This window comes from Podarcis gaigeae, assembly GCF_964106915.1.
Source record: "Podarcis gaigeae genome assembly, chromosome: 1".
Lineage (NCBI taxonomy): Eukaryota > Metazoa > Chordata > Lepidosauria > Squamata > Lacertidae > Podarcis > Podarcis gaigeae.
Window position 1 is genome coordinate 41,793,140 of NC_139678.1, and position 267,220 is coordinate 42,060,359.

The 267,220-nt window shown below is 42.6% G+C and overlaps 5 protein-coding genes and 2 long non-coding RNA genes across 9 annotated transcripts; 3 read left to right on the forward strand and 4 right to left on the reverse strand.

Annotated features, from left to right (window-relative positions):
* Window positions 1–29,460: 29,460 nt before the first annotated feature.
* THBS1 (thrombospondin 1) lies at window positions 29,461–50,798 on the forward strand. 2 transcript variants are annotated; one of them, XM_083744403.1, is made up of 22 exons: window positions 29,461–30,148; window positions 30,476–30,570; window positions 32,383–32,957; window positions 33,884–33,959; window positions 34,163–34,359; window positions 35,011–35,139; window positions 35,678–35,771; window positions 36,489–36,662; window positions 37,079–37,255; window positions 37,818–37,991; window positions 38,333–38,460; window positions 38,560–38,712; window positions 39,594–39,812; window positions 41,033–41,140; window positions 41,620–41,779; window positions 42,217–42,335; window positions 44,407–44,641; window positions 45,169–45,396; window positions 45,899–46,170; window positions 47,024–47,121; window positions 47,251–47,390; window positions 48,243–50,798. In XM_083744403.1, the coding sequence occupies exons 2-22, from the start codon at window positions 30,504–30,506 to the stop codon at window positions 48,248–48,250; spliced, it is 3,531 nt and encodes a 1,176-aa protein (XP_083600529.1). In that variant the 5' UTR covers window positions 29,461–30,148; window positions 30,476–30,503; the 3' UTR covers window positions 48,251–50,798. The 2 variants fall into 2 exon arrangements, with proteins under 2 accessions (XP_083600529.1, XP_083600530.1); XM_083744404.1 differs by having other exon boundaries at window positions 29,830–30,148; window positions 32,383–33,410; window positions 33,756–33,959.
* Window positions 50,799–57,463: 6,665 nt separating this feature from the next.
* FSIP1 (fibrous sheath interacting protein 1) lies at window positions 57,464–132,420 on the reverse strand. Of its 2 annotated transcripts, XM_083744686.1 has the most exons (14): window positions 132,271–132,420; window positions 130,712–130,843; window positions 128,748–128,910; window positions 125,998–126,099; window positions 124,167–124,345; window positions 122,933–123,026; window positions 119,891–119,989; window positions 117,878–117,978; window positions 115,975–116,085; window positions 114,995–115,159; window positions 105,326–105,460; window positions 68,406–68,913; window positions 66,449–66,507; window positions 57,464–57,563 (listed from the first exon to the last, which is right to left on the reverse strand). In XM_083744686.1, the coding sequence occupies exons 2-13, from the start codon at window positions 130,835–130,837 to the stop codon at window positions 66,473–66,475; spliced, it is 1,818 nt and encodes a 605-aa protein (XP_083600812.1). In that variant the 5' UTR covers window positions 130,838–130,843; window positions 132,271–132,420; the 3' UTR covers window positions 57,464–57,563; window positions 66,449–66,472. The 2 variants fall into 2 exon arrangements, with proteins under 2 accessions (XP_083600812.1, XP_083600811.1); XM_083744685.1 differs by lacking the exon at window positions 57,464–57,563 and having other exon boundaries at window positions 66,278–66,507.
* Window positions 132,421–143,495: 11,075 nt separating this feature from the next.
* Window positions 143,496–173,811, reverse strand: GPR176 (G protein-coupled receptor 176). Its single transcript, XM_083744778.1, has 3 exons — window positions 172,537–173,811; window positions 148,538–148,790; window positions 143,496–146,621 (listed from the first exon to the last, which is right to left on the reverse strand). Exons 1-3 carry the CDS (start codon window positions 172,754–172,756, stop codon window positions 145,511–145,513), a joined length of 1,584 nt encoding a protein of 527 aa, XP_083600904.1. The 5' UTR covers window positions 172,757–173,811; the 3' UTR covers window positions 143,496–145,510.
* Window positions 173,812–176,270: 2,459 nt separating this feature from the next.
* Window positions 176,271–223,480, forward strand: EIF2AK4 (eukaryotic translation initiation factor 2 alpha kinase 4). The gene is made up of 39 exons (XM_083744148.1): window positions 176,271–176,577; window positions 185,407–185,522; window positions 186,129–186,231; window positions 188,371–188,544; window positions 189,168–189,248; window positions 190,663–190,811; window positions 191,861–191,976; window positions 193,064–193,221; window positions 194,204–194,739; window positions 195,630–195,733; window positions 197,000–197,157; window positions 197,286–197,710; window positions 198,861–198,930; window positions 201,129–201,212; window positions 201,737–201,859; window positions 203,375–203,479; window positions 203,949–204,003; window positions 204,465–204,544; window positions 205,478–205,579; window positions 206,676–206,726; window positions 207,126–207,362; window positions 208,985–209,060; window positions 209,799–209,920; window positions 210,772–210,821; window positions 211,380–211,548; window positions 212,784–212,900; window positions 214,651–214,716; window positions 215,614–215,784; window positions 216,497–216,631; window positions 216,714–216,821; window positions 217,362–217,490; window positions 218,309–218,395; window positions 218,537–218,649; window positions 219,535–219,593; window positions 220,088–220,185; window positions 221,785–221,850; window positions 222,151–222,195; window positions 222,578–222,696; window positions 223,190–223,480. The coding sequence occupies exons 1-39, from the start codon at window positions 176,416–176,418 to the stop codon at window positions 223,245–223,247; spliced, it is 4,977 nt and encodes a 1,658-aa protein (XP_083600274.1). The 5' UTR covers window positions 176,271–176,415; the 3' UTR covers window positions 223,248–223,480.
* On the reverse strand, window positions 222,133–222,571 carry LOC310847832. The gene is made up of 2 exons (XR_014566044.1): window positions 222,484–222,571; window positions 222,133–222,428 (listed from the first exon to the last, which is right to left on the reverse strand). It is a non-coding gene; the product is annotated as an uncharacterized lncRNA (long non-coding RNA).
* A 1,352-nt stretch (window positions 223,481–224,832) lies between the features above and the next one.
* On the reverse strand, window positions 224,833–228,383 carry SRP14 (signal recognition particle 14). The gene is made up of 5 exons (XM_083745716.1): window positions 228,227–228,383; window positions 227,659–227,731; window positions 226,147–226,259; window positions 225,423–225,455; window positions 224,833–225,217 (listed from the first exon to the last, which is right to left on the reverse strand). Exons 1-5 carry the CDS (start codon window positions 228,248–228,250, stop codon window positions 225,128–225,130), a joined length of 333 nt encoding a protein of 110 aa, XP_083601842.1. The 5' UTR covers window positions 228,251–228,383; the 3' UTR covers window positions 224,833–225,127.
* Window positions 228,384–230,246: 1,863 nt separating this feature from the next.
* Window positions 230,247–231,409, forward strand: LOC310847790. The gene is made up of 3 exons (XR_014566022.1): window positions 230,247–230,602; window positions 230,692–230,767; window positions 230,876–231,409. It is a non-coding gene; the product is annotated as an uncharacterized lncRNA (long non-coding RNA).
* Window positions 231,410–267,220: the final 35,811 nt, after the last annotated feature.

Sequence of the window (267,220 nt, forward strand, 5' to 3'; positions counted from 1 at the left end):
TAATAAGTATAATGTTTGCTGCTACTACATCTGAAAAAATAAAAAATATTTCTTTTTATTAGAAATAGGGAATGTGCTGTGGGTATTAGAAATATAGGAGCCAACTCCTAGGGACTAAGGTCCACCCCAATAAAATATTTGAGGGGGCTGCCCCCCCCCGTTAATGGGCATTGCCATTCAAATAGTGTGCATGCACCACATCATGTGCTTGATTTTGCGGGGCGGGGCTTACCTGGGCCCCTCAATATTTTAGTCAAGTTTGCACCCCTGATGTGAGAAACCTTCATAGGCTTTCAAATGGTGTGCGTCTATCTCATGAGATGGGTAAAAGGGGAATAATAAAGTAATCTGCAGTTTTCTGAAATATAAGGTTGTGAATATGCAACATTTGACAGTTTCTGGCTGCTTATACAACTCAATAACTGCGAAAATAAAAAGCATCTGTGTGCAGCTGGATTCTGAGTGTGGTAGAGTCGATCCAGCTGTCGAATGTGTCATATGTGATCCACTTAGGGCAGAATTTGAAAGAAAGCCTCTTTCCCCAATAAGTAATAAAAAGAAAAAGAGATTAACCAAAGCATTCAAAAGTTGTTTTCTTTCCTTGTTTTGGAACACAGGAAATTCTTATACCAAGTCAGACTACAATGATCGAGAGAGACACTCCAAGGCTACAGACAAGGGACATTCCCATCTGAATCTGGGACTTGCTGCATCCAAACATATTGACTACTGCTGATCTACATATGCCCCTTTGTTTGCTTGCTGGCTGCCTTAGAATATTTCTGTTCTGTTTCTCCGGTACTTGAGGTGGCTAACCATGTTGAAACCAATCAAACAATCCGTTTTGGGAAGAAGAAGAAACATACATCAGGGGAAATCCAGGATCATTCCATTTTTTAAAAAGGCATATTCTAGATATTAGTAGGGTTTATGCTCTGGGGCGCTTCTTGTGGGAAGTTGTTCTACAACCCTAGGCAGCCTTAAAGAAAGTCCTGCTTGTTGCTGAGGTGTCTGAACTCACAGTCAACTGTTTGCTGAAAATGTGTTGAATAGCAGAGCTGGGGTATATGTCAAAAGTCCAATGGTTTGGCTGAAATGGAGTGGGCAGCAACAAAAGAGGGTGTGAAAATACCTCTGCTACTATTTTTTGAAGCTGTAGGTTGATTCCCCTTTTTTACCAGAGTTCTTCAACACTCCTTAGAGCTGGTGGCTGCCATTTTAGGTTTCTCAGAATTCCACATTCCAAGAGGCACCTGTGTGTGTGGCTGCTACACAAAAATGGAGCAGTAAAAGTGGGGGAAGGGCCTTTGAGCCAGCCATAATAACTAATACCTGTGTGTGTAAAAAAAAAAAACTCCCTTTTTTGGCTCATGGTCTTACTTCACACAAACACCATGCTGTGGAGAACACTCAGCAGAGACTAAAGAAGTCCAAGGATGGATGTAATTTATTTGAGAAATTATTGTAAACAACAAAATTCATTAGCAGGATTAACTTAAAACTCATAGCTGAAATTTTGCATTAAGAAAAACTGGGGGAGTAAATAATAATTGGAATTAAAAAGGAGATTCAGTATGAAAATCCTAATATATGGAACCACAAAAGGAGGGGAAGGGAAGTCAAATGGGATATTTGTATTGGATATTTCTATGATGTAAACATAAAAAATGGGGGAATGTATGTGTGAAGCATGAGCTGATTCACCATCCTGCAAGAAGAAGGTAACCTTTCATTGTGGGAGAGCAGCAGGCAACTTTATGGAGTTCTGACCAGATTTCTCTAGCAATAATTTTAAAGGAATAAGTATAGACAGACTGGATCAGAGGTCTGCACTGTACAGTTATTGTGGTCACATAACTATCTGGCCCATCTGTCAACAGAGTAATGATGCGCTTTATCTCTGTGTTCATATTTCTTAAATATGTGTATGCAATTACGTTATGCCTAGAGATTGATTCTAATGTCCTTATTCTCTTTTAACCCTGGGGTGATGTGGAAAGTCACCAGGATTGCTGTTGAGAGAATAGGACAGGTGGCTCCAGAAAACATCCTTGTATGTTATGAGATATACTGTGCTACTCAATAATATTTTCAGAGGCAGCAGAAAGCAAAGTTGGGGTGTGTGTAAGTTGGACATGCTTTCCTTTAAAGATTATAAACGTACTTTAGAAGTCTGAAGAAACATTGGGCCCATATTATTATTACCTAGTGCGAATCACTATTCCTGTGCAGATAGGAGATTTGTTTCAATATTTCATGCAGAGGATATTTTGAAACCAGGCAAACAAAAGGTTTGAATACAAGGAGTGCAGAGGATAGAACAGCTGACAGTCTCCCAGGCCACTGACAAAAGGAAAACCTTTCAGCATTCCTTCCCCTCATAGCTCTAGAACTTTGATGGATTATCCTTTGCTTGTGTTGCTAAGTGACAAATGGTATTCATTCTTCTCAGATTGTGGTGTCACAGAGGGGGTTATGATGTCACACCGCCTTTCTCTATGCATCGCTCCAGTATTCAGAGCGGATTCAGTAATTGGCCTCTCAACCTGGTTTGAAAAAATGATATAAAAATAGTTTATAAAACAAAAACTATCATTGAGTATCTTTTGTTTCTGAAGTCAGAAACATTGAGGCTGTAATCCTATACCCTCTTAGCTTGGAGTAAGTAAGCCTCACTGAATTCAGTTGGACTTGCTTCTGAGTAAGATTGTACTGTTGTACTAATGCAGTTCTTAAATAAGATTACCTTATAATATAGGCTGGGGACAATGTTGTTTCTGACAAGCAGAAATCTTGGGGTATGGGAGTGCCAGTAAGGAAAGGAAAGATGATAAGAACAGGCCATTTTAGTCTACACTGTTTCCCCAAATAGGGTATTGCTACACTTTCGTAAATGAGTGTGGTATTCTTTGCTATAGTATCTGCACGCATGAAGAAGCCAAATAGTTGCTTCTCACAGTAAAATGCACATTTCAATTAGTTCTACACACTGAAGACCACTGTGGTGCAGTAGATAGCAAGTTAGCTTAGGACCAAGGAGATGCAGGTTCTAATCCTCACAGAGCCATGAAGATTATTGAGTGGCTTGTTGGGCCAGTCATTATATTTCACCCTCATCTACCTCACAGGATTGTTGCGACAATAAAATGGGAGGGAAAATAACTATGAGTGCCTCAGATGGAATGAAAAACCAGTGGACAACAAAAGTGGTTTAAAGACTCTCTCAAGGCAAATCTTAAAAAAATGTAGTATATACAGTGGTACCTCAGGTTACATACACTTCAGGTTACATACACTTCAGGTTACAGACTCCGCTAACCCAGAAATAGTACCTCAGGTTAAGAACTTTGCTTCAGGATGAGAACAGAAATCACATGGTGGTGGCGCAGCAGCAGTGGGAGGCCCCATTAGCTAAAGTGGTACTTCAGGTTAAGAACAGTTTCAGGTTAAGAACGGAACTCTGGAACGAATTAAGTACTTAACCAGAGGTACCACTGTACACCGACAACTGGGAAACACTGGCCTGAAAGTGCTCCAATTGGAGAACAGCCTTTTACCAAAGGTGCCATGGACTTTGAAGAAGCTCAAACTCAGGGCAAAAAGGAGAAACAAGCTAAGAGGAAGGCACGTTTGGCAAACCCTCACCGTGATCAACTCCTGTCCAGAAACCTATGTCCCCACTGTGGAAGGATGTGTGGATCCAGAATTGGCCTCCACAGTCACTTAGGGACTCACTGTTAAGACTGTGTTCATGGAAGACAATCTTACTCAGCAACAATTCATCGTCAAAGAAGAAGACCAAAATGTAATAAATAAACATTACATTGCATTTTATTTTATTTTATTGACATACTGGGGTTTTAAAATAAAGAAATGAAAGGTGGGGGGGAAATGCCATGTATCTATAAAGAAGAAGAAGAGGAAGAGGAAGAAGAAGATGATGAAGAGGAGGAGGAGGAGGATCCCAGCAAAGAGATGGAATAAATCAATTGTTGACTGAGTTACTTCCAGACATGGTGCTCCCTAAGAAGCTTGTGAAATTGACCCATTTTTCTGGACGTTGTTCAGCTCTGGTACATATAAAAGTTGCTGCCACTAAAATAGCTGGATGTGCTCCAAAACACATGGGGGGAGTCTATTTGTTATATATGGAACACTTGCTAGCAACAATAAAATCCATAAAAAGATAATGTCAGGGGTTCAGAAGGAGAGACACAGGAGGGGGAGCAAATGGAGAGTGAGGAGGAGGAGTACGAGGGGGGCGCAGGCAGTGACAGTGGCCAGAGTTATTCCACAAGCCTCTCTAGCGAATCGGAGGACTCACAGAAGGGAGCGCCGGTGGCCAGAGCAAGGGAGATTCCAAGGGAGAAACCTCAAGAGGGAGGGGCCAGCGGGGAGTCTCTGAACAGCAGCTGGAGATCAGGGCCAGCGTCTCCACCAGAGCGCAGTGGGGAGGGGGAGTCCCAGGAGTCGGGACCAGTGTCCTCACCACCAGAGGGAGGAGAGGAGTCAGGTTTGGCAACACCCACATCAGGAAGCGGGGAAACGGTCAGAAGGAAAGTCACCGGCTGGGCGCGCGCGCCAAGTTCAAATGTACAGGAGCGCGGCACAGCGGGGAGCCCGGGAAGGGAGCCAGGTCCTAAAGCCCGCCGGAGGGAGGGGCAAGACTCAGGAGGCTCCGCGTCAGAGGAGTCCAGGAAGGAGGGAACCCCAGAGGGCAGAAGGACCCAACGCAGGAAAGAGCAGCGCAAGAGGTGGAGCCAGGCTAGAATCTTAAACTGGTGTGGGTGGAGCAGTGAGTCAGAGGGGACTTAGCCGGTCTAGCGTTAAGACGTGGGCCTGCGCGCCCAGAGCTTGGAAATGGAAACTAAACTTCAATAAAGACTTTTGTATATAATATCCACTGGGCGTTGGTCCTCTGTGAGCTGGGACCTAGCGGCAGTCCTGACAGTAAGTCCCCTCTCCATTTTCACCAATTTTGCAACCTCGTGGAGTGCGGGAAAGCAGCGAGGGGTGAAGATTGGTGCTTCGCGAGCTCACGAAAAACAGGGAAATGACTACCGAAGAGAGGATAGCGAGTTTGCAAAACGCAGTGACGCAGTTGACTGCAGAAATTGCGGCTTCCAGAAAGAAAGAACAGGAAGCAGCTGCTGCCTGCCAGGATCTGCGAACCAGGTTAGAAGTGCTAAGTACACAGAGGCTCCCAGCCACCAGACCAGAAGGGATTGGGCTGGGAAACAGAGGAGGGAGCCTGGTATCTCACTTCAATGGGGACCTGCAGGAGTATCCTAACTTCAGAGCAGATGTGATTTATACATTGCAGCTGCTTGACAAAGACTTTAAAAATGAGGGAGAGAAAGTGGGATTTATTATTTCGCATTTGCGGGGGGAGGCAAAATCGTGGCTGCGCAATCTATGGAGAGACAAGGATCCAGCCCTCCAAAATGCGGCTGCCTTCATTAAAGTGATGGATGCGTGTTTTTTATCTGAGATTGATGTGGATATCGCTAGGAGGGAGATTCACGGACTAAGACAAGGTAAAGCCACTGTGAGGCAATATCATGCACGTTTTTTCGGATTGGTGAATGTACTAGCCTGGGAGAAAGAATCGCCTGCCGTCAGAGACCTGTTCTGGGAGGGGTTGAGCGGAGCTGTGAAAGATGAGATCGCAAGGGGGGGAAGACCCCAAACCACCAAGGAAGTGGTGGAACGGGCACTCTCCATTGGGGTTCGGTTGGAAGGACGCCCTTGGGGCAGGGAGGAAGGGCATTTGGGACGCACGCCAGCGAAAGGACTGCCTCCCTTCCCCAAGGAGGCGGCGCGCGCTCGATCCATGCCTCCGCTGGGAGGGGGAGAGGAGCCGATGGAGATAGGTGGTGCTAAGGCTCACTCCACAGTCGGAGCCCTAACTCCGGGAGCAGTCAAGATGAAGCCTCCTAGAGGAACCAGGAAGTGCTACATCTGCGACAGTGCTCAGCATATGGCAAAAGAGTGTCCCCAGCGGTTTCACAAGCATACTGCAGCCGCAGCGACAGTAACAGACGCAATTCAGCAGAGGGAGTCGCAGCAGGAAAACTCCACTGTCTGGCTGGAGATGGCATCTCTGGGGACCAGCCAGACAAGTCAGTGAAGCAATCCCCAGGGATCTTACAGCCCACCGACCCCCTCCCACCCAAACCAGTAGTGCAGCTCACCGCATCCCTTCAGCTCCCCAATGGGCTACTGGTGGAAATTCCCATCACCGTAGACTCGGGGAGCAATGCAGATTTTATAGACATGCAGTTCCTCCAGCAACATGGCATAGCCCTTCTGCCAGCGGCGGTACCTCTGAAAGTCGTCACAGTGGACGGCAGGGAGCTACTGGGAGGGCAAGTGCTACAGCAGACGCCGCCAATGGTGATGCGCATTGGAAACCACCGTGAGGTCATCAGCTTCAACGTCACCCGCCTGTCAGACACGCCCATAGTGTTGGGAATGAGTTGGCTGGATAGGCACAGCCCAGCATTAGCTTGGTACCAGCGGCAACTGACCTTCGGCTCCTCTTACTGCGCAGAACACTGCATCCTGGCGGACTTGGAAGATGAGGGGCACGAGGATGGACCACAGCTGAACTTGGGCATGTTGCAAGCGGTGCCTAACAAATACAAGGAGTTTTTGGAGGTCTTCTGCGAGAAAGAGGCGGATAAGCTGCCACCCCACAGACCCTACGACTGCAAGATCGACCTCCTGCCCGGGGCGACGCTCCCGACGGGGAAACTGTACTCCATGTCTGAGGATGAATTGCAAGAGCTCAGGGAGTTCATAGATCACAACCTGAAGCGGGGATTCATCCGGGAGTCCAAGGCGGCAGGAGGCAGTCCCGTGTTCTTTGTAAAGAAGCGGGACACGCCCCAAAAGAGGCTGGTCGTTGATTTCCGCTTCTTGAACCTCAAGACCAAGCCCTCAGCATTCCCTATGCCCAAGATCGATGACCTGCTGGCGACGGTGAGGAAGGGTCGCATCTTTACCAAGTTGGATCTGCGCGGAGCGTACAATCTCATTCGCGTACGGGAAGGCGACGAGTGGAAAACAACCATGTTTACGCCGCTGGGCACTTATGAATACAGAGTTATGCCTTTTGGATTAAAAAATGGTTCCCACTGCTTTCAAGCCTTCATGCATCATGTCTTGGCGGGTCTCCTCTACAAGAAGTGCGTCTGCTTCCTGGATGACATCCTAATCTTCTCGGAATCGCCGGAGGCTCACGAGAGAGATGTTAGGGAAGTTCTGCAGAGGCTGCGGGAGCACAGGCTGTACGCCAAGCTGGAGAAGTGCCAGTTCGACAAGACGGAGGTGGATTTCTTGGGCTACAAACTGTCCGACAAGGGACTGGCTATGGACGGTGCCAAGGTACGTGCAGTACTGGATTGGAAGAGCCCACGCAATAGGAAGGAAGTACAGAGGTTTGTCGGTTTTGCCAACTTTTATCGCAAGTTCATCAAGGGTTTCGCCATGCAGACAGCGGCCATCACCGACACCCTCAGTTCCAAGAAGAAGAGGTTCATCTGGACGGAGCAGGCAGAGCAGTCCTTTCAGAAGCTCAAGCAGCTCTTCGCTTCCGAAGAGAACCTACTGCACGTAAATCCCAGCAGGCCCATGAGAGTGGAGACGGACGCCTCAGACAGGGCCGTGGGAGCCGTTCTGTTGCAGCAAGACCACCAGGGGGACTGGAGGCCGTGCGCTTTCTACTCCAGAAAACTCAGCAAAGCGGAGCAGAACTACACCATTTGGGACAGGGAGTTGCTGGCCATACATGCAGCCTTCAAGGCGTGGCGGCACTTCCTCGTCGGAGCCAAGCACACGGTGCAGGTCCGCACAGACCATAAGAACTTGGAGTACTGGCGCACGGCGAGGTTCCTGAACCAGCGACACATCCGCTGGGCGGAGTTCTTTGCAGATTTCGACTTCAGAATTGAGTACATCCCAGGAAACAGCAACGTCTTGGCGGACGCGCTGTCCAGAAAACCGCAGTATCTGGAGGCAGAGGCACCGGCGGCGGCCAAGCACATTTTCACACCACAGGCGTGGGCATGCGCGTCAGCCACGGTGGACCTGGACGCGGTGCGCCGCGCGCTGCGAACAGACTCGTTCGCCCGAGCCAAGATGGAGGAGGTGTGCAGTGGCAAGGCGAGGGGAGACGAATTCCAAGTGCGAGACGGCCTGCTCCTACGCAAGGGAGTCCTCTACGTACCAGGAGACAGCCTCCGCGCGAAGGTCCTGCAACAGCTGCACGACGCGCCCAGCGCGGGGCACTTCGGCAAGGAGAAGACGGTGGACTTAGTAGCCAGAGACTTTTGGTGGCCTAAGATGCGGGGGGATGTCGCGGACTATGTCAATAGGTGCGACACCTGCCAAAGGGCTAAGCCTGTGCACCAGCCGCCGGCGGGCCTGTTGGAACCGCTACAGACACCGTTCGTACCGTGGGAGAGGGTAGCCCTGGACTTTGTCACAGATCTACCCAGCTCAAGGGGCAAGACGGCAGTGCTCGTGGTAGTGGACCTGTTCACCAAGATGGCCCACTTCATTCCGTGCGCGAAGGTGGCCACGGCCGAGCAGACCGCTAAGATGTTCATAGACCACGTGTTCAAGGTGCACGGCCTACCACGGTCTATTTTGTCCGACCGGGGGCGCCAGTTCATCTCCAACTTCTGGCAAAAGCTGATGGGATTCCTGAACGTCAAGGTCAGCCTGGCGTCGGCGAGACACCCGCAAACTAACGGGCAGGCGGAAAGGGTCAACGCCATCATGCAGCAGTACCTGAGATGCTACGCGAACCAGCAGCCATCGACCTGGGTGGACTATCTACCGTTGGCCGAGTTTGCCTACAACAACACGAAGCACGGGTCCACGGGGGTGACCCCATTTTTTGCCAACTACGGGAGGCATCCCAGAACCTTCCCGGGTCTGGACACAGTGCGGGAGGGGGAGCCACAGGGAGCAGAGGAAGTGGCAGCGGAGTTGCAGGAGATCCACGAGCAGCTCAGGAGGCAGTTAGAGTTGGCAAAACAGGCTTACAAAGTGCAGGCAGATCGACACAGGAGGGTTGGGGAGGACATCCAGGTGGGAGACTGGGTCTGGTTGGCAGCACAAGCAGTTCCAGCCAGATCGTTAGCCAAGAAGAAACTAGGGCACAAGCAGCTAGGGCCTTACCAAGTAGAGGCGCAGATCAACCCAGTGGCCTTCCGGTTGACACTCCCGGAGGGTTCCAGAATGCACCCGGTCTTTCATAGATCAGTGCTCACGCCCTACAGAGAGCCCCACAGGTTTCAAGCACCGGGGAAGGCGCCAGACCCGCTCAGAGAAGCGCCCAAAAAAGGGGGGTCGCCGAAAGGGGAGCCACTTAATGAAGCCACTGAGATTTTAGACTCAAGGTGGGGGGAGGACGGGATTGAATATCTTCTCGCCACGGAGGACACCCCGGCCAGCGCCAACAGGTGGGTGCCGGATTACGCAGTGGAAGAGCAGTTGCTCAAGGAAGAATTCCACACACTTTTCCCGCACAAGCCTATGCCGGCGGGCTTTTTCGAGGATTGTTTGTTCACACCCACACTCTCGGCCAGCACTTTCAGGGGTTTCTCGTCAGCTGAGGACTCGGCTCCGGGAGGCAGCTCTCCGGAGGGATCACTTTCAGGTTTTAGCACGGGGGGATCTTATTGGTGGGAGGACCAACCCGAGGTGGGCTGGCGCAGAGACATGCCGAAGGGGCCCTGGGAGGTGGACCCCCATCAAACAACAGGGGGAGGAGGGCTCTTGGGTGATTTGGGGTCGAGCGCAGATTTCGAGCACACCGCGCAGGAGATGGAAGCGGAGGAGGTCGTCGTCGACGAGCCCATGGGGGACTTCCCGGACTTATCTCGATGGTTGCAAGCCTCAGGGGACGAGCTGTATCCTGGAATCACCCCTACAACAATGGAGCACCCGGAACCCGCACCGGAAGAGGGGGAGGGGGGAAGGGGGGGCTTCGAGGGGGGGATGGATGTCAGGGGTTCAGAAGGAGAGACACAGGAGGGGGAGCAAATGGAGAGTGAGGAGGAGGAGTACGAGGGGGGCGCAGGCAGTGACAGTGGCCAGAGTTATTCCACAAGCCTCTCTAGCGAATCGGAGGACTCACAGAAGGGAGCGCCGGTGGCCAGAGCAAGGGAGATTCCAAGGGAGAAACCTCAAGAGGGAGGGGCCAGCGGGGAGTCTCTGAACAGCAGCTGGAGATCAGGGCCAGCGTCTCCACCAGAGCGCAGTGGGGAGGGGGAGTCCCAGGAGTCGGGACCAGTGTCCTCACCACCAGAGGGAGGAGAGGAGTCAGGTTTGGCAACACCCACATCAGGAAGCGGGGAAACGGTCAGAAGGAAAGTCACCGGCTGGGCGCGCGCGCCAAGTTCAAATGTACAGGAGCGCGGCACAGCGGGGAGCCCGGGAAGGGAGCCAGGTCCTAAAGCCCGCCGGAGGGAGGGGCAAGACTCAGGAGGCTCCGCGTCAGAGGAGTCCAGGAAGGAGGGAACCCCAGAGGGCAGAAGGACCCAACGCAGGAAAGAGCAGCGCAAGAGGTGGAGCCAGGCTAGAATCTTAAACTGGTGTGGGTGGAGCAGTGAGTCAGAGGGGACTTAGCCGGTCTAGCGTTAAGACGTGGGCCTGCGCGCCCAGAGCTTGGAAATGGAAACTAAACTTCAATAAAGACTTTTGTATATAATATCCACTGGGCGTTGGTCCTCTGTGAGCTGGGACCTAGCGGCAGTCCTGACAGATAACATAGTAAGGAATAATACAATGGTAGAGTTGGAAGGGACTATGAGGGTCACCTAGTCCAACCCCCTGCAATGCTAGAATCCTGTGCTCAGTGTGGGGCTTGAAAGTCTCATGCTCTGCCAATTGAGCAACCCCATATCAGAATCAAATAAAGACCTATTGAAATATGATGAATGAGTAGTACAGGCAGGTTTGGTCTGTAGCCCTAATGTAAAAAATTGGCAAACCAGGTTAAAGAGAGAGAAAATAGAAATGTTTGAGACATAGGCTTTGAATGCTGGTTTAGCTTTATTTCATATTTACCTCAGAGAAAACATGACTGGAGTTCACCCTCACTCTCAAGACATGGAACTTTATGGAGGGATCTCCTAGGGTAAATTTATACCAATTTTGTTATCTTATGAACCTATGCCTAGCTTATTTATCTTGCAATTGGCACTTTATTTTTATTCTTCTGCATTATTGAATTAACAAAATAAGTAGTTGGTATTAATACAAATTGTACAGCTGCTATGTATCTTACTGTTGATTTTTGTGCCATTATTTAATGCTATTATAAAAACTGAAAAATATTATTATTAGTATTTAAACTCAACTATATTAAAAATACAAATTTAAACAGAGTAGCTGAGTGTATGCATGAGGAAGGCACCATAGCTGGTATCCGTCAGAGACTAACTTAAGTCTCTGCAGTTCTTCCATATTCAGTTTTTCTTCTATTTCAATAGCATCTCCCCACCCCCTCCTTTCCCCCCACATAATCTTTGTATTTCTGACCTTCAGTGTGTCTTTCCTGACAGTAAAAATTGAGCAAACAACATGGTGAGTCACCGTGGTCATTGACCTTCTCTTGCCATCATCTCTTCACTGTTGGATGATGTTGATTTGTTGTTTTGCTTTTTAGGATGTCTGCAAACCTGGAAGAGAAAAGGACTGTGTCCTGGCCAACAGAATCAGCTACACACAGTGGCCCTTGTAGATTATATAAATATATTTTCAGTAAACCAAAGCAACTAAAAATTACCTCACCTCCCAGTGGGCTGTGGTAAATAGAGCATGCAGAACAATTCTTAGAATAGTAAGAAATTACTACTGTCCCGCTTTTTGTGATATTAGATCTACTTTTCAAATGAAAAATGTTATTGTGAATTTGCAAGGCCAGAACTACCAAGTATATTTCAGCACTACGTGTGCTTATTGAGAAGTTTCACAGGTGGAACCTCCGAAGAACTTGCTGCAAAAGTTACCACAACAATATTCTACAGGTTTTTTTTAATTAAAGAAAATGTGTGGGGGTCTAGTGAGACATGGGAAAGCAGAATACTGGGCAGTTGCATCCGTGTTAAAAGCATGAATGCAGCACACAAATCCATTAACACCAGCAGCAAGTTGTCAATTGAGGCAGCTGAGACGGAGGAGTTGGAAGAGGCACATAGACTGACATTGGCCATGTTGAGAATAAGGTCACCTGCCTCTGTAGTGAACTTGATGTCTCAGCTGATGCTGCTCCAAGTGAGGCTTTGCACAAAGTGTTTGTGCTTTTGCAACCTAATGATATGAACAAGCTGCTTACAGGTATGCACCCAACCACATGCCCTCTTGGCCCTTGCCCATCATGGCTGATTAAAGCTAGATTCAGGGCCAGGGGTCAGGACCCGGTAAATGTGCCTTTGTGTGAGACAGTGGAGCCTGTCCTCCACTTTGAGGAAGGCAGTAGTGCATTCACTCCACCTCCCACCCCTGTACCAGATGGTGTTTAATAACTACCATCCAGGCACAAAAACACCTTTTTTGGCAAGGTGCTCAAGAGGATGAAACCAATGATCAACTCCCAATGCAGTCTGTATTCAGACCTGGATTCAGAACTGAGTTGCCCTTGGTTGCCCTAAAAGGTGGCAACTGGGTTGAGTGAGACTGTTCTAGGTTAAGTGACCACCATTTTGTTTTCACAAAAGGAAGTCCTTTGTTAGGAGTCCCAGTTCCCCACTTGATAACACAGTAAGCGTGGATAATTAAAAGGAGGATTGATTACAAAGACAAACAGATAACTCCGGATGGCTCTAACAAAGCCTCCGGCATCATTACTGAAGAAGACCCTTCTGAAGACTCCTTCCGGTGTCTACAGAATATATTGAACTTACGAACCTTACACCTCTTGTTTTGCTTCCTGTCTAACAGTCCTCCCATTTGCCAACTCCACAGACTTATTGGCTCATCCCCAGCCCCTTCTTTTTCCAAGAGACTCCCTCTGTGTCCTTTCGCTTCTGTTTGTGCTCCCTGAGAGCTTTGGCTGTGTTCTAACCTACTTATCAGCAGGCCCGTGAAGGTCAGGAAGAGTCGAAGTCTGCAGCTGCCGGCTCTCCCCTTCCTGACTCACATCTAAGCCTCTTTGTTCCTGGCTGCTTTCTGCCATTGTCTGCAACCCTTTGCTTGGAGCTGGCTCATTCCTGACACCCTTCTTCACCATAGAATTCACTCCTACAAGATGTAGTGGTGGCCACCAAATTGGATGGCTTTGCAAGAGAATTAGTCATATCCTCCAGGAATTTGGCTACCCACAACAACAAGCCCTGATTTTAACCCCACTGACAAAGGCAGTTTACATTTGAATACTAGCTTCTAGGAATCACAGGTGCTCTTTTGCTCGTTTCCTGCTTGCAGACTTCTCATAGACACCTGGCTGGCAAGGTGCTGGACTTAGATAGGCCTTTGACACTCATGGTTTTAATCCAACATTAACTCCGTGAGGTGAAAAGATAAGACCAGACAGGAAAGTGATAGACTTTCCTTGTAAATAAATGGTCTTTGACTTTTTAAACGCCTTGAAATAATAGAATTACAGTGGTACCTCAGGTTAAGTACTTAATTCGTTCTGGAGGTCCATACTTAACCTGAAACTGTTCTTAATCTGAAGCACCACTTTAGCTAATGGGGCCTCCCACTGCCACTGCGCCACCAGAGCACGATTTCTGTTCTCATCCTGAAGCAAAGTTCTTAACCTGGAGCACTATTTCTGGGTTAGCGGAGTCTGTAACCTGAAGTGTATGTAACCTGAAGTGTATGTAACCTGAAGCGTATGTAACCCGAGGTACCACTGTACTTTAATTATATAAATAATTATATACTTATATATACCTATACATTGTATATAATTATATAGTTTCCATTTAAAGAATTTCCAGTTCCAGGGTAATGTGCAGTGTACTGTACTGGCATTAAAAAAAACTCCTGTGAGCTTGGCTGTTAAGTTTATATCAGAGGGACAGGAGTCTGAGTTTACAGCCAACCCAGGAATAACAGCTGAAAAGCCAGCTTTGAATTCCAAGGCCACCAACCCCTTTACAGTAAGTAGCAAAGAGTTAGGTCACAGCTGCCAACAATTCCATATGGTGGTAACTCTTCACAGATGAAAGAATGTGAAAAAAGATAAGCCATATTCCTTTTCTTGGATTTTGTTCTGTGCACAAGAGAAACAAAAACAAAATTGCCTTATTTAGTTCAAAACAAAGAACGTCTCCAAAAGTACACATCTTGCCAGTTGCAGTAACTCTGCACTAAGTTCAAAACAGTTTGATCATAGCTTTTGGAAACCGTTTCTAAAAGAGGACATGTGGGAGGAGTCTTCAGGAACATCTGCTGTTAGTCTTTTTCCAGAAACTAACCTTGACATCATTATATTTACCAATGCATTTGAGGCCCATTTGAATAAAATAAAAGAAGGATATATATTGGGGCATCTAGTTTCTTTGGATTTCAAGGTCCATCATCCCTGAAATCACTTGAATTAAAATCTGTGCAGCTTTAAGAGAATTCCACATGCTGAGATTGCATTTCCATTCATTTTATTTCTGCTCAAGGCCATGAGAAATGCCAGATAAGTTCATATAAGTACATAAGGGTTGCCATATTTTGAAGAGCAAAAAAGAGGACACATTTGCCAACTTCTGCTTTTAACCATTCCCCCTTCCTCCTCTTTCCCCCGTTCTTCCTAATGTAACACTAATGTCTCACAACAAATGATACTGATCTGTAGAAAATGCAACTTGAAAAAAGAGACATTGTGCATCCTTTTGTAAAGCAATAAATCATATATATATAAACTATGGATCGCTATGACGACTCTACCAATGAAAAAGAGGACATATGGCAATGAATCCTTCTTCTCCAAATAGCTAAATAAAAATGAAGAGATATGCTCAGTCTGGCATCAATGGTAAAGCTTCCCCAGCTTTCAATTGTATTGAATTGCACCTGACCTTTCTGTATGGAAAAGCACATGCAATAAGATTTAGGTTAGTTCCAAAGTGGTGAAAGTTTCTATGGTAGACTGAAGGAAATTAGGAGGAGATTATCTTCCCTCCATTGACCCTCAAAGTCCAGCTGAGTGATAAAAAATTAACTACATATCTACAGCTCATAGATATATGTGGAAAGCAGGTATGTGGGATATTGATACCCTCCTGGGTGCTCAAGTCAATAGCTGAAGCCCCACTTTAGAGTACCCTGGGCACCATTTTGGAGCCTATCTTTCCTACAGTTGTCCCTGCTGTCTATAAACCAATTACAGTATTTTTCACTCTATAAGACACACCAGACAATAAGACGCACCTAGTTTTTGGAGGAGGAAAACAAGAAGAAAAAAAATTCTGAATCCCAGAAGCCAGAACAGCAAGAGGGATCGCTGCGCAGTGAAAGCAGCAATCCCTCTTGCTGTTCTGGCTCTGGGATAGCTACACAGCCTGCATTCGCTCCATAAGATGCACACACATTTCCCCTTACTTTTTAGGAGGGAAAAGGTGAGTCTTATAGAGCAAAAAATACGGTAGGTAATTTATCACTCAGATTGCAATATCCCGTGCCAGTGGCCACACAGGCAGGGAAATGACAATGTGAAGTAATAAGTAAGACAAGACACCTGCTTGGAACTGAAATTGCCACATCCTTGCAGATTTTGGCATAGGCATTGGGTTTGTGTCCTGAATCAGCTAACCCACTTGCTGGCTGATACCTCCATCAGGGTTGATCCTGGCAAAGGAATAACCCCCATTGATGCAGCTCTAATGATGGAATCCCACCAGGATACCATTCAGGGATGCTTTATGGTCCATTGGCCCCCATTTTGGACAGAACCCAACCTTTGGACTCTTTTAAGGGGATACCCTGAAATTTGTCCCAGATGTTGGGATTGGGGTTGGTGCACCTACCTACCTACCCACCCTTGATGTTAGATTGCAGATCCAACCCAACACCTTTTTCTGCCACACAAGTTAGCCCCTCCCTGCCAACTTGTCACCAAACCACTCATACCTGCAACCAATCCCACAAATTCCAGTAGAGTTGTCATTTCAATTCCAAGCTGGTGTCCTGTCTTACTGATTACTTCAAACTGTCATTTCCCAGCCTCTGTGGCCTCCAGCCTGCTGCTCTGGGGCCTGAAAAAAGTGTCTGTGGTATTGTGGTGGTGTGGCTGTTGGTGTTTTCATCTGGGGTGTTGTGACTGGGGTGCTTTCAGCTCTGCGCAGTTGCCTGGTGTCATTTTTGGTCTTGGCCAATCACAGGCTGGCGGGATAGCCCACCAGAGTTTGAATTTAAGTGGGTGAATTGAAGGCACAGTTCCTCATGAGATTCTTCTCTGTTTCCCTGGGTTGCACCAGTCCACAATGTTCTCCACCACTGCAATACAGTAGTGAGTCTTTAGCAACCTTCCTTCTGTTGGCTTCCCAGCAACATGACCTTCTGCACAGAAGTCTTTTAATCTCCAACTCTAGCAAAACTACCCGTGTTTTTACACCTATCCTCCCCTCCACCAATACTTGCCAGGAACAAATTTTTTAGTAGATTTATTGAAATAAGATATAATAGATTAGCTGCCAAGGATAAAAAAAAAAAAAAATACTAATCCCATGCCAGAGATGGGCATTTTTAGCACCAAATAGCCAAGACATGAATCAGGTTAGTTACATATGAGGTCACAAAAGGGCAGGAAAATACAGGATTTTTTTTATTCTCTTCAGTAAAGCTGCCCCCTCCCCTAAGGGATTAATGTTAAAACCCACGGCTTTAAAATTCCATATTCTGTAACAGTTGCTCAGAAAAGAACTGAAAACTCAACAGTGTAACCCTATAGTCTTTGTAACTTTTCTTGCCTTGGTCTTTTATAAACACTTTGGCTGTGTTCCATTATTTAGCAGCTTGCCAGACGTACAAATCTCCCAGCATGGATTCTCTCACTCTAGGCTTTAAACTTGCTCTCCAATAAATAGAAGGCAGCGGTAAGGAAAAGCATAAAAAACAAGTCAACCATCAGTAAACAAGCACCCTGCTAAGGTTGTATAAAATCATTGCAAAACAGTAAGACACTGATATAAATACAGTTTTTAAAAAGGACTGAATGTGAAGTGGTATGAGCACATTTTTTATTTTATTTCAGCACAATGTATTCCTTTGCGATGAACTCTACATATTGCCCAATTTAACATTCCTAGGCTTTGATCCTCTAGGTCGTTCCTTTCGTAGTAGCCTACAGTGGATCTGTTCCAGAATAAGCAGTTAGCAGTCTTGAATCCATTAGCAAATAAACAGCAGTGATGGCGGTCAACTGAATCTTTTATCCATCTATCCTAGCGAAGTGCATGGCAGCTAAATGTAGCTTCAAAACTCAGACCTTGAAAATCCACCACCCATTTGCATTGCAATTTGGATTTCAGTGACCACCTAACAGTCATTGAAATTTGTTTAGATGGAAGAGCTAATATAGTATAACACAATATCACAAAGGATCTGAGAGTCATTGGAAAGACCCATATAAACATTAAGTTAATGTCTATGAGCGCCATAAAAGATCCAGCAGCAATGACAATTCATTCTATCATAAAACGTTATGTATCTCAGGAATAAAGACCACTTCATTCATTTGTTTTACCATTTCCTATCACAATGATCATAACAAATCTTTCAAGTTGCTGGTATGCAATTGTTACATTGGCTTACAGACTGAGGTTGAATCCTGACAAGACAGAAGTACTGTTTTGGGGGGACATGGGGCAAGAAGGTGTGGGGGACTCCCTGGTCCTGAATGGGGTAACTCTGCCCCTGAAGGACCAGGTGCGCAGCCTGGGAGTCATTTTGGACTCACAGCTGTCCATGGAGGCACAGGTCAAATCTGTGTCCAGAGCAGCTGTCTACCAGCTCCATCTGGTATGCAGGCTGAGATCCTACCTGCCCACAGACTGTCTCGACAGAGTGGTGCATGCTCTAGTTATCTCCCACTTGGACTACTGCAATGCCCTCTACGTGGGACTACTTTTGAAGGTGACCCGGGAACTACAACTAATCCAGAATGCAGCAGCCAGACTGGTGACTGGGAGTGGCCACCAAGACCATATTACACCAGTCCTGAAAGACAAACATTGGCTCCCAGTATGTTTCCAAACACAATTCAAAGTGCTGGTGCTCACCTTTAAAGCCCTAACAGCCTCAGCCCAGTTTACCTGAAGGAGCATCTCCACCCACGTCACTCAGCCCAGACACTGAGGTCCAACTCCAAGGCCCTTCTGGTGGTTCCCTCACTGTGAGAAGTGAGGTTACAGGGAACCAGGCAGAGGGCCTTCTTGGTAGTGGTGCCCACCCTGTGGAACATCCTTCCATCCGATATCAAGGAAATAAACAACTACAGTGGTACCTCTAGTTACGGACTCAATCCATTCCAGGGTGCCGTTCGCACCCCAAAAAGTCCACAACTAGAGCGCACTTCTGTACATGTGCGCAGCACAATAGAGTGCTTCTGCGCATGTGCGCACTGTGAAACCCGGAAGTATGCATTCATATCCTGAAAAAACGCAACCGGAGATTGATGTAACAAGAGGTACGACTGTATCTGACTTTTAGAAGACATCTGAAGGCAGCCCTGTTTGGGGAAGTTTTTAATGTTTGAGGTTTTATTCTGTTTTTAGTGTTCTGATGTGAGCTGCCCAGAGAGGCTGAGGAAACCCAGCCAGATGGGTGGGGTATAAATATTATTATTATTATTATTGTTGTTGTTATTATTATTATTATTATTATTTACAACATGCTTCTCAGAATCGGGTTATGACAGTGGATTCAGATAATATGACTTAAATACCAGCATAACAAATATGTATATCATATGTATATGAAATCGGGAGGCAGAAGAAACAATGAAAGGTACCAGACATTTGTCCAGTTATTACATTGAAGAAGATATATGGTCACCACATTTTGTTTATCCATTTTATCAGTGAATGTGATAGCATATCTGTTCCCCATTACCCATAGTGATGCTCACATGCTCATTTGAACCAGCCATTAGATGTGCAAGTAGATGTACAATCGTGACGTTGAGGAAGCAGACAGCTATTCTCTCCTGTATATATTTTTTTTAAATGAATATCTCAGAGAGTGTATAGAAACAATTTATCCTGAAAGCCCTTGTTGTAAGGATGAAATTAATGGAGAGGCCTTTGAAGAACCATATTTTAAACGGAGCCTTGGATGCCCCTGGCACAAAATCTTGGGGGTGGGGCACAAACCAGGCCCTCCTAGCCCCTGCAGAGATTCCCCATGCCCTGCCTGGCTCTGGCAGCAGCATTTTGGTGAGAGAGGAGGGTGAAGAACACCCTGTGCACCCTGCCCCCACCTGGCACATGAGCGCCCACCCAGTGGCGGTGGCAAGGGCTGAGCAAGCATGCTCTGTTCTCACCTGACAGGAGCACTCTGCCTATGCCTGACACACATGTGCACATGCACATCCATCCCAGGCACCAATGGACAGTGCAACACCCCTGCTGATGGGTTTCAAACCCTTGAGGAGTTAGGGACTTCCTCTTCAGGCAAAGACAGGCTCCAGCGGATTGAGCGGATGAGACCAATAGAAGGTCTAAAGGTCAAGAAGGCAGTTTCTGAACATGCTAGAGAGCAGGGGTGGCCAACTCCCAAGAGACTCACAGAGTTAAAAACTGGCAGTGATCTACCCCCTTGAGAGCCAGTGTGGTGTAGTGGTTAAGAGCAATAGACTCATAATCTGGGGAACCGGGTTCGCGTCTCCGCTCCTCCACATGCAGCTGCTGGGTGACTTTGGGCTAGTCACACTTCTTTGAAGTCTTTCAGCCTCACTCACCTCACAGAGTGTTTGTTGTGGGGGAGGAAGGGAAAGGAGAATGTTAGCTGCTTTGAGACTCAATCCAAACTCCTCCTCCTCTTCTTCTTCTTCTTCTTCTTCTTCTTCTTCTTCTTCTTCTTCTTCTTCTTCTTCCTCCTCCTCCTCCTCCTCCTCCTCCTCTTCTGGGGGGTTCAGGTCAAAGTTTTTGAGCTGTTTTTTAGGGGGGGAGAGGAAAGGCCCAGTTTTTGGATGTGCCTGCTATAGAGGGAAGTGAGAAATAGCTCATCTAGGAGAAGGAACACTCTGATCCTATACCTTCCATGCTTTGTGAGATATATTCATTAGAAGAAAAGGATGTATTAATCTTCTTGTATCTTATAGTGTGGTGGTTTGTTTGATTTTTCTGTTATTTGTTTGTTTGATTGTATGTTTGTTTACTTGTATGTACGTCTGTTTTCTCATAAATATATTTCTTTTAAATTAATAAAGATATATTTTTTTAAAAAAAGAAGAAGAAGAAGAAAAGGTTAAGGAGTGAACCCCACACAAATCCACAGTGAAGTCCCTAAGATGGTTGGATGGTGCCTTGCATGCCTCCTTCTGCAAACTCCTACAGCCAAGTTGGTACCAAATGTATTGCTCTGCTTTCCTTTGGACCACATCAGCGAGGGGGGGGGCAAGTCTTCCATAAACACCCCAGGTTTGCACCCTGCGGAGGTCACTTTGGTGCTGCTAACACAGCAGTTTGACTTCGCCCCCAGAGACGTACTCTATTGTCTCTTAAGACAGATGGATGCCAACAACAAGTCCCATAACACAATTATTACACAACACAACTAGCCCATATCATAGTATAGTATACTGCTGCCTCTGTCACATGCCATGGTTTCACCATGATTCCTTTGAGAGGTCACAAGTCTCTACTACAACAGCTAATAAGGCAGAATTTTTGGTAACACTGGTATGTGTTTTCCAATTCTTTGTATGTCCTTTTTACACAATAGTTCTATTTGTTTCATTCCACACACCCCTTGACTTTGTTCCCCTGTTATTTTGTTCATTGTTCACATAGTTTGGGTTTCAATTGTTTTACAGCTTTTCCTTGGAATGGTAAATTGGATTATAAGGCTATTAAAAACGAACCATATTAGTCTTAATAAATTTCATGCTTGAGTGGCTTATTTTAGGGGAAAGAGCAACAGCTTAGGCATCTCAACAAACAGATAATTGTCAGGAAAGTCTAATAGCACCTACAGACTGTGTTTAACGTTATCTCTCAAATGCTGAGGGTCTTTAGAAATGAGCTGGTTTGCTGAAGCAAGAGCTAAATGAACATTCTTTTCAGGTGTATGAAGAGCATTGAAATGGTTGTGGGTAAATGGACTTGGTTACACTCAATGTGCACCTATCGCATTTTCAGTCTGTGCCACACTTTAGCCACACTTTGTGGCTTTAGACAGTCAACATGCAGAGCAATGACACTCGACCAGGTCTGTGCAGATCATGTTCTTGCTAATAAACTCCAACTTGAACAGTGTGATTTTCTACTGATTTGCTCCTGACACTGTCTGTCTTGACTTGTCTTTTTAAAAGTTTTGCTCCTATTTGCTTTGTGCTGCAATATGACCCACAGGACTGAACAGTTTGTTCCAACCAAATGTTTGTCTAGAATGTCCCTTCAGAAAAATCCAGAATGTGTTTTCATAGGTGAAGACGTTCTTGCAAAGTCTCCAACATTACCATAATGGGTCAACTGCCAAATACTAAATATCAAAGTATGAACTGAATAAAACATCCAGACAGATCTATAGAAGACACTGGCAGATGCCTACATGAATGCGCTTTTAATTTCTCTCAAAAAGGCTCACCACAAGATTGTTGGCACTGAAATCCAAATAAACCAACCCTCTATTTGGCTGTGACATTTTCTGTGAACAATTAATTAAACGGAATTTGAGTTCATGAAAGGCATTGCATTGCTGTCCCATTTCGGCTTACATGGCAACATCAGAACAGAAGCACAATTGCCCTTCTGTCTACTTACCTTTAACAGAAACAGGCTGTGGTCTTCGACCTACCATAAAAAATACATTAATTGCAATGAGATTTAATTCCCTGTAGTTTTGGGAGAATCGGCTCATCAGGAAAGAAGGAGAATGTTGACGTCTTATAGGAAACAACCAATGGATAGAGTATCTGTATGTCGGTTCCAGTCATATAAACGTCTGCCTTTGCATTTTAAGAATCAGGTGGGAGTACATAGACACCTTCTCTAAAACCCGGCATGATGAAGAAATTAAAGTATGCTTCTGTTTGACACTCAGGAACTGGACAAAGAGATCTCTGTATGCATGAATAGATTTTTTTGGTCCAGCCTTCCATTTCCATTGGTACTTAACTATGATTCAATCAAAGGAAGAAATGGTTCATTGTGTCCAACGTCTTCCAAGTTATGTCTTTTAATTAGGTGATATAAAGTAAAGGGATGGTGCTGCTGAAAATAGCCATTCATATCACTAGCAGAATGTAAACAAACCGAATCAATGATTCAAAATGTGTGTGTTGGGAAAACTTCTGTTAGCTCTCTGGTTTTGGCTGACAGCTGGAGAGCCTGAAATCTCATGGTTCTTTTGCAGCAGTTTAACCAAGGCCATGAGCATTCATCAGTGCTGCCCTTCTCACTATGGGTTCTCTTCAGAAGGAAAAGCACTGCTCATAATAAATGCAAGGAAGTACTGTAATAGTATCTTCCAGGAGGCCTTTAAGAGCCATTTGGAGGCCAGCTAACCAAAGCTCAGGGAAGAGGTTGTCCCTGCAGGAGGTCTCCCCTGTGTTAGTTCTATTAATAATCAAGCAGGAGTAATAGAAAGCAAAGAACTTCATTTGAACAAGCTTGCATTTGTGGGATAACCAGCTTCATATAAACAACATACATACATACATACATACATACATACATACATACATTAATTAATGCATGAAGGGGTTAATACCACAGAGTAAGATGTCCTACCAGGTTTAGCTATGTCACTTCCCTTAGCTTGGATGGGTATAGGTAATCAAGCCTATTGCCCCCTTCCCTGTCTACCTGAGAAGCTCAGTATGTGAAGAGGTTTGTGCTGGTTGCTCCAGCTCAACTGCATGGCTCTCACAAGTCACTCTTGAGTTCCTATACCAATAATACAGGAACTTTCAACACTTTGTAACTAAACCAATGAATGTGCCTCGGTTTGGAATCTCTGCAAGGTAATAATAATAATGATGATGATAAACACTGTTTAGAATATGATTTAGAAGAACACTAGTTTGTGAAAAAACAGAGTTGATAAAGATTCTGCTTTACGTACAAAAAGCAGCCACTTGTTTACATTAACAAATGCATGGGTTAGAACTACCTGCCTGAGGTGGGAAGGTATGACGTTCATTGCAGCATTCTTTCCATTATCCATCTTTAGATACTGTCACTACAAGTTTCAACAGCTAAGGGAAATTTTAAGGGCAGGCTCATAATGGCTCGGATTCCAGGTGATTGAAGAGCAGGTGGCTTTTTAATATTTGATTTGTGATGTGCATTAGGCTAAAACGTTATGGTGCCCTAGAAAACAGAATGTATGCTAGAATTATCCCTATTTTTGATGCAAATCCTACCCTGCCTGAAATGCTTACATGATTCTTAGATTATACAAACCTGCCAACAATATCTATTTGACCAGTTGCGTTCTGTTCTATAGCTATCCACCCACCCATTTACTCTGAAAAGGAATCCCTCAACTTTGTCCTTGCCCTGGCCTGTTTTATTAAGCAATGCTTTTAACACAGTAAATTGCCCAAGATAGCTGAGCTAAGTTAAAGCAAGAAAAGAAAAGGTGCATGAGAGGATGCCATGATTACCATTTACAAAGGCCAGTCTGAGGCTTTAAATCCCTTGTTTAGTAACAAACACACACACACACACACACACACACACATTGTTGTTGGCTGGTGTGTGTGTGTGTGTGTGTGTGTGTGTGTGTTGTGTGTGTAAGCACATTTCATTACTCACCCTTCACACTAAGGTTTCAGGGTGGATTACAATATTAAAATACAATGTTACAACAACACAACATTAAAAACTATTTGAAACAACTTACATTGAATATATGAATATATTTCAAATACAACTAAATGCATTTATTTTTATTCAAAATACTGAATAGTCCAAACAATGCCTATCCAAATTGACTTACAGCAATAAAAATTACAAACTATCAGCACATCAAATTTTGTATTGAAGCAGGTCTGACCGTTTGATTAAATATCACTACAGTTCACAACATAATGCCCTTTCCAGGGCCACTGTTGGGCGGAGAGAGAAATTGAAACCACTGTATTCCTTGCTCCCCCTGTAAAAAATGTACTTGGAAATAACTATATGTAGCGATGTCCCTGTCACAGGGGGCATTGTTGAGGGAAACTGCTATGCCAGCCCAGTTTAGGCCCTGTTGTCACCTGAGATGGCAGGAAAATTTCTTCTCTGTGACGCAAATTCTCCTTCATGGACATTTGTCTCTAGCCACTTTAGCAGTTCTAATGCTGTTATATGCCTTGTTATATGCGACGGAAAAATGATATTGTACTTATACTGCCAAAATAATTATCTACATTATATGCTGCAAGGAAATATTATAGGAAGAGAGGAAAGCTTGGAGCAGATTCTAAAAGATTAAATAGGGGAAAGCAGGAAACTGAAAATTTCATCATGTGTGAAATATAATCTTTGGTGAAAGATTACAATTTTGTGGCATAAATGTTAGGTTGGAAGTTCCATTCTTTAATCATATAAAGATGACAATATAAATAACGTATTATTGCAATGTTCGTGAACTGGGTCCTTCCAAAATTTGTTCAGCTGAGTATTTCATTTTCAAAAGCAACACTTTTTTTTTTTTTGCTTGATGGTGTGACTTCAGCAGCCAACCATCACAGCAATAAAACAATAAAATAAAGTAAAGTAAAGTAACCCCAAGCCTCTGTGGTTCTGTTTCCTCCCTCAAAGTGAAATAAACATTTGCCTTCTCTGTAAACCTGTCCACAGTTATTTAGACAGTGTCTTGCTACTGTGTTGAATTGCTCTTGACATAAATTAAGTGAAAATTGCCTGCAGCCAATGATGTTTTCATCTTGATCTGGTGCTCTGTTTGTCAGGCTTTACGTAAAAGATTTCCTTCCTATATTATAAGGCCCATAGTTCTAAAACCCCAGCTCTAAAATTATGAGATTCTGTGCAACTGAGGCACTAAACCAGAGTGAGATATTATCAGAACTAATCCTATATATTTTCCTGGGTTAAAATCAGTGGCGTAGCGTGGGTTGTCAGCACCCGGGGCAAGGCAAGTAATTTGCGCCCCCTAACCTGTGGATTTGTGCCTCCTAACCCCCAGATGTTGCGCCCGTGCGGCCGGCCCCCCCTGCACCCCCCACGCTACGCCACTGGTTAAAATTGACCTCCTCCCCCCTAAAAAAGTTATTTGTTATAAAGCTTCAAAGAGATTGACATTGACTTTGTCGATGGAATGTAGCCTTTTGTTCTTTGAAGACCAGGCTCTCATGGGATATCACAAATTATCCTTGAAACTCCCCCCCCCCATTTCAGAAAGGAGGTGCCACCACACAGAGGAAGCATCTTGTGACAAAGAAGAAAGGGAAAATAATCACCTGTGTGTACAACCAAGTTCTCCTGCAGCTCTGCTTACTCTTTGAACTAAATATACTTAGAAGAGCTTGAAATAATGGCAAACTGTATACAGAAGGAATCTGCATTCTGTTTTGAAAGGGAATCAACTTTGTGAAAACTTTCCACCCCCCAAATGCACAACAACATGAGACTGAAACCAATTATAACAAAGCTTTTAAAACCTCAACAACAAATCTCAAAATCAAGTTGGATAAGTTATGGCAATTGAAGAGAAGACGGTTACAAGCTGCATTGCATTTTTGTTTCAAAGGACTGTCTTACTTTGTTGTTGCTGTTTTAAGATTGATGTCGCAGCTTACAATTCATTCCAAGAAGTAGGCTGTCCTATTATCTTTCATAGGAACACAATGGAGTCAAATAGTTTGTGGTTTGCAAGAATAGCCTTGCTTATGCGTGCTGTAGCATTGGGCACACGGGAAAAAAATATTTTCCGTAAATATTTAGGATGAGATCCAGCCTAGCACAAGTGTGTGTCTGTGCAATCTTCCCTTTCCTCTCCTTCCCATCCTGATGTGCAAGTGAATTTTTGTTGCACAAGTGTTTAGACATAATTGGATGCCATACATCATATTTTAAATTGTTGTGCTGCTTCAGTTAGTCCTATGAAAAACAGGGGAGTGGGTGGCGCTGTGGTCTAAACCACTGAGCCTCTTGGGCTTGCTGATTGGAAGGCTGGCAGTTCAAATCCCCGCGACAGGGTAAGCTCCTGTTGTTCTGTCCTAGCTCCTGCCGACCTACGAATTTGAAAACATACCAGTGCAATAAATAGGTACAGCTGTGACAGGAAGGTAAATTGCATTTCCATGCACTCTGGTTTCCTTCACGGTTTCTGTTGTGCCAGAAGCGGTTTAATCGTGCTGGCCACATGACCTGTGAAAAAACGCCGGCTCCTTCAGCCTAAGATGAGATGAGCGCCGCAACCCCATAGTTGCCTTTGAGTGGACATAACTGTCCAGGGGTCCTTTACCTTTACTTTTTATGAAAAACAAAAATTTAGCATCAAGAAGAAGAAAAAGCAAATTCCCCAAGGGCAATAGGAGATATAACTATTGAAATACCAGATGTACAGTGGCGCTTGTGTGGTACTATTTTCTTGCCTTAAATTACTTGTTAAGGGGTACTCCCTTCTTTAAACACGAGTGATGTGAGTGCTTTATATATTACATTCACTTATTAGATATACTGATTCACTAGCAACTTTAAGTGTTTTAATCCTATTTCAAAGTTCTCTTGCAGGACTATGCAACTTTCTCTGCACTTACGGTAGCAGTCTTGCTTCTTTCCTTATGTGAGGGCCTGTTCTCTCCCCTCCCCCACCCACATGCAGGCACCTCTAAATCATCATCATGCTCCCACCCCTTGTTCCATCTCCTTGCAGTGCAGGGGCAGGGAAATACTGGATGCACAAGGAAAAATCAGGGAAGATACATGGGTGGCTTATTATTACGGATGGATGGATGGATGGATGGATGGATGGATGGATGGATGGATGGATGGATGGATTGCCTGTCCTTCATAAGGTCCCAGAGCAGGTTGCAGCATTAAAACATAATATGAAAAATGCAACATACATCCTCACTTAATATCTAAATAGGCCCTGGGGAAGTTTGTAAAGCACTGCTTTTCTTCTTTTGAATGATCCTTGAATTCTTTGAGGGACGAATATAAACCAAAAATCTTGCATATCTATATTCAGTTCCAAATACAAACTTGGTTGAAAATCTCTTTTTCAAAAGAACAATCCCCTATTTTCTAAAAATTCAAAATCTTTCCCGATTTGCCTTCACTTGCCCTGAAAGCCCTACTGTAATGTGACCTTTCTTTACATTCCAGTTAGGGTAATTGACTATTGCATATTTGTTTTGTCGCAATCACTCCATTAACTAATTAAAGCTAACAAGGAGACCTGTTCGCAAAGCTAGCCGGCCTCTTGCTTCTTCTGACTTTCACATAGACAGAATCGTTTACCTCATGGGAAAAGCTTTTGAATGTCCTTCAGAATGCAACAGACATTCCTAGATTATTTACACAAAAGTAACTGGCCATTGGCTCCAGAACCTTTTCACAGCACACACACACACACAGAGAGAGAGAGAGAGAGAGAGAGAGAGAGAGAGAGAGAGAGAGAGAGAGAGAGCTGATTAAAACTCCGCATGTGGGCAGTTTGATTGGTCGCCAGCCATCGATCGATTAATCATTCCGATTAATCAATTGCGCTTTCAGACTGGATCTCCCAGAGGGTCTGGGAAGGAAGGAAGTCGCAGACTGGGCTAGATGGCTGGGTGCGGGTTTGAGCCCGCCCGAGGCGGCGGGGTCGAGAGGGTGGGCGGAAGGCATTCTCCCTTGCGCCCTTGTATGGAGGAGGGTTGCCTGTTTGCTTAGCAGCGGCAGCAACAACAAGGCGGCGGAGCGCAGACGTCGTCAGCCGCCCACCCGGGGCTGCCTCTAGCTCCACGTCAGAGGCGGAGGGCATGAATGGGATTCCAGGCAGTCCGAGTCACGCTGGCAATCCGGCACAGGTTGGCGCTGCCAATGCGCGCGGCGCAGATATGCTATGCCAGATCGGGGTGGGGGGGGGGGAAGGATCCGAGCTGCTGGAAAGGCGCGGAGCTTTGGGTAGCATTGTTGTCTGAGCTGATGTCCAAACAGGAGCGAGCGCGCCGCGGAAAAGCACGGGAGGAAAGACGTGCTGGTGTTTGGGAAAGGGGGGGGGGGCGATCATCGCCGCTCGGCTTTTCCTGATCTTCTATAAAAGGGAAAAAGGCAGCCTCCCTCCCGTCCGAGGTGAGGAATGCCCGGCTCGAAAAGTTGGCTTCCTAGGTCTGACCCGCCTGATAAAGAATACGCATAGCGCCCCCAAGCGGGCGTAGAGGGCGCCATCAGGCGCAAGCCAACAAACGGAAGAGCGCGCTGCTCAGAAAGAGAAGGCGCTCAGTGATGTGTGTGAACTTGAAGGCAAACATTTCACTTCGTGTCTCCCAGCTGCCGCCTTCTCCGGGTTGCCTGAGCTGCCCCTCTGGCCATCGTGGGCCCACTGGGGAGCAGACACAGCAACCGCCCCCGCCTCCCCACCCTAAGATTGTATGTAGCTCAGTGGTAGAGCATGAGCTTCGCCTTTGCCTGCAAAAGGTAGTCCTGGATCAACCCCTGTGTTGTCTCCTGGGGATGCTCCTGCCTGAACTACCGGAGAGCTGCTGCCAGCCCGTGTAGACAATACTGAGCTAGATGGGCCGATGGCCTGGCTCGATATAAGGCTACTTCCTTTGTTCCTATCTATGTTCAAAGGGAGAGTGGGGTGAGCAGCCTCTGCCTCCTCTTGCTCCTTTACCTTCTGGGGTGTGATAGCATTTGAGGAGCCGGCGCTGCTTGCCTGTCCTCTCCCTCGGGGCGGCCCCATCACCTGCTCACTTGGCCCCTCTCTTGGGCAAAGCTGGCACCGGGGAGAGGAGGGCGTACAGTGGGGCCACGGCTGTTCACTACAGGAACCATCTCTGCTGGTTTGCCTTCCCTCGCTAGTGCCCCACCGAGAGGGAACAGTGCAGGTGAACGAGGATGAGGCCGCAGCTAACTTGTCTGAGCAACTGCCTCTGCTAACTGGCATGCCTGAAGTCTCCCACTGGGCACCGGCGGGGGTGGGGAGATTGGACCAAGCGGATGCCAAATTCTCCCTGTTCTGCCGTTCAGATAGAAGGGAGGGAATGAGCAGAGGTGGCCTCTGGTGCTTCCTTAGATACTACCCCTGGACCCAATCCTTCCCCCACCCCAAAAGAAGGACCCGATCTGCCCTTCTTGCTCACCCCGCCTTTAGTTGCCCATACAAGAAAGAGAGAGAGATGCCCAACAGCCCGCAGCGAGGATTAGCAGGTCTCTAACTGTGCCTGCGCTCCGTATCTTGCATGAATGTTACAGTGGGAATCCCCGCTCCTAGGCAATCAGCATCCCATGGATGGCAGGGACAAAACGCCCCATTGATCCGGGCAAGATCTTTCCCACCCACCCACCTTCCTCGCGCGTATCTCCCCCACTTCCTTTTGCATTTTTGCGAGGGGGGAGTGAGTGTGTGTGTGTGTGTGTGTGTGTGTGACTTGTTGTGAGGTAACTGGATAAACACCAGCCCGCTTCCTGCCCGGCGGCTGCTGATTGGCTCTTGGGATTCTCAGGAATGCGAGCGACCCCTTAAAGGCGAGCGAAGCTCCTGCAGCAGCTCCAGTGCAAGCTGCCAGGAGTGAGAGCCAAGGGGAACCTGCGAGGGCTGCAGGCAACTGATCACCCGTTACAATCCAAGGATCGCTCGTTCTCTCTCGGACTGCTCCAGGGCCGGGGAGAGAGAGACCTGGGCTGAGGGGCATTGCTCGCTTGGGGTCCACACAGCCAGGGGCGCTAACGAAACCCAACTAAGGGCCATATCGGAAAGTCCGAGAGCTTCGCAAGGATATTTATCTCTCTCGGCTGGGTTACTACAAGAGATATTTACTCTTAGGGCTGGTTACTTCTTCGGATTCCTTACTTCTAAAAAGGTAAGTGCTGAAGAGCCAGCTTTCCTCTTGCAAGTTTGCAGTAATATTTCGAATGCGCAAAGGCGAATATTATACTACGGATGATTTGTTTTGAAGCATGCATCTTTCCCGCTCTCTTTTCCTTCACTTTTCATCCTCCCTTCGTCTCCCCCCCCCCTGTATTTTTGGTTTCTCTCCCGTCTTTGTATATCGTCTCCATCCCCCTCCCATCTTTTGCACACCTTTCCTCGCAGCCCGATTCCTTTCTGTCTGCCGCTAAGCTAACGCGGGTATTTGGCCCGAGACCTTTGGAGTGACCAGGCTGCGGTTTCCCTTTCTTGTTTCAAGGTCGCTCCTTTGGGTCCAGATCCGTACCATGGAGTTACCGGGCGGCCTCTTTCTCCTCCTGATGCTGGGGGTCTGCGCAACGAACCGAATCCCAGGTAATCCGAATTTCGGGGGCGCGGAGAGGGAGGGCGGGGGAATGGCAGCCACTTCAGCCTAGATTTGGCGGGGAGAGGTCACTCGTGCCTTGTTAATAATATTTAAAGGTCAGGCTGGGACCGTTATAGTAGCGTTGGTTTTCGAAGAGTAGCCCGGCTACTTCTCTAAGGAGAGCGGGACTTCGGATTGGTGACTGTGGGCAGCGATCCCTTGCGTCCTATTGGGTGGATTCGCGGCGTCTGGGGCGGTTATCGCACTGGAGCAGTTGTGTTGCGAGGATAGCAAGCGTTGGGATTTCACAGAGCTCTTTTCCGGGTAGCAGGCAATGTCCTTGGTAGAGCCTATGCCCTGCACGCAGCAGGTCCCGGGTTTGGTTGCTGACAGGGATGCCTGAAACTCTGGAGCGTAGAGCCCCTGCCAGTCAGTGTAGACAACGCTGGACTCTTGACTCGGTTTAAGGCAGCTTCCTAGGTCCTTAGGCTGTGTTGACTGACGTGACTAAACTTCGGAAGAAACTCCGAAGGAGCCTTGCGCGAGCCCCTCACCTTTCCCCCCTCGGGCGCCCGAAAGGAGGAGTTTTGTTTCCCCCTCCTGCCACTTGTGGCTGCTGGGCGCGGAGTCTCGTGAGGCCGGCCAATAGCGCGGCGGACGTGGCTCCGGAGAGCGCTTGGGTGCCCTCTGCTCCCTCCCCGAGGGCCGCTTCTCCTCTGAGGGCTCGCAGCTTGGCGGGCTCGCTCCTGTGCGTCGAGCAGAGCGAGGCGGTTTGGCGCCTGGAGGGAGGGAGGCGCTTTCCCTCAGCGCCCGCTTTCCTGTAGGTGGCTCGCACAAGCCCTTGTGGGACGCTCCGGACCAGACAGACACACGAGCGGGGCCGCGAGGGGAGGGCAGGGGGAGGAAGCCGCAGACGTGCAGAGAGCGGGGTGAATTGATTTCAAAGAAGAGAGGCACCTTCGGCTCCCTGGACGTCTTCTCCCCCATCCATGTGTGTGTTAAGGCAAAGCACGCAGGACTTTTTAATGATTATTACTTCACCTCTTCCAAGGCTTAGTCCTGGCACCGGGCCCGGGTTCTGAGCTGAGCCCTGCACTGTTCAAATGCCTCCCCTGAGGGCATGCCCGACCCCTTTCCCCAAGCCGCTTTGTAGCTTCTGTGAGTCAGCCCAACTCAGCTGCCTCTCTCTTTACCTGGAAGCCTGCACAACTGCCTTCCCACCTCCCGATATAGCCCAGAGCTCATTCCTTCTTCAGTTCCTCCCCTCACACAGTCTCCTGGCATTTGCCCTCTTCTCTCGACAGGCTCCCATTGTATATCTCTTTCCAGTTTGCCTCAGCCAGAGCCCCTTGAGAGGGCAAGGAAGGCGAGGAGAATTCCTGGAACCTACCTCACCAGGAAACTCCTGGTTTTCCAGGGTAGCTGGTCATGGATTGAAAGAGCTCTTTGCTCCCTTAGACCCTGAAGTTCAGCCAGTGAGGCAAAAGTGTGTGAGAAACTGGCTGGAACCGCTACAGCCTCTCCTCCATCACTGCTAACCTCCTGCAGAGCCTGGACTGTGGCAGGGAGTTGCTCTGAGACTGGGGATGGTATAGATACTGAGAAGCAGATGGATGGTATAGATACTGAGAAGCAGATCACAACTATTTGTTTCCTGGGAGCTGAATATTTTCTCTGGCCATGATAAGTTCCTTTGACTCACCTCCATACAATCCTGTTCCCCGCCTGTGATATTCAGTCCACACTTCTGCTTTCTCTCTCAGCCTTTTGACAGAAGCCGATAATCAGTGTTTTCTGTTTCTTTCTCTTTCTCCTGCCAGAAAATGGTGATGATGACAGTGTTTTCGATCTCTTTGAGCTGATTGGTTTTACTCGCAAGGGAGCTCGCAAGGCACTAGGGGTGCATCCAGTCAAGGGACCCGAGACATCCAGCCCTGCCTACCGCATTGATGATGCCAACCGTATCCCTGCTGTTCCTGACTACAAATTCCAAGACATTCTTGATGCCATCCAAGCTGAGAAGGGCTTCATCCTGTTAGCAAACCTTCGCCCAATGAAGAAAATCCCTGGCACGCTCCTGGCTGTGGAGCGCAAAGACAGCTCTGGCTATGTCTTCAAGTTGGTGTTGAATGGCAAGGCTAAAACCTTGGACCTGAGTGTCTTCCCCAAGGAGGGCAACCAGAGTCTGGTGTCAGTGGAGGAAGTTGAGTTGCCCAACGCACAGTGGAACAACATCACCCTCCTAGTCCAGGAAGATCAGGCTCAGCTCTACGTGGGGTGTGAGAAGCTGATGAACGTGGAGCTGGAAATCCCTATTCAGAACATCCTCACCAGGGACCTGGCCAGCAGTGCCAGACTCCGCATTGCCAAAGGGGGAGTCAATGACAACTTCCAGGTAAGATGCCTTTATTGTGGTAGCAGGTTTGTGAGTTTATCTCAGGGATCAGACTTTATTCTGCTAGGAAGCAAAAGTGAAGCAACAGGTTCTAAAGATGGTGATTTTTCCTTCAACTGGTTTTTATCTGCCATTAAAAAAGAAGCATCTGCCCTTGGGGTTAGAGAAAAAGAGAGGTTTTTTTTAACTTTCTGCCCCAGATGCAAAAATATCTACCGTTCCTTTCAAATGTGAGGTTTAAATCACCTGCAAGCCTTATATTTACATTAACAATTGATCCTTGTCCATGAAGAAGACAATGTGAAGGAGAGGAATTTTATAGTTAGCTACCATTCTGACCATATGGGTGTGGTGTTTTTTACATTTGCATTACAAACCCAGCTTCTTTTAGCTTCATGTGCAAAAATCTCCTCATTTTAGCACACAGAACAAGTCTTTATTCAATGATTAAAGGTAAAGGTAAAGGTACCCCTGCCCGTACGGGCCAGTCTTGACAGACTCTGGGGTTGTGCGCCCATCTCACTCAAGAGGCCAGGGGCCAGCGCTGTCCGGAGACACTTCCGGGTCACGTGGCCAGCGTGACATCGCTGCTCTGGCGAGCCAGAGCCGCACACGGAAACGCCGTTTACCTTCCCGCTGGTAAGCGGTCCCTATTTATCTACTTGCACCCGGGGGTGCTTTCGAACTGCTAGGTTGGCAGGCGCTGGGACCGAACGACGGGAGCGCACCCCGCCGCAGGGATTCGAACCGCCGACCTTTCGATCGGCAAGTCCTAGGCGCTGAGGCTTTAACCCACAGCGCCACCTCCACTTAAATTGGGAAATTTGTATCAATTGTAAATAGAATATTTTGAAAATGCATTTTTTTTGGCAATGCTACCCTTCCATTTTTCATCAAAAGCTGACAATAAATGCATTGTTTTTAAGGGAATGCTGCAGAACGTGCGGTTTGTGTTTGGAACCACAGTGGAAGCCATCCTGAGAAACAAAGGCTGTGAAAGCTGTAAGTCTTCAATATGTCTCCAAATTTGCTGCCTTATTAAAGTTGTGTATTTGATGTACGTGAAAGAACAGTGAGAGAAGTTTCATCACACAGTAAACTGCAAAGCATTGTAAACTAAGTGCTATGTATTTTTTAGTCTACCCTCTGATTCTGTGAGATTATATTTCTCTATAATATGTATGCCCCTTTCCCTTTTGTTTTAGCCACCAGAAGAGTTATTATATTGGACAATCCCATGAATGGCTCCCGTCCAGCCATCCGTACTAACTACATTGGCCATAAAACAAAAGACATCCAGGCAATCTGTGGATTCTCCTGTGATGAACTAAACAATGTGTTTATAGAACTGCAAAGTCTGCGTGCCCTGGTTACAACACTTAAAGATTCAGTCAGCAAAATGGTAAGTGGCTGTTAAATACACAATAATGAAACAGGGACAATGGGTTTCTAAGGGCTCCTTGACACATACAAGCCACCAGCTGCTTATATTCTGCCATCAAACAATTGCATGCAATAGAAGGCAGGCTTGTAAACAGACACTCCCCTGTGGTGATTAAGAATCTCCCTCAGGGGACCAGGCAGGGAACTTCACCGCCAAGCTGTTTATATGTCACAGATTGACTAACTTAAGTGTGGACTGACATAAGTAGATACTACCGACAACAATCAGCAGCCATTCTAGCATGGAGATGACTGTTTCTACAGTGACCAAAGTGACAGAAATGGCAGCTGCAGGCAGCATTCATGAGTAGACTATTTTACCTTGAAAACCTCCCTTATGGTCCCACACATGGGACCCAACTGAGAAAACAAATGGCTAACTTGCATGTATGAACTGATCCATGCAGCATGGTCTTGTCCCACGTTTCTTTGAAGCGAGCCACACACTATTCAAGGGTAAGTGCTTATGGTTTCCACCTAGGTGCCCTTATTTGGAAGTAGGATTCATTAAAATTAATGGGGCTGAGTATAATTTGTTGAAGTAATTTCTTTACTCTTTAAGTGTGAGATTCAGATTGATCTAAATCCACTTTAAAACTTTCTTTTTCAGGATGGTATTTTTCAGGAAGTGGGTGCTAGTCGGTATAGGACCAGTCCTGGAGTATGCATCCATAATGATGTTATGTACCAAAACACAGCTGAGTGGACAACAGATAGTTGTACTACATGTACTTGCCAGGTAAAGACTCCTTACTGTTAATATAATTTGTGAGTATTTTATGTGCCATGGGGAAGGCTGGAGTGCGTTTTTGGATGGCTGATATGTGCAAGGACACTCTGAAGGCTGCATCTGCACACCCTTTGAGCATTCATGTGTCCAGGTAAACACCTGAACATACCTGGGAACATTAGTCCATTGAATTCTGAGTTAAAAGAACCTCAGGCTGAAAAGGTGCTGATTCTCTGGCAAGAGAAGGGGCTGTTTAATTTTTTTTTCTCTCATAGGGATTATTTTTTTAATGTGAATTGAACTGTGGTTCTTTATATATTGCTGGCACCTGATACGATCTTAAGATTTTGTTAGCCTCTAAAATTACTTTAAAGAACAGGGTGGGAAGGTGGGGGTGTGAGACTGTTTCACAGAATTAGAATTAATATCTAGATTGGTCCAAAATATCTTTGATAAACATCTCTGATGTAATTCTAGCATTAAGCAATTCTGAGGTGAAAGAGTAAATTTTCATACATGTTTGTCAATATTGTCTTTCCTTATTTAGAACTCTGTTGTTATGTGCCATAAAGTATCTTGCCCTCTCATGCCTTGTTCCAATGCCACCGTTCCTGATGGAGAATGCTGCCCACGATGTTGGCGTAAGTAGTTTAGGCTCCTTAACATTTTCAACTACTTGGTTCCACTAGAAGCTGTGTTGTAAAATGTACTGCTATGGCAGCAAATATACCATAGTTAAGTTGCTGGGCAGGGTTTGCACATAACACTACACTATGGTTTAATAAACCATAGTTTAATATGTCATTACTTTGGGTTGTGGTGCAGACTAGACCATTGTTTTCATGAAGTTTAATGAACAAGAAATAGAGGTAGGCTTGAAGCTATTTGATTAAAAAAAAATTCCAGTGCAGAACAGTGTGTTTTAATGAGATAAATGGAGTGAAAAATTTGAGTCATGGGGGTGTGGAGAGTGTGTGTCTGAATTTAACAATACTTAGTTTATCTTTTGGTTACAATTTTATTAAGGTTGTTAATACTGTTTTATAAAATAACAAATCAATCCAGCATTTATAATCATATAATATGACTTTTGCTTCAATTTTGATTTTTATTTTTTAGTTGTTCCTTTGTTAACATTTTATAGATTGTAATTGTTTTACTGATGCTCTGTTAATTATTATTTATGATGTATGCTGTATTTGTGGTCTACTATTTTCTATCATGTTATTGTTTTTTATTGTTTGTAAGCTGCTTTGGAATTCATTTGAATGAAAAGCGGCATAGAAATATAATAAATCAAACACATGATAGAAAATTTGTTGCATAGGATTTAAATAGGGAATTGCTTCTTTTTACAGCCAGTGACTATGCAGATGACATTTGGTCTCCTTGGTCTGAATGGACTACCTGCTCTGTGACCTGTGGCAATGGCATTCAACAGAGAGGTCGCTCTTGTGATAGAATCAACCATCGCTGTGAAGGCTCTTCTGTACAGACACGAATTTGCAATATGCAGGAATGTGATAAGAGATGTAAGCATTTAATTTCTTTACTTTGAAAACAATGCAACCTGTTCTTGTCCTGAGCTTGCAATATGCTGAGAAATTCTGATTAATACTTCATGCTAGCACTATTAAGTTGCTTGCAAATTGCCAATTGCTGACAAAAGGAGCTGATAAGATAGTTGACTACTGTAATTAATTACTGTGTAAATCATTGTTCAATTACTGTGTAAATTATTGCTTATCTTGACATGCACAGCATCAAGTGTAATGACTCTCAGTACCAAGTGTGTACCATTGCCATCTTTCTATTATTGCAATATGTTGGTTTCTTACTTGAATTGAATTTCAGTGATTCTATATTGCCGCTAGTGCCAGAAGAAAGCTACAAATCGCTTAAAAGAGCTTTAATCCTCATAGTTGGTAACAGCTGTGTCTGTTTATAGTCAAACAGGATGGTGCCTGGAGCCACTGGTCCCCTTGGTCTTCCTGCTCTGTTACTTGTGGAACTGGAGTGATCACTAGAATCCGGCTGTGCAACTCTCCACTACCTCAGATGAATGGCAGAGAGTGTGAGGGAGAGGCAAGAGAAAACAAACCATGCCAGAAAGACCCTTGCCCAAGTAAGTTTAGTCTTAAAAGATGAGTGTTCTGTGTAATATTTTTTCCCCAATACTCCATTGCTTGTTATATAGGTGAATAGTGTATAGCTAAGGTATGGCATTGGATGCCATAAGATAAGTGGTACCCACCAACCTGGATGACTTTGGAAGAGTTTGGACTAATTCACAGAGTATAAGGCTTTCAATGACTATTAGGCATGATGCTTGGGTTCTGCTTCCACTGTTGCAGGCAGTATGCCCCTTAATACTAATTGCTGGGAATGAGAAGTGTGGAAAGTGCTGTTGCAGTTAGATCTGGCTCATGGCCTTTCTACAGCAATTGGCTGGCCATTGTGAGACCAGGATCTACATTGCTTTGGCCTGATTCAGCAGGGCATTTCTTACGTGAAATCTGCTGAGATGGCACTTCCCCACCCCACCCTTTTTTAAAGGAACATCACAGCCTGAATTTTTCAACATCTAGATTTGTTTGGGATTGGGCATATTGAAGGTACCAAGGGCAGTTTTGCTCTGTTCCCTGGATGCTAATAGTTGTTGTTTTTTACATCATTTTTTTCTTTAGTAAATGGGAACTGGGGACCATGGTCACCATGGGACACCTGTCCAGTCACCTGCGGAGGGGGCCTTCAGCAGCGCGGTCGTCTCTGCAACAATCCTGCGCCCCAGTATGGAGGGAAGGATTGTATTGGTGATGCTAAGGACACCCAGATCTGCAACAAGCAGGATTGCCCAATTGGTGAGTAATGACCTATTTTCAAGTATAAAATGGTGTTTGGTAGCTCTGCTCTGTCATCTTCAGAAGGATGTAACTATTTGTCTGAGTTTTCCCATTGGAAAAAAATATATATCGAGATACAGTCACATCTTGGCTGTATGCTGGACAAGGCTGTTCTTATTTCTTACTTGTGTAATTTAGAGTAGAAAATGGTAAGAACAAGCAGTGCAAAGAAAGTCAAATTAAAACTGAGCTGATTTTTAAAAACACAGAAGAGTATTTGTTAAATTTATCTACCTTGCTCGCCACCACTGCCCTGCACGAGGCTAACATTCTGAAATGTCACCTTTATCTTCTCTCAGATGGGTGCCTGTCTAACCCTTGCTTTGCGGGAACTACATGTACTAGTTTTCCTGATGGTTCCTGGAAATGTGGTGCCTGTCCTGCTGGCTATCGTGGAAATGGAATTAAATGCAAAGATATTGATGAGGTAAGAGGACTGGAAATGCTTATTTATATAAAATGTAGGGCTGAATTGTAAGTAAACCTACAGCTAATTTTCCCTCCGTCACCTTCTTTCATACTCCAGTGTCAAGAGGTCCCAGATGCCTGCTTTGTCCTTGGTGGAGTCCACAGGTGTGAGAATACTGAGCCTGGATACCATTGCCTACCTTGCCCACCACGCTTTTCTGGACCACAGCCCTTTGGTCGAGGTGTGGAGAATGCAATAGCAAACAAGCAGGTACTGCCAAAATATGAAAAGGTCCCTGCTCCTAAAATCTCACCCCTCCCCTTTTGCATTTATGAGACATTCCCAGGAGGGGGGAAAGAACAAGTTTGATACATTATTCTAGAAATTCAAGTTGCTCTGAAAGGAGAGTATGCATATATTTAACATCTGAAAAGAATTCTAGGGTGAATTCACACTATTGCATTCCGCCACGTGATTTTGCTCACAGATCTGCATGGATAACGTGAATCAGAGAAAAAGCATCATTACCATGATCATAGCTGTACTTTCCTAGCAGACACAACAATTAAAGAAATGGGGCCTGGCCTGTACAGCCTAGTTCATGCCAGTTTTTATGCATAACATAGACTGGCTCCAAGGACAACGTTTCTATACTATGTGTTTCAATTAAATTAGTTTAGAATGAATGCTTCTAAAATCTTGAAAGCAATAGCATCAAGACATGGTAGCTTTAAGCATATTCTTCCACACTTCCATCTTCAGATATTGCTATAATTAAAGGCTTGGATCCTAGCTTTTCCACCTCTTCCCTCTGCAGTCCTCCATAACGCTTGCAAAATTGCTCATGGGGGTGATGGACCTTGGGAATGGTGTGGGGTGTGGTCTGGGGCCCTGTAGATGGATGGATTTGAAATAAATAAACATTCTCTGTATGTGAACACATCCAAGCCTAAGCTAGTAACTAACATATAGAAATGCACATAGGATGCCTTGTTCTTTTAAAACAAAAGCCATAATTGGCTACTGTATCCATGGAGAAGTATTCTCTTTTTTAAAAAAGGCTTCCATGTGTTGCTATCTCAAAATAACAAAATGATAGACACATTTCTTGCATGTAATCTTAATTTTCTTGTGTCCATTTGGTCTCTTAGGTCTGTAAACCACGTGACCCTTGTAAGGATGGAACTCATGACTGCAATAAGAATGCCAAGTGCACTTACCTTGGCCACTTCAGTGACCCTATGTATCGCTGTGAATGTAAGCCAGGCTATGCTGGTAATGGCATTATCTGTGGAGAAGACACAGACTTAGATGGGTGGCCAAATACAAACCTGCCCTGCGTTGCCAATGCTACCTACCACTGCAGTAAAGTAAGCCAATTTCTACATATTCATTCTCATCTCTCTCTCTCTCTCTCTCTCTCTCACACACACACACACACACACACACACACACACTGAATGTACGCACCACGAACATTTGAACAATAATATCCATACCTTAAAAGAAATAAAAAACTGTCAGTTAGTGTACCTGAGTCAAATGCTTATGCATAAATTTGTTGAAATAACACCTGTGTCGGATTATGGTTCATACATAGCTTTTAGAGTTGCCTAATTTGGACAATCTGAAATGTCTTGGGAAAATTTCTGTTTCATCTTTAGTTTTCATGATTAATTAGAGTACATACTTGTCAGAGTTGCCTCCAGGTCCCAGCTCACACAGGACCAATGCTAGTCAGTAATAACGTATAAAAGTCTTTATTGAAGATTAGTTTCCATTTCCAAACCGCAGCGTGCAACTCTACGTCTTAGAGCTTAGATCGGCAAAGCTCCATCTGAGTCTCCGCCTCTTAGACACCAGTTTAAGACTCTAGCCTTACTCCACCTCTTCCGTTGTTCTTTCCTCCTCTGGGTCCTTCTGCCCCCTGGGGTTTCCTCCTTTCTGGACTCTTCTGACGCTGACCCCCCTGAGTCTTGCCCCTCCTTCCGGCGGGCTTTAGGACCTGGCTCCCTATCCGGGCTACCTGCTGTGCCGCTCGCCTGTACATTTGAACTTGGCGCGCGCGCCCAGCCGGTAACTTTCCTCTTGACCGTTTTCCCGCTCTCCGATGGAGGCGTGGCCAATCCTGACTCATCTCCTCTCGCTGGTGGTGAAAACACTGGTCCCGATGCCTGGGACTCCTCACCCCCACTGCGCTCTGGTGGGGAAGCTGGTCCTGATTTCCAACTGCTGCTCTGGGAGTCCCCGCTGGCCCCTTCCTTCTGGGGTTTCCCCCTTGGCACCCCCCTTGCCCTGGCCATCGGCGCTCCCTTCTGTGAATCTTCCGATTCGCTGGAGAGGCTCATGGAATCCCTCTGATCACTGTCACCGCCTACGCTCCCTTCGGATTCCTCCCCCTCACTCTCCATTTCCTCCCTCTCCTGTGCCTCTGCTCCTGAGCCCCTGACAATACTGTTGAGTATATTTGAATGGTACTATGGACTGACACCATCAAAAACAAAATCTAGGAAATATAATCTTACAATCTGAGCACCTGGATATGTTGTATTTAAAGGTGGATAGTAAATAATTGTTTCTTTTTCTGCAGGATAACTGTCCCAACCTTCCCAATTCTGGGCAAGAAGACTATGATAAGGATGGAATTGGTGATGCTTGTGATAATGATGATGACAATGACAACATTGTAGATGACAGAGTAAGTCTCGCGGAAACAGTCCTGTTCTGTCTGTGGTTTAGATAATCATTTTTGCCCCATACCTGGGGGCTATTTGCAGAACTTCAGCTTGGCAGTCACTGTAGGAAATTGCAGGCACTGATATTTTGGAATGCATTTAAAGAGAAGCACAGTAAAGTATTATCAGAGTTTTGTATTTTCAACAGCTGTAGGGATCCCATGCTTTAAAAGGCCTGAGATTTACTTGGTACTTCAGATTATAGCATCATTCTGCTTCAGCAAGTAGACAGGAATATTCCAGAGCACAGGGGACTGGCCTTAGCTTCTCTTTCAGCTCCCTCTGTCACACTGTCCATATGGATGTCGTCCTATCAGTGCCTTTGCTTACTGCCTTTATTCAAATAAATATAGTTAACAAATTTCTTATAAATCTAAAAGTGCATGCATGCTTGTATGTTTATGTTTTTTAACATGGCTTCTTTATTTTCTTTCTTCTACAGGACAACTGCCCATTCATCTACAACCCACAACAATATGACTATGATAGGGATGATGTTGGTGATCGCTGTGATAATTGTCCATACAATCACAACCCGGATCAGATAGACACTGATAACAATGGAGAAGGAGACGCGTGTGCTGTGGATATTGATGGAGATGGTACGGTTTTGTTGTTTGTTCTTTTTCTACCCCCCCCCCCCCATCACCACACACTTTCTTAGTAATCAGCAAGTTGCCCAAATTCAACTGCTGATGTGAAATCTTGCTCACTGTATGGACCAAATATGTTGTACATTGAGAGCTGTAGAAAGTTGCTCTATACAAGTCTGGATCCAACCCTGTATTATCAGCATGTTTCAGCACCAGTCGTACATGAATTGTAGCTCTTCCATGAACAAACAGGCTGCCACATGATTGCTAACTATTGTGTTAGTTCTAACAGTGTTAATATATGATACTAGACAGATCTACCTTTAACTTGGTTTCCTCTAGTCATTTCCTTTTAGTTACTAGCTTCATTTGGTCCCACTATATGTGTGTACTATTCAGACATGTTACCAAGGTCACTAAAATATCTAAACTATTTGTATTTTTAGGCATTCTTAATGAAAGAGACAACTGCCAGTATGTATATAATGTGGACCAGAAGGATACAGATTTGGATGGTGTTGGAGATCAGTGTGACAACTGTCCTATGGAACACAATCCAGACCAGGTCAGCTTAATTATTTGGCCTATAAATGTACATGGACATTCAGTTTTTATTAACTCTTTGATATCTGCTATTTATCACACACACCCCTGCAATATATATCAGTTGGCAGCCTAATGAGGAATACACAATTGTTTATAACTGGGACATGTGTGGAAAACCTTTATTTCTTTTTTTAAAAATGCATGAGGCATCCAAGTGCATAAATCATTTCTGTATGTCATGTTAGATGCAGTATATTCTACTAATAGAAAAACCACATGGATAACCATGAGTAGCTTAAGTTCATTAATTTCAGAGGTTCTTCTCTGAGTAGAATACCACCCATTATGGTTTGGAATCACTGTAGAAAGCATACATTCTGTACTGGAGCCACATCAGCTAGTAGCATAACTACCAAATGGGGAAAAAGATCTCTGGTATATCACAGTGCTATTTTATTAAATACAGGCTGGTTAAGATAAAGGAACCTGCACAGCGCTATAGTATGGCACTCTCATGTTTCAGATATTTAGCATTAAAGCAGAACATGTGCTGAACAATGAAGGGCGTGTTTGCAAGGAATGTATATCAATGACACAAGATGTCCTGAGGCCAAGAGGGCAGTGAATTTAGATTCACATAAACAAACACACACAGAATGCTTTGCTAAGGACAAAAGTTAAAGCTATATAGAATGCTAACATCACAAAGTTGTTTTCTCCACTATTAGAAAAGCTGAAAGGCATATCCCACCATGAATATATATAACCTAATTAAACTTTGCCTGTTTAAAGGCTTGGAAATAAGAGGGAAGCCCAACCCATCCCATTTAATTTGCTAGATCTAATGCAGCAATGGGTGAAGCTTGTGCAGTCATGTCATGTACAAGGCAGTAGGATTAATAGCTTCAGGGGCATACCTTGGATGCTTGAGTGGTCTCAGCAAAATTGGAGGAATCTAGATCTGTTTTTCATGTTACCCTGTGGGCAGTGTTGGCTAAAAGGATGCTTACAATAAAAGAATCTGTTTTTAATGTCCCTGTACTTCTGCTAGACTATTTTTTTTAATGAAAGGGTTCTCTCCAAAGTAGTGTATAGCAGACCACAGTGACAATGGACTGCAAGTATTCCTGAAGTGCTGAGTGTCTCATTTTAAGTTGCAGAAAATGCCCCTCTTCAGCTAGCAGTTAATGTGATCAGTTGATTTTTGGGTGACTATATTTCTCAATGGACCATCAGCCGAACCTGCAGTAACACGAAGCTGGATAACTTAGGGCAATCTGATTAATATTGTAGTCTGCATCTAGAGGTCTTAGGGCCATATTTCGGAAAGTAAGCAGCCTGATGTACTATTTGCAGTTTGTATGTACTTTTATATCATGACACTTCTAAAAGAATGTTCAAGCATTTAATCAGTATGTGGCAAAAAACATTATGGTGGGTATTACCTTAACAGTGGGTCATTACTGTACAACAGTAGCCTTAACAGAGCCATAGCAGTGAGGTAAATGGAAAATATTCATCCAGTTATACAGCATTAGTGCCCAGAAGGTACAAAGTGCACAATAAAGCAGAAAGTGGTGCTTTTATCTCATCTGAAAAAGTAAACAAACAAGAGATTAACACATTCTGGCATGGAAATTACATGGAAATTCCTGCCAAGTAAAGGCAGAAACCACACCATCCTCTCAGGCCCTGGTGCTTTGAGGAATACATTTAAGCAATAAGATGTCTGAAGATAACCCAAAACAAGTTGGGACAGGTGATTTTCTTTCTTTTTTTGTCTGTGGACATTAACATTAGCAAATTACAAGTGTGCAACAGCTGTCATACCAGCATTCAAAGAGAACTCCTATGCCTGCCAACCTGTTAGTTCACTTCAATAAAGCTCCACGCATGCAAGGACTGCCTGTGCAGAGCTGTTCCCTCAACTGGCATGATAGCTGGAGTCCTGACCATTGGAACTTCACTAGCAAGAAGCCACTGGATGGGCCAAGATGGGCCTAAATTATTAGGAATCTTTTTAAAATAGTTCTAGTTGGTACCCTTTTAAAAATGCTTTACTTGAACATGTTCATCCATTTTCCTTTCAGACGGATTCTGACTCTGACCGCATAGGAGACAAATGCGATAGCAACCAGGACATTGATGAAGATGGCCATCAAAATAATCTTGATAACTGTCCCTATGTGCCCAATGCAAACCAAGCTGACCATGACAAGGATGGAAAAGGCGATGCCTGTGATCACGATGACGATAATGATGGCATCCCTGATGACAAAGACAATTGCAGACTGGTTGCCAACCCAGACCAACTCGACTCTGATGGTAAGAAAAATTATTCACTGTCAACTTTTCTAACTATACTAGGAGGGATTGTCTAGCATTAAATTAAACACACAGTGTAGTGTTTAATCATCCTTTTAAGGGGGGGGATCTTTAATGGCAAGAAAACATATCCTGCTTGTTCAGATGGAGCAGCTCCATGTGATTGGATCTACACATTTCACTGAAATGCTGTCAGAGGGTGTTTATTGCGCAGACTGGGGAGCCTTTGGAGATTTGGGCCTGGAACTGTATTTTAAAAGGGATATAGGTGGGGAGAGAAAAGAAATTTAAGAAAATTATCAAATGTGCCCTTTGGGTGGCATTTGTTAGTGTAACTAGTAAAATAGTTATTGATGTCAAGTAATGGTGGTTTCAGTAGCACAGTTAAATTCTTGGATTAATTACATTAGATATTTTGGTATAACATCCTACTGCCAATCTGAAATGCACATTTCCTTTTTAAACTCTCACATATTTTTTATTTCTCTCCCACTCCTCCACCATTTCCTTTCTTTCTCTTGGGCTAGGTGATGGGCGTGGAGATGCATGCAAAGATGACTTTGACCAAGACAAGGTGCTGGACATTCATGACATCTGCCCCGAGAATGTTGACATCAGTGAGACAGATTTCCGCCGATTTCAGATGGTTCCCCTGGATCCTAAGGGCACATCTCAGAACGATCCTAATTGGGTTGTTCGTCATCAAGGCAAAGAACTGGTTCAGACTGTCAACTGTGATCCTGGACTTGCAGTTGGTGAGCAGGCGATTTGGGGTTTTCCTTTCTGTGTTTACTGTAGAAAGTGTCATCTGTCTCTGGATGATAACTATTCACTTAAAGGCTCAGCTGAAAGTACACACAATACTTGCCTGCATAATATAATTTAGCAAGTGGTTCACTTACATTCAGATTCTAAGGTCTCCATCGCTCCATAGTGGTGTAGCCCTAAGCCAGCCAGCCTGCCTGCCTGCCTCTGTGACAGCAGAGCAGCAAAGGCAATAGGTTGTGGTCCTACCTATCTGCTATGTCCACTATGACTTCAAAGCAAATCTTTCCATATCCCAAAGAGTCACATGAAAACCTGTGGCCAAAGGACAATAAATCAAAGAAGTCTTGTGGTAGAATCTCTAAATACAGTACTTCACACCAGTGAGCCTTTGGAAGAAGCCGAGGCCTTAATTAATCATAGGGGAAACTGACTATTCTTGCAGTTTAAGAAAGACTAAAAATCTCTCCTTTTTTTCTCTCTCTCACTCAGGCTATGATGAATTTAATGCTGTTGATTTCAGCGGCACATTCTTCATTAATACAGAAAGGGATGATGATTATGCTGGCTTTGTGTTTGGTTATCAGTCCAGCAGCCGTTTTTACGTAGTCATGTGGAAGCAAATCACCCAGTCTTACTGGGATCCAACACCAACCAAAGCTCAGGGATATTCCGGTCTTGCTATCAAAGTGGTGAACTCCACCACAGGTCCTGGAGAACACCTCCGTAATGCACTGTGGCACACTGGAAATACTCCTGGACAGGTAAGAGATTGTTTCTCTTAATAAATAAAACCTGCCTTTCTGCAATCCTTGGACTATTGTAGAAAGAAAAATCAGATTTGAAGGATGATATTAAACAACAATGTAAGATAAGAACGCACAAGTCTCTTTCAAAAGTCTTGTGCACAACAGGATTAATGTAAACTAACTTTCTGCATTCAATTCAGTAGAGGAGGATTATACCCAACTAAGCCATTCTCTGAGCAGGCCCACTAAACTCAATGAACTTAAGTTAGTCATGTCCATTTGTTTCAGTGATATGACTTAATTGGATTCAGTCCTTGGTGTTTACATCTGTCACTGCTTATTCACACACTATGTTTGTCCACAAGAGAATGCTCATTTTGACACAAATATATACTGTATGAATAAGCTCTCAGAATTCCATTTAGTACCAACGGGATTTTCTTCGAACAATTCAATTAACAACATCATACATTCACTTAAGGCTATTTCAAATGTGGTAAGTGGGTGGAACAGGAAGAGCAATGCTTGTGTTTCTTGCATCTTTAGCTTCAGGCACCTCCCTCAGAGGACAAAATGCACAACCTGCCCACAGAGTGGGAGGCCTGCAAATATTTCTGCTCTGTATTCAATCAATGCTTATGATAGGTAGAAACAGAAAGAATAGGAAGCCCAAGGCCATTGGGCACGCTGTTCATCCCCTTTTGCCATGTCAATTCAATCTTTATTATGGTCAAAGACCAGACAACAGAAATCACAACACGTACAACTACACCATCCATGTCTGAAATGACATTCCAAGCATAGTTGATTTAAAAGACTTGTACCAGCATAATGCCATGTGTAATTTAACTACGTATTTGCTTTTCAGGTGCGGACTCTGTGGCATGACCCTCATCATATAGGCTGGAAAGATTTCACCGCCTACAGATGGCGTCTGAGTCACAGACCAAAGACTGGCTACATTAGGTAAGCTTTGCAAAGTTTCTAAAACAACTTTAGAAGGACAAATACAATTTGGCAATAGCTAATTTTATAGTTGCAGAATAAGCATTCTATATCATGGCTGTGGTTAATTACTGTTTCTCTTTACTGCAGAGTTGTAATGTTTGAAGGAAAGAAGATCATGGCTGATTCTGGACCAATCTATGATAAAACCTATGCTGGTGGTCGTTTAGGATTATTTGTCTTCTCTCAAGAAATGGTGTTCTTCTCAGATCTTAAATATGAGTGCAAAGGTAAGAATCCATATTTCCGAAGCTGAGTTTGTTTTCCTGAAATTACTGGTGAAATATCACCATCACTTTAGCTTTACACATTCAAAATGTTTTGATTAAAGTAAAGAAATCTGTAACTTTGGCTACAACCCTTGGAAAAGGGGAAATATTGTATTTAATATCAAGAGTGATGTAAAAATATTTACGGCACACAAGGTTTGCCATTGAAAATAGAACTGTTGAATTTGAATCTATATTCAACAGCCTCTAGGTAAAGGTAAAGGTACCCCTGACCATTAGGTCCAGTCTGGAGTTGCGGGCTCATCTCGCTCTATAGGTTGAGGGAGCCGGCGCTTGTCCATAGACAGCTTCTGGGTCATGTGGCCAATATGACTAAACCACTTCTGATGAACCAGAGCAGCGCACGGAAACACTGTTTACTGCTCCCACCGGAGCGGTACCTATTTATCTACTTGCATTTGACGTGCTTTCGAACTGCTAGGTTGGCAGGAGCTGAGACAGAGCAACAGGAGCTCACCCCGTCGGAGGGATTCGAACCGCTGACCTTCTGATCGTCAAGCCCTAGGCTCTGTGGTTTAGACCACAGCGCCACCTGTGTCCCTTTCAACAGCCTCTAGTGATATGCAAAAATTAAGTCACTTTATCAGAGCTAGATAGCTGTGTTGCATGGGTAGCCACTTCATAAAAAAGCTTGGAGAAATTCAGCTACACACCTGACATTTTGAAAGGGAAACATGCAGTTACTATTTAAGTTGCAAAACAGACAATTGAATAGCTAATTGTAGCTGCTTAATTACTAATGTATCAGTGTAAACAGAGTGACAAATTACTATTTTTCCTTTCTTCTTGCAGATCCGTGATCACAATGGCAGTTGATACAGAAATTATTTTGAAATGCTGTATTGCACCTTCTGAGAAGTTTAGTTTCTACAAACCCTGGGACCATTTTTTTTAATCGCTCTTCACTTTCTTCTGCCTTTACAAAATAGACTCAAAATACATGATCTGCCTCAAGAGAATGCTTTTGAGAGAGAGAAAACAGCAAAGTACACTTCATTTCTGACCTCTGTTGGCACAGAAGAAAACAAATGTATTTTGTGAATAAGAACATTCCTTGCCTCAGGAGCAAATAGTCACTTCTGTAAGAAAGGCATTTGTGTAGCTGGGCATTGTCACTGCCTCTCTTTAACTGGAGGTCCAACGGAGTAGCACTTTTGTAATAAGACTATCTTTATGCTGTGTTGTGGACTACTTAAAAATGAAATATATACTTCAGCTTGTGGGAGATGAGAGGGACAGGAAAGAGACTAGCAGAAGTTGGAGGCAAATGCCTCACTCTTTGAAAGGGGACTATTCTCCCTGGGGTTTACATCTTAATTGGAGGGACTGTTACATATCTGACTAATAGCCTGATCCTCTGCATGTTTGCTCCTATGCAAGTCCCAATGAGAGTTCCTCCCACATAAGAATGCACAGGATTACAGCCTAAATCTTTTTCAATTAATAAGGAACTACTTTGCTTGATTACATCGGAAAACTAGCAGGCTAGCCCCAGGCAGGATTAACAAATGTTAAAAATTCAGTTGTGGGGTAAGAGGGGTAACAATATTGGCACACTGGATTACACCAGTTTAGTGAGAAAGGGGATGCAGAGGAACAGAGGGGGAAAGCAAGTTTACATGTGCCAATGCATGATATAAACATGCACAGGTTTGATACCAGCAACAGGCAGTGCAGATGTAGCAAGAACACTGAAGTGCCAAAGAGCACTTTCAGCTCAACTTAGCACTTGTATTGGCCTTCAAGGAACTTTGTTTTTTTTCTTATATTATGGTTACAAAGGCACAAAAGATGACAAACACAATTAAAATACAAAATTCTTTTCTACAAAATGCAATGGACTTTTTTTAATAAAAAAAAAACATTTTTAAAGCATTGGTTTTTGTAGAACTGTAGATAAAGAAAATGTAAAATATTTATTTTTACCTATCCTGTCTGTCATGAATAAGAAAGGACTCTAGATTAAAACAGTAAAACAATGCGTCAAGACTATCCACATAATTTTGCAATGTCTCCATGACTGTAAGATTGTAAATACAGGTTATTTATTGTTCTACGTATAGTGAATCTAGACAGAAGCGTGTGAAGATATTTTAGCTGTAAAGAGCAGGTTTCCCAGAAGCAATGTGGGGCACAGCAAAATAAAAAATAAAAAAAAAACAGTGGGAGAGGGGGAGGTTGGGTTTTTGTTTTGTTATCAGTGTGTTCTTTTTTTCTTCCTCTGTACAAGACAACTGGCAAAGTAGCCTAGTAGGGCTACCCTACTGCTGCATTGCCAAACCACAAAAATGTTTAAATATTGATTGCCCAGATCTCTCCTGTCGGAGAGGCAATAGCTTTCTATTAACACTGGCCATAATCCTCTGTCAGTCCGTACTCTTCTCATTTCAGAGGGATTTGCATGAGAGATGCTATCAATGGATTGTTGCCTTTATCACCTTTGTTATACTTGTATGTTGCTAGTGCATTCTATCAGTCCATGTGTCAGACAAAGAAGAAAATCCCTGTCCTAGGGAGGAGGCAGACTAAAAGAAGAAATGGCATAAGAATGTTTGATTTTGCAGATCGCACACCTCAGATACCAGCGTGTGGTTGCTGGAGCATAAGTGCCTCACAGGTGGGATTTCAGGAGCAATTTTTTAAATTAAGAAAGACTGCTCGTGGTATTAAGGGGCAGCAAAACTTTTATCTACAAGCCTCTTCTTACTAAGAAAAAAAGAATGTCAAAGGTGAAAGTTTATGTACAAATATTACCTCATTGTTGTGTGACTGAGAAAAGGAAGAGAGAGAAAAACCTTTGGATCAAGCAGAGTTTAAATATCTAACGAAATTTAAAGCTACTGTAGTATTAAGGAGAAACAAAAGATTGCAAGCTGTATATAGTCAAGATTGTGGGTTTTTTTTTTTTTTTTTTTTTGCAGAATTACATATTCCCAGTAAGAAAACAGCATTGAAGCAATGCTGAAAACAGTTTGTGATACTATGTTCGATGGTTTCACCCCCTGTCATCTTGCATACCATTCCTTGTATTTGTATAAATTATTGTTTTCATTACTGTTGGAATAGTTAATCTTCTGTTTGTGTAGATATGCTATTTAAATAATTTATCATGAAATGCTACCTGTAGAGCTAGTGTTTCTATTTTTATAAAACATTTGCACACTGAATTGAAGAATTGTTTGTTTCCCATCCCCAGTGTTGTTGCTCTTAGTATGTTTTTTTTTCTAAAAATGAGCATATTTTGTACACATGTTTAACCATTTTACAACTTAAAAGCTGTGTAAATTGTACAATAATGTTTCTTACATACAAGAAACAATAAATAGATACAAAAATCTATATTTACAACCTCTGGGGTTAGTTTCATGTGTTCCATCCTCCTACTGATGTTATAAAACCTGCCACTAGGTTTTCCCTGCCTTTGTTCCATTTCAGTCAGCTATCCTCTTGGCAAGAAAGCTGTGTCTTTTTTTACCTTCATTCCAATAAACTGTTAGTGAAAAATGTCAGAAAGAAAACATACCTTTACCTTCTAGTACCGAAGGGACTCCACAAAGTTGTACTCATAGCAGTCCCTACCCTTTGCATAGTTTCATGCGGGACTTGACATCTTTCCGCAGGGCCTGCAAGACAGAGCTGTTCCACCAGGCCTTTGGCCAGGGCACAGCCTGACTCCCTCCCTCGGCAATCTTCGCGGAGCTCTGGCCCAATGGCTGCCAGTGGCTTGAATTAATTAATTTTATAATGAATGATATTAGAGTGTTGTTTATGCTGTACTTTTGTACTGTTTTATTGTTGTTAGCCGCCCTGAGCCCGGCTTCGGCTGTGGAGGGTGGGATATAAATAATAATAATAATAATTATTATTATTATTATTATTATTATTATTAACACAATGTTCAAACTTGGCCACCTGTAACTCGCCCCCCTCAGCCTTCCCACATGGGCTCCACTTTTTAAAAAAGTTATTTCCAAATTCTCACTGCTGCATCCTCCTCTGTTCACAATGCACTTACATAGCTTTGACTCAAGACTGAGAAGCAAAACCATCTTTTTAGAAATAAACAAAATGGCTGCAACTTACCCGCTTGAGGATGGTTCGTGACACATCAGCAGAAGGCATTTACCTTAATAGGATTCTGTGATCTCCATTAATGCCCAAAAGCTCATTAATATCTCTAGGATGCATCAAGGGAGCTGCAGAAGAACTGCATGTACATTGGAGTGAGCTACTTTTACTAGGTCCTACCTTTAGATGGTTTGTAAGGCTTAGTCAGAGATTTGGGAAGGGATAAATATGGTTCTATTTTATCAGCTTCTTTGCTTCTGAAGGGTTCTGTGAATAGTTAAAAAGGCTTTCAAATGTGTAACATATTTTCTGTAGAGTTGCGAAGTATCAGCAGGCCCTTTGAGTGAAAAAGGGGGAAACTCGAACTTCTATTGCTGATCCACCTCATCTCATCACTCTGATTTATAACTTAATCCAGGTGCACTGCCTGGATTAATTGTTGAGCCTGGAAGAAGATTTCTCTCAAATGCAGACCTAATGTCTTTGAAGAAGGACGCGGGTGGCGCTGTGGTCTAAACCACTAAGCCTTGGGCTTGCCAATCAGAAGGTTGGTGGTTCAAATCCCCACAACGGGGTGAGCTCCCATTGCTTGGTCCCTGCTCCTGCCAACCTAGCAGTTCGAAAGCACATCAAAGTGCAAGTAGATAAATAGGTACCGCTCCAGCGGGAAGGTAAACGGCGTTTCCGTGCACTGCTTTGGTTTGCCAGAAGCGGCTTAGTCATGCTGGCCACATGACCCGGAAGCTGTATGCGGACAAACGCCGACTCCCTCAGCCTCTAAAGCAAGATGAGCGCGGCAACCCCAGAGTCATCCATGACTGGACCTAATGGTCAGGGGTACCTTTAATGTCTTTGAAGCTGTTTCATGGGGTATGGCTAACTAGGTGAGGGTAGCCGATTGGCCTCAAACCCTTGGTGAGTTAGGGATTTCCCCTGTATGCAAAGACAGGTTCAAGCAGATTGAGCAGATGAGATCAAGAAGGTGGTTTGTGCATGTGCTGTAGAGGGATGTGAGGGGCAAATGGGACTTGCCAACCTGGGAAGGAAGCCCATCTAGTAGAAGGAAAACTGATGCTAAACCTCCACTGCCTTGCGGCTATACTCATTTGTGAGAAATGCTTCAGGAGTAAACCCTGAGGAAAAATCCATACCCGCTGCCTTGCAGGACACCTTTGGGAGAAGAATAGGCTAAGGACCAAGCCCTACACAAATCCAGAGTGCAGTCCCTAAGTTAGTTGGATGGCATCTTGTATGCCTCCTTCCAGCTACTCCTGCAGCCAAGCAGGTACCAAATGTATTGCCCTTCTTTGCTATGTCCCAAATCAGTGAGGCCAAGAGGGGGGTCTTGTCATCTTGGCAGCTCAGCACTTCCGTACATACCACCCAGGCTGCACCCCAGAGAGGACTCTTCAGTGCCGCTAATGCAACAAAAGCAGCATGGGAGGCAGAAGTTATGAGTTAATGGTCTCTGCAGCCACAACAGGCACTGCGATTCTCCAGTGGTTTGACTTCACCCCTGGAGGAGCACTCCATTGTCTCTCAAGAAAGACAGATGCCAGCAGCAAGATAACTTTGAGACTCCTATATTGCGCTGTGCATCAGACTGATGGTTTTGATGCTTTAGCTGATGCAGAGTTGGACAGCTGAGACAGCTTAAGGTCAGTCTACGCATTAAGGATTCCATGGATACGATGCCATGTCTATTATTATTATTATTATTATTATTATTATTATTATTATTATTATCATCCCGCCCATCTGGCTGGGTTTCCCCAGCCACTCTGGGCGGCTTCCAACAAAATGCAGCTCCATCATATGGCAGTCTTCTATTAAGTGCTGCTAGCCATGAGCACTACAAGACATGATAGTACAGTGGTACCTCTAGATACGAACGGGATCCATTCTGGAGCCCCGTTGGCATCTAGAAGCAAACATAACTAGCGATGGCACGTCTGTGCACGCGCACGTCGGTTTTCGCCGCTTCTGCGCATGATGTCATTTTGAGCGTCTGCGCAAGTGGTGAAACCCGGAAGTAACACACTCTGTTACTTCCGGTTGCCGTGGAGCGCAACTCGAACACGCTCAACTCGAAGCGTATTCAACCCAAGGTATGACTGTACAGTGGTACCTCGGGTTACATACGCTTCAGGTTACAGACTCTGCTAACCCAGAAATAGTACCTCGGGTTAAGAACTTTGCTTCAGGATGAGAACAGAAATCGTGCTCCGGCGATGCAGCAGCAGCGGGAGGCCCCATTAGCTAAAGTGGTGCTTCAGATTAAGAACAGTTTCAGGTTAAGAACGGACCTCCGGAATGAATTAAGTACTTAACCCAAGGTACCACTGTATTCCTTTCTGAATAGGAAATCAAAATAGTGACACAATATAACACTCCAGATATGAAAGATTCCCAGTACCTGCCAATGTTTTTCATTCTGCACAGACACACCCACACCCTTGCTAATAAACAGTGTGCAAGATTCAGCATTGTTTTATACCTCTAATATATTATTGCAGAGAAGCAGCCTGATATATAATGGAATCAGTTGTAAGCTGTAAACCATGTTGTGGAGTCTCATTTAATTCAGCAAGGCATTTGGCCAGCTTCACCTGGACTGTATCCAGTGCCCCAGTGTAATGGATAACTGTGGCTTAGAGCTTTAAGTGATCTATCCTTGTCAAAGAGGGAGCCCTTTTCCAAACACATAAACCAGGCAGAAATATAATATGAGCTTAAAACAAAAAGAAGTCATTGAAAGGAACTGTGTTCCAAGAGCATTCCTTTCTGCTGCTTCTTCTTGGCATTGCCATCCTTTATTTATTTATTTGGACCATCTTTCCCTTGGAGGAAATCTTTACCTATTCAACACAGATTTCCTTTATGTAGGTCAACCAACAGAAATAACAGTTGGCAGGTTAAGAGACTGCATTAGAGAGATCAGGTTGTTTGGGAATTAATATTGCAATTAGGATAATAATGAGATTCTCAGAGAGCCCCAGGTTATGGTGCCCATAAAGTATTGGGTCCAAGAAAACATCTGTGTAAAAGTAGGAAAGCTGCACTTTAGGCAAGTATTTGGGGCAGCCAAGAGCAGGGGGGTTGGAATTCTCAAGCAAATTCGATTCGCACAATTCAAAGGTGTGGTTTCAACATTCCTAATAATAGATGCTGTTGGATTTGGGGGATTTCTAGAAATCGGGGAAAGGTGCAATAGTATTGAATTTCAACACGCTGTTATTTATCAATCTGATTTTTTATTTATTTATTTAAACAAACTGAAATCTGATATTATAGTTTTACCTGATTTTTACTATTTTGCATTTCCTGGGCACTGATTAAATGACTGCAGTTAAGCAGTACAGTGGTACCTCGGGTTACATATGCTTCAGGTTACATACGCTTCAGGTTACAGACCCCGCTAACCCAGAAATAATACCTTGGGGTAAGAACTTTGCTTCACGATGAGAACAGAAATCGCACGGCAGCAGCGGGAGGCCCCATTAGCTAAAGTGGTGCTTCAGGTTAAGAACAGTTTCAGGTTAAGAACGGACCTCCAGAACAAATTAAGTACTTAACCCGAGGTACCACTGTATATAAATGGTTTAAATAAATGATAAGCTTCCCTCAAAGTCGATAGCAGAAATGTAGGCAACCATCATGTGCCCAAATTCAAAAGTTTGAATCTAAAAATTTGAAACTCTTGATAAATACTTTTTTTTTTGCTCTACACTTGGCTTTTAAAAGATGTGTTGCTGCTGTGCTTTGCTGACATAATGTTAAACGCATTAGAACCACTCAGCTTGTCCTTAGTTCCTCCCTCCTTCCTGGCCCTGCTCTCCGTGCACTCTTGCAAGAGTCCCACATGTGCATGTGTCACATTATCTATGGTCTATGACTGACCTCACTGTTCTGACGACTTCTGCTGCACCAGCACAGAGCATTTCCTTATGCAAGCAGCTTTCTGGTCTAGGACTCCGGTCACTGTTGCACAAGTCATGATTAACACAATTGCCAAAGGACTGATGTTTCATTGGTAACAAAACAGGCTACACCATGTTCAGTTTCCCTTGGGTCAATATTCCGTGCGATGGCTATGGTTCAAATGGCCAGATTCTGACAACTAGTTTGAGTGGATTGATTTAATTTAATTATTTAATTTCATGGTGCAACTGAAAAGCTGCGTAGTGCTAGCAATGGACTTTTTTTTGAAGTTTGTAGAATATCTAGCACTATTTCGAAATGATCACAAATGAACATTATTTACACAGAGTTAAAGAGCAAGAAACAATGGTTGACTACCTAGGAAATGATATGCAAAATTAGTTTATATAACTTCTAGCAGGTGCTACAGAGCAGAAAATGTTAGCATGTGCAAACTCAGCCAAATACTAGTCAATTGTTCTGGGCTGCATACCTGATGTTAGTCATATTCAACAAATGTATGTTATGTCTGAACTTGAGTTTATCATAAGAGAACATTTCTTGGGATTTGTTTCACTAAAGGAGACTACAGGTGCTTTAATGACAGAAACTCTTCGTGGGCACCTGGAGCAAAGGACCAATTGAGAATCTGCAGGGTCTGGGTTATGACAGTGGGAGTAACAAGAAATCGGTGACAAAATTTACAAAAGAAAAGGCACATAAAGTGAGATGTTGGTGTGCCTGAAATTGAAACTTTTAGGAAACTTAAATGTTAGCATCACAATGTGCGCTAAAAGATTTCCATTTGTATTTGAGAAAGATTGTTCTTGCAATTTAAAACAAATTTATTTTAGCAGTTTCAAGTTTTGTGCTTCTCTTTGTTTTCTACAAGACACCAGTTTTTGAAAATTGAAATTAGCAATTTGGGTTGCGGGTATGGGTGCAGGTAGTTAGCCTTGCCTAGGGTGCAAGAGAGCCTGGCACCACTGGCACCAGGCAAAAGCCCTGGGAGGCCTCAAAGCTCTGCCCAGTACAAAGGAAGGATGAGAGAATATTAGAGATTTCAAATCCAGCATGAGCAGTTACAAAGCAGTAACTGGAACTTACAAACTCTGTATAAACATTGAGTTTGAAGCTGTTTTACAAGGTGGTATGAAGTGTCAGGAAGAAATTTCTGACAGTAAGAGCTGTTCCCCTGTCATAAGTTCAAGACCTATAGTGGACATAGAAGAAGCAACTCATAGGGAGGAGAAATATCCATAGTCCTGCTGAAACACACCCAAGTACTATCATACATTTTGTTATTGTACACTAAAAACAATTTACAATAATCTGCTACTCTAAAATAACACAAGTTCACCTATCATACTGCAATCTTCTTTATTTGAACAGCCAGGTTATAATCCAACCCAGAGTTATGAATATATAAGGCCACTGGTTTCAAAAGGCCTAAGCGTGACTTATGTTTCATTTCTGGAGCAGGCCTAGGTGCAAGTTATCATTTTCGCCTTTGTACAATGTCATGGCTCTGTTTATAAAGCAGCCAGTAATACAAATTGACCATGGTCCATCACTAACATTCAGTATCACATCTGAACATTTGCCAGCACGGGAAAAATAATACTCCATACAATCTACCTCACTGAAGAGTTTTCAGTGACAATGGTGGGTTGGATTGCTCATTTCCTGCGCAGAATACAAATAGCTCTGATGCCAAATTGTTTCTTATCAGGTGCTGGAGTGTTGATGTAAAACGCTCTGAAAACTATTCAGCAAATTTTGGTTACTTTCGACAAACCACCACAACTTCATCTTGAGATAACAAGAAATAACAAGAAATAGGAGCTAAACAGATGAAACAGAACTCTTCTATAGTTCTTACAGAGCACTTTGAATGTTCCTCTGCCCTCTTTTATAAGCAGGACTTTGAATTCTGGGAAGGGCAGAAATACCTGCTTAACCTAATTTTTTTTGCCATAAATGTAAAAGGTAACTCACTCTGGAAGACAGCTTTCCATATTACACATTCCATTTGTAGGCTTCTCCTATGATCTATCATATCGCTGTTTCTTTTGTGAGTTCAGGGTGGTATACATTTTCTCTCACAATCACCCTGTGACGTAGCTTAAATGGAGAGACAGTGAAGGACACAAGATCACCCTGTGAGTCCAATAACTTGAGTAGAGAATTGCGCCCAGGTTTCTTTTGTAATGATAAGGTTTATAATTCAGAAAGACTCCCATAGAATTGAGAAATCGATAATTTGAGACTTACCCTCAGGTCACGTGATCTAGGCAGTTCCAAAGGCTTAGAAGTCTCTGGACAAGTTGGTCTTAGAGGCTCTGAGGAATAACATTGTTTCAAGCCATTCCTCATTCCTCTAGTTTGCCTGTGCACCCAGAATCATTACATCTTTGGGCCAAATCCAGTACCCTCTAACACACCACACTGCCGTAAGCAAGTACAGTGGTATTTGGTTGTTGAACAGCTTGGCTCCCGAACAAATTGGCTCAGGAACGCCGCAAACCCAGAAGTAAGTGTTCCAGTTTACGAACGTTTTTTGGAAGCTGAATGTCTGACGCAGCTTCCGCTTGAGTGCAGGAAGCTCCTGCAGCCAATCGAAAGCCACACGGCTTGGTTTTCAAACAGTTCTGGGAGTCAAACGGACTCCCGGAATGGATTGACAACCAAGGTACCACTGTATAAGAATGCAGACACTTAAGCATCTATAAAGAAGCACAGAACGCAGTTTTGCTGGAAACAAACAGCTTTATAAAAAGGTAAAGGGACCCCTGACCATCTAAATCAGGTTCAAATATAGGAGACACAAGAAGTTTCTGGCAAATTATAACAATATACTCATCTACTGTGCTTCTGGCATATGAAGACCAAGCATATTATTTTCCTACTGTGCTTTTCCAGCTATCTTCTTGTGTTGCACTTTTGAAAGGCACTTTTAGGTTCTTCCTCTGGATTCACTAAGATCATCGCTAGAGGTTATTACAGAAAGCATAGCAATACTTGGCACTCGGTCCCCACTTTCCCATTACTAGCAGTTATTTTAGAAAACCTAACACATACCTTTCAGCTTTCCTCCCCTACAGCAGTTAAAATACACCTTGATGCCAAGTTTATGACAGCAGAGGATTTAGGCTGTTGCTTCAACAGTACTTCAGTTGTTATCTCTGGATAGAAAAACTGTGTCACCAGTGAGGGGCACGGATGTAATAAACCCAGTTCTACCTCCCACTCAGAGATGCTTGCATTTTATTTAGCATAGGACTGAATTTTGAGCAGTATGTGTACAATGAACGTAGTCAGAGGTTTTTGTTTTCCTTGAAAGAAAAGGTAGAAGTTAGCTGAACAAACTGATAATCTTTCTTTGACTGGGCAAAGAATGAAGCCCCAGTATCATAGATGATGAAAAACAGAGCTTCATCTTGGTAAAACATTACGCAACTCAGAATGCTCATTCTCACCTGCATAGTTTTGTGGTAGAAATGTGGCAAGAACTGGATAGCCAAATGTACATCACAATTCAGCAGTGCACCTTGATAAACATCTACCTCTAATCTGCACCCGCAGTTACCATTCCACGAAGGACATTAGCATATGAAAGTTGCTTTTGCATGCATAACTCCCTTGCAGAATTGGTGCAAAGAACTTCAAGAAGGAGAGAGAAATAACAGTGATATATATGTTTTTATGCTACCTTTCCGGGCACAAATGTCTTTCTCAAGTCGGCTCAAAGAAATAACATAAAAACATTTTTAAAATATAGGGCACACATTTAAAATGTCAAAGCTAAAACAGCTAAAGCTCGTATGGTGGCATACAAGTCAAAGCTAGAAGTAGTAGCTGAGAACACTTAGTAAAAAAAAAAAAAGCCAATCACATTATATTAACTCATACTAAATATTACTACTTGGAAACACTTCTTAAAGTTAGGCTGAGAAAAAATAGCTCTCTCTAGATCTCAACCGGGATTATTTTTTAAAATATAAATTTTCCCTCCATAACTGTGTCACCCCATTTAAACTGAGAGATTACCAACAGTAATGTGCCCACAAAGGCCATATCTGAAGAAGTGTAATAATATTATACAAAAACTCTGTAAATAAATGAGAAACTTGAAATGTTCAAGAACAAACATGAATGTAACACTCTCAAGAGAAAGGAAGGAAGGAAGAAAATACTTTTGAGTACCATAACAATCAGAACTACTTTAAAAAAATTAAGTACACAAAATGAATTAGAACAGAGATTTACAGTTTCAGTTTAAAGAAACCCTTTAAGAATAAGTTTGAATAGATTTGCAGAGCTCAGGGAAATCTGCTTAAAGTAATCCTTTTATCCAGAAAATACGTGTATGGAAGATGTCCAAATCTTTGGGTTATTTCATTCCTAAATGGTTCAAAAATTGGACATTATGGCCACATTCCTACATGTTTTAAGTACAGCAACTTACACTGTGTGCAAATAATCAGTTCAATATATAAATATAAGGAACAAATTTTCCAGCCTGAGCTTGCCAAAAGCTTCCTGAAGCTTCAGCAGGAACAAATATCGGGCCATGCACAAGCATAACCTGTGCGTTGATCGCCCAACATGCATATGCAAACACAGGCTTGCAAAGCCCAGAGTTTATTAGGCAGGGCTTAGGCGTTCTTACTAGAAATTAGCCACACAATTCCCTTTTGTTAAAAGTACATCCCCTCACATTTCTCAATATTAAGAAGTACTCAGCTATAATCCTTATACAAAAGCTCAACATCATCTACCAAAAATCAACTGGAAATCCTCTAATCCTCTATTTGTTTCCCCTGAATAAAAATGTTTGACATGAAAAAGACAAGCAGTTGAATCTTTTGGTCCCCTAAAAATGGGAGCCTTCTCTGAGGCTGCAATCTCAAACTTGCTTATTAGTGAGTGATTCCCATTGAATGTGGCGTGACGTACTTTTGAATAAATATCTGCACAGGATGGGGCTGTGCATCTATCTCTCACAGTCTTTCCTGCCAAATCCAAACTATGATGCACAGAGTTGCCAAGAAATACCATTATACACTGTACAATTCAGATTGTACAATTCAGGGTCTACAGCCAAAGCCATCTTGTAGCACATAGTAGGAACACAGGAAGCTCCCTTAGAGTGAGTCAGACCACAGGTCAATCAAGCTCAGTACTGCCAAACACTGACCGACAGTGGCTTTCCAGGCATTCAGACACAGAGTCTCTCCCAGATCTACCTGGGATGCAGGGAACTTAACCCAGGGTCTTCTGCCTCAGCCCAGTATACCTGAAGGAGTGTCTCCACCCCCATCGTTCTGCCCGGACACTGAGGTCCAGCACCGAGGGCCTTCTGGCAGTTCCCTCACTGCAAGAAGTGAGGTTACAGAGAACCAGGCAGAGGGCTCTGTGGAATGCCCTCCCATCAGATGTCAAAGAAAGAAACAATTACCTGATTTTTAGAAAACATATGAAGGCAGCCCTGTTTAGGGAAGTTTTTAATGTTTGAAGTTTTATCGTATTCTAATGCTCTGTATGTTTTAATATCACATATATATTCTATTAATATTTAATTTTCTTTAATGATCGCTCTTTTTCTAAGTTTTTAGCTGTTTCCATTTTAGCTGTCAGACACCTCGAGTTCCCATCAGGGAAAAAGGTGTGGTGGTGGTGATGATGATGATTTCAAGATTGAGACTATTACCCAATTACTTGACTGTATGTCCAGAGGGCTGGATTGAACTCAGATTGAATACCTTTTGCCCAGGTTGGCTGCTATTTCTCTGTAGCAAGTAATCCCATGTTTTAAGGTTTGGTGTGACGGTGGCCTCATGTGCTTACAAGAGTAACAGGTTACGGGCAGTGAAGGAGGCAAAAGTGAAGGAAAGGGAAATAATGAAATGTGCTTGACATGCTAAGCTGCTTCCTCCCATGGCCTGGAACAAGACAAGAAAACAGGAACTTGAGGCACTGATCTGGCTTAATGGGAAGATGTTGCCTTGTGGCAGGCTTCTGTGGTTAGACAAAACATATGGCATTTATGAGTAACATCTTACATATAAAAAATGCTGTCGTTGTAAAGTTCTCTTGTGATGGAAGCAATGTGAAGAAAGGTTGCAGCATCTGGGATTTTTGAGTTTAATATGAACTGGTGGTGACCGACTAGGAGCGAGACCTTGGGGTCACAGTAGGGGTCATAGGAGAACAGGATGATAGACTAGATAGGCCATTGGCCTAAACCAGCAGGCCCAACTTGCGTTCTTGAGTCCATTTGTTTATTTCTACACGCTTAGCAATTTTGCACACGTGCATATCCAGCTAAAATTCAAGCAATACACCCATGGCACATTCACCCTAGCAAAGTTCAATGCCCTGCCTCTCTGTTGACCACCCAGGGACCAAGACCGAGAAATGCATGGTTACCGTGCCTTGGGTGCTAAGAGGACCACCGTTGTGGTGCAAGCAGAGCCAGTCAGTACCATGGTTTGACCCAATGTTGTCCAACTACGTTTTTTGCCTGCATCTTGGTGCCTATATCAGGGACAGTGGAAAACACACATTGCCAGAGAGGCTATAGGCTATTCCGGGCAACTCAGTCAAAATAAGAATGGAGATCTCATGTGGTCTGCAGGGGACACTTGTATGTGGAAGGCAGAGTCGTTTCAAGAACAAGAGGACAATGATCGTCTGCAAAGTGTTTCAAACATATTATAGGCAGGGACCATTTCGCAGGGGCCTCTGTTCCCAGTCCCCTGCCCCTATTCTGCCCTCTACTGGGTCAAAAAGGACCTGGGCATTGGAGTTCACATGTCAACTAAATGAGCCTAAAATGGACAGGTCACTGCCTGTATAACGCTACAAAGTTGAGAAAGTTAGAGTAAGGGCAAATGTTGCTCAGTGGAGACCATGCCCCCGTGCTGTAAGCAGAAGGAAAAACAAAGCATGAGCAGAACAGAACCACCATTGGAAGTCCAATGGTGCGAGATTGGGAGAATAAGGGGGATGAGAAAGGATTTCGTACCCACAGGACCGTGCTTCTGTCTGAGCAACATGCGAGTTGTGATCCGGGGCGTTATCCTATAGGAGGCGGACACCTTTGGCCAGCATACCATGCCTGAAACAGCCAAAGCAGACTGAGGAAGCAGCCAGAGAAATCAGAAAAAGAAATATGCAACAGAGAGCAAAGTGCTTCAGGGAAGTACAGGAGCAGAAAGTGAGGGGTGGGGTGGGAATTTTACTCAAAACGTGGTTTTTCTCATGAAAGCATGAAGAGACATTTCTCAGGGGGGAAACTGAACCCTCTCACTTTCAGTCAGCATTAAAAATGTGCAAACTCACTGGGGAGAAAACAATCAAATTTGCCTATTCATTTCCGGAGGACTTGATCACCCCTACATGAGACATGGCAGCTGAACAGACAAAGAAAAAAGAAAAGTGCAGGCGAGTTGAAAGCAGAGCACACTTGAGAAATCTGATTTTGCGTCTCGCTCTAGAATGGCTTCTGTGTGCTTTTGAAAAGTGTGATAAAGGAAATTAGGAAAATTGTGGGGGTGATGGGAAGACTACCCTCCTTACAAAAGAAACTGCAGTCCTGGGCATAATTGCCGGGAATTGGGACCAACAGACACAAGAGATTGCCTCAGAGCGAATGCCCCTGCTGCCTATAAGTTGGCCTGCACAGATATTGTGCTTGTACCATAAAAGAAAAATCATTAGCAATTACCGTAGTGGCCCAAATATAAGCCGCACCCAAATATAAGCTGCACCTTTATAATTCAAAGAAGAAAAGACAATACCCGAATATAAGCTGCTCCCTTAAAATTTTGCAGGCACTCACACTCATTCCATTTTACTGTTTCAGCAGCAATATCGTAAAAGCCAATTTTTGTAAGGTCACGAATTTAAGCCACACTTTAACTTTTCACGGTCAAAAAACAGTGTTTCCATGTGCTACTCTGGTTTTGCCAGAAGCGGCTTAGTCATGCTGGCCACATGACCCGGAAAAACTGTCTGCAGACAAACGTCGGCTCCCTCGGCCAGTAAAGCAAGATGGGTGCCGCAATCCCAAAGTCGTTCGCAACTGGACTTAACTGTCAGGGGTCCCTTTACCCTTTACCTTTACCTATAATTCTGAATATCAGTTGTCCTTGCTGAGGACCTAATTGCTGAAATTTAGGTCCTTAGTAAGTTTGATCATGTCATAAGTAAGTGGTAAAATTCATCAAAGGAGGGATTATATGACAATGTGAAGACATCTGAACAGGTATGGGTAGAAGAAGAGGGGGGTATATTGAAAGGGTATATAGTGATACCTGCTTCACTTGTTTCAGCAGCCTATGCTAACCCTAACATTGAGGAATCCAAAACTGGGTCAATAAGAAGTTGCTTTGTGGCAGCCTCTTGTAGTTACAGTCAGAACTTCTGACAGTAATGTCACTGTATGGCAGAGTTATCTAACCACAGCCAAGTTGTCTTGTCTAACCAGGTGTAATATTAAGGCAAATGAATATTGGCATGCAGTGATTTTTGATTTAAGGAACGTGTTTACTTTGGCTTGCTTAGCAGCTTTGCAGATGCTCAAAAATGGGACAGTGAAAGAAAAGCCTATGCTGCACATAATCCTATTACAGCTAAAAAGGATATAAAAGACCACCAGAGAAAGAGGAAGTTTGGCAGGATTAGGCAGCTACAAAGGTGCCCACATTACTAGAAACCATGGCAAGCTTCTAGGCTCTGCCCCCATGTTGATCAGGCTGCAGCAGGGCCTGAGCGGCATGTGGTTACTGCAAACTGTGTGCTAAGAGATTGTACCAGATGCAACTGAGCTCTAGCCTCCACTGTCATCTAAACAGAATCAGTCTGTTCAACCAATAGTATTTGGCCACTTCTGGATTTACAGTTGCCGCTGTTTAAACAGACATCGGTTCTGCATAGCAGCTTCTGCAGCCCGCTCTGCTGCTTGCCTGCCAGGCTTCTGTTTCTATTATTAAAACAAGACAAGTCGGTGTCTGCTTCTTGCTCTTTTACTTAGTCAGACTGCCACGTGCGCTTCTGCTGATCTGCCAGAACCAATCCCTGCTCTTGGGACATCCTGTACCAACAGGTTTAAACCTGCTCCTTTGCACTTGTGCCCGAAGCCTGTTATATCAGCTCCTTCACCTGGCATCTCTCCTCTTGGGTTGTGTTCCTTACGCCAACCTTGTTTGCTAAGCAGAGAGACTTAAGGCTGCCCACCCCTCACCAATACATAAATCTATTCTTAAAATTAAACCTCAGTTGCTGTAATCATTAGTGGTGGTCAGCAAGGGTCAAGGTTTAGAAAGATGTGCCATGGGAGTGGGCTTGCCTACATATTAGAAGTATGTATAGCCAGACTCTCTGATCTCCAGAGCAAATGTCTACAGCCATGGCACTGCAGCACTACTGCTCCTCTTTTATCAGGGACATCTTGCCACTAGGTGGTTGCTTCCAAAGCAATGCCCACTCAGCTGCAGGCGGAGGCACTGATCAGCAAGATATTTCAGTGCAAATACCCTTCATAGTAGACCCACTGTGCTCTTCTCGCACGATCGCCTTTGAGGACAAGGCACAATCTATTATAATCCTATTGCTATTCAACAACCGCTTGCTCATATTCTCCCCTTTACTCCCTTGTTTGTAATTTGCAGATTGTAAACCTACAGGCAGGGGGCTCAGGTTTCTAATTATTGTTGAACAACGCAGTATGGATGATTAGTACAGTGGTACCTCGGGTTAAGTACTTAATTCGTTCCAGAGGTCCGTTCTTAACCTGAAACTGTTCTTAACCTGAAGCACCACTTTAGCTAATGGGGCCTCCTCCTGCTGCCGCACCGCCGGAGCACGATTTCTGTTCTTATCCTGAAGCAAAGTTCTTAACCTGAAGCACTATTTCTGGGTTAGCGGAGTCTGTAACTTGAAGCGTATGCAACCTGAAGCGTATGTAACACGAGGTACCACTGTAATGATTAATGAATGCTAAATCAATCCCTATCTTCTTTTTTACTCTATGCTGAAAGGGCAGAGCAATTCCCTACAAGATTTGCCAGACTAACAGGCTTTCACACATGCGTTATTGGTGTCAGGATAAATGGAATGTGCATCTGAGTAGCAGACTATTTTTTTACTTCTAACAGAATGTATGTTACAATGTGCAATTTAATATGACTCCCTGTCCACAGTTTTGCACAGCTGCCTGTACATTGACACTATGCTAAGGCATGACTAGAGCTAATCTTTGATGATAAACCTGTGGACAGGGCCCATGCCTTTGTGGTGGTGGTGCAATTTTGCACAGTGACTAGTCACTGTAGATGTTTTAAAAGTAATAAATAAATAAACAAACCACAAAAGCAAACATAAAACTAATGGTAGCATTTTGCAGTTCTTCCCCGCTCAGATTTTTTAATAAATCATCATCACATAACACACAAGAATGAACATGTCCAGATTCATATAAGTAGCAGGGAATCAAGTTTCAAACAGAAAACAGAGGTATGTTTGAGCATCCCATTCTCTGCATGCCTCCTGTTTAGATGAATCTGCCAAAGACTTATTCTGTTGATATTTAAATATGGCTCACTGTAAGGAATGCGGACTTATGTCTCAGTTACATAAAAGCTGTTGCTATACTGCATGCATCGTGAGAACCTAGGCATACAGTGCCATGTAGTTTATTTCCTAAGACTCTTCAAAATTTCATAATTAGAAATCAGGTAAAGGAACCTAAAACCACATCTTTGGGATTTTTTTTTTTTTAAAAACCATTAACATGCATGCAAGTTATTGATGCTGCTTCCAGAAATCAAGTAAACAGATAATTTTTTTAATTAGAAGTCCAATTGCCACAGGAAAGTAAGACAAAAAGCATTTACTATAGGAAAAACATTTTCACAGAATAATAAGCTTTTATGGCTCAGATCTGGATGATTTCTGAAATGATCTTAACTAAGTAAATCAATAACCAACGAAATAGACTTTACCAATGCAGTGAAGGTGGCAGCATATTACTCTTCAGTCATGTCTTCATCTTTCAGTTCATCTGTACAGAAATAAAACCATTCTTGGCTTATTGAAAGGCCTACAGTATTCAGAAGTATAAATGAAAAAAGCAGCTGGATGTTATTGCTGCCGTCAGCCCACTCTGGGCATTGTTGGCCACAGACTAGGCCACGGGTAATCATATGGCGCCCTCCCAATGTTGATGGAATATGACTCCCATCATCCCTGAACACTGAGAACACTGGCTATACTGATGGAAGTTTGAGTCCAACACCTTGAGGACATCGCGTTGACTATTCCTGGCCTAGGGTATTTGCCAACCAGATGCCAATGGGAAGCCAGGAAACAAGACCAGAGCACACTTTGGGATTCCGAGCAACAGGTGTCCAAAGGCATCCTGCCTCCAAAAGAGGTGGTAGAACATAGTGGCTAGTTGAAAGCCTTGTTCTAATTGGCCTGATCTTCTTTTAAAGCTATCCAAGTGATCATCACTACCGCCTGGAGAAGCAAATAATTTAACTATGCACTGTGAAGAAGTGCTTTCCTTTGCCTATCCTGAATATTCCAACATTCAGCTTCCTTGGATGGCCCCAAGTTCAAGTATTAAGAGAAAGGAAGAAAAACGTATCTCCACCCACTTATTCCATACCATATATTATGCAAAATTCATCTGCTTTCTAGCTTGTATGTCTGAGTCGCTGTCACATAATTCCTTACAGTCTACTAAAAATGGCAAATCCCAAACATTTAATCATGATGGCCACTAGATGGGTACAAAGATACTACATTATGAAAATTTGGCATGTCTAGCTAAGAAATATTGTTGTATCCCAAGTAAATGTTTCTTTTGATAGAATACTGGAGTTTGACCTAGGAAATCCTTGCTCACCCATATTCTAACTTGGGAAAGTCAACTGCTGCTATATGAATAGCCATAGCACAGGAGATGTTTCAGTCATCCCCTCATCATCCCTGACCATTGGTCATGCTGGTCCAACACCATCCCTAGATGTACTAGAGACATTAGGGAAGCAGAAGGGGTGCTAGACACTGATATATTTTGGGGGGGGGCAGTAACCACATATTTACTGTAGCATCTAATCTGCCTGTTGCTTTATAGGAGCTTTGCCAAAATCTTGAGAGAATTCTATGTCTTGCATTTCTTCTACTTTTCTTTGCCTGGATAGTTCAAGGTGGTACATAAAGTTAAAAAGACTCAACAACAAAATACATTTAAATGCATTCTTCATACAAGTGTCATTCAGCAGCAGAGGCTTCAGTTAGAAAAGTCAAAATGACTGATGAGCACTCAAAACACTTTGCCACAACTAAAGAGAAGCCTGGCCAATTTATACACATTAATTGACTTCTAAGGACTCCTGTGCATTACAGTGGTATGCTCAGAATAGAGAGACAATGTATTTCCACCCTTTGTTAATATTATTGGGCAACACAGGAAAACTTCCAGACACTAAACCAATAAAATTTTAAAATGATCTCTAACTAGAAATATCCATCACCTCTGTTTATTATTGAGCAATGCTACCAGTTCCTTTTTTTAAAAAATGCAGTCAGTTGACCTTTTCCGCAACCTTTTACACATTTTATCGACACAATGAACAAAAGAAACAGGTTTACATATTATTAAAGAGATAATTCATCTGTGTATCCAACTTTATTGCCAGCTGACATAATCAATCATTATTTTTAGTGCTTTTCCTGAGAACTAATCTCACAGCTATTTATGTCAGTTCAAGAATGTCAGAAAACATTTTGAAATTTTGTGTTATTTCTGGCATCGTTTTGTGCCTTATGAAAGGGCTTTTTTGCCCTACCAGTATAATCATAATACATTAGTGCATACCTTTGATGAGAACCTGCTTGGGTTTTTAAAATCACAATCAAAAGCCTATTCCAATGGTTTATTAAGAACCTCACCTCCTCTGGTTTTCAATGGTATGCTAGGAATGTTGACATCTGTGGATGGCTCATTGTTCGTGCTGACACAATAAAAAGGTTCATCAAGAAAAGAAGGTTTCTTCAGCCTCTCTGTGCTAAGGGCTATTGACATGAAGTAGTCCTCAGAGCTACTGGCATGCACAATCTCCTCCTCTTGGCTTTCTTGATTCTCATTTTCTTTTTTCTCTAACAGGTGAGATTCATCCAGTGCTCTGCTGAGATTACAGTCAGAGGTTTCCATCATTTCCTTTGAACATGTATCATTATCTTGAGCATCCATCATTTCTGGGTTTGCCAGCTTTTCCACACTTTGGGCATCATCTGATGGAATGATGTCTTTAGCTGTGTTGCAACAGAGACTTGTTCGTTCAGGAAAGGATCCCTGAGATTTTGGCAAGGTAAGACTGTTTACTCTTCTTGGGGTTTGCATACATTCTTCCAGAAGGGCATTAAGCTGCTCTTCTGAGAGACAAGGTAGTACATCTGGCTGGAAAAACAAGGGAAAAATTCTCCCTGTCAAAATATAACTATAAATAATGCCTTCATAAAACAGCTTGACGACACACAGAAATAATGGAAGCATTGATCTCTGATGCCAAAGAGCATAAACCAGGCTCCAGAATGAAGGAAAAGTACCAGACAATGAACCAAGAATGTTTTAATATGATCTATAACTGGAAATACACCTCCCACCTGTGGATTAAAAAAATAATAATACCTGCAGCAACTTGCTACCAGCCTGAGCTGAAGAGCTTTTGGGAAGCAACCGGTCACAGAATTAGACACAAATGTCCTATTGATTGTGTGAGGACATGACTGGACTAATTGTAACAGCATTAATACCTTAGCCACAATGGAGTCAATGTTTCCTAGCCCACCACACTGCAGCACTCACAATAGTCCTTAAGTGACATTTTAGAGGCCTAGTGAGAGCAGTGGCAGTGTAAGCTGCTATTCACCCAGTCATACACTTGGGTACACGGCCACATGAAGTGAGGTCAATTTTTTATGCTGCTACTTACAAAGGGGCCACCGCAGCCATTTCCTGCAACTGCAACATTGAAAAAGGAAAGTCATGGTAGCAGAAATGGCTGGCCCTGTGCACTTGTAGTATGTAGCTCCTTCCTAGTTTCCAAATGTGGTTGTGAAGGATTGCATGTTTGTGCAAAGATCCTAATATGAATGCTGAACATTGTAAGAATGGCCAATGCAGAGATGCCTGCATATGTGAGTGGAAAATATAGGGTCAAAACAAATACAATACCTTGTTACGCAGATGCAATAGTCGCAACATATAGAGCGCAACAGGCTGAATGGTAATGTTTGTAACAAATTTTTTATGGGTTACTTCCTAACATACAAATCAAGTCCAGCATGAACACCATATACTATCCTTAAGCAAGGTACCGTATATAACCTATTTAATTAAATCCAATGCAGATATAGTTCTTCCTTTCTTAATACTGTCTTGTTTGAATTCATATATTACACAGTCCTTGAATGTGAAACAAGGAAACATTCGGAAACCTTGTTCTGCCCAACCCAGCTGCCTGAGCCAGCCTGCCTGTGTCTGCGACCAATGCTAGCCAACCTCATCAACTGTATCGTCCATGACATTCTGTGGACCTTTCCTTAATCACATTCGAGGACTGTGTAATATATGAAATCAAACAAGAATGTATAAAGAAAGGAAGAAATATATCTGCATTGGTTTTAATTAAAAAGGTTATATACCTTGCTTAAGGATGGTGTACAACCTGCACTTGATTTGTATGTTAGGAAGTAACCAGTAAAAAAATTGTTACAAACGTTACCATTCAGCCTGTTGCGCTCTATATGTTGTGGAAAATATAGGGGACAATAATGTGACTTTGTGAGGCAGAAAGCATCCGGAAGCCCAACCACAGCTTCAGTCACCCTTTCATATGGTCTACTGAAGAGATTATTAAAGCTATGGTAGATCTATTGGCTGTGCCTTTATCTGCCTAGATACTCACTTTATTCTTTATATTCAAAGTGGCTAACAATCTGGCTTAGAAAGGAATAAAGGCTTTAATTCATATCCACGAAGTCTTACAGCATCAATAAATCAACTAAACAATCCAACGTAGCAATGATCAAAACCCAATGGCTGGTCAATTTACAGATGGTTAATTTAATCATTGTTTTGGGATCAGCCTGCAACTTGAATTTGTTGTCAGATGTAAAGCTTTTAAAAAAATTAACTAATAACAATAATACAGGCAAATAGGTGGGTTTGAAGTACCTGCTTAAACACCAGAAGATATGGAGTCTGACAGATGTACCCATTTAGGACATTCCACAAGTCAGGCATCATGCAGAAAAGGTCCTGTTTCTGACTAAGATACCAAAAGGAGGAAATACATATTTCATGCGCCAATCAGATATTCCCTCTTGCCAGTGCTAAGAAGCAGAAGTCTGAGTTTTACAGATTTGTAACTAATTCTTACGGCAAGCCAAAAGGGACACCATCCAGCCTAAACGTTTTAATTTCCTTGGCTTCAATGGAAGACATTTATGCACATAGTGAACTATCACAGTGAAATTGAGTTTTAACTTTAAGTTGGGCCATGCTCTCAGTAAGTGATGGACACATTTTAGTAAACATTTGACCAATTAACTTATGGATCGACAGAAAACTCACACAGAAATAACGACTGCTCTTAAAGAGAGCAGAGGGCCTTCTCGGTAGTGGCACCCGCCCTGTGGAATGCCCTCCCATCAGATGTCAAGAAAATAAACAATTACCTGACTTTTAAAAGGCATCTGAAGGCAGCCCTGCTTAGGGAAGTTTTTAATGTTTGATGTTTTATTCTGTTTTTAATCTGTTGGGAGCCGCCCAGAGTGGCTGGGGAAACCGAGCCAGATGGGCGGGGTATGTATGTATGTATAAATAATAATAATAATAATTTATTATTATTATTTGGTCAATAAATATGTTAAACAAACAAACAAAAAAGCCACTACTCCATAATATACAGAAGTATTTCACTTCTTGAAATACCAGTATAAACAATGACCTCATGTTTTATTATGAAAATAATACGATAAATTACTGTACATCTAGGGTTGCCACTTTTGAGTGAGAAGGCCTTTCAAAACCTTTGGATGGGCAAAAATTTAACAATATATTTCCCTTTCATGAAAATATTGTACTGCCAAGTACCTGTGAATTCCTTCTAGTAGCGCCAAGTGGAATGGCTTTAAGTTACTAGTTCTTCCCATCATTTGTTCACTTTTCCAATAAAAAATAAAATTCCAGTTTTGCAAGAGTGTAGTGGCAATAGAGTCCATCACCAATTTAAGTTACCATATCCATCCTTACTCCAAGCAAATGTGCTTACGTTTCGTATGTAATTTTCCAAAGTATAGTGTGTTGATTTTTCTCTTCTGTGTCCAGCTACAATTGCTTATTCAGTAGATTTAGCCATAAAAGAACTCTTCAAACCTCCCTAAGGGCTTTCCTTTCTTCTCATATTTCTTGCTGGCGTCCTTATACAAATATTTCTTGTCAAGAAGTAAATCAGCTGAGGCAATCAGCACACAGGCTGACATTTGGACAAATAATTAAAATATTGAGTTACGTTTGTGAGGGAATCTCTCTTTTTTTCATTTTAAACACTTGATAGTAGAAATGTATTGCAGCTATCCTAATGTTCAAGGGTTTAAGGGATGCTAAGGACCTGCTTAAATAACGAACCTGCTGTAGCATCAATATTGTTACTGAGGTGATGGATTCTTAGGTAAAGGTAAAGGTAAAGGGACCCCTGACCATTAGGTCCAGTCGTGGCCGACTCTGGGTTTGTGGCGCTCATCTCGCTTTATTGGCCGAGGGAGCTGGCGTACAGCTTCCGGGTCATGTGGCCAGCATGCCTAAGCCGCTTCTGGCGAACCAGAGCAGCACACAGAAACACCGTTTACCTTCCCGTCAGAGCGGTACCTATTTATCTACTTGCACTTGGACGTGCTTTCGAACTGCTAGGTTGGGAGGAGCAGGGACCGAGCAACGGGAGCTTACCCCGTTGTGGGGATTCGAAACGGCGACCTTCTGATCGGCAAGCCCTAGGCTCTGTGGTTTAACCCACAGCGCCACCCGCATTGTAAGATGGATTCTTACAGCAGGCCAAATAAGGGGCATGATCCTGCCAAAGTCAAGCACTTTTGCTTTCAACGGGGGAGATATAAGCACATGCTTCATCCTGCCATTAAAACCAGTGGGACTTGATTTCACGGCTCCCCTTGCACCCCCTAGCCGTCTTCCCCCAACCTGGAGCCCTCCAAAAGTTTTGGACCACAGCTTCCATCGCAGCTGTGCTGGCTGGAGCTGATGGGAGTTGAAGGATTTGAAATGGAAGAAGGCTGCCCTAATCCACCAGCCACGACAAGCAGGACTTGGCGTTTCCCCACAGCAGGCAAAAAAGGAAAGGCAAGCAAGGAAATTTGTGGAATTTTGGGTCATAGAAGTGATCTGTGAGAAGTCACTTCTGTTACTCCAGAGAAAGAAGAATCCCTCACAGTCTACATTATATGCAGGCTACATTATTCAGCAGGTGACTCTCCTCACTGCTGCATTTCCATGCTGGGTAAATCTTTACCTGCTTATAATTTTACTTTTCACACAGCTGCTAAAAACCCTTCATCAGGGGGAAAAAGGTTGCAAAAGGACCAATACTCATTGCCATTCCTTAATCCCACCACTACCATTCCTGTATTGTTAATTTACTGAAAACTGTATGATTTCTGGACAGCAGAAGGGCTGTGTTATTTCCATGGCCCGCCTCATGACTTGCATACCACTACAGAAGTGATAAACAGTAATAAAACTTGAGTAGTAAAACTAACAGTGATGCTTTCAGGATCTTCAGAAGAGAGAGATTAATATTTAGTGGTCCTGTTTATTGCCATTGGGGTGTATGCAATTGTATCTTGGCTCCAGAGAGGCTTCCATGAGCAGAAAGCAAGATATGATTTCCACTCATTTCTCCTGATGTCTGCCATATATACCTCCTATGCCGTTCCAAATGGTTCCTCAACCCTCTTGAGCTGACTGGGAACTAAGAACAAGCTAAAATCATATCTCCTTTCCCATCCACTCTCAGAAGCCTTGGTTGGGTCTAAGAGCTTTGCCTCTTACTTATTTTATTACATTTTTTCTTATGCCTTTCCATGTAAGAAGCTCAAGGTGGCATATGTGTTTCTCTGCCACCCATTTAATACTTATAACAGCCCTTTGAGATAGGTTAGGCTGAGTCACACTGATGGGCCAATGATCACTCAGCAACATAGCTTAGAGAACATTTGACCCTGAGTTTCCCTAGTCCTAGTTTGACACTACACAAAACATCTGTCATTTCAGTGCCAAGCACAGGCCTACCATTTGCCCATGCTTTTTTAAAGGGTTAGAGCTGAATGTGTTTGTACATGGCTTGGTTTAAAGCCGTGGCTTTGGCTTTAGTTGTTCCTATTGTTTCAATGAATTTATATTTTATTGTGTTGTTATATGATTAATTATATTTTATTGTGTGCCCAACTGTGGGAGGAGGCCTTAATAAATAAACTGAAATATTTAATAAGACATACATGCCTGCTGAAACATTACTGTTGCAGTGGGGACTTGTTCTGTAGTCTGGGTCCTATTAAAATAATGTACTCCTTATTCTTCCTAATTTTTAACAGGACAATGTCCCTCTGTGTGCTATGCTACACTTTTTAATGCTGAGAGTGAGAGAGAGAAAATATCATTCATTGTCAGCTGTGTTGGGTGCTTCCTAATGATCTTTCCAGCAGCGTTCTCTTTATGTAAGTTGCAGCCAACTAGCATGGTATTTCCCTGACCCCAGATGCCTTTTTCTACCTGAGGGTCTTTAAAGCTTAGCTGAATTCCTCAGCTGCATGAGTCTATAGGATAAATCCTGCTGCATGTGGTAGGAATGTGTACTTGTAATTACTTTCTGCACAAACCCTGTTGTGACTCCAAGCTTTCGAGCTCAAAGGTTTAGGAATTGTTTTCAGTGTCAGTACTGAAAAAGAGATAGGCAACCAGCAAAAATTACGGTAATATATGTTGCTTTCTCATGGCCCAGAACATTAGTATGATAGTAAGACATGCTCCAAAAACAGATTCTGTCAAAAGTCCAGTCCTCAAAATGTGCCACCAAACTGGTGTCTAATTTTAAAAGTCATATTGATTTACAATATACAGTCAATGAGATATATGTGTATTCTTCACATAATAAGAAAAATGAACCAGAGGAATAGTTCAGGCATGTTGCTTCTACATTTCACAACTTTGGCTCAGAGAAACATTAATCCACTCTAATTACTCATTCTTTATTCCAGTTCCTTCTCACCCTTAAACTGCTGAGATGTATTAAACATATGTTATGTTATAAATATTGCTTTTAATCTCTTTTGCGGCAACTTGCTCCTTCCTTGCTGAAATAAATCTACTGTGAGCATTCAAAAAATTCTTGAAACTGTTTTTAATTTGTTTGATTGTTGTTGCTGTTGTTGTTTTGGGGGAGGGGAGATGGGTCTGCGAAAGGAGCTGGGGGACCAATCACAGTGGTTGAGGGTAGGGGTGGTATGGTGTTTAAGGTGGGGCAGGCCAGGTAAGGGGCACATGGCACAGGAAGTTGGGGACTATGCCACATGCCAGTCCCCCCCCCCGCAAACCTGGGGAATTGTGAAACACTACAAAAAAATTCAGAACAATATTTTAAAATTTTACAAGTGAAGAGAACTGACACTAATCCATCCTGCAAAGTGTAAAGTTATCAAAATCAGATGGCAACTAGAACGCTCTGCGGCTCAGATCAGAACTAGATCTCACAAAAGGTACACTTTGAGCAGGCAGTGAGGAGAAGCTAGTCTCTTAGCCCCATCCCCTATTACTTGACATTTTCAGCCAGCTCATTTATATACAAATATATACATATCCTCGCTTTAATTATTTAGCACTGTAGGCAAACAGATTTTATAAGAGTAAAATATGAATATTGTTTCACCACAGCTATGGCTCCAAACTTCAGTGAAACCAACACAGAGAGCCAAGAATGCTTAGATGTGGTTTTGTCTGCTTTCAATTACAAAAAGCCAATACGCTTATCAAGTTTGCACATGTTTGCTTTCATGTTCCTCAGAGTATGATATGAAGTGGCGTCAGTGCCCACTATCTCAGTGTTTATATTCTGGCACAAACTACTGAAAGATGTTAGGAAAATCCAGGAATAAAACCCACTCCTCTTGTAGCTTTCTTAAAGTGTTTGTTAATCGATGCCATGCTTAACAAGGAATTTTGAATAATGCTCACCCAGAGAGATACTTAAAAGTTTAACAAATGTGCATTAAACCTCAGAGTTATTTCATTCATATGCTGGTGGTCACAGTTGGAGAAACTGGAAGAGCAACAGCAGTAGGAACTTCTCTTTGCAGCGGAAACATAACATAACATCTACAGTGCTCATGCAGACACTAAAGATATGGGGTTTACTCTTCCCCCTTTTGATTCTAACTGACAATATTTCAAAATAAAGAGTAAAACTACTTTTCCATGCAGTGTCAGTGGCTAGGGTACTAATAGCCAAGTACTGGGAGGATGACCATATACCAACTAGAGAAGAATGGCTACAAAAGCTGAGCAAGTATTTGGAACTCGCTAAGTTGACTGAAGCCTTAAGGAACAAGTCAATTAAAATAGTCCAGAAGCAATGGGAATGCCTAAATACCTACCTATCGAGTCAAGGTTCAACAACCAAGATTTGGTTGCGTTTAGAATAAACCCATAAGTAGGAAAATGTCTCCTTATACCAAGATGAGGAATCTATTGAAATACAGAGAAATTGCTTTAGTTATAAGAAATGAACCACTGTGCGGTCGACAGAAGTCAAAAAACCAAAAGTATAATAAAAAGAGATTCACCCCAGAAGGGTCAGCATCTCGGTAGAGAAATGACATTCTGAGCTGTCTATTATTGCATTATACTTATGCTCTTACTTTTTGCGTTTGCTGTTTTACTCTGTTTTCTTTTTTGTTTTGTTTTTTGTTTCTTTGTCTTTCTTTCCTTCTTTTCTCTTTTTATGTATTCAATTGAAATGTTTTTATACTTTGTTTCATTTGTATTAGCATAACAATTCAATAATTTTTTTTAAAAAAAAATACTCTTCCCCCTTGTAATCCTATATAGTAATTATTATTTATACAGTGCCTTTTAGGAGTATTCTAAAGTAGAAAGAAGAGTTTCTGCCCACCAGTGTAGCAATACTGAGTTAGACAGACTAATGCACTGGCTCACTATAAAGCAAATTTCTATGCTCAAAGCACATTGAAATGAACAAAATAATCCAGGGGTGGGGAATACGGCATAAAAGATGTAGGCTTACAGTACAATCCTCTTTACGTTTGCGCAGAAGTAAATCCCACTGGGTCTTACTCCCAGCTAGGCAACCCTGGCTAAAGATGCCAAAGAAGCCTTAGAAACCTCTACATAGAAAAGAGCAATTGCTCAAATATTCGAGTATATGTTGCAAACAAAGGAAAATGAGACTGAACACTGGATCATTGTTTTCCCCTTTCTTAAATTTATGCCAGATGTACAAATAATCACTGTCAGCACCTCTATCATCAGCTGCATAATTAAATTCAAAGTGTCAGCTATCTCCCATCTCCTCAAGAGTACAGGCGCATAATGTATACATCCCGCCAATGTGAACAATTTAGTGTCATCTTGCCAACTTGGAAGATGGGCTCACCATTTCTACACCGTTCACCTTAAGAGGAGGATTGATTGCAAGCCATTAGTGTGAGCTTTTGTATGGATTTACAGCCAAACCTGAATCTGAGAAAGGGTTAACCAAGGCACAGCACAGCACTTATTTTCGGGGTTTAGCCCTGGGATTTTGTAAAGTAAGAACGAAGAAGATAGTGCCTCAGAGCTTGTACCATACGTAGAGCTTTATCAGGTTGCAACTAGAAATCAAGGGCATTAAGATGAAACAGGAGACACAGAAGTCACAGTTTTTCCTACATGTTTTTCCCGATCTACTGTGTGCAATGCACCTGAAGCCCTGCTTGCTGTAGGAGAGTGATAGGTGACCTGTGGCTCTTCAGACCTCCCATCAGCCTCAGCTACCATGGCCAATGGTCAGGTATGGTGGGGACTATAGCTCAGCAATTTCCAGAAGGCTGTATGTTGCCCACCCACGCCCCACTACAGGAAGTGTGGGAAGAGCACAAACAAAATAGGTGTGTGTGTGTGTGTGTGTGTGTGTGTGTGTGTGTGTAGGGGAGGAACCATGGCTAATGAGCCTCCCACACCATCATGCAATTCACAGCACAATTCTAAACATCTCAACTAAGATTTCAATGGAACTGCAGGATCGGCTAAAAATGTGACAACCCTGACTAAAGCATTACCTAACCATATTATTTTTGAGGGCCACTGCTATGCAATGAGTGCATAGCTTGGTGCTAGTGCAAAGTAAGAAACTAAACTCGATGACCTGGGCCAAAGGAACCCATGGTATCTGAAGGAATGATTCAAGTACAACCCATAAATGATGAGGACAGTAAGGATATAATACTGGAGGCGGCAGGTTGTAACCTAAGCTCTTCACCACTCAGGATGTAACCAAGACACTTTTGTTCATGTTAAGCTTCAGTCCAATTGATGAAGGGTAGCATTCATTCATTCTGCATCGTGCCCTTCATCCAAAGATCTCAGGGTGGTTCACAGCATAAAAATACAAAATTACTCTAGCTTTTCAGCTAAAAGTAGCAGTGGAGAGGTGAGGAATGATGTGTCCTTTTTCTTAAAGTCCACTCAATTCTTACTTGCCCTGATACCTGCTATGAGGGGTCTGAGAAGACAAATCCGCTCACGCCCTTTCGTGCGGTGGAATTGCAGGAAGGCAGAGGCTTCACCAGGGCCCCAACGAGGGAACTTGAACAGCGGTGCCCTTCCTGATAGGCGGTGGGGGCTTAAGCCCCCCCCATCAGGAACTGGTTCCTAGTCTGCACCCAGCTTTGGCTAATGGGGATGCAGGCTGGGGACATGGGCTGTGCTGGGGGCACAGCCAATGGAGCAGGTAGGCTTCCCTCGGATCCGCCTCTTGCCCATCTAAACGGCCCACACCTGTTTGTCCCTTCATCGGGTTTTCCCCACCCACCCACCCTTGGTTCAAGCTCATAGTCAACGACTTTGCTGTGGCTACGGTGGTCGCCATTGTTTATGGGGCCGGGTAGGAATTTGCCCACCCAGCTAACTGGCACTGACCCAGTGGTTTTGCCTACCTCATAGCAATCGTCACAACTGGTTGGGTATGGGGGCAATCCTTTGTTTTCGATGGAGGGGAGGTTGCAGTCTCCACCTGCCCCTCCAAATGCTGGGGCATCCTGTTAAAGGGGTCCGGAGGGAATGGCCATGTCCGTGTGCCCAAGCAGGGGCAAGAGCCAAAGGCACTCCCCTGGACGGCGGTCCCTGTGGGGGTCACCCTATTGGATGTTAGGAACCCCCTGTGTGGATTGACCATGCATCACTTCCGGTGAGAGGGCAGTAAATATTTTGATTGCCCCATGCCAAACCTCTTTCATCTGTATTCAATAATGTTGTGGCCTGTTCTGACCCCAAAACCAGCTTCACTGGTCTCTTATTTGCATGGGTTGGGGGATGGGAACCCAACGCTTGGTCCTGCAAGTGCACAGCTCTGGAGCCCTACGTCCTTCCCGCTGACCCCATTTGCCTGTCTCTCACGCATTTCACCATGCAGCCGATTACAGCACCTTTCACTAAGCATAATCCCAAATGTACCGGCTACAGTTCCCACTGACTCAAAGCTCCAATCCGACAAACCATGAGCGCATTCTTGTCTTGACGAGCTCTGTTCCGCAAAGGCACAAAGAAACGCAGCAGCTGTAGCACGGCATTGAAACGCAGGCTTATCTGCATGTATTAAAAGTGTCAAAGAAATATCCAGGCCAAAACTACAGCAGAAGGAATATTATTGCTGAATGTTTCGGTCGGCTCGTAGCTTTTTCTGACGAAGGCATATTGTCTCCCTGCTTTTCAGAGTAGCTCAGAAATGTGAAGGAACAATAAAGGGAAAGTGCCACAGTAAGTCTCCTGGGATTGCTAAAGGTAAGAGTCTCAGGGAGGACGAATCTCAGCATTTCAGAGCAATCCTATGGATGCCTATTTCAGAAGTAAACCCTGCTGAATGCAGCTGCCATCCTATATATACTTGGGTACACATATGGGCAGACCTCTCCATTTACCGTAATTTTCCAGTTTTCCAGTCTTAAGTTCATCTCCTGATGAAAATTTATCATTTTAGTGTGAATTTCTCCCAATAAATATATGGCTGTATGCAATTTTACCTAATGAACAATTCTTTGCGCAGCAGTTCCCCTAACATAATGCACTTTGGCATGTTATCTTCAGTAAGATACACATTTATGCACACTCTCCCTCAGTGCAGATAAACATTACTTGGCCAGAGACCTACATGACAAAAGCTGGAGAATGTTGAATTTCAAAGGACAGCTGTGTTTCAGTTTGGATATTGTTTTGGAAAGTGAGAACTAGGTTGGTTTTCCTTGAAGGTGAACTGAATCAAATTTCTCCCCCATCCCTACTTAGAAGTAAGTCCCACTAAACTCAGTGAGATTTAATTCTGAGCACGCAGCCATATGATTGTGCTATTAGATATTTAGCATTAAGTGGGTCCTGGTGAAATGAAATATAGAACTCATGAAGGACTTAAAGAAGACAGAGAGAGGAAAAGCAGTAATTTTCCACATAGATAATTCTTTGTTATATGATTGTGTAGGGCACATGTTTTTCATAGGTAAAAGGGTAAAGGTAAAGGACCCCCTGGGCATTTTTTCATGTCCCCGTGTTAAATAGCTAATAATTTTACCGGAAAGGCTGCAAATATTTTTTTTAGACTTAAAATGAGCACAAGCATCTCAAAATCATGGTACAATCAAGCAAAAAATTCATTTCATACGGATTATACACATACTAAATGTTTATTATTTCATACGCATCTTCAAAGCAATTCAGATAACATGTTAGTAAAAGTTTGAGTGCCCAGATTGCAATGGAACATTTTTTGGGGGTGGGGCTAAAACAGGATTTCAACAGTAGAAATACAACAAGTGCAGCATAACAATGCAATGACGGGGAAACTTTGACTTTAGTCTGTTGATTTTCTGCCAGTTATGTAACTAATAAAGGAACAAGAATTTTTTTCTTTGCCTTTTTAAAGAACAAAATGAACTCAATTAGCTTGGTACACTTGCTCTATGGAAGAATGCCAAGAGTCAACTTGCAAGAATCAACTGTCTGTTTTTTCATTTAATTGTGTAAATTATTAATAGAACATATGGACAGATAATAATCTACTTAACACAGATTATTATTACCATTATGTTATCATTATTTATTCAGAGCCAAAAATTACAGTCATTTCATATACCTCATGGCAAAAAACCCAGTTTGCTGCATTCACAATGTATTTTTTAAAAAAAATAATAATAATTAAAAATCCCATTCTATTATGAAAAAGCCTTTCAGCTTACATATAACTTTAAAATATATGCATAAATTATGCATAAAAACACAACTAGGAAAAAACAGAGCAGAAAATGAGTCAACTTTAAAACAACAATTAAAAATCACAGCAACTCAATGGCAAAGGGGCAGGTATTTGCTTGTTAGTGGTAAGACATCATACAGTGCCTGGCAAGCCTCCCTCAATAAAGAGGTCTGAAATTTGGGGCACAATAGCTGAAAAGACCCTTAATAGTTCCGACTAACCTAACCTCTGGTTATGGAGAGATCTCAAAACCTAATAAGCTAGGCAGGTTTAGTATGAAGGAAGTGATCTTTAAGGCAGTGTGGTTCCAAACTGCTTAGAGTTTTGAAGGATAAAACTAGCTCTTTAAACAGGGCATAGAAATGGAATGGGAGCCAACAGAGTTCCTTTAAATTGATATGATGTGTTCCTTACGCCTTGTCCCAATTAGTAATCTAGCTGCTGTATTTTGTACGTTTTCTGGGCCCTCAGCAAGGGCAGCCCACAGGCAACAAAACTGCAGTAGACGCAGTGTGAATAATTGTAGCCAAACTATCCCTGTCTATATGGCAGGCTGTACAAAAAGCACTGTTCAGTGCAGAATTCAATGTGGCCTAGTGCTTAAAGAATACTCACCTTGCTTTCAATTCAAAGATCCTACTCAAAGAATTTTAAAAATCCAAAGAGCTTTCCCAAAAGTAAGCACCATTTTCATTACACATCTCTTTTTCTCTTTCTGCCTGATTTGTTGTTGTTGTTGTTGTTTTGTTTTGCAGTGACGTAAGAGATGGCTGTAAAACTCCTACGTTAAAGGTTAAATATGATTTTGGTAAGATAGATATTTGGGGATTTCTATCCTCGTTCTTTCAGTTGGGATTCTGAAAGATTTTACACACCTTGCTGAGCACAGCTGCAATCTGACATTCCCCCCAGTAGCTTACCAATACCTTCGCTGGAGCCCTGGAGGAAACATTCTCACGGAGCTTGCAAAAGAATTCGCATTCCTTGTTAACTCTGTCCTTGACCTCTCATAAACTGAACTCTTCAGTTCTGCCAAACTACACTCACATCTACACACATCCACAAAGCCTTTTGGGAACTGCAACCACATTACGGCTTTCTGCAAAGTAATTCCTGCAGCTGCAGGCTTTGAAACAGCACCTTCTTCCAGATTTAAGGACTAGATGAATCTAGATGATCAGCAAATGAAACCCAATCCAGATTTCCAAAATATTATCAATTTTTTTAAAAAAAGTATAAACACAATTATGACACCAGTGAATGTGAATCTTCTTTTTGACTAAATATCCAGAAGTGGGAATAACAAGTGCAAGCTTATTCTGTGAACCGCCTTGAAACCTGAGGGTATAGGGTGGTATATTATATTATATTATATTATATTATATTATATTATATTATATTATATTATATTATATTATATTATATTATATTATATTATATTATATTATTATTGTTGAAATTAAAAACCAGAGGGTTATAGTCAATGTAGCACTAAGCAAACCATTCCATTAAGTATTTCTGCTTGCCAGCCAGAACAACCTCCCCTCCTTGCACTGTTTTGGAGCTTTTCCTGACCTTCCGGAGCAAATTTGGGGAGAGTACAGGGGCACGTGGGAGGAGGAGAAGCCCCTTTGCAATTGCAGGACTCGTTGCGCAATGTGCTAGCATGACTATTTAGTTTAGGTCCCGCTAGCACCACTCTTTAGTGCAGTTCCATTCTATTTTCAATAGCTCTTATTTATTTCTTCAAGGGGGGGGGGTTCTTCTGGTTACTCTTGTTTCCCTCCTTATTATATTTGTTTTCACAAAATTTAACAGTATTGTCCAGGTAATTATGCCAGTTCCTGAAGCTGGGTAAATCAATTGCTCAGTATTTCAAAGGGACCGGGGGGGGGGGGGCGCCTTTATTTATGTCAACCAATGGTGGTTTAGAACAGATATCCCAGCTGAACTGGAAAGAGGAGCAAATTCCAAGTGCACCCTCTCCCTTGCTTTCTGCTGCTCCATGAGGCAGGACTAGAACCAATGGATAGAAACAGTAGAGAAGCAGGTTTTGGCAAAACGTAAGAAAAAACTTCCTAATGCTAAGAGGTGGATAATGAAATAGGCTGCCTCAGGAAGGAGTGCTCTCTTCTTTGCTAGAGGGATTTAAGAAGAGGCTGGATGGCAAACTGTCAATGCCCTCTTTTTTGGGGGGGGGAATGTTGGCACCATTCCAGGGCCCCCCTGAAGTCTGGCCATGGCCCTGTGCTCCACTGTCTCCCATCTCAGCCATGACTGATGGGACATTCTCACAAAATTAGTTATTTTCCATATCCACACTGATCCTTCTGTCCAAGTTCTGATGAAAGAAAGAACTATCACATTAATGGACACAAAACCTTCATGAAAAGGGACAGCCCAATCAACAAAAAGCCAGCAGGAGCTAGCGGGGGGGGGGGGATTGCTTCTGGATCCTCAGAGGCCGATGCGTTCCTCAGCCCAGTAGGGGCCAGTGCGTAAACTGCACTGCTTCCAACTGGTTGCCCAGGTGGGAAACAGGTTTTTATGAGTCTCACCTCTTGCTCTTGCTCACAACCAGGCAAGACCCTGGGCCAACACAGCCCAAAGTGTCACCTGCTGCCCCTGCCCTCTTCAGCCCCAGCCGTCTTCTCCCACCCTTGCTGCAGCTGTGAGGGCCTCTTTTGACAGGTGCACAGTCTGCGCTTTGTTCCACCCGAAGATATTCACAGAATTTATTTTGCCATTCTATGGCATTCAAAACTTGCAGAGTTTTATATTACAAATGACACTTTGATACACTTTGCAGTGTTTTATTTATCCAGCCAGATTGAGGTTCCCTGTTCTTTCATGCCACTGATGTTGCTTTAGTTTTCTTATAATTCTCTGGGCCTTGTTTTTATTAAAGATATTCTGTTCTTCAAGTCCCAGAATAGCAGTCAACTGAAAAAAGCATTGGAGAAACAAATTCCTTTAATTCTTACAGTGGCAGTTATCTGCAAACCATTTGGAATTGGTTACCTTGCCCTTAAACCTATGTTTTTATATTGACTGCAACAAAACGAAGGCAAGTGCAAGCATGCCGTTTTGCATCATTTGCATTTGAAAGCAATTTCTAACATAATTGTTTTTCAGCATGAAGGAAGATGCCTGGAAGCCTTGCATAGATAGTCATAGTGTATCACTACTGCATCTTTTTTGGAAGCACATAGACACAGGCCACAATCCAGCACAGAACTATACATTGTGAACAGAATGTGCAATGGGTTGTAAGAGTTCAATGGGACTTACTTTTGGGCAAGGCTATAAAGGATTGCGTCCTGCAATCTTACGTATGTTCACTAAGCTGTGAGTTCCTTCAGTGTGATTTATTTCCAACTCTACAATTCTATGATTCTACATTGAGATTCTTGCATCACAGGGGTTTTGACTACATGACCCCTAGGGTCCCTTTCAACTCTTTAATGCTATGGTTCTAAACATCCCATAGTTCTAGAATATCTGCATCACCACATCCATTTGATTTGCCTTCAGTCCAGATTTATTGGATAGACCCAGATTTGAACAATGGGAACACTGGGGAAGTGCATTTTTGTTGTTCCCGCCAGACTTCTTAGTGGCTTTCAGTACCATCAACCCTGATATTCTCCTGGGCTGCTTGGTGGAATTACATAGTATAAGTGTTGTTGTTATTTGCAGTAGCTCGTCCTTCCTGGAGGGGTGGTCCCAGATGACACTGGGAGGCTCACTGGCCCACACATCTCCCATGCTGCACCTAATTCAGATGTAGCCAAAGTGAGTCCCTCCAGAGGTTGCTGGACCATAATTCCCATCAACCAGTATGGTCAATGCTACCATAATGACACAAACACTGGTGGAGGTTGTCTGGGGTTTTGCACCGCTCTACTGACACCCATCTCTTCCACTACTTTTTCTGCAGCAGTTGGCTTTTTCTAGGCCACAGGGTTTCGAGCTATGGAGACTGCTTTGGGGAAAGCTCTTTGAGGCTCTCTGGATCCTTTGAAGAGTCTGTGGATCTAGTTCTTGGAGTCCAGGGGCAGATGCAACTCCTCCTTGGGCTGCTATTGTAGGAGGGCTCTGAATCTAAAGAGTTCTGGTCCAGGGTCATGACAAGGGAATACAGTGGTACCTCAGGTTAAGTACTTAATTCGTTCTGGAGGTCCGTTCTTAACCTGAAACTGTTCTTAACCTGAAGCACCACTTTAGCTAATAGGGCCTCCTGCTGCCACTGCACCGCCGGAGCACGATTTCTGTTCTCATCCTGAAGCAAAGTTCTTAACCTGAAGCACTATTTCAGGGTTAGCGGAGTCTGTAACCTGAAGCGTATGTAACCTGAAGTACCACTGTATGTGACTTCTAGATTACAATAACTATCTTGGCTCCTGATATCTTTCTGGGAATTCTTCAAAGTCCTGGTTATTATCATCATAGCTCTGAAGACATTGGGATCTTCTCTGTCCTGCCAAAATCTGATATGCATTTGGCAGAAATCTGAGGGCAATGCTTAGTGGCTGCATCCAGATTTTGTAAGTCCCTACCAATAGATGTTGTTCTGCTATCAGGGAAAAGGCTTTTTACTTAAATAGATGTTTGGTCACAGAGCTGCGCTGTACTTCAATATGTAACTTACCCCATTGTCTGACATTTTATTTGCTCCTCTCTCTCTCTCTATATATATACATATATATAAACTAGGACATTGGCTAATATGTTTATTGTATTTTATTATAAAAGTTATTGTTAACAACCTTGGGGGGTTTTATGTGCAGATGCAGGGTAAACATACATACATACATACATACATACATACATACATACATACATAAATACATACATTTGTATGTATGTTTGTATGTGTGTTAAAGAGGTCAGAGAAAATTTACTGTACTTAAGCCACTGGCTGGGAAATCAAACTGGAAGTTCATTAGTTTAAATGAAAAACAATATGTTTTTCCAAACTCTTGGCAAAATCATCAGTACTCAGTGGAATTTTCTTCTACACTTAGAAGTAATAAGAATCCTTTAACATACACAGTTGGATTTCTGAACTGAATTAACTTTTACATAGCTTGGTCTAGCAAAGAGCTGCACTTCTCTCAAATTCAAGAGGAATTTTTATTATCGTGGTTACTTAATCGGCAGGCAATGTAAGTGTCAAATATTTGGGATAGGTCTTCCAAGGATTTAACAGAAGGCTGCTTTGTTTCATAACAGAGGGCTCTTATGGAAAAATTATTGGTAATATTTCTCAAACATTATTATAGTAGCTTAAGGGTGGATGAAAGTCATTTAACTGTCATAATTCATTCTGCCAAGAGCACTGATGAATTTAATGAAACTATTTATTGAAGCTGGTTGAGAAAAGATTTTCAAAATTCTCAGACAAACTATTCAAGATGAATAGACTGATATAGGAAACATTTATTTATTTGGATTTGTAGCGTGCCAATATCCTTGGGGAGCCTGTGTGTGTGTGTATGTTGTGTGTGTGTGTGCGTGTGTGTGTGTATGGATGTGTATACAAACAATTACAAGAGAAATTATCAAGGACCTCAGTCCTCGAAAGCCTCAAAAACTCTTTGATCACGTGCATGAAGGAACTTTAAGAGTGGAATTTTAAAATTATTCCAAGGACCCATCTGAATGGGCATTGTGTTCATGGTACCCTATTGCCAGTGTGATATAGTAGATGGAAAGGAGTCATGAAGGGTGATGAAATCCTTCTCAGTCATGAAGTTTTGGGGGTTGCATTTGCTCAATCTTTATCCTGAGTAAAAAAGAAACAAAAGCCTGAATTCAATTAACCCAGTGTGCTAGCTAAAGCCAGTGCAAAGGCTTCCACTAGCACAATGCAGCCTTCTCCCCTTCTCCTGACCCTCCAAAATTTGCTCTGAAGGTTCAGGAGAAACCACAGAACCATGCAGGGGGAGGAGAGGGGCTTTGTTCCCTCTAGCAAGGAGAAATGCCCCCACTGATGAAACGATCAAGATAGTAAACACTGAATTCCACCCAAATATTTGTATATACTAAAAAGTGCCACAGCAGGCCTACACAATTTGTGATTCACTAAAGCAAATTCAGACCACATACCAGGTAATGTGGCCTGTCAAGTGTTTGTGACTCCTCTTATTTTGCTGTTCCAGACACATGCAAAATTAGATTGTTCACAGAGTCTTTTGTGGGCTGCCACACATGCGTGGCGAGTGGCATTCAATTTAGTTGATCACAAGTTGTGCAAGCTTGCAGCACTGCAATGCACAGCAATAAAAATAATATTGTGACAACTGTGAGTAGAGTCTACTGAAAAATACTCTGGTATTTTATTAGAAGATTTGTGTGTTTCCAACACAAGAAGCTCTTGGAGAACCTTATGCTTCTCACCCCAGTTTATGTAATTCGTGAGCATTCTTTGTTAATTTATGTGCTTTTGTAGTGTTTAACAGCACTTATTTCTGTTTATGTTTTCTTCTTCAAGCTTTTGCAGAATACAGTGGTACCTCGGGTTAAGTACTTAATTCGTTCCAGAGGTCTGTTCTTAACCTGAAACTGTTCTTAACCTGAAGCACCACTTTAGCTAATGGGGCCTCCCACTGCTGCCATGCCGCCGGAGCCCAATTTCTGTTCTCATTCTGAAGCAAAGTACTTAACCTGAGGTAATATTTCTGGGTTAGTGGAGCCTGTGACCTGAAGCGTATGTAACCTGAAGCGTATGTAACCTGAGGTACCACTGTATAGCTGGCACAGATGTGTATAAAACATTGGGGCTTCTAAGCTGACTAGGCTGTTGAAGTTTGTATAGCTTCAGTTACAGCAATACATCGTAGTAATAACAGCAAAATCAACTTGCATTTACATCAACTAGTGAGAAGAGGCAAAACACTCTGCCAGATACTCGCTTGCAGTCACTGCTTAGCCAGCGGAAAATGTCAGGTTTTGACTCCAAGTCCCTATTGTTTCCGAATAATATACTATCCAGTGCCTTTAGACAGGATTACCAAGAACAGGTATTACACATTTGTTTTAGCTATCACACGTTCGCTTTGAAAGGTAATGTGACTACAGGGATATTGCCCTTTGCTAGAAAGATACTTGACCTCCATTGCACTGCCTTATTTAACACGCAGCAGAAGGTAAATAGAAAGTCTGCTCTGCTTAGCTTTCGGGAAGGTGGAAACCTTGGTGGAGACCCCCCCCCTTTTTTTAAGGCATCTGAAAATCACACATAAATCACACGCTTGAATAGAATTAGGTCACAGATAGAGATATTTATGTCTAGACTAGTTTCCACACGTTTAATTTTCTGATCTGCCCCTTAGCCTGACCTTACCTAAATGTGGCAAAAGTCACAGATTGCATTTATCGGGAGTTTGCATGATGTCGTTTGTAAAAATACGATGTGATGAAGTACGCTGTCCATGTGCAAATACCTCTGAGAGTCATGCTCTTACTTCACATTTATCAAGACGTATGGAAATACTTTGAGTTTGCTGGCTTTGTCTGTTTTTAATCAGACTGATAAAGCATAGTGTGCCATTCTAAGTGTCAAGAAAGAGACAGAAAGAGGGAGAGACAGAGAGAGAGAATAAACTGCTTGGCACTTGAAGCGAAAGAAGATAATGGTTATTCTAGATACATTAAAGAAAGACCAAAATCAAAACTAGAGAGAGAAAGAGCGCTTAGCATTTTCTCTGATTGGGATAGATAAACATAAGTTCTTAATAACACTGGGAAAATGTTAAATATACTGAAATCTATCCCTCAACTTTTGTTGAGATTTTGTTGAAGTTTGTTGGAGAAAGGGACTCAATGGAACTTCCTTCTGAGTAGACTTGCATAGGACTGCACTGTTATTGTGTTACAGAAAGGAAATCTAATATGATACAATTTTTCCAAGCATGATGAGAGTTGTTGATCTTACTGCTACATTTTTCTATTTATGTATTACATTTATTTCCCACTTTTCTTCTATGGAACTCCAGGCAGCATATTTGATGGGATGTTTCAGGTGGTACCATCCAGACACTTACCAGATCCTGACCTGCTTAACTTCAGTTAAGGTTGCCATATACTATACTAGTGTTCAGAGAACCCCATGGGTTTTCTTTCCAATATACTGCCAATGTAAATAAAGTAAATTTAAACTGCTTGCCAAAGCTGACAAGCATAATCAGTTCAATATTTTGTCTAGTGTCTCCCAAATTAGAATTGAGAAAGCTGTACTGAGTTATAGATGCATAATCACAGATATGCTCCAGAAGTTTTTGTGTCTCTCTCATAATATGCTTCAACATATACTAGAACCAATTATATATTTCTTAGCCTACTAGTAGGGATGGCTAAACCATGGCACCACAATACCTTTTTTTGTGGGGGGGGCAATACCATTCAACATTTGTCAAGGTAGTTATATTTATTCTTTTTTTAAAAAAAATGAACGCTCCTATCAATTGTCCAGGACGTGGGTGGCACTGTGGGTTAAACCACAGAGCCTAGGGCTTGCCGATCAGAAGGTCAGCAGTTGGAATCCCCGTGATGGGGTGAGCTCCCGTTGCTCAGTCCCTGCTCCTGCCAACCTAGCAGTTCGAAAGCACATCAAAGTGCAAGTAGATAAATAGGTACCGCTCCGGCGGGAAGTTAAACGGCGTTTCCGTGCACTGCTCTGGTTTGTCAGAAGTGGCTTAGTCATGCTGGCCACATGACCCGGAAGCTGTATGCCGGCTCCCTCAGCCAATAAAGCGAGATGAGCGCCGCAACCCCAGAGTCGGTCACGACTGGACCTAATGGTCAGGGGTCCCTTTACCTTTTATCAATTGTCCACTATGGTGTCATGGCGTGCAAATGGGTGTGGGGGTTTTTTGTCCAATACACAAACAGGTACCTCACTGTAATACTGCAATGCCAAAATATTTTTGTGAACCCCCCAACATGACCACCATGTGGTTTTGTAATTATTATTTTTTAATGGCCACAACCACTTTTATGCTTCTAAACACTTGAAGAACAAAGGTTGCTAACTCCATTAGAATATTCTATGAACTGAATTTTTACTGTAGCATTCATTCTAGCATACTATTCTACACCACTACAACTTAAGAAAGTTCATTCCTTGCCCAGCTCTTCCATTGTGAATGTATCTGAAAATGTGATTTATATTTTGGAGTCTTTTTTCTACATGCTAACATTCAAAAGGGAACTGTAAGCAGTCCTGCCGCTCTGATTAATTTACCTGTATAATTAACATATTCCCAAATGCCAGTTCCTCTAATTCACATATCACAATTTAATGAGTACATATTAACATAACGTTTGAATTGGCTCACACTGCCTTTTCTCTGTTGAAAACAAGGCTTCCTCATTTTCTTTTTGGATAAACAGTTTTGTTAATGAGTTTTCCTTTAAAAAGAATATACAGCTGTCTCCTGCTGTAATCTCAGTGGAGAACTGCAAAAAATGACTGCAAAATATAAATGATTACAAAATAAAAATGGCCACGTGAAGTTGTTGAAGATGTCTTCTGCGCTCTCTTTAATTATTTCTTTTGCAAAATTGAAAACATTATATTTTGAAAGATTATCTCACAGCTGTCAGTCACCAACGAACGGTAGGCGGGGAGGGACCTTTGTTTCTTTTCTATGACTGATAGCGAAAGCAGCCTTGCATTTAATAACCTGCTTGGTAGCATTATGAGACCATGCAGGTGAATAAGTGACTAGGTGAAGAAGGGGTGCTTGCAATCAGCAAGGAGGCAGGTAGACTCTTTTTGGCTCATAACTGAGGCACAAACGCATCAACACTTAAAGGCATTGCACACTATCTTTAAATTGGCAAACTGGAGTGGAAGGAGGTTCAGCCACATAACAATTACCCCCTTCTCTTCCCTGCCCCCGAAGACCTCAGATAACCCATATGACTATGTTAGAAAATTGGACTAGACTTGTAACGAAGCCAGTTATAAAGAGTTGGGGAAAATAAACTTGATGTGGTTGGGTAGACAGCTGTCTTGAAAGCTACCTTCCTACTGAAGCTATTGTTTCTCTTTCAGACACTTCCTAGTCATGTACCTCTTAGTTCAGGGCTGTGAAATGGGGTCCAGAATCTTTACCTCCCAAACTCCCCATGGGCCAACTCTGACAGGTATGCAGGGCCACCCAACTGTCAGTTGAACAGGCAACTTCAAAGGGACTCATTCTAAGCACCAGTCAGTTGATCAGCACTGAAAGTGAGATCCTTTGAAGGGCAACTGTCAGTCACCCTCTTCTTTTTAGCTGGATGCCTGAACCCATGGACATTATATATAAATAGCCTCAAACAGCCCATGGTGATTTTTCCACAGAACTTGGATTGTGACTCCTGCCCTGAAAAAAAGCTGTCACTCTTCCAAACCACTGTTATCATTCTACCGTGCTGTGGTTCATTCTATTTCCCTCCCATACACATTCCTTCCCCCCACCCCCACTTTTCTGCTATAAAGCAATATTTTCAGTGCAAGTGTTGAAAACAATCTAGGTTTAATGATTTGCAAGCTGCATTCATTGAAATAAGCAAAACTACAGGTAAAGATTGCATAACTATCGAGGCAAAAATAATTCATCAACTGTCATCCCAGTTGCGTAAGATTTCACTGGAAATGCTTATATTACAGACTGCAGCATTTGTAGCCTAGATTAACTCCTCGCAGGGGGTATCCATTTATTAAGTTTGTGTTAATGTTTAATCGCACTGTCTTTTAAAATGTGGTGGCTCCTGTGGGCAATTTCTAGCTAATTCACCCTGTTACAATAATTAACTTTTTGAATTCAACAATTTCAACTAGCTACCCCCCCCAAAAAAAAAAAATGAGTGGGGGAGAAGAGAGAGTTTTGCAGTCTACACTCTTTGTTTCTTCTTCGTTTTCACTGAAGGATTGTCTAAAGGCTGTTTCTGCTGTTGAATGAATAGTTGTGCATAATCCTTTCTCCAAGGCAGCATAGAAAGTGTAGTCAAAGTAATAGAGAAATTCTACTCATCATATAAAAACAAGCTGAACTAATAAAAGGTCACAGAGATATCTTTCCCCACCACAGAACACCCTAAAGACCTCTGAAACTGGGTCACATAGCCCAACGCCAACAGCTGGCAAGGAAAGAGAGGGGCAATGTTCCCCAGAGAAATCATCCGCAGAAAGGACATGGCCCAATGGGTCATTCAACAGGTTGATCCTATTGGTGCGCAGAATTTTCTTATACTCATTTTGTTTTCAAAAGTTTTTCCTCAGCAATGTTTATTTAAAAGAACAATTTAGTATAGAATGGTAGGTATGTTCTATAATAGTTAGTCAACTAGCAAATTATAGCTTGAGGGCGTCTTTACTAAAACCACACCATTTGGAAGGGACACAATGAAATGTGTGAGGATAGAGAATGCTTTGTGTACATTCTGTTCCAGAAGTTATACGATTAGTGAAAATAATAAGATTACGGTAAATTAAAAATCAAAAACAAAACTGCATATTTAGTTTTAACACTATAGGTTCTTCTTGTTGATACTGGTGCTCAAAAATTACGAAGCAAGAATAGCTCAGAAACCATTACCAGAAAACCTGGTCAAATGATTTCTCTACCTTTTGGAACAGTATTCCACAGGGCTTCCATATTGATTTCAGTTGGAGGAATAACTATGCAGAGGTAACAGGATATGTGCATCTACCCTCTCACTATGAGTGTGTGCATGTGCATATGATATATATTACAGAGAGATAAGATTGGGTGCAGATGTTACTTGAACTTAAAAGTCATTACTAAATGCAAATTAGAGTGCAATATATGTCTACTCAGAGAAGTCCTCTTGAGTTCAGTGAACTTACTCCCAGGTAAGTACACAAAGGACTGTCTGGGTTTAACCTGAAATAGACCATTTTGTGGCAAACAACACTGAAATACTCGAGAACACAACTGAAAAGCACAACTCTCCCAGTAAACATGAGCATTGATGTTTAGTCTTAAAATGTTATTTTTATTTATTATATTTATATACCACCTTTCTCTTCCAAGGATTTCAAGGTGGTGTACATAGTTCTGCTCCTCCACATTTCATCCTCACAACAACCCTGTAAGGTAGGTTAGGTTAAGAGATGGTGACTGGCCCAAGGTCACCCAGTGAGCTTCATGGCTGAGTGTGGATTCAGACCCTGCTCTCCCAGGTCCAAGTCCCACACTCTAACCATTATACCACACCGGCATGCAAAACTGAAATGAAATAAATGCATTCAAAACTTCAATAAAAACATGGAGCATGCTCTTCCCATGAGCAAAGCCTGTCTTACTAAAAGCCTCCCATAGTAGTTAATAGTACAGCATGGCATATATGTTAAGTCTGGCAGGGAAGATGGGAAGGAGAGAAAAGACCTCAATTGAGCTACACACAATGGAGGTTGGATTATAATATGTACACTAAACAAAAGCCATGGGCTATGATCATTCTTATGTAACATGGCATTTTTTAAAAAGGCACAAAAGGGATTTCATATCATCAATGGCAAGCAGCTGATTAAATCATTGGTAGGGTACACTAGTGTTTTGTATATGAGAGGCCACTGTTTGATGAAACAGAAAAGCAGAAAAAGAAGGGGCAGCAACAAGGAAACAGGATGCCCTTCAAAAGAAGGCAAAATCTCATCTGAAAATAATACTGAAATCTCATCTGAAAACAATAATGAAAAATAGGAGGGAATAGCAGTGGAGCACTGCCCTTGGAATACCACCCACTCAAGTACCATCATGATAAAGAGTCTATTCATATGCCCATCTCAGTACATGACAACTGTTTTCTGTAATGATGTGCTAAAACCCAAGCCTTGTTTGGTCTTACACCAAGTGGCAGCTTCTCATTACCATCCAACCACAAATCCCTGAAGGCTGGACTCCATCCACCTCTTTCTACAATTTCCAGAATCTTTGTCTTTGGGGCAGATATGCCTTATTGTCACATCCAGTATGGCCCGAAGGATAATCATCTCTGTAGAAATACTTTCAATACACTTTCAAGGGTGAAAGATGAAAAGATGGCAATGTGTGATTATCCCAGCTATGAAATACTTTTTCACTGTGACCATTGCTAACAATTGACATTCCCCACCCCCATAAGACTAATGTTCTGATGAGAGGTCAAGCATGAAAGTACAGCCCTGGTTTCAGAAAAACATTCTGTACCTGGCTAAATGCCAAGTTACAAGTTGGATGGTATAATGAGCACTGTAACTGTGAGATTAAGATATATTTTTTGTTTTGTTTACTTGTATAACTTCAATAGAAATATTTAAATGCCTGACAACCGCTTCCTCATGCACTATTAATACTCATTAAAAGTTCACACTCATTCTCAACATTGGAAAGTCACGCTGCAGTTCAAGCCTTGAGTCTGCTGTTCCAAAATGATTCTAATGATTGCAATAGAGCCAACACTGTGCACTTTGGAAATGGCTGAACTACTGCTCCCATCAACCCCAGCCAACATGGCCAGTGGTCAGGCATGATGATGGTGGTTAATTACACTTATTAGTTGCTTACTAAAACAAACATTAAAAAACAAACAAAATACACACCAATAATGTGTATAAAAGAACAGATCCAACTGAACCCCACTCCACTGAAAAATTAGTGGGGGGGAATAAGCTCCAAAAGTCAGGGCAAATAAATATGTTTTGCAGGAAGCCTAAAAGCAGATTGTGATGGTGCCAGACATTGACTCCCAGGGGAGAGCATTCCACAAACAGATTGCCACAGCTGAGAAGGCCCATTCTCACATTGCCACCCTCCATCCCTCTCTCAGAGGGGTCACACAGACTAGGGTATCAGATGAACACATTTGCTTCATTTTGGGAGAGGCAGTCTTTGATGTGACTTGCAATGGACCAGCACCTGGTGGGCACCATGCAGTCTATCCCTGCAATAGGGACTTAAGAATTCTACCCACAACATGGAAGGAAAAAACCTCTCTTTCCTTCCCCCATGTTCAAATTTTGGCTGTACAAGTGATCAGATGTACTCAGACTTCAGATAAATGGACTGAGATGCTAAAGAAACCCCCTAAGTTCAATTCTGGAAATATGAATGAAAGCACAGAAGTTACATATTGCCTATCAGAAATGAATAATAGACCAACTGGGGGGGGGGGGGAATTTTAGCATTAAATTTGGGGTTTGCCCAGAGTGCAGAAACTGGCAGTTATGGCACTAGAACCTTCTTTTAGATGAACTTTACCCTCTTATCACTGAAAAGTAATTATCTTTGTAAAATAATTCAAGAGCTTTTTAGCGAAAGGTGTCGTGTTGATCCTAGGCACTAAAGTGGAACCTACAACTTTTTTGCTGTAAATTTCTAACGTTTTATGGTTTGAAATGCAATACAGTTTATTTATTTTCCTTTACACAAGATAGTATAGCCTAGAAACCTAAAATCCAAAATGTGTTTGATTTGACTCTGGTTTTGCTCAGAATGCTCTAATCAAACTCTGCTGGTGAAGACAAAAATAAGTATCAATTGTGTCTTGAACTACAACAAAAAGCTTAATCCCATCAAATATTACAAAGCCTGTTAAGAATAAAAAGAAGAAAGTCCCCCCCTCCCCTACCCAGTTTAAGAACTAGTTACAATTCACTAAAGTAAAGACACACATAGTTTAAAGCATAAGAATGTATGCTGAAATATAATTAGCAGCTATGAATTAAACCTGGGCGGATTAAACCCATTCTTGGAATGCTATTATGGACAGTGTGTTGTGCAGAAATAATGATCCTTCTGTTTGCACTGCAGCTAAACAGCTTCAATTTACTTTTGACCAGTTTGAATGGAAAGAAAGGTCCAGCATTTCAAATTCTGGCCTTCTAAACATAATTAGCCTGAATTATGCCTGTTTCACAGCACCGTATTGGCAATCTGGTTAGTGGCAGAAGGGATAAGGCTGTACCAGCCTCATTTAACTGCTTAATTTATATGGTAATTACAACACTACACCCAGAATAGTGTGCATCTGCCAAAACTGAAGGCCCAACAATAATAAAACTGACATGTGCTGTGATATTGTTGAAGTGCTGACTAAGAAACTTCTTTTATCTCCTCTTGCAGCTATAAAATGGTGTGCATGTTATTACTAGCAGGGTATTTTAACAGCCTTGCACATACAGCAATTATGTAACACATGCACAAAACAACAAGAGTTTCACATCACTTAATAAATCCTTGAGCTCCCCTTAGTTCCAGCTCTCTCGCTGGCTGGATTTTATGGTCTGGTAGCTCCATCTGACCATCAGAATACTGGAGTACACACACCACAAAAGCAGTAGAAAAATCGCTAGAAACAATTGATTTGTATTTGCATTTGATCTAGTTGATGAATGGGGCATGGTGAATATTTATGGGTTAACAAAAAGAACCTGCTCAGTGACTTTATCCTCTGTGCACCTGTGGCAACTCACTACTCAAATGCATTAATTTATGTATTTTTAGAGTAGCTTTTAAAGCACCCCCAATCTAATAATTCTTGCAGAAGCCCTGAGATGGAATTAACTGCTGACAGCGAGGGCTTTCTCATTCACTTATGAAGGTGAGCTTCTTTGCTGTGCATTGAGTTTTCACTCTACTGAAGTGAACCAGGATGCTCATTTACACATGCATTTAAAAACTCCATCCAAACAGAGTTTCAAATGAGTACCATGTGAAAACATCACAATAAATATTATCAGACTAGAGTAATAAAATGAAATGGGCTAGCGGAAAGTGAAAGGAACTGAGCATCCTCAAAGGGTTTCGGGGTTTGATTGGACCATTCACAAGGTCCAGTTCATTTTCAGGATAAGAAGGCGGCTGCTCGCCCATCCCGAAGGCTGAGAGCTTGCATAAGTAAACCTGAGTTATAAATATGTAGGTAGTTATCATTAACAGCCTAATATGCTGCATTGTTATATGTGAATCAGTACGGAGAATCAGTACGGAGTCTTGGCACAGCAAATACAGTGGTGCCTCGCTAGACGAAATTAATCTGTTCCGCGATTCTCTTCGTCTAGCGGTTTTTTCGTCTTGCGAAGCAAGCCCATTGACAGCTTAGCAGATTAGTGCTAGAGCTGTCAAGTGGCTTCCAGCGATCAGCTGTTAAGCGGCTTATCAGCGGAACAGCTGATAAACGGCTTAGCAGCTTAGGAAAAGGGCGAAAAAAGCAAAAAAAACCTGCCGGGGGACGCAAGATTTTTTCGTCTTGTGAAGCAACCCCATAGGGAAATTCATTTTGTGAAGCGCCTCCAAAACGGAAAAACCCTTTCGTCTAGTGGGTTTTTCGTCTTGCGAGGCGTTCGTCTTGCGGGGCACCACTGTACAAATAAAACGATCTGAATAAGGGATTACTGATTGTGTCTGTAAGTTGCTTTGAGTTATTTCCATGAGTAAGGTAAAGGTAAAGGTAAAGGGACCCCTGACTATTAGGTCCAGTTGTGGACGACTCTGGGGTTGCGGCGCTCATCTCGTTTTATTGGCCGAGGAAGCCGGCGTACAGCTTCCGGGTCATGTGGCCAACATGACTAAGTCGCTTCTGGCAAACCAAAGCAGCGCACGGAAATGCCGTTTACCTTCCCACTGGAGCGGTACCTATTTATCTACTTGCATATTGACGTGCTTTCGAACTGCTAGGTTGGCAGGAGCAGGGACCGAGCAACGGGAGCTCACCCTGTCGCGGGGATTCGACCCGCCGACCTTCTGATCGGCAAGCCCTAGGCTCTGTGGTTTAACCCACAGTGCCACCCACGTCCCTTCCATGAGTAAAGCTACTAATAAATAAATAAATTAATAATAATAATAATAATAATAATAATCAGAGAAACCAGAGCTAATAAGTGCTAGAGATGATCTGAAGCCTTGGTCTACCATATACTGGCGGCAGGGTCAAAAATTGTGAATTTTACAATGTTAAAAGAATAGCTCAAGTTAGGCCTAATGTGGGAACTACATGCTTTAAAACATATTTGAAATTAATGCCTGGAATCCCAAGGAATATAATTGTCTCAGCTTTGCATGATAAATTGAGGCTGTTCTAAAATTCTTTTGAGAGCCTGCTTAGGACGCACCAGTTTCAGGCTCAGAACCCAATTAATAAAGGGGAAGTGTGTAAGAGTTCTAGAAATCAATCCAATTTAACTGACCTACCAGGTTGAAAGAACCTATTTTATGCACTGCAGCATAAAGGCTCTGTTCAGACATTTACAGAGCATGCATCCCTCCACTGAATAAAAATCTGATTTGCATTCTTCCCTGCCCCATGCCTTTTGGAGGAGGAGGTAGAGGAAAAATAACAGCATCTTTCTTGTGCAACATGACTTAAGGTGCATAGTAGAAAAGAGGGATGAGTGCCTCAACTTCCTCTATGTGGAGATTGTTTCTGCCTGTTAAAAAGCCAAAGACAGACTAACATGGACACTGAATGATTTCCTTTCAAGACCAATTTCATTGGGGGGGGGGGGTGTTACTTGCTGAACATCTATTGCATATCTTCATCAATGATACTGAAAGAAAAAAAGTCAACGGCCCAGTTAAACAACAACAAATTATATCTTTCCCCTCCACTTTACTTGAGAGGAAAAGATTTAAAGCTTCAATTCCTGTTTAGGAACAAACCACAATTGGTTGCACCTGAACTTGACAAACAGTGGTTTGCTCACTAAGTCAGGATATTTCCTGGGTTGATATATTGAGTGTTAAACAATGGATAACTAAATAAATTACTTGCCAAGTTCACACAAATTGCTGTTTACTCCAAACCAAGAATAAAGCCTTTAAATATTGTAACAAAAGTTAGGGTGGAAGCATGAACTTGTGCCTAGTCAATGTACTAAACAAATCATGTTTTAATTTTCATATGTCTGAAGTGGGCCAACATGTAGAATATGATGACTGTAAGTAGCTTCAAAGCATCTGAATAAAATAATTGCTCAGAAGTTAACTTTTCTTTCCCCCTGATGCATGTTGTTTGTGGCAAAAAGGTATGTGTGGAATGTTTGGTTTTCATCCTAATAATTACTTCCAAGAGCAATGTGCCACCAATTTTATTCTCACATGGTTCTGGGTTCTACATAAAAAGAAAACACAGTGCAGACTTACATAAGCAATTCTTGTTTATCACAGCTTTCTTACTAAAAACACATGGGATGACTCACACAACTCATCCTCCCAGCTCTGGCATATTCATGTCCATCATAAGAAACTCTACAGTGTCTTCACTAAGTCACCAAAAAAAATGTTTCAATTTGTATTTAAAGTTAAGAAAATAGTTGTGAGAAAGGGTTAGGTCCTGGAATGCAGAAATACCAAATATTAAATTTAGAAATTAAAGGTACAAAACATGTTGTGGTCTTATGGCCGATGCTACAGAACTGCTACTGCCAAAAATCAGCCAAGAAGAAAAGGTCTGTGCATACCTGCTGATGTGGAACAGGTAAAAGGTAAAGGAGCCCTGGACAGTTATGTCCAATCAAAGGCGACTATGGGGTGTAGCCCTAATTTCGCTTCAGACCGAGGGAGCCGGCATTTGTCCACAGACAGCTTTCCGGGTTATGTGGCCAGCATGACTAAACTGCTACTGGCGCATGCTACCGTGATGAGTGCCAGAACACACAAAAACGCTGTTTACCTTCCCGCCACAGCGCTACCTATTTATCTGCTTGCTTTCAAACTGCTAGGTTGGCTGTGGAACAATGATCACAATTCAGGCATTATGCTATTAGCCTGCATAAGCCAATAACATATGAGGCAAAAGAGATACATTGCATAGTCTATTAGGCTAGCTGGAAAGGAGCAAAATTACAGTTGAAGAATGGTATAATCATTGTTATTATCCTCAATGACATAATGAAGAGCTTCACTAACGGACAGATAACCTTCTAACTACCACAAAACAACAAATTTACAGGGAGGCTGTTAACTCTCCAAATAAAAGCACCATGTAAAACCCACAATGATGTCTGGAATGCTCAGTGACTGTCAACCGGCTGATGGGAAACTGCCTCGGCTGTGAGGCATGTTTGGCAAGGAAGCATCAGCTTCACAAGAGTTATAATTTAAGTAGGCCCAGCTGTGCCTTCCCTCCCTCTCTTTTTTCCCTCCCACCGTCCCCAAACTGAGTTGGTAGCAATGGCAGCACAGCTTTCAGGCTGCACTCAGGGCCTGAGGCAGTCGCAGCTGGCTTAGCAGTGCGGTGACAGCAGGGCTTTGGAGCTTGGCTCAGGCCTGAAACTACTGGGAGTGGCAGACAGCAAAAGAGGCATCTCAGCTTTCTAGCCTGGCCTGGGTGTCAACTTGCTACCAGCCTCTTGGTTTTTCGCCTACCTCGTAGCAATTCGTCACAACTTTCCTGGCCTGGGCGGTAAGCATTGGAATATGTGTCGTGTGGTGGTGGGCGGGGTTTGGCCATCACCTACCCCGCCCCTTGTAGGGTATTCCGTTAAAGGACTCCGGCGGTCGTGGATCCTGTCCGATGCCCTGCTGGTGGCTAGGGCCATGGCACGACCCCCAGTGACATCAGGGCAAGCTTCCAGTTGTATTTGCATCAACAAGCTCCTCCCACTGTTTGCTGCGCAGGTGGGGTCATGTATAGGTTGTTTTATCCAATGCCTAAGGCAGTACCTCTCACATGCTGTAACCAATAAAGTTGTGGCTTTTTCAGCCCATTAACCTAATGTACTTTTGTCCTTGTCTCTTATTTACCACCACATGGGTTCAGGTCATCGACTCACAATTAGCAGACTAGCGGGCCACAGTGGGGTTGCTTTCAAGCTCTGGGCAGCTGAGGAAGTTGAAGCTGTGCAGAGCTGTTGCTGATGCAGCTGCTTGGTACTTAAAGTTGGTTGCAGCACAGCAGAGGTGATGGTTAGCATTGGTAAGTTACACCAGGATAGGGAAAGGGAGCGTTTGCTGCTTACTGTGTGTTTGCTGTCACATATCTATTGTCAGTTGTGGCTGTTACCTGCATGTGCACCAGTATGCACTGCATAGTATGTCCCACATATGTGTATGACCGTGGCTAGACTTCCTTTGAGTTATCTGTTCTGCATTTACTTGAGTATTCCTTGCTTTCTGAATAGTTTGGGCGTGGTTTGGACTTAAGGAGTCTATGGAGGCTCTGACAGCCTTAGGCAAGTCATCTCATGGGCTTGGTGTTCCTCCCTTACACTTACTTGGGAGTAACCCCCACTGAATATTTATTTCGTTTTTTTCAATTTGTACACTGCCCTTCATCTGTAGCTCTCAGGGCAGTTAACAGAATAAAAATGCAAATAAACACACGAAAATATAGTTAATACAGTGTAACTTTCTTTTTGATATGAATTCACTGTTAGAATCTTAGTAGCTCCAGTTGTGTAGTAGAATGTGGTAGTATGATTACTGACAGGAGTGAGCTCCTGTCAGCGTACTATACCTCCGATTAAATATCACCACAGGCTGCCTATTTGTTACCGGGCCAAGTTCAGTGTGTTATTATAGTAATATATAAACCCTTAACAGCTTTGCACAAGTTTACTTGAGGGATCGCCTTGCATCATATGTGCCAATTTGCCGCCTTCAATCTGCCATATAATGTTTGCTTCACATCTGTGAAGAATCGATCTTTGGCAGCAGCTCTGCTTTGGAACTCCCTGTCTTTAACATTAAGCAGGCACCTTTATTATGCAATTTTAGGCACCTGCAAAAAAACTTTATTTTAGCAAGCCTGCCCAGATACATAATTTAGTCATATATACTTGTTTTTTAAACTATGTTGGTTTCTTATGTATTTTATTGATAATTATTTTATGTTTGGGTATACCACTTAGGTTTTTTGATGAAGCCATTAATAACATTTCTTAAAACAAATAGTGTAGGGCTGGTTTCAGTTGGTGAACTTAATCTTGCAGGCACAGCCCCATGGACCTAACCCTGCAAGGCAAGGTCAGTTCAGCCATTTCAGTTCAGCTGACCTGAGTGACCCAATTAAAATATTTGCAACAATTTCCAGAGTATTTTCGGTATTTAAATTTTTTAGACATTATTTGTAAGGAAATTCTTTTTCAACCATGTTCAGCAACAAGCCCTTAGAAACCAATTATATTTTAAGCCCCTGACCCACCATCTATTGCCGCATGTGTCCCTCTGGACCAAAGTGCTTGTCCACCCCAGATCTAACCAATGCATTCTGCCACCGTATCCTGCACTTCCATGTATTCTATCTCTGTTTATCAGAGAGAGCCATTTTTTTCTAGTAACTCTCCTTGCTAAATCACTATTCCTATTTTGCTTTATTAAAATGCTGTTGACTTGCTAGGGCTGCCAATCTTCAGGGTTAAACCCCTTCATCATTATCTCTAGAAGTTACATATCGGAGTGGATAGTGGATGCATCTTGTTTCTATCTATGTAACTCTAGGTGCATGAACATTAAGGTATGTGAACATTTAAGTTTTGTAATGAATAGCTTTAATGCTTTGGCACACTAGGAAGACTAATTTTGGGGGGAAAGCAAGAAAAAATAAAGCCACATCCAATATAAAGAAAAACACAAAAAAAGTCAATCCCAAAGGTGCTCTGTTTGAATACTATTAAATAGGTTGCATTATTATAGTAAGATGGGACGTACTTAATCGTATTAGCACACATTTTTGTACATCCAGCAGGTCATTCTGAACTGTTGATAATAAGTTTTAGAACAATTATGTTTTTGTAGCACTTATTTAATATAAAGATCAAACACCATATTAGCTGTATAAAAGAGCATTAAAGCTAACAATAAATTAATACAGCATACGGGAAAAGGAATCAAACCTTCAGTAACATGTACAAAGCTGATCAGAAGGTGAAAACCAGGCCAAATGAGAAATGGCTTTTACAAGCATTTTCATCTGTACAATGTTGGTGGATATGCATTAGAGCCCTACAGGTTGCGACTGACTTTCCATCTGGTTGATCCTGCAATTTATCCCCTTTTCTCACAATACAAACAAATGCCAACCTGACAATGGGTTATGCATTAGTACAGGTGGCTTATTCATTTACCATTTAATAAGTGAAGAATAGTTTCTGCCCCTGTAAGGTCTTGTGGGCATCCTCTTAAGAGAAAAAATGTCTGGTATGCACAAGAGGGGGTATATACCATAGCAGATTCCAAGGAACTGTTTTGTACTAATCAGACCTCGGAACTGACCTGTTAACATTCATTGTATTTTAATGAACCAGTAGCCCAGTGCATTCCAAAGGCATTGCTTATTGTAGACCCAGCCACCAAACTGCAGATCCCCGTCCAGACTTGTATTCCCATAAATAGCAAGGGTCAGTGACCAAAAGGCAAAGGTCAATGGCAGAAAGGGATGTTGTAGACTGAGTTTATTTTCTTTAGCAGCTAACTTACCAACTAACTTATTAAACTGAAGCTATAAAACTGACGTACGTTATTTTAACACCACCATTCCATTGACAAGGACAGTCATTTAAGTGAAGAGGCATCTTAGTCTTGGGGCCTGCAAGTGAAAAGTCTTGTAGCATGTTACGAGTCAATTTTTTATTAAAAACCTATGCTTTCATAGATTGAAGCCTATTTCATCAGATACATGGTGGAACTACTAACAAGAAAGCATCTGAAATATGTTCCCATCATATTTACAACATTTCCGGATTAGCTCTTCTTGAGAACTCTGTGTGTAGAATCATATATTTTTTGGCATAATATCCACATGGATTTTCAGCTCCAACATATTTTCTGCATCTGTGCCTTCACAGGAATTGTTCTAGGCAAAAGCATGGGTTGTGGGAGGGAAATAGTGCATCAGAAGAGGAACCAGGTTCATATGGAGCATAACATGTACTTACTAGGAATATGAAAAGGCAATTTGTAGGAAATTATTTGAACGAAATGAAAACTGACTATTGGAGTAGTAAAGAAACCAAATTTGCACATATGTGTAGGGGAAGGTTTGATTAGCCTTGTCTCTTTTAGTGCTTCAAGAAATGTTTAAATGAAGTACATAATGCAGGTGAAATACTACACCACTGTTAAACTATGGAAGGGAGGCAATGTTTCAGTTCACTGCTTTCTGCTGAGAAGAAAAGGATATTAAAGCATTTAAAACATACTAGTGATACCTTGCTGCATAATGTTTCTTTGGGGCAGGACGAGGTGTTTCTACCAACCGGCTTCTTACACACTGGAGGAGTGAGGGAGCCCTTGAAGGCTAAGTCTGCAATCATATTCATTCTTACCTGGGACTAAGTCCCTTTGAATTCAGTGGGGCTTACTTCTTAGTAGACATGTACAGAATTGCATTGTAAACCTCTTTTACTGCTGTGCAGGTTTGCACTATGCGGGATTGGTTGGTTTAGTTGCAGTTATTTTTATACAGGGAGCGGAACTATTGCCTAATGTGCAAAGGCACAAACCTAAGGCTACTACAGCTCTAAGCTCCATAAAACATCTTCCCTAAGGGAGTATTAACAAAAAAATTCCTGTTCCTCTCCTTTTAAAGGGTCAATAAGTGATGGGGGCATTATAAGCAGCAAATTGGTGATCCTCTGGCCTGCTTTCTCCCTCATAGCCCCTTCCTTGCACAGTTGTTATGGCAGCTATTATTGAAAACTCACATGATTGCAATTGGTGAAGCAGCCAAGAGGAAGCAGTTTGGTTAATTTTTTGACAGCAGGTGGGGACACAGATAAGTCAAAGCAGCATTTAGAATAGATGCTGCATGTGCTGTTACTCCCCCCCCCCATGTGCCCTCCAAGAAAAGTAGAAAGTGATCAAGCACAAACATGCGCAGTCTGCTTTCCACTTTTGAGGTGACTCCCCCCTTTATTTTTCATTTTATTTGCCCATATTTTGTTTTTATTTGTACTTCTGCATACTTTGGGGTTCCCCTGAGCCTGCCTCTTGTGGATGGGTGGTGCCATTTTGGCTACGTCAGCATCAGCACACCGTGAACAAGGGAAATAGAGGGAGTGATTTCTCTGTTTATTTGGAAAGCTGTCTTTTAGCATTAAACTTCATGGTATAATATAATTCAACCTGCACTCGTTTTATATTAACAATAATGCAAGTTATGTAAAATCCCACCAGTTTATATAAGCAGTGAGAAAGCACTTGATCTTCATACAGATATTGTAATTGATCTATTTTGTAACACAGAATAATATTACCAAGAACACAAAACGAAACCTTTTGTCATTCTCTTCTTATTCTTAGTATCTACTGACTTTAGCAAACTAGGGAACTTTAGAAGACTTACAGTCCCTTCCAGGTTTTTCAGCTGCTGGTCAATCTCCTTAAGCCGGTTATGCTGATCTCGTTCTTCTTTCGTGTCTCTTAAAACCTTTTCACCTGGAATTGTTTCCAGCTTTCTATTTGCATAAGCCAAAGAATCCTAACAGAAGCAAATAATAATGGAATCATTGACATGTAAAGCTGAAAAAGAAAGGGAGACCATCTAGACCAATCTACTAGGGCCCCCTCCATGTTAAATGTCGCTTACAGAGTAATATGTATCAAACAGATTATAGGAAGTCATCAACAGTAGATTGTAGTAGTGACTGTTGAGCTGAACAATATGCTTAATAAAACATAGGCAGCTGGGCTCAAACAAATGAGTTGTGCTATGTATTCCTGTAAAAAGGAAAATTTACAAAGGTAAATTTGGCCTATGGGGAAACTCCAAATATAGCTATCAATAAGACCTTTAGAAAGATAGGGAATGTGAACCATGTTTTCATCCTCAGATAATAATACCCCACCTGATAGTTCATCTCTAGTTGTGATTCTTATGCAGAAAAATTTAACATATCTGAAGAAGGAGGTGGGGACTCTCTCATACCCCAATAGATCACCAATAGACACTTCTATCTACACCTAGGCTCTTCATAGGCTTTGCATACTGAAAAGCAGAATTAGACAGCCAGAATATAAATTCAGGAACTGTTCCTTTTCACTGTTTTCCAGAGGAGAAACAGAAATGTTATGACCTTTCTTAACTGAAAACACTTTAGTAGGGAAACTTTTCTGTAACAAAGGCTCCCTATAGCATGTGTACCCATAATGATATACACGCATGCAGGATTAATCATGCTACAATTGATACACTGTATGTTAAACAGCTAAAATCCCCACATGTAATATATTTAATGTAGCAAATCTCTGACAATTAAAACTGAATGTAGGCATGTTAGATTATCTGGAAGAGTAACAAAAATTATTAATGAAAATAACATTGATAAACTGCTGGTCATTTACTATAGAATATTGTTTAATATACCATACCAATGGTTTTCAACCAGTGTGCCTTGAATGATGCTCAGGGGTGCCACAGACAATACTGGCCTCTGTCCCTCTTTCCTTCCCTCCTCCCTCTGATGCCATATCGTGTCTCAGCCTCCCAAAGGCTTGCACAGCTGTTGTGTGCGAATGGTGCCTCTGGGGCTGGCCAGGGGGTGCTTCCCAGGCCCCTGTGGGCAAGTGTGAGGAGGCATTCCTCTTTGGGGCAGGAGGGCAGGTCAGAGACCAGGGGCAGCAGCTGCTTGGAGGACTCCCAAGGAGAGAAGGAGGCTGAGGGAACAATCCACAAGGGAGGGTGTTTGAAAAGGGGTATGGGGCTGCCAGCTCTGCAGGCAAGGGGTGACCTAACTGGGCTCCTGAGCCCCACAGGGGTGCAGCAGAAAGAAGGTAGTTGGTCAAAGGAGCCATGGACCCAAAATGGTTGAAAACCTCTGCACTTGACAAAGGTTAACTTTTAACAATGGGCTTTCAACTTCTATGAGCATTCCTGCATTTAATATCATCTCTACTACATGCTGCATACAAACCACCAATTTAATTTAAATCTTTTCAATATATTATATAGCATGAGAAAATCAACTTATTTTTATCTGTTAGATGATCAGGAATGGAAACAGGAAGAAGAGACAAAGGACAGTATTATTCACCACTGGAATGAAAGTTTCTACAAAGTCCAGCTTCTTATTTTCCACCCTGCTCACTTGCTGCTATGACATCACTTACTTACTGAGCCTAAAGCAACTGAGTTAATATTTGGCAAATATGAATGATCAAAAAGTTACATTTGGCTACACATAATAAGAAACTAGATGTCTTTTTAAAAATTGCCAAAATAAAACCGTCCAGATTTTAATTAAAGCCACATACTTATGACATAAAGCAAACTTCTTCCCCAAAATATAGTGTATGTTAAGCCAAAATATCAACTGGAATTAAAAGTGGCTAGATTTAATGAACAACAGAATATTGGTAGACTTTTCTCTGTAGCACAAGTAAAGGCTCTGTCAACAGATATGCCAATGAAGTCACTGCTTTCCACAAACCTCTAGGGAGCCACCATTCCTTTGTCAAAACAAATACTTGCTTATCTAACTAATCAGTAAGCCCTGCAAATGACTTCTGCTAAAAACAAATGCATATATAATAGCCTACATTCTAAGAACTGCAGATGGCCAAGCCTAAAGAATGGAGGACCCTCAGAAATGGAGTGGAATGTAGGATATCATCTGTAGATGGAGGGAACTGCCAAAAATCACATGTCCCCTTCAGCAAGCAGAAGTGTCTTTCTGTTCAAACTAAACACCTTTGGATCCAAGCAGAATTCTGCCCTCAAAAGTACTTCTGCACAACCTGATCCTATGTAAGCCCAGTAAGAATTAAGTCTAATTGGATTCAGTTGAGCTTACCCCCATGGAAATGTGAATAAGGCTGCATTGCTACTCTGTTTGCAGACATCTGGGATTTCGTTTAAGGATGCCATACTGTGATGAAAAATAAAACTGGACAGAGAACACAAGGAGGGGCAAAAAACTAACCTGGTACCCAATATTTTTGAACTTGCTATTCTGTTTGATAGATGTCACGTTTTCTAAGCTTTGGTTGCACTATTTTGTTTATCTGGGGAAATATAACCACTGTTAAGTAATTATGGTGCAAATTGTGATTACACAAGTGCCATAGGTACTTATGGGATGTAATTAAAGACTCACAGCTTCCTCACCAGCTCACACCATTGTAGAGTATTAAAACACTTTTTAAGTTCCAAGAGCAGCAAGGCTTATCATGCATTGAACAGCCATTTCAGAAACATTTGCTTAAATATTTTATTTATTTTCAGGTTGTGGAGATCCACTGTTCATCCAGACTCTATAAAATAAATTGTGGACAGCATTGTCACTATTCCCACCACCATCAGACTCTCTCCTACCCATTACTCACAGACATGATATCACTCTTCTGGCACAAGATACAAGCCTGTGAGAGCAGCACACTAATCATTAAATATAGTCGGGGCACCCATTTTATCATGTGGAAAAGCTCAGACTTACAGATAGCTGTCTGGTTGCACAGAGCTGGCATTAGCTCTATGTAGTTCCTTTTAAATCCTTATTTTAATCTGCTTGTTAACATCTAACATCTACTACTGTAATGCAAACCATGTGGCAATGCCGGTAATGGCAGTTTTTCTAAGAGCCAAATGTCATGCCAAAAGGTTTAGCTCAACCGCCCTCAAGTCAAATGTAGCATGATGGCATCTGAAAGCACTGACTAATCACACATACAGGTTGTTTTAATGTTGTAAAAAAAATACATTTAGATAAAACCATAATACCAATCAAGAACGTTTCCTGGTGTACCCACTCTCTGTTAACAAAGGGATGGGTTTCACAATAGCATTTATCAGTACAGTGGTACCTCAGGTTAAGAATTTAATTCGTTCCAGAGGTCCATTCTTAACCTGAAACTGTTCTTAACCTGAGACACCACTTTAGCTAATGGGGCCTCCCGCTGCCACCAAACCATTCTGAAGCAAAGTTCTTAACCCGAGGTACTATTTCTGGGTTAGCAGAGTCTGGAAGCTGAAGCGTCTGTAACTTGAAGCGTCTGTAACCCGAGGTACCACTGTAGTAGTACATGAGGCTTGAAAAGCTGAGCACCAGATTTTTGAATCATATTTTAAGATAAACCCTAAACACTGGCATGCCTATTATAGTACTATAAAACACATGCATTGTAATACATTATTATATATCATCATAAATATTAGTAGCAAATTCATTATCTGAGTGTCCTTATGTTGCCAGATCAACACCACCTAGGTACAAGAAATAGTATCAGCAAGCTTGGAGAAATACCAATGTTTGCAGAAAATAAATAATAATAATAATAGGGTGAAGGACATAAAATGGGGGACAGGGGTGGAGGACCAAAACAACCCAATGAAAAGTGAGCATGTTAATTATTGGAAGAAGGAAATCTAAATTGACTATTGGGGGGGTCAGGGGATAGAAAAATCAATAACATACATGAAATGGGAAACCTCCAACCCTCAGACCAAATCTTGGCCTGCCAGGAGGTAAAATTTGGCCTACAAGGCATAAAAAAAATAAAATAAAATATGGCCACCTGCCAATCAACTGACAGCACTCTGATGGGAGGGTGACATCAGCTAATGGGCAGGGGGGAAGGTTTAATTTTGTGTTGGTAGTGTATGCCAGTTCCCCTGCTGGGAGCTGGTACATGCAGCCAAAGCAGTAGGATTTAACCCCTGTTCATCAGCTGATGAGAGCTTTTAATCCCTCCTCATCAGCTAGGGAAAGGGGGTTAGATCCCACTGCTTTGTCTATACATGCCTGTTCCCCTGCTGGGAACAGGTGTGCTCAGCCAAAGCACAACGCAGGGTATTTGAAAGCCTGGCTTCCACAGGCATCCAGAGGAATAGAGAGGCTTAACCTAACCTTCAACTTCCTTCTGTTAAGATGGAAACCATCTTCATGAAGGGATTCTGCATCACAGATTACTCATCCTTCCACAACAGTGCCAGTCATCCAGGACACTCTGCACTGCCAAGTGTTCAGTATAGGGCACTCCTTAGCATTGAAACAGAACTCCTAAGTCCGCAATTCTATTGTGCATAACCTTTCTCCTTAAAAAAGAAAGGAATTCAACTGAGCTAATACTTAAGAGCTCAAACTAAATAAATAATTAAACCAAATTAAGAGACAAGCATAACTATAATGATTTAATTAAATCTGGCATACGGGGGGAAATGCTTGAGAGAGAAAGACGGCTTTGATTACACCAATTTCCTAAATGGAAAACAATACAATCATGGAAAAGAGTTGTGGATCCAACTTTCCTGTAACAGCCAAGATGAAATACTCCTATACGAACTTATTAAAACCATTTGTGAAGGATTAAGGACACACAAATATAGAATTCCTATATTCTTCAAATATAGTAACAAGTGGTAGGAACCAAATCTCTAAGCTGTTGATAATTACATTTTTGCACATAATGAAACATTAGCTTGGGAATTTGCTTTGAAATTATCATTAAACACAGTCCTTGGCAGACAAAAATCTGGAGCAAATAACATGAGAATAAATAACTGAAGTTCATTCCGGCTAAGTGGAAATACAAACAGATGGTTAAGTCTACAACTATTTCAGATTACTCGCCAAATCTTTAGGGGAGGCCAACCACAACGAACTAGTTTTGAAGGAAGTCCATTGAAACAATTGGCTCAATTATGCACTTTATAAGTGTTGCAGCTCAGTCTGATACATGCTAGGTGTAAGTTACCATGCACTCGTTTTGCTTGGTAGGTAACTAGTCACGGGTTTCATATGCAGCATAAATTATATAGAAAATTGCATTTTAGGTTTGGACCACAACTGAGCAGAAAATGAGCTTAGTAAACATCAGAAGTATTACTACTTCCTTGTGCCAACCGATATCAAAGCAAAATAGGGCCACTGACAAACAAGCATGCTTGAGAGATCGCTCAGTTTCGCAGAATTACAACAAAAAGGTTGAGGGGCTCACCAAAAGGGGACCCCCCCCAAAAAAAATACCCCATGAGGCTAAATTATGCTCAATGAGATGCCCAGATGTCACACGATGCTGAGCGTTAGCTGGAAGAGAAAGATAGAAAACAGGGTAGAGCATGAATTGGCCTGCTTTAGTTCCTATGATAGTTATGATAGCACAGTGCTTCAGAATAGATTGGGGGTAGGGGGCTACATTGCACAGCTAAAAGTCATGCTAGCATAACTGTTTAGTTGAATACCTCCTAGAAGTAGGTGTGGCTGGCTGACTAGTACTCTGAATAGAATAGCTGCTACTGGGAATGGGGGACCAGGGTATACTGCAACATTTTGTTTTGGGTCCAAAGTTGTTCCACACTACTACTACTAAAATCAGTTAAAATTGACTGCTATTTTTAGTAGCATCACTATATACAGTGGTACCTCATGTTACATACGCTTCAGGTTACAGACTACGCTAACCCAGAAATAGTGCTTCAGGTTAAGAATTTTGCTTCAGGATGAGAACAGAAATCGTGCTCTGGCAGCACGTCAGCAGCAGGAGGCATTAGCTAAAGGTTAAGAACAGTTTCAGGTTAAGAACGGATCTCCGGAACAAATTAAGTACTTAACCCGAGATACCACTGTACAATGCTTTACAGAGTAACATGGAGACAGGTATCTGCCAAGAAGCTTAAAATGTTGACAGTAAGCAAGAAAACAGAAGGAAGTGTGGCAACAGAGGTTAAGTGTAATAAATTGATTACTGTGAGCAACTGCAGCACATACGCTTTATTTCAGTGAGGAATAGGCTTCACAGTAAAGGCTGGTTTTGAAGAAGCATTTCAAGAGAGAGCGAGAAGTGGCATCATGTAGGCGTTCTCCAAGTTTCAAACTATTAAGGGCAGCAATAATTGAGCAAGGTAGTATAAGGGAACAGGAGACTTCTGGGAAATAAGGTCAGAAAGACAGAGTAGGGCAAGGCTATGGAGAACTTTGAAAGTAGATGTGACTAGTTTGTGTTAGATGCAAAGGAAGGCATTGCAAGGAAGGATCTGAGAAGGTGCATCACATAAACCAGTTAACAAGAGAGGCAAATATGAGTGCAGAGTGCTGCACAGAAATAAGAAAATTCACTGTGAAGAAAAATAATGAAGAAGATATGAGAAAAAATATGAGAGAGCTAAGGAAGAAGTGTGAAAACAACCCTGTTTTGCTCAAGGATGATTTTTCTTTTAAAAAAAACAACCTGCCTGTAGTAGGGTGCTTTAGGTCAGCCTTAACATTACAAAGAAGCAGGTAAAGGAGTACAAGTCACTTGCACCAATTCTTTTTCAATTTATTTTAAATATTTCTTAGCCACTTTCCTGTTAAAACAATATCCAAAATGAGTCTGCATTCCAATTCTTTGGAATGTATGCACTGGCCCTTAGTCATAAGATAGTATTTCTCTCTGCTTCTTGATAAATGCTTGCCAGGAAACAAAACACTGGGAGTATCGCACCATTTCACAAGTTGTCCAGTAACAACAGTTAAGTGGAGGCAGTGCTAAAGCTGCCGATTTTTTCACTCCCATCTTCTTCCTATTCCTCTCTCCATGGTTGAGGAGTTCCATACTTAAGATTCTCCAATTATCCTTGCCAATGCCATCCTGAGATATCAAGGTATTGTGCAAGGTGTTTGTTAAAGATTGTTTCCATGATACTTTTAGGCCAATATTCCCAATGCAGCAAAGAAAGGTTTAAAATATGAAGACCAATAAAAGAACACTCTACAACAGTAAAGTATTCTTATTGCAGTTAATTAAGATGGATGAAGGTTTCTACACAAAGTTGGCACAGCTATATAAAAGCTAGTTATCAGAATAAAGATACTATTTCTGACAGTTAAAAAAAACCAGATTGTCAGGTGCAAAAGAAAAGAGGGATTCTGCACCTTTCACATTTGTTTAGAAAGACTGGATTTCTAAAAGTTGTCCCATCCTTTTATAAAAAGCTGCACATGCTCTAATTCCCTTTTCTATACAGCTCTTGAAAGACAAGGACTCTTGCCTCCTTTGCATTTGGTGGCATCTTCCCCAAGCATATGTTCCAGAGTGCCAGCTACATAAACTCTGTTGCAGTAAAAACAAGAGCCTTGTGGCATTTTAAAGGCTAACCAATTTATTATGGCATGGGCTTAAGCTTCTGCGTTCACTTTGACACATGCATGAAATGTTATCTTCAGTTGACAGGAATAACCACAAATACAAAAATAAGGAGAGAGAGAAAATAAGATGGTGAGACCATCATGACAAAGAAAAGTGAAGCTGCATCCAGCCTGTGTGGCTTTTCCTCTGATAATGGCCTTGTCTATACTCCTACAGGAAATGTATTTTCCATCACTAGTTCTGAGCAGCAAAAGCATTCAACACACACACTCTATGGACAGTAATTTATACGCTAAAAAGATTGGCTAAAGTTTACAGGTTGCTGGCAAATGTTTACTTCTTCTGCAACCTACCTGTTTTACCAGAAAACATAGTTTGCACTGATGTATCTAATGACAACATTGTATTTCACTGTGCAAAAATATAGTTGGATTGCACATAATGGTATGAACGCACTCATAAACTATGATGGACTACAGCTCTGACAATCCTAAACACATTATTGCAAATACCTCCTATTCTGACATTTGAAGCCTACTCTGAACTGTGTTCCTTTAATTAGCCTTCTAAACTAATGTCTCCTGTTTCTCCAAAAATAAGGCATTTTCCCATAAAACTGATCTGGCTCAATGCCCAGGAAGGATAATAATCAGTCCTGGGCCAGTGACAGCTTTGAGGTCCACAGGCTCCCTGGGAGCACAGCAGAATTAGGCTCTTGCTTTCAGGCCTATTCCAAGACATTAGAATAATATGAGGAAACTTCCTTTGATTATTGTTCTGCTGTTTTTCTGCCAAATGATGATAGTGTGTGAAAGTCAAGCACCCTGGAAGTTTGCATTAACCTTTTGTTCATTTTATACTCCCTCAGAAGTCTTACTGACCTTGATGGTTTCACAAAACAGTTTTCTGTTATATTACAAAGAGAGCATAATTTTACATAAACATTGCATAGATGCTCCAGAGCTCAATAGCTTGCAGAGAGAAATATAGGCATGGGAGCTAAGCATTGGTTTCCAAATATGACCCAGTGCACTGCTGGTTCACACAAAACGCTAAATCATTGTTTAACACTACATACACAGCTTCAGGTGAACTAAAACTAACTTACTGGAAGCCTGCAGTTGTGCTCATACTAGGTTTGGTACAAGGAACTGAGAATAAATGTCACCAACCGTCACAATTTCTATGATAAGAACACAAACCTCAGCAGCTGTGAGATAAGCATTTCGACCTCTTGAATTCTTCTGCTGCTCAGATTTTAATCTCCTCCCTTTGCTGTAGTAGTAGCAGCAGCAGCAGCAGCAGCAGCAGAACAGAGGTATCTCCCCTCAGTTACAGCAATGACCACGGTGCCAGAAAAACTGAGAAATGTAAAACAACAGCACTGGGGAAGGAGCAGAAAGATCCGTCCTTCACTTCAGCCCAAACAGCAAGGTGAATATGCAGATAGATGGGTGGTAGCAAGAGGAGTTTCAGTACAGTGGGTGGGATGGAATTGGTTTGGGAGTCTCACAAACATTCGGAAAACAGCTGGGTCTGACTGCATGTCCCAATTGGGAATGTAATGGGTTCAATATATCTTAGATTGCCTCAAGAAGGATAAGCTGACAGGGAAAACTGACAGGGCAAACAAAAAAAAATTCCTTCCAGTAGCACCTTAAAGACCAACTAAGTTAGTTCTTGGTATGAGCTTTCGTGTGCATGCACACTTCTTCAGATACACAGTGTATCTGAAAGCTCATCCCAAGAACTAACTTAGTTGGTCTTTAAGGTGGTACTGGAAGGAATTTTTTTTGTTTTGACTATGGCAGACCAACACGGCTACCTATCTGAAGCTGACAGGGATTCAAGGAAAACAGGAAGCAATTCACTAGAATTAAAGCATCTCCAAATTCCCATGTTAAAAAATGGCTACTGAGCATTTAAAGGTATATTCCAAGTCGCACTGTACCTGATAAATCTGTTTAGAGACTATTGAACAGGAATTCTGATCTGCAGATAAATTTCCATCAGAGATTACTAGTTTGAGTTTGGCATTGATTTCAGTGAGGTGATGGTATTCCAATGGCTCAGGTGTGTAACCTTCACCTGGTGCTAGCATTGTAGTTGCTTCTTCCTAGAAAAAGGAATAACGAATTAGTCACACTATCTGGGAATATACTAGGACCGAAAAAACCCTGCCATGTTATTTTTAAGAGAAACAGATTCTCCTCAGCACAAATAAATGCAGATCTGATACGAAACCATGTGTGTTAAAATTTTAGTTCATCAAGCAACATCTCATAACTTTTCATAAAAATACTGATTATACATAACTTGCATAAAGGATAGGGGCAGTGCTTTTTTTATAGGGAAAGAAGGTACTGGTACTGCTCAGCAGCAAGGGGGTTGGAGGGGATGCACTCTGCACCTGTTCAGAGGCACGCTGCATCGCCGCTTGGGTGTCGACAAACAGGCCGACCATAAGAGGTCCACAAGTTTTGAGAACGGTTTTGCAAGGTCACCAGAATAATGCTGATTACTGGCAGGCTAGAGGCTCTTATTCCTAAGAGTGCTTGGGAAAATACTAATTATTTTAAATTTCATTATAAAGCAAAGAGGAGACAAATCCCAAACTATTAGGTACTTACGTACAAGTAAGATAAAGAAAATTAATTTCTTCTTGTAGCCACTTTTGTAGCAAAAAAAACCAAACAAACAAATCACTATTTAACTCTCACTACCCAGTACTCAGAAAATGTCAGTGTACAAAGGGCAAAGCAGTAGTGCTTGCATGTTACCAATAAGCATCCACACAGATGCAAGGTTCCACTCCATGTAAAATTTTATGCCACCACTGAAAACCAAAGAAGATTCCAGCACTGCACTAATCCTCTGAAATGGAGAGTACACACTACTGTTTTGGATCAACCTGGATGAATATCTGTGTACCTGAGTTACTTGAAGTTCACTGCTCTCATCTTCAGTATCTTTCAGCAATTCTGACAGCCTCTTCTTATCTTCCTCTGGCATAACTACTTGGTTAACTGAATCCTTGGCCAGCTGAATAAAGAAAGTAATTTGGAAGCCTGAAGCCATTGAAGACTGATGATGGAATGATGAGATTTTAACCTCCATTATGGTTTTATAGTCTTTTATTATGTTTACATATTTTATATTTCCATTTTTATTATTACACTTATGAATGAAAATAAAATAAAATAAAAATAATTTTAAAAATAAAATAAAGTCCAGCTGCTGCTAGCAAGCCACCCACTGCAATACTGTATATGATAACAAATGTGGTGGCTTATGGAGAATACTTTGAAATCTTCACATTTTTTTATACAGAAGGATATGTATCAACAAATCCACCTGAAAGGACAAATGGGTTTCAGATAATTTTATCAGAAGGTGAAAAATTTTGCACAAATAATGGCTGACCTCAATGCTCAAAGAACCTATGCCATTCACAGCACAAGCAGAAGAAGAGTTTGGATTTGATATCCCGCTTTATCACTCCCCTTCAGGAGTCTCAAAGTGGCTAACATTCTCCTTTCCCTTCCTCCCCCACAACAAACACTCTGTGAGGTGAGTGAAGCTGAGAGACTTCAAGAAGTGTGACTAGCCCAAGGTCACCCAGCAGCTGCATGTGGAGGAGTGGAGACGCGAACTCGATTCCCCAGATTACAAGTCTACTGCTCTTAACCACTACACCACACTGGCAGTAGCCGAGGGCCAGAGTACACATGACTGTAGCAAGCCAGTGACAGATCAAAGGGTTATGTGGGTGGAGACTATTCAACCCAATCCTTATCTGCTGATCTCTTCCCCGCAAACATATGCACAGAGCTGCTTTTGATCCAGGATCATTCCTAGTCCTGCAGTGCAGTTGTGCGGGAAAAGGTCTCCATGGACACAATAGGACAGGAAAGGGAGAGGTAGGGTAAGGGCTTCAAGGATAAGTCTACTACCATCTTGTGTAATTAAGCCCTTAATGACACCACAGATCCACGATGACATGGAATGAAGAAGGTGTAGAGAGAGAGAGTTTTTTCTCCTTCTCCCATCCAATGAAATGGAAAGGCGGGAGAATCAGAGAGACAAGAAGTACATTTTAACACAGCACATAATTAAACTACAAACTTCATGTGGAACCTCCAACCTAGACAGCTTGAAAAGGTGATTAGACAAATCGGTGAAAGATAACGCTATCAATAGCTTCTAGTAACAGTAACCATATGATACTACCAGAATCAAAGGCAATATATCTGATTATCAGTTGCCCTGCTTCTAGGCTTCCTCAAATGATCTGGCTGGCCCCTTTGGGAAACAGGAAGTAGACTAGGCAGGTTTTGGGTTAGATCCAGCAAGGCTCTTTTTAAAACATAACTAGACCATTGGCTCTGCACTGCCCACAATGAAATTTATGTGAAACTGATGTTCCAGGATCTGAACAAATTCCATACAAGTCTTGTGGCAGGGCTATCTTCCACCACACCACTCACAACTTTTAGGTATAAGAATAATCGTAAGTTGTCTTTCCATTTCCTGACAGCAGAAAAAAACCACAGGCATAGCATTAGAAGAGCCTGATAGTACAAAATAAACAACATGGGCTCCATAAATGCCAGTTCAATAGATTCTATTACGTTTTCCCAGCAATACATGATTTAGCTGAAGTGATCAGCAATCTAGTTATCATCCTTTTCCTAAAAACTTCAGGCAGGCTATATATAGGATAACCTTTGTAGCAAAGTTAATCATCCATTATTAATTTCTAAATGAGTAGCATGATGAGACTTGACAAAGAGTTCTAATCCTGTACTTTGCCATGCAGACTGTTAACACATACCTCTATGTTCTTTTTAACAAAATCCGTTTTTTTACTGTTTGTTTCACTTTTCTTAGTCATCTTTTCCATTTTCTTTATTGAGCTTCTTGTTTTATCGTCACCTAAACAGCATGCAATTCAGAAAAAAAATTCTAAAAGTATAACTGGGCAAATTAATAGTTAAAAAACAATCAATTCATCTAATTTACCCTTTCACTATCTACAGTACACAAATATAATTCAGTATTATTCCTTTCAGACTATATTAATTTCAGCAACCTTTCAAAAATATCACTAATAAAGTTAGATGGATTTCAGTGCAAAGTCATTTGTTACAGTCATGCACAAAATTTTCAAGCAACTAACTATAGCCTAATCCAGTAGTTCCTAAACTTTTTGGGATCACCACCTCCTTATCCCCAATGCCCCCTCCTATCCTACCCTATAAAAAGCATTTCTTAGAATAGTGGTTTGCACGACTTACTAAGGAAGATAACACGATAAAATTCAAAACAGTAACAATTTAATTGCACATTTATGCAAAACCCAATTAAAACTATTTAGTTTAAAATTAATTCAACAAAACTAATGAACTTGATCCAGTGATATTTATCTGATAGTCATTTACACCTCCAGTGCCCCCTGCCACCCCCCTTGTCTCTTAGTGCCCCCATTGGTAATCCCACCACTTTGGGAACCACTGGTCTCATCCTATCTATGCCTGAAGTTACCGTATTTTTCGTCCCATAGGACGCTCCGTCCCATAGGACGCACCTAGTTTTTTTGGGGGGGGAATAAAGGGGGGGAATTCTTTATTCCCCCCCCAAACCAGGTCAGGGAAACTGAACCAGGTCAAGGAACAGCGGGATGGCGGCGCTGCGCCTCCCTGCTGCCCCCCGAGCTTGTGGGGCTGGCCGATGTCTGCCCGGCGCGCAGGGCACTCTGCTTCAGCATGCCCTGCCCGCCGGGCGGCAGGCTGCTATCCGCAGCGTGGGGAGCCCTGCGGGGAACTCCTGCAGGGCTCCCCACGCTGCGGATGTCTGCCCAGCGCGAAGCTGCGGATGTCTTCCTGAAGCCTGGAGAGCGAGAGGGGTCGGTGCGCACCGACCCTTCTCGCTCTCCAAGCTTCAGCGAAAGCCTGCATTTGCCCCATAGGACGCACCCAGATTTCCCCTTCATTTTTGGAGGGGGAAAAGTGCGTCCTATAGGGCGAAAAATACGGTACTCCCATTATTTGAATAGTCCTTCCCTTAGCATAAACCATGCGCTGCTCTGGTTTCACCAGAAGCGGTTTAGTCATGCTGGCCACATGACCTGGAAAAACTGTCTGCGGAAGTGGACAAACGCCGGCTCCCTCGGCCTTCACAACTGGACTTAATTGTCAGGGGTCCCTTTACCTTTAGCATAGATCTGCTAAGGACAATGACTGCCACTATACTTCAAATATACTGTACTTCCCACAACAAGAAAACACTTAGGATTATGTAGTAATTCAAACCTGCAAAATTGTATTATGCTACATATTTCTGAATGTGCTATAAACTTATATTTACTTCTTTAAACATTGCCTTTTTGCCAAAGCACTCAATACTCTAATAGCACTGCCTTCCTCATCATTCAGAAGGAAATGTAGTTAAAGGCATTACAAATACGATGTAGTAATTGCCTCAAAACTTTAGGAGACACAAATACAAAACTGCACTACATATCCAGGTAGACTGCTTTCTGCAGCCCAGAGTTCTAACTCGAGTCTTATATCTTCATTTGTTTATAATGGTTTGTTTGTCAACCACAGGTCCCCAAGTTCATCCTAACAGGAAACTGTCTCCTGTTCAAAAGCAAAAGTGACATGTTTAACCTCACACCTACAAAAGAGTAGAGAAGAGATGGGAACACTTGAGTCTAAGATGCATGCAGGATCATTCTTGTAACAGGACAATATGGTTACCCATTATGTCTAAAGCAGTATCCCCAGGCAAAAGGCAGAATTGTCACTGGATCTATGGAACAAAGGTAAACTGATATAACCTGTACCTTGCTTGGTTTGTCTACTATTATTCCCATAGTTTTCTGGATGAATCTGTGTGTGAAATACACTAACAAACATTTCATCTTCCTCAGCAGCAGGCGAGTCTGTTAATAAAATGTGGCATTAAATAACTGATAATTATTTACATTTCAAAACAAAAAGATTAACAGTCCCATATTCACCAGTACCTGTGACAAGTATATCAACTTAATATTTGTAAGAATGGAAGCCTGTAAAGTTTCATATTGTTAGCTTCAACAACCAGACCACTGGTAGTGTGGTGTGGGATCAAGGAGACACCTACATTGAGACTTAGTATCATTTCTTTCTCTCAACAGAATATACAATTATCTAGTTTTCACAGAAAGGAATGCCATTGTGCCACCTCTCCCACTCCATAAAATTACCATTTCAGAACAACCTGGAAATATAATTAAATGACTTCTATCTACTCCTCATTCTCAAAGGCTGGCCATGTGCTTTGAGCTATGCATTACTTTCTGTAAATATGAAGATTTCTACGCCTTCAGCTATGATCTGATATAGTTATCTAGTACATATGGAAATGCCCTAACATCCCATCTGCTCACTGAAGGAAGGGAGCCATATAGATTATAGATATTTACAGTAATGGCACAGTCAAGCAATGGTTATATTATCCAGATGCTCATAATGGCTGTATTTCCACTTCCAACAGTTCAGACGCATAGGGTCATACTAGTGCTATATGCCTGCTTTAGTTAGGGAATGTTGCAGTGCTAATTCAGGAGTGTGAAAAGGTACCTTTTGGATGATTCCTGTGGCATGTAAAATTACATTTTCACAAAACTGAGTAGCAATGAATAAGAGACAAGACAACTTTTAGTCTAATTCTTTTAAAAGGAGACAGAGAAATTCAGTGAAAAAAATATAACTAGATTGCAAGTACAAAGAGATACAAAGACCAATTCCTTTATCTAATTGGCATAGGATAAAGAGTCAAGCCAAACAATGCAACGGATATGTCAAGAACGGACCCATAGGCATAGCCGGGGGGGGGGGGGCAGGGAAGGGCAGCTGCCCCTCCCAATCAATAAAAATACAGTGGAACCTCTACTCCAGAGGTCTGTTCGTGAGTCGATCCGGGTCACTGGGAGAAGCGCCATTCTGTGCATGCACATTCGGCAGCAGCACTGTTCTGTGCATGTGCAGACGTTGCAGCCACTTCTGCGCATGTGTAGTCGGCAGAAGCGGCTTCTGCGCTGAATCGCGGCAAAGCCAGTATTTACTACCGGGTTTGCTGTGGTCGTGAGTTGGATGGTTCGCAAGTAGGGGCGGTGGGAAGTCGAGGTTGTACTGTACATTGCTAGCTGAGGTTCTGCCCCTCCTAACAAAATACCTGCCCCCCACAACAAAGGCCTGCCCCCCTAACAAAAATCCTGGTTACGCCCATGAATGAATCCATGAACAAACTTGCATTTGGTGAAATGGGTATCCTCACCTACATTTACAGTAGGCTGGGCAGTAGCACACTACAGTGGCACCTTGGTTTACGAACTTAATCCGTTCCAGAAGTCCGTTCTTAAACCAAAGTGTTCTTAAACCAAGGCGTGCTTTCCCTTAGCTGTGGGGGACTCAATTTACAAATGAAACACACTCAACAAACCAAACCACTTACTTCTGGGTTTGCAGCGTTCTTAATCCAAGTTGTTCATAAACTAAGCTGTTCTTAAACCAAGGTACCACTGTATATGTGTATTAAGGGGACCAGCTGAATAAATGGAGCAGCAGCAACACAACCATTTCACTATCTCATGCACTTTGCACAGAGCCAGTTTGATTATTTACCCACAAATGCTGTCAGAACAGTTCAGTGAAGAAATTTATCTTTTCATTGTCTGAAACTAGCTAGTGCTCATAAAGCTCTCAAACATCAGCCAAGAATCAGCCAGAAACTATAATGTAAACGTGTTGAAATAACAGCCCTTCTCTGGCAACTCTACAGAACATGCAGAGCAAGAACCACAAGACAGACAATGACATGAATAATACAAGCCAGCTTGAGTAGATAGAGTGCCTTTTAGTCAAGTAGACTACACAATACAGTCTCTTATTTTAATTCAGGCACTGCAGATGAATAGGATATTTCAGAAAGACTGAAATATATTTGATTGCCATGTTAGTCTGTTGCAGCGAAAACAACAAAGTCGTGTGGCACCTTAAAGACTACTGTTTTGAATTACCACTGTTAATTGGGAAATTATCACTGCCTCTGTACTTTCTGCATTTCCCTATAGTCCCTTTCCCTAGTGGACAGTCAACTGCAAAATTAATTTCAGAAGCTCACCTTTCATAGTGCCAAGACTGATTAAACGCTAACCTCTTCGAGAGCTAATTAGTGTATTGCATTCCAACCTTTATTTTCAAGTAAATTAAGCTATTTAGCAAAATTCAGACAGAATGGGCCTGACTGTAGATATGCAGTACAATGCCTTGGGCAAGGAGGATCCTAAACTATTTAAACTATGCATAGTTCTGTTGGCCAGTATCAATGAGCAACATGATCTCTACAGCAAAAGGTACCTTTGTAAAGTAAAAAGGGGGGGTGGAGTTCTTCAGTTTTAGCACCTGGGCAAACCATCTCTCCTTACTTTTAAAAAAAAATGATGAAAGATTCAGCAAGCATGTTCCATTATCAAATACTGCCACCTGATGGTAACTTAGTGGGTTTGCACCAATTTTAAGCACCACACGAGGTCTTAAATGTAATTCAAAAAGTTTACGTACAAGTATGTCACATGTGGATTTGTTAAGCTAGAAGCCTGCAGGCAAGGCCTGCCTAATTTTTATCTACATACGTTGCCTAAACAATAGTGACACTATTAAAGCAGAGAACAACATGGTTAACATTAATGCTGTACTGTTTTTAACACTTGATTGGAAGCCGCTCAGAGTGGCTGGGGAAACTCAGCCAGATGGGCGGGGTATAAATAAATTATTATTATTATTATTATTATTATTATTATTATTATTATTATTATTATTATTATTATTAGATTGACACTTACCAGGCATTTCCGGTGACGGTGTGGTCAAAGCTAAAAATCTGCTGATGTTTTCTGCTTCTTCGGTAACCACGGAAGAACTTCGAGATGTCATAGACTGTATGTGGACAATAAATAAATATATATTTATATATATGATACTGCATTCCAGAGAAAAGGTAGACCAGAAGATCCCACAGCTGTGGCAACTTTCTTGCCTATGAACATGACAGTATAGTGAGGAATAGCCAGCCTCCCAACACTCTCATCTCTGCAGATGACCCTGGTGGGGCTGGGGCAGAGCAGGGATGGGACGGGTTGGGGTTGTGCAGATGCACTGGCTAAGTCAAACTGAATGCTCATGTCAGTGCATCCACACAGCCCTGACCTCACCCCCGACCTGCCCCATCCAGCTGCAGTGACACCAGGGTTGAGAGGGTGGCTCTGCAGCTCCACCTGGTAAAGCCTGGCCACCACTGATCTCCGAAATGCATGTTAGTAACACTGTTTTAAAGGTATGACTAAGTACCGAGTAGCACAGGAGTCAGCAACCTTTTTCAGCCGTGGGCCAGACTATTTTTTTGGGGGGGGGGAATGAATGAATTCCTATGCCCCACAAATAACCCAGAGATGCATTTTAAATAAAAGGACACATTCTACTCATGTAAAAACACCAGGCAGGCCCCACAAATAACCCAGAGATGCATTTTAAATAAAAGGACACATTCTACTCATGTAAAAACATGCTGATTCCTGGACCACTCGCGGGCTGGATTGAGAAGGCGATTGGACTGCATCCAGCCCCCGGGCCTTAGGTTGCCTACCCCTGGAGTAGCACATGCTTTGTGAATACTGCATCAGGCTAGCACTTGTCATAAGATCAATAAAGACTTGAACAGTTCTCCCATATAAGGTCAGCATCTGATTTTCTTAAGACAAGAGTAACTTGAATTTGAGTGAAATGCATCGTTTTAAATCATGCTAGTTTACGTAAATGTTTGCTCACAGAAGAATTTTGAACTTAAATTGTATGTTTCTAACCTGAAATATTTTTTGTAACAGTTTTTATTCATTTTCATCTTTAAACTGTTTAACATGGTTGCTTGTAATAGATATTTGTTTACATGATTAGAGATATAACATGCAACAATTACATTAAATTAAAAATGAAACTATAAACACTCAGATAAACAATTCTGAATATATTAACAAAATTATTCAAAGTGCATATATCAAAATTATTACAATTATTTCTAACCTGAAAATCTTCCCACAGTTTAGTTCTCATTTCCCTGCCTTGTTTTTTAATTGCCCTTTCTTGAGATTGTTTGTTGGCCAATATCTGGTCCAACCTTTCCATCTTCTTTATAGCTTTCAGGATGCGAGGATCTACATCTTTCTCCTTGGAGTCGTGCAGGGATGCAGAACTGACTGTCACTTAAAAATTAATCATATTAACAATAATTCTTATAAATTCCATTTCAAGAAGCATTTCAAACTACATATTAAAAGCAGAGATCCCTGGTAACAGGGCAGAAAAAAGATATCTGCCCCATAGTTAGATGGAAGGTGCTATCTTTTTCTCTGTACAATTCACCTGTATTATACTGCCACTTCTAGGGGCTTTTAATTCAAAAGTTTTGAACAAGTGCTTTAAGTACCACATTTTCTTTTTTTACAATATTTTTTATTAATTTTAATACAAATCCAATAATAGCCACATTATCACAAACCGAATTACAATCCAATTAGAAAAACCACTAACAGACTTTCAATCGTAGTTATAAATTTATTAGCTTTTGTTTCTGCTAAAAGGAGTTGGCATTTGTATCCAATACGTTTCCCGTATGAGATATTAATTTTCCTTCTATTTCTTCATTAAGGACCACATTTTATAAGCTGCTGTTAAACTTTTGTTTTGTTTTTAAAGAAAAAAGAACAATTAGACCATCTCATTTTTAAAAAAGGACTAGCAAATCACACTCAGAAAGGTTTGAAAACCTGAGATCGATCTAATCTGTATGTATACATTCTGATTCAGGCAAGGTCTGTTGCTACAAATTGGGGAGCAACCCAAAATCCTCCCTATCCTTATTTAGAACAGTGAAAACACAGCAACAAGAGTTTTCAATATATGCTTGATGCAAACAGCTTTAAGGTCTTTACAATTTTGTGCAGAAGCCTCCGGGAATACAGGTTTTGCCATGAAGTCACCCTTGAGGTCATAGAGGGAAATGGAAAAGTATGGTGGAGCTAACAGACTTGTGCCCACTATCTCTCCACACACCCCACCCCCAATGTTTCTTTAACTATGTACAGGGGTCAGCAAACTTTTCCAGCAGGGGGCCGGTCCACTATACCTCAGACCTTGTGGGGGGCTGGACTATATTTGGGGGGGGGGGGGGATGAACGAATTCCTATGCCCCACAACTAACCCAGACATGCATTTTTAATAAAATGCATTCTACTCATGTAAAAACACGCTGATTCCCGGACCGTCCGCAGGCCGGATTTAGAAGGCGATTGGGCCAGATCCAGCCCCCGGGCCTTAGTTTGCCTACCCATGAACTATGATAACAAATGCCTGAACAGAACTAAAATCTAGACTTTAGTCTCTATGTAGGGTTGCTAACACTTCTGCTAGCCTTGATCTTCTGCCTCTCACAGCAGTTTGACAAGAAGAAATTTTATACTTTCTCCCCACCATCGTATCCCCATTCACTTTCTAAATTCCTGTGCATCCGGTTTCTGAAAGCATAGCAGTAGAGGCTGACAAAGTTGGCAACATTAGATGTTGTTCTACAAAAATAAATCATTAAAATAGGGGGTGGGGAATCTGTGGCCCTCCAGATCTTGTTGGACTCCCAACTCCCATCAGCCCTGGCCAATGTGGCCAATGGACAGGGATGAAGGTAATTGTGTTCCAACCACAAATTCCCCAGAATTACTATTTGCTTGATATGGAAATAAAAAAGTCACCCTAAGTTCTCTTTTTCCACTATCTACTTATTTGTGACACTGGATAAACAACGTCATGCACAACAGCATGTCTTCTCCAGGTTCAACTGCAGGCGAAACGTTGGGAATACCTTTTGCTAATCTAGCTAGTTCATTCTGAGGAGCATTGCTGCTACAAGACCATCTGTTCTCAGCCCAGTCATCTTCAGAATCTGCTGAGCTTGAGGAATATTCTGAAAAACAGAAGTCATGCATGAAATTAGCAGCACCTTTAGATTTGAACCAACAGTGAAATCATCATTACTACAAACTAAGGAACAACTTGGAACAGTACACAAGTATATGGAGGAGAAAGTTCTGTCAAATATCTGTGTAGCTTTAAACAACTTTTAACAGTACTAAAGGTAAAGGTAAAGGTACCCCTGCCCATACGGGCCAGTCTTGACAGACTCTGGGGTTGTGCGCCCATCTCACTTAAGAGGCCAGGGGCCAGCGCTGTCCGGAGACACTTCCGGGTCACGTGGCCAGCGTGACATCGCTGCTCTGGCGAGCCAGAACCGCACACGGAAACGCCGTTTACCTTCCCGCTGGTAAGCGGTCCCTATTTATCTACTTGCACGTGGAGGTGCTTTCGAACTGCTAGGTTGGCAGGCGCTGGGACCGAGCAGCGGGAGCACACCCCGCCGCAGGGATTCGAACCGCCGACCTTTCGATCGGCAAATCCTAGGCGCTGAGGCTTTAACCCACAGCGCCACCTGCGTCCCTACTTACATACTGATTGTTAACTACCTCACCATATTATATTAATATATTTTGTAGCTCACAGGAGAGTGGTGTTGCCACCCTTTTCTGGCACAACATGTTATCGAAATGGCAGAAATTTAACAGGCAAAGCTTCTCCGGCATGAATATACTATGGTGATGACATAATCATTTATTTCATTTATGTCTGTGATGCAGCAATTAAAGGCCTACTACACAATCATGTTAGGAAACAAGCAATACATCTCCAGTGAAGAAGAGGCATTAGTTTGACCACCAAACCCTCTGGAGCTTGGTGCACAAATTATTATTAAATTATTCCATTACTGAAACTATTCAAGCTAGGGCTGCGTACCAGATCTGGCAGAGTCCGAAGCCAAGCTGGACTCAGGTATTGGATGAGTCAGGTTCAGACAGCCACAGATAGTTACAGGTCAGGTTGGCTGGCCCAGAGTGATCTATGGCTGTTAGGGGGCTGTGCATCAGGCAGAAGGGAGTGCTAGGCAGGACAGGAAAACCCTCTACACCCTCCGCCCCGTAGGATCACTCCCTCTACTGAAATATACTTGGAATCAAGAGTGGATTTCATGCTCTTTATTCAGCTCATAGTGGTGAGGAGGAATGGAAGTTCCCCCAGAATGTCTGTTTTATATACATTTGTTACACAATGGACCCCCCGTGATTGGCTAATTCCGGGATTCTCCTGTAGGCCAATCTGGTTGCAGATTCACTTCCACTTGGAGCTGGATTGGGTGGCTCCTGTGGACCAATCAGACTGCTGCATTCTGGATCCTATTGTTCTACGACCAATCAGACTGCTACATTCTGAATCCTATTGTTCTAGCAACTTTTGAGCAGAGGGTGCAATCTGGGGGAGTGTGCACAAAACCAGTGACTGTATGTCTCAATCAGTTCCAACATTCACTGCACTTTTGCCCAGTATTTTGCATTTCACTGATATTCATGAGAAAAATTATTATAAAATAGGGCTCTAATCCCAGGGGCTCATGCTGTAAGACAAATATTTTACACAAAAGGAGATTCCAACTAAACATCTGGAATAATTTTCTGACGGTCAGAGCTGTTCAACAGTGGAATGGACTTTCATGGGGGGTTGTGGACTCTCCTTCCTTTGGACGTTTTTAAGCAGAGGTTGGATGGCCATCTGGCATGGATACTTTAGTTGATATTCCTGCACTGCAGAGGGTTGGACTAGATGACCCTTGGGGATCCCTTCCAACTCTATGATTCTATGAAATAATTTGGGAGGGGGGTCATCCAGCAGTCATTGTTCACCCAGCCTGCTATTTCTCCCTTGTTGTTCACCTTCCTTTTTATATCATCCCTCTTTCTATTATATTTGAAGCTGCAAGATTTCATCACACATCCTCCCTTATGTAGTGCTCTAGTTCTGATTGGATCTAGGTTTCATAGACTCATTTAATAGCTGAGCACATTCTCAGCAAAACTTCCTGTTTCCCCCACCCCAGGGGACTAACTATTACATTAACTTAGATAAACTTGTGTGAAAATCTTTTATCATGTGCAGTATCCATTAAGCTTGAGTGACTTTTCAAGGACAGGACTTATCACTTAATTAATAACAGTTTATTCGATTGTGTGAATTGGCCCCAAGTCTAAAAGCATACTGAGGGTTTGAAATAGAAGAGCAAGAAAAGGGGAGGTTATTCTGGGTGTCTTTTCATTGTGTAAATAATATGTCTTCCTCTGATTAATTTGTACAATACTTGAGTCATACTTGAAGCAGCAGAAGCAGGTCAAAGTGCAAAATTCTGCTCTCAAATATATTTAACCCTTCTTTTTTATCTACATTCAAAGAATTTCTCAACTGAGCTTCTAAAAAGCTAAAAGAAGAATATTTACATAGTTCTGTAACTTTAATATTGAGTTTTCCCCTAGAAAACCCAGGTGGCAACCCTAACACACACTCTAAGGAATAGGTCCCACAGAACACCTTTTTGTAAACTGCTTTGAGGGTGGCCTTTTCTTTTCTTTTACAATCATGCAGTATATAAATTTTATGAAATAAATAAAATAACAAATGCCATTGAACTTACTTGTATGTAAACAAGCACTGTACACCTACTAAATTTCATACCTTTTACCTGATTTGTATTCTGTATTACCAGCTGGTAACTACTATTCATCTTTTCTTCAGATATGACTTCCGAGGTTCTCATTTTTTTGGTTCCATATTCCTCTCTATTTTCATCATAATTTTCTTTTGACTCATGTTCTTTGTGTTCATTATAAAAAGCAACCTAGAAATGATTGCAGAAATAGAAATTTGCTACAAGCACATTGGTCACAATTTCTCCTTATTATCATTTGGAACCATAGATAAAATTTCCTTTTTAATGTAATTTCAGATGAAATCTAAAGATATGATAATACATTGCAAATATTTATAAACTACTGTATTTTATTTTATTTTAAAAGTCTTGGGAATAGTCATTTACAGTCATACCTCAAGTTGAAGTTGCTTCAGGTTGAGCACCTTCGAGTTGCGCTCTGCGGCAACCTGGAAGTAAGGAGTGCATTTCTTCCGGGTTTCGCTGCTCGCGCATGAGCAGATGTTCAAAATGACGTCACGCGCATGCGCAGAAGCGTCGAAAAGCGATGTGCGCGTGCACAGACGTGCCATTTCTAGTTACGTTTGCTTCTGGATGCGAACGGGGCTCCGGAACGGATCCCATTCGCATCCCAAGGTACCAGTGTATTTAGTTGCCAGTGCAAAGAATCACATCCAAGTAACCAAACAAATAAGCTTTACAGTGGTTGGCTCTCTATTTTATGCCACATATCACAGTATGTATCAGTGCACAGGCAGTCTAGCAAAATGTTTATCGCCTTATTTCCTAGGTTGTTTTAAACAAAGCAAAAAGAAAGAGAAAGAAAGGAGGGGGAGGGGAGGACAGGTAGTGAATGAGAGCAAAAAACTAGAAGAGTATCAAGACGCATGTCCCTCCTTCAAAGTATGATTTATATACACACACACACACAATTCATTTAATAAATGAATTGTTTCAAAACATGGGTGGAACCTAATCATTTGTGCAGATGCCTATTTTGAAACAAATATGGGATACACCCACAAGCAGAGGAGGGGGGGACTTCTGCCAATTCCTTCTTCCCCCTGAATAGTTACTCCAGGTGGTTGGGGGGTCCTCCAGAACAGTGTGGGGTGTGGCACTGGAGACTGGGGTGGGGACAGGAATTGGCAAAAATCACCTGTCCCATTCCTCCAACATGATCCTCCGATGGATCAGAGTCTCTACCATGAAAGAGGATTTGAAGGATGGATCCAACCGGAAATACACTTTATTATGAAAACATAAAATATAAGTACAGTGGTACCTCGAGTTACATATGCTTCAGGTTACAGACTCCGCTAACCCAAAAATAGTACTTTGGGTTAAGAACTTTGCTTCAGGATGAGAACAGAAATCGTGCTCTGGCGGCGCGGCAGCAGCAGGAGGCCCCATTAGCTAATGTGGTGCTTCAGGTTAAGAACAGACCTCTGGAATGAATTAAGTACTTAACCCGAGGTAAGTAAAGGCAAAGGTACCCCTGCCCATACGGGCCAGTCGTGACCGACTCTAGGGTTGCGCGCTCATCTCGCTCAAGAGGCCGGGAGCCGGCGCCGTTCGAAGACACTTCTGGGTCACATGGCCAGCGTGACGAAGCTGCAACTGGCGAGCTAGCACCAGTGCCGCACACGGAAACGCCGTTTACCTTCCTGCTATAAAGCAGTACCTATTTATCTACTTGCACTTAGGGGTGCTTTCAAACTGCTAGGTGGGCAGGAGCTGGGACCGAACGATGGGAGCTCACCCTGCCGCGGGGATTCGAACCGCCGACCTTACGATCAGCAAGTCCTAGGCACTGAGGTTTTACCCACAGCGCCACCCGTGTCCGAGGTACCACTATACTAAATACAGGTTTCTCAAGGACTGTACCTCACTAATGTTACTATAATTATAAACATTAACAGCATCTCTGACAAAAACTTGAAAACACTGTAGAAGAAAGAGCAAGAAAAACAGTGGACATAATAGTTACCTTAGGCAGGCTTGGCGCTGGTGTTAAAATCTCTAAGGATGTGCTTAAAACTTTGCTCCCATGATTAATTCTTGAGCTAGATGCTGGCCTTGAAATGTCATCCAGGCTTCCCCTTGTAATATCCATTAAAAACTGAAATAAGCAGATAAAGGGAGCGCATTATATGGCATGTATTAAATTGATATTCATCAACCTACCATTCTCTTCCACATTTTCCACACAGCGTATCTTTGATGGAGCACCCCTCTTTGGATATTCTTGATATGACTTAGGTAAAGACATGAGGAAGGCCAGCAAGGATACACAGGCTAGTTCTGCCTCCTGTCACTGTTCTTGCCATCCTTCATGAGCAGAAGGGCAAACTTGTGAAGTGGGAACCCTTTTGTTTTGTTTTTATGTAATTTTTATTAAATTTTCTGTTTTACAATTTAAAGTACTCATTTTTAGATCCATAAGATATCAGTGACTTTCCTTCTCTTTCCATGGTTCATTTTACATATCATAAATCCCTGCATAGTTTACAGAAACTATACTATTCAGTATTCCATTATTACATCCATCATAACTTATTTACACTGCTGAATTTATCCTAATGCTGCCAGCGTATTCAGCTGTACAGTTATTTCCCATATATTCAATAAACGTTTTCCAATCTTCTCTCAACATATATTCTTCATGTTCTCTTATTCTATATGATAAATCTGGAAGATGCACATATTCTGTCAACTCACGTTGCCACTCTTCTTTAGTTGGGACCTCGCTCATTTTCCATTTTGGGGCTAACAAAACACGGGCCGTATGTATGCAGTTGTTACATACAACAGAAAGAACTCTGGGGTTTTTTGGGAAAGTACGGTACTTTTGAACATTTTTTTTTCCAATTCATTATGTATCATTGCCCAAGGAAGCCCTTTGTATTCTTGGAGGCTGTTCATTTTAATATTCTGGAAAGTTATGGTTCCAAAATGCACAGTCTCTGCACTTACAGGAGGATTCTGACATTACAAGTTCAACCTTCAACTCATAGAGGGGGGTCAGCACAGTGACGGGCAGAGGTTGTGCACTTCTCCCCATTGCCCTAAATCTCATTAAGAAAACCCAAAGAGCACTATAGTTCCACGACCATATGGAAACAGTGGGGTGTTAGTTAATGGCATGATCCCATACACAAATTAGTGCAGTGATCATGGGCGTAGCCAAGGAGGGCCAGCTCCCCCCCCCCCATCAAGTAAAACAATAGAAATACTTAACTGACTGACCAATCACACTAAAATGAAGCTGCATTTTAAGCTGCATTTTGGGCTGTGTTTTGGGCCGTATTTTGGTTAACTGTTTTTGTCGTTTTTTATTGCGTTTTGTTGTGGTTTGTTTTTGGTGTTGGTCGCCCTGGGCCCGGCCCTGGCCGGGGAGGGCGGGATATAAGTAAAAATTTATCATCATCATCATCATCATTAGTATTAGTATTGTTCTGTTGGTCGGGAAACGTTAACTTGCCCCGCAAAGTAATAAACAACAACAACATGGCCATAATCTGCAAACTTCGCCCTGCATTAACTCACCCCGCGCAGGTTCTCTGCAGAGCACTCCAGCAGACGGAGCGAGCAAAACGCCTCTGTAAACAGACAGCCATGAAGACGCTGCGCTTCTCAATTGCTATGGCAACCCATTCGAAGAGCAGAACCCGGAAATAGGGTAGACACTAAGGGCGGAAGTGAGCCCTGTGCCTTCTCGGAGTGCTGCTGAGCATGCGTACCTGCGAAATGCCCGTTGAATCCCTTTAGCGACGTTCTAAAACAGTTAAATGAACGCGTGGTTGCGGAGCCTGGAGATGCGCCTGATCTTACATTTTATGAACTAACCTGGATGTCCTCGATTCTGGCTCCTGCACTCAGGCGCGTCCGTATAGCCCACATGTGCTGCCGAAGCATGTTTCACCAACCCTTACCTTTAAGTTTGAGGATAATCTTCAGCCAGGATCAGGGTATCTAGCTCTCTTGCCGAAAACTGTTGCTTCCGTTTAAGACTGCAATCCAATGCACACCAAGCAGTTTCTTTTGTTTACTTTATTCCTGCAGGTGCAATAGGTAGTTCGTGTGGTGTATGCTTGAAATGCTTCAGTCCTGTGCGCACTTATTTGGGAGTAGGTACCATTGAGCTCAGCGAGGGTTGCTCTTGAGTAGAAAGATCCAGGGCTGCATTGTATCGGCCAGTTTTAATTTCCTTACACGTGCTCGCCGTTATTGCTGAGAACGAGACGGGGACTCTCGGTGTTGCCTGCAGTGTTTGTGGAGATGGAATTCTGAGGACCAAAGCAGTCAAGAGACCGGGAGGAATGGAGTTGTTTGTTTGCTGGTTGCATTTACATCCCGCCTTTTCTCTCTCTATAATGAACCCCCACAAAAACCCTGTGGTGTAAATTAAGCTGAGAGATACTGACTGGCCCAAGCTCACCACCCAGGGAGCTTCATGGCTGAAGTGGGCATTTGAACCCTGGTCTCCCAGGTCCTAGTCCAACACTCTAACCACTTCACCACACTGAGGTCGAGGTGGGGAGAGAAAAGATTCAGAGGTGGAAATCCACTAGTCTCTCATTCCATGCTGCTGTTACTGTATATTTGTGAGACTAGATCTGGTTCAATAAAGAAATTAAAGAAGAAACAACCCCATGTTAAAACATGCATTTATGACTATAATGCAAATCAGAGTGATATGGTAATTGCTCTTTGATAAAAAATATATATATATTTCATCCAGAAGATGGCGTCATCTGACTTTCAGTATATTACCCATTAAGCTAAAAGAGTCTGAGCAGGCATGCTCCCTGTTTAGGATGTGCTAACATGTTTATAGGCTGGGAATTATAGACTGGTATTCCTCTGGCAAGCATCTCCACCCCTACTAATAATTTAAATTGTGATTCCCCCTTGAATCGGCCTCTTCATTGACAGAGCTGCGGGCAAGGGAAACTGACTACAGCATGGAGCCAAAATCAGCATTGAGCTCTACACTTATTGGGGTGGGGATGTCTGACTGTGTACAGCCACTGTAGGTGAGGAATCTCTAAACATGAACCAGTGTCTTCTGCCTCGGGATGGAAGCTGGGGGGAGGTTTGATTATTCTCAGCCAAGCTGCTTATCAACAGAACAATGCCCCACCCTTGACATCACTGCTCTCCCATGAGCATTGGCAAGCAAGGTATAGCCCCAAGGTGAAGACCCTTCCCAACACTAAATGAGAGGATTTATTATTACATTTATATCACACCTTTCCACCAAGCAGCTCAAGATGATGCACATGATTTTCCTGCTCCAAATTTTATCATAACAACAACCCTGTCAGGTAGGTTAGAGGTGGTGATTTGCCCAAGGTCACCCAGTGCATTTCATGGTTAAGTGGAAATTTGAAGTCTGGTCTTCCAGGTCCTAGTCTGACTCTAACCACTACACCACGTTGTTTGGATATATCACTGAAGCCACTTGAGCTGTCACTCTGAGCTGCAAGTAGCACCAGCCAGCTGGGAGAGAACCCAAAGAGCAGCATTGATTTTGGCTAGATAGTACCACTCTCAGCCTTCCTTCCCAGCACTATCCTTCACATGGCATACTCTTAAATATTTCAGGAGGGACAGCCTGGAGGGTAAGAAGTTGTTCTTTGTAAGCCGCAGAGCACCATGTGAGGCTCCATTTCCAACCACCTGCTTGTGAGGTCAAAAACATTGTCTTGGCGTGCATTGTTGCATGCCTTGTGGGTCAGCTTACTGACCTGTATGAAATGGGAGGATGGTCCAGAGACCTCGGCAGCTTCTTTCTTTCCACTGTAGCAGGCTGTGAGGTTGGACCACTTACTGTTGCTCTGCAAGACAGTATTAGGAGTTTAGCCTCAGGGCTGAAAAGGTAGCCCAAGAGCAGTACGTCCTGGGCTAAAGACAGTTCTGCTATCCATCTTTATCTCTCGGCTGACCGACATCTCCTTGTGTGGGGGCTGCAGAAAAGTTAGATGAGACCAAAGGAAGCTTCTGGGCTGCCAATGGACCATTCCATCATTTTCAGGACATTTTTCTGTTCATATGCTTTCAATCTGGTTCCGTATTAAACACAATCCTTCAATATTTTTTTGACGATCTGCTCCTGCTCCTCAAATTCTTCTTTCTCACAGCAGCTTAAACTTGCTTTCCCATAATATTTTCCTCCTTTCTGCTCTCCTCATTTGGGTAAGACTTCCACTTATTTAAAGTAATCCTTCTAGTCTTTTATAGCTTCCTTGATTCTGCTGCTTAACCATCCTGGCATTCTCTTGGTATCTTTCCTAATTTTAGGTGAACTTCTATTATTGTGGTTTTAAGTGACCCCCCCCCCCAATGTGTTTGATCCTTCTGGCCTTTCCTTTTTCTTTAGGTATGGGGAAGCTTTTTGTCGTCTTTGAGGGGTTCTGATCTTTCACTCCCACCACCCTGCAGGCCAACCCTCTGTCATCATGATGATGTCAGGTGACTGATAGGTGGGTGGTCCCATCCAGCTCTCAGAAATGACCTGCAGAGTGGGGTGGGGAGAGGTCTCTTTTGCCACCGTGTTTCTGGTAGGGAACATGCTGACTGAGTAGCACCGAGCAGAATTGAACTCTCTGCTCACCAGCTGATAAATGGAGGATCCAGTTGTTAGCTAATTGATGGGTGGGCATGGTGTGTGAGAAGTGGCCTTGCAGGACAACTGGACCTCAAGACAGACCAAGGCTCACCCAGGGGCCGGAGGTTCCCCACCCCTGATTTAACTAATGCCCCCATTTTTATAAGTTTTCTCTTTTGAAATGAAATGTAACCATGCTGGACTTTCTGAGCAACTTTACACTTACATGCATTTTTGTTCCCAGTCAGTTTTATTGAATTTGAGAACGTCAGTTCCTATAGGCACACCATGCAAGCTCCTATTACTTGGCTCCCACACACTGTTGGGGATCACCATACTGCAATCTGTGTAAGTGGAGCTGCTTGTAGTTTCCTAACAAGCTGACATGAAAACCTCTGAGAGCTCTCTGTAACTCATGAGCACATTTATTATTTTTTATTGCTGCTTGTTCCACACAGAGACAGGCAAGAATTGCCACCAGCCAGAGTGCTCTTCTAATAGTTGATGAAATGGGTTTAATAAGGCTCTCTTATATCAGAACAGACCTGCTGGGCTCATCAGTCTCTGGGGATTCTCGACAAGGAGCAAGTGTCTGTCTGCAAAGGTAATCATGCAACCTAGAAGCAAAGATGATCTTGCATATCCAGTGGCGTAGCGTGGGGGGTGCAGGGGGGGCCGGCCGCACCGGGCGCAACATCTGGGGGTTAGGGAAATCCACGGGTTAGGGGGCGCAAATTACTTGCCTTGCCCCGGGTGCTGATAACCCACGCTACGCCACTGTGCATATCTGCCAGTGCTCATGCAGAATCCTATACAGCTGGATTGTGATGCAAACCAAAATATGATGTAAACTTTCTGGACTTGTTGCAGCTTATCTCTCTCCTGCTGGCTCTGTAGTTTGTTCTGGTAAAGCAAGCTAAATTAAAGAGCCCTGCTGGCGTCACAATGCATGAACTTTTGCTGTTGGCTGACAATACTGTTTTTATACAAAATCAAGCTTGTTTCTGCTTTAACTCAAGACATTTTTGAGCTAGAACCCTTTGAAGCCATTTCAAAATATGAGGCCAATTAGAGTAAATTGGAAATAATTAATGCTAATCTTCGGCTGATATTAAAAACCAGTTGCAATCTACTCTGCTGTTCTTACGTTCTTTCCTTGGAAACTATTAGACACCAGCTATTCGCATCTGTTCTATATAGTTGTGAGGGGCAATCAATTCTCACCTCGGGAGAGTGTGGTCATATCGCTTTTATTCCTATGAATATCTTGGCAAGACTTGTATTGTTGTTTCCGGCTCCACTATATATAGGTGCAGCTTATATTCGCAACCTTACGGTATGCAGCAAGGAGCTCGGGGCAAACAGCGCCAGGAGTGTAGCGTAGCGATGCCCCCCCCCCCCACGCAGTCCCGTCCTCTCACCCAAGGCCGGGAAGGGAGAGCGAGGAAGGGGAAAGGCCACTGGCAACGCAGCGCAGCTCCCCCCACCCAGTACGCAGCCAGGAGCAGCAAGGAAAGGGAGTGGCTTATAGACGCTTCAGGTTACAGACTCCGCTATCCCAGAAATATTACCTCGGGTTAAGAACTTTGCTTCAGGATGAGAACAGAAATCGTGCGGTGGCGGCAGGAGGCCCCATTAGCTAAAGTGGTACCTCAGGTTAAGAACAGTTTCAGGTTAAGAACAGACCTCTGGAACGAATTAAGTACGTAAACAGAAGTACCACTGTATTTGGGTATTTTTTCTTTTTTTCTCCCCCCCCCTTCCAAATTTAAAGGTGAAGCTTATATTCGAGTGCGGCTTATATTTGGGCCAATTCAGTAGTTTATTCCAAGTTAATTCACCTGGTTTAGCCTTATCAACATTTAGGATTCCATCAGCTTTAAAAGGAACAACCTGTTAAGACCAGTTTTTCTGTCCTTAATTTTAAGCATGTTTTGGGTTGTATCCAATTGCACCCTTCTGTGAACCCTTAGCTTATATGCTGCCCTTTGTAATGTAAAATACTACACTGAATCCAGCTCCTAAAGCTTTAAGTTGCTATTTGAAAGAGGATGTTTCCCTCATAATCCTGGGCTTCGAAAATGAACATAGGAGAAGTGTTTGATAAACATGACTGGAAAGCAGATTAATATGAAGCAGAAGGAAATTAATGTTCTTGACATTTTGCCACAACGTCTGCTGTAAGGCTGATGTGTTTCACATTGCATTGCTACTAGCTATAATTCCTCTCCATTAGTTGAATTTGGAGTTCAGTGGAAGAACCAAGTGGGGTTAATGGGAGCATGACTTCCAGAGGCACTTCCCTCTTTGATGGGTTGCTGGTTGATTAAGTTAAGTAAATCATCGTGAATTAGCCAAAAGATAAGGTAAACTGACGCAGTAGCTACGAAAGAGGAATGGCAGATGAAATGGATGGGATATGTTGAACTGGCAAGCTTAACTAGTAAAATTAGAGAGCAAAATGAGACAGCTTTCAAGGAGGATTGGAAATTGTTTGTAGATTATTTTTTAAAAAATGTAAATATGTTAAAATGCAATCAGCTTTGAAGTATAGCAGTAAAAGGTATACTAAGAATAATGTGGTGGAAATAATGTATAGAATAACTATAATATGCAGCAGCAATAGATAATATGAGGAAACAATGGAAGGGTGTGGAGAAGTCAAATACCAAATGTAAAGTGGAAAATGTTTTATTATTGGTATTGTTTTATTATTGGTAATATATATATATATATTACATATATATATGTAAACTGCCTCCAGTGCAACTTAGTTTAAAGTTTAAAGTATTCACTCACTGTTATATGGTGCACGTATTTGTGTACCCAATAAACAAAGGGTGGAATCCAGCTATGTCCACCCACCAGAAAGATAGATGCCATTTGTGAAAGGGATAAGTCCTTCTCCCCACAGCCCCCCTGTTAAGTTGTGGGCCAACATGTCAGACGACACAGCGATTCTTTAAACAGCTCTTCTTTATTCAGATGCCAGAACAGAACTAGGCTGAGGAGCTCAGTCAGCCTGCTTATATAGATCTCCAGAACAATGCAATTGTTGCCATTTTCTAAAACTATCCAATCACTGAACGTCACTTTTCGATCCTTCATTTGTATACAAAACTATCCAATCACTGAACGTCACTTTTCGATCCTTCATTTGCATAACTATCTACAGTATCCCCCTGCTGGCCCAGGGTGAGAACTTCAGTACATAACACCCGCCCCCCCCCCCATGCCTCCAAATCTGCTCTTGAGGATTGGAAGGATGCTGTGAAGCAGATTTGGAAGACGCATGGGGGCCACATGAGAAAGGAAGAGGAAGTTCTGTCACGTGATGGAACCCCACTCAAGTGACATTGGATATTACACAAATAGCGTAGCACGCTATGTTGGAAAGGTTGTGATACGTTGGAATTGCTTTAATGCCCAGTGTGGTGTGCCCCATAATCTCCCCCAATGTCTAGAAATTCAACATCATTGTATACTCTGCTGCCCAGTTTGAGAAAGATCCAATAAGGGCAATGGTTAATTTAATTTAGTCAGAGTCCCCTTTATTCTCTTATAAACAGCTCTTGGTTAATTTACAGTTGGTAGTAAACATTTCTTTTTTAAATAACTAGAAATTACCTCTTCCTTGAAGCAGTGGATGGAGAAACGGGGGGATATTAGGATTATGTAAGAAGCTAGTTGTCATGCACGAGCCACCAAAGCCCTAAACAACTCTTAATTCCTTCCTTGTTTCTTGGGTTTTTCACGTTTGCCAGCGATGAATGCTAATGTATTCACTCCTGCTAAATCTAAACATACCCTACCTTCGACGGGAATTTAGCTTTTCATTTTGTCAGCTATGATTAATATGTTAGTTCTATCTATCAGCAGATTGCTTTATTAATATGTATTATATACTTGGGTTTGTTTAATTGTCTGCTTGCTCTTTGTTTTATTTTTCTGTATTTTGTCAGTGGGCTGCCCACACCTCTCTACTATTATCACCGTAAGCTCTCCTCTGTGTCTCCTGACTACCCCTGACACAGGAGGGAGACAGCCTTCTCCATCCTACCATCCAGCTTATGGAATGCCCTCCTTAGAGATGCTCACCTTGCACCAACCTTGATGTCGTTTCAGTGTCAGGCAAATACATTATTTATTTGCCCAGACATTTCAGCAGGGAATAGAAATTAGCTTTATGTTAATATTCTGCTTTGCTGAATTGTATGGGTTTGTTTTCTTTGCTTCCTGTAGTGTTTTATCTATTTACTGACTTCTATTATCTTCCAGTATGTTGCCCTGAGAGGCTTTGTTGAAGGGAGGCATAGAAATGTTCTAAACAAGTAATGACTTTACCTGGCATTTTCAATTTCAAAATAATAAAATTTTAAAGACTTTATTTTAAGCTCACCCTGACAGGCAAAGGGGGAGTAAAGTCTTGCCTCTGAAAGTCTTGCTCCTGTTAATACTGTGTGGGTTCTTCCGCTGAACACAATTTTAACTAACACAAGAACAGCGTTTCAATATTAATGTGGTGTGTACGTCATTGCTTTGATATCTTGGGAATATTAATTTTCTTCTTCGTTTTTGTCTCTCTGTATTGCAGTGGCAAACAGTTTAATAGGCTGGAAGCTTCATCTTTTGGCCCACATCGAGATGCTCGGTATAAAACTAATGACTGCATTAAGAATATTGTTATCTAGAGGCCCTGGATAAGAACATTAACTAGAGAACGGGGGGGGGGGGGGGAAACATTGCTGAAGAATTTATAGTGGAATGAGTACAAGCCCTTAATGGAATAGTTGGAGGAGAGATGGGGGCTGAGGAAGCCTAATGGAAGGAAAAACAAAGAGAAAAGAAAAATTATATATTGGAAGGGAATTCAAGACGGCATGTAAATAGTCACGACTTGTTACATGTGGAAAGTAATGGTTTGGTCCCACCCCCGCAGAAGATCAGACGGTAGCCCTAGGCAGGAGTTCTCCTCACAGATTAGTATTGCATGAGGGAGAGAGCAGACACACATCTTCCATTGTGTTTCTGCTAGGAATAAATGAAGATGTCCATTTTGGTTTCTCTGCTTCTAATTTTTCTAATCTTCAATTCAGTTCTCCACATTTCCACATCCATTTGTGTGATACGTAATATACACACCTTGCCACAGCAAGTTTCTCTAAAATAATGCAATTCTGTAGACTATTTTCACAAATATGAGCATTTTTATGGACACTTCCCCTCAGTCTGTGAGTTTTGGAACACATGATTTAGAACTGCAAAATTCAAAGGAGCTTCAAACGATGGCTGTGTTTTGGTTCTTCCATTGTTCTGGATAGTGCTGATTAGGTAGGTCCACCTTTAAATGTGAACTAAACTCTCTCCCATTCCTAGTTCTCCCCACCACCACCAAAAAAAATTGTGTTCCCATCGCTTGTGTGCTACCACTTACCACCCAGTGGAGGGTTAATTTATACAGGGCAAGCCTACTGTACACAATGGAAGCTCCCCATATGTGTCCGTTTCCTATAGCACAGAAAGCCTCTAGAAGTAGAGCAGTCACCTCACCTGCAGAGGTTGCTGACAATATGACAGTCCTGCCCACCTGTCAAATTTGGTGTGCCAGAGCTAGGGTGGTAAGAAAAGTCCCCCCACCTCTGTAATAAGATTTCTGCAGGCCCCCTTTCCACCCAGCTGCCTAGCTTTGAAGCCATATAACTCCTCAAGGCAGAACCAGTAAGCTAATTGCAGCCACAGTGGGCGTGACATCTCTGGACGCCTAGACTTGCTGTGATTCTGAGCAGCTCAAGCATTGGCATTGCTTTGACAAAGAAGTCAACTTGATTCTAAGAAGAGGATAAAGGGAGTTCAGTATCAGTGAGGTCTGGTGATGCTTGCAGCTTTGGGGCTGTGAACATGGCAATCTGGTCAGCTAGGGACCAAATATTGGCAATTATTTTCATTTGACTGTGCTAAGTATGCAATATTATTAGGACGCGGGTGGTGCTGTGGTCTAAACCACTGAGCCTCTTGGGCTTGCCGATCAGAAGGTCAGCAGTTCGAATCCCCGCAACAGGGTGAGCTTCCGTTGCTCCTGCCAACCTAGCAGTTTGAAAGCATGCCAGTGCAAGTAGATAAATAGGTACCACTGCGGCTTCTGTCATGGTGTTCCATTGTACCAGAAGCGGTTCAGTCATGCTGGCCACATGACCCGGAAAGCTGTCTGTGGACAAACGCTGGCTCCTTCAGCCTAAAGCGAGATGAGTGCCACAACCCCATAGTCGCCTTTGACTGGACTTAACCATCCAGGGGTTTTACCTTTTACCTGGAGGTAGAAAGAGATTACTCCACCAAGTCTAGAAACTATCTCTAGTGAAGGATATGAATTCAGAAGTAAGTTTTCTCTAGAATGCTGTCTTCACTTAGCAAAACCAAAAAAGCAGGTTGGATTCTCAAACACTGAGACTGCAGATAGATCAATCACAACTGAATGAGGCAGTCCAGATAGTTTGTAGCGTCAGATAATCTACATGATGAAAGGAAAGATTTACAGGATTGAGTTCTTACACTTTATTCAGTCAGGGCAAATCTATTAAAATTCCTAAAAAAATGAAGATAAGGGAGGCAATGGTGAAATCAGTGGTCATATTCTGAAGTTGTATGCATTTTCTAGATAGAAAACTGCCTGGGGCAAAACAAAGAGGGGAAGAGCACTGTATTAATAAAGCATTTACATATTTTATTGCAAGTTTGTTATCAGTAACATATAGAAAAAAATTCTTAAGATCCCTTAGAATCTGTAGATCCATTTGAAACTTGAGGAAGAATATCTGTGTGCCGTAAGGAATGCTTATGTAATATTCCCCCCGCTCTTGCTTTAAGATTGTGCCGCTCAGATATGATTGCTTTTTCAAACGTGGCAAAGAGATATTTGTTCTTGTGACAAACCCACCCTTCAAGGAAAACAAGCAGAATCTCGCCCAGTGGCTCAGCATGCACAAAATACTCTAGCGCAGAATGCAAGTGCTTGAAAAACTATTAGTGTTGTGCTTTTTGCAGAACCACAGTGGCCACGTTTATGGAAAAGAAAGGGTGTATTTGCAAAGTAAACCATGGAACAGACACAGTGTGGAAGTGAAACAACCTCCAGTTGTTTCATCTGCATAAGCATTTCAGCTTGCCAGACAACTCATATTAGTTTTCTGCCTGAATTAGATGGTGCAGCATCTAATAATCAACGTTCATGATACTGTATGCAGGAGACTGCCCTGGACACATAAGTTTCTTCTTGTCATGACAGGTTTTGATCTGTGAAGTGTTTAACATTATGAAGTTTGATCACTGCATTAGTCAGGAATGGTTTACATATCTATACTTAGATGTATACTTATTTTACAGAATAGGAGTAGGGATTATTTTTTCCCCGGGTATGATGTGGGTGGGAGGGAGGAAGGAGACACCTTGGCATCTGTAATCTTGTATAATTCACTAACTGCTAATGGAGACCTTTCTCTTTAAATTTTTCAGGGTGACTTTTCTCACCTGAGGTGGAAATGCAGAACAATGGTAAAAAAATTGGTCTTCTAAAGTAAGGGAGGCTAACCTGTGCTGAACTACAACACCCATCTTCCTGCTCACTGGCAGCTGTAGCCATTGCAGATTATCTTTTGGATAGATTTAGCTTTGAATTCTTAAGCATGTTTACCAAATTACATTAAAATTGTATTCCTGTGGCTTTTAAGAAGTAGGTGTTATTATATACATACCCTAGCTAGAATTTTGTTTGCCACATTCTGGAAACTGAGCTAGTTAGATAGGCATGGGAAAAGTTAGATTTTGTTACATTAAATATGATGTTCAGGTCCTAAGACGAAAAATATGAAGAAACCCTAGGTAATTGGTACTCAGTGATATAGTACATTAAGGGAGAATTCGGATCTGAAGAATTTAGGATTGGTTGTATTATGCTGTAGAGTATTTATTGATAGAATTATGATTATATTACTTCATGTATAGCATGTATAGGGGAATATATATGTAGAAATAATATATTTTATAATCTAGTATTCTATATATCCGTATTTAGTATATATACTATATATAGCATGTTTTGCATTTTGAAAAATGAAATAAAAGTCTTAATGTTTGAAGTTGTTTTTTAAAAAAATAAAAAAGGAAAAAAGAGGCAAATAAAAGAAAGTGGCCCAGTTTACTTCTGGTCACTTATAGCTTGCCACACATAACAAAAGGTGGCTATAGATATAGATGTGCATCCCCAGACACTTCCTAAGACAGCCAACAACTCCAACATGGCTGAACATCCAGAAATAAGACTGCTTTGGTGTGCAGATCTATTTTGCTGGATCAAGAAAATTGCTCTTGGAATTCAAAGGAGATAGAATCATGGAATTGTAGAATTGAAAGGGACCACAAGGGTCATCTGTCCCAACCCCCCAGGAATCTTACCTAAACAAGAACTTACCCTACCAGTTCAGCTATTTATAGCATGCTATGCTTTTATACTCATGGAATTCAACATTTTTTTGTCCTCACAATGGCATGTAAGTTCATAGCCACAAAACCGTTGAAAAATGCACATTTGAGATGAAAATTCTTCTCGTTCTTTATGCATGTTCTGCTCAAATATATAAATATGTTGGTCTTATAAACCTTTGAGTGTGTACAGTTAATGAGTTGTATCCAATGTTTGTCATATTCAGAGTAAACCACTAAAATTAATTAGTGTGACTAAGTGAGGTCAATTCATTGTAATGCATCAACTCTGAGGAAAAACCTCATTGGATACAACCCGATACCTTTCCCTACAGATTTTACAATTTTGCAAATATGATTCCAATGGTGCAAAAAATTATCCAAGGTCTTCTGCTTTGTATTTGCATATTCTATTTGCATACCTGATTGGTTGAAAGCAAAACTCAGAATGAAATCCACTTTGCATTTTCCTTTCCCTACCCAATGAAGGCGGGTGAAATTTCAAATAAATCAAACAAGGAGAATCACATGCAAAAGAATCAGTGTGTGCAATTGGTTAGAATTCAAAATGCATCCATTACTTAGCAGATAACTGAACAGCCACATGGCGTGAGGCTCGTAAGCCCAACCAAAGAAGCATTTTCTAGATGGAATCCATGGAGGACCTGCAAGTGTGTTACAGTTAAGAAGTTAAACTTGCACCGTAGAGCCTGTTATAAATGCACTACATCCCAGACAAATAGCAATTGTGTGTGCCAGTTCACCAAAGAACTGACCATGCTACATTGTGGAGGCACAGAAAATACTCTGTACAAAAAAATCACAGGAATCTTTATAACACAGTGATAAATTTAAATTAAGGGTCACATTGGTCAATACTTCATGAAGAAGAAGAAAAACTCCCAACATTTGCTGTGCCATTTTCCATGTGGTTGAAAGTGCTTAGTATATTTTACCTCTGTTAAGGTGTTGTTTCTCCCCGATTTTTTTTTTGCTGAAAACCTGCAATACTCAGCCCACTAAATGTCAGCCCCTGAATGGAAGTGTTTCATAGATAGTAACCAAGATCGTATTTAGCCCACAATTGTCTGAACAACATGAAACAGCTTAAAATACTTTTAAGATAAATGTACAAAAAAAGGAAGAAAAATCTCATTAAATTATAAAATATAATTGAAATGTCAGGTCCTTTTTTATTCCTGGCCACTTGAAGCCATGCCAATTGTACAGGCCATGGAATGCTCCTAAAAGATGCTCCGTGCTTCTGTGAAAGAGCAGAAAGAGATATGGACCTCCAGGGAAGGGAGCTGCATATTTATTATGCTCTCTTCCCCCGAGTTCCATAATCACAGAACAGTGACCCTAATGTCTCTGTGTGTACATTATAAAGACTTGCTGCATTTGGCCAGTCCCGGAGATCACAACAAGGTATAATGTGGAAAGCAGTCTTTGGGGCAGAAAGGATCCAAAAATGCCTTTTTGGAAGTTAAATAAGTCTATATAAATTAATATAAAGAAACAGGTAGGCCGAGATATTTGTATCGAAACCCATTCCTAAGGAACACTTGCTTTCGCTTTGCTTTTACATAAATTGGCACAAAAAATAAGCCTTTATTAAATTTCAACCTAACAAAGATCCATAGGATCACATGTATGCAAGAAGGCCGTCCCGCCTCTCATCACAGAGCACTCCTGCTTTGACTAGGAATCCACCTTGGGGAAGATGCTGACTTTATTGTTCCTGCTAATTTTTCTTTCTGCTTTACCCTTGGGCTGTTTGGTCTGGATTAGCTCCTCGGGCGTATTCCCCAGAGGAGGCAGGAGTCGTTTCTTACTGTTCCGATTTTCTGACAGCCACTGTGGAGGCAACTCAAAGGGTCCAAAGCCCAGCTGCATGGAATACTTCTCATTGGCCAATTCGGCTTCTGTTGGCATCGCTGGAGCCACTTGAGCAGCCGAGTCTGCAATGGCGTGAGGCATAGGCCTCTGAACTAAAGTCTGCTCCACGTCTAAGCTGGTTGTGGGGATCTCCTTCTGTTGGTAGCCACTGGAGCCAATGGATTTGGTTTCGTTCTCTTCTTCATCCTCTGTGGGCTTGAAAATCTGCTGCTGCCCAATGTGAAACATCTCCAGAAGCTGGCTACCAGAACGAACATGAGGTTCCAGGCTCATGTCCCCAGCGCCTCCGGAGCTGACTGTGTTCCTCCGACTATACCTTCGGTGTAACTGCATCATTGTCCCTACTAAACATTTCCGCACGGACTTGTTAACAGTCAGGAAGAGCAGAGGGTTGGCTAGCAGTGATATCTTGGGCAGCCAGATGGCAGTGAGAAGCAAGTACACAGAAGCATCAGAAGCATTGAGCACAGTGCGGTAAATCACCAAAGTCATATAGGGGATACTGCAGAAAATGAAAACCATAACCATGGAGAGCAGCATGGCATGAAGTTCAGATTCTCTCTGAGAGGCGTAAGGGATAGAGATAGTGTTCTGAGGGGTTCTTAAGGCAGCTATGATGACTTTTTTCTTCTGACTGGCACTCAGTGCCCTGCGGATAAGGATCATAAACAGAAAGACCACAGCCACTGGCACAATCACAGTGGTAATGTTGTAAATAATGACGTATACTAAACGGCCAATGGAGTAACTCCAAGGCTCAGTACAAGTGGACATAGCATAAATATCTAGTACATTGGTCACAGCAAATACAGGAATGCTGGCTATCACTGCATGAGCCCAGATGTAGATCACCAGGTCTCGAGATTTGGCATCCGATATCTTCCTTTCTAGTGGATACAAAACTGAGTAGTACCTACAAAAAAAGAAGGAAAGGAGACTGTAAGAGATGAACAAATGCATGTAAAGAGTAAAGTTGCAACTCTTCCTACCTTCCTTCTATCCCTGGGTAGATTGACTTAAATTTGAGTGATCTAAATCACTGATTTGGTCTTGACTAGCCCTGTATTTTAAATTGTTTCTTCCCTTGATATAAAAGTACCGCAGATTCTGGCATATTAGGTGACTGGGCGTATAAGACGACACCCCCAAATTTGGGGGGTCGACTTATACGCCCAGTCTTATATGTGGCAGCTTCGCTAGGCAGTGGCAGTGGGTGGCGGGCTGCGTTCCGTGCCAGGAGGAAGCCACCCAGCGAAGCCGACTTAGCATCGCCGGGCAGCTTCCTCCCAGCGCAGAGCCCGCCACCCACTGCCGCTGCCCAGCAAACCCATACCCGGTGTATAAGACGACCGACTTTTTAGAGGATTTTCCAAGGTTAAAAAGTCGTCTTATACGCCAGAATCTACAATATCATTTATCACCAGATCTTCAACAGCACAGTCTTACACATGTCTATACAGAAGTTTATTAGTCTCTTTCTTTCTTTCTTTCTTTCTTTCTTTCTTTCTTTCTTTCTTTCTTTCTTAACCTTCAGAAATCAATTGCCCTAGCCATTATTTTGATAAAAATATGTCATCAATGGAAAAGGCCAAATTAGATGTGGTACAACTTCTGTCTTCCATGAAAGAATATCTAATCCAAGTAGTATCAAATCTTTTTCCTAAAGCATGCTATGTTTTTTTAAGGTTCTGTATTCAAAGACCGCACCATTTGTAAAAAAATATAAAGCCAATAGGTAGAATTCAGCCTTGCAGTATGATCAATGTTTCATCGGTGCAAGCACTTTAGTTTGTCAGATAGAACGATCCCCCTCTCCCCTGACCCATGTACTTTTCTGAGAGGGCGGGTTAACCCCATTTAACCAGCGGAGGTCCTTTTTCATAGCAATTTTATTGCTATGAAAAGAAATATATATATAAAATCCCAGATCCTCCACTGAATTGCAGCTAGATTTCTTCCTTTACTACAAAATATCACACTCCATAGGAATAGGCAATTAACCTACCCAATATTAATCTGATCTAATTTATAGTAAGGTCTGTTACTCTCATTAGCATGTTAGATGTAAGTAAAGTCTTCCCTCTCCTCAGATCCTAAGTGAGTTTCTTTTCTATCATAAAACTATAATTTACAAGTCAGCGGGACACTGTTGATACAAAGGATGAGCCAGTCAGTGGTCAGCAAAGCTTTTCATTCCAAAGACTTGCTCTTAAGCCATGGACAGCAAGGAGAAAACAGGGCAAATCATCTTTGCAGATTAACTTGTTTATAGAATTATTTGCAGAGAAATGAAATGATTCTGGAGAAAATTACATAACTGTAGTATCAATCGTGTGCAGAGCACTACAGAAAGATTGTTGAATTTAAAAGTAGAAATCTACCAAGAACTTCTGCCTAGTAACTAGAATAACATTTAAAATGGTGGCAGGGAGCCATACCTCCCAAAAAGACCTCAAAATGTGTAATCAGCTCCCCTGGCAGGAAGAACACACAAATAAATTTATACACTGGCAATAAAGATACTTGAGAATTGAACTTTTTGGCCTTAAAGCAAATAGCTATTCAGGCTAAGTTGTCCAGACCTTAAAAATCCAGCCAATGTATGTCATTTCTTTCAGAATAACTCAGCTCACAGGTTGGTTGCAAAGTGAAAATGTTGCTCTGAGTGACTTGACCAAAGAGAAAAATTAACGTGTTTAGCGCTGAAGGAAAAGGGCAGTAGAACCATTTCAGCAACCCACAATTAAGCAACAAGCAATGTAGAACCTATATCTGTTGCAAGGGGCAAGTGGTAAATGTCAGTTGACGAGTAAGTCTTCACAGTCTTACCTATCCAGAGCAATGGCAGGAAAGCTAAGGATGGTCACTGAGCAGAAGACTTTGTGCAAGAACTTTATGATCTTACAGAAGACCATGGTGTAGATCCACCAGCAGCAGTGTGGACTGGCACCGAGGACTATGTCAAAAGGCACACAGACTAGGCTGGCACAGATCCCAGAGCAGGCCATGTTCTTAATAAACCGGTTGGTTACCGACTTAAAAACTGACATCCTGCACGTTGACCACAAGACCATGAAGTTTCCTGGACGAAGGGAAACAAAATTTAACCATGAAAGATTCTCTCTCACGTAATAGGCACATACATATAAACACACGTATTTATACATTAAAATATTTGAGTAAGATTTGAGCATACAATTTATTCACTTATGCAAGCTCTTTCTTAAACGGTCATTGTTTCTAGCTTCCTTACCATTTTTTTTATTTTTAATGTAGTTTTAATTGTTCTTAACCACCTTGAGTGGGGCAAAAGCACTAACTAGAAGGGCAGGCTTTAATTTTTTTTTACATAAGTAAATGGATAAATTCAGATGCTCTGTAATCATCTTCCCACAGTTTCCATTTGCAATACGGAATGGTAGTTTCAGTTGCATGGACACCATGTGTCTAGTCCAGTGAAGTTTGGGACACAGGTCCACTACTCTTGCCATTGACAGCCATCCAGCTACAAGGCAAGAGTGAAGCTGGAGCTAACTATGGGATAGTTTATCACACCATATCAATATTGACTAATTAATGCATCTGTTAAGGGCATGGCCCTCAACAGTTGTAATTTCCAAGCATTTGGGGGCCTGAAAAATAGCTTGTTAAACTGAATTTATTTTGCTCATTGAATTCTAATGTACATGACCATGATAAATATCAGTATCAGTGCTATTTTTATACAAAATGAGGTGCCGGAACTCACCATGAACACCTCCCTTGTTCTCTTATAATGGCAATGGCGCCCACCTGAGAGGTGCTGGATCTGGGTTCTGGTGAGTTCTGGCTGAAAAAAGCTCTGTTCAGTATTAAAGGTGGGGCACAATGAGTCAGGAAGGCTGTCCAATGTTCAAGGTGCCTCAGAATTACTTTGGCTATTCAAATCTTTACTAGGATCTTCATCTGTGTGGGTGGGTATAGAAGTGGTTGGAATGGTGGCAGTAATTATCATCTCTGCGATATTGACACTATCAGATTTCACAGCATCTTAAAAACAAACACTACTTATTTTTCATAGCGCAGAAGGCTTACTATCAATTAGTCAAAACATATTTCAACACAAATAAACTGTGAAAGAAGCTATGGCTGAAAAGCAGTTTTAAATAACTGAACAATACTGGTTTTTTCTCCCTAGAGCCAATTCACACAGCCATAAACTGGTTTTTTTTCCCCTAGCACATGCAGCAGTATCTTTTGAGCTGAATGTAATGTGCACATGTTGAACTGATTGTTGATCACTTTCTGCGTACAACAAGAGTAAGCAGGAATCCTATGTGCACAATGGGAACGATGAATTGTAGTAGTAAATTCACACATATTAACTGCACAGAAAAGGTGTGCATTGCAAATATGTGAGAGGAGGTTGTGGGGTCATGATAGCTAGCCCTGACCCCAGTACACACAGTCCCATTGGCTGCATGTTCATATTGTGGCTCATACTGAAATAAGGCCAATTATGATCATCTGAACCACGTAGTTTTCTGCAGAGGACAGCCACTTTTGTGAGCTGTGGGCCCTCGGTTTTTTCATTATTAACATTTTGTTTCCATGAGATCCTAAGGGATGAAGTGTGGTTTAAAAGCATATTCAATCAATCTGTTGTGATGTTGTAAGCTTAACATTTTACTAAAAGATTTCCTCAAGTAACAATATCTTAATGACTATCTCTCCGATGCTATACAGTGGTACCTTGGGATGCAAACGGGATCCGTTCCGGAGCCCCGTTCGCATCCCAAACGGAATGTAAGAGACGACAGCGCATCTGCAAGTGCACGGGTCACATTTCGCCGCTTCTGCGCATGACATCATTTTGACCGTCTGCGCATGCGCGAGCGGCACAACCCAGAAGTAACGCGCTCCCAAACAAATATATATATACACATATCTATATATTAAGATGAAAATAATACTGAAATACAGATAACATATGAAATGTGAAAGGAAGTGTTGTGAGAGTGATGGAAGTCTATTACTATTATTATTTTGTAAAATAGTGTTTATTGTATAGAAATATTATACTTTTCTTTACTCTTTTACTGTACTTTGCATTTCTTCTTCTTTTTTTCTTTTTCTTTATATTATTCTTTATGTATGGCTTGGTAGCGATGAATTTACTTTTCAATAAAAATTATAAAATAAATAAATAATCTGAAATAGAGGGCTATGTGCTTCATCAAGGGAAGTTCTCAATTTTTTAATGTCGTTCTAATTTTTCTAAGGGTCACACTAGATGTTACTTCCACTGCATGGTTAGGAACCAAGCCAGGGTTTGTATATACAGTCATACAGTCATACCTCGGGTTGCGAACGTGATCCATGCGGGAGGCACGTTCACAACCCGCAATGTTCACAACCTGCAGTGCACAATTCGGCGCTTCTGCGCATGATGTCATTTTGCGCTTCTGTGCATGTGCGAGCGCCGAAACCCAGAAGTAACCAGTTCCAGTACTTCCGGGTTCAGTGCGGTTTGCAACCCGAAAACGCACAACCCGCAGCGTTCGTAACCCGAGGTATGACTGTACTGTTTATGGCTAGACTGGAGTGCTGGGTAGGGGTGGGGCAGTTAAACCTTCTGTCACCAGGTCAATTTCTACAAAAAATCCCCACCCCAAGACAATTAGCTTAGTGAAGGGGGAGTAACAATTGCCACCAATGGCATTTTCCACATGATTCTGGCTGAGGGTTAAACCTCATGTGCCTGTATGCTGGGGTCCTGACGAACATCTTTCTCCCTCCGCCCCGTTAAAATGTGCCTAGTATTAACTTTTAAAATCCCAATAAGCTTGCTAATTACACAATAAAATGACGTTGAGTGTAATCTAGAGGCAAAATTGGCATTTCCCCTCAATAACATCTCTGTTCCTGCCCAGATTCTGTTGCCAGTCAACTTAGAATAATGTCGACAATTAACAACTGGCACAGATCTTTTTTTGAAATACCCTGACTCAAAGTGCATTCAATAGGCTCCCCTCTGTGAACTTGGAAAGTTAATTTGTTTTGTACCAATCCTTACAAGAACACCCCAAAGAATGTTCCACATTCCAACTACTGAATTAGTAGAGGCTTATTAACATCCACTCCAACTTCTGCAAGGTTCCCCTTTTGCTGGCACACAGCACTGTGCTGTAACTCAACGGGGTTCTTGTTTACACTGATGTGGGTCGAGTTCAGCTTTCCTTTTGTCCTATGAGTCACATTAATCCAATATTCTTCCTCTATTTCTGACCCATAGTGGTACAATTTACTTGAGTATGTTTTTCCATCTCTTATGTGTACTGCAACTATATTATTTGTGACTTGTGATACTGAATCGCTGTCTCCTGAAATAATTGGATATGTTTACTGGTCCCTTTACCTTTTTCCCTTGTTCCACAGAGTTAAGATACAATGCGCTGTTAAGTTTATTCTATGACAGATATTATTCACTTAAAGCTGATTCATGTGTTTACATTTGAGTGATAATATCCTTGAATAGTGGTTTGGCCAGATCCTTTTCACGTGAGCAAGCAGTTCATACGTTTCCCTAAAAACTCTGAAAATTGTTACCATGTCAGATGGGTTTATTTGATGTGATCACTAATGATTTTCATTCTGGAATGTTGTTTCAGAGACATGCCTCTAAATGTAAAAATGAGATGCTGTAATCTCACAACTTTGCCATCTCAAATAGGCACACCAAATGTGCAAATGGAGTGATGAAGACACCATAACTTAGTTCACATGTCACACTAAGCCAACACATGGCTTAGAGCAAACACATGGGCTTTGGGATCTTAGATCACAGCTGATTCGCTTCACCCTGGTTATTTTGCTGCTGCATCAGGCTGAACCAAGCCATTGTTTGGAATACACTTTTGATCTGAACTCAGTTTAAATAGAGATTATTCACATCCTTTATAACTGCATAGCACAAATATCTTATTAAGTTTATGCCTTGCTTGTGCTGTTCTGTTTACAAGCTACACTCTCCACAATACTAATAAAGATTTGGAATTACTTGGTACCAATTAACAGCCTACTGGGTGAAATGTTCTTTTAAGCCAAGGCACCTGCATACAAATTTTCCACTTCATCACACAGGAGATGATTTATAAAGCAAAGAGTTTTTCTTATGAAATGACCTCTTATCTGCAAAGACCGCTATGCTAAAAAAAGGGGGGGGGCATTTGGGCAACATCCATCCAAAGTCAAGCACGTGCATTTCAATTGTAGATACATGCAGTCCAGTGTATATGTATCCATAGGATCATAGGAAGTTGCCCAATACCAAATTAGACCATTGGTCAGAGGCAGATTTAGGGCACCCCGACCGGTTCCACCACACTGGGAGCCGAGCCTAGGGGACACTGCACGGCAATGTTATTATTAAGTAGTGAATAAAGCAGATCGGAGGCGAGAGGCGTGCACCAAATTTTGGGCTCACACAGGGTGCCACTGACATTTGAAAGACCAACGTCCGCCCCTGCATTGGTTCATCCAGGTAAAAGATAAAGGTAAAGGACCCTGGATGGTTAACTCCAGTCAAAGGCAACTATGGGGTTGTGATGCTCATCTCACTTTCAGGCTGAAGGAGCTTTCCGGGTCATGTGGCCAGCATGACAGCTTTCCAGGTCATGTGGCCAGAATGACTTAACCGCTTCTGGCGCAACGGAACACTGTGATGGAAACCAGAGCGCACAGAAACGCTGTTTACCTTCCTGCCGCAGCGGTACCTATTCACTGTATCAACTTGCACAGGTGTGCTTTCGAACTGCTAGGCTGGCAGGATTTGAGACAGAGCAATGGGAGCTCACCACGTAGTGGGGATTCGAACCACTGACCTTCTAATCGGAAAGCCCAAGAGGCTCAGTGGTTTAGACCACAGCGCCACCTGTGTCCCTATTGGTTCATCTAGCTCAGTACTGTCTGCACTGAGTGGCAGTGGCTCTCCAGGAATTCAGGGAAGGGTCCCTCCCAGCCATACCTGGAGACACCAGGGATTGAACCTGGGACATTCTGCATGCAAACATGTGTTCTGCCTCTGAGCCATGGTACTTTGAATATGAGAAGTTGCCATATACGGAGTCATATCATTTTCCAGATAGCTCAGTGTTGTCTACACCAAATGACAATTCCTTCTCCAAGGTTTCAGGCAGGGGACCTTCCTAGCTCTACAGGCAGATGTCTGGGATTCAACAGAGACCTTCTGCATGCAAAACAGATGCTCTACCAGTAAACTACATCCCTCCCAGATAAGAATAACTGCAGTGTTAAGCATGGGTTTGCCTCTCCTGTTGAAAGAAATGGGAATTAAAGTGATTACGTTTGGCTGGATCAGGTCCATTCTGAATTGTCAAATCAAGCTCCTCCAATATTATTTCCTCTTTTTCTCCAAAACTGTCTAATTCTCACCCATTAGCATCAAGTTTTATTCTCTTTAGGAGCACAAACAAGACAGGCTGCTACTCACAGTTTCCATAGCAACAACTACTGCATGAAAGCAAAAATCATTTTCTTGGTCAGATCACAGACTTTGTGAGTCATTTATTTCTGTTTTACACCTAACTCAGCAAAGGAAAAAACTAGTGCCAATTCTGAAGAAAACTGACTTGTTTCCGACTGCCCCCCCCCGGCCCCCCCCAAATGTCACACTAATTGAACAGCAAAACAAAAGCTGTAAACTTTTGAAGAATATGTGATACCTTGTTTAAAAATATCCTGGCTAGTGTCCTTAAAATTGCTTGATTCAACCCCCCCCCCACACACTTATATGAAGGATTATTTAAACTTGAAATATCTAAGCATATTGCATTTGTGAGCTCAGCAGAAAGATATCAGACCTGTGTCAATTCTCTGATTTCATGCTGTTTTTGTAACAGAATTATTTTTGCAGTTCCTGAGAACAAAAATGGTTTCCAAAGGATGCTGTTGAATCAAAGAATACATACTGTGAGGTGAAAGACATGCTGAGCTACCATAAGCTGAACATGTGTCAGACATCAATGCACTTGGGGCGAGGGGGAGATAACTAAATGATATCTATCCTTAACGCTAAAATCCACAAAATGGAGAGGAAACCCATCGATTGTAAAATAAATGGGAGGAAATACACTGTATATAAATCTTCCTGAGAGTAATAATACAAAACAATTCAGTAAAAGAACATAATTTATTTTATTTTATGGCATTTATATCCCACTTTTCCTCCAAAGCCTTCGCTGCCGCCCGCCAGCATTTTAAAAACCCCAGGACCTCTTCTGAAGGCCGGCGGGGGGCAAAAGTCTTTGCTCCCCCCTGCCTGCCTTCCCGGGAGAGCGGAGAAACACAGCGCTGCGTTTCTGTGCTCTCCCGGGAAGGCAGGCAGGGGGGACAAAGACTTTTGCCCCCCGCCAGCCTTCAGAAGAGGGACCTCTTCTGAAGGCTGGCGGGGGGCAAAAGTCTTTGTCCCCCCTGTCTGCCTTCCCGGTGGCTTTTAAATCGCCCCGGGACAGCAGAGAATTCCTCCGCTGTTCCGGGGCGATTTTAAAGTGCTCCCGGACGGCTTTTGAAGGCAGGGGCCGAAAGACTTTGCTCCCCCCCCCCCCCCCGCCTGCCTTCAAAAGCCATCCGGGATAGCGGGAAGCGCTTCCCTGCTATCCCGGACTGCTTTTAAAATGCTGGCGGTGGGGAGCAAAGCCTTTCGGCCCCCACCGGCCTTTCTGGACCTCTTCTGAAGGCCAGAGGGGGGGGAAAGGCTTTGCTCCCCACCGCTAGCATTTAAAAGAGGTCCCCGGAGATTTCCCTATGGGCTTTCTTCTTGCGAAGCAAGCCCATAGGGAAATTCATTTTGCGAAGCGCCTCCAAAACGGAAAACCCTTTCGTCTAGCGGGTTTTTCGTCTTGCGAGGCGTTCGTCTTGCGGGGCACCACTGTAACCCAAAATTTACAAATTAGAAAAAAACTATTGTCCTTTCTATTTGAAACTATATCAATGTAAGATGATAGCACTATACAGGAAGAATATAGTTTTTATAAGAGCAGCTTCAAGACTCCTTAAGAAATGTTGGCAGAACTGAATTCACAGTCACTTCTGCATTCTTCATAATATTTGAAGGGGTGACTTAGACATCTCCTTCTGAGGAAGATGTTCTGTTTCAGACATCAGACAGAAATGCTGCAAGACAAATGTAGTTGCGTGTCGAGGACCCCCCCCCCCAGGACATCCCCCAAAAAAGATACAGTTCACACAATTTTTGTTTTGGTTTTTTGGCATAATTTTGGCCACAACTTTATTGATTACAGCATGTGAGTGGTTGCTTAGGCATTGGTTAGTGACTATCTGTTCCGGCTTAGAGGTAGGAACATAACTGACAACCGCAGGCCTGCCAAAGTCAGTAAGGGTAAACATTTTTTGGGAGAGAACAGAGGTGGGTGCCAGGCTCTCCCCTCTCCCCAAATGCTCCCAGGGGCTCTTGCGTGGCCCTAGCCCCTTGCCAGGGGTTTGGACAAGAGCATGGCAAACCCCTGGATTCCTTTAATGGAATACCCTTGCAGCAGCATCATTGGAGGGACCGGCACAGTCAACCACATCCCCTCCACCAACCAAAATTAACCAATGCCTAACCGCAACCTTACAAGTTGTGACCATTTGCTACGCAGTAGGTAAAAACCAAATGGCGCAGCTAATCAGCCAAATGGTAAAATTCCTACCAGGCCCCTGGTAGACGTTCCCATGACAGGCATAGCAAGGTCAGCACGAACAACCCTAAATATAGGGAGGGTGGGCGGGTGATCCGATGTGCGCAGGGAAAAGAGGAAGCTCAACGCTGCGTGCAGGGAATAAATAGCACCCCAAACAGTCAATCAACTTTGCAACCTTAAATTCTCCCCAGCGACAATTGGAGGTGCCCTATCAGATTCGTGGCCATCCATACTAACCTGCCCAGCAACAGGGGATGTCATGGTTGCCCCCGCCACAACACATGCTCTCCATGAAGGAGAACCCGCTTTGTGATACAAGCTGTTGAATCTTCCTTTAATGTCCAAAGCGGCTCGCAGGTATTAATGAAAGAATGAGAGACATAAAAAATGTTCAAGGGGGAGGCAGGGGAGACTCAAATCCGTAGCTCAAGAGGCAAAAATTTCTGAAGTACTGGGGAAAGTCATAAGAAAACACCTTTTTTTGCAATGTAGAGGTGATTTTTCATCAAAATAACGATAGAGGAAGGCTTAATGAACCCCTTCCCATGTGCTGTGTCCCCATAAAAATTATCCCACCACCTGTAATTAAATAAAGAAAAACCGAGGAGCTGATTGCAAGTGATGAAACTGGTATTATTGTGTAGGTATAGGCACCTAGGCACAGAGATGCTGTCCAGATTCTGTGGAAGCAACTAACCATAGCACTGTTTGTGTGGCAGCATGATTCATAATGTGACACCACTGGGGGGCTTCCCAGGGGGCCTCAAGGGCATTAGCTGCTATTTGGAACCTCTCCCCCAAAATTCAACAGAGCTTTTCTGTAGGCGCTGCTCCTTGTACATTTTCACAGCATAATATACTCTTCTGAGAAACTGCTTGTTGCAGTAGATTGCTCCAGAACTACATAATCACTAATTTACTAGTGTGGCAATCATCTTGGCTGTGAGTCTTGGAACACCTGCTCCCTGCCTTGAATGCGTTTTTCCCCACCTGGCCTGGGAGGGGATGGCCCTGACTGACTCCAGCTACAAAATCTGAGGCTGCTGAAGAGGCCAGAGACCATCTTGGTTGTTTCTTCATGCAGACACAGGACTTCAAGCCTGAGCTTCCACAGCCACCACAAACCACGATTAACAGGATTAGCAGCAGGAACAGCAGATTATGTTCTATGCATATTATATTTTATTCTCCTGCTAATTGTACTGTTTTAAATGTGCATTCTATATTTGACTTCCTTTAGTGTTTTTTCTGAAGATACATAATTTTTTGGTTAACTTTGCTGCGGTGAATGTGCATTCTGCACTTGACCTCCTTTGTAATGTTTTATTTTGAAATCTTTAAGATAACATTTTAGTTTCCTGTTCATTGTCTTGCTTTGAATGCATACTTTGTTTTTGACTTTCTTCTCTAATACCTTATTCTGCATTGTTTTAATGTAGGCTGTAAACCGATACGAGATTTCACACACCCCCTCCGAAAAATATGAAGCAGTATAGAAATGAAGAAAAAAGAAAAAAGAAAGAAAAGAATGAGACAAGTCAATTGTTTCTGTTTTTCCATTTGCACTTTTGTTCGAGAACTGTGGGCGTTGAATAAATAAATAAAGAAATAGATAAAGAAAGAAAGAATGAAAACACAGAGCACTGCTTGGAGGTGCTATTTCTTCCTCTGAGTTAATGCAGTTATTTTTCATTAGCAATGCAGCATATACTTTGGAAGTGCCCAGAAGCTGTATATTACATTACTGCTATCAAATGCTACAGGTTATTCTAAGCCAAGCAGTGCAGCTACCATCCCATACCTGCAGCCTACAGTACAGGAACAGTTTGATCATTTGATAATCTCATTGTACAGATTGGCCTTCATGTAATGTGTACGAACAATATATTATCTAATAACTATGTAATTACATATCAGGAGAATTGATACTGACACAAGCAAAAATTTCACTGGTGCAAATAATCAAAGATAGCTAGCTGAAAGTAAATGTTTAATTAGGAAATGAGATAGTAAGAGCTTTGCAAATTAATCCAATTAGACAAATCATATACTAAGTCCATTTTCACATGAGACCTAAAATGCACATATGAGTGTCTCTTGTGTGCTGGAGAAACCAAAAGCTAACTTGCAATCACTTTGTTCTGGAAGGAGAGTGTTGCATGGGATTAACTTTAATTAAACTTGCTTGTGTTTCAATTGCTTTCTGCTCTAGTTGTTTGATCTGCTGGATTTGAGAGGGCTGCTTCCTCTGAATTGCTGTGCAGCAAAAAAACAATATGATCACTGTTAATAGTCATACAGCATATTGAATGATGTTACTGCAATAGTTACTGAAAAGTCCAAGAAATGATTACGGAAAGTATACTATGTTGATTATTACAGCATATCTTTGATTGACTAAGTGTCTGAGAGTAAAAGCGTGTATTTTTGTTATTGAGCCTCCAGCAGATAATTTTCTGCCTACAAATATCTGAAGATCTACTGTCTTATAGCTGACATTTATTAGTCTTTATGGCAGCTTCCACCAACCTGGTACCCTCCAGATGTTATGGACCACATATTGTTATTACATTTGTGTACTTCCCTTCATCCGAAGATCAAAGGGCAATTCACAACATAGAACTACATGAGAACACAAAATACATAATAAAAGAAACAAACAAAAAATAATCCCCCTCACACCAACTCATTTAAGAGGCCATATAATGGTCAATCAGTCAAATGCCTGGTTGTAAAGAAACATTTTTGCCTGGCACCTAAATACAGGTAATGAAAGTGCCAGGCGAGTCTTCCTGTGGCCTTCCTATAGCTAATGGGAACTGTAGTCTGAAATATCCAGAAGGCATCAGGTTGCTGAAGTCTGCTTTAAGGCAGCAGACTAATCATGGCTATTCCACTGGAAATACTTGGAAAGAGCTTCAGTTAAAAAGAAATGACCTTTTCATTTTTAGCCTTTTTGTAAATATAGAGATGTCAGACTCATGCACTGTACGCATCAGATTCCAAGTTCAGTCCTCAGCACCCTCAATTAAGAGGATCTCAGGCAGTAAGACTGGGAAATGACCTCAGGGCGCCCCTCAGAACTTTGGGACTACAACTCCCATTACCTCCAACCAGCAACCTGTGCCTTAGGACTATGCACTTGTTTAGGAAAGGTTGTAAAGTCAATGCCCAACATATGCAAGCACCAATGAACACCAACACAAGGTGAGAGAGGGCTGACAAGTGTGACTCTGTTACTGCACCATGCACTCACTTGACAAGATTTATCTAAATCTGAATATAGGCATGGCACATTAATATCTTTAGCACCCCCACTGAGTTGAATTATGTTCGAATTTTTAATACTGAGCTTGAGCACCTCCCCTAATCCTTATACAACCAAAATGCCCTCTTTAAAAAACATCAACAACAGAACAAAGGGGATTTTTGTGTCAGATTATTTCTTCCCATTCTGTGTAATCAAATACCCAAGTCTTATCAACTTCTTTTTACTGTATACAGGACTTGACTTTTCCAGATTTCCCTCCTATAAGGAGGCATGTTTTAATTGACTGATGCCAATTAAAATCATTCCAGTTTCTTCTGGCACACAAGATTTCAGTGCCTGTGTTCCACTTGGCTTATTAAAAACTGGTGTGAAAAGCGACACACAGGCTTCACCTACAAAACTGGTATCACTGCTGATTACTTCACATAAAAGCATTGCCATTAAAAACAGCCTGCAGATAACAGAACCTGTTAGCGAAATATGTATGCATGTATATCAAGATGAAATCTATTTCAGAGTAAGTTTTGTTTATTTTTCTCCTTTTCACTCTTTACTTTGTTATCTTATTCAAGATGACGAGATACCTTTCATTTAGTTCATGTTGCTAGGAAACAGAACATCATGTTGGAGAACAAATGCCAACAACAGAATCAAATAATTTCCCCCCTCCTGCCCCTATGCACACCTACACACCTGCCCAGAGTTTGCATTACTTCCCAATATTTCTTCTTATCATAAACAAGAGCACATAGATTAAAGCAGGAAAAGACAATGGCCCCAATTCAGTGAACAGTGATCTGTGCATGGTTTTGGCATATGGCTTACTTATGCTGCACTGCACATAAAGGACTACTGCTGTGTGGCCCAGAGTCAGACATCCATGAACACAGCAGCATGAACACACCTAATATAGTACTTGGGGTGCCATTCATGTCAGGAGCAACTGCCCTTAGATGCAAACTGGGGCCCAGTAGGCTTGGAGTGTCTCCTTGCCAATTAGGTTTTGCTGCAGCAGTGTAGCGATGAGCAGCTACAGGGTTTTGCATGGAATGTACTAACATCCAAAGAGATTTTAGCATATTCATTTGGACCACAGAATTCTAGCATGGATATCAGTGTGAGGTGTGTTGAAGCCATAGAATTCTGCAAAAGAAAATAGAGGTAGAAGACTGGATTTCTCACAGTGAAATGCTAAGCATTTACACTCAGAAGTAAATTTGTCTAAATTCAGTGGAACTTACTATTGAGCCTCTTATTATTGTGTTAATGACTGCAGCCTTAAGAACCAAAATCAGATCTACCCCCTTACCCCAATACCCAAGTACAGAAATTTGGTACACATCATAAAGAATATGTGCATGTTTTCTAATTCATTCAAGATGTTATCTCCAGGAAATATTAGCTCTGTCCGTCTCCCCTACGCGTCCTGTCCACAGACATAATTGATTTGATTTGCACTTTAAATGTCTGAATTATATGAACTGGGAAGTTGAATTTCCATGGCTAAGATACATAATTTCTTAGCAATGTTTCATATTTCATCAGACACCGTTAAGCAATAACCACACAGCAAAAGTCAACAACAGCCCCAATCACAATGTCAAAACTATTGTGTGGCAGTGGAAGGAAGGAGGAAACAAAGGGACATCCACTATGTGTTTTAAAACTGGAAACCACAAAAGGAAATTGGTTTCAGAAGCGTAGAACTCCATGCAAAGTCAAATCAGCCTGAACAGATTGCTTCATTGCCCATTGGTAGAGATAATGGAGAAAAGGCAGTGAAGCACAAAACAGGTAACATAGTTGAACTCATTGTCTCTAATACTGCTATGGGCCAAGTGGAACAGATTGTATAACTGAGGGCATCAGGTGGGATCTGCATGGGGATGTGGCCAAAAAAAGGTCTTTCCATGGCACGTGGTCCATGAACCTACTGTAATGTCTGCGAATATGCAGCTGCCCACTTATTAAGCCACGAGTCTTGACATGCCTCAATCTCCCAGCTGTTCCTGGGAATGCGGATTGGAGACAGAGAAATTCTCAAAGTGACGGAGCAAGTTGTTTTGCAAGTATTTGCAAACGTCATTGCAGAAACAGAGAAAGGCTTGCCACAGGGAAGCCACTTTAGCAGCGCCCCTGCAGCAAATGAAATATGCTCCATGCTGAGACACAAATCACCCCCAAAGCAAGCGTATATTTAGCAATCGTCCTGATTTGTTTTCACAAAATGTGCACGGAGGATAGATGACATCACCATCAAGTGGTGGTTATCCTGCACTTTCCACTATAGTTTTCTGCTACTTTTCCTGCCACAGAAGGTTGGGGGGGCGGGTGATACAAGAGCACTCTTTAGTTATTTGCTATATTCTGCACTATCTCAGCAGCTGAGCATCTGCTTTACAAGCCAAAGGTCTCAGATTCAATCCATAGCATCACTAGGTAGGAAGAGACTCTGTCTAAACATCTGGAAAGCTACTGCCAGTCAGCATGGACAATACTGAGCTAAATGGACTCAGTATAAGGCAGCTTCCTATGTTCCTAAATGTCCACCAATATATGAGACAGTTTGCAAATATCTCATAGCAAATTTCCACCCATAAACCAGTTTTGGCAAGCTTCAGAGCGGATTATTCACATCAATAATTCATGCCAGCATTTGATATCCTTCTAAACAGTGCAGTTTATTATGGCAAAAATGATTCATATGGGCAGCTAATACAAATCCAATTTGCTTTTATCTATATAGTCCTGTTCCCAAATGGGACAAACAATGCCCTATGTGGCAGATTTCTTTTGAGGATAAATGAGGAAGTTGAATATTGTTCTATGCCATCAGTCTGATTTCCATGAAGAGAAATTAAATTAAATGTATTTGGAAAATCATAATAGGCAATGCTTTCAGACACAGTGAGATCAATCAATAATCTTTACAATTCTCAATGATGCTTTTTTGATGCTCTGTTTTGAGAAAGCACTCTGCTATCATTTAGATCTCCCTATTGACTACTAAAATGTGGTATTCGTGACTGCTGCCTGCCATACATTGTCTCTGCAACGATCCTGTATTACACTGTGGTTAAGACTCATTACACATAATTTGCTGCATGCAAAAGGCACAGAAAAAACAAACAAAATGTCCTAAAGGTTAAAGCAGTAGTTTTCAACCAGTGTGCCATCGCACCATGGGGTGCCTTGAATGATGGTCAGGGGTGCCGCAGGCGACACTGGCCTCCATTCCTCTTTCCGTCCCTCCCTCCTCTGATACCCTTTCATGTCTCTGCCTCCCAAAGGCTTGCATGGCTGTTTGTTGCAGCAGCCCTGGCTACAAGCTCCTCAGGCGAATGGTGCCTCTGGGGCCGGCCAGGGCTGCTGGTTGCCAGGAGCTGAGGCAGCCTCAGAGTAAGCAAGCAAGTGCGTGAGGAAGCCCAGCCAGCCAGTCGGCCAGCCTTTGCTGTTGGGAATGGACAGATAAGTGGGAGGCCAGGCAGAAAGACGCTGCATTGGCCTTTCTTGTGCTTTCTGTGTGTAAGGCCTGCCTAGGAGCTGAGTGCCCAGTGCTGAAGGAGAGCCTTTCTGCCATGCAGGCCCAGTAGCACTCGCTGCTGCTAACCAACGTAAGGCGCTAGCCTCACATTCACCTTTGGCCAGTCTCTGTTGGGTAACTAAGGCTGGGAGCTTCCTCTTCCCAGGCTCCAGGCATGAGGAGGCATCTCTCTTTGGGGCAGGGAAGACAGCTCAGTCACCAGTGGTGGCGGCGGCAGTGGCTGCCCAGAGGACTCACAAGGAGAGGGGAGAGGAGAGGAGGCTGAGGGAAAACTCCACAAGGGAGGGTGTTTGAAAAGGGGTGGGAGGCTGCCGGCTCTGCAGGCAAGGGGTGATATAACTGGGCTCCTGAGCCCCACAGAGGTTCCACAGAAAGACTGTAGTTGGTCAAGGGAGCCGTGGACTCAAAAAGGTTGAAAACCTCTGGGTTAAATTACAACGTTAGAGGGTCAGCACGCCATGCCATTTGAAGGAGATTAGTATTTTGCAATATTTTCTACATTTTGCATAGCCTAGTAAGGCTGGACAGTTGCCCAGAGCAGTCCTTGGAAGTTTGATGGGTTGACTGATCTGAGTCCCTGACCTGGCACAATCTGCAATCCCCACTGCTCAGCAAACTAATGGTGAATGAAGGATTGCAGAGCTGAGCAGCAGATTCCCACTAGGGGGCACGGTGTGCTATCTGAACGCAATGTTTCACTTCATCCAGGCAGGAGGACCCTGCTCAGGGCTCATCCACACTCAATTTGTCCTGTGATTTCTAGGAGTCCAAGAGGTTTTTCTTTTGTCCCACCACTTTGCCCAGGAAAACCCGCTATCAGGTTTTCTGCGAATTAATGTTTGTTCTGATTCAGCAGTAAGCAGTGAATTTTCTCAGGGAAAGGCTTGGGACAAAAGAGAAACCGATAAATTGCAGGACAAATGGACACAACTCCAGTCCCTTGAGCATTTGGGTGGAATTTCTACTAGCCAAACTAAATACAGTGGTACCTTGGTTTACATACGTTTTGGTTTACAAGCATGTCAAACCCGGAAGTGTGTGTCCCGGTTTGCAACCTTTTTGGGGATTACAACCCATTTTTAATTTTTTGGGATTACGAACAAATTTATTTTGGAGGCCCCATTGGCGAAAGCGTCCCTTGGGTTACAACCTGTTTGGGTTTACAAACGAACCTCTGGAACAGATTATGGTTGTAAACCAAGGTACCACTGTACAACATAGGAGATCCATAATTAGGATCTCACCTTTTAAAAAATAGTTCAGAACTCCCGAGAGACATTAACGGGTTGAGGCAAAAGGTGCTGAGAAAAGGAGTGCTAACCCCACTTCCCAATACCATTTTCCTGATCTAAATCCCCACCCCCGTTGCTGTTTGACCTGCATACTGGTACCATGCAAATACAAACCCAAAGAGTGCTCACCAATGCTTCCTCCTCATCCTGGGAAAAAAGTGACAGGGTTTAACCCTGGGCCATTGTTGTTCAATGTCTTTATAAATGGCTTGAACTGAGGAAATGAGGGGACGCTCATCAAATTTGCAGACGACACCAAACTGAGAGGGGTAGCTAATACCTCCAAAGATAGATTCAGGATTCAGACTGGTGAACAGGGTCCAAACTAACAAAATGAATTTCAGCAGAGGCAAATGCAAGGTTCTGCACTTACACAGGTATAATCAGATGCACAAATATAGGATGGGGGACACCAGGCTTGACAGCAGTATATGTAAAAATTATCTAGGAGACTTTGTATGCTGCATCAACAGAAGTATAATGTAGAAGAGAAGTAATAGTACCTCTCTATTATGCCTTAGTCAGGCCTCACCTGGAGTACTGTGTCCAGTTCTGGACACTGCAGTTTGAGAAAGGATATTGACAATCTGGAACATGAGCAGAGGAGAGTAACTAAGATGATAAAGGGTCTGGAAACCAAGCCTTATGAGGAACAGTTGAGGGAGCTGAGTATGTTTACCCTGGAGAAAAGAAGACAGAGCAGTCTTCAAATATATGAAGGGTTGTCACACAATTGACATCCCAATTTTAGTATTTTTTAATTGGAAGCAATTCCCATTGCTTCTGAAATAACTTCCACATAAGTGCTTTGGAAGACAGTTTGTAATTCTCACAAGGAACGCCCAAGCTCTATTTCTATTATCAGAGAAACTAGTTTTCACACAAAAATAGCCTCTGGCAAGAAAAACTATATGGCCTCAGGTATCACAGCTGTTGGCAGGAAAGTGAAAACCAAAATATGTCAACTGCGGCTTAAGTAAGATATCTGTCACCAGTTCTTCTTAGCTGAGACAAAATTATGCTGACCTGTATAGATTCTTTTATTCTGGGCCTCTATCTATATCATGCTCAGTAGAAATCAGTTACACTGGAAACAAGGCTAGGAATACGACTGGAAGAAAAGCTTAAGTTGAAGATTCAAAGCCTGTCTTCTTATTTGGTGATCCCTCGTAGCCGAGTAAGATTGTCTTCCATAAACACGGTTTTAAAAGTGAGTCCATAAGTGACTGTGGAGGCCAATTCTGGATCCACACATCCTTCCACAGTGGGGACATTGGTTTCCGGGCGGGAGTTGATCACGGTGTGGATTTGCCAAGTGTGCCTTCCTCTTAGCACGTTTCTCCCTTGCATCCTGAGTTCAAATGTCTTCAAAGCCTTTGGTAAAGGCTGTTCTCCAACTGGAGCACTCGCAGGCCAGTGTTTCCCAGTTGTCAGTGCTTATACTACATTTTTTTTAGATTTGCCTTGAGACAGTCTTTAAACCTCTTTTGTTGACCACCAGCTTTGTGCTTTTCATTTTTAAGTTCAGAATAGAGTAGTTGCTTTGGAAGACGATCATCAGGCATCCGTACAACATGACCAGTCCAACGAAGAGGATGTTGAAGAATCATTGCTTCAACACTGGTGATCTTTGCTTCTTCTAGTACAATGATATTAGTTCACCTGTCTTCCCAAGTGATGTGTAAAAATTTTCAGAGACACCGTTGATGGAATCTTTCGAGGAGCTGGAGATGGCGTTTATAAGTGGTCCATGTTTCAGAGGCATATAGTAAGGCTGGCAGTACAATAGCTTTGTAAACAAGCATTTTGGTTTACCTGTGAATGTTCCAGTCCTGTAGCTGGGTATTCGGATGATTTGATGGATTATTTTTACACTTTTTCTGACTATGGACAGAAAGTCAAATCAGTATTGTGAAATTCTAGGGGTGAGAAATAAAACATGTTTCTTGGCCTTCACTGCCTCTTCAGGGTTGCTAGATCACAACGCTGAAGCCTGAATTGACAGAATTCCCACCAGGGTCTGGACTCGAAAGCAGCTGTCCCCAATCTGATGCCCTCCAGCCGATTTGGACTGCTGGGACCAATAGATGTTAGAATACAGAACTGCTGAAGAGCACCAGGTTGGAAAAGGCTCTTGTAGACCTAGCAACCCTATACCCTTCCCTGCCCTCTTCCTTCCTACCAATTGTGTACAGGCCACCCTGTCTATGGGCCCAACATGTAGTTTTGCCCCAGTCACACTTTCTCCTTCCTGTCTCCTTCCTTCAACTTTATGTCCCCACTCCCACCCCAATAAGTGGCTTTTCAGGCCACTGCAAACTTTATCCAGTAACCTAACTTCTCTAGTACTCTGGTGTCACCCATTCCAAAGCATACAACCCCACCTTCATCTTACCCAGGGCTGGCCCTACCATTGGACAGAGTGAGGTTGTCTCAGGCAGCCAGTTTTTAGTGTCATGAAAGGGCAGCAAATGATTTATTTATTTTTTAAAGGTTGTGGGAGTTTCTTCCTTGGGTTCCAAAATAACTTGGCCAACATAGGTATTTTGCATGTCCCTTGACTGGGGGTGAACATGAGTCAGGCAGCAAAGCATTTTGGACCAGCCCTGAGCACTGTGATGAGAGCCTCTCCTCTCCTTGGCCTCAGCTGCCTCCTGTCTCCTCTGCCCTTTTCTGCAACCCTCTTCCACCTACCCATCCTTCCTCAGGCATCTAGACAAAGTTAGTTTGCTCAGTTAATATGGGGGATATAGATATAGCAGTTGCATTTTGGTGTTTCCCGTTTATTTGTTTTTGTATTTTTCAATATCCTTTGCGGGGGGTGGGAGAGAAGTCTCACTTTGAAAATACAGTTATAGCACCACTGTTTATATAGACTGACAAAAGGCTTATGAGTTACCTGGTAGGAGGAGACGGTACCTCTCTGCACTGCTTGCCTTAATTTCAAAGCAGCTCCTGCTTCCCTTGCCTGTTTCCATTAGCTGTTTCCTGGGCAAAGTCTTCAAACATCAATGTTGATTCAAAAGGAAATAGCTGGTGTGGGAGCAACCTAGGTTATTTCTCCCACATATGATTTTTACAGAGTTGGGGCAATATGCAATACACTCGTTCCATTAAGACAAGGATTCCAGGTTCTGCAATAATATCTCGCCCGTCTCCTTCCCGTGTGTGCACCCTGCTCCCCTACCCAAATTTGCTCCAGAGGGTTGAGGGGAAACCCAGAACAGATTTAGGGGACATGTGGGGGGAGAAGAGAAGATATCCTGTTGCACAGGTGGAGATCCAGGTTACCTAGTACTACTCTGGATATAACCCATAGTATCTAAACAAAAGACATCTCAGCTCCAGGGGCAATAAGAGGGCAGGACAGGAGAGTTATGTAACCTGGGCCTCATCCTCAAGGAGGACTCAAATTGAGACACTTGTTGCTTTTTAGGCATTTGATAAGTTTTGCAATTTGTTTTTATGTGCATTTGACCAAAATGTGACTTCAGCTAGAGAAGCAATTCTTAAGTAAATAAGAATTTCAAAATATGTGTTTTTCTGGGTACCTTAGTTGATTTTTGTTTTGTTTTGTTGTCATTTTTATATTAACTGTGGCTGGAGAACTCAAAAGCTGGAAATGGCCCAGACCTTCTCAGCTCATAGCTTAGGTTTCCAACTACTACACTACTAGAGGTCAACAAACAATATATCTGTGTGGCTGTTTCCTGATATATCAGGGAGAATAATTACATTCCTAGCCATCTTGCCTCCGTTCTTCTTTCTTGATAATTCTGTGTTTTGGCCAGCTCCATTCCTGGACTTCCAGCAATGTACATAGCGCAGACTAAATGCCTACTTCCTTCTCTTTTCCTCTATAAGACAGCAAATTTAATCATATTCCTGCATCCTCATATCCCATGACTGCCCCACAGTGGTGTTAATGATTACCATGCGTAATCCAGAAGCACATAGTTATTACTGCATTAGACACTGACACATAATTCTTATATACATGGCATTAAATTCTGCACATTTTTATTGTCAAAAGGAGGTTCTTTCTTGGCCATCCTTTCATTAATGACTGAATACAATTCAGAAGTGCCTTTCAATAGAATATTGGACAAGACATCTCTGGTGAAGCACATGAGGAAAGTGTTCCCATAGCAACAGAAAGCCAGGAAAGATCGCAGAATTCCTTTCTTTAACCCCCACTTCCTTTAGATTGTCTTTCACAATAGATGCTTCTAATCTAGAGAATCAAAAGAAGTTTTTTGTTATTCAGGATTTTCTTCAGCAAGACGCTTTGAGAGTGATGGAAATGGATCTTTATCTCAGTCAGTCCCTGATCTTATCTAGGCAATTCCTATGTTCTTAACTAGTTAGTGAGGAAGCTAGCGACAAAACTCGTTAAAAATCATGTTATAATCTGAATTATGTGGCTATGAAGGGGGTTTGACTAGAAGACCCTTGGGGTACATTCCAACTCCACATTTCTATGATTCTATTAATGTAGTATTCAGTATAGATTAAGCCAGAGAGTTCAGAGTGGAATTCTGTATCAATGTGACTCTCTTGAACAAAGCAAGGGAGAAAATTAGGGTAAAATACATAGCTGGTCTTAAGCATGCTCGGGTCTTGTTCTCGGTACAGGAACCAGAAGTTCAAGAAAAAGGAAACAGAACCAGAACACTCGCTCACACATTGCACTCAGGGCCACATTAATTAGTTAATCATTTGAATAAAAAAAAAAACATTTAGCAAAATGCATGGAAATTATATGAAACAGCAACATAATAAGTCAACTAAAATGAGAAATTCTAAATGAGTGTTCATAACAGTCTCTTGCAGCAAAACCAGCACTACCTTTTGGCACATGAATGTCTTACAAATTTATTGTGGCGCGACCTTTCGTTGGCAAGAGCCTGCGTCATCAGATGAAGGAAGCTTGCAGGACAACAAATTTGTTTGTCTTTTTAAGATGCCACACGACCTTCTTGTGTGACGTTATGCTCGAAAACCAATATGACCCTTGACCAATGTGAGCCTTGCAATGGTCTCAGAGCAACCAGAATATTTAGCATAGCCTGCAATCATTCACCACCTCAATGTGCCCTTTTACAGATAATGGTACAAAACTCTGATGATGTCTCTTTCTTGCCTGGATCAAGAATAGAGAGGGTTCTGCGAGTGTGTGTAAAAACTATCCAAACTACAAACGTAAAATTTACATTAACTGCACCACTCACTGCCTCTAGCCCTAGCTAGCACTGGCATGTGGCCCCAAAAATATTGTCGGAGGGGGGGACATAGGAAAAGCCTGCTAGATCAGGCCAATGGCCCATCTAGTCCAGCATGTTATCCTCATAGTGGTTAACCAAATGCCTGTGGGAAATCCACAAACACAGTCTCCTCTCCTATAGCTTCCAGCAATCGTTGTTCAGAAGTATTACTGCCTCCCAACATGGAGGCAGAGCATAGCCATCATGGCTAGTAGCCATTTATATCCTTATCCCCCAAGAATCTGTCCAATTCTCTTTTTAAGCCATCCAAATTGGTAGCCATCAATGCCTCCTGTGGCAGCAAGTTCCCCAGTTTAACTATGTGCTACGTGAAAAAGTACTTTTATTTTATCTGTCTTGAATCTTCTAGAATTCAGCTTCATTGGAAGTCCACGAGTTCTAGTGTTATGAAAGAGAGAGAGAAAACTTTTCTTAATCTACTTTCTCCATGCCATGCTAAATTTCTATCATGTCACCTTTTCTCTAAACTAAAAAAATCGCAAATGCCATAAGCTTTCCTCACAACGGAGTTGCTCTGACCCCTAGATCATTTTGGTTACTCTTTTCTAAAGCTTTTCCATCTCTACAATTGTTCAAAAGGAAACACAAACCCTGGTAAGCATGCCTGGTACCCCTGGAATCATGCTCAGAGATTGGGGTGGCATGTAACAATATTAAGGAATCCAACTTATACAGTACAGTGGACCCTCGGGTTACATTACCTTCGGGTAACATAACTTTTGGGTTGCGAACACAGCAAACCGGAAGTGTATAATTCTGGGTTGTGAACACACATGCGAAACGCTCTGCGCACCGTGCACATGTGCAAAAACGCTCTATTGTGCCACATGCATGCGCAGACATGGTGCCTCTAGGTGTGGACTTTTTGGGCCCCCAGAATGAATTAAGTTCATACCCAGAGGGTCCACTGTACCAGTCAGTAAAACAGTTTTTAATAAATTCACAATCCACAATATTTATTTTGGTATGAAAATCTGTGAAAACTCCAAATAACTGCATGAGAGAGTAAAAAAAAAAGTTTTGGATGTTTGCATAAACTTACACCTTAAATAAAAAAGTAAATACAATGGTTTGCTCCAAATATTACCTAAAAATGAAGAAACTGTGGCATTCTTCAGGAGCCAGCTCAATTAATCTACAATATCCACAGGATTTTAAAATGTTCATGGGGAGGAGGGAGGTCATTATTCAGCAAGAGATCTCCATATACCAAAATAGGTGTTCCCAAGTGGCTCGCACATATTTAATATTTAATATGCAGAAGGGTGGCGCTGCATGGAGAGAGAAATGGCACTCAATACCTAAGGGTGTGTCTAGGATGCTCCCGCAGAGCGTACACGTTGCTAAACACATTATCAGTACAGTCAATTATAAACACTCATGGGGGCTAGGGGCGGGAGGAAATTCCAGCCACCCACTTCCCCCTGACCTCATAAGAGGTAATCAGAGCCACATATATGTTCATTGGGGAAGATCATCTTAACGCAAGAGTCAGTCTGCTGCTGCCCATAAATTTCTCTCTAGTGGAGCTATAGTACATGAGACTGGTGTAGCAGGTTGACTTTGAACAGGGATTCTCCTGTTGAAACCACAGGGGTAGTCTTGAGAAGCCATTATCCCTCAACCTACATCCCTCCAAAAGTACCAAAAAGTACTGGACTTGCAAAGATTTAGGCTGTAATTCTATACAACGTTAGCCTGCTTAAATCCCACTGCCTTTGAGTGAACTTAAAAAGTTGAATTCTGCAACTGTAGGCCTTACCCATTGTTTTACCCTATTATGTTTCTTATTTCAGTGAAAACATTCAAACCCATTTTTGCACAACCTTACAGGGGGAGGGACAGGGTTGAGGTTCAACAAGCTACTGTATTTTTTGCACCATAACACTCACTTTTTTCCTCCTAGAAAGTAAGGGGAAATGTCTGTGCGTGTTATGGAGCGAATGCCTGCGGGTGGCGGGGGGGATCTGCTGCAGTCGTGAGCAGAGGATCCATGGTTCCCCTTCCTTCCCTCCTCCGTGGTTACAAAGCATGGATCCACATGGATCCTCAGGATTTTTGCATTGGGCTACTCCAAACTCACTGTCAGATCACATGTCTGTGGCCACAGCATGAACCACCAAAATCATATATCCACTATTTTGTTTAGAATATTTTTTTTCTTGTTTTCCTCCTCTAAAAACTACATGCGTGTTATGGTCTGGTGCGTGTTATAGAGCGAAAAATACGGTATTTTGTACAACGCAAAGTAGAGCATTTTGTTTAACGTAAAGGTGCACTTATATAATTGTCCCAAACATTATCACAATAAAGTATTCCTTTGTACTGAAGAACCAAGAGCACACAAACATATTTCTTCTTCGGTTTGCGTTCTTTAAAAAATTATTCTCAAAAAAACCCACACACATGTGCTTACGTCAAGGAAAACTGACACATATTCAATCAATACCAACTTGTCACACGCCTAAAGTTTATTACTATTGTTATATATTTTTATACCTCGGCCTTTTTCCCTGAGGGGACTCAAGGCGGCTGAAAGTGCAGCACCCAATGTTTTTATCTTAAGAGATAATGCAACAAAGCAGAATTGTCCTTCTTGCTGGTTTGCTAAAGGAAAAGCCCCAGAAATTCTGTTTTGGTTAGCTTTGGTTCTGGCGTCACCCCCTGTGCACCAAGGTAGAAAAGAAGCCCACAGCCAGGAAAAACCAACCACCTGCCTCTGTGGTTTTTGCTTACCTAGCAGAGAGCCTATAAAGATGATAACTTGCACCGCGGTGGTAAAATGTCGGTAGGTCTGCTCGTCCCGATATGCCTCCCCTTGCGAAGTCCCGTTGCCGTGGGCGCTTCTGTTGATCCCCGCGATTTGCGCGCTGGACGCGTTCAAAGCGCTGGCGACGGCGTGGTAGGGCCCGCGCTCGCTCGCGTTGACGGAAGCCCAGCTGGCGTTGGACCCCATGGCGAGGGGTCTCTTTCGTGGGCCGCCTTACCTAGCAAGCCCCCCGCGCGGGTCCAGCGCCCCTCAGCGAAGGAAGCACGCGGCCGGCAGGAGCCGCCTCTGTCCGCCCGGCAGGCTGCTCCATTGGATCGCCGCTGGATTGCTGGACCGGGGGAAGAAGCGCGTCTGGCTTTTCATGCCCGGTGTCTTAGCAAGCGGCTGCCTTCACGGCGCAATGGGGGAAGAGGAGAAGCGAAGCTGCTTGTAGCTCCGTGGTTGCCCCATCTGCCTTTGCCCCTGTCCATCCTCAGCGTGTCACAAATATGAGCCCAAGCGACGTGCGCGCCATGCTCCTGCTCCAGGGATCGCACCGCGCTTGCATCCAAAAGGGAAACACCAGCTCTAACCCAGTTGGTGCTGCGCCTTCCAGTGCCAAGGTTTTGCTTCGCGTTCACATCTTTGCACGGGGAAGCGGCATCTCTCTGCCTTAGGCATCCTCACAGGCAGGTGCCGTTTGGGTGCTCAGCAAGCCCCAAACTCCCATGTGGGGATGTTGTTTCTCATTTGAATTATGCCACAGTTCTCTTCGGAACGAATAGCGCTTGGGTGAACGCGGCCTCCTTTTGCATTGGCAGAGCTCCCTATCTGCGCCGCTCGACAGGCTGCAGAATGAGCAGCGAGGAACTCTCGTCTGCCTCGTTTGCTATGAGCGCGGCCGCCCGGGCTCCTCGCTGCCGTTTTTCATAGAGAGAGCCAGAAAGAGAGAGCGGGTCATGTGACGCTCAGCTGTGGTAGGGGAGGGGCAGGTTTGTTTTTGTGTGTGGCAGCCATCTTGCTTTTTGGGAGCTGTCAGGTCAATGCCTGAGGAAGACCCAAGGGTGGGGGGGGGATCGTCTTCAGAATTCAGAAAGTTTATGCAAGTTCCTTAAATAGCAGTGCACGTGAAAAGGGAGGGATAAATAATTCATAGCGTTACATTTAGTTGGTTTTTTCAAAAGGAGGGGTTTGTGTGTTTAAATACAATACAGGTGTCTTAGAATACTTAACACTTTCTGGACTACCCCCCCCCCCTTGCAAAACACGTACACCAAAAGCTTTTTAAATATTGCACTTGCAAAATAGGTCATGCGTTGTCTAACTTGCAAAATAGGTCATGCGTTGTCTAATGTGGATATGGACCTCCAGTTTTATTTTTGCAATTGACTACTAGCAGCATGTAGGCAATAACCTCCAACTACAACTAGAAAACTCTCAGACTTTTCCAACAGTATATTGTTCTCCGAATGAATAGAGGTGCTAGGGATAGCCCTGAAGTTTTCCTTTGGATGGGAGCACTGGATACTTAAGATGTCTTGGAAGGTTTGTTTTGTTTCCAGACATGCCTGCATAACATAGTGGAAGCAAACAAGAACCCCTATAACATAGCAGATACCCAGATACCTTGTGCAGCACCCCTTTTCCCACTGCACCCTAGAATCCAGCTAACTCTAACTAGAAAATTATCGATCACTGCTGTTTCTCTCCTAGTTTAAAATGTGAACTGCTTTTTGCTGCATCTTTGTCCCTACTCTAGGGTTCAAGCGCTGATGGATATTTCATTCTTAAAACTCCGTTAGATATATTCTGAGCTATCAGGGTTTCATTATCGTGCTATAAGTTTCCAAGCAACCATCTAGCTTTGCAAAAGTGATATGTCAGAACTCCTGAAGAACAATGGCTCCATTCACATCTCAAACAGGCAGCTGAGAAGGAAACCATGCTTAATGAGGATGTCCCAGAGAATCAGTAGAGGTGCACTCCTCTGTTACTCCTGGCATAAATCATTCAGGAGGATGACTACCAGTTTCTGTCCCAAAGATGGTCAAGAAGCCAAATTTAAATGAACCAAGATGATCAGCACCATCCAAGAATGTCCAGCGCTAAGTCAGGCAAAATGTACCTTTGCTAATTGTCACAAAGTGGGGCAAATCTAATATGAAGGAATTAAAATGGTAGCTCTCTGAAATAATGTGAAACTATCGTGCATCCATAACATTTGTCTGGGAATACTGTATATAGAGCAATAATAGTATAATCTAAAAATATTTACACTAGGAAAAATGAAATATCTTTGAAGAAACCAGAGGCCTTTCTCCTGGGCATGGTCGGCCAACTGGTGCCAAAGAAGGACAGAACTTTTTTTATGTATGCAACAACAGCAGCAAGAATACTCATCGCAAAGTATTGGGAGACACAAGATCTACCCACTCTGGAAGAATGGCAGACGAAGGTGATAGACTATATGGGACTGGCAGAAATGACCGGCAGAATCCGAGACCAGGGAGAAGAGTCGGCGGAAGAAGATTGGAAGAAATTTAAAGATTATCTTCAGAAATATTGCAAAATTAAGGAATGTTAGAATGATGCTGGATTGAAATTAAGTAGTTTCCGCTGTAAATGTTTTAAGATATATGAAAAATTAAGACTTTGAAATAAGCAAAATTAATGGTGAGAATTAATAATTTGCTGAGTTAATAATTGGAACTGGAATATAAGAAAGGGAGGTATGAGGAGGTCGAGAAAACAAGTTAAAAGAAAATAAGCAAATGGAAATTTTATGTGTTTTTATTTTTTCTGTTTTTGTATTTTTTGTGTATTTTGTATTTCTGTTGTTTTTTTCTTTTTGTTTTTTATGTATTGTTTTTGAAAAAGTTTAATAAATATTTATTTAAAAAAAAGGAAAAAGGAAATATCTTAAGTCTTAGAAAATAATTTAAGCCAGGCAACTTTAGTTTTCTATGGGGCTTTTTTTAAAACCAAAAGAAATTTCAGTAGCTGCCATATAACACCATCATTTATTTTCCCACTTCACTTACGACATGTTTAGTGGTTGAAAGATCTGCCATGACTATTGCTTTAAAATGTTAATTTAATAAAGGGAAATGCTTTGTCGTTAGAAATGTGTACTAAATGACAGTGAACCCGTATGCTATCCAGAAGTGAGGATGATGGGTTCCCAGCCCTTCCCTCGAATCAATCAAGAGCTGTTTTCTCCAACCTGCTGAACGAGGGTCAGTAGTTAGGGAGGATGGCAGTGTAGTGGTCCAACAAACATCTGGAGGGCACCAGCTTGGAGAAAGGCGGTCGATTTCTTTACAGTACAGGGGTAACTCGGGTTAAGTACTTAATTCGTTCCGGAGGTCCGTTCTTAACCTGAAACTGTTCTTAACCTGAAGCACCACTTTAGCTAATGGGGCCTCCTGCTGCCGCCACAGCACAATTTCTGTTCTCATCCTGAAGCAAAGTTCTTAACCTGAAGCACTATTTCTGGGTTAGCGGAGTCTGTAACCTGAAGCGTCTGTAACCCGAGGTACCACTGTATTTGCATGATTGTTACTGGGCTGTGCAGAGACCTAAAGAAGGGCTATGAAAGAAGCCCTTAGTTTCGTTTTGCAAACTGCAACGGGAGGTGGGGCCGGCGTGGTAACTCCGGGCCTCGGCCCAGCAGCGCCTTCCCGGAGCTTCCTCTCACGCTGCCGCAACGGGCAGCCGCGGTGTTTGGTGGGGCCTGCAAAGCAGGGCGGGAATAGCAGGCCGCGCGGTTCCGCCCACCGCGACGGCTGCGGCCTGGCTCGGCGAAGTGCAGCCGGCCTCCCTGGGGGCGGGGGAGGGGGTTTCGCTTTCCGCCTCCCCGAGCGGACATGGCCCAGGTGAGGGGCCTGTGGCAGCCGCGGGGGGAGGCTGCTGAGGCGTCCCCGGAGCAGCCCGAGAGCTACCAGCTTCGCCAGGAGAACGAGCTGCAAGTGCTGGAATCTATCTACGGGCGGGACTTCCAGGACTTGCGCCACGGCAAGCCGTGGAAGGTAAAAGGCTGGCCTCTCGCGGGCAGTTTCCTGCAGGGTCGGCTTTTCGTCTCGGGGCGGGGGGCGAGAGGCAGGGCCTTTGCCTGAGCAGCCTCACGGAACTTGCTGCCTCGTAGCGTTTCCTAAGGTGGTGCACTCGGCATCCGTTCCGTATTTTAAGAACCGAGGCCCTGCTGCTGCCTTCACTTTTCGATGCCCGGGGAGGCTTAACATCCGTGTTCCTCTGAATGCAAAAGCAACCAGCGCCTGCAGTGTGCTACGGAAGGCATGCCAAGGGCAGGGCAGAAATTCCCTCTGACTGTGCATCACTCATTTTATTGGTAACGGGTCCTAACAGTTGCGTTGGAGGCGACACGTCCTTACCTTTTAATGATTGCAGTGTAAACACAAAGTGTGCGTCATCATGGAAGGCTTACGGTTAGGAACAGAGGAAGTTGGCTTATGTCAAGTTAGATCCTTGGTCCCCTCTAGCTCAGTGTTGTCTATGCTGGTTGCCAAAAGTTCTCCATCTTTCTAACCTGGGGATACCTGGGAATTGAACCTGGGACCTCTTGCATTCAAAATATGTGATCTGCCAGCAAGCCACCGCCCTTTCCCAGTTGTTTTCTTGTATTGTTAGAAGCCTGTTATTCTTTATATTACTTGCAGCCGCAAATTTCAGCTGGCTAACAAAAGTCAGTCACAACTTCTGGACCATTAGTGCTATGCCTTAAATCTTAAAAAACATTTTAAATAGTTTAGCAAATAATGCGTGTTAATACTGCAAGCCCTGAGTTTATTGTCTCGTCTTGCCTTATCAATGTTCCATAAGATGACAATTTTTGACTAATTATGCTTTGGAGATGTCTGGCCACATCACATAGTCAGTGTATCCACACATTCAGTATTGGAGTTTTTCTCAGAATCTTCCCAGAACTCAGATTATCGCATAGTTTCACAATTTGTGATTTACCAAATTTAATGTAGTCTCATCGGTGAGCTCTTGTGCATTAGGAGACATGTCAGTCATCTAGAAAGCATAGTCACTGTCACAGGCAGGCAGCAAAAGCAAGAAATTAATTGAAATCCTAGTTGGCAATCATTCAGGGTTGGTGGGCTGTATCCAGATTTGCATCTCACACGTTGTGCAGAGAAAAACAGGTTTTGGAACCTGCCTGTTCCTGAAATTCAGCCTTGAGTAACTACTCCGGGGCAGGGGGGGAACTGCCTTGAAAATGCAGCCTAGGGTTATCATTGTTGGTGCCTCTACACTGATCATTTTAAGCAAACATTTCTAGTGTGCACAACCTAGCATTTCCTTTATTTTCCTCCTTTCTTAAGCCTGAGGTACCTCAGTGTATGGTTATTATTAGACATCATTTGCTTTCTCCCCAAGTGAGCAGTGATATAATAAGTATCCAAGGGAATTGTCATTTTCTGCTCCTCCCAAGTGCCCCTGTTAAACTGTGAAGCATCTTGTATGCACTAAAGGGAACACTAATAACTTCTCTTGTGTGCTGTTATGTTAGGCATAATTAGAAGGGTTATTATTCATGCTGGTTTCCCCAAAGACTATGTTCCCAACCCCATAACATTTGTGTGTGACACTTGAAACACGTGTTTTTTTAACATAATCTGCTCATGATTTTCCTTGAATGCAAACACCCAAGTTATTAAACTACTATTACATGTGTATGTCAGGAAACCATATTCCATTCCACAAATGGCATAGTCCCCCGCCCAAGTTCTCCCAAATTGAAGTTAAACTTTGGGAGTCTTGTTTGAAAACAGTGGTTATCTATTTTAAAACATTTTTACAGGGTTTGTTGCAGCTTAATGTAACTAGGAAACAGAATTCAGAGCTTTTCAAATAGGAGCAGAATTAATTCTTGATGACTAGGGATACTGGGGAGAAGGTTTAGCCTTCCCCACAGTGTTCTCCTCTTGCTGCTTCCATGCTGTCAGGGAACTGCCATCGGAGGGACAGGTGGTGGACAGGCTCCAGGAGAATAGGAGAGAATCTGCAGCAGAGGAAGGAACCAGCAGGGGGAGTGCAGGAGTCACAGCGGAGGGGAGGCTCTGGGATACTTCTAGTGAGAACAGCGAAGAGGTAACAAAACCCCCATTAGGAACTCCCACCCTTCGCCGGAAACTGTCACGCAGAGAGTCACGAAGGCGCATGTCCGTCAAACAGCTTTTATGTTGGCGTAAATTCCGTAGACGCCCACTGTCAGATTCTACCAGCGACTGACGGAGTCATGCTTTGGGGGCTCCGTTAGTGCCTCGGTTTGGATGACCAGCCAAACCCCAGAGGGATCAAGCTTTTACGCACAAGCAGCTCACTATCCCATCATAGCAATCTGACAGTCTTTGAAAGCAGCTTGTGCAAGCAGAGGGCATCATGAGCGAACCAGCCGGAACCGGAGGAGCTGGAGCAGGTCCAAGCCTGGAAGAAAGGTACAGGGCGTTGGAGGTCCAGCTGGCGCTGCAAACGGCGAGGCTCGAGGAGAGGAGGGCTCAAGATGCGGATAAAGGGAAAACCACCCCACTTGCCAGACGGGTGCCTGGATTGGTGCAGAAATTTGGGGGGGATCCCAGGAACTATCAAGCCTTTAGGACAGAGATGCAATATGCTCTCAATCTACTGTTTGATGACTTCCCCGATGAGAACTCTAGAGTGGCGTACGTGATTGGCCATCTAGAGGGAGGGGCGAAGGACTGGGTTCGGCCCCTGATGGCAGCCAATAATGAAATCTTAAAGGACACTATGAAGTTTTTTCGCGCCATGGACTTGATGTTTTCCAGCGAGATCGAGCAGGGGGTGGTGCGCAGACAGTTAATGGCGTGTAAACAGGGGAGCCGATCTGTACGTGAGTACTGGACTGAGTTCACCATGCTGATTCATAGACTAGGGTGGGACCTTGCTAGTGAACCTATTCAAATGCTGTTTGAAGAAGGTCTCTCTCCGGCAGTGAAAGATGAACTTTCCCGGGCGCCTAGGGCGGAGTCTATGGATCAGCTGACTAAATCAGCGCTGTCCATAGGAGCACGCCAGGAGGCTAGAGCTATGGAAAAGCGGGAAGGAAAGGGGGAACGTTGGAAGGACTTCCGCATTCCAGAGATTCCGGAGCAGCCTTTCCCGCCAGCAGAGCCGATGGAACTTGGAACAGCGCGCGCGCGCGCAGTTTCAAACACCAGTGAAGGGCGGAAGAAGGAGGGAAAGAGCGGCAAGAGATGCTATCTCTGCCAACAGCCAGGTCACTTTGCCAGAGTCTGTCCGCAAAGGAAGGAATGGCAAGGGATGGCGGGAACTGTTGGGGGGAAGGAGGAAGAAGAAATCACGGAGCAAGTAAAAGCCAACGCCTGGTTGCCAACATCAGGGCACAGCAGCCAGGCCAGGGAGTAGTGAATGTGCCCATGCCGGAACCTCCAAGACCAGCGCTTGTGATAGAGGTGTTGCTGGAACTGGCAAACGGACACCCACTGAAGATAAAAGCGCTATTGGATTCAGGTAGCTCATGTAATTTCATGAGTAAGGAGTTTGCAGCTGAACACCAGATACAGACTATCCCATTAAGTAAGCCTTTGCAGGTTACCACGATTGATGGGAGGGAGCTGTTGGGAGGAGAAGTGAACCAACAAACTGTACCAATGATAATGAGGGTGGCAAGACACACAGAACTGATAGCGTTTAACGTAGCCACCTTGGGAGGAGCTCCTATTATCTTGGGAATGAGCTGGCTGGCACTACACGATCCGCTAGTAGGCTGGCATCAGAGAGTGGTTTCCTTTGGATCAGCACATTGCCTAGAACACTGCAAGGAGGGAGAGGCTCAGGCAGGGGCCAGGGCCACTCTAGCAGGGATGGAAGTGATGGACAAGGGGAGGGTGCCACCACAATACGCTGATTTGATTGACGTATTCAGCGAAAAAGAAGCAGATAAACTGCCCCCGCACAGACCCTTTGACTGTCAAATTAACTTACTCCCAGGAGCACAATTGCCAGTGGGCAAGCTGTATGCAATGTCAGACAGTGAGATGCAGGAGTTAAGGGAGTTCATTGACAAGAACCTCAAGCGAGGTTTCATCAGAGAGTCACGAGCGGTGGGGGGCAGCCCAGTGTTCTTTGTGGACAAAAAAAACACGGGCAGGCCCAGGCTTGTATGTGATTTCAGGGCCCTAAATGCAGTGTCAGAACCAGTGACTTTCCCTATGCCTAGAATTGATGACATTCTAACACGGGTGAGAAAAGGGAAAATTTTTACCAAGCTGGACCTTAGGGGGGCATATAACTTGAAACGTGTGAGAAAGGGGGATGAGTGGAAGACCACTATGTTCACCCCCTTGGGGGCTTTTGAGTACCGGGTTATGCCTTTCGGATTACAAGCGGGCTCCGCCTGCTTTCAATCATTCATGAATCACGTCCTGGGGCCACTGCTCTACAAGAACTGCGTAGCGTTCTTAGATGACGTCCTGGTGTACTCAGAGAATGAGGAGCAGCATGTGCGAGATGTAAGAGAGGTACTGAGCAAGCTGCGAGAAAACCGGCTGTGGGTGAAACTGGAGAAGTGTCAGTTTCATACCAGGGAGGTGGAATTCCTGGGGTACCGGTTGTCTGACAAGGGATTGGCCATGGATCCCAGCAAGGTTCAAGCGGTACTGGAATGGAAAACACCAAAGACCAAGAAGGACGTGCAAAGGTTCCTGGGCTTCGGAAACTTCTATAGGAAGTTCATCAAAAACTTTGCCCATTTAACAGCGCCCATCACGGATTGTCTTAGTAGCAAAAAGAAATTTGTTTGGACGGAAGAAGCGCAGCGGGCGTTCGAACGTTTAAAGCAGGCGTTTGCGTCGGAAGAGCAACTTTTGCACGTGGATCTACAACAACCAATGAGAGTAGAGACTGACGCGTCAGACCGAGCGGTGGGGGCTGTTCTTCTCCAGCCGGGAAAAGATACGTCTGAATGGAGACCGTGTGCATTCTTCTCGCGGAAGTTGAACAAATCCGAGAGGAACTACACAGTATACGACCGAGAACTGCTCGCCATTCATGAAGCATTCCGGAAATGGCGGCACTTGCTGATTGGGGCGCAGCACAAGGTTCAAGTCCGAACTGACCACAAAAATCTGGAATACTGGAGAACAGCCCGAGTGCTGAACCAGAGACAAGTGCGATGGGCCCAGGAGTTCTCCAAATTCCACTTTGAGATTCGTTACGTGCCCGGCTCCGAGAACGTGAGGGCGGACGCTCTTTCCAGGAAACCTGAGTACTTAGAGGGGGAGGGAGCGCCTGAGGCAAGGCATGTAATCCCTGAAGACCGCTGGGTGTGTGGGGCGGCATTGGTGGGGCAGAGGGAACTGATAGAGGGTACTGAGAACGATGAATACGCCCAAGAGAAACTCAGAGAGCTCAGGAGGACAGAGGAGAACACAGGGGGGTTTGAAGAAAAGAACGGGGCATTGTATTACAAAGGGGCACTGTACATACCCGATGGGGAACTGAGGGGCAGAGTACTCAAGCAGTTGCATGACAGCCCCACAGCGGGACATTTTGGACAGCACAAAACCATGTGGTTGGTTACCAGGGAGTTTTGGTGGCCCAAGGTGAGGGAGGACGTACGGGAATATGTCAGGGGTTGCGACAGGTGCCAGCGAGCGAAAGGAGAGAGAGTGGCGCCAGCGGGGCTATTACAACCCTTACCCACGCCAGAAAGGCCATGGGAGGCAGTATCCATAGATTTTATGACGGACCTGCCAAAATCCAAAGGCAAAACAGCTGTCATGGTGGTGGTAGATCTATTAACCAAGATGTGTCATTTTATAGCTTGTTCACATGCGGTCACAGCGGAGGAAACCGCCAAGTTGTTTGTAGAACATATTTTTAGGTTGCATGGCGCCCCCTTGAGGGTTTTGAGCGACAGAGGGAAACAATTTACTTCCAGGTTCTGGAGGAAACTTATGAGCTTACTGCACGTAGAACTCAATTTCTCAACTGCCCGGCACCCAGAAACAAATGGGCAAGCGGAAAGGGCAAACGGGATTTTACAACAATACCTGAGGTGTTATGTAAAAGACAGAGAAAATGATTGGGTGGATAAGTTACCTCTAGCAGAATTTGCCTACAACAACGCGGAGAACGTGTCCACAGGGATGAGTCCCTTTCTGGCAAATTATGGGTGTCACCCCCGGGCATTCCCAGGAGAGGGAGGGGAGAGGTGGAGCGTGCCGGCGGCAGAATATTTTTTTGAAGAGATGGAAGCGATCCACCGTCAGCTTCAACTTAACTTAGAGAAAGCCAAGGAAGAATATAAGAAGCAAGCAGACAGAAATAGGAGGGAAGGTGAAACTATAAGGGTGGGAGACCGGGTGTGGTTATCCACCCAAGGACTACCGTTCAAGGGCGGGAGTAAGAAATTGAGACCCAAAAGATTGGGACCCTTTGAGGTCATACAGCAGGTCAACCCAGTAGCATTCAAACTCAGGCTGCCCAGTCACATGAAATTACACCCAGTATTTCACAGGTCATTACTGTCGCCGTACCGAGAGGGACGTGAGTGGGGGGAGCGTGAGAGAGAGGCCACCCAAACGCCCGTGATAGAAGAGAGAGAGCGCGACATGAACGTGGCAGGAATCATTGATTCCAGGTGGAAGGGGAATCAGGTGGAATATCTGGTAGAATGGGAGGGGGAAGTAGAGTCGGAAAACACTTGGGTACCAGCAGAGGTAGTCAATGACGAGGTCTTAATAGAAACATTTCATCAGCGTTTCCCAAGAAAACCGCAACCCGTAGCACGATTTAGAAGGGAACACTTTGGGACCACCGATGAGGAAGGAGAGTTTGAAGGGTTCCCAGAGTCAGGGGTGGGTGAGGAAGCCGACTCCGACGAAGAAGAGGAAGACGGGGAGAGAGACGGTACGCCGTGGCTAGAAGTGTTTGAATCCTCGGATGACGAGGAGAGTTCCTTCAGGGGCTTTCCGCCCTCACCGCCAGTGGGAGAGGAGGCGGGAGGGGGTGAAGGGGGCCCTGGGGGGGAGGTGGATGTCAGGGAACTGCCATCGGAGGGACAGGTGGTGGACAGGCTCCAGGAGAATAGGAGAGAATCTGCAGCAGAGGAAGGAACCAGCAGGGGGAGTGCAGGAGTCACAGCGGAGGGGAGGCTCTGGGATACTTCTAGTGAGAACAGCGAAGAGGTAACAAAACCCCCATTAGGAACTCCCACCCTTCGCCGGAAACTGTCACGCAGAGAGTCACGAAGGCGCATGTCCGTCAAACAGCTTTTATGTTGGCGTAAATTCCGTAGACGCCCACTGTCAGATTCTACCAGCGACTGACGGAGTCATGCTTTGGGGGCTCCGTTAGTGCCTCGGTTTGGATGACCAGCCAAACCCCAGAGGGATCAAGCTTTTACGCACAAGCAGCTCACTATCCCATCATACATGCATATCAGTGTTTTTCATTTTTAAGAGTAAAAATAGAGAGGTGTACCGGTAATTAGGGGCAATGTTGCAGTGAAGGCACCCTCCCTCCCTAACACTGGGTGGCCTAAATCTCTCACTGACTATGGGTTTCTGCAGGGGTGCACTGAGAGAGATGAATTGCTCATTCTTCCTCTGTACGCTTCTATATCCTGCTTGTTATAGTCACAGGCATTTTGCTAGTTAAACATAATTTGCTGCTTTCTTTGGCATTTGACTTTGAGTATATCTGTACCTGTAGTACCTGGCCCAGTCCACAAATCAGTTAAGATACTCAGATTATAGAATTTCCAGAGCGATAGCTGTGTTAATCTCTTGTAGCAGAAACTATCAAAGAGTCTTGTGGCACCTTAAAATTTATTATGGCATAAACATTTGGAATATGAAGTGTCCCAACCTCTTTTTCTGCTGAAATGACTCTTGTATGAGTACAGGGTGGTTTGTTGGTAAGGAAGCCAGTTGCACTGTGACTAAAAATATTATATCTGAGCTGATGCAGTAGTGGACAGAGAGAATGCAAGACTGGGGAGTGACAGCAGTAAACACAATCCTATACAAGTCAATAATAAGGTCAAGGACTCCCTTGCTCTTCTATAATGTGACCACATAATATTGTGAGTACAGTGGTACCTCCGTTTTTTAATGTAACCTGTTCCGGAAGACCATTTGGCTTCCTAAACGTTCGAAAACCGAGGCGCAAAGGGCCGTCTGCAGTTTCCATTGAGAAAATTGAAAAACGCGCAGCGGAAGCCGTTTGAAAACGGAGACTCGTTTGAAAATGGACGTGCTCAATTACTTCTGGGTTTCGTACATATAACTGTGGTTGGCAGCTAATTTTTAACTGGCCATAATTTGCATTGGACAAAGGCTGAAGAGCTAACAACACAGGCGCTGCTTTCTGACCCATCCATCTTGGATAAAAGAACTCTTTAACTCCATCCTTTTTGGAGTGGAGGCATTAGCAGAGCCCTTCCTTTGTTACATATTTTTAAAAAGGAGGGCTTTGTCAAATTCTCTATTGTTGTTCACACTGGGGAAGGAGGAGTTAAAGCTCTACCTATGTCTCTGGGTCAAACTACACACGAAGGGCAATTAGATGGACAAATGCTGGTAGGAAAATAGTTGAACAGCCTGATCCACTGCCTTTTCCTAATTTCAGCCTCCTGTGGTTGGTTTTCAGGCATATCTGTCTGTCATGCACAGTTTATCTCTCTGCTTGTGTTGAAGAAAGCTGTGGAGGTTGCTTAACAAGACAGTATCTCTGCTGGGATCCAGACACAAAGCCCCTGAAGGCTTCGATGAGCTCCCAGGCTGCCAGCTGCTTTCCTCTAATGTAGTTAATTCTTCTTTTTATATCTTTTAAAATTGTTTCAGGTACAGCAGCCTCCAGAAATCAAACTAGTTTTGTGCCCTCAGGGCATGACTGGTGACTGTGAAGTCTATGCCAAAGTTGACTTGTGGGTCCAGTGTCCCCAAACTTACCCTGATACGTAAGTAAATAGCAAATCTATTCTAGACTTCCCTAAGTAAGAATAATAATACACCTGCCCAGTTTTTGTCATTTAATCAGGCATACTGAAATAAGATGTCTGTGTGAGTTGCATTTCTGTAAATTTATTCAAAACATGTTTCTGAGTGTGTGGAATAACTGAAGTAGTGCTTCGTACTGCCGACTCCCAAATCAAAGAGGCTGATATTGATATTACAACATCAAACGGAATAGTTTCTCTTTTATTAGGATTCACAGTCAATTCCTTCTAAAATCCTATCCTGTGTCCTCTCTGAGTTGTTTCCTGCCATACTTGCTGCCGTGCATATTTAGAAATTTAGCATGCACAGGTTACAAACATGATGGAATTCATATTAGTCTTCTTAGAAGATGTGTGTTGTGTGTCTTTGCCATAGAATGCTGGTCAGTTTTTGTAATTTGACAAGATTTCTTGTGAGCCAGTTGCTTATAAAAACAGAGTGAATAAAAAGTATACACTTTTGAAGTACTGCTTATTTGGATGATGTGCTGTGAATGCTAGCATATAACTGCCCAATGATCTGCAAATCTCAAATCTTGTCTCTGGTTACTCTTTCCTCTCCTCTAGGGTTCCAGAAATTGAGCTTCAAAATGCAAAGGGGTTGTCAAATGAAAACATTAACTTGTTAAAATCCAGACTAGAGGAATTGGCAAAAGAACGTTGCGGAGAGGTGAGCGTGTTGATTTTGCCCTTGATATTGAGCGACATTGTCACTATAGCAAATTTTGTGTGTGTACCTTTAGTGCTATTATGTTTGGTACTGTGTTCTTCTAACCATTTTGATGGTACCCACCCCATTGCAGGGTTTGTGCCTAGCTAGGTGTAGGGGAGGCCATATCAAGACTTGGCCTAGCACGATAAAGCTCATTTGACATGCCATTTCAGATGGTCATGATTAATAGAAAGTGACCCTATTGAAAGTTGACAGAAATGTCTGTCTGAAGCAAAAGTGAATGACGTCATTCCTAGGCACCCCATGAATTGAGTTATTTCAGTTCATAAATCACACAATAGCATATTCATAATAACTGGTTTAGAGTCGGGGGATATATCTGTATTGAATGAGGTTAGGTTAATCCCATGACTTAATTTAAAACAAATCAAACCCATTATGTGGAGTTTGTCTTTAGATGGTTAGCCAAGAACAGTGGAACTTAATCTCAGTGTGAAAGTAGACGTGCTTCGTTCTCCACTGTTTGTAAAGTTAAGCTTGAGAAAGTTAAGGGACGTGAAGCAGAGCCTTTTCTGGCCATGACAATAATACTGTTGCACTATCTTCCCAGAGGACCTGTTTGTACTGCTTGACATTTTAACTTTTATATTGCTCTCAATTAGATGCTTTGTAGGTTGGTGGGGCTTGTTATATTAAAGTATTATTATATCAAAGTATTAAAGGTGTTAATGGGAAAAAAGGATATAAATGTGTAGTATAAATTGTCGCAAAATATTAACAGTGTTTGGATATTGTTACTAGAAGTACTTCATAGCTGTATGAAACATACAAATGATACTAGCTTCTCTCATATCAAGACAGGAGAAGAAAAAGTTTTGGGGGTTTTTTTGCTACTTCACATAGCATCTCCATCCTACTTTTTTACTACGCAATATAAAAATCAAAAGATTAGCACAAAAAGGAACAGATCTGTTTTGCAAGCAACTGCTTTAATATTGCTACAGCTAGCATGTCGGAGGAAGCCTTTCCTGTTAGCAGCCATCTGGATTGTATCTATTTTGATAAATTAGAAAATCCAATTTTATTGCTAGAGGAAATGAGCATTGTGCCAGCTGAATGTTACTTTTCAGAACTAAGCAGAAGCCTTGCTAACCGCCCTAGTCCATCCGAATGTTTTCAGCCAGTCAGAACTAGAGTCATATCCATATCATACATTTAAAACACATGGCTTTCCCCAAAGAATCCTGGGAACTGTAGTTTGTTAAGGAGGCTGGGAATTGTAGTTCTGTGAGAGTGACACTAGAGTTACCTTGGTCCTTTGAGTGTGCCTTGAGTGGTGTGGTTGTGACCAAATGCAATTTCCCACACTTACAAATACAGATTTGGCCTTGAGAAGGATAATGATATTTTAATTCCTACAGCAGTTGCAATTTAGAGTATATTATCGTTTACAGAAAAGAATGTTGCTAATCACCTGGTATGTGGAAAATCCTGATTATCTATTCAGAATACTTTTAATTCTATACTTAGATGAAGATGAATGCATGTTCAGATCTTATTCACGAGGTAGACTGCATAATTTTAAAGAATTCAATTAGTGTGATTGGGAATTAAATTCTTCTCTTCGCTGATATGATTAGTGTTTATAATGTCATCTTTAATTGTCACCATTCTGACAGAATATCATTAATAATGTTCCACATACATTATCTAATGATTAACATGAATGTCAAATACTGATTGATGATCAGATTAAAAAGGGAGGAAAAAATAGATGTGGCTTTCCCCCCTATAACTATGCTCTAAAACACACTGCTGAGAAGTGGTCTGCTGCTTTTTTACCAGCATCGTTTAGGCACATATAAATATAATACTAAATTGGTTTCATGCATGGCTGTTTTTAGTGGCAAGTAATGCATTCAGCAGAAGCAGTTTGGATTTTCAGAACTAAAATACATGCAAAGAAATATGAGTGGTTGTGCATTGGCTTTTATTTTGCTATGTTTGGCAGAGATTTACTGGCGCTGGCATTGAGCTCCACTGAAGTCACTGGTACTTGCTCACACGAAAATAGGATTAGAACACGCTGCGAACAGTTTGCTAAAATCAGATTTCGCATTTGCCTTTCCTCTCCAGGTGATGATATTTGAATTAGCAGATTACGTACAATCATTTCTCAGCGAATACAATAAACCACCTTTAAAATCTTTCCATGAAGAAATGCTAAAGAATCAGCAAAAAGAACAAGAAAGGCTCGCTCTGGAAGAAGAGCGGCGAATCCAAGACCTTAGGAGGAAAGAAGAGCAGATGGTGAGAGCATGAAATTTAAGATTTCTGTCCTGCCCCACCCATTTCATATGAGCCCTCAATCAGCTGGAATCTCCGGTTGTGAACTATTAAAATTGTTTTTGTATCTGAAAACAGTGGGATGAAGATTGCACATCTCATTTAGTGAGTCCCTTTTTTTAAAAAAAAAAAACATGCTTTTGTTGTGTTTCCAGAACAGCAACCCCCTAACTTCATGCTGTTTTTGAATCCACCAAGATTTGAAAATGGGAGAGATAGATGGTAGTGGGCCCTGTTTGTTTTCAAAATAAGTCATGGCCTATTGTGCTTGCAGATCAAGCCCATGTGGTCATCCACATTCCTCTTTGCTGATGTAAGGAAGTTAAACTTTAGGTGACCTTTTGAACTTCATCAAAGATTTTGACCCAGTACTATTATTTCTGTAGTAGCCTGTCTTTAACACATAGACTTGAAACTAAGTTTAGTTAAGAAGCTCTGTTTTGGTGACAAGTTTTTCCTTGCATTCTCTCTTGGCAGAGCAATATTTATACTGTTTAAGGGTGTCTTCTTCAGCAGATAAGTTTTCTCAATAAACTCTTACTGAAGCAAGAGTAAAGAAAATTTCATTGCAGTAATGTTTATTTCAGCAACGTGAAATTCTTGATGAGATTCAGAGAAGGGAAGAAGAAAAGAGAGAAGAAAGAAAAAGGAAAGAAATAGCAAAACAGGTATTTTCAACATTCTCCTTTTGTATTGCCAAGTTACTAGAAGTGGTTGTATCATGCTTTTGTAACTATTGGAATTCCTTACAAGTTGCTTTGAAACTTCTATGTCTACAATCTCATTTTGGAGCCTGCAAACACAGAAATAAAGATTTATCCATACCAGAAGCAGGTGGACAGTGAGATTTCAAAGTTAAGAAGACATACCGTATTTTTCGCCCTATAGGACGCACCGGCCCATAGGACGCACCTAGTTTTTTTGGGGGGGAATCAAGGGGGAAAAAATTATTTCCCCCCCAGGTTTGCGCATCCATCCCCAAGCTAAAAGAGGGAGACAGAGCGCTCCGTCTCCCTCTTCTGCCTTCAGGGACAGCCTCTCTAGCCTCCGTGGGGCAGCGGCTTGTTAAACCACCTTCCTTCTCCCCCCCGCCAGCCTCCAGATCAGGTCGGGGAATAGCGGGGTGGTGGCGCTCCTGCTCCCCGCTATCCTACGAGCTTGTGGGGCTGGCGGGGGGGGGGGCGGGAAGCAAGCTTGCTTCTCCCCCCGCCAGCCTCCAGACCAGGTCGAGGAATAGCGGGGTGGCGGTGCTGCACCTCCCCGCTGTCCCTCGAGCTTTTGGGCTGCAGGCTGCTGCTCGCAAGCCTTGTGAGCCCACGGGATCTCCCGCCGGGCTTGCAAGACTTGCGGATAGCTTCCTGAAGCCTGGAGAGCGAGAGGGGTTGATCGCACCGACCCCTCTCGCTCTCCAGGCTTCAGCGAAAGCCTGCATTCACCCCATAGGACGCACACACATTTCCCCTTCATTTTTGGAGGGGAAAAAGTGTGTCCTATAGGGCAAAAAATATGGTAATTATTCCCTATCCCCATGTGGCAGAATCATAGTGTGTATCAGGGTTGAGGCAGAGAAGCAATGCTGTTTGTAGTCCCTATTGGGTTGCCATCTCTGGCTTAATATATACTATTTAGTCAAATAGATTTTGTGCGGTTTGGCTTCTGTATCCATCTATCCATTGCTTAAAGTCCCCAGATGCTTCTAGCATGGGTTGCTTTCACCCTTGGATGTTACACAGTAGTGTTACTTCTGTTATTCCCTCTGGTGTTGCTGCTGTTGTTGTTTATTTATCACCTTCCACGTATGTCCCCAGGCGGTCTACAAAATATACAGGCATCCCCCTTCTTGTGCATTCAAAGAACGCACGACCGTGCATGCGCACATCACTGTGAACCTGGAAGTGCACATTATTGATCATGACGTTGCAAGTAATACTGCAGAAGAAACAATACTGAATCTTTAAGGAGATGCTGACCAACCCCCCTCTCCAGAAAACCCAAAGTGGAGGTTGACAGGGGCTTTGCATGTTTATGTATTTAAAGAATTGGGGTGCAATCAAGATATCCCCTGTGTTTCTGTGTTTCCAGGAGCGTTTGGAAAGTGCTGCTTTAACAAACCAGGAAATATCTGTCGGTAGAGATATCACAGGGAACAAAGTAACGTCCAGTTTAAATGGAGGTGTTACAGAACATGGAGGGAACAATAAATACCGTGCAAATTCCACAGGGCGTTCCAAGTATGTATAGCTGTCCTTCTGAATGGAATGGGAGTGTTTCAGTGAAAATGTGTGCACTTGCACCCTATTACACATGATGTACAAGCACACATACAAAGTTATCAGCCTCTAGTTGTGCACATTGATTTGTAGGCAGGCATACTGTACTTATGCATAGCACTAGCAATCTTACAACTATACGTAGGGGATATAAAGTCATTATTTGCTTTACAAATAGAGGGAGTGCATTTGAACTTTTATCGGGTATGTTTCTGTGGAGTACTAGGGGCCATGTCCCTGCTTGTCAGCCCCCCCCCCACTTTCCACCTTGTCAAACCCTCCCCATTCCCAACCCGCTAACTCCATTCCCAACCCACCTCATGCCACAGCTGCAGTCAAGTGGGATGAATAGTTGGTCTGGCAGGAGGATTAGCATGGGGAAGAGGCCCAAAGAGGTGACCAGCCTGGAGATGTGCTGCTGCTGCTGCTGCTGCTGCTGCCGTATCCAGGCTGACTGTTAATTCTAATAGGCTAGCTGGTTGCCACGTCTGGGCACCTTCCTCATTTCTGTGCCGTTCTGCCACTTTTCATGGTAGGTTGTGGTGGCCTATCAAACCAGTTGGCCACTGCTTCTGGACATCTTCCTGCCATCACACTGTAGTCCACAGTGTCATCTGTCGACCATGCAAACTGCTGTATGGTGACAGATGAATACAAATGGACACACAGCACATCAAGCACATCAATTACCATACTGTAATTTTTAAAATAAGGCTTTCCTTTTAAGATGGAGATCTTAGGAGTGCAGGTTTATCAAAGAGGTTTGCAGGATTCGTGCCCTGCCTGGCGGAATATAAAATTGGAGTCGCAGTGAGTGGCACTCTAACCACAGGCCTTTGCTATGTGTTGCTGTGGCTTTTCTGAACATTTTAAATAGCAACAATGGAAAATGCCTGAACTTGCTATTAAGACTGTTCACTTGTAGTAGTACTTAGGACCGCTGAATTAAATTGCTTTTCTTGAGCATATATGAGCACCTCAAAACATAATTGTGTTTGATTGCTTTGTAGGAGAGAGCGTCAGCATTCGGCATGCAGTAATGAAGAATCTCCGGGAACTCCTGAAATTCTGAATTTCAATGCCAGTAGTATTGGTCTACTCAGGGTACACAAAGGAAAGTGCATAGGTAAATGGAAGAACTGCCATGCATTGAGAACCTTTGGTGCGTTTTTTCTATATAGAAATGAGGGAGCAATGAAAGCTGTATTGGGTTCGTTCACTGCCAGTACGGAGTCGAAGCTGTTCAACCATGTGAAACAGCCTGTTAATATTAGAGTTAAATGGATTTAGTTGATTTTTTGAAAAAACCAGCTAAAACTTTAATTGTGATTTAATTAATAAGGACACACATTTGCTTTACTTTTGAAGTAATTTTGACTAGTGAGTTGCTGTGATAAGCAATGAAACAGTCAAACTTCAGTTGTTGAATGTAACCCATTCTGGAAGCCCATTTGGCTTCCGAAATGTTCGGCAACCGAGGCGTGGCTTCTGATTGATTGCAAGAGCTTCCTGCACTCAAGCAGAAGCCACTTTGGACGTTCAGCTTCCAAAAAATGTTCAAAAACTGAAGCATTTACTTCCAGGTTTTCGGTGTTCAGGAGCTAAAACGTTCCAGAACGGAGGTGTTTGGGAGCCTATGTTTGACTGTACTAAGGTGCAATTTAAGAAACTTCTACTTATGTTAAAGGTCACTTCTCTAGCACACTTGCTCACATGGGGAATATATGTGCCAAGGATCCAAGGAAAGGAATGAATGCAGGAGAAAGAGCTATATATGTAGCCAGTGCTTTGCTGCTGCTGAAGAGACAAATCGCATTTTAAACTGAATAGTGGCTTGTCCCTCTTGCAATTAGAAACATTGGCAGTAATGGCCAGCAAAGCCTAGTGGCAGCTCTCTGCCTTGCCTGTGTGGCCTTCTTTTCCTTTTTTTGACAGTGAAGATTTAAGATTTCTCATTCCAAGATTTTTATGAACCTTTGCCCCAAATGCAGCACCCAAATTCTACCAGTTTGGTAGAATTGTTGAAAGCCATAAATGTTGAACAAACCTCCTTTTGTGTGGCTTTTAACTGTTGGAAGGAATGTTGAAAGGATGTCTTGGCCAACATAGAGGTTTACAGGAGTAGCTCATTATAATGATCTTTGTTAATCTGTAAGCATCTGCTTCGAAAGCTGAAGCATCCACACACAAGCCTTTCGTATTTCTCTGTGCAGACAAGGATGAGCAGCTTGGTAAATCAGTCTACAATGGTTTGGAGTTGTACACTGGCAACTTTGTCCTGGTCCACGAGTGGGTACTTCAGTGGCAAAAGAAAATGGGGAAATTCCTCACAAGTCAAGAACAGGAAAAGGTTGAAAAATGCAAAAAGCAGGTAATCACCCATTTGTGTGTGTTGCTCTGCCTTGTGGTCATGTGGGCACTTCTTAAGATTGAAATAGTAGTGGATCCTTGAGAAGTTGAAACAACCTCATTGAAAATGATGTTATATTGTTCGGCTTCTTGAGCACTTATGTAGAAGCCTGCATCAATTGTTTTTGGACAGAATCATAATAAAACACGAGAGGAATGTCTAGGGAGTCAAGAGAGTTTTTTGCTAAGGGCTTTTAAAACCTGGAGGGATGTAGGTGTATATTTTGGCTTTTTTGTATTGGCTCAGTTTACCTGTAAGAGGTGCAGCCATGTATGAAAATCTCCTTCATGATTCAAACTAAAAAGCACACACAAAGACTTTTGGGGACATTTTACTACTCCAAGCCAAATTTCAACATATCTCTGGGCAGTAAAATGACCCCCAAACAAATCCATGTGTGTGTGGTGCCTGCAGAAGGGCGTGTAAATCTACTTCCTGGGATCAGTTTTTGTTTGTAAAACTCCACAAGGCTGCTGCTGCTTTGTATTATTATTATTAATCTGAATACTTGCCATTGGGCAGAACAAAAAAGCACCCCAATGGCCAAAATCGATAAACTTCTTTGGATTTATTTTTTGTCCCAGGTTGTGGATTCAGAAAAAAGACCTTTGTATATGGGTACTTAAAACTGCTGCTCTGGGTCAGTTTTTACTGTAAAACTACTTTTAGCCTGCTAAAATGGCTTAGACCAAAATAAAAATACCCCAAATGCAAAATCAGTTGGGATTTTTAACTTTTATTTTTGCCCCATGTGGCTGGAATTTGTGGTGTGGCTTATTCCTATGCAGATATCGGTGCCCTAGATGGACTTCACTGTAGACTACTTCTGTGTAAATTCTGCAGTGAAAAATGCATCTGGGACAGGATTTTGTCCACCATTGGACATCAGGGTAAATGAGAGGTGAGACAAATGTGAGTCACTGGATTTGTTTCTTTTGAACAGATACAGGGAGCAGAATCGGAGTTCAGTTCTCTGATGAAGTTAAACCACCCCAACATAGTCCGTTACCTATCAATGGCCTTTAAAGAGCACAGTGACTCAATCGTGGTAGACATTTTGGTGGAACACATTGGTGGAGCCAGCCTTTCTACGTACTTGGACAAAGAGATCCCCCTTCCTATGGATCAGCTGCGTCATTACACAAACCAAGTTTTGTCTGCTCTTGACTACCTACACAGCAATTCAGTGGTGCACAAGGTTCTGAGCGCATCCAGCATTCTGGTGGATAGTGAAGGAAATATCAAACTGACAGACTACAGTATTTCCAAACGCTTGGCGGATATCTGCAAGGAGGATGTTTTTGAACAACCCAAAGTTCGATTTAGTGAGGATGCCTTGCCGAACAAGCCAGGGAAGAAAGGAGATGTTTGGCGGTTAGGGTTGATGCTGCTTTCCCTCAGCCAGGGACAAATTACTACGGAATATCCAGTCACAATTCCAAATGATCTGCCTGCTGACTTTCAAGATTTTCTGAAAAAGTATGCGTCTATCTAATTACTATTTTTTACGCTTTGCCATCAAATAAAAGCATATAAGTTTAACAAGAATGCTTATAACAAAAAAAATTCCTTCCAGTAGCACCTTAAAGACCAACTAAGTTAGTTCTTGGTATGAGCTTTCGTGTGCATGCACACTTCTTCAGATACACTTCAGATATTCTTCAGATATCTGTAACAAGAATGCTTATAATTCAGCATAAATTGGGCTGAGGATTCATCATACAGTCATGCCTTGGAAGTCAAACAGCTTAGTTCCTGAACGTTTTGGCTCCCAAACGCCGCAAACCCGGAAGTGACTGTTCCTGTTTGCGAACTATTTTTGGAAGCTGAACGTCCAACGGGGCTTCCAGGGCTTCCAATTGGCTGCAGGAGCCACACTTTGGTTTTGGCAGTCGAATGGACTTCTGGAACGGATTCCATTTGACTTCCAAGGTACGACTGTATTTTAAAAATAGAATCATAGAATTGTGGAGTTGGAAGGACCCCGAATCATAGATGTACTCAAAGATTACAAAGCAAAGGAACTATTTCAGGATCTGGGTTGGCGGTAGGGAGGGAACTCTTGCTATAGGCCTAGTTAGGCCTGCCAGGCCCTCATTTGGCCCATGAAATCATTCTCACCAAGCCATGCCCACCTGCCTTGCACCTGACATTGTTTATGGCATCAGGTGCAGGTGCAGGACCACTAAAGATGCATCTTCAAGGCCATGTGCACAGCACTTCTTAAGCTCTGGTGGTCAGCTGATTGTTGGCCCTTGCATGCCCAGTGCTCTGCAAAAATGGGTCACCAGTTATCTGACTTGGCATTGAGCAGCTTCCCATGTTCCTAAAACCATCGTTAAACATGCATTATTTTGAATTCCATTCAGGTGTGTTTGTTTGGAAGATAAAGAAAGGTGGAGCCCTCAGCAGCTATTGCAACACAGTTTTATAAACCCACCACAGGTAGTTGTGATGGAAGAAAGCCCAGAAGGTAAATAGTCAATCATATAAGATTTTTTTTATTATTATTATTCCTTGATGGCGACTTTAAAATGTTCCCAGAGGCAGAAAGTAAAGCCCTAGGAGTAAATAACTCATTAAACAAAACATATTGCATACATAGATAAGAATAAAAGCAAAATTGTTGAAGTATATCAACCAACCTCCAACTTTAGTCTGCTGTTCCACATTGGCATCTAAGAAAGGAAGAATCCATGACAGCTCATGCTATTTCAATGCCGTCATAGTCAGCCTTAAACTTAAATAAGACATTTTCTTTAAAAGACACAATAGGCAAGCAATTGAGCGCTGGAAGTAGTATAGTATAGTAGTAGTATAACACTGAAACAGATTTCAGTCATTTAATGGAATTTGGCTCCTGACCACATTATTTTCTTGAATGGGTTGTTATCCCACAGGGCTGCCCCATCCATGAGGCAGGCTGAGGCAGCTGCTTCAGACAGTGGAATCCAAGGGGCACTGCCTCCATGGGTGCGTGCCACCAGAGAAGCAAGAAGTATTGACGGCTTCTGGGTTCTGACAAGATCTTGTGGACCTCTCGCAAGATCTTGCCAGAACCCAGAAGCTGCAGGTGCGCAGCTCCAATAAGTGAGGCTGCAGTGGAGTGGATGGCACCTTCCTGTTTTGCCTCAGGTGATGACAGAATAGGCTGCTCCTGCTACCACTAGTGCTTTATCTTTTTGCCTGTGGGGATAATTTATTTCCTTCTTTCCTTCCTTCCTTCCTTCCTTCCATAATCAGCTTGAAAATATTGCCAGTCCATCGTCTTTCTGGGTAACTAAAGAAGGATACCTTGTTTTGAGCCTTGACTGTGGGAATGGCTTAGCCAGGTAGTGTTATCTATTGTTGGAGCTTCAATGCTTTTGTGTTCGATCGACAGGTTTAGTAGTGGTGGTTGGCACCTGTCTGTCAACTGAGTTAAATTTAAACTGTAAACACAGCTGAGATGGCTATAAAATATAAATCTCTACATGGTCCTTAGCATTTCCTTTCATGAATTGGCTTCAACTTGCCTCTTATATTGATTGAAGTGGTTTGAAACATCTGCCAATATGACTTGGCAATGACTGCTGCAGCAAACACAGCACATGGAGAAGAATAGACCTGCATCTCAACAGAGGTTCTTAATGCATCACATTATGCATCATGCACACTCTTGATTGTCATCATTTAACGTGAAATTGCTGATTTGTTCTTTCCTTCTCAGTGACTTTTTTGTTTTGTTTTTTTGTTTCAGATTCAACAGGAATCGATGATATTGAAACCATTATCCCCTGCAGTCAGTATGCAAGCGATGTCTTTGTCACAGAAACACAGAAGCAATTTTCTCGTTATTACAATGAGTTTGAAGAGTTACAATTGCTTGGTAAAGGGGCGTTTGGAGCTGTCATCAAGGTACATACAGTACGCTGCGTCAGACAGATTTTGTTCCAATTGGTTGATAAGGGCATGAGGAGTTTCCCGGAAGGAGCATCTTTTATGATTTTGATTGAAACATCTGTCATGTAATTTCCATTGGGCAGGTGCAGAACAAACTGGATGGCTGCTGTTACGCGGTAAAGCGAATTCACATCAATCCCACAAGCAAGCAGTTTCGAAGAATTAAAGGAGAAGTGACCTTGTTATCACGCCTGAACCATGAGAACATTGTGCGCTATTACAACGCATGGATAGAGAAGCACGAGAGGCCTTTGCTCAGTACTCCGACATCGGAAACCACGGAAGGGAAGAAAATGGCTGACAAACTGGCTCAGAATGGGAAGGGTGAAGCGGAGTCCATGGATGACATAGAAGCAAACGCCCCTCCTCCTGTTCTGACCAGTTCAGTGGAGTGGAGCACCTCATGTGAGAGATCATCAAGTGCCAGGTTCAGTGGAGGGGATCAGGAATCTAGTGATGATGACGAGGATGAAGATGAAGATGGAGGTGTATTTGCACAGTCATTCTTGTGAGTAGGGGTGTGGGTTTTTTTCCTTTTTCCTATAAGGCATTTACTGTCGGTAGATTGGGTCCTGAGCTGCCCTGCCAGGGATGGAAGGGCTCCTTCTGTTTTGATTGATTGATTGATTGATTGATTGATTGATTCTATGCCGCTTTTTGTTCAAATAAATCCCAAAGCGACTTACAAACAAAAGATTAAAATAACGTAATGGAACATCACGAATACATCATAAATCGTATAGAATACTTAACAAATCATCAGCAAAACAATCCCAAATAAAACAATTGCCATCTATGTAACACTATTAACAAAACAACTAAATAATAAGCTAAACATCACAGCTACACCAAAAATCATATTATAGGATTCACAAAGTCCTACAGCATTCCTATCTACAAAACAACATTAGCAATATTAACAAAATAGGGTGAAGGGACAGCAGTCCAGTGGAAACTCAGTGGTCCTCCCTCTAGTTAAGGACCAGGGAGACTTTTGCTGATTTCCCCTCAACCCTCTTGAACAGATTTACAGGGGTTTGTGGTGGGAAGAAGGAATCAGTAAAGATTACTTCATGTCTCCATCTCCCACTAGTAGGAGCATCCAGTGAGCAGAGTTCCACTCACAGGAACGCTAGATCCAAGCGAATGTATCTGACTTCATAGGGTTTGGATACTGACTTGATTTTCTTTCGTTCTATTAGCATATCAGGCTATGAAATGCATTGGAAACCTCCTTAAAGTTAATCTGCCCATGTATTTACACATCACGGTACCTAATCGCTCAGAACTTTATCACTTAAATGCTGTGCATCGGAATTCTGAACTGCCTCTCTTATAAAAGATTGTGTTTTGAGGTGATGTGAAAGTTCTGTCTGTAATTTCTAATCTCTTGATGGGTATTTCTGCACGTGCAATTATTCATTTGAAGACATTTGAGTGGTGGACATTCACATGTTAACTGGTTTTGAAGGGGTTGGAATTAAGTGGGATTCCTCTTTATGTTGGAAGGGCACTCTGTTCCTGTGTCCGCTTGCCAAAAGCTCCCTCAGGATACATTTGATAAGCTTCTGAAGAAATTCAGGTATCCATAGAACGTTGCTTGAAAAGCACTGCTTTTCAAGGATTTTGATGTTCTCCCTTTTCATCTGTTGATTTAGGCCAGCGGCGGATTCTGAAAGTGATATCATTTTTGATCATGAAGATGACAACAGCAAAAATCCTATGGTGGTAAATACTGTAACTAAAAGTACCTTTCTGTGTCCTCTTACGAACAATTCTGATCTCTAATGTTATTCATCAGTTGCAGCCGTTCTGATACCATGAACTAATATAGCATCCAGTAATTTGTCATCTGTCACTTTGCATTAAAACCTGCAATCTATACAAAATAAGCCAGGTTTAAATAGAGGCGGTCGATAAAGCTGTTGGGATTTTGTTAAGTGAATCCCGCCCATAAAAAACCCAAGATCAATATAACTATCTGCATAGCTGACACAGGTGGCACAAAATCAGTCCAACACGGCATTAAAACATCCTACAAATACTTACCCAAGGACTAAAGATACTGAAACATGATTTTAAAAAAACTTTAAATGTTTTCTTATAATGCCCAAAATGTATTAATATACCGTACTTTTCCGTGTATAAGACTATGGTCTTTTTTTTTTTTTTTACTAAAAATAATGTTTAAAAGGGGAGGATAGTCTTAGACACAGGGGCAATGTTCCCCCATTTTCTAAATTTTGAGTCCCCAAATATAGGGGGCATCTTATACACTGGGTGGTGTTATACACAGAAAAATACAGTAGGTTCCAGACAAGCCTTACTGGGGAGGATATTCCATAACCAGTGTGCCTATCCACCTTTTTATGTTGGGAGGACCTTCTGATGAAGATCTTAAAGTCTGAGCCAATATATCCAGGAAGAGGGGATCCTTCAGGCAACCTGGCCCCAAGACTGTTAAGACTTTAAAGCTTATTACCACCTCTTTGAATTGACATGATATGCTGATATCTACTAGTCACCTCTCTGCCCCATTTTGGCTGAGCTGAAGTTTCCAGAATTATTTTTTTTAATGTTCTAATAAAGTCAATGCTATAGGGACAAAAACTGGCCAGCTTTTTGACCAGATTTGACAATTCAAGTTTCACATCCCTAAGTGTTCCTTAGGATACTGCCTATAGAACTATCTCAAAACACCCTTCTTTGCATCCCTATGCAGTTGGGGCTCTACGCAAGAGCATTACTGACACTACTTTTTCTGGAGCGAAGTCAAATTCTTGTTCCGCTGTGAGAGCAGCAGCTGTGCCTTTGAATTCTGGAAAGTAGAGCTTTCCAAAGGGCTGGTATAGAAAACCTCTTCTGCCTGCCATAAAAATATTGATTAGATCTCCAGTTAGATTTCTGGCTGTAGAAAGAACAAAGAACAAAGAATTAAGCATTCTGCCTGGATCCTTGATTGACAGCTCACGTTTCTGGCAATGTATCTTGGATAGTCTGGGCAGGTGGACTAAACCTCCTCCCACAGTGGCCTGCCAGCAAGTCCAGCCAAATCTATTGTAGCTACCTAATAATGGTGGCTCTGTGGGTTAAACCACAGAGCCTAGGACTTGCCGATCAGAAGGTCAGCGGTTCGAATCCCCGTGACGGGGTGAGCTCCCGTTGCTCGCTCCCTGCTCCTGCCAACCTAGCAGTTCGAAAGTACCTCAAAGTGCAAGTAGATAAATAGGTATCACTCTGGCAGGAAGGTAAATGGTGCTTCCGTGCACTGCTCTGGTTCGCCAGAAACAGCTTAGTCATGCTGGCCACATGACCTGGAAGCTGTACGCCGGCCCCCTCGGCCAGTGAAGCGAGATGAGCGCCACAACCCCAAAGTCGGTCACGACTAGACCTAATGGTCAGGGGTCCCTTTACCTTTACCTTTAATAATGAGTCCAGCATTTTTGCACCATAATTTTTATTGGTGTTTCAACTTAAGGGTGTTTCCTTAGTATTGTGTTTTACATGGCAGCATTCCCCAGTTATGAAGGTAAAACATTTGACAGGCTAACGGTCCAGATCTCAGGATGATAGGTTTGCATGGTTGAGGGTGGATTTGTACATACTGTTAATATTATGAATCCCGTGCCCCCGCCCCAGTCTTATGTTAAGTGATCCTCCAAGCAGGCATAGATATTAGCATACAGGCTCATGTGGCCATACATGCAAGTATAATGCAGTGATGTGGTGGGGGCTCAAACCACTGCTTGATGTCAAGAAAAATAAAATTCAATCCAAGTAAAAACAGAAACAGAGCACAATTTGATTTGGCACATAAAAACCACTGTGGTTTTAAAAAGTACGATCACTCACCTGGTTTGTGAATATCGCTAGATATATGGAGAATCTGTTTGCTTGCATTCTACTCTTGTGTTTATCTGACACAGGATGAAGGCTACAAAGGGAAAAATAGTCACAGTGAAGAGGATGAAACATCAGCGATTCAGACTGTTCACCATCTGTACATTCAGGTTAGAAACTCTTAGACTATGTTGTAGAAGACTGCATTTTAATTGAGCCTAAGGCAGCATTTGTACATCACAGGTAGATCATAGTTAATGGTTTACTATGAATGTGCAAATGTTTCCCACACCCTACTTCCCCTAGTTATCTTAGTTCCGTGGTGAGGAGGGATGAATTCACAGGGGTTGGCATTTTTTGTTTTTTAATCTCTGTATCCAGCATTTATTTAGTGGTGGTGATTTTTGAATGACTGAAAACAAAACTGTTTGGCTTAGATTTCTATTTCACCCTATCACAAAAGCTCATTGCATTTAGGGTTCAAAACGGTACATATGAAGTGTAGCCGGTTAGTAATGTTTATTAAAATCACACATGTTCATCAAAAGGGTAGACCACAAACTTGAACAGTAAATGTTTATATATGCTAATACCATCACAGTGATATAGTAAGATATGTGTTCAGTGCTAAGCATAACCATGAAGTGAATGTGGCTTCCTGTTTTTCAACTGTTTCTTCATCTTATATCTGAAGATGGAATATTGTGAAAAGAGCACTTTGAGGGATACCATTGACCAAGGCCTATATGAAGATACCAATCGCCTCTGGAGATTTTTCCGGGAAATTCTGGATGGATTAGCTTATATCCATGAAAAGGTGAGCCACATTCATGCCAAACTCAATCAATTAAAATAATTGGGCTTGTATTCCTGTTTGTTTTTGTTTATGCTGTAATATTTTACTGTTGTTAGCTGCTCTGGACCCAGCTTTGGCTGGGGAGGGTGGGATATAAATAAAAAAAATATTATTATTATTAATCCACTTTTACCCTGCCCATGCTCCAAAGTGCTCAGAGCTGCATAGATTTTTATCTTCCACAATAAACTATAGAGAGAGAGAAGGAATTTCACAATCTTCGCCAACCTGATACCTTCCATATGTTGTTAGACTATAGTTCCCATTATCCCTCACTAGGCTGTCAGGGGCTGCTTGGAGTTGTAGTACAAATATCCCAGTCCTAGTCTGACTTTCTACCCACTGGTCCACACTGGTTCTTCTACAATACAAACAATATCCTATTTCAGGCATGTCCAACAGGTAGATCGTGATCTACTGGTAGATTGCAGGGTGTTCCTGGTAGATCCTGGTTGATCTCTGGCCGCTCAGCGATCTCCTTACAAAAAAGCAAAAAAAAAAACCCAACAACCCCAACTTTGGCTTACTAAAAAAAACTCAACAACTTTGGGAAGATCGCAGTCTGTTGGGAGTTGGACGTCCCTGACCTATTTGATCTGCACATATTTTTCATTAGTTACAAGAGACCTGGTTGATTGTTAGGAGTTTTCTAAGTAATGACCTCATTCAATTGTGTTTTAATTAGAGCAAAGGGTATCCTTTCAAAAAAAAGTCCCATTGCCTTCTTAGGAGCAATAGCAAATTCTTAGAGAAACTTAAAATAAAACTCCTCTATGAAGTAGGAATGTGTAGAATATTTAAAGATTGGATCTGGATTTAAGTTAGTTGCACTTAGTTCTCCTTGAAATCAGTAGAACCTAAACTTACATTGCAATCCTATGCCAGTACAGTGTTACCTCGGTTAAGAACTTAATCTGTTCCTGAAGTCCGTTCTTAAACCAAGGCGTGCTTTCCCTAATGAGACCTCCCACCGCCGGTGCCCTTCCACCATTCAGCTTCCGTTCATAGACCAAGGTAAAGTTCGCTAACCGGAACACTACTTCTGGTTTTGCAGAGTTCATAAACTGAATAGTTCATTAACAGGGCTGTTCGTAAACTGAGGTACCACTGTACTTGGGAAGTAAATCATGACTAACTTTCCTAGTGATTTGAGTTGATGCAGCTAACTTAAGCACTTACCTGAAAGTAACTCCCACTGAACATAGTGGGAGTTATTTCTGAATAAACATGCATAAAATTGCATCGTTCACTGAGAAGCTCCACTTGGCTTCAGTGGGAGCTTTCTCCAACAAATTGCACTTCCGGCCACTGTTGGGATGCAGAGAGAAGTCCCCTCTGCAAATTTTAATCAGCAGGCAGACATATATAGAAATATACAGTTTCTTAGGTATCCTGGGCCTGTACCATATATATTGATATGTGATCTATATACATACCATTTCTCTCATATCAAACTCTGTTTTATTTTATTAAAAGGGAATGATTCACCGAGATCTGAAACCTGTCAACATTTTTTTAGATTCCGAAGACCATGTGAAAATTGGTGATTTTGGTTTGGCAACAGATCACCCAGCATATGTAGTAGGTGCTTTTTTAAAAGTTGAACTGTAAAAATGTATAATGTAAGCCATGTTGAAAAATAATTATTGCTACATAAAAGAGGTTGCGTATTAGTTTTTGTTTGTATGCACAGTGTGGAAGAGCCTCTTTTTGATAGAAGATAATTGTGGTTTTTCACTGCACTGTCTCTTTGTACTTTGTCACTTCAGTAGTATGTCTCTTTGTACTTTGTCACTTCAGTAGTATGTCTTACATTTTAATCCTACTGTTCTTTTAAGGCACTCAGAGCTCTGTACATTGTACCTTCACATTATCAATTCTTTTGAGTTAGTGCTATCCGGTACATACTGGCCCTGTGAGTTTCATAACTGAGAAGAGATTTGAATCTAGTACTGTGTCTGTTGCATAGATTTTGGAATATCTACAATTTTGAACCATCCAACAATCTGGGGCGGAATACAATTCAGGTTTTCTGGGGTTTCTTTTTCAGGCAGACACAAGACAAGGAGAAGGAGAGGATGGTTTGGTGAAAAGTGATCCTTCTGGTAGGTACAGTGGTACCTCGAGTTACATATGCTTCAGGTTACAGGACTCCGCTAACTCAGAAATAGTACCTCAGGTTAAGAACTTTGCTTCAGGATGAGAACAGATATCATGCTCCGGCGGTGTGGCAGCAGGAGGAGGCCCCATTAGCTAAAGTGGTGCTTCAGGTTAAGAACAGTTTCAGGTTAAGAACAGACCTCCAGAACAAATTAAGTACTTAACCCGAGGTACCACTGTATAAGCAAATTATTTATACAAAACATTAAATGCTTGTAATGTACTGTAAGAGAGATGGTAATTACAGGATTGCTAAAAATTTGGACTAATACCAATATTTGGACAAATACTTTAAAACAACAACCAACTTCTCCATTTAAAGAAAATACTATGAAATGCCTAGATTTTTCTTGACTTTGACAGTGCTTCTGCGGTGCAGTTGATAACTAAGTGTTGTCCTTAATAGGTAACTTAACAGGAATGGTTGGCACCGCTCTTTATGTGAGCCCAGAGGTCCAAGGAAGTACTAAATCTACTTACAATCAGGTAAAAGTCCCTTTGTAAACTGTGTTAGGTATGAGGGCTTTTTTGATCCCGGTCTTGTGAGTTGAATGTAGAGATCTTTCTGTGCATAGGGTGCCTGTCTGCTGCTAGTTTTCGATGCTGAAATTCCTGTGCTCCCTCCAAAAGCACTGCTGAGGTTCCTTTGCCCATTATGACATGGGAGCCCAGCAAGGAGAGAGAGGATTGGCAACACACACGTCCGTGCGCACGCGCACACACACACACACAGACTGAAATAATTTGTAGATGTGCCTTCCTCTAGCACATGGAGAGCTTAAGATTCTGCTCTCCTTATCTAAATCAAATTCAGTTACAAAATGTTGCTTGAATGTTACGTCAGAAAACAGTCTCAGTAAGGTCCCCCAAAAGGAATGGGTCTGCAGTAAGGTAAAGCGAGCAGATTGTGACTCCGTGCTTAGCCTTATTAGAATGGTTGTAAACGTACAACCATTCTAATGGTTGTAAGTTTACAACCATTACAGGGACGAAGGTGGCGCTGTGGGTAAAACCTCAGCGCCTAGGACTTGCCGATCGCATGGTCGGCAGTTCGAATCCCCGCGGCGGGGTGCACTCCCGTCGTTCGGTCCCAGCGCCTGCTAGCAGTTCGAAAGCACCTCCGGGTGCAAGTAGATAAATAGGGACCACTTACCAGCGGGAAGGTAAACGGTGTTCCGTGTGCTGCGCTGGCTCGCCAGATGCAGCTTGTCACGCTGGCCACGTGACCCAGAAGTGTCTGCGGACAGCGCTGGCTCCCGGCCTATAGAGTGAGATGAGCGCACAACCCTAGAGTCTGGCAAGACTGGCCCGTACGGGCAGGGGTACCTTTACCTTTTGAAACTTAGGGGGATGGGCAGCGATGTATTATTTCCCTCTTTGCAACTACACTTACTTATGCTTTCAATCTTTTTCTACTAGAAAGTGGACCTCTTCAGTTTAGGCATAATATTCTTTGAGATGTCTTACCATCCATTGACGACTGCATCGGAAAGGATCTTTGTTCTCAGTCAGCTAAGGCTTGTACGTATGAAAGCTTCATAATAACCTATCAAACATGACTTGTTGCTTATGTCACGTACAGATTTCTCTCTGGATCCAGCATTAAACCCATTGTAAAACTCTAGTTCCAGATCTTAATGCAAATATATTTTTAAAAATAAATATCTAGACCAGAACTTCCTGTTGACCTTTTCCAGAGATTATTAGTTTTTAATCATGTCCCTCCACCCACTTAGCCAATACAAAGTCTTTATGGAGCATAGATTTTATTTTCTGCTGTGTTAAGTAAAATACATTAGACCTGCTACAAAAATTGTTTGTGATAAGAAAGGGGGCTGCTACCTTCAACGTTGCCTGGGGTGGGAGGAGAACTCTACTGCTCTTACTTTTACTTGTAAAAAGCATGAAGGGAAAGTATTTGCAGTGGTATTGCACATTAATAGACATGTAACTGATGCAATGGGGACGCAGGTGGCGCTGTGGGTTAAACTACAGAGCCTAGGACTTGCCGATCAGAAGGTCGGCAGTTTGAATCCCCGCGACAGGGTGAGTTCCCGTTGCTCAGTCCCTGCTCCTGCCAACCTAGCAGTTCGAAAGCACTTCAAAGTGCAAGTAGATAAATAGGTATCGCTCTGGCAGGAAGGTAAACGGCGTTTCTGTGTGCTGCTCTGGTTCGCCACATGACCCAGAAGCTGTACACCCGCTCCCTCAGCCAGTAAAGCGAGATGAGCACCGCAACCCCAGAGTCGGCCACGACTGGACCTAATGGTCAGGGGTTCCCTTTACCTTACCTGATGCAATGCATAATGAGCCAATGTCTGCCCTGTATTACGTGTGGGATCTATGTTTGCTGTGCAATGGTACAAATAAATAGCTGTAGAATCTACACCACCATCTGGCAGAATTGCTGGTGTGACTGCTTTGCCAACAATGAAAACTCAGTTTTGAGTGGCATCCCTCAGCTGTTAAAACCCTGGAAACATGCACTCGGGCATTTGACTGAAGTATTTGCAATCTTTAAATTATATTGTTCTGAATGCAAAAAAATTCTGGTTTTGGGGAAGCATATCTTTTGCAACTTTCTTCCTGTTTGATTCTACTCTGCTTTATTTCCCAGCCTTCTATTGAATTTCCAGAAGACTTTGATGAAGTGAAGAATGCAAAACAGGTATTCATAAACCTTTTTCAATTGCTGTGTTCTGTGTTCTCAAAGTTTAATCATAATTTTACCCTCTTTGTTTCACACCAGTGCACGCCCAAGCAATTACAATATAGCACTAGAGACTATAGGAAAATAAATTATAGAAAGACTAAAGGAAAATAAATTATAGAAAGGGGAAGTAAACTACTGACACTGAAGTGTTAAGCCTGCAGAGCTCATTAGAATGGCTCCAAAAGATTATGTTTTACTCTGGAACTTATGCCACTTGTGGAATATTGACGTTACAATTATTTACTTTAAGTGTGTTGTTGGGAAGATGTGACTAAAAAGAAAAGAGCAATAAAAATGTTTTTTTTAAAAAAACAAAAACAAAACAGGACTATTTATTTTTGCTTCTTTTTTTAGAAATTGGTTATTGCTTGGCTCTTGAACCATGATCCTTCCAAAAGACCAACTGCTATGGAGTTGTTAAAAAGTGAACACCTTCCTCCACCTCAGATGGAGGAGTCTGAACTTCACGAAGTGCTTCATCATACTTTAGCGAATGTGGATGGGAAAGCTTACCGGACAATGATGGGTCAGATATTTTCACAGCGCATCTCTCCTGCAATTGATTACACCTATGACAGTGACATTCTCAAGGTTTGCTTTAAATTTAATGACTTTAAATTCCCTGCAGGAATAATAAAACAAACAAACAAACAAATAAATAAATAACCCACAGCTGCTGTTGAAATCTGAGGTCTTACAATTTACTCCTTTGTTAGGCTAGGGCCAGGCGATGCTGCAGTCCAGTTTATATGAATGTCTTCAGATGTCACACTCATCCAGAACTGAATACTTTTGCTTGATATCTCACATAAGGTTATGCATGTCCACCTGTGCAGATACTAGATGATGATATGGGCGAATAAATGACTGTTCCCCCAAATGCCTCACACCAGTGATGGTTGCACATAGATGTACATTTCCAATGAGCAGATCAACTTATCTGCATAGCAGGTAACAGAGAGTTTCTTGGAACTTAAGATCTGAGACTTTCCCAACTTTTCCTTCCCACGGCAGATGTTTCTGAAGGTTTAGGAGGGTAGCTATGGAACAATAGCAGCTCAGGCAAATTGGTGAAAACGTTTTGTATATACCTTGCGAGAGCAGAACTGCTTTCTACTCTTGCTAGGAACGAAGCTTATGGGAATTAAGCATTTTCAACACTTGACAATGTGCCATATAAAACTAAGTTGCAGTAGTAGTGCTTCCAACATTGGCATTAAAGATGTCAATATCTATGTCCCCTTCTTACGCTTGAAAGCACAGAACATGCAGTTATAACTACATGTTCTTTTCCTTTTACCAGGTTACATGGAGGAGGCACAAAACGTTTGCAAAAGCTTTTTGTGCCCTGTCTCCAATGCCGCTCTTATTTTTATTTATAGATGTAAAATACTGTTAAGGCATGAGGGCATAAAAACGCCTGCTCCCAATTTAATACCTTTCTACATGACTAGAAATGTGAAAAACAGGTGTTGCAGGGGAGACATTATTTTTAGCAGCATTTTTAGCAAATGGTACTGTTCTGACACCTCTGTTGAATTTTCCCTTTACGTCCTAGGGCCTGTTTTTGTTTTTTAAACCATCTGGATTCTCGACAGATATTCTGAGACATGTTTCTGAGCCTAACCATCACATTTCCAGGGATACTGTAATGTTTAATCTTTAAATTATTAGTATAAAAAACACCCAACAGAGTGCAAAGGGGCCAATATTCAATGAAATAATCTGCTAGTTAAAACTAATGTTAGACTCTTTGCTGAGTACAGTGGTGCCTCGCAAGACGAAATTAATCCGTTCCGTGAGGCTCTTCGTATAGCGGTTTTTTCGTCTTGCGAAGCAAGCCCATTGACGGTTTAGCGGTTTAGCGGCTTTTAGCGATCATCTTATCAGCGGATCAGCTGATAAGCGGCTTAGCGGCTTAGGAAAAGGGGGGGAAAAGGGGGAAAAACCCGCAGGAACTCGCAAGACATTTCGTCTTGCGAAGCAAGCCCATAGGGAAATTCGTTTTGCGAAGCGCCTCCAAAACGGAAAACCCTTTCGTCTAGCGGGTTTTCCGTCTTGCGAGGCGTTCGTCTTGCGGGGCACCGCTGTATAACATCCATATTGCTTTCTCATGGTGTGACAATATGGATGTTCTGATTTGAGGTGGCTTGTACTTTGAATGTTTCCAGTGTTCAGAATTCCTTATGCATCATGATCATTCTTGATTCCAGGGCAGTTTTTCGGTGCAGTCAATCAAGATTCAGCAACATGTATGTGAGACAGTCAGCCGAATCTTTAAAAGACATGGTATGAATGTTTACACAATTGGTTCTTGAATTTGTTTTATACGTAAATTGGGTTAGGGAACTATTTTCTCTCTCTCAGAAAAAGTGGGGCTGGTGGATTACAGAGACATTGATCAGCTCAAAGATTTTGCCTTTTTAGTTTTTGCTTCTATCTTAAAAAAATGTTTGAGTAATTGAATAAACTGAAGGCAAATAATTGAACATCAAACTGTTCACCTTTCCAGAGCCAGTCCAAAAACACTGTCTTGTGGGCCGCTGTGGTAATTTTAATTCCCCTACAACAGAGCACGATTTGGCAGGCTTATTCTGCCAAATAAGATTTGGCACATATTCTAAATTTTATTACGTCAGGTAGCATTCGTAGGCACTATTTTCCAGGATGATCTCTATTGAAATTAATGGACTCTGCCCAGGAACCCATAATGCTCCAGTTTATTCCAGTAAGGTTTTCACAAGAAAAAGTACGTGTGAATTCTATGCAAAGAGAATTTAAGTGGCCACCAAAACTACAGCGGCAATTCAATCTTTTGGCAATGAGAGAGTCCTCTTTCCTCTCTGCACCTATTACAGGGGTAGGCCCATTATCTCTTACAGAGTCTTGACCAGCCAATCATGAACATACAGCGTTCTTATTAAGAAAAAAAGGAATGTTACATAGAGTGCATTGGCTTTCTAAAATTGTCTGTTCGTTCGCTGTTTGTGGTGCAGAAATTAGACTCTTTCAACCATTTTTGAACAGGAGCTATCAAGCTGCGCACCCCCTTGCTTATGCCTAGAAACAGAAAACTGTACGAACACAATGAAGCTTCATATTTAATGGATCACAGTGGGATGCTAGTGATGCTTCCTTATGATCTCAGGGTGAGTACTAGTGTGGAGTTGTGTGATCTTAAGAGTTTCTGCCCAGCCTCTTTACCAACTTTTCTTCGTTGACGTTGGGGGCTGATTCAGACATTGATGTTGGCATTGTAGGGTGGTCTTCCATGCAGCTGAATTCCTGTAAGACCTTACTACTTTGCAACCACTCTCCCTTCCCTCTTAAAATATTCTCTCATGCGGAAACCTGACGCATTAAGGAAACAATTTCTAGGGTTTATAAAAGGCAGATTAACTCAGAATTGTCTTTACATAGTCAGCAACACATTCCCAGCGTGACAAATGAGCTTCGTTTAGTATTTTTGTCACTACAGTATAGTAAAATAACAATAATAGTAATAGTAAATGATCGTGCAGTCTGATTGGAGGAAGTGTTTTAAATAATTTTATTAGCTGCAATCAAAAAGGTGCTCTGACGTGCCTGTTCCTTTTTACCTCCTTATTTATTCATGTCATAGTTCCGGCCAATTCTGCTAAAAATAAGATGCTCATTTACAGGATTAAACTAGCAACAATTTCAAAGGGTTATTCTGTTCATTTAGCTATAAAATATTGATTACTGGAAGAATTTCACAAAATCTGAAACCACATAAATTAGAATGATAGATGAACCTACTGGAAATTTTGGTGGGAAACTTTCACTAGCATTGCCTATTTGGAATTAACATGAACTTTTGACAATTAATGGAAATCATTTCTGAAGTCCTATAATGATAAGAAGCCTAATTTTCTCTATTTCATTAATTACCATGTTCACTGCAAAATCATTTCAACTACTTTTGTTTGATATGCTTATTTTTTTATTTACAATCTGTATTTTACATTTTCCCCTCCAGATTCCTTTTGCAAGATATGTAGCTAGAAATAACATAACAAATTTGAAAAGGTAAGGGCATGGCCCAGGAATCATTTCATTCTTTCTTCAAATGTAGTACCTGCCTGTCTAATTTTTGTACCTTTAAAAATAAATCTAACCTATATAGGAGAGGCCATAGTTCACACTTTGCATGTTGTACCATTCCCTGGCATTTCCATTTACAAAAGAAATCTTGAGTAGCAGCACTGGAGAAGTCTCAAGTCACAGCCAATTGTTGCAAGCAGAATGGGGGTAGATGAGTCAATAATATTTAGCACTGTAAAAGGCAGCTTCATATCTATTTGCCCAGACCTTTGGGAATGTCCAGTAATTGTTGATCTCTGCACATGATTTTATTGGCTGTGTTAATTGTTTGCTGTTGATATATTGTACATTGCTGTTCTTTTGTGTTGTAATTGTCCTTGGAACCTAGGGTTGCTATATTTCAAAAAGTAAAATTCCTGACACCCGCAAAGTTGTTGAGCTTTATTCCTCCCCCCAAAATAGCAATAAATATGTCAAATAACTAAAAATAAATAAAAATGCTTTAAAATGTAAAATATTCACATTTTCCTCCCGCCCTCCCAGATACTGTATTGAGCGGGTTTTCAGGCCTCGGAAATTAGACCGCTGTCATCCAAGAGAGCTCTTAGAATGTGCTTTGGATATAATCACTCCTGCTGGCAACAGTTTTCTACCTATTGCAGAAGCAATCTACACAATTTCTGAAATAATCCAAGAGTTTCCTGTGTTGCAGGCAAGTGTTCCTCTGTTTTCTTTTTTTCCAAAACAAACAGTGTTTTAGTTTTTGTTTAGTTTAAAAGGAGGAGTGTCTTTCTCCTTCTGCACTTAGCCCTTTAATGTTAGGGCAGAGTAGGAATGAATTTGGTCCATTTTATAGCTTGCCTTATAGAAGTCTTTCAAGTTTTATGTAGTTTAGTTTTTCTTGCCTCTCTACCCAATTGTAACATATCTTTGCCAGACTTCTCTTCATGGAGTGTATGTATTTAGTATCTGTAAGCAAGACATTAAGGAGAAAATGTTGGATTTTCCCAAAGATTTTGACATACTTTCCTTTGAAAAATCTCAAAACATTTTAAGAAAAAAATTTGCAGAGCAGAAGCAGATGTTATGAAACTGCAGGGAACTTGTACCAGCTAAAATTACTGGAAAATCACGCCTAGAACACAGCCACAATCCAGCATGGCATAAACGTAGCCTTCATTTTTATTTACTGAAGCTGATATGTTAATGATTCTACAAATATTTATAAATTAAATACAAAATTTGAATAATTAGCTAGGATGCCAAGAACTGCTTAGATTTATGCAGTGAAGTTGCATTAGCTGAACAGAGTTTTTGATGTTTTCTGACACACACTCTTCACACCACAATACTATAGTCCAAGCTGTTTTACATACTACTCCATTTCAAAACCACTTTTTGCAGTTCCAGGGTAGAGCAAGAAGGCTTCTGTCGCAGATGAATGAATCTAAGCCTGCTTAGACTCAGAGAACAAGTTTCATGGTTCATTGGATCCTGACCACTGTTTTCAAGTTGTACACAGCTAGCACGGCTTAAGTGCCGTTTCAAACGAGTTCCTCCAAGTTTGAAGTACACCTCCATTCTGATGTGCAAGACACAATACTATATACAGTGGTACCTCGGGTTAAATACTTAATTCATTCCGGAGGTCCGTTCTTAACCTGAAACTGTTCTTAACCTGAAGCACCACTTTAGCTAATGGGGCCTCCCGCTGCCGCTGCGCCGCCGGAGCACGATTTCTGTTCTCATCCTGAAGCAAAGTTCTTAACCTGAAGCACTATTTCTGGGTTAGTGGAGTCTGTAACCTGAAGCGTATGTAACCCGAGATACCACTGTATTAAGAGATCGAATGATTAGTGAACTTTTTTTTGCTGACTTAAGGAAACTCAAATTTGGCTATCATTAAAAAGGTAATGGGCATAAACACCAAACTTTGCTCTTTCTTAGGAAAGAAACTATAGCATCTTCTTGAATCACACTGCCTTACTGAAAGCTATCCTCCTGCATTGCGGAATACCTGAAGACAAACTCAATCAAGTTTACATCATTCTCTATGATGCTGTGGTAAGTCATTTATGTGTTCAGTAACCACAAGACTACTTTATTGGTTGCAGACAAGCGGCATAAATCATTGCAGTAGGTTTTGAAGGAGTGGCCAGCGGGAAAAGGAAGAGTAGGCGTTCACCAGGATCAGAGAGAGGAGGAAAAGACAATGGGTTCAAGTAGCAGGAAAGTAACGTTAAGGTGAACATTGGCTCAGATGTCCCCAACTGCCTTTAGGCTGTGATGCACCAGCTCTGCTTGCCGTGATTCAGCAAAGGAGATTTGTCCACACGTCTTGCTGGTTCAGGAACCCTGGAGATGGTGTGGATGCTTATTCTTCATACAGCATTGGTTTTCCTGTGGGCAGCATTTGTCCACAGCCACATTCTGGCACATGTTGCATGTAAAGCTTTTTTTTACATAGGAAGCTGCCTTGTGCCTGTCCATCTAGCTATCAGGCTTCAGGGACTCAGCTACCTCCCCGCTTTGGCAGTAGATAAGCAGAACAAAGCAAAAGGAGTCTCTTGCCAGTTAGAAATTTTAATGCTCATAGTGAAAGAACAAAGAATCCATTTCTAGGAATGAAGGCGCTTCCAATTAAGGGTTCCACCTGCTTCCCCCCTCGTCATCCACGTCACTTCCGCACCTTGCAACCTGATCTCACAACCACTTTGCTTTCTGTGCTGCCACCTTATCTGTTCTCCTTGACCTTGGCCTGAGCAGATGGATGCTTTCCAGCGAAAGAGAGTCTGTTAACTCTCCCTCTCCCACTTCTCCTCTACCTAGCTGTTCACCACTCAGTTCTTCCTAACTTTTGTCTTCTGAACTATGTCCCTCTGCAAACCACCGTTCCAAATCTGTACTCTCCCACTGCTCCTGGGAAGATTCGGGCTCCTGGTCAGGAGCAGCAGGACGGGGAGACTCCCACCAATTCCTCCTCAGTGCAGCCTCCGCAGCACAGTCCCTGACACTAGCTCAGTATAGTCCACACTGACTGGCAGTGACTTTCCAAGGTTTCAACCCTGATATTTCCAACCCTGCCTGGAGATGCTGAGGCTTGAACCCTGGGACTACCTGAATGCAAAGCAAATACTTCACCACTGAGATACAATCCTTCACCCAAAACATAACCAGAGCAGGACTTAAGATCAGTTCAGGTGCGACACCAAATTCCAGGATTTGCATTCAGACCTTCTTCCAAGGGCAGAGACAGAACTGTTGGGTTTCAGAGGGCAAGAAATGTTTAGTTGTGGTGCACCATTGGCATAGTGGTAATACTTGCCTGTATGCTTGCCTCAAACCTCCTCAGAGACTTTTTTTAACACACCCAAGCATTTGAACGTCGGTGTATGTCTCTCACTCAGTGGATTATTTTTAACTGTTTCCTTCTTGTATTTTTTTATTTGCAAATACAACAAAATGTTCTGTCACCGTGATCATTTGTGGGAAATATGTACTTGGGGGATGTTTAGTGTGATCACTTTTAGTTATAATCGGTGTATGGTTTTAAATATTTCTTCATTTTCTATGTAAGTTTCCTTGAGACCTTCCAATATAAGGAGACATGTAGATAAAGTTTAGTAATTATCTGCATATAAATGTTGAACATTTTACGGGTGACAGGACAGAAATTTAAATGTCACTTTTTTATTTTATAAAATTTAAGCACTGCTTGGTTTTAAAAAACACAAATTCTCTTTTAAGTCCCACCCCCAACTAGAAATAAGAGAATATCAAACAGCTTGTATGTTGATCATTTATTTTGCTGCAGACTGAAAAATTAACTAAAAGAGAAGTGGAAGCCAAGTTCTGCAACATTTCTCTATCATCAAACAATGTAAGTAATATGAAAATGCCTTGGTTTTGTGTGTGTGTGTGTGTGTGTGTGTGTGTGTGTGTTATTTTTGATGTATAGATACATTTATACCCCACACTTGAGCCCTGAGAGATTCTCAGAGTGGTTAAAAATTAAAAGCAACATGTTCAGTTTTCTTTCATAGTACTGTGGAGGTTCAAGAGAGTGTGCAAATACTTCCATGAGCATTTTACTTAACTTTTATTTTTATATTCTCCTTCTTCCCATTTATAACAGGCAGGGCATAGCTACTCCCTCCCAATACTGTCTTTTACATTGGTTGGCATTGACCATTATATTTAAGTTAGCTGAGATTTATCTATTGGAAACAGACAGTATTTAACATACTGAAACCACTGGGAACTGTTGCCAATATGCAGATCACACCCATTTTTCTATCTAAATCAGGAAAGGGCACTAAGGTGCAAGGTCAGTGCTTGGAGGCAGCAGTGAGCTGGAAGGAGGCCAGTAAATTGGAAGCTGAATCATGAAAAGCAGATATGTTCCAGCATGGTCACTGGAAGCTCAGGAGTGCCTGTTTCCAGCTCAAGCTGATTCACCAGCTTTGGCTACTTTGGGGTGGAGATGACTTGTCCATTGTACTCCATGCTCTAGTAACTTCCAGAATAGGTTGTTGCAACACACTCTCGATGGCACTGCCCTTGAAGATGATGCAGAAACTTCAACTGGTACAAAATGTTGGTCCAGAATACTGGCTGCGGCTCCATTTAGAACTCACACAGTCTCATTTTAAAACAGCTGCCTTGTTTGCCAGTTTCTTTTGCTGATAGGCCTTCCTGCTCTTGTGCCTTTAGTTCCAACCAGCACGTAGGAATTCCTTCATATGTGATTTATTTATACCCATCTCTTGCCTTTCAGCTTGCTCAACTGTACAAATTCATTGAACAGAAAGGAGAGTTGCAAGATCTGATGCCATTATTAAACACGATATTGAAGCAAAAGACGGGGGCCACCTCGCTGGTGAAACTTGGCATGAAAGAGCTTGAGGAAACAGTGGGTCTGCTAAAGAAACTTGGCATAAAAATTCAGGTTTGTAAGAGTTTTTAAAAAGTCAAAATAAATGGGTTAGAACGGTACAGTGGTACCTTAGGTTACATATGCTTCAGGTTACATACACTTCAGGTTACAGACTCCGCTAACCCAGAAATAGTACTTCAGGTAAAGAACTTTGCTTCAGGATGAGAACAGGAATTGTGCTCTGGCAGCGCAGCAGCAACAGCAGGAGGCCCCATTAGCTAAAGTGGTGCTTCAGGTTAAGAACAGTTTCAGGTTAAGTACGGACCTCTGGAACGAATTAAGTACTTAACCCGAGGTACCACTGTATTTCTTATGTGTCATAAACATGATTAATCATAACAGATCTTCTGGATTTAATTGCCATAAAGAAAGCACCTACTGAAGCTAGTCACCTTAAGTGCGCAACATGCAAAAAATTTACAGTATGTAGTAATGGGGGTTGGAGATTTGACCAGAAAATGACCAGTTGTACACCAGTGCAGAGGATAAGCTTGAGACAGATGGATAACAATAGCTCTTGCACACCCCACCCTGTGAAAAGCCAGGCAGGAGGGGATAGATGCTGTTTAGGATCACTGCTGCCTTCCTTAGGGAATTTCAATTCTCATTTTAGTACCTGAAATACCTTTACATGCTTGTTAATTTGAACATTTGTACCATTTCTGCTTACTGCAGTTGCCTTAAGTCTAAGATGACAACAGAAACTCGACATTTTATCTTGCAGGTATCCATAAATTTGGGGCTGGTTTATAAAATACAGCAACACAATGGAATTATTTTTCAGTTTATTGCATATATTAAACGCAGACACAGGATAGTTACTGACATTCTCGCTGCTGGGGGAAGATATGATCATTTGGTGAGTGCTTATAAATTTGTGCTTATAAATTTAAGCTGTGATTGATACTTTTCTAGTATACCTCTGCTTTTTGTCTTCTCAGATTCCACAGTTCAGAGGCCCACAAGCAGTTGGTCCAGTTCCTTCAGCAGTTGGAGTCAGCATAGCTATAGACAGAATAAGCTCAGCAGTTTTGAGTATGGAAGAGCCTGTATGTTTGCATTCCTCTGCATTACATTTTTAAAATCATTTAAATGTAAACTCAGTAAAGAGTAACTAAGCTGCAGAAGTGTTAATCTCTCTCAAACATTATCAATGACATGAAAATATAGCAAATAGTCTTAAGACTGGTAATGCTTGTTTCACTTAAGATTTTCATTGCTGTAATTGGGGTCATGCAATACCTGAACTAATACCCGGATGCTTCCAACTGTGTAACGTAGAAATGCATGTAAACCTTTTTTTTTTTTTCTTTTTTCTGAGGAAAAAACAGTTAAATTTTTTGTTTCCAAAAAGTCTCTATCGGCTTCTCCAAATTGTTGTTTGCCCCCAGCCTGTGCACCTTCCAAGATGTCCAAATAATGATTATTAACCAAGAATATGACCATTATTTAGCAGCTAGGACTGCTTTATCTCTATCAAAAGCAAGGTTCACTGCCATTCTGACTTAATCATTTCAAAAACAGTGGTGGGGCAGTTCCTCAAGGATTCTAACCATTTGGTCCTCCCCCCCCCCTTCCTTTTCTTCCAGATTACAGTGAGCTCTTGCGACCTGTTAGTCGTTAGTGTTGGCCAAACGTCAATGGCAAGAGCTCTCAATATTGTTCAGAAGCTCTGGGCTGCAGGAATTGCAGCTGAAATCATGTACGACTGGTCCCAGGTAAATCACCTCATATATTCATCATAGCACTCAATAACTTCCAGCTGCACAGCAGGACTCCCCCCCCCAAAAAAAACCCCTTTGATTTGTTCTGTCCCCCTGGAACAGATTTGGGGATGGTTGAGGGAGCGACTCCTGTTGTGTAACTTGTTCCACCCGTACAAGGATTTACAGTGGTACCTCAGGTTACATACGCTTCAGGTTACAGACTCCGCTAACCCAGAAATAGTACCTCAAGTTAAGAACTTTGCTTCAGGATGAGAACAGAAATTGTGCTTGGCAGCGCGGCGACAGCGGGAGGCCCCATTAGCTAAAGTGGTGCTTCAGGTTAAGAACAGTTTCAGGTTAAGAGCAGACCTCCAGAAGGAATTAAGTACTTAACCTGAGGTACCACTGTAGTTGAATCCCACCCCTTGGGTCTCACTTTAAAATTGTTGAAACCTTATAAAGCTCAAGAACATATCTTGTATGAACACTCCTCAAGTTTGCCCAAGCAGAGAAAACTTGATACTTTTGCCTGGTATGGATTATATTTATTACATTTTAAAAAAATATTTCCATTCTTCCCTGAAAACTTAGAGGGGTGCAAAATTATCCCTCCTCCCCTCCCCGCCCTTATCCCCACGGCAACTCTATGAAGTAGATCAAGCTGAATGACAGTGACTGGCCCAAGCAAGCTTCGTGGGAAGGGAGGGATTTGAACCCGCCTCTCCTCAGTTCAAGTGCATCATTCTCAGCCACACTGTCTTTCTGTGTGTCTATCCAGAAAACATCCAGTGCTGTGAAATCTAATCTTTATTTTTTTTGTGTAATTTTAGTCCCAGGAGGAACTGCAGGAATATTGCAGGTGTTCCGGGATCACCTACGTGGCCCTCGTCTCTGATAAAGAAGGAAATCATGTAAAGGTAAAAAGTGCCTGGGTTGCATCTTTCCCCTTCTGCTTTTCTTTGCCTTGCTGACGATGCTTAAAGGAGATCTAAGTCTGGTCAGTGTCTGGATGGGAGTAATTCAAAGGGGAATCAAACACCTGTTTTGCATTTTTGCAGGTGAAATCGTTTGAGAAGGAAAGGCAGACAGAGAAAAGGATTTTGGAATCTGATCTAGTAGATCATCTGGCTCAGAAACTGAGGACCAAATTCTGTGACGAAAGAAGCAACAGGTAGCTATAATGCATAGTAACTTGGAGAAATAAGACACTAATTGCAGTAGGAGTAGGAGTAAAATTTGTATGCCACTTTTCCATATAAATGTGTTCCAAGGTGGCTCACAACAGAACAAAAACACAAATCGGTACACTGTTACAATAACAATCAAATGCAAAATCATTTCAAAACACAAGGCCACAAATACCACATTTTGATTATATGTGTTTGTTTGTTTTAGACAGTCACAGGCATAACCCTTCCAGCAGTGTTGTTAGGCTCTGGTGCAGCTCATTGAACAGCAGCCTTCCTCGTTGATTTTGCAAACAGCTCAGGATAAATAAGTGCATATTGTTTAGAGTAAAATACAGAAGTTGTCATGTGTTGAACAACATAACAATTTATTACATCACCTTTTGATTTATTACCTAAATTGGCGATCATGTGGAAGGGGCATCTGAACTGCCACTTCCAGAGCCATTCTGGCTCACAGCGGCCAGGGCCATACTTTGGTCCCCCTCCAGTTCCTTAGTTTTTCAACCCTGCACCATTGGTTCCTCCCTCTATCCCAGGTGTTGCAAAGCTAGGCAGTCATCAGACATCGCTCATGAATCTAGAGATCCAGTGGATCAAAGATCACCCCCTTGAATGCCCCATTTGGGGCCTTACCACCACCAAAAGAACTTTTGGTAGTAGATCTTCACCTGCAGATCTATTCAGAGGTGTAGTAGGAGACACCCACCTCCACCAGTGAAGCTAGTTGCTCCTAACCCTTTCCAGCCAGCAAATCTGAGGAAGGATTGTTCCATTGTTCAAAATGTCTTACTTTTATGTAATATTGAAGAAAGCAGTTCATAATAGCAAATGTTTTGAGCAACCTGTTTGCTCTGTTTTTGTTTTAGGGAAATTTCTGATAATCTGCCAGCACCAAATCTAAAAGGATCATTTTCTAATACTTCAGGTATGTACTTTATACATAGGTATATACTAACGGTTAGACTATATATTAATTTAGTAGTGTTCATTGCACAGATCATGTACACTACAGCAGATGCTGCACATTAATTGTATATTGAACATAACTAGGTTTATATTTTAGCAAGTTCTTTCATGGAAAATGCAGTTCTTTGGCACCTAAATTATATATATTTCAGGACCTACCCTGCTCTTTCAACTGCAATTCCCCCCCCCACTGATTTTAATATTGTATATATAAATTGTTGTAACCTCCCTGGGACCTCTTGCTTAAGGGGAGATACGAAGTCTCATCTAATAGTGAAACCTAGTTGTTTGTGTGTATTCAGCTTTGCAAGAAACTACAATAGTTCAGTGCAGGCTAGCATTAAAAATGCTTTCAAGGACATAATACATGAAGACTTGTTATATAGCTTTTTGTCTCTTTTAAGTGCATGTGTAAGAGAGGTGTTTCTAACTAAATATTTTGAATCATGTTAGGTTTGTCTGAGCCACATGGAACTGTAGTGGTACCAAATGTCTGCATTGTACCATCAGAGAAGTTGTCTGCAAGTGCCAGGCGGCGCTATGAAGTTCAGGTATCATGAATGCAGCTCTCCTTTTAGTAGCTACATCGCAATGTTTCCGTAGCAGTGAGGTCTCACCACAAATGGTGTATGTGTCAGGGACACAGAAAAGAAGATAGGAAGTTGTCTTGCACCAAATCAGACCGTCACAAGTCAATCAGGCTCAGTACTGCTTACACCAGGATATGACTTCCAAAAGTTGTTGAGACTCCAGTTCCCATAATTCTTGGCAATCGACTATGCTCTGTGGGGCTGACAGGAGCTGGAGTACAGCAACATCTGAAGGGACAGAGGTTCCCCATCTCTCATCAACATTTACTAGCAGTGACTCTCCATGAACCTTTCCCAGCCCTGCCTGCAGATGCCAGGGATTAAACCCAAGACCATCTGCATGGAACGCAAGTGCACATGGCTGAAACTTGCCACATGAAACCTTGCCTGCCAGGCTGCTAGTTGTCTTAAAATGCTTAGCTTCAAACTGCAGTTGTACCTCAGAAGTCGAACGGAATCCATTCTGGAAGTCCGTTGGAGTTTGGAAACCAACGCATGGCTTTCCGATGGGCTGCAGAAAGCTCCAGCAGCCAATCGGAAGCTGCGGAACCTGCGTCTGACATTTGGGTTCCAAAGAACGTTGGAAAACCAGAACACTCACTTTGGGTTTGCGGTGTTCAGGAGCCAAAACGTTCGACTTGCAAGGCGTTCGACTTCGGAGGTACAACTCTAATACATAGCCCTTAAGCCCCATCATTTCAGCCAGCTTAAGCATACGGAACTCCATCTTGGATTGTGGTTTCTGTTCAGGGTTATTCTGTTGCAAAATAGGTTGCCAGCAAGGTGCTTCACATTATTTCCAACTAGTGAATGTGATCAAGAAGCAATACTGACAACTCAAGTCGGTTGAATCTTCTTTGCTTTTATATTGTTTGAAGAATAAATATAGAGGCATGTGTGCATCAAAATATCCATGATTATGAGAGGCGTGCAGTTCACATTGCCGCTCACCATCCTAGAGAATGGAGTTGTTTGGAAGGCTTTTTCAGGACAGAGTCAACAATATTTGCACACAAGGGGGAGCCGTTTTTATTTTAAGGATTTATACCATCCTTTGAACACTTTAAACAATCTAATTTGTAGAATTCATTGTGTGGGTGGTCATGCAAGTGGATATGCAGTTAAACCCCCTGCACACCTGGCTGTTGGATGTTTGATATACATGTGGATTTTCATTTTGATGCTTCTGTGAAAACACTGTAACATGTAGCACAGTTCAGTGAGAGAGACTTGGCTTGAGAGTACAGTGGACCCTCCAGAGACAAACTTAATTCATTCCAGGGGTCTGTTCACACCCCAAAAATTACGTAAATATAGGCGTGCTTCTGCACACACACATGGCGCATTTGAGCACTTCTGCGCATGCACACGGTGAAACCAGGAAGTATAAAATTCCGGGTTTGCCATGGCTGTAACCCGAAGATTCTGTATCCAGAGGGATACGTAAGTAGAAGTACGACTATATACAGTTCAACAGGATTGCTTGTTTTTGTTTTGATATGAAAAGGAATCATCACCTTTGTCTGTGTGTGCATCTTTAAAACCAAATGTAATTTCCAGGTACAAACCAAACTCCAGACCTGCATTGCTACTCTGCAACAGAAAAGTGAAGTTGAAATTTTAGCAGTAAGTAACTTTGTTGTGGAAATTAAATGATTAAATGTATGCCACCTTGAGCTCCTTGGGAGAAAAAGATGAGATATAAAAGCAATAAATAAATTTAGGGGAAAACAGAGGAACAAAGTGTTCAAGTTATTATTCCCATTTCCCCTTTCCAATTTAATGTTATTTCCAAGGCCATGCAGTCTTTAGAATTTAAAATTTAGATGAAAGATTTGAGAAGTTTAAAGTGGATTAACTCAAATGCAACTTGCTTTTCATACATATTCCAAACTTACATTGATTTAATTTTTGTTTTTCCTGCAGGTGGATCTGCCGAAGGAATCTATAATGCACTTTTTATCATTAGAGGTAAAAAAAAACTATGACTGTCTAGTTCTTAATGAAAGCCCATGCTAACTTAAATAGGCTTGAAATTCCCACTTGTCAGGTACAGCAAGGAAAGCAGTATTTCCCTCTGTAGAATTTATGCCCACTTGGAGCCAAACATCTAGAGAAAGGTTATGTATAACTGTCCCCCCAAGCCAACCTCCCCCTTTCCAAGTTTCCTGTCAAAACAGACCTGGACTTTTATATACACTACACTTCGGGAAGAGCTAATATCAACAATCAAGCTGACATTCTCAACAAAGTGCACACTATCATACCAACATATTAGGCGCTCAGCGTATTAAACACCATTCCTACTCCACAATAAAATATTTGCCAGTTAATTACTATTTCCTCTTCTCAGTGTGATGCAGATGAACAAACCTTCTATTCAACTGTCAAACAGCTGATGTCACGATTGCCAAAACAAAGATACATTGAACTAATTTGCGATGAAATCCACAATATTAAAATGAAAAAAAGGTAAGTACTTGTAAGCATGTGGAATTCTCATAGAAACCAACAAGTCATTTTTCAGATTTCATTAAGGCTCGGGCAATATGCCACACTGACAGGGATAGTCAGATAAAGGCTCATTCAGTTCACAGGGTCCTCTCCTATTCCTCCCTGCCACATGACCAGAAAGAGGACTTCTGCAGTTTACTTGTGGCTTCAAAAAAATCTCAGCTTACTGTTTTGTGTGAACCAGGAATCCTGGTTTACAACAAACAACAGTTGCTTGGCTTGTTAAAGCATTGGTCTATATCCCAACAAAGTCATCACATAAGAGTGGCTGCTGTATGTGAACACAATTCATTCAATACCCTGTGGTCAGTATTTGAAGGAAGAGAGTGTTTGTCAGCCAGTGAAATTAAGGTGTCTACTTTCTCTTGTAAGAGTGGATTATCCAAGCTATGGAATATTTTAAATGACTGGGAGTAATACTTTACATGTTCTGCCTTTTTCTTTCTTGCAGAGTGCCTGTGCTTATCCTCTACACCTACAGAGATGACTATTACAAAATTATATTTTAGTATTGAATGTTCAAAGAGAATGAACTGGAATACTACTTGGAACCAATATATGCTTCCAATCACGCTAATGTGAAGAAATGTTTTGCGCACACTTGTTACAGGGACTGTCGGGACAACTTTTGAAGTATTAAGGTTTAGCTCCTGTGCCATACTTCCTTTACTTCCTTTAAAGCTGTAAATCTTTCCAGAATGTATTGTACAGTAGCCTTTTTTTATAAAGTCCTGTTTGATTATCTTGCTGTATTGCTGTCATTGTTTCAAGCAAAGCAGTGGGTGGAAGATTCAACTAGTGACTTAAACAAGAGTTTTAGTATCCATAGCACCAAGCCCTAGAATCTCAACAACCCCCTCCTTATCTGAAGGAGTCTTCTCATTCATCACAAGGACATGGCTGCAATCTATAGTGGCAGAAACCCCTCCCACTTATTAGGATCTAAATTGTTTTCTACTTGCCACTACTGCTGGCCCTGAACTTGAAGGGTGAAGAGAGTGGCCCTCAATTACTGCAGAGAGCAAGCAGCAGAGGCCAAAAAATCCAATTTTTCCACATATTTCCTTTACAGCCCAGTAAGGAACCTGCCCTCTAAGCATTGTCTGTCTCATTCTGTTGGCAAAAATCAGCTACTGTAAATGGGAGTATTCATTGGGGATAGATTAGGGCTGACAAGGTAACTTTTAGAGTATCCTTATGAGGTTGACCATGAGGTTTAGAATCCAACATCTGAAGGACTGCAGGTTAGCTGCCCATTTGACACCATATCTAGTTCTAGCTTGCTGAGAGAAGAGTCATACTAACAACTGTGATCCAAGTTCATCCATTTTAAATCCAGCAGTCTCAAATACAATGTAGGTTTCCTATTATGTTTCCTCTACACATCCAACCTATGTGTAAGCACAATTAGAAACCCGTGACTTGTAATGGAATGTACTTTATACAAGAATTTAGAATCAGGATAGTTCAGTACGGCCTCTCTTGCAATATGTACATGTTCTTAAGAATGACTCCTGCTAATAGTTTTATCTAATTGAAGGAAGAAAGTTTTAATATTCCTTAAGTCATTGATGCATCTTAAATTTGGATTCATTGTTCCTCTTAAGAAGCTAGCAGCACTGGGCAGAGTTAATATTCTACTATTACTGCCTGAAGATCATTCCATCAATGCACAATCTAAATCTTACTTGCCACACCACCATTAAGCAGCAAAATAAATTTGACTGACATAACACTTGCCTTGCACCATGCTGCACAGGAGTATCTGTCAATGCAAAAGTATCTGTCACTGCAGCACAAATACTGAAAAATGATGTTAAACACAAGCATACTAAAAGTGATTTAGAACATGAGTCATAAACTATTTAAAGTCAAGTTTTCAACACAGATTGCAGCACGATTCCTTGTCAAATTCTTGTGGCTCACAAAGGTACTGACCTCCAACTTAACTCCAATCATAAAAAACCTTGAAGCTGTTAATAAGAGAAACACCAAAGCAAATTTTTATCTAATTCCATTTCTATTGCAACTTTTGCTGTACACTAGGCCTCATTTGATCAGTCTTAAAGGCAGACAGAAAGTTTCAGTATAAGATGATTTCAAATATTAATCCTTTATTTTTGTACTATTTCACCCAAAAGATGGGTTCTCCTCAACAACCAACCACTCAGCCCAACAACAACTCAGAGCAGATACAAAATCCAACAGCATCTACAATATATGTATTGTGGTTCTATCCCACATATCACAATCCAAAGAGTGTTTTCAATTTAAGATGTCTAGATTCTGGCTATCCACCAGAAGTAAGGTCAAAAGTAACAACATAAAGAAAAAACTGTTTACATGCTAGAATTCAGATCCACTGTAGGGGTAGAAACATTCTGTATTGTCACTGTGTTGCTTTGCTTTTCTTATTTTTGCTTTTCTTGTCTTTTTTCTTTAAACCGTCCATGTTAGCTCTGAGCAAATTTGAATAAGCCTGCAACCAAAACAATCAAAACATTTCAGAGAATGCATTCAAATTCCATAGGATTACAAACAGTAGCAATTCATTTGCAGAATTAAAATATTGTAGTTAGAAGTGCCCATCTTTCTCAGAGTGCCCCACTTCATTTATTGATTTTGTAATTTGAAGTTAATCCATAAAATGTTCTGAAATGGAAGTGAATCCGGTATACACTTACCATCTGGAATTTGTTGACTTCCTTTGAACTCACCTATAAAAAAGTTAGTCATATGTTATTTTAAAAATTACAAGATAAAATGTCAACAACTTCTTCAAGAATAAGTCTCAGTGACTACTGCTTTCAGCTGAATAAATCAAATTATATATAGTCTAATAAGGGTTAGAGCATCTTTGTGGTTTAATGCCATGAATTGAGTTTTGGGGAAAGGGACAATTGCTTCTCAAAGAGCTTCAGGTAGCAACTTGAAAGGTTACGGAGTTTTAAAAAAAGACTTCCAAAATGATTTTTTAAAGCAAGTCTCAAATTTTAAACTGCCATTGGCTAAATTCTCTCTTTTTGATGATTATATATGCAGTGCCTTGGAAAGAATTGCACTAATCAATGTTGCAAACAAATGGCATTCCTATTGTGTTTTGCTGCTGTTCTTTTGTTTCCAGGTAACCTAGCAACAGAAGACTCTACCAATTGCTAATTTTGTGACTCTCCTTGTCAACGGAATTAAGATCTTTAGAAATTGCACTTTAATCCTTATGACAGTGGAACCATATAGTCTCTAGGATGAACATACTGAATCTACATTTAAACACTTAAAATTAGGTTGATTAAACAAAATCTAATTTGCGACAATTGGCAAGTAATTTCTTGCCCACACTAAAAAGAAATTTCCATTTATCTTCAGTCATGTTAGGACCCAACTGAATGAAGCCTACCTAGTACCTACCACTGTGCTTATCTTTTTCTTCCCATCTGTTGCTCTAAGAAGACATTTGTTGTCTACAGGTTCAAAGCCCTCAATATGGCCCTTTCGTGGGATGGGTCTTGTCCGACCATCATCTATATTAAACAGAAGCATTAAACAAATATACATACACAACATCCAATAGTGGCGAAAGAATGCTGAAATGCAGGTTTGTACTTTTACAGCTTTGAAGTTTGTGTCGAAGATTAGGAGAATTCTGAATGTGGAAGCTGAGAAACAATAGCGTTGCTTTGTTTAAATTGGACACAAACGTGTATGTGGATTTTTAAAGTGTATAATGGCTACGGTTAGATGCAAACAAATAGTCATCTCATCCCCCAATCCCACTAAGAGTGCCTCAAATATCTGGCTTGAAAGCAAACACTGGGGAATAAGGGAAGGTATGGCCAACCTAGCCTAGTTTTCAGGCATGGAGTGGAGGGTAGGAATCAGCTCAGAAGTGGCAGCAACAGACTGCTCAAAAAGATCGCTACTGCCACATTAATTCTTCCAACGACTCCACAGCAACCCCTTAGTTTGTTCTTGGGTACCTCCCCCGCAATAAGGTTGCTCAGACCAGAATGTGTGTTTTTTTCTAAAAACCTTTAAAGATTTTATTTGACTTGGCTTTGGGGCAAACAGCTGCGAGCTGAGGTTTAATATTTATTGTGTTAAAAGAGGATCTCATCAATTTTATACCCCCATCTACTGTTCTCTGCTCCTAACTCTGGGATGGAGCAGGCTATAGAGTAAAAGTGTGGTTGCTTCTTTCTAGCTTTGGCTGGCAGAGACCAACGCTTAGGGTGCAAGCTCTACTGTAGTGGATGCCCAAACTACAGGGCACTTCTGCAGGCAGTTTTCCTGTGGAGGGCCAGTGGCGTAGCGTAGGGGGTTAGGGGGGCGTGGGGGGTGCAGGGGGGCCGGCGGCACCGGGCGCAACATCTGGGGGGGCGCTCGCTCGCACTCGAGTGCTAAAATCCACGGGTTAGGGGGCGCAAATTATTTGCCTTGCCCCGGGTGCTGACAACCCACGCTACGCCACTGTGGAGGGCAGTCTACAAAAACTCAGAACAGGTTGTTTTGGTTAGCACACTGGAGACTTTGAATCTACATTAGGGACCTGATCAGCTGTGCCACCTGCTCCCTTCTTTCTTGGATAACAGGAGTTGGCAGGACCTAGGATGCGACAGTGTACTCACTGCTCTGCACCTCCCAGTCCCTCATTTAGAATTTCCTCCATCTAGCAAAAATTAAGCATGTATTAAAGAAGCTGAGAGCTACAGATATGGGTTTTCTTTGATTAACCACACATTTTTCAGTTCTCATACATGCCCATTTCAGCATTACTTCATTTATGATAACAACTGCAGTACAAACTGGCTCACGACACTTTTTTTTTTTTTTTAAGGGGCGATATTGAAAAACAAAGTACTGGGCAAATACACAGGCATATCCACCATTCACAACTGCTGAAATAATTAACATAATACTTACATTTCTTTAGCGTGATATAGACGCTGCCTGTGCTCCTACATTTTTGAAACAATCTTGTAAGCTCCGTCAGAAACTGCAAACGAGAAACCCGTTTTCTGATTAAGAACAATCGCGGATGAATTACGTTTTATTTTTTTCCTAATGTCAGTTTCCAGTGACGCCATCCGATTGCAATGCCTGCATTTTCGGGTCTCTATCCCCACCTTCACAAAGCAGTAATTTATCAGAGCTGATAAATCCCACCCTCCCCCCGCCCCAATAAAAAACCCCCAGCCCCCAAAAGGTGGGAATCCTGAGTGGTCTTCGTTTAAGAAACCAGGGGCGATGAATGAAGTGAGGGTAACGCAACTCGGGGGTTCATTAAACCGAGCCAGGATCTCCGCACCGGAATCCTCACGGGAGGCACCGCCAAGTTCAGGAACTGCCACGCCGCCCCCCGCCCCCCATGAGGCGGCCACGCACAGAAAACGGGTGGGTGGACCCGCCCCGGCTCTGCCTACCCGGCCCCCGGTCCCCAACTCAAGCGACCCAGGGCCAAGGGACCCAGGAAAACGCGAGGCCGTGGCACCTGCTCGCTCTCCAGCAGCACCATAGCCGGCTCCTTTGCTCGCTCGCTCGGCGCCTGCAAGAGCCCCGTCACAATTCCGCGGAGCGAAGGAGCGGCCCGGAAACGGAAGTGCTTCTCGCAGCCACAGAGGACGCAGCGCTCGGTGCGGCTAGAGGGGAAACCCCGCCCCACTATCTGGCTCGCTGCTGCCCCCGCTCGGCTGCAAGCGGTACTGCTCCGCCGTCCCCTGGATTTATCTCCGGAGGAGCAAGCAGGGGTTTCAAACGGAGCGACCCGCGAACCTGTCAATTATAGGCTCGGTAAGGGAGGGTAAGGGCCGGATTTAGGTTTGATGAGGCCCTAAGCTACTGAAGGTAATGGGGCCCTTTATATGTCCAGCTGTCCTTTGTCAACAACAAATTTTCGCTGTTTTTTGTGTTGAATATATGCTATATGGTAATTTATGAACCTAATAGGTATCTAAAGCCATTTGCCACTGTTGCTGTATGTAGGCTTTATTTTATTTGTTTTTTATCTTATGTTTTGGGAATGTACGTCCACTTTTTTCCCTTTAAATTTTTTTTGGGTTAGCTATAGCTTGTTTAGCTTATACATAAATCCGGCACTGAGAAAGTGCAGCATCTTCTCCAAAGGCATCTCTGGATATTAGACTGACGTTCAAGCGCATTCCTTTGGTTTCAAAAAACTCAGTATGAGAAGCATAATGTCTGTCCTTCGAAATGCCGGACTTTCTTGGAAGGTTTTCCAGCCATTCCCTCCCCTTGTCAAAGGAAATGGACGGAGACGGGGGGGGGGTGGAACTACACCTGATGGCTGCACATTCGGCGGAATGCCTTATTTAATTTATTGTTTTTATTTATGTGTTTTTTCTATTTTAATGTTATGTTGTGAACCATGGGTATAGGGCGATATACAAACAAAATAAATACTGCATATCTTAGAATTGCCTAAGATTTCAAAAAGTGAAAACCCGGACACAAAAGTTGTTGAATGGCAAAGTTAAAAAAATAATAATAATGGACATTTCAGCAATTTTTGTCTGGACACTGTCGTATTCCGGCTGTGTCCAAGAAATGAGAATTCAAACAACTCCTTTCTGACTGACCTTTGTATCAAAATCTGCTCACATTTTGCTGTCAAAAGCAGTAGGAGGCACTGTGACCGCATAAAATAACTAAAGTTAATCCTCTCTGTCCTGATGTGTAAGAACATTTATATCTGGTCTTTAACTTATGTTAAAATACTTAATACAGCACTACCCAGGAGGCAAAATGACAAGCATCCATCATTTCTGAGCATTCAAAGATGTTTTTATCTGAGATCACATTTTATGGAATGTCTTTTCCAATGACACACCATGTGTCACAAATCCTTCTGGAATTGCAATATAATATTACCTACAGCCATTCTGACAATGTTATGTTAACTTAGTGATGCTGTTGGTTTGTGAGCCACCACATTGTGCTAATTATTACCATCACTTCATTGTCCATTTTCTTTCCATGGTGAGTGTGAAGTTGGGCAAAGAGCTGTTGTACATTATGGTTTCCAAGTGGGGTCTGGAACCCATTCTCCTCCTGGCCTTAAAGGAGGAATGCCAGCTCTTTTTCTGGGCAGAGCTCTTGTGCCTTTAACAGCAGGGAGAGTCTGTGAAGTTGACTGCAGCAGCAAAGCAATTAATTAATGGCTTGTAAATATGAAGGGAGCAAGGGAAATAACAGAGTTTTAGTAGTGAGTGGAAAGATATTGTCTGGATGCCAGGTCTACCAGAGAATGAACAACAGGTCCACACCCTTCTTCTGTGGTGATCACTCATAGCCGAGTAAGATTGTTTTCCATGAGCACGGTCTTAATGATGTGTCCGTAGGTGACTGTGGAGGCCAATTTTAGGTCCACAATGAGGATATATGTTTCTGGGTGGGAGTTGATCACGGTGATGGTTTGCCAAACTTGCCTTCCCCTTTCATCCTGAGTTTGAGTGTCTTCAAAGCCCATGACTCCTTTGGTAAAGGCTGTTCTCCAATTGAAGTACTTACAGGAAGATGATTTTGTATTTTTCATTATCTGGAAGCCTAGAGTAGACCCATTCAATCGGAGACATATCAATAGACTGTTATTACAACAGGAAGCCCGGTACATCCATTTACTTAAGACCATGACCCCTATGGGTCTGAATAGCTATCAGGATTATACATCATTTCTTTAAGGCCTCACATTAAACTGCAGCTGTCCTCTGAACTTTAGAACTCTATGCCTTTAAGAAGATCTTGGGGATCTTATCTACCCCTTTAAGTGCATATAAAAGGTGATAGGCTCACTTCCAAATTGAAAACGCACAGAAAAGCTCAAGATACACGTTGATCTACCCACATGTAAGTGAGGAATCATGATTATTTGCTGCCTTAGAGTTTTTAATTTGATTCAACACATGTACCGTAATTATTATTAATATTGATTATTTTCAGTTGTTATCCCTGAGAAATGTAGAAAATAACAGGATATCCGAAAGTCTTTAAACTTACACGACCCTTTAAAAATTAGGTAAGGAACCAAATGTTATATAATACTGTTTTATAATTTATGACTGTTTTATAATTTATGATAATTTAGAATTCAAATGTATTTTCATGTAATATTTAATACTTCCAGCTGATGAAGGTGAATACATCGAAACAGAGCCCTGTCCTGGTTTCTAATCCACAATTGACTTCTGACTTCTGCTCTATGATTGCAACTAAGACCTTCACAAGACCTCCATGTTGAATCTGACTATGGACTAACATAAACTTATCTCTATTCATAAACGCTTATCTTTAATTCTGTAACGAATTATTGTGTTATACATATCTTTATGTGTTTGAGTTTGTTATCTCTATTGAAATTGCAATCCTTGTCAGAATACATACGTTTGAATGGATTCGATTTTGTTACTATTGACTATTGATTTGCGAGTAGGGACCACTCCCACTGTTGAAACTCACATTGGCCTGAGTTCTTGGTGTGCTTTTTTCTTGGTACAATCAACGGAACCAGCCATGGGCTGTATCCGGCCTATGGGCCTTAGGTTGCCAACCTCTGCGTAAGACCATCGGAAAACACATATTTCCGATGGTCTTAGGAACTGAGACACCGCTCCTCTATCCGTCTCCAGGTGGGTCCGCCCACATGCAGATATGCCCACATATGAGTGTGATGACGTCACATCTGGCGTGATGACGTCATTGTGCCAGCCCCATCACATACACCCCTTACAAATACAGGTATATGTGACAGGGTTGGCGCAGTAATGTACTTATCCAGACCAGTCACAAATGTAGAGAGCGGCTACTGTGTTGAAAGCAGCAGTATTGGAGGTAAAATGACACTTCATGAATTATAATTACTGGGTAAATGTAAAATCATTACACATACTGTCGCAAAATGTAGCAATGTAGTTTACTGTTGTTATATTAAGACTGTTACCCATGCTACACCATGCTTCAAGACAAAATTTCATTTATTTGTAATTAGAAATAAATATTTCACAATATATAATTACATATTGTTTTTGTGATTAATCACTATTCTTTAATTATGTTCAGTTTGTAACAATGAAAATACAGCCTGCATATTAGATATTTACATTACGATTCATAACAGTAGCAAAATTACAGTTATGAAGTAGCAATGAAAATAATTTTATGGTTGGGGGTCACCACAACATGAGGAACTGTATTAAAGGGTCACGGCATTAGGAAGGTTGAGAACCACTGCCTTACCAGCTACTGCTGAGCATATATCTTCAAATATTTACAAAGCAGGCACCCAAAAATGTCCGCAGGCTCTTCTTCATCACCTGACCCAGAGAGAGAGTGAATCACTTCTACTTAACAGAATTAGGTAACCTACAATTAAGTCATTGGAATCTAAAGGAGTGGAACAAAAGGCTGTAAATGTCGTTTCATTTTTTAAAAAAGAAGAAGCAGCTTAAAGAACCCCAACATCATCACAAACAGTCCTGCTGGCTCTTGGCTCCCTTTCAGAAAGCATTATTGTGTTTTATGGAACACCCATCAGAAACTGAGACGGTGTTGCATCATTATGGAATGAGAACATTCAGCTGGGAGGGTGCAGAGAAAATCAAATGTTCCTGGTGCTCTCCAAACTGATTAGGGATCAGGTTAAAGTGACATGAGAAGGGAAGAAGAAGGCCAGGCTGAGGGCAGCGTGACTCACATGCAAGGTTGCTGACTGTAACTCCATGGCCTTGCCCAGGAATGCCCAGGAACACTTTCTAAGCTCTGTAAACATGAATACGTTCATGTAAACATGAACATTGCAACCTGCTCACTTCCCTTTGCTTACTTTAACTTCCTGTGCAATAAGACAGGTGCCTGCATATTGTTTTGATTGGGCCCTATCCTGAACCAGAGTTTCATCTTGAATTTTGATGACCGCCTACCACAGAATGCTCTGTGGACCCCCGATTGGTTGCTGTCTGCAGGCATTTTAGGCTTGAGCCCAACAGGAGGCGCCATCAATTTATCCCTATTTGCCCTGTTCATCATGGCTCCCTGTGATCCAGATCTCCATATGGTGCCTCCTTGATATCGTACCTGCATTTCAAAAACAACGAAAGCTTCCTGTAGCACTTTAGAAGGCTGACAAATTCAGTATGCCACAGACCTACAGGCCACTTCATCCAATGCATCTGGCTCAGTCATCTCAAAACCATTTGTTCCTTTCGTTCTTGATTACAGTTGCCTCTGAATGGCTGCTGTTCTGTGGAAGGGATTTAAGCCAGGCCAGAACTTTAGATTCACACAAGTAAAGTGGATTTGTGCAGTCTGTTGCCCTAGTTGCTATTAATTCTATTAATTTACCCACCCTAGAAATCAAGGTTTGGTGGTTTGCAGTTTCTTAGGTCCTTCTGACATTTCCCCCCCTTAATAATTACTAACGTCTTCACTCTTCCCCAGCTCTTGTGGACTTCGCCTGTGTTGCCTGAGATCTCAAAGGTGCCTCTTAAATGATCTCCGTTCACCATGCCGCCACAAATTGAATCATAGATATTGTTTCCCTGTATATTTGATGGGTACTTCCCCTGTTGGAAATGCCTTACTGTTTTGTTGTTAGTGTCAAATGTACAGAACAGCTGGTTGTAATTTTGAAACGATCTGGAGGAAAGAAGGCGCCAAACACTTTCATGCTCTTCCTTCCTCCCCCCATCAGTTATTAACCTGCCTTTCATGCTGCCTAATGGGCCTGCACATTCCTTTAACTTCTTGTTGCTTGTAGCATATTTATAGGAGAAAAAAAAGGTCTGGCCGGAAGAGCCGCTGTGGCTGAGCCAGTCAAGGAACCTGCCCTAAGGCAGGACATCACTGCTCCCTCCCAGCAGCTCCTTGCACACAAGGGAGGATCTGACTCACTCGCACAGCAAAAACTTCCACATTCACTTCAGTGAGATCACATGCAAATCGTCATTGGACACATGGCGCATACCCTCAGACATTTCTCCCATGAAAATAGGAACATTTCTCATTTCCTGCCAGACTGATCCTGCTCAACCCCCCATCTGCCCCTTGCAAAGCAGTTCCCAGCAGAAGAAGGGCAAGTGCCAGCACAACTATACCAATGGGACACAGCACACACTCTCTCCAGTGCCCTGAGAAAACCCCTTAATCCGGATTGGATTGGATTGTCGTACCTTGGTTGTCGAACACCTTACGACTTGAATGTTTTGGCTCCCAAACGCCGCAAACCCAGAAGTGCGAACGGTTTCTTTGGAACCGAAACATCCAACACAGCTTCCGATTGAGTGCAGGAAGCTCTTGCAGCCAATCAGAAGCCATGCCTTGGTTTTTGAACGTTTTCAAAACAGATTCCTTTGAGAACCAAGGTACAGCTATATTGTATTTACAAAAAGAAAAGCACACACAAATAAATTTTAGAAAGGGGCAAGATTAGACATGGACACACAAAGCATTTGTAAAAGAAACAAAAATCAAGACTCTTGTACTCTGTTCCCCCTTTCTTCCCCGCCAGGCCAGCCCTGCCCAATGCCTGCCCCTCAGAGCCAGTGCGTCACATGGGGCGGGGCCTGCTCTCCAGCAGCCGCTATGAGCTGCCCAAGGGAGGAGGCTGGCAGCAGCAGCCATGGAGAGGCAATGGGATGCTCCTTCACTCAGAACAAGCGCCAGCTCCTCCTCCTCCCTGAGCTCGGTAGCAGCAGCACTGGCGAGGAAAATAGGGAGATTCTGGGATCAAATCAGAAGCCAGAGTGGCTTCCATAATTCTGAGGCTATCCTTGGAAAATCAGGACACTTGGAGGGTCTTCTTCTTCTTCTTCTTCTTCTTCTTCTTCTTCTTCTTCTTCTTCCTCATAGCCGAGTAAGATTGTCTTCCATAAACATGGTTTTAACAATGAGTCCGTAAGTGACTGTGGAGGCCAATTCTGGATCCACACGTCCTTCCATAGTGGGGACATTGGTTTCTGGGCGGGAGTTGATCACGGTGTGGATTTGCCAAGCGTGCCTTCCTCTTAGCATGTTTCTCCCTTGTGTCCTGAGTTTGAGTGTCTTCAAAGTCCATGACACCTTTGGTAAAGGCTGTTCTCCAATTGGAGCACTCGGAGGCAAGTGTTTTCCAATTGTTGGTGTTTATACTACATTATTTTAGATTTGCCTTGTGACAGTCTTTAAACCTCTTTTGTTGACCACCAGCTTTGTGCTTTTCATTTTTAAGTTCAGAATAGAGGAGTTGCTTTGGAAGACAATAATCAGGCATCCGCACAACATGACCAGTCCAACGAAGCTGATGTTGGAGAATCATTGCTTCAACACTGGTGATCTTTGCTTATTCCAGTACACTGGCATTAGTTCACCTGTCTTCCCAAGTGATGTGTAAAATTTGGAGGGTATGCTGGTGCTGCCCCCACAGTGGAGTAAATAGGAAGCCCAGCCTTGCCTGAAAGCTCCAGATGTCAGCAAGGCAATCTCACAGAGCTCCATCATTTTGGAACCCTTGACTTCTTGAACAGGCTATATGCATGCATGGGAGGAAAGCTATAGCTCAGCGGTAGAACAACTGCTTTGCATGCAGAAGGTGCCAGCAGTCAATCCCGGGCATCTCCAGACAGGTTTAGAAAAGACTCCTGCCTGGAGAAGAGCTGCCTGCCAGTGTAGACAATACTGAGCTAGATGGACCAATGGTTTTTGACGCAGTTTAAGAAAGCTTCCTATGTCCCTACTTGAAATTAGCTTTTTAAAAAAGAAAACATTTCTGTGCAATGCCAGAACTGGAGCATTTGTTCAGGCCCGTTTATACTCCTCTACCTTTGAGTATCGTAAATGAGTCAAGTATATATTTAATGTTTATTTTACAATGCAGCTGCTTATTACTGCAGGGGTGGGGGGTGGGGACCATGATCCTTTGGGAGATCTCTTTGGTCTCTTTCCCGCTGCTTCTCTTGTCATATTGACAGTAGCACCCAGGCACCTTTGGGTAAAAGTATTTGGCCTCTGTTTTTCTCTATCTGAAAGGACACCAAAAACAGTTTCCATTATTATTATTATTATTATTATTATTATTATGCTTGTCAGAATACAGATTTTCATACAAACTCAGGCAGCCAACATTTAAGTATAGCTGAGTGCCTTATTATCAGGATTGTAAAGTTATCTTTTTGGCAGAGAAGTCCTGGCAGCGCAGAGCCTCTTAAATCTGAAGGAGATTAGCAGATCTAATGCCTGGCCTCTGCCTAAGTGACAAATGATTCCTGCAGCACAGTCTGTGGCTGGAAGCTGCCTGGGACAAGACCCCAACCCCTTACAAAGGTCAAGTGGTTTTCCATTTACAGTGCACAATTTCATGCTTTTCAAATATTGGCCAGCTGAAGGGACGGGATATTTAGCAGAAATTTAAATCAATTCGCTGTGATGAAAGATGTCAGGGCTGACCTTGGCCTCTGAAGCAGACAGATTTGGAAACACTGTGGATAAAGTTTCTGCTTCCTGGAAGGTGGGAAGCTTATGGAACCCCACGAGGGAAGACCTGTTGTCTGTGGGATTGTGTCTGTGGAATCGCATTTGTGGTTGAAAGGACAGCGAAAGCGAACCTTCCCCAAATTCCTCCTGCTTTTGCTGCTGCTGTGGGAATGTGACCCAGGAACATCATCTATGAACATTTTCCCCTGCTAGACTTCAATAATCTATTCCTGGCTCCTAAATCTCTCCACCTCTTATGGTGCAAATTATGTATTGAATTTGCCAGAGCTCACCATCGCCATCTAGTGTCACATTTGCATAATGCACTTTACAACACACACAAAGCGTTTTATTTGCAGCTACAGATAGGTAGCCGTGTTGGTCTGCCATAGTCAAAACAAAAAAAATTCCTTCCAGTAGCACCTTAAAGACCAACTAAGTCAGTTCTTGGTATGAGCTTTCGTGTGCATGCACACTGAAGAAGTGTGCATGCACACGAAAGCTCATACCAAGAACTGACTTAGTTGGTCTTTAAGGTGCTACTGGAAGGAATTTTTTTTGTTTTATTTGCAGCTGTATAGCTGAGTCCTTGCAACAAATGTCTGTAGATGAAAAATAAAATATTTTCAGTTCTTCCTTTCCCTTTGGCATCCTATCTTTTTATGCTGCTGCTTTGAAGAAATGGCTGCCATTGGGTTTCCATGGCATATGCTGTGAGATGCATGACACAGAGAGATCCTCTGCCATTGCAGAAAACATGCCTTGTTGCTGATATTGAAAGAGGAGGCATAACTGAGTATTGGGACTTTGGGGGATTTTAAGTCAAATACTGCAGTCGTACTCCTATGTTGGGCTCCCTGTTTGTTAACCTGTTTTCTAGCTTTGGGATACTTCCTGCTTTCCCTCCCCCCACCCCCTTTAATATTTGATTTCATTCTTCTTGCATTTCTGACTGTCTCTCACTTCTTTTCCATTTCTATTTTCGTGCAACCCTTCATGACTCGTCCAGCCCAAGTTGTGCAACTGATCAAGTGAAGTGGGTGATGGAACAGCATAGGCAGAGCGTCAGGAAAAATATATTGGGGACAAGTAAGAGGGAAAGTGCATTGGCGGGAGGAAAAGCTTTGCCCCCACATTAGAATTCTGAAAGAGAAATAACTGTAGCACAACAATTTTACTATATTCTTTTATTGCTGCTTTATTTGAGGTCACATCCATGCCATACGTTTAAAACACGCTTATGCCATTTAAGCGGTTATGGCCCTCGCTCCCCCCAAAATCCTGGGCATTGTAGTTTGTTAAGGGTTCCGGGAATTGTAGTTCTGTGAGGGGTCTCGTAACAACTCCTAGCAGCCTTAACAAACTACAGTCCCCAAGATTCTTTGGGAGAAGCCGTAACTGTTAAAAGCAGCACATATGGTATATATCCAGTTTATGCTTCAGCAATAATAATAACTGCTTGTTGGGGAAGGGCGCTGCTCGCCCTCTTCCTGTCTACTGGTGCTCATTATGGAACAGGATGGAATCAGGGGCGTAAATGAAATATATATTCTATTTGTATTCTCTTAATGTCACAGTGGAACTCGGCACGCAGTGTTGTAATGGGATGTGATGGAAAACTGGGAATATAAATCCCCTGACTTATTTGTGTGTGCAACGGAACAACAAATATATTGAATGTGGCAGTCAGAATGATGGCCAGCTATTTCCCCCTGCCCCTAAATTTGCCCATAGCAATTAACAGGCCTAAAAAACTAAGCACCACTGAATGGGTTGGGAATGCGAGAGACACTTCCTCAGTGTTTCCTTGCTCTCTGCCGATCACCGAATAGGAAATAAGGCTTGCATTTCACAACAGTTCAGACTACAGTTGATCTTCCTGAAGAGACTCAGACCTTGGCTGCTTCGTTTTCTGCAAAAATAAACAGTTGTGGGAAAGTGAGGCACGCAAGGTGCTGAAAAAGGAGTGGGAGCTGGTGTTTTATTTTCTGACTTTTTTTGAGGGGATTGTACATTGGGTGCACATATGAGTCACGTAGAACAATAATATTTTCCCTCCTTGCTTATCACTGATCTTCAAGCTAGAGTTTTCCTCTTAAGCCTCTGTATCGGAATTCAGAACTGACAACCACCAGGGCCTGATTTCAGAGCCAGCCTGTCTGTAGAAGGCTTGAGTTGTCTGTAGGGCTGCAGCAGTTAGATGTCCCTTTCGCAAAGGTTAGGCGTCTGGCGGTGGGCAGGGGGTGGCAGGCCAAGTCGACCTGGTTGGTTTTTTGAGGAGGTGTCGCATGTGTTACGTCATTCACCGCTGGCTAGTGGAAACTCTTGTTCTGGCTTCTTCTAGCAGGCTGGATCAAAGTGGACATCACACACATGTCTATACAGTGGTACCTCGGGTTACATACGCTTCAGGTTACAGACTCCGCTAACCCAGAAATATTACCTCGGGTTAAGAACTTTGCTTCAGGATGAGAACAGAAATCGTGCTCTGGCGTCGCAGTGGCAGCAGAAGGCCCTATTAGCTAAAGTGGTGCTTCAGGTTAAGAACAGTTTCAGGTTAAGAACGGACCTCCGGAACGAATTAAGTTCTTAACCCGAGTTTCCACTGTATACATCTCTTAAACTTGTTTACCCAGGCCCAAGCCTCTTTAAATAGATGCTTAAAAGTGTGTTTGTGTGTGTGTATTTGTGGCGTGTCTGCCCTTCATTTGTTTGGAGCTAAATCAGTCTTTTAGCCAAGCAGTCAGTGTAGATCTGCATTATTAGCTATAACAATTTCCTTTCGAGTCAAAGCTATGCCAGCCCAACATGCAGAGCAATGATGGCGTGTCGCCCCACTCCACCCTAATAATGAAGCTGGGATATGATCTACAGCAGGGTGGTCCAGCTTTTCATTACCAAGTGTACTTTGACACAGAACTCATGGGCAACACAGGGCCTTGCCATGCAAGGTGGCAAGAGGAGCCAAGTCAACATTTGATGCCCCTCTTAGCCCACCCACCTCCTTCCCAAAGCCCAGTGGCTCACTTACCCAGCTTTGGGAAGGCAGCATGAGGGCTGGGGCTGTCAAATGTTGCAGAGGGCTGCCTCAAAAAGGCCTTGGGGGCCACATGCAAGGCAGCCCTTTCCCCCACTCCTGCCTTTAGTAGGGCTCCTGTGACTTTAACAGCTCTGTGCCAAGCAAACATATTTGCAGGCAATGCTCTTCCTGCCAGGAGAAGCTTGCTGATGCTGTGAAAGTGTCACTTGCTAAATTTCTGCTTGTTGTTCAGCTGCTGAAAGCAAAGAAGCCCTGCCAGAACAAAAGTTGGCAGCCCTACGTTCAAGAGCACATCTCCTCGGCTAGTCAAGCCCACTCACCTTTTCAATAAAGCTTTTGATTAAGTGTTTCAAATTTACTGGAAGCATTTGAAACTTTTTTGTTGGATATGTTTTGATTATTGTTTTAACTTCTGCTTTTTATTTCTTATGGTAAAGTTTTTAATGTATGGCTATCATCTATCTTGAAGTATTTTTGAGAAAAGGCAGGATATTTTTTAAATATATGGTTATTATCTATCTTGAAGTATTTTTGAGAAAAGGCAGAATATTTTTAAATATATGGTTATTATCTATCTTGAAGTATTTTTGAGAAAAGGCAGGATATTTTTTAAAAAATGAATAAATAAAATGAAACTTCATGCCTAAAGCGTCTCTTCTAGTTCTTTTCAGAGGAACTGGTTATAGGTTTGCCACAGGTGAGAGTTGGTTCTGTGATTTCATGTTGTCTAGATGATTCATCTCTTCACGTCTCCCTGTTTTCACACATGTGGGTTGGTTCACACATGCATGTTTATAATGCCAACATCAGGTGACAAGTTCCATATATGAATGGGCAATTGTGGATGTAACAAGACAGAAGACTGGAAGGAAGGAAATGCTAGGATAAAGGAAAGGTGGAATCCCAAAGATGCAGAAAAAAGAGGGCCTATTGGCCTAGCATGCTTCAAAGCTTTCCTCACAGTTGGGGTGTGTAATGTTCTATCATTGGTGCTATGTAAGATGGAACAAACACACACACTGAGGTTGCTGAATAACACATTTGGTATGTCTTATACTGGAAATTCCCAAACTTGGGTCTCCAGCTCTTCTTTAGACTACAAATCCCATCATCCCTAGCTAGCAGGACCAGTTGTCAGGGATGATGGGAACTGTAGTCCCCAAAGAGCTGGATAGCTCTGTTACCACTCGCGCCAACTAGTGACACTTACTGTAACTGCACTTACTTTACAACTACACTAGTGGCCAAAATTGTGGAAACCTTTTGGAAAAAGTGTACTGTATTTCCGAGGTTTGATGACTCATAACACTACTTTTTTTGAGTACTGTAATACCATAAAATTATATATCAATGGAAAGATAAATTAATGAAGAATGTGATGCAACAAAGTTTGTTCAATTATCTGTATTCTATCAAAAGTTATAGCCAAATAACCAGAAAAAGGAAGCACAACTTGCTTAGGCTGATATACAGTAGCTTTCCTTCATTTGAATGTTGCCAATGAGCATGAGTGTTTAGAGAGCCAATCAGGTGTTATGAGCCATCAAACCTCAGAAATACACTTTCTCCAAAAGGTTTCCACCATTTTGGCCACGAGTGTACCAGATCCCATATGTTACAACAGGCTCTGCTTTGTAACAGGGTTCTAAGCAAAGACTGGAGACCTACATATTGGGGATGCCGTGGACATAAGACGCTGCCTTATACCGAGTCACACCATTGGGCTGTCAACCCAGGGGTGGGGAACCATTTTGGCCAAAGGGGACAGATAATAATAATAATAATAATCTGTCCCCACTACTCCATTACAAGTTTGTCAGGTGGATAGGGCCTTTGGCAGTTGGGTTGTCCCATCAAAGTCCCCTGCACAGCAGTTGCCAAGTGTCCAACAGCTTATTGGATGTTGGCTGCAGCACAATGGGCTTTGTGGGCCCTATGCCCAACAAAATGCCAAGCGTTGGGCTGGCAAAGCTGCTTTCTACAAGGATTGGCTGTGTGATCACACAAGTTCCCCGCAGGTCTGCAGCTGATCCAGTTGCTTTTCTTCCTGCCCCACACCTGACATCAGAAATGAGTGGATGGGGTTTGGCCCCATAGACCAAATTGGGACCTGTGGCGGGCCAAGTTTGACTGGCAGTGGATCTCTCATCCCTACCTGGAGAGTGAACCTGAGATCTTCTGCATGCAAAGCAGATGCTCTATCACTGAGAAATGAACTTTCTCTGTAACTGAGCTATGGCTCTTCCACGTGTATCCCACCCCCTTGCCCAGTGCCCATACCTGTCCTATCCATATATGAAGCGGGAGCTAGGAGCACACAGGTGACGGGGCATTCTTCAACCTTGGGTCCCCAGATGGTCTTGGACTACAACTCCTGTAATCTCTGAACATTTTCTAAGCGGGCTGGGAATGATGGGTGTTGTAGTCCAACAACGTCTGGGGACCCAAGATGGAAGTGTACTAATATCACTCAGTACTGGCAGTGGCTCTTTGCAGTTTTAGATGGGGGCCTACACAGTCCTACCCGGCGATTTTTGAGAGTTGACCCTGTGACCTTTTGCATGGAAAGAGTCTGCTTTGCCACTGAGCTACCCTTTCTCATTTGATCAGTGTCTTAGTTGTGACCTACTTATAGGTAAAGGGAAAGAACCTCTGGACAGCTAAGTCCAGTCAAAAGTGACTATGGGGTGCAATGCTCATCTCACTTTTCAGGCCGAAGGAGCGGCCATTTGTCCACAGACAGCTTTCCGAGTCATGTGACGAACATGACTAAACCGCTTCTGGTGCAACAGAACATCGTGACAGAAGCCAGAGTGCACAGAAACGCCGTTTACCTTCCCACCGCAACGGTACCCATTTGTCCACTTGCACTGCTGTGCTTTTGAAGTGCTAGGTTGGCAGAAGCTGTGACAGAGCAATGGGAGCTCACCCCGTCGCACAGATTCGAACTGCCAACCTTCTGATCAGCAAGGCCAAGAGGCTCAGTGGTTTAGACCACAGCACCACCTGCATCCCTTTTACCTTTACCTTATGTATATAACTAGTTAACAAGAGGTGCGAAGAGATGCCTCCGGAAGGAAAACTGCCTCGTGAACTGATGGTGCATGACCAGTCATCTCTCAGCGCCGAACTGAAGAGTCCTTGGCGCTTCGGTCAAAGTGGTACACACATTTACAGCTATGCTTGAGGTGCAAGCCCTGATTTATGGGAGGCGAGCTCAGTGTATAAATCCTTTTACGAAGTGCCGTTTGGAGGGCTGCGCAGAATCCTTGCTGCTTGTGTCTGTTCTTTGTATCTCGCAATCTGCACTTGTCTCTCACGGGTGGGGGAGAAGAGCACTGTCAGAGATTGTGTGAATCACGGAACAAGCTGGAGCTGGATTTAGTTTTGCTTTATGGTGATTTACTCCTGCCAAGACAAGTGTGCTGGCAGAACATCGCTGCTCGGAGGAGGAGGAGGAGTAGACAGGACAGAGAGGGACTAATAGAACATAGCTCATTACTGTGTATCCCACTGAACTTAATTGATGGCCTGTGAAGTTTAAGAGGGGTGCATGTCCATCTGCAGAGGTTTATGTGTGCATGCCACAGGCAAACCGTTCTGGACTGCCTGGCAGTGCAGAACTTCAGGGCAGTTTGCATTTCTGGGAGATAACTACGGTGATGGATGTGCCAGTGTATCTCAGGTTGTTAATTGTGTGTGTGTGTGTTTGAGTTTCTTACCAATTTTGATTAACGGATGCCAAGCTGCCTGCAGACCTGCTCACCCAGCCCAACCTACTAAAATAGCTCAAGAAAGCTATTAAAATAGCTCCAGAAATCTCTTGATTTGTATTTTGAAATAATACCTAACATTTAGTCCATACAACAACCCTGTAAAGTTGGCTAGTGTCATTTTCTCTCTGGGGGCTCAGGCTGAAGGAGTGGTAACTTATCTAAGGCAAACTAGTGAGTTTATGGGTTTGGTAAAGTTTGTACAGAGGATTCACAGGCAGCTTGCACTCGCAGGTGGACCTACATGCTACCTTGGCAGGTGCATGTTCCAAGATCCATGTTTCCTCAGGTAACACGGGGGGAAGATTTTTAGGGAGAAATGGAGGGGGGTAGAAGGTGATATTTAAACAATCCCGTGCCCACTGATTCGCCCTGACGATTCTCCTCCTGCTCCAAAGCCACTTTCCCCCTAGCTAGGATGACTGGTTTGCTAAAAGTGGCTTGGTGGCATTTGCAGGAGATAATTGGCAGACTGGGGCAGGGGGGGGGGGCAAGACCTGCTTGCTGATTCTTCCTGAAAGTGCACTTCCTCCCCCCTCATTAGCTTTGCAAGACAACCTGGGGTTGGACTCGTTTTTGCTTCAAAACATGTGGTACTCAAGCCCTCCACAGCCTAACTCAACAACAGGCAAATTGTTGAGTTCTGGCACAGCAGAAGTGTTTCAAGCTAGCCACAGAATCAAGGGATCTGGGAGGTCATGTAACTCAACTACCAATTTCCATTATCCTCTCCTTTAAGGGAGCAAGGAGGGTGCTGTAATGGGAAACTGGCCCTCTACCTCGCAGCTGAGGAACGTTTTTCATCACAAAGGCCACATTGGCTTCAATGCATTTAGCAGGCAGGGCCAAAGTGAGCAGGGCATTGAATGTATATTTACCCTTGTGTGCTCACCTAGTTTCTACATACACTTACACCTGCCTCTCTGTCTTCCAACCAGGCAAACAAGCGTTGCTAGAGTTCTAAGTCACATTCCAGCCAGGCAAAAACACTCAAGGAGGATGCAGAGCAGGGCCAGTGAGAAGTGTGGCTTGGGAGCATGCAAGGCCCGAGGAGAGTCCTGAGGATAGGAAGACTTGGAGGACAGCCTCTGGCACCAGGGGCCTGAGGTTCTCCATCTCTGCTCTATTTTGTTATTTCATGATAGGTTTATAACACAACACTTCTTCCCAGAGCTATTACATGCAATTCTGAAGAGTGTTTCCCATTGAAAGATATTCCCTTCCTCTCCCAAGGTTTTGTTCCATGTGGCCTCCTGGAGAAATGAACAATCCAGGAGCCTTGTTTAAACACCCAGTTTACTAGGGGTTATAAAACCCAGACTGTACAACAAAACAAAAGACATTAACATGTGAACATAACAGAACAAGAATAGGAATAAGGCCATTTCAGAGACAAGATGTGCTTTCCAAGGTTCCAATAAAGACATGAAGAAAATAATTATACCAACAACTTAAAACAACGGTAAAACGATTTAGGAGGGGGAAAATCAGATTAAGCAGAGATTGGGTTTGGCTGAGAAGCCAGTCAGGTGTTCTCCCAATTGGCTGTCCTGGGAGAAAACCCACAGACACCATCCCACTGAAAATTAGTTCCTTTGTACAATATCCTCTTTAAAGTCTTGAACTGAAGAATGAGCTCATGAGCTACGACCTTGTAGAATTTCCCCGCGGTCCTACTATTTGTACATTTATTTAGCAAAAGCAGTTGCGGAGCTGGCACCAAATCTATGGGGAGGATGTGGGTTAGGCAGCGCTTGATAAGATCAGTTTAACTTTTGTACTTCCAGTACTTCTGGGCCTGTGGAAATTTACTGAAAGCAAGCTACAAGAACAAAGCTACACATCGTTTATAACATGTGTATAGATTGTAACCAGTGGCAACCACACTATCACAGTTTTTGCAATCACTGATGCCAGTAAGTATATCTTGAGCCTTCCTTGATCATGGTCAACGTATGCATATTTTCAACAAAACTGCACATCCTGTAGAATCTTCAGTGCTGACTAATGATAGTATACCTGGGGTGCAACTTAGTGTTGTGCTATGGAAAATGTTCCATCTGCGCAAGCATTTCAGCTTGCCAGACGGAACAACCCCCCTCTCCTTACCCCCACAGGCTCCTCTGGGGGTTCTCCCAACCTTCCCAGAGCCAATTTTGTGGGTGTGGTGGGTCTGCAGGGGGAAGAGAGGGTGGAAAGAGGCGCTGAGCAAGTCGAAGTCCACTGATGGGGTTCACTAGGTGAACCCTGCCCATAGGGCAGTATTCAGGGCTACTCTGATTCAGAGCAGAGTCCATAGCTGTCAAGTGTCCCTTATTTGAAGGGACAGTCCCTTATTCCAGCGCCATGTCCCGCTGCTGTCCCTTATTGATAGATGTCCCTTAAATGATGTCCCTTAAATTTCAAAGGAAGCAGCTCCTCTCCCTCCCTCCCTGCCAGCCAGGGAGGGGGGAGGCTTCGACTGTGTTGCTTGGCTGTGTTGCTCACCCAATAAGAAGTCTAAGAACGACTGGGGGGTGGAGCTTGCATGCCTTGTGTGTGGCTAGTTAATGCAAGCTGAGGTGTTTTTTGAATACTGGACACCATTTTGTTGCACGTGCTGCTGCAAACTTTGCAATGCAAAGCCAGGCCGGGGAGCCATCTTAAGTTGAGGCTGCATAGGCCTTGTGGTGCATGTGATTCAGATTCTAATCAGTTGAACCTCTGGTTACAAAGTTGGTTGGACAGAAGCTACCAGCATGAGTTTGACCAGACTGCAGGACAGGAAGACTGGAGTGCCTGGAACAGGTGAGGCTGCAGGTCCCTTATTTTGGCTGTTGGTCCCTTATTTTCAAATCTGTAAGTTGACAGCTATGGAGCAGACCCACTGAAGTTAATGGAAATGATTAGATCCACTAATCTCAATGGGTCTACTCTGAGTAGGGCTTAGTTGACTATCACCCATAGTTATGGCGCTAGGCTTGACTAGATCCCCAAGGATGTGCTCTATGAGGAGCTGGCTTCAGGCACCAGGTCTCTTAGCAGACCAACTCTGTGTTATATTGATGTCTGCAAATGAGACATGAAGGCTGGCAACATCAACCCCACCGTGTGGGAATCTCTTATGGTCAACTGCAGTGCCTGGAGATACGCCATGGTACACCTGCATCAGCACAACCAGATGACTTCATCGGCTCCAGCTGCAACAAAACATGTCTCTCCCCTACAGCCACTGCAGACTCTGTAACTCTCCAAAGGTTTGACTTCACCCCCAAAGGTGTACAACTCCATTGTCTTCCAAGACAGAGGGTGCCAACAATGCTTGGACAGAAGAGGGGTGAAAAAACAAGGTCAACTATGCAAGGAGGGGAGGGATTTTCTGAACCCAGTTGATCAGAATAAGAAAAAAAACAAACAATAGAAGTCTTCATGAGCTTTTCCAGCTCTGATTAGAACCCAGTGAGATTCTTTGGTGGCTCCAGAGAGATTATATTACAATTGCTTCATCATTATCACCACGATCTGCAAATTAAAGCAGTATTTCACGAGCGACTTGAAGCAGGTCATGGAACCACAGCAAACTCTTTGCGAGGGAGGCAGGTCTTCCCTAATCTGGTGGGAGTTCAGTTTTGTGGTTAATGGAAGCAGCAATTACTAAATCAAAAGGCATAATGGGACTTGCCTCTAGACAGCAGCACTAGGCTTTAGATTTCCTACAGGCACTGGGTGAGCACGTGCCTTCAGGCATGTCATGGCTTCAGCTCTCTCCCCCCCCCCCCCACTTTTCTATTAGTGAGGGTTTGCCCCCTATCTCCACCTCCCTCCCAAATGAGCTGTGGTGGAGCTGAGAAGCTGTGGGTACTCATTGCTGATTAAATTCTGCTGACTGAGGAAGATGTCAAGCTCTACCCAAAGCAGAGAGCCGCCAAGGAAAAGCTGCTTTTCTTTGCTTTTGACAGCTGGAGCCATGAATTTAAGTAGAGGTCTCACCTTCAGGCAAGTCAACAGCTGGGCAAAGAGTGCAGCCCCTCTTAAGGAGCGAGCGCAGTAAAGTTTTCAGGAGTTTAGTGTTACAAAAAGGTGAAAGAGCAGACAGAACAGGAGAGCACACAGCTGAGAGTCCAAGGTGCAACTTGGGCTTTCTTTATTTTATTTTTTTTAATGGCTTTATTTGATATAAACAATCTTATTTCGTCCTCTTTCATTGTTTTCAGGATGAACAAATAACAAAGAAGAAACTAAAAGAACAAAACAAATTCCTGCTGACGTTATGTTGGGTTATTCTCTGACAGAAGTAGTCCCTGGCTAGATCAGGGCAAGGGACCATTAAGTCCTGCGCTCTGTCTCCCATGGCAGCTGGCCAGGTGTCTCTGGAAACTCTTAAGGCCTCACCTCAGGGCCAGATCAAGACAGTTTGCTGCCTGAGGCAGAGCAGCACATTCCACCCTTCCTAAAGTGAGGTGCGCAGTACCCAAGATTGGTCAAATTCTATTTCCCTTTTCCTGTCAGTAAAAACAATGACAAATTAAGTCACTAACAATTTGTTGCCATTTCCACACACTCGAAATCAAATGCCTGAGGCAGCCACTTCACCTTGCCTAATGGTAGGGCTGGCATGCCAAAGTTGGTGTTTGTCCCCAGCACCTGATATTCAGGGGCATACACTCCAACATTGATGAAAATCAGGACGTCCTACTCAATAATAATAATAATAATAATAATAATAATAATAATAATAATAATAATAATTTAATAATAATAATAATAATACCCCACCTATATGACTGGGCTGCCCCAGCCACTCTGGGTGGCTTCCAACATACATAAAAGCATAATAAAACATTAAACATTAAAAAACACTTCTCTATAGAGGGCTGCCTTCAGATGTCTTCTAAAGGTTGTATAGTTACTTATCTCCTTGGCTCAGGGGTCGCATAATTCCAAACCCGCCAACATTTCTCCAATTAAAATAAGGCTGTCCCACCATACCCTCCAACATTTCTCCAATGAAAATAGGAACATTCTAAGGAAAAGCAGGGATCAAATCAGAAATCGGGGTAGCTTCTGTAAATCTGGGACTGTCCCTGGAAAATAGGGACACTTGGAGGATATGATGCTGGTGTCAGCAGCTGAACCCCTCAAAAATATGGGGGCATCAAGAAAGTTCCTTCAGGATGGTAGATCAGAAGCTGGAAAAGACAAAGGAGTTCTGGCAGATTTCTCGGAAAATCGGGGGGGGGGGGGGCTTGAACATTTGTATTGGGATGTCTGCCCCCAATTCCTGGACAAATATTTTCTATATCAGTCACCCTGAGTGTCCATAGTCTAATCTAGTTCAAAATGTGCCTAGATTGAACCCATTAGACCTGCTTTAGACTGAGTCAACCAGGACATTGTGCATGGCAATGGTATCATGTGTCATGATGATCCAAATTAAACTGATGTGAATATTGCATAACTAAACTTTTTTTGAGGGGTGGGGAGCAACCAGCTGGTAAGGACCTGCCCAGACAACCCTTTTGGAAAGGGAGGTTCATTTATTTTGATATCAGGCAAATATATTTTAAAATGGCATCTGAACTGATTTTATACTCCTCCTGTGATGTTCTTACACTTCTTCTGCTTCTGCTGTTTGGGGTTTGTTTTTTTAAAAAAGAAGACGTTTGATCTGAGGTGTTTGTTTTAATGTTGTTTCATTGTTTTAATTGTTTGTGCTTTTCTAAGAGTTTCCAGCCAATATGGTCGGATGTTTTTGTGATCTTCATCACCCTGGGAAGACGTAAAGCCAGTCCCAACATAGTCATGGAATGGCTCTGGGAATAATACCCAGAAAGGCATATATTTTCATCGGCTTGTATGTATCCTCCACACAACTTGCCAAGCCTGTGAGCCAAAACCAGAATCCTGGATAGTTTCAGTTAACAGAATAGTTTGTCAGCAAAGTCTAAACACAACCGATTTTCATTGAAAATGCTTTCATCTATTATTTACCCACACATCATTTTGTGGTTGCAAGTAATGACTTCAAAGTTTGTCAAATGTTGGGATTGCCAACTTTTTCCCCTGGTGTGCTCCTGTGCCATTACAGTTGCCTAACAGGCAGAGCATTTAGCAGGTGAAACTTTTAGCACCGTTTTGCCTAGTTACCAAGAAAGAAAAGCTTCACCTGCTATATTTCTGCCTCTCATACACTCCCTTAAACAAGCTTCTAATTCCGGCAAGATATTGCAATACAGTATATAAACACCTCTAAAGATCAATGAGGTTAGTATACAGCTGTCAAACTTTTGAGAAAGCCTCTCAGTAAGAACCAGCAAATGGTCTATCCAGACACTGAGATGGTTCTCTTTATGATTTTAGTAGCTAGGGCTTTCTTCCTCCATTGCTTTTTGTGATGTTCTCTTGGTAGATAGAAAGAAATGGAGCAAAGGACAATGAAGGAAGAGATACAGAGATAGAACTACCCACTACTCCTTAACTCATTGGCACTCCTTCCTTCCTTCCTTCCTTCCTTCCTTCCTTCCTTCCTTCCTTCCTTTCTTTCTTTCTTTCTTTCTTTCTTTCTTTCTTTCTTTCTTTCTCAACTAGCCTCTCCTGTCCATATCAGAGGCAGATTGAGGGGAGGGCAGTTGCAGGGGAAACCACAAGCATGATGCAGAATGGAAGGCAAGAGGCAAGGGGGCACATAATTTTGGCATCGCACAGGATGCCACTGAAATTTGAGTTCCCATCATTGTCCATAGTTTCATTCATCAGCGAGAAAAGAAAAGGCATGCAGAAAATAGTTCACCCAAAGTCCAGTGCAGACTGATCCTTAGGACAAAAGGGGCACTGCCCCACCAACCCAGTTCGTTCTAAGCCAGGCCCCCACCTGCTTGCCTTCTTACTTACAACCTATCAGGGGTGGTTCTAAGCTTGCCATCGGCTCTGGCTCCACGTACTGACGGTCTACCTGCCTTTCGCCCTACCAGTCCCAATCTCTCTGTGGGATTTTTGTGTGATGAACCTGTGTGCTCCATAGATGTGAAGCTCCTACTGCTTGCTATCTCCAAGATTATTACTTGTGAGGGGGTCAGCTTGTGCATTGCCCAGGCTCTCTGTCTGTCTGGAGACTTTTGCTAAAGGGCGTTTGAGAATGCAGAAGTTGACCATCCCTGCTCTAGAGTCTAGACAACAATCTCCCGTACGTTCAAACTACAATAGTGCATTGCAGTGCAGCCCCTCAGCCTTGTTGTGATTGTTCTGCTCTTATACTGGAGTATCGTGTCTGTGTTCCGTGTAACAGGAAATAGTTAATATTCTTCCCCACAAGGCCTGGGCGCACCTGCAGATCTGTGGTGTGTGGTTTCTCCTGCCAGCTGCATCTGTGATTCTGCAGCAGAGATGGAGGCAGTAAAACTGTAAATGGAGAGGTTGCGGCATGACACTGCAGCGCGAAGACCGCCTAGGGGCCTATTGCTGTGGTAACAAAACCACTGTCATCAGAGAGAAGAGGTTTTGTGGGTTAAGCAGTTTCAATAAAGTGCACTTCTCAGCTCTTATCAAAATATTGTCCACATTTACAGCATTCCCATCTAAAAAGCCGATTGTGTTTTCCCCTTCAGCCCCATTGCAGAGCCTCTCGGCCCAAAAGGCGGCCCCACAATATTTTGCTAAGATGATTCACCTTCTTAGTCATTTGTCTTTGTTCAGGGCTCAGCTGTTGGGCTGACCCTTTGACCTTGAGGTCTACCATCCATTATCCCTTTACACTAACTATATTGTCTTCAGAACCAAATGCCCATGTCCCTGTACAGCAACAGCAAATGTGTTTGGCACTTGAAAGCTGCTGGACATTTCTGTGCACACCCTGGGTGTCAGTTATAACTTGTAATCATTGTACACTGTGGGCTGGCTTGCAACTTGGCCTTTGAGTGTATCTCAGGGTTGTTTGCACAGATATTTTAGGGTTAACAGGCCCTTTGCTTGCTTTAGGCTGAAATCCTAGACACTTACAAAGGAGTAAACTCCAGGACTGATTTCTAATGGCAGAGGAGCATGCCATCAGGCTGCAATCTGTACACATTTACCTGGAGTAACTCTCATTGAATACAGTAGAGCTTACCTCTGTGTAAACATGAAAAAGATTGTGCTGTTAATCTCTGATTTCTTTTAAAAATGCTTTTAAGGAATTAATCAGAAGATATAGCACGTGAGTGCCGCTAACTGAGAGTAATGTGTAGTTAAATCACAGGGCCTGAATGCAATACTTCTCCTCTGCAAACAACAAAAGAGATAGCATATTGCTGGCATATCATAGCCCCTCAGTTCTTTGGGCTTGAAATGACTCATAACTGGAGTGTACAGGGCTTCTATTTGCATACATCTGTGTAATGGAGATGCTGCTTCTGCTGGTGGGTTATGCTGAGTTCCTTGTTTGACTCAGTGGGAGTTCAGAGCCTTTGTGGGCATCTAACAAAGTATAGCATAACCAAGTATACCAAGTACAAAGTGTACATAGTACAGTATAACCAAGTATAGTATAACCAAGTATAACCAAATATAGGTGGTGGTGTTCAGGGGTGGTTTTTTTGGGGGGGATATCCCAATTTCTTTAACCATGGGACCATGGAAGGCAGTGTGTAGGTGGTTCCCATGCAAGCATTGAACAGACCCAGAACTTCATGAGGGTGGTAGACTCATATGACATCCGATTGTTCTTGAATAAAACACATTTTGGGGATTATGGTATGACTAACCTTCCATGTTTTCACCAATGTGAATCAAAGAACTGAGTTTCGGTTGAAATATTTGTTGTTATCTTGTTGGTATCCATCTTGGGAGACAATGAAAGAGTGAGACTTCGTGGGGCAGTCAAGCTGTTGGAGAGTTACAGTGTCTGCTGTGGCTGTAGAGACCAATACAGGAGAGGCATGTTTAGTGTAGCCCGGGAAAATGAAGGTATCTGGTTTTGGTGCTATAGGTGCGCTTCTTTTCTCTGTGTTCCTCACAGCGGTCATTTCTCCTCTGATTACTGCTAAGGATACACAAGGGATTCACACATGGCGGGGTTAATGTTGCCAGCCTTCATTTCACGTTTACAGACATCTTTGTTACACAGAGTTGGTCTGCCAACTGGCCTAGTTTGAAGCCAGCTCCCTGTAAATCACATCCTTGGGGATCCTTCCATCTTCCATTCTGTGTATGTGACCAAGGCAGCACAGGCATTGGTGAGACAGAAGTGCAAACAATTCATATATTTATGGGTTGTCTCTCTCTAGTAGGGTTGCCACACATCCAGAATTTCCCAGACATGGCTGGGATTCGGCCATCTGAAACGATGTCCAGGTGACAATAGCTGAAAGCTCAATTTTGCCAAAAGTTCTTTTCACTTTTTGAAATATGAAACCCTGCTCTATAACAACTTACATATTTTGAAATATGAAACCCTGCTCTATAACAACCTACAGTATTGGGGCAGAATTCAACATAGTTCTGTAGCATGCATAGGCAAACTAAGGCCCAGGGGCCGGATCCAGCCCAATCGCCTTCTACATCTGGCTGGCGGACGGTCCAGGAATCATCATGTTTTTACATGAGTAGAATGTGTCCTTTTATTTAAAATGCATCTCTGGGTTATTTGTGGGGCATAGGAATTCATTCATTTTTTCCCTGCAAAATATAGTCCAGCCTCCCACAAGGTCTGAAGGACAGTGGACCGGCCTGCTGCTGAAAAAGTTTGCTGACCCCTGTTCTGGGGTATTCCCTAGCCCACCCCCCGAGCCTGGGGGGCAAGGGGGGAAGCCCTGTAGTGCTAGCAGAAGTCAATGCAAGGGCTTCTATTAGCAGGGCTTGTCAGTTGAATCTGGACCCAGGAATAAATTAACAGAATAAAAACAGTAAGACAGAAATAAAATTGTCAACAAGGCAATATTGCATAATATAAAATAATATGTACATTAAACTGGATCTCAATTATGTAATTCAGGAGCCTTCTACTTTTATTAGAGATGATGTCAAATTTCATGAGTCCTTTTGGTTGGAGTCAAATTGGTGGTTTCACTCCCCCATCAATCATTTCAGCAATCTAGACAGGGCACCATATTAACACTGATCCTTTCTTGCGAATACCAAAGGGAGAGTTTGTAGCTTTCCTATCTGTTAGTGGCTTTGCTATGCTGGCACCCTTTATTTTAGCTAATCATGATGAGACCAACCACAACAAAGGCAATGGGGAAAAAACATTTGTTTTGGACCATTCTCTCCCCTTCCCCTCTCATTTATTTTTGGCCAAATTAATCCCGAGAAACTCGATCTGTGTCCAGAGCCACGATCTGCCCTAGGCACCAGCCCAGTTACTAGCGGCCTCCACTTTATGGCCCCTCATAATTGGGAAGGGTGAAAGGTCAAGTTGTGGAGCCATTGTACCAGCCTTACAATTCCTTTAAAACTTGTATGAAAGACAAAGCTCCTTAGAGACCCTGATGGAACACTGCCCCAGGCAAGGAGGGAGGGAGGGAAGGAGGGAGGGAGAGAGACAAGTCTGCCCTGGCCTAGGAGATAAAAGCCACATCAAAAGAAGCAGTGGTCAGCTGTCCATCTGGAGTTGCAGCTTGTTTTGAGAAGGGTGAGGGGAAAACTCTCACAGGACAGTCTCTAAGAATTTTGCATGTGGAGTTTTTTTGTTTCTTGTTTTGTTTTTTTAAGCCGCAAGAAGGAGGGGAGAAAGCTCCGCTGCAAACAGAAGGAGTTGCTGTTTGGCTAGATTCCCAGACTGAATCACTTAAATCATGTTTAGTGCCTCCAATGTGAGTCGCCGCCTGTTTATAACAGTCACCGCGAGAGACCCAACGTGGATGCATTTCCCAAATCAACATCTGAATGCAAGTATGGATCAAAAACTAACATCATAAACTATCAAAAGCCTTTAATTCTGGGAAACTTCTTGAACCTTGTGGCTGGGTCCTTTTAAAAGGACGTTTCCTGACTTTACAAAAAGAAACCTACAAAACAAACAAGGCCTGAGCACAAACAGCTTGCTGAGCTTGTAATACCTGTTTAATTATAGCAATTATTCTGGTTCACAATACAGTAATAATAAGGGTTGGAATCTAGAGATCCTTGCAGGCACACACATAGATGCTTCAGGGCTTTTGAAATATTTCACTGCAGACTGCAGTCCCTCATACCATACTGGTTGCCTCTGGAGAATTCCCCAACTTGGACTATTGTGGGAACAGAACTGGTGAATATGCAGAAAACAAAATGTGGCCTTTTTATATGGAATAGTTTTCATGAAGGCAGCCTTCTAAAGACATCAAACATATTTAAAATTATATTAAGCCCTGCAAAGTCACCTTTAGCAGGAATAATATTTTTTTATTTTTTTATTATTATATCTTAGTCCCTTGGCTAGCACTTGATGAAAGCTTTGCTCTATGTTACGAACTGGTAAAGTTCATAACGATAAAGTTTTTTAACTGTCTTCAAGGGCAGCCCAAGGGGCGATTTATTATAGTAATCAGGTTGAGAAGACACTAGGATATGCAAGCCAGGCAGCACTGTTGTTTTCCAGAAAGGGATGCAGGCAGAATATCAGGGCACATGATACAAGCAGTCATGTTGCTGAAGCTGAGCAGGTCTGGATTTGGTCCGCGCTTTGATGAGAGTTTGCCTGAGAATCCCATGAATGCTAACCTCAAGTTCTGTGATGAAAGAAAAGGAGGATATTGGTTATGCAGGGGCAGCCATTATGGTGCCCTTCAGATGTTGCTGGACTCCCAAACCCACCAGCATGGCCACTAGACAGGGATTAGAAGTGTTGTAATTCAGTAGCATCTGGAGGGTACCATTCTGGCTACTCCTATATTAAAGGATAATATCAGCTGAAAGAAGGTACATGTCAAATCACAATAGGTCACCTGGAGAAAGAAAAGCACAGGTCCAGGAGATTTTTGACTTTCCAACCTGTTATTCAGCTCTAAATCAGAATAAACATCATTCCACAGAAAACCCACTTGACTTTGATCTGGTCAGGGGTAAAAAGTGTGTTCGCCCTGGGGGTGAAGCAGATGAGGTCTAAGTCAACCCTAAGTCATAAAGAGACTGATTCATTGCTCACTCAGCCATTTTAGCCAAAACTGTTGGATTTTTTTTTAATATATATTTTATTTAGGATTTTCTTGTTTTACAGAAGTGTAATGCCTCGTTTTTTGTTTTTTTCCCCATGTAACATTTTTACAAATCCGTTTCATTTGTTGAGGCATTAGGGGGAGAAGGAAAAAAAAAAGGAAAAAGAAAGGGGGTAGAGGGAGGGAAGATGCATGTGGGTGGGGTCAAGTGGTGGTGTTTCTATTATGCTTAATGTATGTAGAGTTTGGTGTCAGCATGCGTCTGTTGTTCACTTGTGTTTCTTTGGTGGTGAGAGAGGTTGGGGTTGGCCCGGGTGTGATTGTTTGATTGTGATTGGCTGTGGTGATCTTTGTTTTCGTGTGTGAGTGGGGTAGGTGGGTGTTTTGGATCAGGTTAGCCATATTGATTTGTATGCTGTTGGTGGAAACTGGTCCGTAATTTCCAAAATCACCAAGTTGAGAGGAGGCTTCTTCAGTAAAGGTGTAACTACTGCCCCTCTCAGAACAGATTTCTTGCAAGGTCCTTCTTGCAGAGAAGCACTGACCAACCAAGTTAGAAATCAAAATAATTTGTCTTGCAAGAGAACACTATAATCCAAAAAATTTGGAGTTGCTTTGCTAGAGGTACTGATCCTGATTTTGGAGGCTGAACTTGCTTGGGGACTAGTAGCGCCTGGCTGGCTTTATTTCGTATGTGTGCAGCCACCTTCTGCTTATTATATTCATAACAGCTAACAACATAAACAGCTACTTGCCTCTTACCTGCTCTGCCTGCCTGTTTTAAAATACTGTTTTCTGTGGGTAGAGTTAGCCATATGGGCTGCCCTGAGGCAATACTTGGCCAGAGCCTTGAACTTGACAAAAGAGAGTTAATAGCCCAGCAATGTGTTTCCATGGGAACTAATTATAAGGCCATTTTCCTTAAGACTTCTGAAATGCCTGAAAGCATATTAGACATCCCCACTTTATGGATGATGTAATCTAGGTGTCTGTGTACCAGGAGAACAATAGACTGCAGTGTTTGAAACCAAGAAAAAGAAAACTCTGGTACAAACTGTGTGTGATGCTAAATGTACCCCCAGCAACTATCTCAGTTTCCCCCAAAATTTAATAGCAGGTAGAGGCGCCGAGTTCCACCTGACATATGGGGAGGGGCTTGTTGTGCACATGCGTCAGGAGGAGACCTTGAGGCCCCACAAGGCTCACTGCTGCCATGCGGAGGCCCACCGCCACCATGGGGAGGCCTGGCAAGCCCCAGCCCCACATACTGTATGCCTGGAAGTCTGACCAGAGAAGTGGAGTGAGTGTCACAATACAGTCATACCTTGGAACCCAAATGCCTTGGTACTCGGATGTTTTGGCTCTCGAACGCTGCAAATCCAGAAGTGAGTGTTCTGGTTTGCGAACATTCATTGGAACCGGAACGTCTGACAGGGCTTCCGTGGTTTCTGATTGGTTGCAGAAGCTTCCTGCAGCCAATCAGAAGCTGCAATTTGGGTTTCGAACATTTTGGAAGTCGAATGGACTTCTGGAAAGGATTCCGTTTGACTTCCAAGGTACAACTGTATAAGGTATTTCAAACTCTTCTCCAGCATTCTCGTCTGTCTTGACCCAGTGAAACAAGGGGACTTGTGAATATTTTAGGATAAGTAGTCTAAGATCAGACCTTTTAACATCACAGTAATACAAGTTTATGCACCAACTACTGGTGCTGAAGAAACTGAAATTGACCAATTCTATGACATCAAAAAAACTAAGATCATGGCCACTGGTCCCATCACTTCCTGGCAAATAGAAGGGGAAGAAATGGAGGCAGTGAGAGATTTTACTTTCTTGGACTCCATGATCACTGCAGATGGTGACAGCAGTCACAAAATTAAAAGACGCCTGCTTCTTGGGAGACAAGCAATGACAAACCTTGACAGCATCTTAAAAAGCAGAGACATCACCTTGCCGACAAAGGTCCGTATAGTTAAAGCTATGGTTTTCCCAGTAGTGATGTATGGAAATGAGAGCTGGACCATAAAGAAGGCTGATCACCAAAGAATTGATGCTTTTGAATTATGGTGCTGGAGGAGACTCTTGAGAGTCCCATGGACTGAAAGAAGATCAAACCTATCCATTCTGAAGGAAATCAGCCTTGAGTGCTCACTGGAAGGGTAGATCCTGAAGCTGAGGCTCCAATACTTTGGCCACCTCATGAGAAGAGAAGACTCCCTGAAAAAGACCCTGATGTTGGGAAAGATGGAGGGCACAAGGAGAAGGGAACGGCAGAGGACGAGATGGTGGGACAGTGTTCTCGAATCTACCAACATGAGTTTGACCAAGCTGCGGGAGGCAGTGGAAGACAGGAGTGCCTGGCGTGCTCTGGTCCATGGGGTCACGAAGAGTCGGACACGACTAAACAACAACAAGTCCAAAATAGTTGGTGGAAGAGATGGGGTTAGTCACTGCATCACTGTAGATAGATGGTGGAAGGACCATGAGTGAGAGAGGCAGGGAAGTGGAGTCTCAGGATGAGAGACTTGGAGAGGACAGGAAAGCTCCCAGCTGGGAGCTGAAAGAGTTTGCTATTTTCTGCAGAGGTGGGGATTAAGAACTAGTTTTGTACAGAGAGAAGTAGAGGCACTTGCCCACTGTTTCTAAACCTTAGATATCCTGCAGCTGATTCCCACCTCCTTTTATTTATTTTTTTAGCATGCTAATGTTAAAAGGGGTGGAATTCATCGTTGCAGAATGACAGCCTGCTTCCGTCAGCATAGCCATTTCAGCTTGTCGGATGGAAATGTCTCCCTTCTCTTCCCCCTGTGTGCTGTTCTAGGGGTTCTCCTGACTCCCTGAGCCAAACTGAGGTGGAGCGGGGGGGGGGGGCGAGTAGAGGGGATGCACGGGGGGGGGGTAGGGGAGAGGGAAAAGTCCCATTGCACTAGCAGAAATTCTAGCACTGGCTCCCACTAGCACAGCTGTTTAGTTGAATCTGGCCCTAGATGTATATCATGTTTTATCTTTCACCTGAGATAAGCAGGTAATCACTTAAGTTATGAGACACTATTTTACAGGGGTTATTGCTGGGATGATATTGGATATAATTAGACATTGCTGTTTATTATATTTTCATTACGTTTATTATGCATAATGTACAAGTATGTATTATGAACTATTTTGTATTATTATGTATTGTATTTATACAACTGTTTCATTATTATTTTTTTGCATTATATGGTTAGTATGTTGTGTAATGTCATATATTGTTTATTATGTTCTATGCCGTAAACCGCCTTGTGATCTTTTGACAACAGACAGTATAAAAATGTTTAAAATAAATAAATAGTTTCAAGGGGGCGAAGAAAGTTCAAGAGCCCTGTGTGTTGAATTATTTTAGAAATCCTATTAATCAATGCTCTTGGAGGGAAATCAGTGGGGTTTTCACTGGTTAGAAGGAAATTCCCTTGGACAACTTGCAGCTGCAGAAACATCACAATAACTTGACAATGGGGAGGAAAAAAAACCAAAGGGTTTCTTGGGGGGGGGGGATAGAGAGAAGATTTTGGCCTTGATTATCAGCATTCTACCTACTGTCTTCAGGATTAGAAAACTCTATGGGAAATATTTCCCCCAGCATGCATCTGCTTGGAAATCTCTGCATAGAAATGTTAGCAATACTTCAAGGCCTTCATCAGATGGTAGAGCAGCTTCCTCCAGAGTCTTATTCCTGCAGATCATCCCTCACCCTGCCTGCCATCCTTTCTTTTTTTGCATCGGCCAGCCTTGTAATGAAGGGGTTACTGTCTCGATGCAGTGTAATAGTCAGTGAGGGCTGACTTGGCTGGAACAGACATTAACTTCCACAGTAAATCTGGCAGGAGCTGGTAATTATGGAAAAAGCAGCCAGGGGTCATGCCCAGCCAAAGCTTGGGAGTAACAGAGCAGAAAATCAAAACAGGGGGGAAGGGAAGTTACGCTCATCATCGCCTTCGGCCTTCCCTGCTCTCCTCTGAACTATCAGGGGCCTGTCATCGGTTTGTTATGCTTAGAAGCAACCCCTGGAAGATGAGGTAATAATCATGTTAAACATTAACTGCCTTAGCACTCGCTGCACTGTAAACTCACCTTCATCTCTGCAGTTTGACCATGGAAAAGCTCTCTGCGGTGGCAGACGGAGTGTTTGTTCCTCTGGTTTTGTTCCGAGACCTGCTGTACCTTTGCACAGCCAATATGTTGCCCCTCAGGGTCTCATTCTGCAAATGATTAGCATTAGCACTCACTAACCAAACAGTAAAATGGCAGTGAATCAGCAAGCAGGCCTGCAGAAATCTGGAGTAACTGTCCACCGTTTGATTGTGTACTTTCTGTTTGATGGGTAAATATGTTCAGCATATAAATGTAACGTGTGTTTGGGGAGGGAGGGTGAACTCCAGCTGCACTTGATCCACATAACCCTTTCCCCCCTTCTTCACAGGGTAAACTGATCACCACCAAACATAGGAAGCTGTTTTATACCAAGTCAGACCACTGAATCATAGAATTGTAGAGTTGGAAGGGACACCAAGGCTCATCTAGTCCTAGCAATGCAGGAATTGGTCCATCTAGCTTAATATTGTCTCCGTTGACCATCAGTGGCTCTCCAGTGAGCCAATGTGGTGTAGTGGTTAAGAGCGGTAGTCTCGTAATCTGGGGTTGCGGGTTCGTGTCTCCGCTCCTCCACATGCAGCTGCTGGGTGACCTTGGGCTAGTCACACTTCTTTGAAGTCTCTCAGCCCCACTCACCTCACAGAGTGTTTGTTGTGGGGGAGGAAGGGAAAGGAGAATGTTAGCCGCTTTGAGACTCCTTAAAGGGAGTGAAAGGCGGGATATCAAATCCAAACTCTTCTTCTTCTTCTCTCCAGGGTCAGTCCTACCTGGAGACGCCAGGGATTGAACCTGCAACCTTATGTGTGAAGAGCCTGTGCTCTCCCACTGAGCCATGGCCCTTCCCAACAGGTTGTATGGCAGTGGTTGAGGCACATAAACAGTCACAATGTATAGGCTGAGGCAGCAGTAATGATCTAACTAGTATCCTTTATTGCAGATATTAATATTGGGCAGCATGAAGCAATTGGATACATAAAAACGGAATCCATTTGGAATATAAATTGTCCAGACCCAACTTCAAGCTTTTTTGCAGGAATCTGGTTGGCCACTGTGAGAACAGGATGGTGGACTAGATGGGCCACTGGCTTGATACAGCAGGCTTGTTTTATGTATCTTATAAGCTAATGGAGATTTTGTGATCCAGCAGGCTGTTCTTATATTCTCATGTTCACATGCATAAGTACTCCTTGTGACGACATTCTCATTCAGAGATGCACCACAGTCTCCTCTGAGCTGGAGACAAGCACAGGAGCCTTTTCGGCTGCCCAGCAGAGTCCCGTTTCAGGCTGAGTGGCCATGGATAAAGCTGAAGGGGGAAAGGGAGAAAGAGTGTTTACTCATTAAACCTTTAACAAGCTGCCCACCCTCTGCCTTGTCTAGTGCACTATAGGTTGTTTAATGAAGCAGATATACACTAAAACAGAAACTCCCTTATTAAAAAGCTCAGGGCCATGAACTAACTCAAAGGAAAGGGCTCAGCCTTAGCAGCAGCAGTGGGAAGGTCGAAGGCCACCCATAGGTTATGCCGAATGCTTTTGTCCGAGATTTGCAAGCTGCAGTGCCGTTTGCTGGCTCAGTTTACTTTGTACAAAATATTGGTTTTGCAGATAAAGTGTCCCACACCTTGAGTTTCCATTGGCACATTCATGAGTGCAGTTGCTTTTCACGGCCTCTTCGAAGGGTAATTGGGCTTGTTGAATGTTCTCAGAGCCCCGTGCCAATGAAAGGGGGGCCCCTCCATATTGTGTATTCATTTTCCATATGTAGTTTTGTTCAATCAAAACATTGTTTGGAAGGCTTCCTAGATAAATGTCCAAACACATCCATTAAGTGCTTATTCTAGTCAATTGGTTGCGGGGGGAGGCTATGCCTCTTCCACTGGATCAGAGCCAACTTTTAGCCTACATTTGCATCATAGATTGTCTACAGGTTGTAGCTTGTCAGATACTGAAATCACACATAGAATCGTAGAGCTGGAAGGGACTCTGAGGATCATCTAGTCCAACCCCCTGCAATGCAGGAATATGCAGCTGTCCCATAGGGGGCTTGAACTTGCCACCTTGGTATTATCAGCACCACGCTCTGATCCAACTGAGCTATCCAGGCATACATTTTTTTAAGTGTTTATGACCACTTGGGGCGTTCTTCTTCTTCAGTCCACACAAACTAAGGCAGAGCAAGACTCCATGATGCTTTTGCATTAAAATGTCACACACACCCTCAAGCTAGGGTAGGAGAAGACATCTCTCTGCTGCCCTATCCCAGGTGGTGGACCACATTGCTTTCTGACTAGAGGAAAACACTATCCCATCATGTCATGGATCCCATCATGTCATGGACTAGATGGCCCTTGGGGTCCCTTCCAACTCTACAATTTGATGATTCTTTGATCATACTGTGGTTGCTGCCATGCTGCTAGTGTGATAATTTGTTATAGAGAAGTTGTTCTCAAGGCCGGCCCAATATTGTTTGCCATATTTGCCCTGCCCTGATTTTCAGATGTTGCTACTTGCTAGGTTTAGTTCAGAATAGATGAGACACGTGTGTGTGTGTGTGTGTGTGTGTGTGTGTGTGTGTGTTAGGCAAGCCTTAAAAAGGTTTGTTTAGTTTTGGATAGAGAAAGGCTGCTGCTATAGATATAAGATTTGCAGCCTGCCACAGTTCAAATATAAGAGAGAAATCCAGAAAAGGAAAAGTAGATTGTTCTGATAATAGGAAACAGACCTTCCTCAATAGATCTTCAGGTCTGATTGCAGCAAATCTGGCCCTGATCTAATGAAATATCACTGTGACAGCTGTTTACAGTTTTCACAGTATAGCCACCAATATCTGGACATGCCGAGGTACATGAAATTGTCTATGGTCAGGGGACACCTGGGACATGGTATATGTTGTGTGTTTGAGTATGTGTGTTGATTGTGTGCATGAAGCATGCCGGATACATAGTGGCATGAGTCATAAAGTAGGCTGGATAAAGGATTTCATTATGAAAACTTTGCATCAATAAATCTGTATGTGAAATGAGCGGTGGCTGTGGTCTCATCTCAGCTTGGAATTAATTACTTTAAAAATGTGGGGAAATGGTTATAGTTGCATCTATCATTCATATTAATTTCCCGGCCAATTAGGGGTCAGCAGCAACAGCAGCCCAGCTATATGATAGCAGTGTTCCTTGGAGGATGGCAGTGATGGAAGCATGCTCTTGAGCACCTCAGCAGAATGTTAACTGGTTTCATGAATCAGATCACAGGATTCCTGAAACAAAAGAACATTCTCCACACAGCCTCTAAGTGTGGCAATCCTGAAAAGAAAAATCCAGTAAGAAGTTTGTTGCTAGTTTCATAAGTTTTAGTGTTTCATATTCACTATTGCCTCTTCATTTCTAGTTTTTCCTTGGCAGAGAAAAACACTCATACAGTATTTATTCTCTCTCTCTCTCTCTCTCTCTCTCTCTCTCTCTCTCTGTGTGTGTGTGTGTGTGAGAGAGAGAGAGAGAGAGTTATATGAGAAATCCCTACTCCCATAGTAGTTATTTCTTAAAGATTACACTAGAAGAAAGGACTTTGTTTCTACAGCTTGCTCTTTTTGAATTCACAAAGAAATCTGTCCCCTTGATTTTTAACAAAATTTGCTCCCAAATTCTTTATATATATATATATATATATATATATACAGGTTTTGGTGTCCTCGGGTGTCTTCCCGTGTACACCCGAGGACACCAAAACCTGCATTCCTGTACCCGTGAAAATCTACGAAAGCAAATATATATATATATATATATATATATATATATATATGATATTTATTAAGATTTTATGTAATAAAACAGGCATCACAGTCAAACGAAAAAAAAGAGAGACAATAAAAAACAACCCAATCAAGCATAGCAGAAAAATACAATAAAAAACACAAAAAAGGTGAGAAAAAACAAAAAACAAAGAAAATCTGGCTTTTTACTTATTATCTTTACAAGCCCCTTTCCTGACTTCCTCACATCTCCCTTTTCTGAGTTCCCCTTTTCACAATCAAATTCAGCAATTCCTACCCTCTTTCAAATCTTATTCAACATTTATACATTTCAACCTATTATGTCTCCGGTTATTTCTTTTCTCTTTAAATCCATTTTTAAATGTTCTTTATAGCTTAATCCCTTGTACCATTTTGTCTAAATTTGACATAATATTATTTTCACCCTTTTCTTTTAAAACGTTTTTGCGTATACCTTTTAGCTATGTCACTAATGCCATATTATCTTTATATCCAACATCATTTTAGCATTCAAACATTTTACAATGTTTTTGGAGATAATCTTTGAACTTCTTCCAGTCCTCTTCCACCGACTCTTCTCCCTGGTCTCGGATTCTGCCAGTCATTTCTGCCAATTCCATATAGTCTATCACTTGCCTCTGCCATTCTTCCAGGGTGGGCAAATCTTGTGTCTTCCAATATTTTGCGATAAGAATTCTTGCTGCTGTTGTTGCATATATAAAAAATGTTCTATCCTTCTTTAACACCAGTTGGCCGACAATGCCCAGAAGAAAGGCCTCTGGTTTCTTCAAAATTTGCGCCCAAATTCTGCTCTGCTGTAGGGTGCCACTGCCAGTTATTCTTAACAATACATGAAGAGCAGTGGCCCAGTTAGGCTGTTCATTCTGATGGGTGGGGGGGCCCCAGGACTCCTGTCCCAGACTGATAGCACCACTGATGAAGAGCCCTATGGATCGGTCCAAAGTGCCATCCCACTTCCAACGGTGGTCAGAAAGATGTTCCTGGGAAGTTCACAACCCGGGCAAGGAATCATCACCTCCCTCCCAACCCAATCCCCCACATCTCCATCCACTCCAGTATTCAGAGGCGTTTAGGGACGTAACTAATAGTGCATGGTCCAGTTTAGCATTCACTTAGCCTGAAAGACCACCTGACCCTGTGATGACCTGTAAGATCACTTAGATCATCTGGAGGATCTAGCCTGAAAGACCACCTGACCCTGTGTTCTTTGCCATTGCCCCGACACATGGAATGCCATTCTCTCTGCAATATGTTTTTTTTTAATGGCTTGTACGAGGAACAAGCCCACCTTCTGCCATACTTGAAGCAAAATCTGTCAGTTTCAGGTGTCCACTAAAGACATTATCTTTTTGCTCAGGCTTTCCCTGGTCCCCCCAAAACCCTGTTCTTACTCAATTCCTGTTTTTATGTTGTGTTTTGTATGCTACATGGAGATTTTAAAATATCAAGCAGCTTAGAAATGCTTTTAAATCAATCAATCAATCATGGCTAATAGCTGTTGATAGATGTATCTGCCCCAACCATTTGCCCTGAAGTTGTTAAATCCCCTCTTTAAAAGCTAAGCCAGTGATCACGAGTCAAATTTAAGAGTCACTTGTGTGCTGCATGAAAAGAAAAACATTATTTTATATTTCCTGAATCGAATGGCAATCAATTTGAGTTGTGTAACTCAAATTGGGTCTACTAGACCCCCCCAAAAATTAAGCAACATGGACTAAAGTTGCTTCTGGAGCCCCTCTGGGATTAGAGGCCCTGAAATTTAAGATTCATTAGTTTCATAGTAGATCCATCCCTCTCCAGGATGGCTTCATATGTTACATTTTCCCTTATACAACTATACCCAAAATTCTGTGTACTGTCATTTGTTGGGAAGCATCAGCACACATAAGTGCCAGAGTAAACAGCTGTGTGGTTTTCACGCATGGTGACTGATGTCTCCCAACCACCCACATAAATGCAGGTAAATTCAAAGCTTATTCGGTGCACATGACTTCCACCAAAGAATCCTTGGATCTGTATGTTGGTAAGTGCTGATAATTACAGTGTAGCTCTATGAGGCAGAAACTACAGTTCCCAAGATTCTTTGAGAGATTTGTCCCCCTCCCCAGTATCTGCAGCCTGCAGTTTGGCCTATAAAGGCTTCCCAGCGGCATCAACTAACAGCTCCAGCTTATTTAGAGTTGCCATATTTCAAAAAGTGAAAATCTGGACACAAAAGTTGTTGGGCTTTTTTTTCTTTTGCCAAAGCTTGGGCTACATTTGCCAGATGCTCCTCTTGTACTGTAAGTCTTAATGAGCACCACAGTGCCATAGAACAGACTGGGCGTCCCTTATTTCAGATACCCCAAATGACCCTTTTGTGAACTTCTAATCTGGCAAATCTAGATCTCCGTAGTATGGGGCGGGGATCTTGTTATTATGTGGGAAAGACCAATTTAAAGCTATAAATACCTCGTCTCCAGCCACAGAGTTATCATGATTCATCATTTTTTCCCCTTTTGTAAATAATTTACAATACGATAGAAGAGAGATTTTTGTTTTGTTTTGTTTTGTGGGATGAAATTGAAGCTAGTTGTTGCAACATGAGGGCAACTGTTAGGTAAATTCTGATGAAACAGGTCAGCTTAATCCCACTGCTGAGGAAAAACAGTGTTCCATTAAGAAGAAAGAGAGGGAGAGGGAGAACGTGGGGTTGAGTCACTATTTAATAAACTGAACATTACTCACTGGGGCTCAGATAATAAAAATAATGCCTAATACGTTTATACTGAGTCTAGAGGAAGAGCCACAGAATCGTGTTTCTCCTGAGAAACTCTTTGCCACAGAGGAGCCATAAAAATGAACATTAACAAAAGACTCTAGATGAGTTGTTTATGTAACCTTCCTAACCTTCCCTTTTACTCCCACACCAGCACCTAAGGGCTGCTAATATGCCGATTACCACTTATGGGACAGATTCCCAGTGTTGCTGGTTTTACATGCCCAATTTAGCCAGTCCTTTCCTTGTGTTTGTATTACTGATCTTGAAGAACAGATGACAGAAACCATATCATTGCATTCCTGAAATGCTCTGTCTCCAAAAGGTCCACAGTTCAATTCCTGTCTGAAATCCTGGAGCAGTCAGGGGCAACCATACTGATCAACAGTCCGACTTGGTTCTCACTACAGCCAACCAAAGACAACCAACCACACCCTAGGCCACCCCAACCACTCTCACCACCAAGGAAATACCACAAGTGAATAGGAAAAGAACCCACACAAGTGACGCTGACACAAAACCCCACACATACACTAAGTACAAGAATAGAAGCATAACCACCCCACCCCACCCCGCTCACCATTCCCCCCTTCCTTCCTAACCTAATACTGCATACAACACTAATGTCTCACAACTGATCTGTAGAAAACACAACTTGAAAAAAAGAGACAATGCACGTGTTTTTGTAAACTAAGAAATATTTAATATTCTTTAATCTTTAATTTTTTAAACAGTCTGACTTGGTATAGGGCAACTTGCTATGTTCCCGTGAAAAGACCACCGCTCTTCCAATGCTACTATTGCATTCTGCACCTTTCCTTCAAGGATACCAAAGTGGCCGAATAAATAAAATTGACTTCCGCACTTGGCATTTACTCCAGAATGGTTGTGCTTTTGTTCACTTGCTTTTTATGAGGCAACTATATGATGGGGTCATTCAATCATTCAATCATTCCCCGCCCCCCTCTGTGGTTCTCCTGTCTTTTCTTATGGCTATTCCAGATGACCTGTTAATTCAGCATCCTGATTTGCTTGCACAAAACTTGCACTGGAGTTAGGTCCTGTCTTCATTGAGTATTTGTTCTGATCTGTTTACAGGGTGGTTATATGACAATGACCGTTCACCCTGGTTGGCTTGCATGGTCTTTGCACACCTTCCTATTCATCATTCATTCAACCCATACTTTTCACTGCATGTCCCCATCACAGTACTTTCCCAATCATAAAAAGTCCCCACACAATTTATTCGGTGCATTTTCGTTTTATTATGCTTCCCAGTGGCATCATTTTATCAGGGTCATGGTGTGCTGGTGTGAAATCGCGTGCAACTGAAACACCCCATTCCACCCCCAATCTGCCTTTTAGTGCCATCTTTTATGTTTCCAGGCCATTTCCAGGTTTGGCGCAGTGTGCATGATTGTGCACATGTTGGTAATGCCTAAAATGG

Excerpts from the sequence above, each read along its gene's own strand:
- THBS1 (XM_083744403.1), top strand. The coding sequence starts at position 30,504 with ATGGAGTTACCGGGCGGCCTCTTTCTCCTCCTGATGCTGGGGGTCTGC. Across the intron at positions 34,360-35,010 it reads AAGATTCAGTCAGCAAAATG|GATGGTATTTTTCAGGAAGT; the intron begins GTAAGTGGCTGT and ends TTTCTTTTTCAG. Across the intron at positions 44,642-45,168 it reads AGACCAACTCGACTCTGATG|GTGATGGGCGTGGAGATGCA; the intron begins GTAAGAAAAATT and ends CTCTTGGGCTAG.
- FSIP1 (XM_083744686.1), bottom strand. The coding sequence starts at position 130,837 with ATGGATATTACAAGGGGAAGCCTGGATGACATTTCAAGGCCAGCATCT. Across the intron at positions 116,086-117,877 it reads TTGTTAAAAAGAACATAGAG|CTGGCCAAGGATTCAGTTAA; the intron begins GTATGTGTTAAC and ends TTCTTTATTCAG. Across the intron at positions 68,914-105,325 it reads TGAAAAACCTGGAAGGGACT|CCAGATGTACTACCTTGTCT; the intron begins GTAAGTCTTCTA and ends TTGTTTTTCCAG.
- GPR176 (XM_083744778.1), bottom strand. The coding sequence starts at position 172,756 with ATGGGGTCCAACGCCAGCTGGGCTTCCGTCAACGCGAGCGAGCGCGGG. Across the intron at positions 148,791-172,536 it reads CTTTATAGGCTCTCTGCTAG|GAAACTTCATGGTCTTGTGG; the intron begins GTAAGCAAAAAC and ends CCCTTCGTCCAG. Across the intron at positions 146,622-148,537 it reads CCTGCCATTGCTCTGGATAG|GTACTACTCAGTTTTGTATC; the intron begins GTAAGACTGTGA and ends CTTTTTTTGTAG.
- EIF2AK4 (XM_083744148.1), top strand. The coding sequence starts at position 176,416 with ATGGCCCAGGTGAGGGGCCTGTGGCAGCCGCGGGGGGAGGCTGCTGAG. Across the intron at positions 209,921-210,771 it reads TGCTTCCTTATGATCTCAGG|ATTCCTTTTGCAAGATATGT; the intron begins GTGAGTACTAGT and ends TTTCCCCTCCAG. Across the intron at positions 215,785-216,496 it reads AACTTGGCATAAAAATTCAG|GTATCCATAAATTTGGGGCT; the intron begins GTTTGTAAGAGT and ends TTTATCTTGCAG.
- SRP14 (XM_083745716.1), bottom strand. The coding sequence starts at position 228,250 with ATGGTGCTGCTGGAGAGCGAGCAG. Across the intron at positions 227,732-228,226 it reads TGCTGCTGGAGAGCGAGCAG|TTTCTGACGGAGCTTACAAG; the intron begins GTGCCACGGCCT and ends TCTCGTTTGCAG. Across the intron at positions 226,260-227,658 it reads CTATATCACGCTAAAGAAAT|ATGATGGTCGGACAAGACCC; the intron begins GTAAGTATTATG and ends TGTTTAATATAG.